This window comes from Peromyscus californicus, unplaced genomic scaffold, assembly GCF_007827085.1.
Source record: "Peromyscus californicus insignis strain IS unplaced genomic scaffold, ASM782708v3 Scaffold_2__1_contigs__length_46816999, whole genome shotgun sequence".
Taxonomy (NCBI): Eukaryota; Metazoa; Chordata; class Mammalia; order Rodentia; family Cricetidae; genus Peromyscus; species Peromyscus californicus.
In genome coordinates, this window is record NW_026294540.1 from 8506717 (window position 1) to 8792671 (window position 285955).

At 50.8% G+C, this 285955-nt stretch overlaps 3 protein-coding genes and 3 long non-coding RNA genes across 14 annotated transcripts; 2 read left to right on the forward strand and 4 right to left on the reverse strand.

Moving 5' to 3' along the window:
• The first annotated feature begins 14918 nt into the window (after window positions 1-14918).
• On the forward strand, window positions 14919-36293 carry Hrk (harakiri, BCL2 interacting protein). The gene is made up of 2 exons (XM_052755180.1): window positions 14919-15328; window positions 31319-36293. Exon 1 carries the CDS (start codon window positions 14983-14985, stop codon window positions 15259-15261), a length of 279 nt encoding a protein of 92 aa, XP_052611140.1. The 5' UTR covers window positions 14919-14982; the 3' UTR covers window positions 15262-15328; window positions 31319-36293.
• Window positions 36294-37742: 1449 nt separating this feature from the next.
• On the reverse strand, window positions 37743-97634 carry Rnft2 (ring finger protein, transmembrane 2). 2 transcript variants are annotated; one of them, XM_052755175.1, is made up of 11 exons: window positions 97521-97634; window positions 95288-95459; window positions 94759-94817; window positions 89450-89919; window positions 86751-86827; window positions 83399-83499; window positions 78034-78187; window positions 50529-50678; window positions 49024-49089; window positions 48794-48895; window positions 37743-40816 (listed from the first exon to the last, which is right to left on the reverse strand). In XM_052755175.1, the coding sequence occupies exons 2-11, from the start codon at window positions 95309-95311 to the stop codon at window positions 40682-40684; spliced, it is 1338 nt and encodes a 445-aa protein (XP_052611135.1). In that variant the 5' UTR covers window positions 95312-95459; window positions 97521-97634; the 3' UTR covers window positions 37743-40681. The 2 variants fall into 2 exon arrangements, with proteins under 2 accessions (XP_052611135.1, XP_052611136.1); XM_052755176.1 differs by lacking the exon at window positions 97521-97634 and adding an exon at window positions 97360-97490.
• A 169-nt stretch (window positions 97635-97803) lies between these two features.
• Window positions 97804-168966, forward strand: Spring1 (SREBF pathway regulator in golgi 1). Of its 8 annotated transcripts, XR_008222011.1 has the most exons (6): window positions 97804-98014; window positions 109385-109541; window positions 113007-113158; window positions 113422-113535; window positions 164003-165739; window positions 168519-168966. XR_008222011.1 is itself a non-coding variant. In XM_052755183.1 (5 exons), exons 1-5 carry the CDS (start codon window positions 97904-97906, stop codon window positions 164144-164146), a joined length of 678 nt encoding a protein of 225 aa, XP_052611143.1. In that variant the 5' UTR covers window positions 97804-97903; the 3' UTR covers window positions 164147-166024. The 8 variants fall into 8 exon arrangements, 7 of the variants coding, with proteins under 7 accessions (XP_052611143.1, XP_052611141.1, XP_052611142.1 ...); XM_052755183.1 differs by lacking the exon at window positions 168519-168966 and having other exon boundaries at window positions 164003-166024; XM_052755181.1 differs by lacking the exons at window positions 164003-165739; window positions 168519-168966 and adding an exon at window positions 142751-143067.
• Window positions 116266-119979, reverse strand: LOC128120934 (uncharacterized). Its single transcript, XR_008222013.1, has 2 exons — window positions 117381-119979; window positions 116266-117159 (listed from the first exon to the last, which is right to left on the reverse strand). It is a non-coding gene; the product is annotated as an uncharacterized LOC128120934 (long non-coding RNA).
• A 48546-nt stretch (window positions 168967-217512) lies between the features above and the next one.
• On the reverse strand, window positions 217513-234511 carry LOC128120935 (uncharacterized). Its single transcript, XR_008222014.1, has 3 exons — window positions 233894-234511; window positions 222805-222997; window positions 217513-219591 (listed from the first exon to the last, which is right to left on the reverse strand). It is a non-coding gene; the product is annotated as an uncharacterized LOC128120935 (long non-coding RNA).
• A 5364-nt stretch (window positions 234512-239875) lies between these two features.
• Window positions 239876-269524, reverse strand: LOC128120936 (uncharacterized). The gene is made up of 4 exons (XR_008222015.1): window positions 269291-269524; window positions 243290-243445; window positions 242170-242466; window positions 239876-240814 (listed from the first exon to the last, which is right to left on the reverse strand). It is a non-coding gene; the product is annotated as an uncharacterized LOC128120936 (long non-coding RNA).
• Between the last annotated feature and the right edge of the window lie 16431 nt (window positions 269525-285955).

Below are 285955 nucleotides of genomic sequence, written 5' to 3' on the forward strand. Positions count from 1 at the left end.
TCAAGTCGTCAGTCTTGGTAGCAAGCACTTTTTCCTACTGAGCCAGCTCAACCTGAAGTAAGCATTCAAATTTACACACACCACACCCGAATTCAAATAAAACGGCGGTAAATAGATGTTTGAATGTGAATGTCTGAATCCATGGGAAAGGCTATGTAGAAAAATAAGAAATGAGGTCAAATAACAAAGTGGTTGACACAGGGAGGGGCCAATTAGTGATTCAGGATGGTCATGAAGTCCTGGCCTCTCTAAGGAGATGTCATTAAAGCTACTAGCTAATAAAGACAAAAACCAGCCACAGAAAATCATGAGATTTCCAGAACCACAGTCCAAAGGCAGTGAGGTTGGGAAGTTTCTGTGAAGGAAAGTTCTGGGGAAAAAAAAAAAGCCCTTTCCACTGAATCTTCCACTAAAGGCTGATTAACTGGTCAGAACTTCAGTGAGTGAGGGGAGGTTGGAATGTTGCAGGTCCAGAGCCTAATTACTGTTTGTTTGTCTTAGGCTATCATTAGCCCTCTTCTTAGCCATTCCTTTCTCACCTCTGGGTCTAACCTAGCATCCTTGTGATTGTCCCATGAAACCTTTTGAGGTATTAGCTTAGCTCCAATCTTCCCCCAACCCCAAAGCTCAGAATGCCACCAGAAGGCATCTGAGGCCTACAGCAGAGGTGTCTCCACCCTGCTGTAACTGCCTACAGATACTTCCACCAATGTATTTTAAACGTGTCTTGATTTTTTTTTAATATTCTTTTTTTCTTTTCATGAAATCTCTACCACATTGGACCATGGGATTCAGATGACGTAAAGGGCCAGTTTATATTTTGACAACGTGGTGCTGATGTGGACCAAGATGGCAAATGCTGGACATGGGGGTGGGGTTTGCGGGGAGGGCACATGGAACCAGCACAAAATGGCTGACACTAGATGTCCTTGGAACTCAAAAGTAAACGATGATGTCATCTGTTATACAACCATTTATGGCTGAGTGCCACTGTTGTATGGGTTCTATATTAATACAGCCTGAGGGCAGAGGCCTGAGCCTTAACAAGTTGGCCTGTGTGTCTGTCTGTAGGCCTGTGAGTCCGTGTGTAGGCCTCTGTGCCAATCTGTGTGTGGCCTGTGGACCTCAATGTAAGCCTGGGTGCCTGCCGACAGCTGACCGCTTGCTCAACTGCCACCTGTGTTGTGGGATATTTTGATTGCACTCCTGAGACTGTCAGTAAAGTTTACCTTGAATCAGAGAACGGAGCTAGCTGCTAGCTGACTAGAATTAGCCATAGAGGTTTGGGGAGACATATAGAGAGAGACAGGAAGTAGTAGGGAGGGGCTTATATTCTCAGACCCTTTTGGAGGAAGGAGAGAGAGAGGAGGTCACTGGTCACTTCTCTGCCGCTTCTCTGATCAATCAGGTTTTGACCCCGATATCTGATTCATGAGTTTTATTTAATAATAGAACAATATAAGTTGTTATGCCTGTGTCATGAGCCCCCCAGAGATCACCAGGAGTCCGAGTTTGTATGTAAAAGCAAAGAGCCTTTATTGCAAGCTCAAGCTTGGCCTCTCTGTCTGTTCCGACACAGTGGTTGGATCAGGAAGAGCCCTGAGCTCAGTTGAGGCAGGGTTTTTAAGGAGTAAAGGATGGGGGTGGGGGTAGGGGAATTCCGGATTCAGATAGGAGTTGTTGATCTCCTGATTGGGCAGGAGTGAGGTAACAGAAGTCTTGTCAAACAGAGATTGGTACTGGCCTTGCTGCAAGGAAATTGGCAACCTATATACAAGTGATGTAAGATCTCCTTATTGTTCTAGAGCATCTAGTACTTGTAAATACTCAATTGTCTCAATTCTGATTGGTTCCCCGCAAGGTACAGTTTGTGGCTTTTCCTGATTATTGTAATGGTGAGGCCTAGTCCCAGTATTGTTAGTCTGCAGCCTGTCATGGCTGCACTAATGTGAAGTCAGGCCTCCTCATAAGTGACCGCTCCACACCTGTGTGCTGACAAATAAAGTGTCCCATCTGCCCTCCACTCTCCACAGCCTCTCTGACCTCCCAGCCTCCCGCCAACCCTCATCTTTTCCTGGCATCAGAGGATGGCTCGCACACCACAGTCACTCCTATTTGTCACCCTTGGAGGTGAAAATTGTTTTTGTGTTGACGTGGCATAGGGTGGCATCCCCCACTTCCATAACTGTGAGGAACAGTGACCCTCACTTCATAATAAGAGCACTGGAGACTTGGCGCGACAGTTTACAGCTCTGCAAGTCCGGGTGTGCTGACTGAATGCAGAGGTTTGAAACCCAAATGCAAGCAAGCTCCTTCTCCCCTTCCCCCATCCTATATCATCTGGGTGTTGCCTTTCCATCATCTTTTTCTAAACAAAAGCTGGGGGGGGGGGGGCATCTACATTTTACGTCCTGTTCATTTTAAACCTCGTCGGGCATGTGGCCTTGCAGGCAAGCTTGGCTGTGAGCACTTTTCTGTTCTAAACTTCTGGTTTGTGGGGATGGGTGGGTAGCAGGCATGGGCAGGGCTCTGGTCACTAGAATCTAATGTGTCTGCTTACTTGTAGTGAGACCAATGCTGTCTTGAGGCCCCTTTGAAAATGAAACCAGAAGGTTTTGTTTTTTTGTTTGTTTGTTTTTTGAGACAGGGTTTCTCTGTGTAGTTTTGCGCCTTTCCTAGAACTCACTCTGTAGCCCAGGCTGGCCTCGAACTCACAGAGATCCACCTGCCTCTGCCTCCCGAGTGCTGGGATTAAAGGCGTGCGCCACCACCGCCCAGCTAGTTGTTTCTTACAGTAATGCCTGACCTTTGTCCCGAGTGCCTCAGTGACATCTCACCTTGGCCTGGTGAGACCCCACTAGACACCTTCCATATCTCAACTCACAGCTCACTTACTCTTATCCTGGTTCTGAATCCGTCATGTCTCCCTGCTGTTCATCTCCCCCGCCCCCCCCCCCCCCCCCCCCCCCCCCCCCGGCATCCTGTACCACAACACATAACACAGTTGGAGACTTTCTATTGGCACAATTAGCCCGTGCTGCCTCCCTTCCCTTGGAGATGATTGGCTCTTAGATTGGAAGCTGGTGATGAGCCGGCACCAGAAGAGCCAATTACCAGATGCGTGGTGACTCTTTGGAGATGAGAAAACCCAAGAAGGAAGGCTTGGAAAACATGTCCCAAAACACATGACTGGTGATTTGCAAACCCAGGGTTCTGCTGGCGTTTTTTGTTTGTTTGTTTTTGGACTCTAAAGGATAGTGACTCAGTTAACCATTAAGTCACGCAGCCCACATCTAAGCCTGGTAGGAAACTGGATGGCTTTCTCTACCTTGTTTGTTTGTTTTTTTGTTTGTTTTCTGCTGTAGTGAAAATAGCAACAGGGTCGGGGAGCTGGAGAGGTGGCTCAGTGAGTAAAAAATACTTATGGCTCCTTCTGAGGACTCAGGTTCATTCCCAGAACCTATGTCCAGCTGCTTACACCTGCCTGTAACTCCAGCTCCAGGGGATCTGATGTCCTCTGACCTCCAGGGGCACCTACATGCACTCAGCTCACTTAAATGCACAGACATGTATAGAGACACATTAAAAATAACAACAACAGTAAGTTCCAATAAACTGATTGAAGACAGACAGGCTGACAGAAATGGACATTCCACACCCTCATTTACACACATCCACTTCTCTCATCAATTCTACTCCCAAGACTTTATTCTAAGAAAATCACATAAATAAACAGAAAGAACATTGAGGGGCATCAATATTAAAGAACATTAGCACCAGGTGGTAGTGGCACACGCCTTTAATCCCATCACTCGGGAGGCAGAACCAGGCGGATCTCTGTGAGTTTGAGGCCAGCCTGGTCTACAGAGTGAGTTCCAGAACAGGCACCAAAACTACACAGAGAAACCCCATCTCGAAAAACTTAAAACAAACAAACAAACAAACAAAAACACACACACAAACAAACAAACAAAAAACTAAGAACATTAGCAGTAATCCTCACAGAAGCACTACTGAGGGACTGAGTACTGGAATCACGTGATGTAATGTCACAACTGGGACATTTGTTAAATAAATCATGCCTGTTTCAAACAGAAGAAAGACCTAGAATGTCAGTTCTATGAGAACAGAGGCCAGATCTTGTTCATTCATTTTCAGCACTGGAAACTGGGACATGGCAGCTGTGCAGTGTTTAAGAATGCTGTGAGCGAAACAGTAGGAACTGCCTGAATATCCCCTTAAGAGAAGAAGATGTAATTCTGAGTCTGGAGAGATGGCTCCCTGTTTAAAAAGCACTGGCTGCTCTCCCAAAGGACCTGAGTTCGATTCCTGCCACCCACAGCCCTGGGAATCCCAATGACATCCTGTGACATGATGGAGATGGAGCACGTGAGTCTCTGGGCATCTCTTTGGTTTTCCTTATTCAACCACCAGGATTAAATCGTGGGGGCCCCACCTTAATGATCTTCATTGTCACCTCCTCCCCAAAGCCCACCTCAAAATAGCATAGAAGGTTCCACACACATAATACCTCACATAGGGATTAAACGTCAGCACAGGAAACCTTTGGGGTCAGGGGACACTCAAACCATATCACAGACCATAGTAACACACTGTGGTCTCCACTGTGAAAAAAATGATTAATCTTTTTCCAGAGAACTTGTCTTGAGTTTTTTTTAATTGATTTTAAAATGTTTTCATACAATATGTTTTGGTCATGCTCTCTCCCCCAGCTTCTCCCAGATCCTCAGTCCCTACCCATTCCACTTCATATTCTCGCTCTTTTTTTAATTTAATTTTTTATATTCTCTCTTAAAAAAACAAACAAAAAGACAAACAAACAAACAAACAAAAAAACCTGCCGAGCGGTGGTGACGCAGCATGCCTTTAATCCCAGCACTCGGGAGTCAGAGTCAGGTGGATCTCTGTGAGTTTGAGGCCAGCCTGGGCTACAGAGTGAGATCCAGGACAGGCACCAAAACTACACAGAAAAACCCTGTATATGTGTATATATATGTGTGTGTGTGTGTGTGTGTGTGTGTGTGTGTGTGTGTGTGTGTGTGTGTGTGTGTGTTAGCCAAAACTAAAACGAAAAGCACAAACACACACAGAAACAAAAACAAAATGGGGAGTGGGGTCCAATTTGTGTTGGTTCTCTATTCCTGAGGGTGTGGCGCCTTCCCTGGGGTGTGGTTGGTACACCCAGAGTCACTCCATTGAAGAAAACTGATTTTTCCCTCTCCCAGAAGCTATCAATTGCAAACAGTTTCTTGATTAGGGTGGAACTTTGTGTCCACTTCCCCTTATCAGTGCTGGGACATTATATTGTTGTTTGGTGCGTGCGTGCATGCATGCGGTTTAGAAGAAAGAATATACACCCAAATCCTAACAGAAGAACTCTCCAGCCAGGACAGAATTAGGACTTTGTGACTGTGGTCATTTTTGAGACAAAGGCTCACTCTGTAACCTAGGTGGTATGGCCACTTACCACGTAGTCCAAGTTAGCCTTGAACTCATGGAGATCCTCCTGCCTCAGACTCCCAAAAGCTGGGATTACAGTTCCAAGCCTGAATTCTTTATCATCTGTATCATCTGTACCTTGTGGGACACATCCTGATGCTTCCAGAAGGCAGAGCCTAGCGCGCCCCCCTCCCGCCCCTGCTTTTAAGAAGCTAGCCCGTTTGACGAAGTGGCTGCTGGAAGTGGGCTTGGCTGGTCCAAGGAGCATTCTTGAGTTGGTCCTACTGTGAGTGAGTTGGGCTGCACCCCACTAGGGCCTTTAAAGATGCTTGAAGAACACAGCTCAGAAGTGTCCTCTGTGAGATAAGAGCTGGCCGCAGTTATCCAGTGATTCTTCTCCCTCATCAGAGGTCAAGCCAAGAGTTTAAACCACCTCCTACTCCAGGCCTGGGTAGCAGTAAATAGGTCACCATGGACACCCATACCAAGGCAGTAAAGATGTCCTGGAGCAAACAGTAAGCGATACTCCATGCCGCTAACCGTAAAGACTGCCGGGTTGCCCTTGCTCAAAGCTGGTTGCTACAGCAGTATCTACAATGAGTAATGTTTTCCTGTGAAGGTTTTATTCTTCAAAGTAGGAGAAGGGACTCAGTCCTGGGCAACTGATTGTCTCCTGAGGGGTCAGGACCTTTGTGGTTTGGCTCTTGTTTCTCCGTGGTGCACAGGCATGCCCCACCCTTTCCTGATGAACTTGAAAACTCACTTGTCCTTGGAGAGCCTGAGCAGCTCCAAGGTGTGCCATCTGTAAAAAGCCAAGCCACACCCTCTCCAAGGTCATCCCAAGTGTCCAACTCAGCAACTGTCACAGAGGCTATACCTTGGCTTGCTCACATCCCTGGTCACTTAGTGGTCCTTGTTGGATACCATAGTCACCTCAAGGCGTGGAACTGTGGCTGCTGGCATGCCGTCAGTGATGTAATAGGAATAAAGATGAAGCCAGGTATGAGGGCTCACCTGTCAGCCCAGCGTTCAGGAGTCTGAGGCGGGAGAATTACAAGTTTGAACCCAGCCTGGTATACATACACAGAAGAGTGGAGGGAGAAGAACGGGAGAGAGGAGGAGGAGGAGGGGATGGGGAGGAGAGGAGGGAGGGAGGGAGAGAGGGCTGGCTCTGATCCATAAGTCTTGACAGATGGAGACATGGTCAACTATGGGCTCTGTGAATGCTCAGCTATGTGGACCACCTTCTGCTATACTGAACATGCTCCTTGGAAGCCCAGTCCATCATTTACAAGCACCAGACCCCCACGTCTCGCTGACTTAAAGAAGAGCCGAAAGTTGAAGGATGGCTGAGAAAGTCAAGCGTAGAGCGAGCCCTCCAAACGTCAAGCCCCAGGTCTGTCTGGCCTATGACTGTCATCACAGAACCCAGGAGCCATCTCTACGGAATGTACTCACAACCTGGAGTCTATCTCCTGGTCCAGGCCCTGAACCAGCCCATGCAGGAAGTCACTGGGAGCTAGCCCTCTGTGCGGTCTCCTCAGACTGGAGATTCTTCTGCAAACCCTAGTGGTCCCCAGATGGTCCTGGTGTTCAGTCCGGGCTGGGAGCCTAATGAGACACATGGCCAGCTCTTGATTGGATAAAGACTGGGGCGGGGGAAGGGGAGAGCAATCAACTGGATTTCCAGACGTGCTTAAAATAGAGGAGATAGAGTGGCCCCCACGGGCAGGGTGACGGTAGGTCTTGGTTGTCATCTAGGCTGGTGGAACACATCTCTGTGTCTGGGGGGGCTGTTTCCAAATAAGACTGACATGGGAGACAGTGACTGGGGTAGAGGGGACCTGCCATAAGTGGGGGCGCACCCTTTCAATGGGCCAGACACTAAAGGAAGGGAGCGTGCAAGTCCTCTGTTCTGAGCCAATGTGGCTGCTGTTGTTGCCTGCTTGAAGCAGACCCCAGCTTCCTCAGCCTTCCACATCAGGACTCAACACTGGCGACCCTCCGGGGAACTTCAGCCCTCAGCACCGGGTTGGGACTGCTAGGGCATCCGGCTTTCTCAGACTGAACTGTTTGTCATTGTTTAAATTCCCCAGCCCTATCCCACAAGCCAATTCAATCGCCCTTCTTTAGAACACACACGTACACTCTTTGGGTTTGGTGCCTCCAGAGAATGCGAACACAGAGGGCACTCTCGGAATACATGTCAGCAGGCTCTTCTGTGCCTGCTTGTTGATATTGATGTGTTTCCCTGGGAACCACAGCTCAGTCTCTGCTGCTGCCCCAGTATGATGACTTACAGATGGCCATCATCCTCCCAACTTCCTCTGTCTCTCCATCCTCAGGCCCGTCAGACAGTGGACTGGAGAGGAGCAAGCACCTTTTTATCCAGGGGCAGGTAACACTCAAAAGCTAGTCTCAGTGCCCCTGCCCGTGCTCCCACCAAGCACTGGACTTACAGGTGTGTACAGCCACACCTCCAGGCTCATAAAGTTGTTGTTTTTAAATTTTATCTTTACTTCCAGATATGTACGTGTGTCTGTGTGTACGTATTCACATGTATATGCAGGTGCCCACGGGGGGCCAGGAGAGAGGGTGTTGGATCCCTTGGAGCTCCGGTTACTAAATGCAGTTGTGAACTTCTCAACAAGGCCACTGGGAGTTGAAGTCTGGTCCCCTGCAAGCACTCATACCTGCCGAGGCGTCTCTCCAGTCTCAACACCCAGCTTTGTTTGGTTTTGCTTTTGTTTTTTCGAGACAGGGTTTCTCTGTGTAGCCCTGGCTGTCCCGGAACTCACTCTGTAGCCCAGGCTGGCCTCGAACTCACAGAGATCCACCTGCCTCTGCCTCCCAAGTGCTGGGATTAAAGGTGTGTGCCACCACCGCCTGGCACCACCCAGCTTTTTATGAGCCATCTTTCAGCCCGAAGGCACTCTTATTACCATGATGTTGACTCAGACTCCTCTGAAACAGGAGCCCCAACATGATTTTTTTTTTTTTAATACCAAGTCATCCCAACTTTTTGCTGTCCCACACAAACCCTCCTTACCAACAGAGTTCTCTGGAACCTCGTCCAACATTTTCCTGTCTCCGCAAGCAATGTCACCAGCCAGATGTTTCCAGCAGGAGCCTGAGTCCTTCCTCTCCATCACCTGTCACACCTGAGAGTCCTGACAGTCACCTTTGATGTGGACCCTGAATCTGCCACATCTCTCCCTCTCTCCCCTGACATCTTACTCCACATGGGGTCCTCAGGATCAAAACAGACTTGCAAAGGATGCCCAAGTGGCAGCATCAGTGTGACCTGACCCCTTGATGAAATCTTAGCACACGCACCTCAGCCCTTCCTTTGATCCAGGAGTTGACACATTTTTTTTTTTTTCTGGAAAGAGCCAGATAACAAACAGCTTTGTGGGCTGACAAAATGATTAAATGTTGTTGGTTTGTTGTTGTTTTTTTTTGGTTTTGGTTTTGTTTTCTCTTTTGAGGGCCTGCCACCCAGCTCCCAAATAAATCACACATGGAGGTTTAGTTTGACTTGTTACTAGCATTACTTAGATTATCCTTAGCTTGACTTGTTACTAGCATTACTTAGATTATCCCATCTACCTTTTGCCTCTGGCCTTTTCCCATTCTCTTACTTCTGTAAATCTTACTCTTATTCTGTGGCTTGCTGGGTAGCTGGGTGCCTGGCCCCTGGTGTCCTCCTCCTTTTCCTGCTTCTTCTCTTTTCTCCTCCCAGATTTCTCCTTCTATTAATTCTCCCTGCCTGCCAGCCCCGCCTGTCCTTTCTCCAGCCTTGCTATTGGCTGTTCAGTTTTTTTATTAGACCATCAGGTGTTTTAGACAGGCACAGTAACACAGCTTCACGGAGTTAAACAAATGCAACATAAACAAAAGTAACACACCTGAAAATAATATTCCTCAACAATTCAACTCTGCCGCAGGTACCGAGAGACTGAGATACTATGCAGAGCTGAATGAGGGTGACCTTAGGGCAGTCAAACTTTAGAAGAGTGGGCAAAGGCCAGGTGGGCACACAGGCTGTAAACTGGCAACCCGTCCTCTGGAGTTGTCAAGTGAATAATAAAACGCTGCCTGATTGGAGTTGGATGGTTCTTGCTTCTTGAACCAAATACATGCTAAGGCAACCTGTCTGGTGGGAGGCTCTTGAATACAGTGTATTGACATTTGGGGCCAGAAAGTTTGTGCTCTGTGCACAGTAGGGTGTTCAGCAGTTCTCTGACCTCTGTCTACTAGATGTCAATACGCCCTTCCATTCTGAGGATGAAACGTTGTCCGGGGAACACCTGCCTGCACTGGGCTAGAGTGAATATCTAGAAATGGGGTCTTGAGGTCAGAGAGGACCATGTCCAGTCCCTGGACTCTCTGGGTCACTCCATGGCAGTCACCTTCATCCTCACCTCCATCCTTATCAGTTCTGATCTATCCCACCTCAGGGAGGTGATTATTGCCTGAATGGGGGGCAATAAGGCATAATTTTCACAGCAGGGACAGCAGTTGAATCAGCCCCCTGTCTCCTGACTCCTAATCAAGGAATTAGGCTTTATGCACAAGCGAGTTTATGCTTGAGACTATAATTACTGGATGGTTATTTTTTTTCTCCCCTGCTGTGGCCATTCACCTGCTCTTTACTTTCAACAAAAAGGCCCTTAGGGAAGGCACCAGAGGGTTCATCAGGAAGCCCCTGGAGAAGGGGTTACCCTATCTTCTCAGGATACCCAGGAAGGACAAGAGCCATCTGGGTCTGTCAGATGGAGGGGACTAGCCTGGGAGTAGCTGTGAGACACAGGTTCCAGGCTCCCTGAGAACTGACTCTCCTTGTTTCCTCGATGGGGTTGGGTCACCATCCCTATTTTGTTTCCTAAGTGGATATTTACTAAGCCCGGGACATCCACAAAGATCACCGGGTCATTTTTAGTGTCCATCACGTCTATTGACTCTCCACATAAATTCTCTGTGCTCACAGCCATTCCAAGGCTAGGGTTTTCATTCCCAGTCTACAGATGGGAAACCCAGGGCCCAGAGAGAGGAGAGACTGCAGAGGCCCTCCTGCTGTCATTTAGTACGGCCACCATGACCTAGGCCCCTCTGGCTCCTAAATTTAAATCTATCACCCCCCCCCACTGTCCCCGGGTTCGAGTTAGAGAACGCATGTGCCGTGAGCTGACTCCTGGCATCAGATCTGGGCTTGGCATTGACAGCTTTCTCCCGGAAACACAGCTGTTTCGGGGGAGGCAACAGCTTTCCCTTCATCTGCCGCTGTATTTAGCCACGTGCATTAAAACACCTAAGGAAAGGCTCCTTGGCTCTCAAACACCAGACTGAGGAAATAATGTTTTAATCAAATAAAGGAACTTACAACCTCTTCCAGCCAAAACAGTGTTGGTTTCTGTAGGAGGTAAGAGAATGCTCTAAGCCAGGCACACACACATGCATACACATGTGTACATACATACACACATATGTATCTGTATGCCATCGTTTATAACATTCCCATGTGCATCATTGAATTTTTTAGACTGTGTGTGTTGTGTGTGTGTGTGTGTGTGAGTATACGCTGCATTTGTGCAGGTGTCCACAGAAGCCAGAAGGCATTGGAGTTTCTGGACCTGGAGTCACAGGTGGTGATAAGCTGCCAGATACAGGTGCTGGGAACTGAACCTGGATCCTCTGGAAGAGCAGCAAATGTGCTTAACCCTTAACACTGAGCCCTCTCTCCAGCCCACCCTGCTTTGTACATTTAAGAGGAAAAGACCAATTAAAATGTTTTCATTCATTCAAATTAGTCAGAGATTCAGGCCGTCAGCCATTTATCCATGCACTCACCCGCTCAGTCATCATCAGTTAGCAGCCAGATAGATGGTCACTCTTTCAACTGGTCAGTCTTCGTCTCAACAAGTGTTTGCCAGCTACACACCCAACGTGACAGGGTCTCACCAAGTTGCCCAGGTTAGCTTTGAATTCACTCTGTCTTCCCCAAAGGTCCTAGCAATGCTCCTGCCTCAGCCTCCTGAGTAGCAGGGATTTACAGGCCTATGCTGTATGCTAGGCTCCATGCTAGTGGGGGTGGAGGTGGTTTACAAGATCCCCAAGCCTGTGAGGTCCATGCTGATATCATCTCTACTTCCAAGTTAAAGAAATGGATGCTTCAAAAGGGCCCATCTTGGGGCTCCGTGGACAGGGGTGCTTGCCACCAAGTCTGATAACTGGAGTTCAATCTCCGAGCCCCATAGAGTAAAAGGAAAGAATTGACTCTTGCAAATTGTCCTGTGACCTCCACATGTACTCCATGTCACATGTACACACACACACACACACACACACACACACACACACACACACGAACATAAAGCGGGGGGAAGAATACGTTTTTTTTAAAGGCCACATCTCAAGGCCAACCTCCAAGTGACCCAGTGTAAAAAGAGCAGGGTAACTGGTGTGAGCCAACTTTAGAGACTAATTCAGCGATGGGGAGACAGAGGCCTTCCCTTGACCCCCTTTCCCCATAACCCCCTTCTCCTCTCCTCTCAGCCCCACGGCCAAAGCTGCACTCCCCCTGCTTTAAAAAAAAACATCCTCACTGCTGGGAGCCAACCCAGTGCCACCTTGTGAGCCCAGCGTTTCGAGGGGCAGGCTTCCAAACAGGGCAATAATCGTCCCATTAAAATTAATGTCCATGAAGTGAGCCGTTAAAAGCGTGGAGATTAAAAGGGAGGGGTGGGGACCGTTCAAATCCAAAGGGCTTTTTAAATAGACACTGTATCTTCAATCTTGGACCACTACACTCGGGCAGTGGTTCAGCTGCCCTCTGTAAGGATGGCTGGGATTAGGGAGCCGGAGTCCCAGGAGATGGAGAAGTGGCTCTGGCCAGAAGCAGAGGGGACCAAGGTTTATTTGGGCCCACTGCATGCCAGGCGCTTGGCACGCAGTTCTTTCATTTAGTCTGGGCCCTGGTCCTGGGAGGGAGGTATTATCAGTCTAACCATGGCTAGGGCTTGGTGCCTGCGACGGGGTGCCCTAGTTCAGGGCCAGGCTTTGCACTAACCCCGTTCTTGGGCAAGAGGCCTCATGGACCGGGGCCTTGGCTTCCTTAGAAACAGGGCAGCAACAGATTCTTGGTAGGAGCACAAGCCAGGCCCTTGGTGGGCCTGCTGACATGGAAGGTACTGGGCAGTGTGGGCAGTTGTTAGGGAAGATGAGCTGAGACTGGGGGAAGGTGAGGGCCACCAGAAGCACACACAGCGTGGCTATGCTGATCTCCGAGTGTCACCTCACCAAGTCGCTAAGGGAGATACCATGAATGCAGATGAAAATAAGCCAAGCTGAGCATGTTACTGCGCATCCGTGGTGATACATTGTGTACCCTAATAAAATTTGCCTGGAGATCAGAGAACAGAACAAGCCACTAGATTAAACGTAGAGGTCAGGCAGTGGTGGCGCACACCTTTAATCCTAACCCTCGGGAGTCAGAGATCCGTCTGGATCTCTGTGAGTTCAAAGCCACCCTGGACAACATGAGATTGGCTCAATCTAGGGAAGAAAACAGAGCCAGGCAGTGGTGGCACACACTTTTAATCCCAGGAAGCGATGCCTGGGCGGAGAAAGGTCTGTCTATAAGGCGTGAGGAGACAGGAACTTAAAGTTCTTTCCGCTGAGGACGCAGAAGCAAACAAGCAGAGGATTTGTGGAGTTGGCAAGGTGAGATGTGGCTGTGGCTTGTTCCGTTGTCTCTCTGATCTTTCAGCATTCATCCCAATATCTGGGGTTTTTATTATTATTATTATTATTATTATTATTATTATTATTATTATTATTATTTTAAGACTGTTTAGCAATTCGTGTTACACACACCTGTCGTCCCAACACTCAGGGGGATGAGGCAAGGGAGTTTCAAGTTAAATGGGAGTCTGGACTACACAGCAGGCCTGTTCGAAACAAAACAAAAACAACAGTCACAATAACAACAACAAAAATCACAAAAAGGTGAGTTCATAGTTTTATGTCTTTTGGTTTGGGTTTTTTTCTTTTTTTATTTATTTGCCTATCTATTATTTATTATTTGTTTTTTTTATTTATTTATTTAATGTGCGTGCATACACATAAAAGCATAGTAAGCCTATGGAGATCAGAGGACATACTGTGGGTATCCGTTTTCTCTTTGGATCACACGGATTCACAGGACTGAATGGCCACAGAGTCATCCCTGACTCTTTGGGGTTTTTTTTTTAAATATAACATTCTCCCTCTGTAGCCCTGGCTGGCCTGGAACCCCTATGTGGACCTGGTTGGCTTTGAACTCGTGATCCCCCTGCCTCTGCTTCTGTAGTGCTGAGACTGGAGGATTACAGTCAGGTGCTACTCCACCAAGTTCGTGGTCATGAAAAATCTTTTCCAAGGCACCAAAGGCCTCGTCAGGCCTTGACAATACTCCGCAGGTCTGAAGGGGCGACCTTGAAGGGTCTCAAAGGTTCTGAAGTCACTGGCTTGGAGGCACCTCCCTGCTCCTCCAGGTCCAAATCCCAGTGGATGTGACAATGGCGCAGGGGGGGGGGGGTCTCTCTGACACCCTACAGAGTCCCAAGAACTCCCTAGCTAGTCGGCACGAATTGCTAGCTACTTTCCAGGCTGGTGAGGAACTGGATTGGTCTTCAGGTTAGGTCATCTCACCAGGCGCCAAGCTAGGGGCTTACAGAGTCCGATGCAAACCATAACCCCATTAGGAAAGATAATGTTCACAAAGCAAGCAGGCAATAAGAACTTCTCTCTAGAAAGGTCCCGGGGCGGGGGCGGGGTGGGGGTGGGGGGACTCGAGTGCAAGGGGAACTCGCTGGAGTTGGAGTCCAACCCCTCCAGCTCCAGTCTCCCCCCTCACCTCCATTCCAGGTTTCAGGCTCTCACCCCGGGATGTGCTTAGGTCAGGTCACCAGAAGGGGGTGTGAACGCATGTTAGGAGTGTGTGCACCGACCCAAAAGCTGACAGGTGCCCAGTCAGCCCCGAAACCGGGCAAATCGACTAGAATCCCCCTGCCTCCCGCCACCCAAGCCACACAACAGCCCGGGGATCTTTTCAAATAACCACCGAACTCGCTGGAGTGTCATCCCCACTGTGCACCGAGCTGGCTTCGCAGGCTGCGTCCGTCCGAGCTGGAGCTCCCGCAGCCTGAGAATCGAGACAGTGGACGCCTTGGGCCAGCATCCCCGAAGCCCCGCGTCCCTGCCTGCCTGTCCCCGCCTTGCCGGCGTCGCTAGGGTTAAAAGTTACCTCTCCGGCTTCTTCTCCTGCACACACACACACACACACACACACACACACACACACACACACACACACACACACACAACCCCCCCCCCCCCCGGGCCGGATGATGTAACCCCCTCCCCGCGCCCTCCCCGCCCCCTCCACCATGTGACACTTTAATTAATAATAGCGCCGTCAGCACAACAAACGCGCGGCGCAGGGCGAAACTTGGGGTCCGGGGAGGCTCCTCCGCGCACGCCATGTGCCCGTGTCCCCGGCATCGCGGCCGCGGGCCTCCGGCCGTGTGCGGTTGCGGCGACGCTCGCCCCGGGCTGCGCTGGGCGGCGGCGCAGGTGACCGCGCTGCGGCTGCAGGCGCTGGGCGACGAGCTGCACCGACGCGCCATGCGGCGCCGCGCGCGGCCCCGGGACCCGCTGCCTGCGCTGCTGCCCGCGCTCCGCGCCCGCTGGCCCTGGCTGTGCGCGGCCGCGCAGGTGGCGGCGCTGGCGGCCTGGCTGCTCGGCAGGCGGAGCGCGTAGGCGGCGCGCGCGGGGCCTTCTTGGTAGGGGGGACCGGAGCCGAGACCCAGCCCGGACCGAGCAACAGGTACGCGGGCCGGCGAGAAGGCGAGCGGGCGAGCCGGGGAGCTGGAGGGAGAGCGAGCGCGGCGGCGGCGGGAGCCAAGGCGCCACCTCCGGGGGCAGCTCGCTCCTCGTCACTTGCCCTGTCCCCTCTCAGCCCAGACCCGGAGCATCTGCTACGCGCTGTTTCTCTCTCTCTCTCTCTCTCTCTCTCTCTCTCTCTCTCTCTCTCTCTCTCTCTCTCTCTCCTCTCTCTCTCTCTCTCTCTCTCTCTCTCTCTCTCCTTTCTCTCTGTCTCTCTCTTCTCTTCTTCGTTTTCTCTCTCCCTCCCTCCTTTCCCCCGCTTGTCTCTCTCGGTTCTGTCTTCACTCTTCACTCTCACTCTGCCCCCCCAACACTCCCTCTCTCCTCCCCTCTCCGATCTTCACTCTCCTCTCGCTCTGATTTTCTCTTTCTCCTTTCCCACTTCTCTCTCCCTTGTTTAATCGCTCCCTTCTCTTTCCACCCTGTCCTGTCTTCTCTTTCTTCAATGTTTTCTCTCTCTCTTCCCCTCCTCGGTTGTGTCTCCACTCTCCTCTTCTCTCTCTCTCTCTCTCTCCTCTCTCTCTCTCTCTCTCTCTCTCTCTCTCTCTCTCTCTCTCTCTCTCTCTCTCTCCCCTCTCTCTCTCTCTTCCTCTCTCTCCCCCTCTCCCGTCTTCACACACTCTTTCCCTCCCTCCCTCTCCCCTCTCCCCCCTCTGTTGTGTCTCCACTCTCTCCTCCCTCTCTGTTCTCCCCCCTCCCTCCTCTCCCGCACAGTGGCTTTAGAAGGACTTAAGCCATCACCATCGTCACCAGCCCCGGTAAACACACCGAGTAGAACCACACTGGACGGGGCTAAAAAGCCTCCCCCTCCCCAGTCCCATCCGCGCCAAGGGTCACTCCAGGCTTGCCCAGGTCCCCATCTCTCCGCTCTTAACTCCCTGCTCCCCCCGAGTGTCACGCCTGCAGTTTCCGAATCCTCATTCTCTGCGACGACCCCCCCCCCCCTCCATCCCCTCCCATAGAAGTTTCTCACTGGCTGGGTGCTGGTCCTCGATCCCCGATCCCCGAGGCAGGCGCACTTCAGCGTCCCATCTCCCGGGTAACTTCGTGGCTCCTTTCACCGCGAGGTGTCGCGGTTTAGAGCTTGGCCTCCTGTCACCCCCAGTGGATGCGGCGTGAGGTGTGGGAGCCTGCTGTGTGCTCCGGGTGGTCACAGGGTGCTGAGCGTCTCACGTTTGATGTCGAGTGGCTGTAGGTGGGTCCTTGATAGGGGGACTCGCCGTGTGCCAGGAGCTGTGCTAGGCTAGTTTGGGGGGTAGGGGGAGGTAGAAGTATCAGGGTCACCTTCCTAGGTTCTTGAGTAGAGAAGATTCAGAGTACGGGAATGGGGGGCACTAGGGTGACCTCCGAGAGTGGGGGTGAAGACCACAGGTGAGGTAACCAGAAACCCCGGAGACGTCGCGCGCGCGCCGATCCCAGCCTAGCCCGCGGGCGCGCAGACACCTTGGAAAGCTGGCGCGGCGCCGCAGGGAGAGGCGGCAGCCGGAGCGTGGGGGGTGGCAGCGCCCGGGGAGCTGCGGGGGTGAGCAGGGTGTGAGCCGGGAGCGCGGGCGACAGATGTCGCGTGGGCTCGCGCAGCCCCGGGCGCTGGCGAAGAGAAGTGTCGCTTCGGGGCGCCCTGAGCCCGATTTTCCCGGCTCTGGAGGTCCCATGCGCTGCTCCCCTTCTGTCCCTCCTTCCAAAAGTGCTCCTGCCGCCGCGGAATCCCGGGTGGGTGGGTGGGAGGGGATCAATATTTTTGAGGGTGCCACAGATTTGTGGCAGAAAGAAGGACAGAGAGGAAAGGAAAACAGGTGATGAACTGGGGAGAGACAAGCAGGTTGCTGAGTTGGGGCGTGCCGGGTGGGGAGCGGAGAGGGGGGCTGTAGAGAAGAAGAAATGGCAGGTGGGAAAGTCTATGGGAAGAGAAGGAAGGTTAATAGAAAGGGGCCCGGGATGTGGACTCTGGCGTCGTGGGGTACAGGCAGGATGGCAGAAACGCTCTGTTAGCGCCGCCGTTCCACCCAGGAGGCCAAAGACTCGGGACCAGGGCTGGAGTGTGTGCCTGTACAGGTGTGCATGCATGCCAGAAGTTGGGTTGCTCAGGGACCCCGAAAAAGAGGCTGCGGTCTAGGCGGACCTGGTACTCCAGTCTGCGCCCTGACCAGGGTGAGAAGTTGAGAAACTGGAGCCCGGATGGCAGGATTGTGGTGGTGGTGGTGGTGGTGGTGGTGGTGGTGGTGGTGGTGGTGGTGGTGGTGGTGGTGGTGGTGAGGATTTTCTTGGTGCCGTGTGGATGCGGATGCAGGAGACAGAAGATAACTGTCCCCTCAGAACTGGCTTTCTTCCTACCCCAGCTCTGTTTCTGTCCCAGAGGAAGCTCCATGCTGCGCCCTGACACAGGCACCCCCCAAACACACTCCAGTTCTTGGCTTCTGGCTTCTCCTGCCTGCTGCACCGCCCCCCCCAGCCACACCCATGGGGGGGGGGTCTCATCTCTCTGGTGCTCCTGACCCGTGAAGGTGCCAGTACTTTTCTCCAGCTGGTCCCTTGCGCTTCCTGAAGCCCATGTTGGGGTTCCTCACCTTGGGCTCCATACCTCCTCCCGTGACAAGAGGACCAAGTCCCATTTCCTAGTCTGCCCAAGTTTGCTAGAGCACAGAAAGCCAGCTGAGAGGGTAATCGGCTGAGTTTTGTGTACCGGACCTGGGGTGTTCTCCACTTTACCCAGAGTGGGGGATGGGAATGCTTGTGCCTCCTTCTGTGTCTGGGCGAGGGTGTTGGACTGGGGGACACCACTCCAAATCTCTTAGGGGCTTAGCTTTAAGCAGAGTCTGTGGTCCCAACCATCTAGTTCTGAGACCCAGCTGTGAGCCAGTAACACTTGTTTCCTCAAAGTTACCAATAAAAGCAAGCAAGCTCCCAGAATCTCAGTTTTTCTGTATGTAAAATGGAAACCATCATAGCCCTGAGCTTCCCGCACAGGTAAAAGTTAGGTGGGTTGCATGTGCAGCGCTGACTGATCCCAGGTGGCGGTAAGGGCTGGGGGCTGCTGCGTAGCTCGGTGATGGATCACGGAGTGTGTGCTTAACATGGATTCAACCATGGTAGCAAAGTAACAACAACAAAATAGTTACCGATGTGTGCTACCGTTGACTCTTACTGAGCATTTATCAGCTGGCCCTCTTTCCAACATAGGCCGCATTCTACCTTGTTCATTGCTGGTGGATCGCATCATTTTTTTTTTGGAAAAATTTAATTTTTATCCTATTTATTCATTGTTCGTGGGCACACAAGTGCAGAGGTCAGAGGACAACAGGCAGGTGTTGGTTCCCTTCTTCTGTGTGTGTCCCGAGAGAGCACACTCACATAGTCAGGCTGGGCTGGTGATGCCTGTACCCACTGAGCCCTTGCCATTCTTACTGGCCCTCTTGGGAAGTCGGTTCATGACAGAATATGGTGATATAACAGACCAGGCAGTGGAGGCTGGAGGATGGCTCCATAGGTCAAGGGCTTGCTGTACGAGCATGGGGACCTGAGTTGGGATCCCCTAGGTCTGTGTACAAGCCCTGTGAGGTAGCATGAAGCTCTAGAGAGAGGGGGCTGGTGTGAAGCAGAGGCAGGTGATCCTGGCCAGCCAGCCTAGCTAAAATGGTGTGTGTGTGTGTGTGTGTGTGTGTGTGTGTGTGTGTGTGTGTGTAGGGGGAGACTCTGGGGGAAAAAGAGATGGAGTAATAAAGACATCTAACCTCCACCTCTGGCCTCTGCATGCGCACACATGGGTAAAGTTATCTGAGTTTGCATATATAGGAGGTAGGTTTAGGGACCAGAAGGGCTGGGAATGTGGCTCAAGGGTTTGCTCAGCATGCAGGAGCAAACTCCTGGGTTCCACCCCTAGCATGGCAGTGTGACCTCAGGTAAGAGCCACCGCTGCCTGTAAAGGGTAGCCATCCTCTTTCAGGGAAGATGGAGGTGCTTTTTAGAAGTGGCCAGGGCCAGGCCTGGCTCTTAATTCACTCGACTTGAACCGGTCAGGGCCATTCTTACCTCTTTCAAAATGGGCAAGATGCTCTCAGGCAGAGGGCATTTATTTACCTGAGTCTTTGCAAAGTGTGAAGGCAAGCTGGAGTTTCCAGTTTGAGGGGCTGGCCACCTCTTCCCCTGGCCTGGGGGCTGCAGGGGAGGAGGGGACCTGGTAAGGTAATAGGGTAAGGGTGGGAGAATGCATCTAGGGGGCTGCTGGGGCCAGGAGGAAGGGGTGAGGTAACCCAGTCAAGGCCCAAAGATACCGGAGAGAAACAAAAGAGGCTGTGTGGTGAGTGGGGAGGGAGGGAGCTGGGAGCTGCGTGCCTCAAGAGGGGGAGGGGAGGGAGGAAGAGAGGGAATGGGGCCCTGGAATCTGTCTTTGAAAGGGGAGCCAGGGGAGGGCAGCAGACTCCTGCTTTGGGACCCGAAGAAGAGGAGAAAGGAGGAGCCTGTGGGCCCCAGAAGCAAAGTGGTCAGCTACAGGGAAGCTAATGGGAAGGCCTTAATGAATTAATGCCGGGCTGGCTGGCCAACTAGACAGGGCACTTTTGGGGATTAAGTGGTTAAATCTGGAGGTGCCTCCCAGCAGGCTCCATCCTGCTTGGCAGGGGAGGGAGTTGGTCACTGCAGGCCGACAGCTGCTGAGGATGAACTCTGGGGAAGGGGCCAGATGTGCAGGACAGCAGCGGCCTTCTGGCCAAGCTGGTCCCTGTCTAGAGTTATTCACGTGCCTAGTGAGAGGACCACCAGCGCCAGAATTAGCCGTGGCTGTAGAAACAGCTTCACTGGGTAATTAAATATGCTCCCGATGCAGCCAGGTGGATCCAGCCATCCCACCACTAGGTTTTGAAAAGCCAACCTACCTGGGCGGAGGAAGGGACCCAGCTTCTGTTCCCCTCTGCTCATCTCTAATGTTTTGTGATCCAGCGCTGTTCAGCGCCACGCCCCCCCCGCCCCCCCCTCGCACCTCCCCCCCCCCCAGACTTGCTGGTCCCTGCTGCACAGCTATGCACAGCTATGCACTGGGAAAACAAAGCTACCCAGAAGGAAGCAAGCTAGTTCCCCCCCCCCCACACACACACACACATACAGCCACTTTCTCTTATTTTCGACCGCTGTTCACATCTTCATGGGTAGAGTTTTATGCTGCTGGTGATGGAATCCAGAGCCTCGGCTGTGCCAAGCACCTGCTCTACCCATCCCTGAACTGGTGATTGCTTCGTGCCCACTGTTTGCTAGGCACTGTGGGCACAGAGAGGGCCAAGAACCGGAAGTCCCTGAGGTCATAGAAGCCGTATCTTATGTATTAAAAAAGTTTGGGTGTGCGCACATGGTGTATTTGTGTGTTCATGTGTATGTGCACATGTGTGTGTGTGTCTGTGTGTCCACAGCCTAGGTGTGGAGGTCAGACACCAACTTTCTGTAGCCAGTTCTCTCCTGGGGATCAAACTCAGGTCCTCAAGCTTGGTGGCAAGCACCTTTACCCACTAAACCATTTCGCTGCCCTGCCCTTTGTGATACTCCAGGGTTGGCTGGTCCTACATCCTTCGGCTTTTTTTTTTTAATCATTTGTGCTCCCTATCCACTGCTGTTGGCTGTCCAGCTGTTTGTGGTGTGGTAAGGAATGCCCTGTGGCTCTGCTCTGTACAGACCGAGCTTAAAAAATGGTCAAAATTTCAAGAGTGGAACTCTGGTACAGAAGTGCTTGTCAGCATTTGTGTGTGACAGAGACTGTCTAGAAAATGTGAACTCATGGTAAAGACTCAAAGGAACCTTCTAGACTCTCGTTCTAGAAGACGTGAGTATATGCCAGAATCTAGACACACGTTGCCATCCACTCCTGTCCCCCACCACGGTCATCCCTGTCACTAGTCTGAATACATCATGTGCCTGACAGCTTGACTCCAGAGCTGGCGGCTACCATCCCTAGCTGAATCTTTCTGTTTATCTGTCTTTCTTTTCTTTTGAGTCAGGGTCTCGTGGTGTAGGCCTGGCTAGCATACAACTCTCTATATAGACCAGGCTAGCCTCGAACTCCTAGAGATCTGCCTGTCTCTGCCTCCCAGTGCTCGCCTTTCTCTGGAATGTTCTTCATGGTCTATACCTCTAGCCAATGGGGGAGTGCAGATAGCTCCAAGTCTTGACCATGTCCCCAAAGCCTTGGGGCATTTCCCAGCCTACCTGATCCCCAGGCCAGGCATCATATCGGTCATGCAATCTTGGCTGTAGTGCTTTGGACTTGACGAACCATTCAGCATGCTCTCATGTTAGCAATGGGGAGATGGCTTTTAGTGCGGTGACTTCTGATCTTTAGTGGGGACAGGCTGAGCCCAATGAAATGGATTCCAGAAGAACTGCCATTTGGAAAGCCAGCCCAGATTTAAAATACAGCCTATAGGGGCTGGGAATACAGCTCAGGGAATGAAGTGTTTGCCACCCAAGCATGAGGACCTGAGTTTGGATCCCACATAAAAGTCAGGCTTTGCACGAATGCCTGGAATCCCCAAGCTGGGGAGGCAGAGACAGGCAGACCCCCGGAACTCACTGACCGCTGAGCCAAACTGGCAGTTCAGTCAGGTTCAGTGAGACCCTGTGCCCCCAAACTAAGGTGAAGAGGAAGTGAAGACATCTGACATTGACCCCTGTGGCCCCACAAATACACAATACCCACACAGGCAGACCGACAGACAAACACACACAAACCAAACCAAACAAACAAACAAACAAAATAAAAGAAACCCCACCCTTGGCAGACCATGGGACTTCCTTATCAATTCTGACTTCACCATTAAGAATATTCACCCATACTTCATGCCTGAGGGGGAGCAGCTGGGGGACATGAATCCTGGAGTCAGGCTGGCTTCAAATAAAGCCTCTACCTGCCATTTACCAGTTGTGTGACCGTAAGCACATCCGTTTACCTTCCAGACCCTGGGTGCTCCTCTATGAACTGGAATCACAATGACGGGCCCTGTCTATCGAGGACCTGGCCCCACATCACCCAAACTGTGAGACACCACCCCCCTTGTGTCTGGTGTCAGGAGACAGGCTGATCCAACCTGTTGTGTGTGGCCTGGCATGGGTGCACCTTGGAGATGGACAGTTTGGGTTTCTGCTGCTTTTTTTTTTTTTTTTTTTTTTTTTTTTTTTTGGTTTTTCGAGACAGGGTTTCTCTGTGTAGCTTTGCGCCTTTCCTGGAACTCGCTTTGGAGACCAGGCTGGCCTCGAACTCACAGAGATCCGCCTGGCTCTGCCTCCCGAGTGCTGAGATTAAAGGCGTGCACCACCACCGCCCGGCTTCTGCTGCTTTTCTTTGGGGTGGAGGTCAGCCTGTGTGCCCAACATTCATGGTGCAGGAAGGAACCCTAAGGACTCTTTTGATCCTCAGTTTAAAGCAGCTGCTAGGCCTCCCTTCTCCCTCTGTGACTCAGCAGCCTGCTGAAGTCACCAGGTCTAAGCTGAGAGAGTGACTGCATGGTCAGCACCGTGGGTCATACTCCCAGGCTGGCTTAGGCTGCCTTTGAACTCCTCACAATGGAGCAAGCAGCCATGTGCTTTTATTGCTCACCATATCCCAGCACTAGCACTGTGTAGAACAGAGATTGGCTGTGGGGACTCAGCAAGTCCCTGGCAAATGACCCAGTAAACCTGACTGACGTCATACTCACGTACTGCAGTCCGTCTGGGAGAGGAGCCATTGTCTTGACCAATTCTCAAAAGATCTGTGACAACACCCCCTTCCCACACCAACTTTCTAGAACACATCCAGACCCAAACAGGATATTAGATACCATCCCATCCAAACCCTGTACCTTGCAGATGGGGAAACTGAAGCCCAGAGGGAACCCCTGGTGGTAAAATGGGGTACGCTTAAAAGCCAGCTAGTTGTTCCTCAGAGCACGGGTTGAGTATGACAACCTCCATGTGGAACAGGGCCTCAGCTGTGCTTGATTCAGGATTTTCCTGCAACACTTACAAAGCAGGGATGCTCCTACAGAAGCCCATGTTTCCAGTTTTTCTTGAAAACATGCAAAGTTTTAGTGACATTCTCTATGCCCACATGGCAGTAGGACCCCTACATACAGGGGTATGTGGGTTACAAACCCATCAACACCACAGTTCATCCTGGCTCATTCTAGGGGGCTCAGTGAGTTTCAGTACACACCTGTGGTGGTGGTGGTGGTGGGGGCTCCCTGGCAGCTCTCCCTCCACCTGGAAGTTCCCCCTCCCTCCACCTGGAAGTTCCCCCTCCCTCCACCTGGAAGTTCCCCCTCCCTGGCAGCCCTCCCTCCCGGCCCACGCACACCTGTGCAGATCCCACTTTAAGCGCCTGAGCTCATCATCCATTGAGATCTTCCCCCATGCGCACACTGGAAGGTGGGCATCAGCCTTTCTAATGCATGAATCACCGCTTCTCTATCTAGCTCCCTCCCCCGTGGACTTCCACCCTTCCCCACTTTGTAACCCTAGAAACCAGCTCACAGTGAACATTTTTGTTTGGACATCTTCCAAAACATGTATTATAACATGTAGCACAGACAGGTACAACCGCCCTGATATTGGTCAGTCCATGTCTGTCCGGCTTGGGCTTGGTCTATGCTCAGGAGTGTGAGGCAGGAGGATTGCTTGAGACAGCTCAGACACTAAAGAAGTCAGTCACCTCATAGGCTATGTTGACACCTAATGATAGCAGGGGCCAGGCTAAGGAGAGCAGACACTTTCCCCAGAGGGTTCTCAGTCCCATTAGCTCCCCTCAGCCTCCAGCATGAAAACTGAGATCGAGACTGAAGTGAGAACTCACTAGAGCGATCTTTCATCATCAAGGATGCTGCCCCAAAGAGTTTTCCTCCAAATCCCCGCACTAGGAGAGCTTTCACCATCTGACTCGGTCCACACCAAGCCGCTGGGAGCTGGTGTGCTCCCCTGTTCACCAGAGTGCGGCAGAAGTAGAATTTAGCATCATGCCAGGCTTCGGAGACTGAATGGTAGATAAGAAAGAAAAGGTTTGGCAGTGGTGGTGCACGCCTTTAATCCCAGCACTTGGGAGGCAGAGGCAGGTTCAGGGCCAGCCTGGTCTACAGAGCGAGTTCCAGGACAGTCAGGGCTACACAGAGAAGCCCTGTCTTGAAAAAACAAACAAACAAAAAATAGAAAGAAAGAAAGAAAAAGGAAGAGAAAGAAAGGAAAGATAGACTGTTGGTAAATACATGTTAAACATCCCAGGCAGAAGTAACATTAATCCCCTTCTAGGCAGGGGAGATTTTAAACATATCATCTTGTCCTTCTGCCAAATTATACACACGTGTATTAGATCATACTTGTCACCTAGCTGCCTGTGTCTCCAAAGTCTAGCTGGACGATTTGAGCACCCCTAATCTGAAAATAGGAACTCTAAAACACTATGTGTGGGCACGTGTGTGTGTGTGTGTGTGTGTGTGTGTGTGTGTGTGTGTGTGTGTGTGTGTAAGTTCACCTGTGTGCACATGATGGCTCAAGGTTAATGTTGGACGTCTTCCTCCATCTCTCCACCTCAAGCTGGGTGCACTTGAAGCACGTGAACCCAGAGCTCACCAGTTCCAGCTAGTCTGCCTGGCCAGCTTGCTCTGGGGACATCCTGTCTCTGCCTTCTAAACACAGGAATTACAGTTAGGTTTCCACACACCCCTTGGCTTTTTAATTTAAAAACAATAAATATTTTTTAATATTTTTCATTATTTTTATGTGTATAGGTGTTTTGCCTACATGTATGCAGTACCCACAAAAGCCAGAAGAGGGCGTTGGATTCCCCCTGGACCTGGAGTTCAAGGTTGTTGTGAGCTGCCATGTGGGAAGCTGGGAATTGAACATGGTTCTCTAGCAGAGCAACAATTGCTTTTAACCGCTGAGACATCTGTCTCTCCATCTCCCATATTCCCCGACACCACTTTAGTAATACTAAGCACTTCAGATAAAGGATACTGAGTGTGTGTGTGTGTGTGTGTGTGTGTGTGTGTGTGTGTGTGTGTGTGTGTGTACACATACTCACTAAAGGAGAAAAGGACTTTAACGTTTAACTTTCCATTGCTGTCTCGGCATGTTCACTTTTTGTGGTGTTGGGGATGGAAGCCAGGGCCTTGCTAGTTCAGTGAGCCCTAGCTCAGCTCTAGCATCATTCAGTTTATGTCTGTCTGTCTTTTTTTGAGACAAGATTCGGCTGGCCTGGAAGTCACAGAGACCCACCAGCCTCTGCCTCCTGAGTGCTGGGATTAAAGGCATGTGCCACCTCGGCCCACCTCGGTTTATGTTTTTCTTTTTTTTTTTTTATAATTTGTTTATATTTATTTCATATGCATTTATGTTTTAGCCTGCTGTGTCTGTCTGTGTAAAGATGTCGGATCTCCTGAAACTGGAATTATAGGCATTTATGAGCTGCCACGTGGGTGCTGGGAACTGAACTCAGGTCCTCTGGAAGAGCAGCCAGTGCTCTTAACCACTGAGCCATCTCTCCAGCCCTGGTTTATATCTTTCTAATCCACATGCAGTTTACTTTGCCAATCCAACCTTCTGTTGGGGAAACACTTTCAAGTCCTTTTACATGGCTGCTATGGTTACAGATCAAGCTGGAAGTGGGTCTTTGGGCATATTTGTCCTACAGGTGAGATCTGCAACCCTCAAAAAAAAAAAATGCACACCCAGGCCAACCCCTCACTGCGGGACTCTGTCACATGGAGACTACAGTGTGAGGGACACATGCTCATTATTGGTACACACGGTTGTTACTGGGGCTCATGTCTCTGTGGATATCACTCAGTAAACAGTGATTTAACAGGTCCTACAGCGGGTCCCTTTGGCAGCTGCAGGGCTGTGGCTTGGATGCATCCCCGGAAGGCGAAGGTGGAGTGTTTAAAGGGCTTGTTTTATGCTATCGTGCTACCTCAAGATGGTAGACCCTTTAAGTGTTGGGGCCTGGTGGAAGAAGGTCTTCCAGTCACTGATAGGGTGACACTTGAGGATATTGGGATCCCGGGCTCTTTCTCTCTTTTGCTTCCTGGTCGGCATGAGGAAAGCAGCTTTGCAGTATCCCACATCCCAGCCTCAAAGCAACGAAGTCCAAGCTGCCAGCCAAAGCAAACGTTCCCTCTTGATAATTACCTCCGGTATTTTGTTACGGTGACTGAAAGCTGACCTGGGAAACCCTGAGATTCCTCCCATGCTCAGTGATTTTCAGGTAGGACAGGCAAGTTAGCTCAGTTGCTGGCTACTTAGAAAAAAAAAAAAAAACTACATTCTTTTGGGATCACAGGGGGTGATAGTTTTGAAAGCGGCTTGCCGGAAGCCATGGTTGTCTTCCCTTCAACTAACGTCTGATGCAACTCCGGTTCCTGTTGCTTTCTGGTGCGGTTCCCTCCCCATTTGTCTGAATCCCGGTTGTTCCGGTTCGCTTTCATGATCCTTCCTATAGATGAGAAAGGCCATGCTTGTGTCTCAAGGCTCAGTTCACATGCTGGGTCTTCTTGGCAGCTGCCTTGGTGAGTAGAGCTTGCCCCGTCCGCTTCTCTGTTGCTGTGATAACTTGGGGAGGAGAGGGTTTATTTCATCTTAATCCTTGTAGTCCATCACTCAGGGAAGCCAAGGCAGGAAATTAAGGCAGGAACTTGAGGCAGGAACTGAAGCAGAGGCCATGGAGGAGTGCTGCTTACTGGCTTGCTCACCTTAGCTTGCTCAGCCTGCTTTCTTTTTTTTTTTTTTTTTTTTTTTTTTTGGTTTTTCGAGACAGGGTTTCTCTGTGTAGCTTTGCGCCTTTCCTGGAACTCGCTTTGGAGACCAGGCTGGCCTCGAACTCACAGAGATCCGCCTGGCTCTGCCTCCCGAGTGCTGGGATTAAAGGCGTGCGCCACCACCGCCCGGCTCAGCCTGCTTTCTTATACAATCTAGGGATAACCTGCCCGCGGGTGGCACCGCCCACATTGGGCTGAGCCCTCCCCCATCAATTGTCAATCAAGAAAATGCATCATGGGCTTGCTACAGGCCAATCTAGTGGGCACAATTCCTTAAGGGACATTCCCTCTTTCAGGTGACTCTTAATTTGTGTTTCACTGACAAGAGCTAACCAATGCAGAGCCCCATCCTGACTTCTATATAAGCTATAAACACCATTTGGTGACTAAGTGTGAGCTACGAGGGACATTTCTCATTTAAACCACCACAAGCATTGACCTCTGACCTGTCACGCCTTCCCTAGTAATACTGAAAGGCAAAGCAAGGGACCCTGCCCTTCTTTAGCACAGAGATCAATGCTTAGCACATAGTCAGCACACTCTAGAACACGGTAGGTACCTGCAAGTATTCTTACCACTATCTCCATTGCTCCATTCTCCTGCCTCCATCTCCTGCGTGCCGGGATTACATGTGTGCCACAGGACCCCCCCCCCCCCCCCCCCCCCCCGTCTCCGTTACTGCTGCGGGCTCTGCTGATTTCCGTCCCATAGCCTTGTGGTCAGGAACCAACAAGTGAGACTTTTTAGGTGCCATCCAAGCTAGTTTTTATAAACTAAGTCAGGTGTGTGTATCAGTTGAGTCAATTGATGGCTCCAGTTCTAGATTCTTGGGAGGTAGAAAGTGGCCCCAGGAGAGTGTAGGGATCCTGGTGTGCCACATCGTCCTTGTGGGGAAAGGGTGTTAGCAGATGGGTGGCTAAGAATCTTCTGCCAATGCCTAAGCAAGTCTCTAGTGTGAAGTCACCAATTTGGGTCCCACTGATGTGGACTGCGGGGACCGTGTGTTTGACTTGCCGTCGTGAAGTCAGATGAGCATCGGTCCCTTGCCCAGGGAAGAGGCAGAGGCTAGCCCCAACCTGAGTCATCATGGGAGAGGTTGACAAGGGTTCAAGACAGAGATGTGGACAGGGCTTAGAATGATGTGGGGCCCCGAGGTTGGCAATAGAGGGAGCTGTCATCACTTTGCAGAGTGGGGCTGGAGCTGGGTTTTTCTGGTCTGTGACCAGTGGGAAGTCCCCTGAAGAGTAAGTATCCAGGGTCTAAGGTCTCTGTGTCCCCTGCTGGCCACACTCAGCAGGAAGCTAGACACCACAGATACCCACCAACATTCGGGACTTTTTCCCATCGGGAAATAAAGATCTGTGGGCTTTCTCTCAACAACTATTGAGTGCATTCTTCCTGTCTGTGTCTCCTCTGATAACCTGTGTCACTTTTGCTTCTGAAATCTTCCAGGTGTGGCTGTGCATACCTCAAATCCTAGTACTGGAGAGGTGGAGACAGGAAAATTGTGAGTTTTAGGCCAGCCTGAGCTACCTGGGTAGATCTTGTCTCAACAAACAGCAAACAGAAAAGAAAGTGTCCATGAACAATGACTCCCAAGGACATCCCATTCCTTACATCCCTAAGAAACCATCACTTTGCTCTTGGTATCCAAAGACGTGCCTCCTCTGGTGAATCCTTCGTATAAATGCATGATATGCCATTTCTCATTTTCTTCCTGGTTTCTTTCACTTAGCATAATGTTTTCAAGTTTGATCCATCTTGTGTATGAATCAGTTGTTCATTCCCTTTTGATGGCCCAAATAATATTCCACGGCCTGAGCATACCATATTGCGCTTAATCCATTCATCTAGGATGCACATTTGGTTGTTTGCACCTGTTGAAATATGTTGCTAGGTTTTTCAAGACAGGGTTTCTCTGTGTAGCTTTGTGCCTTTCCTGGAACTCACTTTATAGCCCAGGCTGGCCTCGAACTCACAGAGATCTGCCTGGCTCTGCCTCCCGAGTGCTGGGATTAAAGGCGTACACCGCCGCCGCCGCCGCCGCCGCCGCCACCACCACCTGGCCCTGTATCTTTTCATTGGTAGTTTCAAATATTTACATGGTGAGTTTTAGACATTTTCACCCCCAGTTCTCCTCCCTCATTCCCCTCCCTCTCCCACTGACACCCTTCTTCTCAACAAGGTCTCCTCCCATCTCCAGGTCTTCTTGAAATCCATGGTCCACTGAATTTAATTAGACTGACCAGCCCGAGTGTGGGCGGGAAGCTTCTCAGTGAAGCAATGGCAGGCTATCTGTGGCTACACCACTGAAGACAGTGATGCCTTCCCACAAGCATCCATCTTCAGGAGTCCCTCTGGGACGGGTGGGGACCCCCAAGTCCCTTCCCCATCCATGACGAAACGTTGATGGGCCCAGTCTTGCCAGGAGTCCGACGGCCACGTCATGCCCACAAGACATCTTTTTGATACACATTCTCTCATCCCCAGCTCTTACCTCTTTCTGACCCCCTTTGGTGATGTCTCCTGGGCCTTTGAGGAGTTGTGATATGTGTCCCCATGGGTGTGTGTGTGTGTGTGGGGGGGGTAAGCATGCCACCATCACTTATTTTCAGTGTTTTAACCTCTAGGGCAATAATGGCATGAACACTATGCCAGCAACCAACCACTTTACAATTGCATTTGAGGCCTGTCCCACTGGAGGGAACTCTTGTCTGGTTCTGGTAAATTGGATCAAGAACCCTTTTCTGGGGAGACCAAGATGGAACCTATTATTCCTGTTTTGCTAAATAGTCATGTTATCAAACTGCCTTCTAACCACTTGGGTTTATACTAATTGATTGGTGCTGCCTGCCTCCAGACTTCATCAGACAATCTTCTCACTGGAGCAGGCGGTGTTTACTGGGCGCTAGTTTTTGATGTTTGGGGCGTTCGCTCGCTTGCTAGTTCTATCTCCTCCCCCATACTCAGCCCCGAGAGAGCCTCATTGTATCCTGGCTAGTTCTTAGGAATCCGATTCTCAGTAGGGATCTCTCTCTCTCTCTCTCTCTCTGGGTGCCTATGTGCTGCCTCTCCCTGGGCTGCCATTGCCCATGTTTCCCCAGACTGCACCTGCTCTTCAGGAGAGAGGTAATAAGAGCTTTTCTCTCCCCCCCCCCCCCCCCCCCCCCCCGCGCCCCTGGTGGCGCTGGAACTTCCCACGGGAAAGGGACACAGCAGTGGCTTGTAGCACAGGGCACTGGGGTGTGTGCACATGAATGGATGAGTGAGAAAACTAGTCTGTCCACAGCTCTGTCTGGAACAGGGGGAGATGGAGGTGTGAGCCAAGCAGACGAATAGGCTGCTTCCAAATAGGGAAGGATAATGAGCCTCTGGATTTTCTTATCCATCTACCTACCGACTACCTACCTACTGACCTACCTACCTCACACTTTTTATTATTTATCAATTATTTACCTATCAATCATCTACCTGTCATTTATCTATTCCTATTAATAAACTTTTTAGTTTTGGTATAGAGAGTGGTACTTACCTTCAGGGCCAAAATTCAATTCATCCCACCTCCTCACCCCCAGACAGGGTCTTACGTCATCACACAGACTCGCCTGGAACTTCCTAGTTTCTGGGACTGGCCAAGGATGACCTTGTACTCCTGATCCTCCTGCCTCCGCCTTCCAAGGCATGCAAGACCATGTATGATTTCCTGCAGTGCTGGGGATGGAACCAGAGGTTTCTTGCATGCTAGTCTACATAGAGTTTCTCTATGTAGCTCTGGCTATCCTGGAACTCACTGTGTAGACCAGGCTGGCCTTGAACTCACAGAGATCTGCCTGTCTCTGCCTCTCCGAGTCCAGGGATCAAAGGCGTGTGCTCCCACGCCTGGCTCAAATTCTGTTTCTAGTCACAGATGATGCCCACGCAAATGTACAAAAAGCAGGTGTGTGTGTGTGTGGGGGGGTATGGTATGTGCACTCAGGTAAGGAAGGCGGTTACTGCTGCATGGACAGAGCCTGTGGGACTGTAAGAAGAGCCAGGCCTGGCTTGGGGAGCCCTTTCCTTTCCAGTCAGAGCTTTGTGTTGCAAATCCCCCTCTCCCCCTCCCCTTCTGCACTGACATCACCCTGGAAGCCAGACTGCACTGACAGAAAAACAAATCTTTATTTCCCCAGGTTGGCGAAACCCTGTGTCCTTGGAGGAAGCTGCTTCCCGTTTTCCTGAGTGGGGGGAGCCCGGAGCTTGGAAGGAATCGGAGTGGAAAGGCCCACCCAGAGCTGATGGTGGAAACACGGACTGAGGAAGCCCCTCGGGAAGTCCAGCTGCAGAGATAGCCACCCCAATGCTATTTACATATAGCTATATATACATATATACATACACACAAAAAGAAAATACAAAATTCCGTATCTGTGCATGCCTGCGGGAGACGTGGTCCCTCCCCTTTCCGCACCTTGCAATGTGAACTTTGAGACTTTGTAACGTCCAGGGCAGCAGGGGAGAGAGATGCTTGCTGCTGTGTGGGGGCTGAAAAAACTCACATGGACTGGTGGGATCAGCCTCAGCATGGACCAAGCACCCAGGACAGATGCTGGCGTGAAGTAGTGAGAGCGCCCGCCAAAGGTGGGATGGACGAAGACAGGGGGGATGTGGGGCCCTTTTGGTTGGGGGCAGCCTCCATTTCTTGACATGTCCCATCCTCTCTCTCTCTGTCCCTGTCTAGAAAGCTCTCTAGATTCTCATGGTCAGTCACAGCCAGAGAAACGGGATGTCATTTTCTTTTCCTACCTATCTGGTGTGTGTGTGGTGCTTCACTTCAAATTTTCTTGGTGCTAAGTGTGTCCTTGGCATGGCCAGAGTCTTAGTGACAGACCCGGACAACGGCCGGGGGGAATGACAGGTTTCTATTTTGCTCTTTGGATATACTCTTTTTTTTTTTAAGGGCCAAGTGACAAAAGTACCACTGGAGAGTCTCTCTATGTGGGGAAGGGGGGAATGCTCCCTGGGGCTTAGGAGCCACCCCCTGGGGGCCTGGGAGGGAGGAGGGGTAAGCCAGGAGATGGCAGTACCCCCTGCCCCCTGCAGCAGTACCCTGAGAGACTGCTGTGGCCTCCCCCACTTCCTGAGGGGATTCAGGGCTTAGGTTTTTATAGATTAAAGAGCCAAGAAACGGCTGCATTCTGATGGAGCGTGATTTATAAGCAGGGGATGTTAGGGGAGGGGGAGGCGGACCTTTTAAATGAAATGTCCAATTCCCCTGCTCCCCAAACACACATAGGATAAGCTACTGTTTTCAGAAGTTTCTAGAAGGGCTAATATAAATATACATATAAATACATATATATATGTAAAATGAAGCTGTGCGCCTGACTGATATTTGGCTGCAAAGGCTTACTGCTTCAGAAGTGATGATTTAATTTTTGCTTTCATTAAAAAAATTTTTTTTTTCCAACAGAAACAGGTATTATTCCTCTGCACGGATACTTTATTACCTCCGTGGCAGTCTTCGTGGCTGAGATGGTGAGGGAGCCTGCTGTGGGCTCAGTGAGACAGTTAGTCTGAGTTTTGATTTTTTTTTTCCCCCTTTTTAAATTTCGGAGACAAGGTCTGGCCCTGGAGCCCAGGCTGACCTCCGCCCTTGAGCCTCGTGTCTTGACATCTGGCATTTGGGACACTGCTTGCCAGGGGACAGTCACTTTCCCCTGGCTGGATCTGCAGGTCACTTGTCTGGTGCCTGGGGATCAGGGGGTCTGCTAGGAAGCATTAGTTATTAGGGTGCACAGGGCTACAAGGGAAATGGTCCCGCCAACTATGCCGAGCGTGACCAGGTCCTAAAGGCGCACTCTCCCAGTTTGTTCCCCCCCACCCTTCTCCATATTGAATCCATGCCTTATATTTCTCTAAATAACCTATTAAAGAAAACGCAACTGAGAACTCAATGCCCTCCCCACCCCACCCCACCCCCCCTTTAGCTGCCAGAACTGAACTCGGCAAAGGAAAATAAATAGCTTATTTGGCAGGGAGGCAGCAGGCAGCAGGCCCGTGCCCTCGCCAAGCCGGAATGACATAGAATGATCTGGAAAACACTCTCTGTTTGTATTTAGTCCCTTTCCTAGCAAGGAACAGAGCCCTTGCAAAGCACTGTATTTCCAGGGAAGGTGCTTGCTATGGTGGAAATCACAGAATGTCAGCCCCTTTAAAGAGATATTGTCAAGATGGCAGCGGGGACATGCTGACCCCGGAGAAACCCAGCGCGAGGGTGAGAGGTCAGAGAATACCTCCCTTTTTGTGTTTTGTTTTTGAGCCTGACATTGCGGACGATATCTCCCTGGAGGATGTGAACTCCAAACACAGGGGTTGGCCTATCCGGTGGTTTTCATTTCAATGAAGCTGTGTTGCTGAGAGAACCCGGGCACCCATGACCTCCCGATGGAGCTTTTCAGCCAAGTCCTCTGTAAATACTCCCCTGTAGAAATGGAAACCACATATTTATCGGATCTGGGGGGTGGGGTGGGGAGGCTTGGCTCCCACGCCGCCCGCCGCCGCCTTTCATTTGAGGGCGCTTCTTCTCCACTGCCCCGAATTTGATGGGGGTTGTTTTTAAGTGCTGTTTTTATATGAGGTTTGACTTCTTGATGGACATTTGTATTAGGATACTGAAGCATGCTAGCTGTGTCTCTCTCGTCTCCACTGTCTCTGATGTGGTGTTACTTGGACTGCATGAGATAGGGGGATGGGCTTTCTGTTGACGGTGTTACTACAAAAAGAAAAAAAAAAAAACAGAACAAAAAAAAAAACCCAAAACTTCCACAGTGTGTGAAGTGCTGGCACCATCCCTCCCTTTATCCCCTGCTTCCCCTGGCTGCCAAGGAGCATTGATTTTGATTTGCCTCTCCACAGAGTCTGTGAAGAGGGAAAGAGAGGGAGAGAGGCTTTGAAATAAATTTTAAAAAGACCTCATGCTGGGTTTCAGCAGTGTGTGTGTGTGTGTGTGTGTGTGTGTGTGTGTGTGTGTGTGTGTGGTATGTGTCCATGCAAAGCCTAGGAGGCCTCTGAGATCATTGCTAGGGAGCTGGCTGTGTGAGGAGATGAGGCGCTATCTGCCACCTGGGTCCAAAAGCCGCTGCCTGCTCTCTGAGGGTGAGGGCCCTGGAGTCTGTGCGACTAAAGCCTTCCGGAGCAGGTCCACTCCCTTCTGGAAGCTCCTCTCCTTTACCTCATCCTCAACAAGCAAGAGCTCTGTTCAAGTTTGGGGTTCCATCTCCCTTGGCCTAGATGGAGTCTTGAGTCAGAGTTCTTTAGGAGAGCGCTGTAAGGGCAGTGTCCTGGGCCAGGAGGGCACCCCCCAGCCCCCGAACACTTCCTGTCACCATTCCCCCAGCATCGTCGTGGTTGGTCATACCTCTTCCTCAGCTCTGTGGATAGCCTTGTTCTGTTTCTACTGTGTTGAGGGATGGTGACTTAAACATACTGTCACAGGATAAAGAGGACGTGAATGCCTCGATGCCACATCACACAGCTGAGCTCATGTCTCGTGTGCACCTGACTCTATGGTCATGTCTCTGAAATGGACCACGTGTCCCTTTCCTCACCGAGAACTGAGGGAGGAAGCACCCTGCATGCATACCTTTGGGAGACGCTGAGTCACTACCGTGGACTATTTATGTTTGTTGTTACCGGTTTTTTGAGACATGGAGCCCAGACTGGTCTTGAACTCACTATACAGCAGAGGTTAACCCTATACTCCTGATCCTCCTGCCTCTGCCTCTGCCTCTGCCTCCTGATTACAGGTGTGGGCCACCGTACCTGGCTTGTGCTGCAGACTGTTTGAATGTCCAGAGTGAACGGTTAGAAGCCGCAGTGACCGCAACCCAGGTTCTCTTCTGGGTTCATACTATTTTCTTTTCTGAGCCTGAAGTCAAATTGGGGGAAACCAGGGGGTCAGAAGTCAGTGGAGGATTTGGGGAGGCAGGGGTGGAGGGAAAGCAGATTATTCCCACTCGAGCTGATCAGAAGCCCCACAAAGAGGGCACACTGACATCACACTGTCTTTTGAAAGCGTTAGCCAAAAGTTTATCTTTTTAAACATTTTAATCCATTCAGTTGACACCTGTTTATTGAGCAGCTACAGCGTGCCAGCCGGAGACCTCCAACTCGGGACAAATTTAGTTATGGTACAGCAACAGTCCTCTTGGAGACCAGATGCCGTGAAATGTCCCTTTTCAGTCTGGCTCATAATTTATGACAGATCTGCCAGGTCACCATTGTGACCCCACGCCTTGCTGGCAGATTGCTATATAGTATTTTTCTGCATGCCACGCTCTGGGCTGAATGCAATTAAAAAGCTTGCTATGCTGTCTCCTCAGCGGGAAGATGGGTCCTTTTGTACAATAATCAAAGACCCCTTCACAGAGCGAGTACCGCCGCTGCCGAGCGCTGCACGAGGTGCTTGCCAAGGCTTTTCCTGAGAGATTCCTGCCCAAGTGCTAGTACCATTGATCCCATTTTACAGGTGAGGAAGCCGGAGGCAGCCGACGGCGAGGTGGCTGAGCCAAGGTTTGCATTTGAGTCTGTGTGATCCCCCAAGCCAGTGAGGTACCTGTATTGTATTATATCAAGGGGCTCTGATGTTGCTCATTTAAAAGCAAGCATTGTGTTTGGTAGCAAGGTTTTCTAGCTCGAGGGCAGATGGGCAAGGACACACCTGCAGGCCACCGTGGAGTGTCTCGTAAGCTCAATGGGAAGAACACCTTATTTGGGGACACTTGAGAACAGGATGGATGACTTCAGGGGTTGCCCTCAGTTTCAATAAACTCCCGGGGGCGTAAGGGCTTGTCTAAGGTGCAAACGGCCTGTCCCACTCACTTCCTAGGCTGTGGGATGTTTTTCTTACCCTCTCTCATCTGTCTTCTCCCCCGAACCCCAGACCCCCCGAGGTCTTTGCACTAGAAGAGTCAAGGAGCCCATATACACGGCAGAGGTGGCTGTGAGGGCATTTGGAGCCTGGGGGAGAGGCAGTTAACTTGGGGGACATTCTGTCTGGGTCCCGACCTTGTTGCCTTGTGCTCTTTTGTAAGGGGGATTTCCTACCTGGACGCTTTGTACATATTTGTTACACTTTTATTAAAAAAATTGATTGTGCACCTCTCATGAAGGCCCTTGCGTGTTCATTTCCTCTGGGAAGGTGGGGCCTCGGAGACCACGAGAGGACCATGGTTGCACGGTGACAGATGATTCCTGACCTGCACAGGCCCCCTTCAGCCTGCCAGAGAGCGGAAGGCCACACCCTTATCCTCCCATTTTGTGTGTGTGTGTGTGTGTGTGTGTGTGTGTGTGTGTGTGTGTGTGCTCATGTGTGCTTGCACATGGAGGTGAGAGGTCAACCTCAGGAGCTGTCCACTTGTTTTGTTTTAGACGGGATCTCACTGTGTAGCCCTGGATAGCTTGTAACTCAGTAAGTTGACCAGGCACTCAGAGGTCCACCTGTCTCTGCTGGGATTAAAAGTATGTGCCACTCCACCTTGTCTTTGGAAACTGGGTCTCTTCACTGACCTGCAGCTTGCTGAGGCAGCCAGGCTAGGTGGCTAGCAAGTCCCTTAGGGGCACAACTGTCACCTGATGCTATTAATTTACACAGAGGTTTCTACCCCTTGTCTAGACCCCTGGCAAGCTCTGTATTTATTTCTCTAAATTAGTTTGGTTTTTGAGATAGAGTTCACTGTAAGTCCTCCCCTAGTCTCACTATAGTTGTGAACCGTGACCACCAATTCCACACCGCCACCCAGCGGCGGGGTGTGCCGTGACGGCACCCCTTTCCCGATCACCACCAATTCCACACCCCCACCCAGCGGTGGGGTGTGCTGTGACGGCACCCCTTTCCTGATCACCACCAATTCCACACCCCATCCAGCGGTGGGGTGTGCTGTGACGGCACCCCTTTCCTGATCACCAATTCCACACCCCACTCAGTAGTGGGGTGTGCTATGACAGCACCTGGCCAGCAGTGAGATGTGGGGCCTCCAGAGTGACAGGCCAAAGTGCCTCAAAGGTCCCCTCAATTCACAGTCAAGGATCCCCTGGTGTGTTTTTGTGGGTACTCAAGTCAGAGAGGGGTAGTCTCAGACACAGCCTATGCTACGAGCCCCCCTTGGGCTGTCCCTGGAGACCGTCTCCCCAGAAGTGACCGTCCAGCGTGGCTCCCCCTCACCTCTACTCTTGTGTGTACGTGCACACATGTCGATAGGGAGGCCAGTGTCTTCATGTGTCTCTCTCCACTTCACTTTTGGAGGCAGGATCTCTGAATTCGGAGCTAGGCTGGCTGGCCCCAGGAATCTGCCTGTCTTCCCCGCCCCCACAGATTTGCTGCCACACCCGGCTTTTTACAGGGGTGCATGGGCTCTCGGGATCCAAACTCGGGTCCTCATGCTTCTGTGGCAAGCATCCTCCCTATGGAGGCACCTGCACACACAGCCAACCCACTTTCTCTTCTTCCTTTCTTGGCTTCTCTAGGGAGAATCACCCGCTGCATCTCCATGGGTGCTGCATGCCCCGAAACAGGTCTATCTGGCTTCAGGAGGCAGACTGACCCACGAATACAAGTAGCATCCACAGGGGAGGTTTATTGGCAGAACAGTCTCAAAGATACCAAAGATAGCCACATGTCCCAAAGGAAAGCACCACAGACCTCAGGACTGCTGCCCATTTTGTCCTTAGCATCGGGAAGTTCCCAAGGCTCCATACCTGTGTGTTATTCCCTTTGGAAAATGCTGGCCCTGTTAACCTCTGTCCAAAGCAGGTTTTTCTTCTTCCCACACACTTCTTGAAGACTTATTTTGTTTTAAATTACGTGTGTGCATGTGCCTCCCCCCTCCCCCAACATACACACACTCTGTACACGCCATATGTGTGCCAGTGCCTGTGGAGGCCAGAAGAGAGCTTCCAATTCCCTGGAGCTGGAGTTGACAGTGGTGAGCCCCTTGGTGTGAGTGCTGGGAACTGCCCTCGGGCCTGGGGAGAGCAGTAAGCACTCTTAACCACTCTGCCCTCTCTCCCGCCCTCCCTACATCCATTATTCCCAGGGTTCTTCTGCACAAACAAGACGCTGGGGACTCAGTGCCATCTGAGCCTGTGACCCACAAAATACTGGGAGCCAGATACAGAACCCCTCAATACAAAGGACTCACGTGCCAATACAGATGAAGACTGTGGCAGGGTTCTCCAGGGGACACCTTCCCATAGCTCAGTGTGTGGGAAACTCTGCCTTTGCTAGGGCAGAAGAGGAGTCATCTAACCTGGAAGAAAAACCCCTGACGGGATATATGAGCAAAGAAGATCCTAGACTATATCATCTCACTGTCTCTAGGGAATGCCCCGACCTGTGGCATTCTTTATATGGCAGGTGTATAGTTTATATTTACACAGTGTTAGAAAAGTAATGGGGGTGGGTGGTAAAACCATTGGAGCACTCACCAGTGACCCACACCATTAGTTTACATTTTCTCTCCCTTTTAAAGTCTCTTGTAGCCCAGGCTATCCTGGAACTTGCTTTGTAGCCAAGGAATGACCCTGAACTTCTGATCCTCCTGCCTCTACTTCCCAGGGCTGGCATGGCAGGTGTGCACAGCCATGCCTAGTTTATGTGGTGCCGGGCATGGAACTCGGGGCTTCCTGCATGCTAGGCAAGCACTCTACTCAATGAACTACACCTGAAGACCTGTTGGCTTTCTCGGTCCCAGCATGTAACATGCTAGGTTTTGTAACTCCACTGATGGCTACGGGGTATAGGGGCATCGAAGAGTCACGCAGAGCTGCGAGTCGCCTTTCCCAAGCCCGAATTCCAATGGCTGCCTCTGCTCTACCCGACACTACACTTCCGTGAGTCTCCCCCAGCTCCAACCCCTCCACAAGGCAGACAAAGCGATCTCTCTGATAAAAACAACTTGCAGGCGGCTCCACTGCTCTCCCGAGGTACCCCCTCGGGCCAGAGAGAACAGAGAGATCCATCCTCCCTTTCCTCTTAGAACATCCAGACAGCGAGATTGTTTAACATCACGGCTATTGCCATAGTAACAGAGCTTAAAGAATGTTGTGGTCTCCTGGAAAGGGTGTCTTGCTGGTACCAAAGAAAGAGCCAAGGAGACCAAGCAAAGGAAGAAGTCCAGGAGAGGGGGTGCCCGGTGGGGGGGCATGAGTCCTGAATCTACTGTGGGGGAGGGAGACGGCAGTGAGGCCCCCATCTCCCCCAGGGCATGTATGCTAATCTGCCCACTAGCCGTACACAGTTTTCTCAAATGTGGCTGGGGCCAGCCTGTTGTGAGGATGTTGACAATGAGAGAACAGAGTTGGGAGAGGGTGAAGGCAGGCTTCCAGAGGCTTCTGTGTGGTCACCTGTGCTATCTTAACCCATGTTTCCAAGCAGAGAGTTTCCCGACGGGAGAAGCAGCTGTGTCTTAGAGACTTGAGTGGAGTGCACCTGGGTGCCTGCTCCCAGCGTTCCCTGTGGTCCCTCTCCGGCGTTCGGTTAAAGATATAAAGCAGTCTTTTAGAGACTCTGGAAGGACTGTTGTTTCTCAGAGCTAATTAACTCACTAGAGAGAGGGAAGGAAAAATGGACTGAGTGCTCCGGAGCCGAGTGCCATCTATGATTGAACTGTTAGCTCCCAAGGCTCCCAGGAGGGGTAGCCATGTCCACCAGAGCTTTGCACCAGGCCTGAGCTGTCAGGGAGGGACAGTGCAGAAGAGAAGGAGAGGAGAGAAGAGATGACAGAGGCCCGGTAGCATGCATACACTTCTGGACCCTTTTGAGATGGACTGTCCCTGGCAGAGCCCAGGAAACAAGGACTCAGGAAGGTCAAGTCTTTCCACGGCTCCCACCATTTGACCTCAGGAGCCAGGATTCAGAGTCTGTGCGCTCAGCACAGTGCCTCTGCTGTGTGCCACTGATCCTCGGCCAGTGAGGGGACAGGAGAACAGCCTCTGTGCTTTCGACACGCTAGCTCTGCTGTGCCCTGTACTTGCAGCAACAAACAGCACCAGGCAGAGCCGGAGACCCATCGGCCTGTGCTAGCTGGGGTGACCGCACCTCACCTCACTTCTTATCTCGGTGACCTCCTGGAGGAGGGTGAAGCCTGGTGCTCACGTGTTGAACTTTCTCCCCAGTGGCTCTCATTTGCAGACCTGGGTGATGTGCCAAGAAGCTGAACTCTTTCAGCTCATACCGGTTTGTAGCATCGAGTACCAGCTGCTGGGAGCAGTTAAATAAGGGGAGATTGTGTAAGGGCAGTTCCTCCATTTCGAGGGGATGGATCACCTACCTGCAGGGAAGCCACGCCTGAGTGAGGAGGGCTTCCCTTTCTGGAGGGGCAGGACGCACACACTGCACCAGGGTGATGAGAAATTTGTCGGTGGAGAGGCCCTGGGGCCATCAGGTAGAGGTGGTGGAAGGCAGGAGAAAGCGCTGGAGGTTGTTTCCCAGGAATCCTTGGGGCTGGGCTCAGTTGTGCCGGGCCCTCTGGCATCTCCAGACACTCATGTTCAGCTTAGTACACCTGCAAGTGTGCAGACGTGGCCCCATCCTTCCAGCAGCGCAGGGTATCCACGGCAACCGAGCGGCAGAGTGGGCAGGTGCGCTCCCGGTCCAGCCACAGGCAGAGGCACTCCTCACAGAACACGTGCTGTGGCGGGGGACAGCGGTAGGAATGAGTGTGATCAGGAGCTTGGGGGCAGCAGCAAACTAACCAGGCCATCCATGCCCTCCAGGAGGGGAGACAATGAGCCCACCATGTCTGAAATAGAAATGTCAGTAGCTGGGTGTTCTGGCTGGAAGGCAGAGGTGGGGCCTGGGGAAACAGCCCTGCGAAAGTAGCTCCTCCTGTGGGAGGGCAGAGTTGGCTGGGGGTTTGGCACACCTTATCAGCATGTGCAAAGGTCCTGAGGCCAGGATGTGTGGCTGAGTGGAGGGGCGGGGGATGCTGAGGCAGATAGACACACACAAAAAAATGAATATGAGGTCAGAGAGCTGATGAGAACTTGTGAGCCGTGTGAGGATATGGACAATTTCTCTTTTTGGTGGACATCATCTTTCTTTGAGACAGGGTCTCACTCCGTAGTCTAGAGTGACCTGGAACTCACTATAAAGCCAAAGTTGGCCTTGAATTCTTGTTGAGCTTCCTGCCTCAGCATCCAGATGCTGGCATTGCAGGCATGAGGCACAAGGCCCAGTTTGGCTTTTGTTCTGGGAGAAGCAAGGAGCCACGACGGTAAGGCTCTGAGCAGAGGAGTGACCTGATAGGATTTCCTTAAAAAAAAAAAAAAAAAGATAGGACCTCATTCAGGCTGCCATCAAACTTGCCATGTAGTGGAGGATGACCTTGAACTGCTGACTCCTCTACCTGTACCTCCCTAGTGCTGAGGTGACAGGTGTGCGTGTGTGTCCCCACTGGGGACTGACCTCAGCCCTTTGTACATGTCAGGAGAGAACTTGGCCACATGAGCTGACATTCCCAGCATACGGTTTATAATTTGATAAATTTAAACGACACATTTGCTTGTTAGGTTGAGAACACGCTGGTCCACACATGTCCCCGCACAGGCCATATTTCTTAACTTCCTTGTGACTCACTTTCTTTGTCTGTAAAATGGGGGTAGTAACCCTGTCTTGGCATGCTTAGCAGACATGTGAAAATGGTTTAGACAGGACAGCCAAACACACGTTGTTTTTTTCCCACTGGCTTCTGAATGTCAGACGTTTATGTCCATGATAGCATAGCCTTGATGAGCTCTGTCACCGTGTCTGAGAAAGGAATGTGGATCAGGACAGAGACTCACGGGCACTAAAGTGAGGAAGACTCTGTGTCTGCCTCCTCAGCAGAGAATTGACAGAGTCTGGGGCCAAGGGAAGGCATTCAAGGAACCAGGTCTGCCCAGAGCCCTAGCTGAGGAGTTCATGAGCCTCAGCCTGCTTCTGTCCATCTCTGCAGGGGAGGAGGCATCGGGAGGACCAGATGGAGTGTTTTTCCAAGCTGGGGTCATCTGGGCAGGACTGCAGCCGGTGGTGGAGTGTTCTCTTCTCCAGGCTGTGGCTCACTGATTGTGGAGTTGGGTGAGGAGCCCTGGGGACTACACTCATACACTAGATACCTGGACCGCATCTATGATCTCTACACACTGTGCTCTGAGACTCAGAGGAGACAGCACATGGCTGGATAAACCACAGACGCCAGCCCTGTGTGAGGGAAGAGGCTGTGAAGGCAGAAGGGCATCTCTTGTCCCAGGACTTATGCATGAACTGAGGATGGAGGGGGAGGTGAGCCTGGACAAAGCGGACAGATGCAGGTGGGTCCAGCAGGTGAGTCAGGGGCATTCCCAATGTCCCTTCACTGCTAATGTGATCACAAAGAGATGGGTCAAGACTCAGAGAGGGGAAGACACAGGCCCATGAACATACAGCAGCCAGACAGAGGGCTGGAATTCATAGGCAGCTGTCTATCGTGACCTTTTCCTCCTAGGATTCACCTCCTTGAGGACCCCTACCCAGGGTGCATTGCTTCTACCAAGGACAATACAGTAATGGGAGTCACTTCTGGACTGGATTATAAAAACTATGACTTTCACCCTGCTCACATTCTCTGAGATTCTCATAGGCTTGCTCCAACAATACCAGCTAGACAAGGAAGCCAGGGCAGCTTCTGGCCACGACAGCCATGAGCAAACATCAGTCATGTGGGCCACGAGGAACTGAAACCAGCTCACAACTCTACCCTAAAGCTTGGAAGCGGCTGCTCCCTCAGGTGAGCCCTGAGACCCTCCATGTTAACCATATGAGTCACCTCAAAGCAGAGGGCACAGCTAATCTGTGTTAGTTCGTGGTCTGTGGGAACTATGAGGTCACAGATGTTTGTTGCTAAGCTCTGGGACGATTTGTTACGTAGCAGTGGTAGCCGATACAGAGTGCCGGACTCTAGCAAAATCATCACTTGTTATGTGCTATTATGTATAGTGTGCACACTGGGAGGGCCTGGGACATGAGGACAGAAATGATTGGTTCTGTGAAAACTTGGCTGAAAATGTGGCTATTATAAAACAAGAAACACACACACACATATCAACCAACCAACCAGTATCAATCAATCAATTTCAGAACAGCCAGGGCTACACAGAGAAACCCTGTCTCAAAAAACAAAACAACAACAAAACCAAAAAGGAAGTACTCAGCGTGTAAGAGAGAGGATGCAGCAGTCACAGGCAGGTGTGCAGAGCCTGGATCCCAGCTCAGCTCGTCCCTCGCCCTGAGGAGGCCATTGTAGCTAGAGTTTTCCTGCTTGGCCCACAGTCAGGACAAATCTTTGTCACCCACCAGTCCCACAGCCGCTCAGACCCAACCAAGTAAATGCAGAGACTTATATTGCTTACAAACTGTATGGCCATAACAGGCTTCTTGCTAACTGTTCTTACATATTAAATTAATCCATTTCTATAAATCTATACCTTGCCACATGGCTCGTGGCTTACCGGCATCTTCACATGCTGTTTGTCATCGTGGCGGCTGGCAGTGTCTCTGACTCAGCCTTCCACTTCCCAGCTTTATTCTCCTCCTTGTCCCGCCTATACTTCCTCCTGACTGACTACTGGCCAATCAGTGTTTTATTTACCAACCAATCAGAGCAACACATTTGCCATACAGAACATCCCACAGCAGGCCATAAACACAGGCTTTGCTGCACAGATAGCAGCATGTTGGCATGAATTCCAGGAGAGGTCCCCTAGTCCCCCAGCACAGCCTTCAGGATGCCTCCAGGCAAGAAGCTGAGACTTAGTGGAAAGGGCGGAGTCAACAGCACTAGAGGCCCTGGGTTTGAATCCTGGTTCTGTACCCTGTGTGAGCATGTCTGCCTTTCTGAGTCTGAATCTGTTCTGCCAATAAGCATGGATCCTCTCTCCCCATAGGGAGTCTAAGGATGGAAATGGATACAGATCTTTTTGTTTGTTTTCCCGAGACAGGGTTTCTCTGTGTAGTCCTGGCTGTCCCGAAATTCACTCTGTAGACCAGGCTGGCCTCGAACTCAGAGATCTGCTTGGCTCTGCCTCCCGAGTGCTGGGATTGAAGGCATGCGTCACCACTGACCAGCTGGAAACAGCCTCTTAAGCATCACGTATGAGCAATTTTTAAGCCCCAAATCAGTGGGTGTCATGGTTCTCCTGACATTTTGTCAGCTGTTCACACACTCAGCCAGGCTCACAGTGGACAAGAATGCTCACACTCAGACAGGCTCACAGTGGACAAGAATGCTCACACTCAGCCAGGCTCACAGTGGTCAAGAATGCTCACACTCAGCCAGGCTCACAGTGGACAAGAATGCTCACACTCATACAGGCTCACAGTAGTCAAGAATGCTCACACTCAGCCAGGCTCACAGTGGTCAAGAATGCTCACACTCAGCCAGGCTCACAGAGGTCAAGGATCAGGAGAGTGCTTTGCTCTCTGTTCTCTGGCAAAGGATTCCTCTAGAGAAGTCCGACTTTGTGTTGAGCATATCCATTTCCTGAGTTCCTGAGTTTTGGAGTGTGGCACACCATGAACACATGGAGAGACTACATGGACTAGCATGTGAGCAGACCGGCAGCTTCTGTGGATACTCATTGCCCAACGACCTTACATCTACAATCTGTTTCCCAGGCACTACCTCAAGGAGTGCATTGAGGGCAGAGGAAGTGATGGCTGATGTTCACCCTATAAATCTTTGAAGAGGAGACAGGAGGGTTCTCCATCCATCCATCCATTCATCCATATGCATCTATTAATAGCCATCCACCCATCCATATCCATCCATCCATATTCATCTTCCCATCCACCTATATATCCATCCATCCATCCATCCATCCACCCATCCATATTCATCCATTCACCTATCCACCCACCCATCCACCCACATCCATCCAACCAACCATACCCATCCACCCCATCTATCCAACCACCCAATACTCACTGTGCCAGTACTGTCTCTGCTGCTAAACAAGACAGTCATAGCCTCTAATCACAAGGTGCTTGCAGTTTGGCTGAGGGGAGACAGACCTTACACAATCATTAACTCCACAAATGATCATGGTAACAACGGGAAAGGGATCTGTGGTGAAAACCCACAGTATATAAGACCATGGTGTGTAAGACCACAGTAGCCAGGAAACATGGCTAGTCTGGGGAGACACAAATGGGGAGCCTTTCTTAAGTGACATCTGAGCTCATTCATTCATTCATTCATTCATTCAATGACAGTAGTCCCTTTCACCTGCTCGGGTCTCCGCTGCCCTTGCAGGCCAGCACACAGCAGCAGAGCAAAGTGGAGATGTGAGCTCAGTCAGCCACTGGATACAGCTGTCACTCCTAGATCTAAGACAAGGGTGTCTTGTCCACCCCCTCCCAAGAATTCCTCATCCACCTTTGGGAAGATGCGGTACCAGGAGAACGGAAGAGACAGACAGATTGAGGCACGGAGAGACTGCCAGGAGGATGACTTTCACCTCGCCATCATGTTCGGATAATCCCCGTCACGGAGAAGGAATTACAGATGGCTTCAAAGCACGAGCAGAGATGCCCAGCCACGCTCATAATTAGGGAAATGCAAATGACAGAGCGGCCGAGAGGGCACTGTCACCTGTCAGTCTGGCAGAGGAAGGGGGTTGGTAACGCTGCCGCGTGCAGGCGAGGGTAGGAGCAAGGGGCTGGCCACACCCCGTATGAAGAATAGGCACATCACGTCGTCTCTCCAAAGAGGGCAATTTAGCAAGAGCTGCCAACATGGAGGGCCCTCTGACCCGGTAATTCTACCACTAGGAATTTCACGACACCAAGAGCACGTCCACGTCAGAGACAGAAGGCCTGCTGGGAACAGTTACTTTGCGCTGAACTCCCGGTCACAGGCCATGCGGGGCTTCCGAGGCTCTACCTGAGTGAACTCATTTAATCAACACCATGGGCTCAGGCGGGCACGATCCATCTATTTCAGCCACCTTTGGGACAGCCATCCTCGCAGCAGCAAGACATGCTAGGAGACTGTGCCTCAGCGAGGAAACAGCCAAACGAACGGTGGTCTATCCCCAGAACGTCAGGTCTGTGGCTCTAAGACAGAATAAGGGCTGATCTCGAAGCACTGGCCACAGGTCACAAGGGTGCAGAGCAACACACAGCTCAGGGAGATCAGTCTGCATGTTCGGTTTGTTTGAAAAGATGTTTGTGGGTGTGGATGTTTGCGTACACGGATACAGATAACATGTGCACGTGCTACGTTTGACATGACCGTGAACTCTGTAAAATATCTGTGGCAAGAAATAAAGGAAGCAGTCCACGGAGTTGCTTGTGAGGATGGGTACAGGAAGAGACCTGAGGATGAGGGCAAACAGCCTCTCACTAGTCTTTGTATTTATTATTTGTTTGGTGTGTGTGTGTGTGCATGCGTGGGCACCATGGTACATGTGTGGAGGTCAAAGGAGAGTGTGTTGGGTTCCAGGGACTGAACTCAGGTGAGGCAAGCACCTTCACCTGCCAAGACACCTTGCTGTCTTGCTGGCTCCATCTTGGTATGGCTTGCAGGAAATTTTTTTCTTAAAAAAAAAAAACAAACAAAAAACCCTTTTGTTCTGGAAGAAACTTAAAGTTCAATGATGGAAACATGGTCCTCACCCAGGCTCAGTTTCCCCTCGAACTATTGCATGACCAGGAAGGGGATTTGTCAAAGCGCAAAGAACTGGGTTGCCACGTGGCTACTGATGATTTCAGGCTCAAGTTAAATGTCCTCAAAACACAGCAGTTTTATCATCCTCTGTCCCAGGATCCAATCACGGTTACAAATTGTATTTAGTTGTTATGTCTCCTTTCTGAAGATTGACTCAAGTAGACTAAATGTCTTTTTTGTGTGTGGGGGGGAGGCAGATAGGGGCTTGCCACGGAGCCCAGGCTGGCCTTGAACTTGTGGAGGGAGATTCTTCTGCCTCTGTCTCTCAAGTGCTGGGATTAAAGATGTACACCGCCACACCTGGCTACACTGTCCATTTAAAAACAGATAACATTAAGGCGATGGGCTGTAGCTCAGTTAGTAGACTGTCCAGCACACATGAGGCATGGCAGTGCACACTTACAATCTCAGGACTTGAGAGGCAAGGGCAGAAAGATCAGGTTCAGTTATCCTTGGCAACATAGTTTGAGACTAGTCTGGGCTACATGAGACCTGGTCTCACCAAGAAAAAAAAAAAACAGAACATTAAAATTTCAATTAAAAACAAACTCCTTTAAAAGTCTCTCTCAGACAGCAATAACAAATTTCTTCTTGCTAATGCTAAAAGAGGACCCTACCTCCTATCCCATCTTCCGAGGGTGTTAGAGAGGCCATCTGCCTTCCTTCTCATTCCTTCTGGAACCCAGACTTATGCAAAAAGGCTCCTCAGCCTGGAGCACGTCACTCTCTGCCCTGGTCCCTGGGGACTCTGCATGAATCTCTCTTATCACTGCCTGCCTTGTTTCATAGTTATTTATGAATATGTGTCTGCATCCCTAAGGAGACTGAGAGCTTCCAGAGGAGGGACAGGCTCTGGGCATCCTCCACCTCGAGGGCCTCTGAACTCTGATCGGTTGCTCTGACCCAGCTCACATTTACTGAATTGACACCTGACCCCTGATGTCAGGGAGAGGGGAGGGGGAACGTGAGGGAGTCAAAGCACTTACCACTGTGGCTTGGAGACCCCCTGACAATAATGAAAACAAAGGATGATGATAACTACGCAGAAAATAACAAGGACAATGCTGGCAGCGGCTGCGGTTCAGCCACACAGGTTTAGCTCGGCACAGATGATCTCATTTAAATGCAGCCAGAGCTGATGCCACAGGCGGTAGCAGGCTTCTTTTAACTGCAGTCGGACCCATACGTAGTAGGCAGCAGCATCATGATCATTTGACACTTGTCATGGGGGGATGGAGTGGCACCCCCCCTGACCCCATGGCACCAGGTATCAAAAACACACCTGTGATCTCAACGCTGGGAGGTGGAGGCGGGAGGAGCCTGTGTTCAAAGGTTCCTGAGCTACACAGTGAGACCCTGTCTCAAAATAAAAAAATGTGGAATGCTGCTGGGGGCTGGAGGTGTCCAGAGGTACAATGCACACTAAGCAGGAGCCGGCCCTGAGTTAGATCCACAGCACGGACATTTTTAAAGAATGGATGTGGCTGGGATTCGCACACGGAATGGTCTGATATTACATACCACGGCGAACAAATTCTACATTTACCCACATGGATGCTCTGAGAGAAAAGCAGTCTGCTGTTGGTTACCCAGCCAGTGAGGGGTGGGGCTGAGAGTCAAACCCTGGTCTAGGCCGGTGGAGGTGGCGCACGCCTTTAATCCCAGCACTCGGGAGGCAGAGCCAGGCGGATCTCTGTGAGTTCGAGGCCACCCTGGGCTACAGAGAGAGATCCAGGAAAGGCGCAAAGCTACACAGAGAAACCCTGTCTCGAAAAAACAAAACAAAACAAAACAAAACAAAACAAAACAAAAACCCTGGTCTAGCTGCCTCTGGTCTTGACGGGTGGTCCCCACAGGCCCCTGAGATGGGCTCCCAGGCCGGGATTTTGTGGAGCGGAGTCCCACTGGGTGTCGCCTGCTCACCTGGCACAGGAGAATCATAGGATCTCGGAACTCAGCCTGGCAGATGGCGCAGATGGCGCCCGCCTCTGTGCACTGCTGTCCCGTGGCTCGGACCCCGTAATTCTGTTGGAGGAAGAGGGAGATGGGGAGACAAGCAGCCATGAGCCCTCGTGGGAGGCAGTGTCTGTGGGGGTGAAAAAGGGCTGCTGCAGGCTGCAGTGTCTGGCTCCCGGGGCCTGAGGCGCACTCACCTGCGAGGTGCAAAGGAGCTTCAGTGCTTTCCTGACTCCACCCACGCGACCACAGATGTCAAAAGACTGAAAGCAAAGCAGAGTGAAGGCTGAGAACCTCCTCCTGGCAGCTCCCACCTTCGTCTTTGATCATTCTCAGGGACCGACTGTCTTCCCATTTCTATCAGTTCTGCCTTACTTCTGTCCTGACGCCCGATATCAACAGTCTCCTCTGTTACCCTGATCAGATAATTAAACAGCATATAGACTGTTTTCCCCCTTCCCAAGCCCAAGGCAGGCATTGCTAATCAATCACAGCACCCTTCCGGCACTAGAGCCAGCCACTGGTAGCTAGCTGATCAGAGTGAGCAAGATAAGGCCCCATGGCTGGTTCTGCCTGGATTGCCTGACTGGTCCTGCTGGAAAGAAGCAGAGTGAATGCATTCACTGTCCCTAGATCCTTTAAAGCCAGAAACAGAGAAAGAAGAGGGAAGAGAGGCAAGAGAGAGAATGAGAGTTTGCTTTTAGGGACCAATTCGATAGTTTAGTGGGTAGAGGCACTTGCCATCAGGCCTGAACTGCTGAGTTCAATCCCTAGAACCCACATGGGTGAAGGAGAAACCTGACCCTTGCAAGTTGTCCTCTGACCTCTACATGTACACTGTAGCACGTGCACACCCCTCCTCCAATACTAAATAAATTCATTTTAAAAAGTATTGGTATATGCTATGATGCTACAATGTGGGTGAATCTCAAAAACGTTATGGTAACAAATGAGCCACACCCAAAGGGTCGTGGCACAGCCCATAGATACGGAACACCGAACACCAGCACACGTGTGGACACACGGCGTGGATTAGTGGCTGCCAGGTGCTGGGAAGCAGGAAGAATGGAGAATGGGTGCTACCCAGGAAAGCTGGGTACCAGGTTTCTCTGTGGGATGAGAACAGGTCTTGGAAACATATAGAGGAAGTGGTTGTAGCACACTGTGATGGCAAATGCCACTGACTGCACATGACGGGACGTTAGCAGCAGCCAGGCCTGGTGATGCAGGCCTGTAATCCTTCCCAGCTTGTCCAGAGGCTGAGGCAGGAGGACTGGGAGTTCAAGGATGGCTTGGGAACTTGATGAGACCCTGTGTCAGTTTTAAAGAGGGATACAGCATAATGGTTGAGTGCCTGCCCGGATTCAGTTCGCAGCACTAGAGAAAGAAAGAAAAAGAGAAAGAAAGAAAGAAAGAAAGAAAGAAAGAAAGAAAGAAAGAAAGAAAGAAAGAAAGAAAGAAAGAAAGAAAGAAAGAAAGAAAGAAAGAAAGGAAAGAAAGAAAGAAAGAAGGAAGGAAAGAAAGAAAGAAAGAAAGAAAGAAAGAAAGAAAGAAAGAAAGAAAGGAGATAGACAGATTGGCTGATGGTTAATTCTATGCTCTATGAAATGTATTTTGATTTAAAAGCAGAAGGTATTAGTGGCTGGCCCTGGCTCCTCAGCAGCCCCTCAAGCCAGGCCCAGCATGCCCTGGGCCAGCTCACCTTGCACAGGCTGTAGAGAATCATCAGGACCCCTCCTAGGAAGTAGCTGTTGGAAGAGTCGTCCCCCATGATGTATTTGTACCACAGCTGGATGGGGACGAGCGACCTGAACAGCTGGCTCAGCTCCTCGATGACCAGATAAAACTTTCCCTGCAGCCACACAAAAAGCATCAATTAGTGTTAGCGGCGGAGACCCAGAGGACAGAGCTGGGGCCCAGGCTCGGCCATAATGACAGTCCAGGTCACAGGCAGGCCATTAATCAGCTTTGGAAAGCACTCAAGCTGGTTCTAATGGGGACCGATGGATGTGGCCAGGGAGACACGGCTCCTGCCTGAAGTCCTTGTCCACCGCCCACTGCCTACTGCCCACAAGATCAAAGTGCCGGGATTGGGTGTCAGCGATGGAGAAACAGAACACCTCGGAGAGGGGGCAGCTGTGTGGTCACTGTCCGACTGGGTGCAGTATGGCGGGCAGAAGACAGTCGCTGCCTCCCCCAAGTTACCCAACAGGGCTAACTCTGGCACCACGGGACGGGAGCAAGGACAGCCAGGCTGGGAGCCAAGCGCGGGCACCTACTTTTGCACCACTTCCCAACCCTTGTGGCCTCCAAAGGGGCCAGATGGTACCATGGGAAAGATCTCGACATAGGACTTCACTCTTTCCGGGTTCGCTGCCATACTGACAAGCCCCAGAATGAGATTGCTATTTTTTTACCCCAAGAGCGAGCAGGAAGAGGACCTAGTTCGTTACCGGGCCACAGGTTCAGGGGTCCTTCTTCCCTTTGGCCTTGAACAAGCCTCATGAGGGCCTGTGGTAGGAAAGGGAGAGAAATGAACCCCCTCTTCACAGAATCTAACGAACATGACGGCTAACTTGACGGGGGGGGGACCCTGGACACCCCTCCAAGGAGGTTCTCTGAGAGAAATGGAAATGGGCCCACTTGTAGGCAATGTTCTTGGCAACTATAGTCACAAGACCCACCAACTGGAAACTTCCCAAATGCACCCACCACCCATAGCTGAACACATAACACAAACTCAGGCAGTATTTGTGAAATAGGAGACCTCTCAGCTATTGCAACTAACAGATGACTGATATGTCTATCAACGTGGATGGGTTTGACAGGCATTATGGTTCTTCTTCAAAGATGGTCACAGGAGACTCCATATTGGGCTGGGGGGAATGGTTTAGTGGATAAAGCGTTTGCCAAACAAACGTGGGGACCAGAGTTCAGATCCCTGTCGCCCACCTAAAAGCCAGGCAGGTGTGGCAGCCCACCCGTAATCCCAGAGTCTGTGAGTCAGGGAAGAGCGGCCCCAGGGGCAGCTGGCTCACTAGAGCAGCTGGGTGAGTGAGCTCCGGGTTTAGTGAGGAACCCTGCCTCAGTTTACAAAGTAGAGACTTCCTGAGGAAGACACTTGACATCAGTCTGGGACTTCTACATGTATACACACACACAAAAGACCTACGTACACACGTGGATCTCTCTCTCTCTCTCTCTCTCTCTCTCACTCATACAAGCGAGCTCAGTACTTGTAACTCTTCAAATAAAACAGCCAGAGCCTTGCACAAAGATGTGCCAAGAAGGGATGTCACCAGGACGATCTCTGTAACAGCAGAAAAGGTCGCAAAGGAAACACCCAAGTGGTGGGGTCTGCTTGTTGGAGATCTACGGCGGAAAGCCACGCGGCTATGAAAGATTAGCCCGTGAAACAGCCACTCTGTGGTTAACCACACACCCTACTATTACCCAAGCAAACAAAGTCAGCACCCCCAGTAATAAGTCACCGGAACGCCATGAACCTTAGGATGTGACACACTGGGAAGGACAGTGTCACGTCTGTGGTCCTCCGTGAAACCATCAGAAAACAATAGCTTATAGCTGAGCCTGCAGAATAACCGCCCAGCGCTCTTCAAGACAAAGACCAAGGACCGAGTGACAGGAGAAGGCTAAGGAGGAATGAGGGGCTAGTGGAGAATGTAAGCTTGACTTCTTTAGATAAATTATCAGATATTATTTAGTTAGTGCATGCGTGCGTGCGTGTGTGAGCCGCAGCTGTGTGTGGAGGTCGGAGGTCAACTTGCAGGAGCTGGTTCTCTCCTTCCAACCACGCAAGCTCCAGGGGTCAAACCCAGGTTGTCAGCCTTGGCAGCAAGCCCCTTTACCAGTTAAGCCGTCTCACCACCCAAAGGGCGACTTTCTATCCGACTCTTCCCATCCATCATGGTGGCCAGACACAAGGCATCTAGAAGGTGACCCCTTGAAGCAGATACGCAAAAGGACCAAGAATGGTCATCCAGCCATCTGCTCCCCTTTATCCTCATGACTGTTTGGCTGAGTCCTGGTTGGGAGGGGGGTCGCTGTTTTCTGAAGGGGCCTTCCTTTCCCTTCAAAACTCCTTCCATAGGACCCCTTGTCCCACAAATATCACCTGGAGGCAAATCTAGCTCCTAAATCCTGCCTCAGTACATAAAGTAGAGGAAGACACTTGACATCAACCTGTGGAAGGCGGAGGATTACTGCCATGTGGTAATACTACAGGGTGATGGATGACAGAGAGAACTCTCTTCTCTCCCATGTCCCCCACCATCCCTCAATCCTCCTTTCCCTTTTTCAGAAAAATGTGTATGTGTGTGTGGTGTATGTACAGTTGCATGTGTGTTCATGTGTATGCATGTGGAAGACAGAGGTTGACATCATGTGTCTTCTGCAATCCTTCGTCGCTCCGTTACCGAGGCAGGGTCTCTTGCTGAACCCAGAGCCTGTCTAGCCGGCCGGCATGCCCTTGGCATCACCTGCCCCCACCTCCCAAGTGCTGAGGCTAAAGGGCTCCAAGCCCACCTGGCTTCTAGGTGGCTAGGTGGGGATCTGAACTCAGGTCCTCATGCTTGGGTGCCAAGTGTTTTATCCACTGAGCCATCTCTCCAGACCCCTCAGCCATTTATTTATTTTTCCTTTCCATCCACAAATCCATCCATGTGCCCGTGTTTCTTTTCTTTATGTCCTTTCTCCCTCTTCTCTCTCTTTATAGCATTTCTCCCAACCTCAGTACCCCCCCACCCCCGCCCCATCTCTCCTGCTGGACTCCGAAGCCCTCAGAGGAGGAGATCCTTGGGTGTCCACCCTGCATCTTCAACTCAGGGCATATCCTTGCACACAGCGGGACAGGGGTCTCTAAAGCTGAAGGTTCCACCTGGCACCTCCTTCGAGTTGGCAGACAGCGAAGTGGAGTGGGAACATGGAGAAGAGCTCCACTTCATCAGCAAGCCCTTGTGTCACAGAAAAGAAAATCAAGGGAGTGGAGTGCCTAGCGGCACCATCTTCAAAGTAGCAATTAGCTGCCGGGTTGGGTGGCCACCGGGAACTGTGTATATCCAGGGGGAACAGCCTCCCTAATTAAGCAGCTTCCTAATTCCAGGCTTCTCATGCCTGTTACTTCTGACGACCACCAAACAGAAGGCGGGTTTCTATGGCACGTCCAACAATGAGAGAGGCGATGGGGCGCGGGCACCTCTTCTGCCTGTCACCAGGAAAGAGGCGTATGGAGACAGTTGTACGACTTGTGGGGCGAGGGGTGGGGAAGTAAGGGGGGGGTGGTTCTGGGCTTGGATTGTGATGGGGGCGGTGCCGGGCTACATTCTGCCTTCCTTGATGTCAGGATGAGTCGGGACACAGCTAGAGCAGGGAACAAGGAAACAACAAAGGCTTGGAGACAACCTGGGGCTGCTGAGGAGGCTGGGACACGGTGGACGGCGGACCAGCTGACCTGAGAAGTGGGAGGGCGGAGGCAAGGAACCATTGGTCATTCATGTGTCCCCGAGAGTAACGCATATTCACGATGAGCAGTCATTCATGAGGCAGGACAGGACAGCTCAGAGACGAAGGTAGGGGACTTGCTGTAGTCAGGTCTGCCATCCACTAAACTGGGTGACTTTGGACGACAACATTACTTCTCTGAGCTTCAGTTCCTTCCTCTACATACAAAGATACACATATTTACGCGCATACACACACACACACACACACACACTCCACACTGATTTACCTGCACTCACACACATACACTCACACACTAGTACCTACACCCTCCACACTCACACAGATACAACACACATACATACATGTACACATTCACACACGTGCACACACACACACACGCGCACACACACACCACACATACACTCACACACTCACAACTGTATACAGTGGCGTTCTGGTAAACCAGGTCCTGGGGGTAAACAGTCTCTAATTTGTGTGCTTGCCAATTTCTGTGGTGTAAATATTCCCATAAGGTCCACTGCAAACTTTCTGAAAGTCCAACCTTCCACTCTCAGGAGCCCAGGTGATCGGGATCCACCACACCACAGGTACCATGCAGATCCAAGGGACTACAAGGTCTAAATTACAGGTTCACAGCAAGACTGCAGGCCACAGTGACACCCAATGCTCAGCCTCATGCTAATCCGGGCCTGGGAGTGTTACGTATCAGTGCCACATTGGAAAGAGGCACAGGCTAGTGCAGCTTCAAGGGGAATAAAGGGTGGGAGACTCAATGTGGCCTTCACACATGAAACTCTGGGTCCCATCCCCAGCATCACAGAGTGGGAGGAAGGAAGGGAGGGAGAAGAGGGGGGCAGAAAGAAAGCAGGTTAGAATTGAGGCTGAGAGATATCTGGACCCGTAGAGATGAGGCAGTTTTTCCTTCCCTGCTCTTGCTGTCTGTGAGGCTGGCTAGGGGAGGGTGCAGGAGAACAGGCTGTATGTGGAGGTTGAGGACCTGGACCCTGGGCCAGCCACTTCTGCTTCTTCAGCTGAGGTAGCAGATTCAAGAGACAAGGCCTGTGTGATCTGCCCAGGTCCACAAGACATCATATGACAGAGAGATGAGCTGTTCCCAGTATACCCCAAATGAACTTGGGATCACAGAACAGAGAGAGTTAAATGATTACAGTTTCAAGTCAAACACAAAAGAAAGAAGAAAAGGGGCAGGAAGAGGAATACCAGGAGGAGGAGGATATGGAGGCGGAGGAGGAGAAAGAGGTGGCAGCAGCATTCAGGTAAGGGTGCGTGGCTGTCTCTAGATTGCACTACATCCCTTCAAACTTATGCACCAAAGCCCTAACCCCCATCCCTCAGTATCCACAGTGGAGGATTCCAGAATCCTCTGAACAAAACACGGTCAAATCTATGCTGCCCCAATCTCTCACATAAAACAGTAGAATGTGGCTAGACGCCACACCCTGTAGCCTGCCGTGGCTTCTCATGTGGATACAATGTAAATACTATGTAAATAGACTCGGTTGCTTAGGAAACAGTAACAAAAAGTCCACCCACTTCAGGATAGATGCAACCCCCCTGAGTAATGTGGAGCCACAGTGGGTTTCAATGGCAGATGAGGAGCCTGGAGATACAGCCAGACGCACTGGGACACAAGGCCCCTGGGAGGTGATGTGGACATGAGGGTGGAACCTTGCGGCAGGCTTAGTGTCCTTTTAAGAGACACCATGGGCTGGAGAGGTGGCTCGGCAGTTATGAGTGCTTGCAGAGAGGACCCGGCTTTGGTTCCCAGCACCCACATCAGGAGGCTCACAGCCACCTATAATTCCAGCTCCAGGGGACCTGACATGCTTTTCTGGGTACCCATATACACTCACGCAAACACATATATAAAAATAATAACCCCTTTTTTTAAAAGTTGCCAGGTTCAGACCTGTAATTCCAACCTCATCCTCATGAGGTTTGTGAGGCTGAGACAGGGGGATTTGCTATGAGTTCAAGGCCATCCTGCCCTACACAGAGAGGAGGGTGCTCAAAAGCCAGATGAGGGGTCTCACTGGGAACCGAATCATTCAGGGATTTGACCGTGGGTTCTGCAGCCTTAAGCACGGTGAGAAATCAGCTTCGCTGAAGCCATCCAGTTTCAGGTTGGTTGCCACAGCAACCTAAACTGATGACTGGGGCTGGTCAGTAGTGGACCTGTGATTCAAGCTTAGGTCTCTGTATGTTCCTATTGGCTGGATTCAAATCCTAACCCGGCCCTTTCCTAGCTGGGCACCTTTGGTGAAGGACGTCCCCTCTCTGTGACTGAACCCCTTCCACGCCCTTGGTATCCTTGGCTCTCATGACCAACGTTCAATTCACTTAGAGATCCTGTTGCAAAGAGCTACTTAACTGGCCTGCTCTATGCTGTAAATTCCTCACATGGCAACCAAAACAAGCTTTCAGAACACAAAGTCAATCCTGGGTCCAAAACTGTGCCAGATACTGCTCAGATCAGTGTCTTCTGCCACATCCCAAGAGGTGTCCAAAGCACTTTCCATGTCTTCCATTTGCTGCAAAATGTACCATCTGCCCGCATCCCTGTGAGCCAGGCACAGTTGAACCCCGGGGCCTTTGCACTGGCTCCCTCCATCCCCCAGGAGCACCTGCTCCTTGCCAGACTGGCTCCCTCACTTTCCTTGAGTCTTGGTGGACAGCCTGGGTGATACTATGGTTCAAACAGCTAGCTGGATTCCTATGGCCACAGCCTTCAGAACTCAGACGCTGAAGATGCTACTGACGGTTTCTCTGCACATATGGGGTTTTAAAGAAAATGACTCTGAGAGCTTGTTTGGGGGTTCCAGCAGGAGAAACAGCTACTTGTAGACCCTTGATCGAAGACCAGTCCTCCTCAATTCAGAGAAGGGTATCCTCTTCGCTGATCGAGAGCACAGCTTTTTGATGGACACATAAGGACTGGCGAGGGAAAGGGAACAGCCACCTAGCCAGCCAGCTCGTTCCTATCACCTCCGGTGATCAATAGGGTGGCAGATGTCACAGCCAGATCGTCCTTGCATCCAAAAATGACTTTGAAATGAAGCCTCTGAAGTTGGGTGAGGAAGAAGGTTTGGTGGCGACTGATGAGTTGGACACAATGATCATGAAAAGGACACAGTGGAGAGGAAAGGAAGCAAGGACTGGGGTGGAGGGGGGAGTCACCTGGGACTCCTCCTGGTATCTGAGCAGGTTCCTGGGTAAAGGGCATGGACTTACGGTCCTGTACCTGGGTTAGAGTTCTAACGCTCTTGCTGAGCTTTGCCTGGCAAATGTCAACAACGGAAGCTGATGACATTGGTAACATGGGGCCAACGGGAGCCCCCCTCTCAGGACTGATGGAGGCAGTGAGCTAAGGCTGGAGAGGTGTAGGGTCCATCCAGACACATGGAAGGACTCAACAAGGGTCAGTTGTGGCTTTATGGGCAGTCTGCCAAGTACAACATGTCACCAAGCCTTCTCAATTGGGGGACAGAATGGGAAAGAAATGGCTTTCCCATTGACACCAGCAGCATGAGCTCAATGTGAATGTGTACATTTTTTAGCCCAAGAGTCGAGGGAATAACCGCCCCCCCCCTCTCTGCACCTCAATGTTCTGCTCTGTATGCTGGGGGTAGTAACCCAGCTCTGACCTTCTGGGCTTCTAATCATTGCTAATCTAAGTACTGGTGTCTCCTGGGATCACGAGGGTCAGAAAGCCAACAAAGCAGCCTGGAGAAAGGAGGGACCATCTCAAAACCCCGGGGACAAGCTGGCTGGAGCTTCAGGTACAGGTGGATCCGGGAGCTCAAATGCAGAGTCACGAACCCGTCACCACGATTCTGCCTTGGTCACTTCCCCATTTATCAGCTGTGGTTGACCCTTCTCCTGTTTGGTGTCTTACAAGGTTATGTGCTGGTCAGCACTCTGCACACCGCCCCAGAGGCTGGTGCTGTTGACACTCTCCGTGTACGGCACAGGTAATAGAGACACAGAGTGAGTAGCAAAGGATCCTCCTCTATCTAAGTCACACATCTAGGAAAATGCCGGACCTAGCAGATCTGTTAAGAGAATGGAAGCCAGTAGACAACATTTTTTGACAGCTTGAATTCCCACAGGAAGGGCAGGTTTTGCGTTTCCTCCTGAGACCAGGCACCAAAGTAAGCAGCAAGTGTTGGTAGGGTCCTGAACTTGGCCACCTGCTTCTCTGAATGGCCATCGTGGGAAGGACCCCATGACAGACAGTTCTTTCAAGACTGCAGAGCCAAGCGGGTTCTCCTGGTGTCTGTAGGGTGCAGCAAAGGCACGCAGACAGCTCCATTGCCTGAGCCCACAGCCTGGCTGCACCCCAAAGCCTCTTTTAGTGTGTGTGTGTGGGGGGATAAACAGAAAATGTTGCAGCCTTGAGGGTAAAGGGCCCCTCAGCCAAAGTCCCTGTTTGCTTTTTCTTCCAAGCTGATAGAGAGGGCCAGAAAGGCTTGTTTTTCAAGGAAAGTGACTTGCAAGGTTGCTGGGATGTTGAGGCCTCAGCTGCCGGTGACCTCAGGAGAAACAGCCCCAGCAGTCATCCGAGGGGCAGAGCCATGAGCAGAGGGGCCCACCCCAGCTTATCCAGGAGAGAAGGCGCCTAGCTAATCGCTGAGCTCTGGGAGAAGGCACCTGAAAGGTTGCTGGAGAGGAACGCAGAAGAAAGAGAGGCACAGGGAACTGCAACAGGGATAAATGACCGTGCCAAAGATGTAAGAGAGAAACGACCCAGTCAGAGACCTGGTGGAAAAGGACACTGGGAGCGGCTGGACAGGTTGGCCTGGAGTTTAAGGTCTTCAAACTCATGATCACATCGCCTCAGTTTCCCAAGTGCTGGCATGACAGGTACCCCACCAAGCCTGTTTTATAATCTCCTTCTTAGCACATCCCAACAGGAACCGTACAGCCAGAGCCCCTCTGAGAGAGAGAGAGAGAGGGTGGTTATGACCAATTCCAAGCCTGAGATGAGACCGCTCAAAACACTGGGCTAACTAAGCCATTGAGAGGACCATCTGAGCCCAGAGGGAAGGGACAGAAAAGGAGAGGCTGTGGAAAACGTAGCACCCTCATGCTCTCCCCAGGGCTGATCGGAGGCCTCGGGGCTATTCTTATTAGCACCGTTAGCAGGTGAGGAAACAGGCTCGGACAGGACAGGCCGAGGAGCCAGGGTTTAAATTCTGCAGGGTGTTCCAGGACATCGTGAGGAAGACAGGAATCAGGAGCCTAGGAAAGATAGTGAGATGCGGGGAGAGGGGAAGAATAGATATGAGGGAAGAGGAAGGGGAGAGGAGGAAGGAGGGGGAGAAGATGAAGACAGAAGTAGGATCAAGAGAAGGAGAGTTGGGAAGGAGGAGGAGGAAGAAGGGAAGAAGGAAAGGCGGGAAGGAGAGAACAACACAGGACTGATGGAAGCTGGGGTGGGGCCAGCGTTGCCTGGCAACGGGCGTTGCGATGACGTCACCGGCGGCCCAGTCTCTCCCGGGTGGATGAGATCATCGTGGCCTCCCGAGCTCCCCACTACAGGCTCCTCGCGGTCGGCGTCTGGAGAGCCCAAGGTCCGCGGGGCGGCGCCGGCCGATGACGTCACCCCCGCGCCGTGAGGCCGCCGTGCCCAAAGAGTTCTGAGCTCTCAGCGTGACTGACAGGTCTCGATGCTGTTTCAGACCTGCTGTGTGGCGCTGGGCGGGCAGCAGGCCCCGCACTTAACGCGCCCTCCCCCCCCCCCCCCCCCGGGTTGTCCCAGTTCGCAGGCCGGGGCCAACCCCACCGCAGAGAAACCTGATCTTTGTAGTCACAGCTCAAAGCCCTTCCCACTGACCCAAGCCAGGCCTCCAGGACGTGGTTTTGGATGTGTTTTGCATGTGTCTGCATGCATATGTGTGTGTGTCTACATGATGTATGTGCACTACATGTATGCCTGGTGCACACGGAGGCCAGAAGAGGGGATCAAGTTCCTTGAAACCGGAGTTACTGGTTGTCAGCCTCCTTGTGAGTGCTGGGAGCCAAATCCAGGTCCTCTGCAAGAGCAGCCAGTGCTCTTAACCTCTGAGCATCTCGCCAGTGTTTTATTTTCATCCCTGAGTAGAGCTGTTATCTGAAGTCCTATGTTAATGATGGTTACCTAGCCAAAGAGGCAAGCCCTGCTCCTCAGCTGGGCTCCTTTCATTCAGGCCCTACACCCACACCAGTGTCTGTCATACTGTGCATGACAAATATTTTGGAGGTGAATGCAAAAAATTGTTGGCGTGGGCAGTGTTGACATCCAAACTCAACTCTGGCTGGGGGTAAAACTGGGTATATTCCATGCTTGCTCAATCCATGATCAATAAATAGCTTGGCAAGAATGGAGACAGAAAATGTATGAAAGGCAGACATGGGGATGATTTCCTGTGGACAACTGAAGGGAGACAGATGGCCCTAGAAAGTGTCATGAGGGTTTCCAAAGCATTATGTGATTTCTTTAAAATCTGCACACACTTTTGCATTCTCTCTCTGTCTCTGTCTCTCTGTCTGTCTCTCTGTGTCTCTGTCTCTCTCTGTCTGTCTCTGTCTCTCTCTCTCTCTCTCTCTCTCTCTCTCTCTCTCTCTCTCTCTCTCTCTCTCTCTCTCTCTCGCAGAGTTTTACTTTGTAGCCCAAGCTGACCTGGATCTCACCATCTAGACACTGACCTTGAACTCTGAGACTCACCTGCCTCTGCTGAGATTAAAGGCATGAGCCACCAAGCCTAGCTTAGAGCCCAGCTCTTTCCTATACACTTAGAGTCTTCATGAACAGGCAAGAAAGTGGAGGCTGACACCAGCGGGCTCCTGGGCCAGCCTTAGCTCTGACTCCCTTTCTTGCAACAGGGAGGAGGAGGGTTGCTAGGAAAAATGGGATGAGGGCCATGCCCTGCACACAAGCTGCTGTCATTTAGCTGGAAGGGCACATGGCTCCTTCCAGCAGGCCACTGGGAAGTTGCCGCCCGGTACCCACAATGTGGGAGGCATGGGAGGATACAGTTGATTTTGGGAACCCAGCACTCAGCCTCCCTGTCTTGTCCTAAGTACAGATTCATGAGCAGCCTTTCCCGGCCACTGGCCACTGTGAATATCCCTGTGTGTAGTGAGAGCCTGGCAGACATCACTGTTGGGACTGAGACCTTTTACCGTAATCTGGAAAACCACCTCAGTGCTATGGCTGTTTGTTCCTCTCTGTGGCAGGCCCTTCTAGCTTTACACCCCAGCTTAGCCCCACTCATTTCTCAATGGTGGCATACACCTGTAATCCTAGCATTTGGGAGGCTGAGGCAGGAGGCCTGCCATGGGTCCAATGCTAGCCTTGGCAGCAGGGTAAGACTAGGGAGGCCTTGAGGGTGGCAGTTTAGGGGCCACCTGCTTTCCTGCCTGCTCCCTGCTGCTCTGGGAGCTCTGAGCTTGGAAGTCCTGATTCTGAGGGGTCCTTCTCCATCACAGCGACCAGTTGGCTAGAGGGTAGAATCCAGTCTTAACAGAAGGATCAGGCCTGGGGTGAGTCACATGACCCACAACTAGCCTGATTTCCTTTCCAGGCTCTGAGTCTATGCATGTGGACAAGAGAGCAGGCACAGAGCCACCTCTGCAGCATGGGGAGGCCTGTGGGATGACCTCTTGGGGCATCTATCATTTTGGTTCAGCCTCACCAAGACCATGAATAGGCCAAAGCCCTCTGCCTCCTTGCCCAGGGGCTCCTTCAGAGTTTCAGTTCTCTTCACTTGTAAGAACAGCCGCCATCTAAGGCCCATCTCAGCAAAAAAGGATCTTAAAGAATCAGGGTCACAGAAGGCCTCCAAGAGGCACCAGACCCTGCCCAGGCCACAGAAGGGTGGGCACCAGAGAGTTGGCCTGGATGTAGGAGGAGGTTTTCCTTTGCCCCACTTTTGTTCCTGGGGGACCATAGATTTCCTTATGACGCAGCCTCAGGCTCTGGAGTTAAGGCATGCACTTAGATTGTGCCCAGTTCCATGTGTCCTGTCCACTCCTTGGGACAGGGCACTGGGTGGGTCCTGCTTGCCAGCGATAAGCAAGAAGGACCACTAAGAACGGCCACAGCGGCCTGGTCCGGATACCTAGTCGTCTCTCCAGTGGGGCCACCCTAGGACCACGGGTGATGCAGTTGGGGCATAGCCAGGCCTCCCCTCTGGACAGCCGCCATCCAAGCTGGCGAAGGGTGTCATCTTTCAACCTGGAAACCTATCTCCAAAGAAGATGGGGTGGGGGTGGGGTACGTGATGGGGGGCTAGGGGGCAGAAAGAGCCAGGATTTCAGCAGCAGCAGCTGTGTTCCTGACTCTCCCCTAGGAGTCCGGCCGCTCCTCCTCCGTGCTGAGTGTTTGCCATTAAAAACAAACAGTATCATTTGGTTCAATATAAAATGAATTAAAGGAAATTAAACCGCGGGGGCCATGTGGTCTGTCTTGTCTGCCGTTGTCTGAGGCTGTTTTTCATCTTCCCCAGTGGGAAACAACAGCTTGGGGGGTGTGGAGCAGGGCAGGACGGCGTAAATAGATAAATAATGTAACCCCCTCTCCCCCCGTACACTGGTGTAGGCCGAGGTGTGAGAACTCCCAGGTGTCCACTGTGCCCTGTCCCTGCTGTCTCCCTTGGTGGTTGGCTGGAGCCTTTGAGAGTCTCCTGGGGGACAGAAGGAAGAGGCAGGGAGAGGGACAAAATAAAACAAAAACAAACAAAATTGAGGCTCAAGCCCTGGAGACAGAAGAGGGGGTGCTAGGTAGCCGAGGGCTGAGGCTAGGAGTCTGAGAGGCCTGAAGGAGGGCGTGGGGCCTGGTTGACGGGGGGGGGGGGCTGTTATGACTATGCCCCACTGTGCGGAGTGGTGGCAGTTGCCATTGCCCTGTGACAGGTTGGCAGGAATGTGGGACTGGGACGTGTGCATGTGCACGGGTACACGTATGCATGTACGCTTGCATGCGTGTGTGTTTGACAGCATGTTGAAACCCTGCATTCTGAAACTAAAGACACAGGGTTCAAGTGTCTGACCCATCACTTGCTAGCCCTCAGTAAGCCGGTTACCTTATCTGTGTGTCAGTATCCCTGTCTGCCAGGTGGAGCATCCGAGACTATCTGCCTCACAAGGTGTTATGGGAATGTGCAGTGGTTTGACTGAGAATGGCCTCCATAGGCACATAGGTTTGAATACTTGGTCCCCAGGTTGTGCAACTGCTTGGGAAGGATTAGGAGGTGTGGCCTTGTTGGAGGATGTGTGTCACTGGGGGTGGGCTTTGAGGTTTCAAAAGTCCAGACCAAGCCCCAAGTGTCCCTGTCTTTGTCTCTGTCTCTGTCTCCTGCCTGTGGATCAAGATGTAAAGCTCTCAGCTACTGCTCTAGCACTATGCCTGCCTGCTTCCCACCATGATGACGTGATCATGGACTAACCCTCTAAAACCACAAGCAAGCTGCCAATTAAATGCTTCCTTTTGTAAGAGTTGCTTTGGTCATGGTGTCTCCTCACACAACAGAACAGTGACAAAGACAGTGTGGAATAAACTCACATAGATGGCGCCCCTAAGACGGGAGCAGACACATCAGCTACTCCCCATGTTTACACTGGACTAACATATGATATTTATTATTGTACTAATCTCATAGATCCTCAAGGGCATGCCCCTCCCCATCTGAAAGGCCCAGTGTGTTACACTGTTTTTCTATCACAGAATGCTGTGTGACCCTAGATAAGTCAATACATGCTGCTGGGATGGCTCCTCTGAAATGAAGTAAAGGGTCCTAGGGCAGAGATTAGTGTCTCTTCATGTCCCTTGTCCCCTTCTTTCAACAGAAGACTTCCCACATGGCTTTAGGTTCAACAGCACCTGGCTACAACATGACACTCCCGGGGCAGCCCACTGGTCTGTGTGTACGGCTGAGCAGAAACCAATGTGGTCTAAGCAAAAAGGACAGGAGCTAATTTGGGAGAATACACAGGGACGCAAATGCAAAACCCCTAAGGCGGGAGCATCAGCAGGCGAGAGAGCTCAGTCAGCCAAGGTGCTTGCAGCCAAGCCTGATGGCCTGCGTTCTATCCCAGGGACCCACGAGAAAGAGGTGATGTCCGCAAATCCTCCTGACTTCCACACACATGCCACGGCAAGTGCATGTCCACACACATGCCACGGCAAGTACATGTCCACACACATGCCACGGCAAGTGCATGTCCGCACACATGCCACGGCAAGTACATGTCCACACACATGCCACGGCAAGTACATGTCCGCACACACAAAATTAATGTCACAATGATGATAATAAAGATGAGAGCGTGAAGAATCCAGACGCCCGCTTGAAGGCCCTGACATCATAGTGGTGGCACTCTCTCCTTGGGAATGTGGGATTAAGAGGAAATCACATGATCCCATAACACAGTGCTTCCCAGCCACAGATCCAAGGACAAAAATGAGGTGCTTTTCAACAAATTCAATGCTGTTGACTGGAATGGGCACTTTCTGCATTTTCTGTCTTTTTTCCTACGGCTAGTTTTTTGAGGCAGGATCTCATTATGTAACCTAGACTTGTCTTCAACTCACACCAAACCTCCTACCTCAGCAACCCCAGGTGTAATGAACAGCTGATCCTTTTTTCTGAAAGGATTTTGTTGTTATTTGTGGGGCTGGGGAGATGTCTCAGTTGGTAAAGGTCTTACCTCGGTGTCCATGTAAACAGCCAGGCTTTGAGGCCAAGCACTCATAATCCCAGTGAATACCAGGTGGGAGACAGAGACATGCAGACCCCTGAGGTTCACTGGCCAGCCCACCTAGCCGAGGTGTTGAGCTCCAGGCCAATGAGAGATCTTATCTCAAAAAAAAAATGTTGGGAGCTGGAGAGATGGCTCAGCAGTTAAGAGCACTGGCTGCTCTTCCAGAGGACCTGAGTTCAATTCCCAGCAACCACATGGTGGCTCACAATTGTCTGTAACTCCAGTTCCAGGGAATCTGACACCCTCACACCAATGCACGTAAAATAAAATTATTTTAAGAAAAGGAGGCCAGATGGTACGTGAGCAATAACAGAGGTTGTCCTCTGATTTCACACACACACACACACACACACACACACACACACACACACACACACACACAAATGCACACACAGAGAAATAAAAATAATAATTAAAGTGTTTTTTGCATGTTTAAGCCCAGGGTGGCCTTGAACCGGAGACCCTCTTGCTGGGATGAGGCGTGCCCACTCCATTTGTGCTTCTTGATGCTTTCCCTGCCTCAAGCAAGGATGGCCTCAGCCTTGAGGCTGTCATCTTGCTTCCTCTTTGCTAACGAGGCCACAGTGTCTACTTCTGCAGTCCTTTCCTAGGTGTCACTGTGAGATGCAGATGTGGTTGACACCTCAAGCCAGGAAGCAGCCAAAACTGTCTATCACGTGGGTGTGTCTCATTTAACCCAAAGGAAAAGCCATATGAGCAAGAGATGGCCTGTCCTGGTGGAAGGAGAGACTTTTGTCTATGGCTACAGCGTCACCCCTGACCAGGCTTCCAGCTATCCTGCAGATTTCAGACATGCTCACCGGGCCACCACTGAGCTCATTCCTTGACATAAACCTCTCAAAGCACAAGCATGCTACCAGCCCCATTTCTCTGGAGAGAGAATCTATTGGGTCAATTAGCCCTGGGAATATTACACAACACTGAAAAGGAGTATATTGGCCAATGGTATATGTTCAGATCAGCCAGAGTGCTTGCTATGGTCCTGACAGCAGGGCACACCTCTGAGGTTTATGACTTGGGGTTGGAGGCAGAGCCTAAGGGTGTAGATTTCCTGCTGGTTTCCAGCAGAGCTGAGGTCATGCACACTTGTGGGAGTGTGTGTATGTTTGTGGTGTGGGTGTGTGGGCATGTGTGTAAGCAGACACCAGAAGTCCGTGCTGGGTGTCTTCCCAGCTGCTCTCCCCCTTATGTTTGGAGACAGAGTCTCTCACTGAACACTCACCAATTGCCCAGACTGGACTGGATGAGCTCTAGGGGTCTGCCTGTGCTGTGTGCCCTTCCCCAAGGCTGTGTGGGGACACAGGTGTGCACCGCCACGTCCAGCTTTGACCTGGGTGCCAGGGATCAGAACTCAGATCCTCACACTTGCAAAGCAGGTACTTTCCTAACTGAGCCACCTCCCTCAGCCCTGATGGCTGTCTTTGACGCTGCTACATGAGTGGCCATTTCCTGGGTAGCTACTGAAAGTGACTAGCAGGGGCTTCTGTTATGACCCCATTTTACAGCTATGGCAATGAAGGCAGGAGAGGCCAAGCAGCTGGTAAACGGCAGAAGGACACTCTGACAGGAAATGCACAGCCTCTGGGCCCCACCTTTCAACGGCCAGGTTGTTTCCTGTGTGTGTTCAGCTGGAGCCATCTCCAGGGTCAATGGGATGGGGAGCTAAGAAAAGCAAGGTAGGGGCTGGAGAGATGGCTGAGGGGTTAAGAGCACTGATTGCTCTTCCGGAGGTCCTGAGTTCAATTCCCAGCAACCACATGGTGGCTCACAACCATCTATAATGGGAGCTGACCCTCTTCTGGCATGTAGGCATACATGCAGACAGAGTACCCAGACCTAAAATAACAATACATAAATAGATAAAATTAATTAAAAAAAAAAAGAAAAGCAGAGTGAAAGCAGGGTGATCTGGAAGAAGACCCACCCACCATTGCTTCTCCATGTACACAGCGGCTGTAAAAATACTCAAGGATGAGATTTTAACTTCCAGGAGGAGGAACTGGGTGTCTAGAGCAGGAAGGGATACACACAAGTGTGTATGTGTAAGAGCGTGCAAGTGTGGCTGTGTAGGTTTGCATACATATGTGTGCATAAATACAGACACACTGTTTAGGTGCTTTGACCTTTGAACTCTGTGAGTCTATTATTTTTAACAAAATAATGTTATGGTGGTAAAAGGCAGGTATCCAGACAGATACAAAAAAAAATCTTCTTCAAGGAGCAAAGGGTCCTAGGAAGGCTGGTCTGCAGGGTATGTTTCTGTCTGGGTTCCTGTGACAAAGAGTCACAGAGTGGCTGGCTTCAAGACCAGAACCTCTCTTTTTAGAGACAGGATCTCACTCTGTAGCCCTGGCTGGTGAAGAACTCGCTATATAGACGAGGCTGGCCTCAAACTCAGAGCTCCTCTGCCTCTGCCTCCTGAGTGCCTAGATCAAAGGCGTGCACCACCAAGCCCAGCTCAAGAGCAGAAATCGGTTCCTCACAGTGCTGGAAGCTGGAAGGCCAAGGCTAGTGTCTGGAGGGCTGGATCCTTTGGAAGGTATCTTCTTACTGATACCTCTGCAACCATCTACACCCCAATTTCCTTTTGATATAAGATACTAATAATGGTCACACTGGGTCAGGGCCTTCCCCGTGACCTCTTGCTATAGCTGAACTCAAAATATCCACCTTGCTACTGTGCATTGAAACATTTAGTCCCCATCTGAAGGTGCTGTTCCCCACAAAGACTGGAACGTGGGGTGGGGCTTGAGGTGGGGTGTGGCTCCACTCTCTCTTTGTTTCCTTAATGCCTACATCATGTAACCAGTCACCTCAAGCTCCTCTGCCACAGGGAAGGGCAGCTCCTGCCACATGCCTTCTCCACCATGGACTCTATACCCTGACCCACAGGCAGAATCCAGCCTTCCTCTCTTAGGCTGTCTCAGTCAGGTGCTCTGTCTCAGCAGTAAGAACAGCAATGAACACCTCTCCTTATAACTCCATCTCCTCTTCAAAGACTCTATCCCCGGGGCGGTGAGAGGGCTCGCTCGGTGGGTAAAGGCACCTGAGATCAGGTCTCAAGTGCTGAGTTCAATCCCCAGGACCGCACATAGATGGAGAAAACAGACCCCTGCAAGCTGTCCTCGGGCCACCGACATGTGTGCTGTGGCATATGCATACACACACACACTAAATGAATAAGTAGAATCTTAAACATTAAAAGTGCAAATACACCCACATACTGAGGTCATACGGGTTAGGACTTCAATATATTCGTTCCGAGGGACACATTTCAGGCTGCTGTGGTAGGGGCTGACCTAGCGACATAAGCAAACACCTGAGCCATTTTTTCATAGTTTTAGCAGCATTGGTAAATGGGGCTGGATAGCTGCTGGAGGCAGCTTTCTCCTCCCTGACCCTCAGGGGGACAGCGGGTCACCTGGCGGTGGGTCCCTTGGAGCGGTCAGATTGGCAGATCCCTTGTTCACCCCGCTCAAGCTCACCCTGTTCTGTTCTGCTGTCACGTGGCGGCATCATAGACACCTGGCTCTCTGTCTTCAGTGTACAATAAACGTTCCCACTGGGAGGAGGGAGCTGAGCACTGGGTGAATAGCCAAGGTCCCCAACACTAAACGAGGGTGTCAGGATTGAAGCTCAGCTTTGATGACTCAAGGCCTCGGTGGCATCTGCCGTGTGGTGTGGCTTCCCTTGACAAGTGGGCTGCAGAGTTCTAAAGACAACTGTCTGTTCTTATGTGTCTCCATCAGAGAAACGAGCAGAGTGACCCCTGGCAGCTACGCAGATGCAGGGATCACCTTCATAGGTGCTGTGACCAATACCTGCGAGGAATTACCTTAAGGAAAGAAGTGTTATTTTGGTTCACGAGTTTGAAGATGTAGTCCACTGTGGCAGGGAAGTCATGGCTATAGGGACTTGAAGGAGCCGGCCACATTGCATCTGTGGTTAGGAAGGAGAGAGGTGAGTGCTGGAACTCAGTGCCCTCTCTCTCTCTCCCCTCCCTACTCCATCCAGGACCCCAGCCCACAGATGGAGCTCCCCACATTCAGAGTGGGTCTTCACACCTCAATGAACCCAGTCCAGAAACTCCTGCACAGATACATCCACATGCTGTAGAATATTAGTTTAACTATGTAAAGATGTATCACATTTGTTTACCTTGCCTGCCTAAGGCACCTGATTGGTCTAATAAAAAGCTGAACAGCCAATAGCTAGGCAGGAGGTGTAGGTGGGGCTTCTGGGCAGAGAAAGAAGCAGGAGGAGGAATCTAGGCTCAACAGAGACAGAAGGGGATGCCAGGGAGACACCAGGGGCCGGCCAGCCAAACAGACATGGAAGAAGTAGGAAAACAGGACGCACAGAAGGAAAAAAAGCCCCGAGGCAAAATGTAGATGAATAGAAACGGGCTGAATTAAGTTATAAGAGCTAGTGGGACAAGCCTAAGCTAAAGGCCAAGCTTCCATAATTAATGAGAAGTCTCCGTGTCATTATTTGGGAGCTGGTTGGCAGGACAGAAAAAAAGCTTGGTTACACCCACAAGTTTGTCTCTTGGGTGATTTTAGATCCTATCAAGATGAAAATCAGTATTAACCATGACAAGTCCACCCTGTCAACTAGACACCCCCGAACACATCACTTGTCCCCACAGGCTCATGGCTATCTCATAATGAAAAATTAATTTACCAGATTAGTGGGATGTTGAATTAAACCCTATCCTAAGAGTGTTCTAGAATGATACCACCCAGTAGACGTTTTGACAATGGTGGTAGGGGTAGAACTCAGAGTATCACACACACCGGACAAGCTCTCTGCCCCTGAGCTCCGGCCTCAGCCCTGGACACACTCTGTCCTGTGTTGGCTGCACAGCGGTAAGCTGCATGTGACCCCTGAGCTAAGGTGGCTGGTACAGGAGAGGTACGTCTCGAATTTCAGCTACTTCACATGTACGGAGCACAGGTGCCCTGTATCCATCACACGGGGCCGGCACAGCTCTAGAATCCTGGGCCAAGAGGCATTCCTTTTAATAAAAAGAAAGCCTGTGTGGACTAGTGGGTGGGACAGACGGTGTCAAGTCAATTTAGGCTACTTCAGCCTCTTAATTAGGGGCAGGAGGGGACCAATGGGCGTGAGGACTGATGTCTGTGGTCTCAGAACTCACACAGGAGGACTAACCTAGACTACACAGTGGGACCCTGTCTCCAAGTGCCAGAAACAAGGGCTGGACAGATGGTTTAGTGGGTAACAGTGCTTACCGCTGAGCCTGATGATGAGTCCAATCCCGGAGACCCACATGATGGGAGGGAACAGTGACTCCTGTAAGCTGTCTTCTGACCTCCAAGTGTCCACTGTAGGCGCACGCGCCCTCCCCGTAAATAAGTGTCATACAAGATTAGAACCAACCAAACAAGAGCGACAAGAAACAACAGGTGTGTTGGCAGAGGAGTGATGGGTGCACAGTGGTTAGGAAGGTGTCTGCTCAGATTTATGGCTTCTGGGTACAGCACAGCCTCACAAGCAGAGGCCCTCGAACCATCAATCAACCGGAACCAGACAGGACCCTGGGGAGGGGGAGGCTGGCCCAGCTTCAACCCTGACAAGTGACTAGGATAAGGGTCTTCTCAACTCATAGCAACGACACTGTGCTCGGGACAGAAACTCCCAAGACACGAGGTTCCCAAGCACCCAAGCTCACACTCTCGTGGAGGTGACAGAGGGTGGGGCAGGGGTGGTAGACAATAGATGTGGACAAAACAATCCGATACACATGAGGAGGAAGAGTCCGTGATGCCAACAGGGCAGGGCAGGGAGGTAGAGAACGAAACCCGGGGAAGGACACAGCCATGGGAAACGCGGGGCGATGCTGCCGCAGATGGAGGGGACAGGAAGTGTGAGGGCCCTGAGAAGGAGACTGCAAAGTCCCCAAGGAGCTGCTCTAGGTGGTGGGAGAGGAGAGAGGTGGGGAAGGAGCCAGGTCTGGTGGGCCCAAGATACATGAGTTGTATATATTATATGCGGTTAATTAATTGATTAATTTGATGTGGGCACGCACTCTACCAACTTACACCCCAGCCTATTAAATGGGTTTATGATGACAAATGACGGTTCCGCTCAGGGCCAGGTGTGGTGGCTTACACCCAGAATCCCAGCACTCAAGAGGCTGAGGCAGGAGGACTAGGAATTCAAGGCTAGCCCAGGATACACACAGTGAAACTCTTAAGCAAATGGCAGCTCAGGACACCAGGCCAGGGTGACCATTTGGAGCTGAGGCTGCGGGTCAGTGGCTGCCATCTTTAACTCATTTGGGCCACCATCTTTATCCCAGGGATCCTGACTCACCAAGGGGCCCCTCTGTGAGGGTTCCTGACAGACCCTCTCGTGCTAAGGAGGCACGAGGGAATTGGGGAATTGGTCACAGCAGAGGGATGATTGAGAAGAGGAAGAAAGGGAAGCCACTCCCCAAGTCCCCTGGCAAGGTGGCACACTCAGCCTCACGTCAGGCCATCAAACGGGACCAAATACGGGAGGCCTCCAATATCATAATTGCAATATTCAACCAGGCCACTCTCTCGGTGGATGGCGTGGAGGCCAGCACAGGAGCATCTGTGCTGAGGGCCATTAGGGGTCCCTGACAGATGTGTCTCCCCTCCACCCGCCTCACCCCAGCTGCAGAGGAACACCCGTGGCTTTCTTCCTCCCAGACAAGGATTGATGAGGATTCTCGAGAGCTCTCAGACAGGCAAGGAGAGGCTGCGGACCTTTTCCCAGCCTGCAATTTATCTTGGGAGGGCCATTCACATCACTTGTTACAGGCTGGATTACGCTCTGACCTGGTACATTAATCTCTCCGAATAAAATAATAATCATCAAGGAAGTAGCTGGACAGTTGCCAGGGAGGCATTAATAACTGTCACCACACCTCAGAGGTATGGGGAAGGGTGTCAGGGCCCACATCCACCCCCTGGCCCAAAGCAGTGCCGTGTGAAGGAGAGGGAAGACACTCTATCTTCGATGTGGGGCAGACAGGGGTTTTGTATCCATGGACCTGACTCTTAACTAGCCCAGAAGAGCTCACTAACCAAATCTAGGAAACTAAATTTGTTCAGAAAAACCGTATTTGCATTCCGACACACGAAAGGTTCCAAGTGGCATTATTCACACTGGCCAGAAGTTGGGAAAAACCCCAAAGTCCCTCAAAGGGCAAAGGCTAAATGAATGTTGGTCTATCCCAGGGAACCAGTCACGGAAAGAAACGAAAGCTGAGCCATGCTACAGTGTGGTGGTGATGTGTTTTCTTGTGTGTGTGCATGTGCATGCGTGCGTGCTTGAGTGTGTGTGTGTGTGTGTGTGTGTGTGTGTGTGTGTGTGTGTGTGTAATGCACTAATATGAGTGTGGGGTTCTCAGCCAGAGAAGGCAGAGAAGGGTCTTGGGAGTTACTCTTTGTTGCTTTCCCCCTTTACTGTCTGTGACAGGGTCTCTCACTGAACTGGAAACTCGCTGTTTAGGGATCTGCCTGCCTGTGCTCTGTAGTGCTGGGGTTACAGGCACCTCAGCCATGTAGTGCTAGGATGCGAACCCAGGACCTCCTGCCTGCATAGCAAGTGCTCTTACCCACTGAGCCATCTCTTAACCCTGCTTTTCGTTCCTTTGGAGTGAGGTCTTACTGTTCCCAGGCTGGCCCTGAGCTTTCGATTCCCCTGCCTCTTGAGGGCTACGATTCCAGGTGAGTGAGCTGTGCCAGCCCGTGCTAAATGCAGACGAAATTGAAGACATGAATGATGGTTAACAGCTACGACGTGATTCTGTATGCAGGAACTGTACAGAGTGGGCAAATCCACAGACGGAAGGCAGATTAGCGGTTGCCCAGGGCTGGCGGGAGGAGCCTGGGCTGACTGCTTAGTGAAAGCAGGCTTCCTTCTGGGGTGATACCAGTGTTCTGGAACTACACAGAAATGCTGGCTGCACTGTCACCACCGTATGTATGTCACAGAATTAATGACACCCTTTTAAATGATTAATAGTTAACTTTATGTGAATTTTACCTCAAATAAAATATTTTAAAAGTCCAAGACAACTAACTGCCCTTGCCTTATGAGGCGTCTGTGAGCAAAGACTGCTGAGCGAAGGGCCGAGCCACACCCCCTCTTCTGTGGCTGGCCTGTGGTCACCACGAGGTCTGCAGTCTTTGCCACGTGACTTAGTTCATTCCGTGTGACGAGAGGTCAGAGCGTCTCCTCCCTGAGGGCGGATGAGACCAAAGACGACAATGTGTTGGGAGACTCTAACTGCCACAGGGAAGGGCTTTGTCCACTGTTTGCCTGAGATGCCCCCGTGCCTTCACCTCAGCCCACCCCAGCAGCCTCTCTGTAGAGATCTTGAACAAACAGCTTGCTGGATGCCATGCCTGGCTCCTGGTGATCACTTGGTAGTGCTCGGCCATCATGACTGTTGGCTGCTGTGGGATGGTCTGTATGTCAAGTGTGTTGCTGATTGGTCAATGAATAAATCACTGATTGGCCAGTGGCCAGGCAGGAAGTATAGGCGGGACTAACAGAGAGGAGAATTGAGAGAACAGGAAGCTGAGTGGGAGAGACACTGCCAGCCGCCACCATGACAAGCCCCATGTGAAGATGCCGGTAAGCCACGAGCCATGTGGCAAGGTATAGATTAATGGAAATGGATTAATTTAAGATATAAGAACAGTTAGCAAGAAGCCTGCCACAGCCATACAGTTTGTAACCAATATAAGTCTCTGTGTTTACTTGGTCGGGTCTGAGGGGCTGTGGGACTGGCAGGTGAGAGAGATTTATCCTGACTGTGGGCCAGGCAGGAAAACTCCAGCTACAGTTGCCTGGTCCTCCAGAGTCCCTTCTAGAGTTCCCACAGCCTTTTATGGCACAGAGGGAACATTACTTTGTTTGTGCATTTCTGTTTTCATGACTGCCTTGCTTGGACATCTGCACACCTAAGAAAATCGAGCTGAGGATGGAATCCCGGCTTTGCTGTCAATGAGTAGAGGAAGTGAGAAGATGGCTGGCTAGATCCTCCATCCATTCATCCTTCCATCTATCTTCTTAGCCGTCCATCATACATCTACCCATCCATCTATCCTTCCTTCCTTCCTTCTGTCCACCTTCTCATCCACCTGTCCATCCAACCAGCTCATCCACCATTCTTTCCATCCACCCACCCACCCACTCATGTGGTGATATTTCATTTGTGCTGAAATGTGATATTTCATTTGTCTGTTAATAAATAAAGTTTGCCTGGAGATCAGAGGTCATAGCCAGCCATGAACAGAAGTCAGGCAGTGGTAGCACACGCCCTTAATCCAATCACATGGCAGGCAGAGCCTCTGTGTGTTCAAGGACACAGCCAAGCGTGGTGACACATGCCTTTAATCCCAGGACCAACCATAGAGACCTGGAGGTCTGTACAGACAGGCAGTGACGAGGAAATGAGGTGGCTGGGTTAAGAGCCAATGAGAAGGCAGAACAGCAAGGCAATAAAGGCGCAGGTTAGACAGGAAGAAGCGGGATTTGGTTTGCTTGGGAAGCTACGGTGACATGGTGAGCTAAGGCTAGTTGGCGGCTATTGCTCTGATCTCTACGGCTTTCACCCCTGTATTTGGCTCTGTGTTTCTTATTTAATAAGACTGTTTAGAAATTCGTGTACACACTCATCCTTCCTTCTGCCCATCCTCCTATCCAACTTCTCATCTGCCCCTTCATCCATCTATCCATTCATTAATCCATCATCCATTCATTCATCTTTCCTTTCCTCTCAGTCATACACTTGCCTACCATGAACAATCCATCCACCTACTACACTCCCATTCATCTAATTCATCCATCCACATATATCTACATATGCATCCATTTCCCCATTCTAACACACACACACACACACACACACACGCATACATGCATGCACACATGCATACACCACATATTTCTGAATGCATAGAGATGCTATGGTCCAACAACAAAGAAGCTAGATGCATTCACTCCCTTCTAGGGACAGAGAGTTTTAGATGTAGGGAAGCAAAGAGAAGTGATGAGATGAGCCATCACATGGGTTGTCTGAAGAGACCGCTCTGATCACAAGGAACAGAACAAGGAGGTCAGAGAGGAAAGAGTGAGAGAGGCCACTTCGGTTTCATGGCAGCAGAGTTTAGGGTGCAGCAGTGAAACCTTAGGAGGCTCAACTTTAGAGTCAATTAAGATACAAAATAGACAGAAGTCGATGGCTGCCGGGAAGAAGCAAGGTACAGTGTTCAAGGTCATTCCCAGGTTGTGAACATAAGCCATGGTCTCATGGAGGGCCATGATCAGAGATCCAGAGCAGCTAGAAGACGCCCAGGCTTGGAGGAGGTCCCCAGCCCATTCCAGAAACCCCGCCCATTGTTTGTCTCCGCCACACCTGTGCTGGGAAAGCCTTCCTCAAGTGACCATAGTCCAGACTTCCCTCACTGGCACCCGCATGGATGGGGGGGGGGTGGCGCGGAGGGGGGAGGGGGAGGGGGAGCATGTGCCCAGCATGAAACTCACTCACTGGCCATCCCCTAAGCTATATGGGAGCTGATCCAAAAGGGGAACTTGACAGACCAGACCTCTCTCCCAGGGACAAGAACATGAGAATTCCAAGAGGACAGGGCACATGACAGAGGACACAACTAATGTGTCACCACACATGACGGACCAGGAGCCAGCTGCTGGGAGGCCCTCCTGCCTCTGGTGTCATGTGGGCACAGTGTCTTTGCCCACCCACAGTAGAGAGCCATAGCGCTCAGTCTTGGGGGTGACTTCCATGCTCAGTTACCTGGAAGTCACAGGAACAGTCCTGACTGCTCTTCAGCTTCTGACTATAGTCCTGGGCAAGTCACCAAGCTACCCAGTGTCACAGTCACCACAGATATAAGAAGTGGTGATAGTCATGGTGAAATCAAGTTCACAACTTGATTTGGTTGTCACTCCTGATAGCAGCCAGAATGGGCAGGAAAAATGATCTCTACTGACAGTCTGTTCCCAGGAGTCATTCAGCACCAACCACAAGCTCTGGTCGGGACTCCGGCTCTCCCACCTTCCAGGCTGACCCTGCAGACTATGTAGAGCCAGGAGGCTCCAGCAGGGACAGGTGCTCCGGTGAGCGGAGGGAGGGGGCACAGCTGTGTCTGCCAGCCTCAGCCCCAGCCTGCCCTGCTGGGCTCCATGCTTGGCTGTGGGACAAGAGGAGGGTCACAAAGGTGAAATGCCCTGTGCCTGCAGGTGGCTGGCCGAGGCCTGTATTTCTGTACGAAGTGGCCTACTTTGTCCAAGCAGCTGATGGCTGCAAGCTATTCCTGCTCGAGGCATACGGCCTCCATGAGGCAGACAATATAACTCTTGAATTCTCACTCATTAATTAGGCCTACTAGAGCTTGGAGGAGACAGGAAGTAGGAGCCTCCAAACCCTGGGTGAGCACAACGCCATCAAACAGTGAACACGAAGTCTGAGAAACAGGCACCTGGCCAGGACTCCGCAACATCAGGAAAAGCCCCTGGATTAGGTGTCATTAAGTCATATTGGTGCAGGTGGAGCACCTCAACCCAAAACTACAACATCCCAAAGGCCCGGAAATCTGCAATTGTTTGAGCTCAAACCTGAAGACACACACAAGGGGAAAATTCCACCCTGACCTCCCTTGACACACTGCAATGGGAGGCAGGTGTGCCAACAACACTGTCTGACGCCACCTTCTCGCCATGTGGGCGAGACAGGTGAGTTCCACGTTTATGCCCAGATCACATTCCCAACATACCTCATTGTGAATATGCAGATAGTCTAAGAACTGAAAAACAACAAGCTGTGATCCAAGCATTTTGGATGGAGGACAATCAACTTGTGCCACAAAGGACTCCGTGTGCAGTCTCCTATGCACCGGGCTCAGGCAAAGCACTTTCTCGTTTCCGCAAGGTCAGCCCTCTTCACGGAAGGCATGATTTCCAGCGGTGGACAGGTGAGGAGCTCAGAGAGGCTCTGTTATCTGCCCAGCGTCACACAGACAGGGAGGAATCTAGCTGGATCCAGACACCAATGTGCCTGAGGTTGAAGCCCTTGTGCCTATCCACTGGCCATGCTGGTTTTTTGGGGTGAAGTTCATGGTGCCTATAGGACCATGGCATGCACTAGACAGGCCACGGTTATGGTCTGGGCAAGTCTGCAGAGGTGGCTCAGGGCTCCTTTATGCGTAGTGGCTGCTCCTCTCCTGACTTCCCTGTCTCTCTGTCTTGATGCTTCCTGGCCTTGTTTTAGGGCACAGAGATATGGCCTCATCCAAGAAAACCTCAACGTCTTAGAGCTGGGGTTCACCCAAGTCACTGCATGGTGGACAGAGGAAGGACGCTGCTCAAAGATTGACCCCTAGTGAGTTGGGTCAGTTGTCACTCAAGACTGAGGGCCAGTTCAACCTGTTGTCCTCGGCGTGAGGGACAGTGGCAGTCCTCTGAGTTCTAAAGGCCATTCCTCGAGAACTCTCCACCCTGAAGCATTTCCCTTGCTGCGCACTGCAAAGCATCAGTGCTCCCACTTCCCGCCTTTGCCCACGGCAGGCATTACTAATCGATTACAGAGCCCTTTCCCCTCTGAGAATCAGTCACATTTACAGAAAGAGTTTGTGGAATATACAGAGTCAAATGCTCTATCACCCATTTCTGAGAGATGCAGGACCCAGGCATATGGACAGGCTCTGCTTCCCTCCCTCAGGTAAAATCAGATGAAACCTCTATCAAGGAAAGCTTTGAAGGAATCGTACTGAGGGGTGCAGATGCAGAGATATCATGGTGGGCAGAAGGCGGGCATTGCATTAGCTCTGCTTCAGTTTTCTCCTCCTCTGGGAGGTGCCTGGAACCCCAGGCTGGTTCAGTGACTAGGGCCTTGGGTGGCAGCAGCCAGCGCTTACCTTGGACTTGACGGCCAGGATGATTTTAGGCAGGGCCACAATGAGGCACTTGAGGGCGATGGTGATGTACTTCAGTACAAAGTCCGCGATCCCCACGATCCATAGCAGGTCAAAGAAATCCAGTGTCTCCAGGTTGGGCTTCAGGAATATGAGGCTGGAGGAGTGTTCAGAGAATCAGTTCCTACCAGCTTTCCCTCACGAGGGGACCTCACAAATATCACCGCCAGAAAGCACACCGACCTTGGTGTCCCACCTGCTTCTTCATCTACTACTGATCGGCCCTGTGACCTTAGATGGGACTCTCAGTCTGTCCGAGCCTTAGTTCCCTTGAGGATTAAATGACAGTATCAGCCTGGAGCATCATAAAGGTCCCCTCCGTTTGCATTCTGTTGTATGTATTCATGTGTGTTCAGGTGCATATGTATGTGCAGATGAGCACCTGCATGTGTGTGGAGGTCAGAGGTCAACTTCATGTGTTCCTCAGAAGCCTAGCCACCTTGGTTCTTTTCCTTTTTGTTGACACAGGATCATTCCCTGACCTGGAACTCAGCAACCAGGTTAGGCTGGCTGGCTAACGAGCCCCAGGGGGGTGCCCCTGCCTCCACCTCCTCGGTGCTAGGGTTCTGGAAATCAAGCATGGGTCCTTGTGTTTTGCCTACTGAGTGCCCCCTCCCCATCCTGCCCCCTCCCCATCTTGTCCCCCTCCCCTTTAGTTTTACATATCCAAAAGTCTTCATAGAAAGGAGGGAAGAGAGGAGGCACAGAGAGGAAAGCCCTGTGCCCTACGCTAAGGTCCTTCCTTCATGGATCTCATTAACCCTACCACCATAAGGGGCTCTGTAGTGAGCATGGCTTAGCTCCACTTCAGAGATGACGGCTGAAGCTTAATGTCACAAGATAACCGACTGTACAAGGACATTCAGAACCAGAGAGACCTGCATTCACATCTAAGCTCATCAAGTTAACTCAGTGCCATCAGCAAATCAGGGCTCATTCCTTTCCCCCTAGCCTAGCTGCCAGGCCTGGATGATCACAGAGGTGCTACAGACCCTGCCGTGCTGTGGTGACAGTGGTAACAGAACCCTTGAGGCCTGTACTGTCATCTACCCCCATTTTTCAGGTAAGGAAACTGAGGCACATGGTTGAGTCATGCAACTGGCAAGTGTCTGAACACAGTTAAAAGAATGACCCATGGTGAACAATGCCTTTTGGAACCGCGAGAGAGGCTCCAGGAAAAAAGGCAGAGGGCCTTTTACCTCAGGTGTGTTTTGTTCCCTGGATTGTTCTTGGACATGATTTCGTGCCTCCTGGGACAAACATTTACATTCAATTGATGAGACGTTTATTCTTGTTGGATGTCAGAACACAGTATAGAAAGGATGTGCTGAGTGCTTGCTGTCCACAGTGTGCCCTGAATCTGGATATGGCCTCTGCCTGGCTTTCATGCTTCCCCAGATATAGTCTAGAGTATGTGCCAGACACTCGTGTTTAAATTGTCTGTCCTGAGAAAGTTCTGGGAAAGGGCTGCTCTGTTGATATTTAGCAAGTGCTCACTGATGTTATTTACATGTTTTTCTGGACTCGGACAACCTTCCTTGGATCATTGTTACATTCCTACATAAAAGTCCACTGAAAATGAGGTGAGGCTGTCTACAGCATTAGACTGTAGTCCGCCCCATTCTTTCAGGTCCTCAGATCCCAGGTCCAGCAGACGAGATCTGCATAGGTCGGCTGAAAAGTTAACAGCAAGGGACAGGGGTGGAACTGCAGCCAGGCCACCTGGCTGCAGGGAATGCTGTTAATCAATCCGTGCTGCACAGTGGAGCTCCTCAGGGTGCAAACCCGGGGCACCTGTGCATGCCCAGACACCATGTCAGCCATCGCATCTGTCTGTGCCAGGCAGGCCCCAATTTCATTTGCCTGTACACGATCCTATAAGCTGCAAACCTACTGCACCCGTGATGAGGAAGGACGCCAACCCATTTCACCTGCGCAGGAGTGGGCACGTTGCAGACCCATTTCACCTGCGCAGGAGTGGGCACGTTGCAGACCCATTTCACCTGTTCCCAGTCAAGCACGCTGCAGACACAACGTGCTGTCTAGGACTCTGCATTGCGAATTTCTCGCTCAGTTGCTCTACTTGTCTCACTGCAGGCAGACAACAGATAGTTCCCAAACTGGTCCCGGTCCACGGCCCACACGTTGGCTCTGCGCTCCAACATCCCATTCACAATTTGAACAGCAGTGAAAACATCTTGGCTCCTTCTGCCATTCCAACCCTGCACTGTTTACTTTGTTCAGCTCAACTCATCCCATCTTCCCCAAAGCTTCTAGGGAGGAGGAAGCAGGTATAAAGCTTATCCCATCCAAGCTGAGGGTGCCTCGGCACAGAGAGGTGGAGTCACCTGCTCATGCTGCCTCAGCTAGAGTATGGCACTAGGATCGGAGCCAGGCTGGTGGGCACTGGCTTCTCTTTGCTCTTCTTGCTGGGCTAGAGGCTCTGGGCAAGGGGTCAGCAAGGCTTCTACCTGCTTCCTCCATTACTGGGAAACTCATAGTGAACATGGAGAGATGTTTTCTAAATCCCCAGGGGTGTGGAGTAAGGCCCGTACTCTAGCATCCTGAGAGTCCAGGGGTGTGGAGTAAGGCCCGCACTCTAGCATCCTGAGAACCCAGGGGTGTGGAGTAAGGCCCATACTCCAGCATCCTGAGAACCCAGGGGTGTGGAGGAAGGCCCATACTACAGCATCCTGAGAACCCAGGGGTGTGGAGGAAGGCCCGCACTCTAGCACCCTGAGAGTCCAGCGGTGTGGAGTAAGGCCGGCACTCTAGCACCCTAAGAGTCCATGCTGGTAGCTCCTAATGCTGACTTCAGTGCCCTTCCACAATCACAGCCCTGTCCCTGTGGGACTTCTCGGTCCAGCTTCAGTGGCCGTTCCTGGCCTCCAGGGACAAGTCTGAGGCACTGACCTCACTGGCTGACCTCCACCTCAGGTAGACCTTGCTGCTGAGACATGGTCTTCCTATGTAGCTCAGGCTGGCTTTGAACTTACCATCATCCTGCCCTTCGGCTTCAGCCACCCTAGTTTGGGGATGACAGGTATGTGCCCCCCTCCGTCTGGATGGCTCTTCTTCTTCGCTTTTGGTAGTGGTGGTGGTGGTGGCGGTGGTTGGTTCGGGCGGCAATACGAAAGTGTTTCCCCACGGCCAAACCCCAAGTTCACTCATCTCTCAAACTGTCTTTGCTCGTTAATGCATTTCCTGTTACTTTATTACAAGTTTGTCCTTTGGGCACCACCAAGAACAGCAGTGATTACATATAAAATACTAGGAGGAGTAAGAGGGATATTGGTATTTTTCTACTATTATCTTGAAGATTTGTTTATGCGTATGTATGGGTGCCTCTGCAGGAGTTCATGTGCAATACCTGCATGCAAGTGCTCACAGAGGCCACAGAGCATGGGATCTCCTGGAACTAGAGCTGCAGTCTGCCTGGTATGCATGCTGGGGACTGAGCCTGGGTCCTCTACAGGGGCAGGAAGCTCTAACCATTGAGCCAGCTCACAAGCCCCTATTTTTATGTTTTGAGTGACTTGCTATGTAGGCCAGGCTGAGAGTTCAAGGTCATCCCCAGCTACATCTTGAGATCTGGTTGCAAAAACGAAGTGCCCCGGCCTCAGGGACACCATTACAGTACCGGGAAACAACAGGCTTTGTGGCTGCGGGAACCACTCATATACAACTGGAGACTGGTGGCACCAGAGCGGACAAGGTCTTGGCCCTGTGTCTTTTCTGTTGCCCTCCCTGCTGGCCTCCTGTGCTGACAGTTTGGCTCTGCCCTGGTCTGATGGAGGCACCGAGTCTGCATCCGAGAACATGATGGTGGCTAGAAAACAGCATGAATGGGAAACTGGTCCCAGCTGCCAGGAAACCCCACCTCCTCTGCGTTTCAGCAGGACCTTAGCATTCAGGAGCATGGTGATGCCTAGAAAATGGCATGAGTGGAAAACTGGTCCCAGCTGCTGGGAAACCCCGCCTCCTCTGCCCTTCAGCAGGATCTTAGCATGCAGGACCACGGACCCTGGACCCTGGGACCGGTGCAGGGTGTGACAGTACTGATGCTTAGACGGACTCCCAAGACTGCTCTGAAGCGCCCCTCCCCACTTTTGCCCCAGCTGCCACAGGCATGTTTTCACAGCGAGGGGGCCATGGACCCCAATCTGAGAGCCCACCTTGAGTTTCCACCCTGTCCAGAGTCTAACCCTCCCCCTCCCCCCACAGAAACCCTTCTGACCATCATCCTGCCGTGAGAACATTCTGGTGAGATTCTCCTAACCTAAGATTTCCACTTTTTCTACGACGCCGAAGCGATAGTCACTCCGCCCACAGCACCACTCTTTATCCTTAACAAACTGTTGCTGTCAAAACATCCACCCCCTCAGGAAGAGATGCTGGGACACATGGATTTTTTTTTCCAACTGTAGTAAAAGAGGAGTAATGGGAAATCTCCTCCCCCGATCATTTGTGTGAGATTTCACACAAGCGCATTCACACTGTGGACGGCTCTCACTACCACCCAGGTCTCCTCTCACCAAAGCCCAGAACCTATTACACAATAAACCATCACTGCCTCTCCCCCAGTCCTGCCAGCCTCCTCTCCTCCCCACCTCCCCTCCTCTTCCCTCTTCTCCCCACCTCCCTCTCTTCTTCTTTGAGACAAGGTTGTTCACTATGTGGCCCACACTAGTTTCCAACTTGAAATCCTCCTGCCTCAGCTTCCTTGTATATCAAAATAATATTTTGGATATACAGTCATCCCTAGGTGCCTGTGAAGGACTTGTTCTAGGATGCCCCAGAGATGCCTGAATCTAAGGACTCTTGCCTACGATTTGCAAACAATCTCACACACCCCCACCAGCCGGATTTTCCAGGGCTCTTAACACCCAATGCTATGTAAATGTCATGTAAATGCCATGTAAGCGGTGGTCCTGCTGTATGGTTCAGGGAGTAGCATTCAGGACAGAGCCTGCATGCATTCAGTCCAGACTTAACCGGTTCCTGAGTAATTTGTAGCTGCGATTACTGCTCCACGGGTGCAGAACCCACGGCTATGAAAGGCTGATAGTTCAATGAAATTATTACTAAAATTAATTCCACGGGGTCTTATTCTTCTCCTTCATGTGACAATTGGGAAATGTAAAGCTGAATATCCACTGGTGCCCTGGGTGTGTGTGTGTGTGTGTGTGTGTGTGTGTGTGTGTGTGTGTGTGTGTGTGTGAGACAGCAGGAGGAATCTGAGGCTGGTGTCCTTGTCACTTACGGCATTCAGCTGTGCACCCCAAGCCTGGAAATGCCCCCTTCTTACCTGCTGTAGAGTTGCTGGGAGCTGAAGGTGTAAAGGACATACAGCGTGTTCCCTGCCAGGAAGGCCAGAATCCACAAGATGACCAGGACCGATCTCTTCTCCTGTGTACAGAGTGAAAGAACCGTGGGGAGGCTGTGAAGCCAATGGTGCATGGAGTGGGACTTTCTAGAATGGTCTGTGCTGAGCGGAAACTTCACTGTCTCCAAGTTTTGAAGGAAGCAGAGCTGATGGTGAGGGAAGGCTGCTGGTGTCCTTCTAGCTCACTGGGACTCAGTAGCCACACGGAAGGTGACAGGAAGGGGGACCTTTGCTGGGAGAACCATCTAGAAAGGTCAGAGCTTACATTCACAGCCGACTCTGGAGTGACATGGGCTGGCTGTCTACCCTTAGCCTGCATTTGACACACCCCCGTTGGCTCCATCCCACCAGAGCTGCTCAACCCTGGATAAGCTACTTAAATAGGTCCACAGCAGCAACTACCTCCCAGGTTCCTAAGAATGAGTGCACACACACACACTACTTAGAGTGCGTGGCGTGAGCGTCCACTGCTGTTAAGAACTGGGCACAAACTGGGCATGGTGCCACACACCTGCAATCCCAGCACTCAGAGGTAGTAGAGACGGGAGGATCAGAAGTCTGAGGTCAGCCTCTGCAACATATCAAGTCTGAGGCCACCCTGGGCTGTGTGAGACGCTGTCTCAGAACAAGCAAATCAGGGCCAGTGAGATGGCTTTGCAGGTACAAGAGCTTGCGGTCAGCCTGGGGTCTTGAGTTCGATCCCCAGGACCAACACAGTGTAAGGAGAGAACCAACTCCTGAAAGGTGCCCTCTGACCTCCATGCATGTGCTGTGACATGTGCCCCATCCCAAGAAATATGTTAGTAAAAATGAAAACAAACAACATAGCAGTTAAGTAACTTGCTCAAAGGCACCAGTGCCTTCTAGATGAAGGTATGGCTAACAGTTAGGTCCTGAAAGCTGGCAGTGGTAGCCACGCCTTTAATCCCAGCACAGAGAGGCAGCCAGATCTCTGAGAGTTTGAGGCTAGCCTGGTCTACATAGTGACATCCTGTCTCTCACATACACAAAGGCTCCTTTCTTTGCACCCAGCAGCTCCTGGGCCTGACAGCAATCCCAGAACATGTCCAGAGTCTGCATAGAAGGGCATGTTCCCGTCCCAGTACCCAGGGAGGCAGATCCCTGTGCTGCTGGCCCTCCAAAGCCTGTCTCTTCCTGGCCCAGGGTGTCTGCTCTGCTGGAACAGATGAGGTCATAGCTTTCCCCCTGACCCTTCCTTGCGGTTTCGGTAAATGCTCCATATATACTGTCTCAGACCTGACCCAGAATCCGGTGCTCTGCTGCAAGGCACATTTCCAGAGAAAGACCAGACAGACCCATCTCAACTCTCCCATTATTCCAGGAGTCAAGGTTAATGACTGAGGGAGCACCTCTAGCGGCTGGGCTCAGGAAAGTGCATCCTGCACCAGCATGAGTTTGATTCCCCAGCTCCTGGGGAAGAAGCCAGGTGTGGCGGTGCCTGTAGCTGCATCCGGGAGGCTGAGACAGCAGCGTCCCCAGGGGTTCACTGGCAGCCAGCCTCGGCCAATCAGTGAGAGACCCTGTCTCCAGAGATAGGATGGAGAGCAATGGAGGAAGACCATGCACAGTGCACAGAGGCTGATCTCTGGCCTCCACACCCATGCACACAGGCATGCACTTGCACGCACATTCCCAGAAACCACCACCTCCAACCAACAGACAGCTCTTGTCAGTGAGGTTCACTCACTCGGCAGTCTCTTCTCGCTAATAAATGGCAGTTTAGGAAGGCCCATAAAGGCAGGAAGCGAAGGACAGAGAGAGGCCAGATGCCTAAGCTTAAGGCCAGTCACCGTGGCCCTGCTCACAGAAAAGAAAACATGCATGGTACAGTGTGTAATCCTGGCACTCAGGCTGAGGAAGGAGGGTTGCAAGTTCAAAGCCAGCCTGAACTATGCAGAGTTAGAGGCCAGTCTGGGCTTCATGGTGAGACTAGGTCTCCTCCACACACCCCCCTCAAAACAAAATATGCATGTACAGACACAATGTCATCTGTGTATTCATGGAGCTTAAGCATCCCAGGAGGCTCCTCCATGGATCGAGGTATCCTCTTGGCCCTTAACACCTAAGCCCAGGCGCCATGGTGATGACATTGCGTTGGTACAGGGCCAGTCCTCAGTGTCCCCCTCTATGGGGGTGGGTCACTCTGCAGATTTCTTACCAGAAGGGTTTGTATGAACATCAGACAGAGAGTCAAGCCCTGGATCTCACATGCAAAGGTAGCCTGGGATGCATCCATGCTTTGGGCAGAATACAGGGGCTGTCACAGGACCACCTGCTCTGCAGAAAGCAGTTTTGCAAAACAGATCAATTTAGCGTTTCCTCTAGGCCAGGCACAACCCCTTCTACGCTTTATCTTAGTTAATCACCTCGATGGGTCTGAGTTGGTGGGGTGCCTTGTCTTAAGACGGGGTGATGGTCTGATGTACTCACTGCACGTTGAAAATCATCAAGGACAATACTGGGGACGCACCCAGCCTGCTGAACAGCCCTGCTTAGTAGTCCAGCACACTGTAGCATGCTGGCTGTCACCCCTCTGGGCTGCCTGGGAGCGGGCCTGGAACTCCCGGCCTTCAGATCTTCCCAGTTCACCCTCCTGGGCCCTGGGACTAAAGGCGCAGCCACCGAGACCAGCTCAAGTCAGAGGAATGTGTTGCTTTGCCACTGTCGGAGAGATGAGCTAGTGTAACTCGAGGTCTCCAATGTCAGGGAGCAATGGAACCCCTTTTCTAGAGAGGAGCCTGTGGATTACAGCCTGTGGGCCTGGAGGTGAATGGAGTTATTGGAAGCTCCAAGGCACCTACTGTAGGCCTGACAATGAGTAGGATTATTATTTTATTTATTTATTTATTTATTTTGTTTGTTTGTTTTTCAAGACAGGGTTTCTCTGTGTAGCCCTGCCTGTCCTGGATCTTGCGCTGTAGACCAGGCTGGCCTCGAACTCATAGAGATCTGCCTGGCTCTGTCTCCCAAGTGCTGGGATTAAAGGTGTGCCGCCACTGCCACCCAGCTTGAATTATTGTTTTTTTTTTTTAAATTGTGTGCATATGAGAAAAGACACACATATTTGTAACTGCAGGTGCACATATCCCATGGCGTGCATGCGGAGGTCAGAGGACAGCCCTGGGTGTAGGTCCTCACCTTCCACCTTGTTTGTTACTACTCTGACCTTGGCCTAGACAGCCCTGTGTCAGATCTCAAGTCTGCAGAGCTGTGAGACGGAAATCCGTCACTCTGGCAGCCTCGGGGGACTCACCTTCAACGACACCTGCTCCCGGAGGGTGGAGTTCGCATAGGCGAAGGTGCTGGCCATCCCGATGCACACAGCGATGCCTGTAGGAAGCGCAGGGTGACGCGGGGGACGTGCTGGCTTCCACCCCCCTCAGACCTCTCCAGCCTAGCCCGAGGCCCTGACCAACGCTGGAAAACGTCATCCAACATGTCCCTGGAGTTGGCAAGCTAAGAACTGAGGGGAGGGAGACCGACTTCCAAGGATTAGGCTACGAAGCCACATCCGCAAGAAGGCTGAGCTACTCTCGTCTGGGGAGAGGGTTGAGAGCGGCCAGAGAGAGAGAGAGACCAGAGTTCAAATCCCAGCTCTGCCACTTCTGCTGTGTGAATGCAGGCAAGTTACTGGCCCTCTCTGAGCCCCAGTTCCCTCATGTGTGTGATGGACAGACAGCTAACAGCACCCAGCTCACAGAGGGGCGGTGCACACAGGTAACCTCCAGCAGTGTCTACTCTAGAACAAACCTGGAGTTATTTGTAACACACCCACAGGAGGCCATGGGGGACAGAACATGCTAAGGGAGATGAGACTCCCCACCGTCAGGCGGAAGGGAGGATGGGACCGAACCCACAACTCATGCAAACACCACTGTCCGCCAGTCTGCAGCCTGGGCTTGCTCCTGCGGAAAGACTCGAAGGACCTTCAAACCCTGCTGTGTTACTTGGGATGGGACGAAGACAGGACTGGCTTAGGACTGTCTTTTTTAGAGTTAGGTGTTCTCTAGGATTCTTAGAGGGACCGAACAGAAGTGTTTCTCTGCATTAGAAGCAGGTAAGGGTGGTGACTCTGGTCCTTTCTCTCTCTCTGTCTCTGTCTCTGTCTCTCTCTTTCTTTTCTTTCTTAAATACCTTCCTTTTGGATTAGACAATAAGCAGGGCTGGAGTCAGCTCAGCGGGTAAAGGGGCTTGCTGCCAAGCCTGACCACTTGAGTTCAATCCCCAGGACCCATAGTGTAGAAAGACAGAACCGACTCCTGAAAAATGTCCTCCGGCCTCCAAACCGGCGCCACTGTACATATTTCTGGGCACATGTACACACACACATTAAATAAACAAATGTAAATTAAAGACAACCACACAGTCCACTGAAGCTGGGCACCGCGGTGCACACCTGCCGTACCTACGACCTTAGCACCCAGGTCGCTGAGGCAGGGGACACTAGGTTTGATGTCTGCTGAGCTGCAGAGGAACCTTGTCTCAAACAACTACATGCAGGAATCACAGCTGCAAGGCCAGATATGGCGGCACATGTCTAGAATTCCAGCACTGGGGAGGCAGAGGCAGGAGGATTGCCGAGAGTTCAAGGTGAGCCTCAGCAACAAACTTACAGTTATACAGACAGCCAAGGCTACAAATGAGACCTGTCTCAAAAGACAAATAAAACAACAAACAAACAAAAAACCTTAGACATAAGTTTGGCAGCACTCAGGGTCAGACTTGAGGACGTGATGGCTTCCGCGTTGAGGAAGAGCAGGGAAGGATAGTGACCTTGGGGATCCAGAAAGGAGGGGGGGTGATACAGTTGGCCAGAACGCCCCAGAGAGTGGAAAATAAGAAACAAAAGATGGCCTCATCTTGAGATTTTCTTTTTTGTTGTTTTGGTTTATTATTATTATTATTATTATTATTATTATTATTATTATTGTGTGTGAGTACCTGAATGCGTGCTCACACGTGCATGTGTGGGGGTCAGGACAACCTTCAGGAGTTCTCTTCTTCCACCGTGGGTTCTGGGGATCGAACTCAGCAACTCAGGTGTGCAAGACAAGCACCTTCACCCATTAAGCCACCTTGCCGGCCCTTGACACTGTCTTGTACGGGAAGAAGTAACCGAGTCACGGCCTGGAAGTACTGCAGGGCAGAGTGGCACCTTCAGCACTCCAGAGACCATCATGAAATGATGAGTTATGTGCTAGGTACTTGGTTAAGTACTACACAAGTCCCCATCCCACTAACTGAGTACCTGCTATGTGCCAGGCTCTGTCAGGGATGTGTGTGTGTGTGTGTGTGTGTGTGTGTGTGTGTGTTTGTGATGGTCGGAACACAACCTGTAGGAGTGGGTTCTCTCCACGGGTCTGGAGGACTGAACTCAGGTCATCAGGTTTGATGTCAAGTGCCTTTGCCTGCTGAGCCATCTTGCTGATTGGTTATTTGAATGTGTTGTGGTAATGAACACTTTACTTGCTGGAGCCATCCCCAGCCCTTCCCTGAATGTCCCACGTGTAATTAGTTGAATCTAGAGACAGACTTGGGGACTGAGAGGAACAGCTGTCTATACTTAACCCCTATTAGAGAGACACGTGGAACCAAGGCAGAGCGTTAAATAATATGCCCAGTGTCCTGCAGCAAGGACAGGCTGGAGCTGTGGTTCCGACCCCCGAAGCCTGAGTTCTTAGTTAGGACACGCTGCTCTTTCCATCCGACCGAGAGACCCGCTAAAGAGGTTTCTCTCTCAACCCCACTGGACAGAGGAGAAAGCCGAGGGGCAGAGAGGCCAGGTCACCTGCTCAAGATCATACAATCGGGCTGGAATTTGAACCCAGGTCTGACTCAGAACTCCATGCATGCATTCAAGCCGAGTGCACCATGGTTCCTCTACTGTCTGCCTGGTCCTGGCCCTGGGCACGCCCAGCCCTTCCCTCGAGTGCAGGGCCCGCTGGGACTCACCGAGCTTGTGCTGGAAGCACAGTTTGGCCAGCAGGATGAGGATAAAGGGTAGTCCTTTCTGCAGCCAGCAGATCACAGCCTTCAGCTCGGACAGTGCGGGCGCTGGAGTCCCGGGCTGTTCATCCACCCCTTCCTCGGAGTGCCCACGGTGGTCCCCACCCACATGCTGCAGCAGGGAGCCCCCACGGTGGGCAGCATGGTGGAAGTGGTGATGGGATTGGCGATGGTGGTAGGTGCTCCCTTCGGTGCTGCGGCCACCGGCCTCGTCCCTGGTGGCTGGCATCGGGATGAACACGTCCCCGCCACCTCCTGTGGAGCCCAGTACCAGGCCTGCTGGGAAGGGGTTGGCGGGCAATCCACCTGCCAGGCCTGAGAAGAGTGCAGGAGGGGAAGCCGCCTCTGCCTTCAGGCTCTCAAATACACCACCTTCATCCACGCTGGCCTCGGGGCTGAGCGCCTGGCTGCGGCTTCTGCAGGATGGGATAGCAGACAAAGCCCACGTCAGACCTGGCCCCAAACTCACACTGCAGTTTAATCCCTGTGCTGGGAAGGTGCAGACTTAACCCCACTATGGTGTCTGGAGGGGAGTGGGGGTCTGCACAATTAGAACTGGATGAGGTCACCAAGTATAACCCCCAGGATTGAATCCTGGGAGCTTTATGGGAAGAGGGAGTGAGCCAGAAAGAACCGGATGGCCAGATGCATCCCGAATAAGAGGTGAGACACACCTCTCTTTATAACTTCACCCAGCCTGGAGTGGTCTGGTTTTGCCACAGAAAAACAGGTATGAGACAGAGAACTAGCACCCTCGTGGGACTGTGAGCACAAAGTACCAATGATGTGACCAGCCCAACTGTATCTCCCCTCAAAATGCTGGGTGTGGTCCTAAGCCCTTGAACCCCAGAATATGACCTTATTTAGGTGCAGGGTCTTTAAATAGTGGACCTCAATCCACTTTAGTATGGCAGATGTCCCTGTGAGGAGAGATCAGGACAGACACACAGAAGGTTGGGAAGACAGACTTCAGAAAGCAGACCTTGCACCTTGCAGCCTCCAGCACCACGAGAAAGCAAGTCCCTGTGGGTGAAGTCACCAGTGGCACTAGCTCTAAGAAGCTTGCGATCCCAGCACTTGGGAGGATGAGATAGGAGGATCCTTAACTTCAAGACCAGGCTGGGCAACTTAGTGAGACCCTGTCTTGAGAAAGTGGGAAGGCGGCTGGGGATTGTTGCTCAGTGGGAAGGCTCAGGGTCCAGTGTGTTTCTTTGACTGACTCCTCCCACTAGCCTATGTTAGGGATACACAATATCCCCATTTCACAGATAAACCAACAGAGACACTTGGTCAGAGGTGAATGGCTGGTGAGAGACAAGATTTGGTCCCCACTCAAGAACTTACATTTATGTCTTTATCTTTGAGGCAGGGTCTCATCTATCTCAAGCTGGCCTCAAACTTGCTGTGTAGCTGAGGCTGGCTTTGAACTCCCAATTCTCCTGTTTCCACCTCCCACGTGCTGGGATTACAGATGTGCGCCACCACATCAGGTTTTATGTGGTGCTGGGGACAGACAGGGCTTCCTGAGTGAGGCGAGCACTGTACCTGCTGAGCCACATCCCAGCACCTGGCTCACTTCCTCAAGCACCTCGTTTCCCCAAAAAGCTGCTTTTGGCCTTGACCTTGTGCCATCCGATCTCTACTGATCTCATATATATATTTGATTATTTCACTATCACTAAAAGCCCTCTCAGGAGCTCCAAGTCTATATTTCCAGAAGACTGTGCTAAGTTCTAGAGACAGGTACCGAGAGCATTCCCATTTTACAGACAGAAACTGAGGTTCCAGATGAGCACTCTAAACTCCAATGTCACACTGGACTTCTCACTTCTCAAGGGTCTCCGGCTTCAGGCAGCTGTGGTCACGATGCTGTCCCCTAGTCCTGCCTCACTGAATCTAGGTTACCTCATCCTGCCTCCATCAGACGCCAGCTGACACATCTCCTCCTTGATGGGAGGACAGTGGCCAACTCTCTCTAAACCCAGGGACTGCCTACAGGGGACAGATCTCAGTGGTTAGTTTACTGCCCACCTTTCCCAACACCCTCAATCCTGGTTGTGTGCTGTGTCACTGTGGGGATCCCAGGACAAATGCAGGTGGCCTGGACCCATCAAAGAATGCGTCAAAATCTTTGGGAGTGGGCCCTGTACCTCGACTTCTCAAATCCCTTGGAGGTCCCAGCATGCAGGGACAGGGACAGAGACAAACATGACTGCTCACTTCCTTTCGTATATCTGCCCCAAAGCACAATGCAGACTGCACAAAGCACGCTCGACCAGTGTTGTGTGAAGGAATGAGTGAGAGTCAGAGCTAGTTCGCGGACAGCCAAAGCCACATAAAGAAACCCCGTATTCAGAAGAGAGGAAAACAACAACAACAACAACAAAAACGTTTAAAGTATTTGCCTGAGCCTGGTATTCACAAAACTCATTTGACCACAGAATCGTTTTTTATCCCTGGAAAACCTATTAATGTTACACAGGACACCGAGACACACGGCCAGGGACCGCTTGGTCTGGAGAAGTCTCAGGGTCGTTTCCTTCACAAGCTGGACTTCATGGTACATTGTCCTAAACCTGGGACAGCTTGAAGATGGCTACCGAATCACTCTCCCCACCGGGCCCCCTCCCTGGTGGTTCCAAAGCCTGGGAACCGTGTGGTCCTCTTCCCCGGGGCTCTGGATAAAAATACTTAGGATATTAGTGGCAACAGCAACAGGCACCATGGCTATGTGTCTCAAAGGACTTGAGCTTTCTCTACATTTCAAGGGCTTGGCTCAGAAAGCGTGCATTTTGTCATGTGCCCAGACTGCTGTAGATGACCCTACCATCCCAGGGGACTCGAGAAAGCCGCCTCTGATCCCTGAGCTCACTTGAGTTCCTGATGCTCCAGGGAACTTCAGTACACCTCGGGAAAGCTCAACCCAACAAGGCATTTTTTTTTTTAGTCTGCCTCCCTCCCCTTGGCCCCTCTCCTGTATCCAGTTGGGACTGTAGCCAAAATGGGAAAGAATATTCCTTGGGGGGGAGGGGGTTGGAACTGCACTTCCAACTTAAACACTTAAGAGCAACACCTTAGAGAGCCAAGAGAGCCAGGGACTGGGTCCACTTGAATTGAAGAAGGTGAACTATGGCGTCTGAAAGGGGCCAATAAGATGGCTCCACAGGTAAAGGTGACTACTGACAACTCTTGACAACCTGAGTTTGATACCTGGGACTCCCACATGGTGGAGAGAGAGAACTGACTCCCACAAGCTGACCTACATTGCATGCCATGACACCGGCACCCCACCCAAATAAATAAGTAGTGTAATTAAAAGTTAAAGCGCAAATTTGGATGGGAACAAATGGACCATAGGTCTAATCTTAGCCCTGCCATTTCCTGGCTGTGTGACTTTAGCTAAAGGACTTGCCTTCTCTGAACTTTAGTCTCTCATCTTCAGGCTGCTCTAACAGAGGCACCTTAATGCCCGGTGGACAGTAGCTTTTCTGCCATGGCTTCTGCCCCCGAAGATGTCTGGGTTCACTTGACAGCAAAGCTGTCCTCAGCTCTGAAGATTTCACAAGCAAGCTAACGGTAAGGCAGACGCTGCATCTGTGTGTCCTCGTGCTCGTGAAGATACAGTCCTTCATCCGTCAGCAACTGGGACATTTGTCATCTTTCTATGGCTGGAGAAACTGAGACCTGGAGGTGCTGCTTCCTGCTAAAGATGCCACAGCTGGTATCTGCATCTGTGACAGAGTCCCCGAGACTGGGGAAAGGTGTGGCTGTTCCCGTCCTGAAGTCAGGACAGCTGCACCCAATCCACACAAGATTGGGGCTCACGGAGGGAAGTGCAGGGAGGTCATCAGACCCCAACCCACTCGCCTGCCTCCTGTGCCCCCACAGCTGCATGTGGTCCTGGAAGGAGCTGGCATGTGTGTGTGTGTGTGTGTGTGTGTGTGTGTGTGTGTGTGTGTGTGTGTGTGTGTGTATGTGTATATATATATATACACACATAGGTGCTGGAAGGTCCCCTGAAGGGAGGACGCCGGGGTAGCTGCTTCTGTGATTCCCACCCTTGCTGGGCTGGGCTTTTTGGTATTTGTAGCTGCCTTGGAATCACTCAAGGTCCCTGGAAAATAACCCCAATAAACTCACTGGTTTACATAACAAGCAACCAGCCATCTAGGAAGCTGGAGGCAGCTCTCAGCAGGCACAGATCCGCCAGCTCCCTGACCTTGGACTTCCCAGCCTTCTTCACACTGGTGAAAGTTAGATGCTTGTGAGGCAAGAGGCAGGCCAGACCCTGTGCTTTGTAGCAGCTAACAGAGGCCAGGCGTCTCTATGTATGAAAACCCGGCAGGGACGATCACTCATCAGAGTCGCAACGATCCGTGTGGATCCGTCTTACGGGGTTTGAGAACTGTCCTAAGACAACAGCAGCTACTCGGTGTCAGTCGCCACTTCAAGGTGTCGCTCTCTGCCGTGGTGGTTTAGGTCGAAGGAGAAAGTCCCCTGAGGGACTGTAAAGGCAGGGGTCATGGGGTGTGCTATTAGGGGGTGCGGTGGGGCCTTTAAGAGGTGGAGCCTAGTGGGAGGTCTTTAGGTCCTTAACGTGTGCACTGCATGAGGAGGAGCAAAGTCTGAGTAGAGCATAGCTCTCCACTGTATTTCTTCAGGCAGGGTCTCCTCGCTGAACCCAGAGCAAGCTGACTCCCACTAGTCTAGACAGGTAAGTTGCCCAGAGATTCCCTGTCTCGGCCTCCCAGGTACTGGGATTCCAGGTGACTGCTAAGCCTATCCAGTCTTTACGTGGGGTCTAGGAATCTAAACACTGGACCTCAGGCTTGCCGGACCAACACTTGATCCTCGAAGGATTCCACCCGGTCCTCTCTGCCATGCTTGAGAAGTCAATCACTCCCACCGACCCATGCAGCCACCACTGCCATCCGTGATACTTGGTGATGAGGTCAAAGGTGGCCACCGAGCCAGGCTTTCCATGCGTGCTCTCAGCCTCCAAGACCGTGAGCCACAGAAACCTTTTTTTTTTTCTCTCTCTTTATCAAGTCATCTGCCTGGGGTGTGTTCTTAGAGGAATGCAAAGCCGCCAAATACACTGCAAAGCAATTTTCCGTTGGGTCTGTTTTATATCTCCGATAACGGATACTGAGAAACATGTATTGTTCATTACACCATCCAGAGCCTAGGGTCCCCACATGGGAGGAAGTTGGAGGCGGGGTGGGGGGGGACGGGACGGGACAGACCACTCTTACCTTTCAGGTGGGATATTGTCCGTGTTGCTACTGTGGCGCCTCTGCATTTTCCTTAGCACCTGAAAGCCGACACACGTGTGAGCCATGTTTCCCCTGACACGCCCCTTACCTGTTGCCATGGTAACTGTAAATAAGTCTCACTCTTCTGTTACATGGTCAGGGCTCTCTGACAACTTCCAAACCACATTTCTATCATTTCTGCCACGCAATCCTGGGTGTTACATCCCACAGGAGAGCGTTATTACCCCATCTCACAGGGAGGCGCCTGAGAGTCACAGGTGGAGCGGCTTCTTATGCAAACGGGGAAAATGACCAATGGGGCTGCCGACAGCCACTACACGGGGTGCAGTGAGCAGCAGACACCATCCTTTCACTTGCTGTGTGGCCTCAGACAAATCAGTAAACCTCTCTGTGCCCTCCCACTCCCCATTGGTCCCACGGGAGGGAATGGAACGGTCAACCTGGAAGTCTCCCTTCCCTCTCACACATTTAGTAGGTGAAGGTGTGACTTCCCACGGAGACACATCACCTGGTGCGCCGCAAGGAGCCACATGGACTTCAGAACTCCATGTTGACGAAATGGGCCGTGGACATTCAGGGTTCCTGATGCGACGTGGTCACGGGATCCCAGACAGAGCAGGCCGGCTCCTCTTCCTCTTCAGAGGGAAGTGCAAGGCAGGGGCTCCTCCAGGACATCAGACCTTGGATGGCACAAAGGACTTGGGTGAGCAGGCCATGGGATGACTTGAGTCGTCTAATAAATTGGGGGGTGCAACTGGTAACTATAGCAGGTGATCCCATTTGCCCGCTAGTTCTGGCAGCCTCTTGGTCTCTGAGGCACTTACAGCGGGTTATGGCTTTGATAGGTTTGTCATCCTAGCAAACTATGGACCCTGGGGGTTGGAGCCAGAGCTCTGTTGATAAAGTGCTTGCCGCACATGCTTGAGGACCTCGGTCTGATCCCTAGCCCCTCGTTAAGTAGCCAGGCAGGGTGGCATGCCATTGCAATCCCAGCACTGGGGATGTAAAACTTGGAGGGTTCCTGGGACCCCCTAGGCCCAGTCCTTCTAGCTGATGAGCCCTAGGTCCCAGTGAGAAATCCTACCTCAGTAATAACAATAATAACAATCAATAATAATAATAATAATAAAGGTAGCCAGTTCCTAAGGAATGATACCATATGCACATCCACACACCTCTGCAATCCCACACACGAGCATCCATACACCCCTGCATGTGTGTATACACACACACACACACACACACACACACACACACACACACACACAGAGGCAGGAAGAAAAAGGAATCATGAATCCTGATTGGGGAATATAGAAAATGATTTTAGAACTTCTCCTGGCTTCCCAGGAAAACCTGAGCTGTTGGAAGGTTCCAGGTTGTTCCAGAAGCACCATCACTGTTTACAACCTCGTTGCTGTGAGTCACCTCCAGTCACTCTAAAGTTAGCCTTTCCCTGGCTCCAGGCCTTCATACTTGCTCTTCCTCCCCTGGAATGCTTTCCCAGCTCAGGGTTCCACAGCTACCTTCTTCGATGTGAACGGTACCTCCTTCCAGAGGCCTTCTCTTCCCTCCTGCTTCCTGTTGGGTCTGTGCTGCTTTCTTCACAACACTTACCAGCCATTTACATGCATGCTCATTGCTTATGACCCGTGAGGAGACCCTGTGTTCGGTTTGCCCTTCTACCTCAGCATTGTGGAGATGGAAGGCGATCAAGTACTTGTGCAAAGACTAAATTGGGTTCCCCAGCTACGGTTTTCTTAGATCCCTGCACCTTGTCCTACCTCCCACACCAATAAAAGGTCAAGCAAGGCCTGCAAAGTGTGCATACTGCTCCTGCAGAGGACCTAAGTCCAGTTCCCAGCTCCCACATGGGCAGCTCACAACTACCTGAAACTCCAGCTGCAGGTGATCCGACTCCCTCTACTGGCCTCCGAAGGACCTGCACTCATGCACAAACCCACACTCACATGCACAAACCCACACTCACATGCACAAACCCACACTTAATTAAAAAATGAAAACATCTTTTTTAAAAAATAAAGGATATGCTTCCACAAATAAGCTCAGCTTCCTGGAGTATTTTCCCCATACAGACCATCTCTTAGCCCAGGCCAACACAACTGGCCACTGAAGGGCTTCTAAATTCTGCACGGCCTTCTCAGGACCACCAACCTAGGACCAGCTAAGTCGCTTATCTTTTTTTTTTTTTTTTTTGGAAGGCTAAATGAGCTGGGAAAAGATTCCTTGGTATCATCTTCAAATACAGGCAAGCGCTCTAACACCGAGCTACACCCTGGACCCTGCTATTTTTACAAAGAAAAGAAATGTCATCATGTAACATGTTCCCAAGAACTTGCAATCTGGCTTAATACTCCTCCTGGCCCAACTACTCATCTTCGGGGAAAATAAAACACAGCATCCTCAAGTATCCATCTACAAGCTTAACGCAACGTCCTAAATTAAATGCCCAAGACTCTGTTGCAAGCAGGCGGCACAACTATTCTAATATCGAATCCCAGAGCATATCTTGCACGCAGGATGCAATAGAATGAATGAATGAGCCGTCTCGGTTCCACACACCCTGGCGCTCCCTATGAGGCCACACCGATCCTACAGGACGCTTGGGCTCAAGCGGCGTCCCCAGGCCGGTCCAGGGCCGCACCCCGCCCACAGGGGAAGCCTCTCTGGCCAGGCTTGCAGGGCGGCAGGGTAGCGACTGGGCGAGCAACCCCTTCGTTTACCTGTCAGACACTTCAGCAATCACGGCCTCAGCTAATCCACCCCAGCCAATCACTGGCGCGGCGCGGGCGGCACGTGACTTCCGGCCGGCTCAGCCGAGTGGACTCGGCGCTAGGACCCAGGCACGGCAACGTCTGCCTCTGGTCGGCGACGGTCCGCCCCCCTGCCTCCGGATTCAGCCAATGGAAGGCCGTGGCTCCGCAGGGACCAATGGCAAGGAAGCGCGGAGGGGAGGGGGGGGGGCCTGGCGGTGGCGTCACTGGGCGGGGCGGAGCGTGCGGCGGGTCACGTGGCTGGCGCGGCTGCCGCGGGGAGGCCGGGCCGTGTGCGGAGCGAACTGGGGGGTCATGCCGCGGGGTCGTCTCTGCGCCTGCGCCGCGCCGGGATGCTGAACCTCGCGGCGCTGCTGTGGCGCCGGCTGCTGCGCAAGCGCTGGGTGCTCGCCCTGGTTTTCGGGCTCTCGCTGGTTTACTTCCTCAGCAGCACCTTCAAGCAGGTGAGCGCCTGCGCTCGGGACCTCTGTCCCTCGGATCCTTCTTCCTTCTCCAGCCCTCCTCCCCCCCAGATCTCCTCCCTATCTTCCATCCTCCTGTAGTCCTCTCTCCTATCCCCCAGCTCTCCTTCCTCCCACCCCCCACCCCCGTCTTCCATCGGCTCTCCTCCCTCTGATCTTTAGTCCTCCAGCCCTCCTCCCTCTGATCCTCTGTCTTCCTCTGCCCTCCTTCAGCCCCCTCCCGCCCTCCGTCCTCCACCCCCTCCTTCCCCTGATTCTCTGCCCTCCTCCCTCCCATCCTCCGTCCTCTTCTGCCCTCCTCCCACCCTCTTCTCTCCCACTCTCCGTCCTTCTCCAACCCTCCTTCCTTGATCCTCGGTCCTCACACTTCCTCCCTCCGACCCTCGATCGACCCTCTGTCCTCTCTTCCTCCTCTGGTGCTCCCTGCAGTCCTCCCCCTTGTGGCCCTTCTGCCTAGGATGTGCAGCCATTCTGTCCTTCCCTCCAAGCCTCAGATTCTCTTCTTTTCAGTCCTTGGATCCTCCAGTACTCCCTTTGGTCCTCCCTCCACCCCCTCCTCCTTCAATCTGTGCTCTGGTCCTCCACCTCTGGTCCTCCACCTCTGGTCCACCTCCCTCTGATTATCTGGTCCTCCTCTCTCCTGTCCTCTGACTCTTCCCTCCTCGCCTCCTGTGCATTGAAGGCTGTGTGGAGGGTCAGAAAGGGGAACATCCCACTCCAGGTCTTTGTACAACACCCCTCACCCCCCACCCCCGGGAAAGGGACTCAGACCTGTGCCCAGCCATTTGTCCTCTGGCACCCTCCCTGCTCTGCACCCAGGCCTCTTGATGGACAGGTGGGCAGGAGGTAGAGATGGCTAAGGCCAGGAAGTGGCCGAGGGCTCTGTGCTGTGTCCCCCTGGGTGACCCAGCAGGCTCCTGGAGGTGCCCCCTTTGGTGCACACCTTGGTTGGGTGGATTTTTTTTCCCCTCAACCTTCTCTTTTCACTTTTATCCCAGGTAAGAATTCCTAGAGAGCTGGAATCCGCTCCCCCCCCCCCCCCAGATCTGTTTCCTCCGAAGCCAGGAGCACTGATAGTCACTGCTGAGCTTTGCTGTCCTGGTGTCATGACGGGGCCTTTGGCTAGTAGGTGACTAAAGTCTCTGGAGATGTGCAGAACCTATGTGGGACTCAAGCCCTGTGTGGGTGGGATGAATCTGTGTTCTTAGTGTGGGCTACTGAAACACCACGTGAACTCTGGTGGCCTAAACGACACACATGCATCCTGGCAGCTGGGAGGTCCCAGGCTCGGATGCTGACAGATTCTGCTTGTGGTGGGCGCCCCCTGGCCGACTTTATTCTTACATAGTGCAGCATGCACATCAATTCACAGCAGGGTAGCTGCACACAACTCGGTTGTTGGCCCTGGGACTCTGTCACATGCGGTCACCTGTGAAATACAGGTCTTAAAAGTGGCTGGTAGGATGTACTGTCAGGTTGTGAAGTGGAAAGCACACTTCTGCACACCTGGCCATGCCTGTCAGCCTCTGCTTTCAACTCTGGTTCTTGGAGCATTCTCCTGTGCGGCTCTGGGAGCACTCTCCTGTGCGGCTCTTGGAGGACTCTCCTGTGCAGCTCTGGAAGCACTCTCCTGTGCGGCTCTTGGAGCACTCTCCTGTGCGGCTCTTGGAGGACTCTCCTGTGCGGCTCTTGGAGCACTCTCCTGTGGGGCTCTTGGAGGATTCTCCTATGTGGCTCTTGGAGCACTCTCCTGTGCGGCTCTTGGAGCACTCTCCTGTGGGGCTCTTGGAGGACTCTCCTGTGCGGCTCTTGGAGCACTCTCCTGTGCGGTTCTTGGAGGACTCTCCTGTGCGGCTCTTGGAGCACTCTCCTGTGGGGCTCTTGGAGGACTCTCCTGTGGGGCTCTTGGAGGACTCTCCTGTGGGGCTCTTGGAGCACTCTCCTGTGCGGCTCTTGGAGCATTCTCCTGTGGGGCTCTTGGAGCACTCTCCTGTGCGGCTCTTGGAGGACTCTCCTATGGGGCTCTTGGAGCACTCTCCTGTGGGGCTCTTGGAGCACTCTCCTGTGGGGCTCTTGGAGGACTCTCCTGTACGGCTCTTGGCGCACTCTCCTGTGCGGCTCTTGGCGCACTCTCCTGTGCGGCTCTTGGCGCACTCTCCTGTGCGGCTCTTGGAGCACTCTCCTGTGCGGCTCTTGGAGGACTCTCCTGTATGGCTCTTGGAGGACTCTCCTGTACGGCTCTTGGAGGACTCTCCTGTACGGCTCTTAGAGTACTCTCCTGTGGGGCTCTTGGAGCACTCTCCTGTGTGGCTCTTGGAGCACTCTCCTGTGGGGCTCTTGGAGCACTCTCTTGCAGGCCATCCGGATTGCTTTTCCTAAGACTTGTTTGTCGCCACATTGTAGCTAGAGTTTTCCTGCCTGGCCCACAGTCAGGACAAATCTCTCTCACCTGCCAGTCCCACAGCCGCTCAGACCCAACCAAGTAAACACAGAGACTTATATTGGTTACAAACTGTATGGCCGTGGCAGGCTTCTTGCTAACTGTTCTTACAGCTTAAATTAATCCATTTCCATTAATCTATACCTTGCCACGTGGCTCGTGGCTTACCGGCATCTTCACATGCTGTTTCTCATCATGGCGGCTGGCAGTGTCTCTCTGACTCAGCCTTCCACTTCCCAGCTTTATTCTCCTCCTTGTCCCGCCTACACTTCCTGCCTAGCCAATGGCCAATCAGTGTTTTATTTATCGACTAATCAGCAACACATTTGCCATACAGAACATCCCACAGCACTACATCTCTTCCTTTTTCGGGTTTCAGGCTGTTTTCTTCCCGTGTGGCTTGGCCTCACAGCCCTTAAGTGGAGCCGAAGGCTGGGTGTTGTTCATCCGTGTCATACTCAGATCCGGTGGCCATTTTACTCCTCTGCTGAGCCGAGTGTGGATGTGTGATGAGGAACTGGACCTCTCTGAGGAGTTGTGGCGTGTGACCGTGTTGTAGACCAGATTTTCAAGTTGAGGTTCTCCCTGTGACGAGGTGTCAGAAGCAAACCAGATAAAGCTCTGTGCGCACTGTTTTTAAAAACAGGAGCATGCAGGGCGGGGGTGGGGAGGGAGGTGGCGCTCACTCTTTTGATCCCAACACTTGGGAGGGCATGGCAGGCAGATCTCTGTGAGTTCGAGGCCAGCCTGGTCTACAGAGCGAGATCCAGAACAGGTACCAAAACTACACAGAGAAACCCTGTCTTGAAAAAACCAGTGTGTGTGTGTGTGTGTGTGTGTGTGTGTGTGTGTGTGTGTGTGTTTTGGCTTCCCTAGAGAATCCAGGTCTCCATGCTCCTTTGGTGGCCATCCAGCAGGGGTCTGATGACCTCCACCCTGTAATCTGTGTTCTCTGCCCTCTTCTTCGGGCTGCTCACTCATTCTAGTCCTTCACTGACTGGCGTCAGGGGGCCAGGATGAGCACAGCCCCTGTGGAGATGGGTTCACCTCCATCCCTTCTTCTGCTTGGGTTCTGGCCTTGGTACATATGTAGTTCCCGTCCTGTAGTCTCTGCTCGCTGTGGGATACTGGCCGCACAAGCATGAAATTTGTATTGTGTTAAGCTCCTGGGGGCTTTGCTTTTCAGAGTAACCTAGCCGATCAGCTTCTAGAATATGGTCAGCACACCCCAGGAGAGCCCCCCTTTCAAGAAGTCTGAGAGTCTGAGTGGGAACACAGATCGTGGTTCTGAGCACCCGAGAACAGGGACCACAGCATTTGCCCCAGACCAGTAGTTCTCAACCTGTGTGTCGCGACCCCTCGGGAGTTGAATGACCCTTTCACAGGATTCATCTCAGCCCATCAGAAAACACTGACATTTACAATACCATCATAACAGTAGCAAAATTACAGTTATGAAGTAGCAGCGAAAATAATTTTATGGTTGGGGGCGGGGGTCACCACAACATGAGGAACTGTGTTGAAGGGTCGCAGCAGCGTTAGGAAGGTCGAGAACCACTGCCCTAGAGCACGTTCTCTCCCACTGCTTGGGCAGGTCCAGACGTTGGTTCGCTGAGAAGGATGTAGGGAAAATGACTAATTTTTAAGCTCCTGTCTGCCCTGTGCTGAGACAGGAGCAGGGTAGCCTCTGCTGCCTTCTGCGGACTGAAGTCTGAGTTACAGGCTAAGCTAGCCACCCCCACCCCTGCCTCCAGTCTCATCTAGAAGACGGAGTCACCGGTAAATGGCTTGTTCTTCTCAGACTTTGGCTTGAGTGGAGAGAACCCTGCTCCCTCACAGAGGTGGTCTGACGTTCTCCACTGCCAGAGATAAAACGCAAGCTTCCAAGTGAAAAATCAGATTTTTTGGAAACTGTTTCCTCCCCCAAGGCTTTTTGACTTCCATTAGCTATGAGGTGAACGAATTGGAGTTTGGGGCTCTAAGGTGACAGAAGTGTGTCGACGACGTTTGGCAGCTCTGTGAAGATCTGTTCACAGAGCAGGACATGAGTGACAGTCCATGGGGATCCTGTAGGCTGTGCTCAGGGTCCCAGTGTGCCCGTTGAGGCACAGTTCACCTTCCGAGTGGCTGTTCCCCTGAGTGTGCAGCCCCAGTGGTTTGAGTAAGGTCACAGTGTGGTAGCCGCTACCTCAGTCACCATTTGGGGCGCTATCACTGACTTGCCCCTCCTCCTCAACCCTAAACAATCTCTAACCTACTTCCTGTTTAAAAAAATTATTTTTTTGCATTTTTATTGATTTTGTGTGAGTGTGTGTTCGTGTGGTGTTGGGGAAAGGCAGGAGTGTGCATAAGCCACATTGCTCATGTGGCGCTCAGGACAGCTTTGGGGAGTCAATTCTTCCTTCCCATCATGTGAGTCCCCAGGAACTGAACTCAGGTTGTCAGGCTTGGAGGCAAGCTCCTTCACTCGCTAAGCCATCGCAGTGGCCCACTGGGTCTTTGAATCAAACGCTGGTCCTCAGGCTTGTGTGACAAGCGCTTTTACCCCTGAGCCATCTCTCCTGTCCCCACCCTGGGTATTTCATATAAATGGAATCGTATAACATGTGATCTTTTGTGAGTGCTATGATGTTTTTAGACTCACCTGTGTTATCTCATGACCCAGCGTTCCCCTGTAAATAGTGGTCACATCCGTCCACTCACCACTGATGGGCATTGTGGGGTTCCATCTTTTGGCAAAGAACACCCACTTTATGAGTTCTTGTGGGGACGTGTTTCCATACCTCACTAGCACAGGCCTAGGAATGAACTGCTCAGTGTTCTGTCCAGCTTTTTGAGGATCATCGTGGCTGCTTTCCAGTGGTCACACTGTAATAAACTTACAAGAGGGACATGTGTCAAGTTTTGGTATAGAACTTGGTGTCAGGTATGGTACAGTATCAACCATGGTTGTATGCAGAATTGTCACAGCCTCTCCCCTCTCTGCACACAGACTCATGAGACATAGACTCCACATTAATGGCCAGTAGCAGCTCTCTGGCCTGTCCGTGTGTGTGTGTGTGTGTGTGTGTGTGTGTGTGTGTGTGTGTGTGTTGGGGTAGGGTCGTCTCACTATGTAGCCCTAGCTGTCCTGGAACCACTAGGTAGACCAGGCTGGCCTCAAACTCACAGAGATCCACCTGCCTCAGCCTCCCAAGTGCTGGATCAAAGGTGTGTACCACCACTGCACCCAGCTTATATTGTTTTTCAGAAAACATCTTTAACCAAGAAACAAAATGAAAAAGAAAAACCAATTGCTAGTGTGAGTTCATTATGCCACTTATGAATGAGTAAATACTTGATTTAAAAGAAGTATTTTTCAGAATTATGTTTTATCTTTCCATCAGTAGACACGAACTCACACTGTGGGTCCTCAGTGGCTTGGACTGTTCTCACACAGTGCCTGCTGTGGCGTAGTGGGTCAGTCCTGTACTGAATATGATTTCTGGCTTGGCTGACTGCCGCCCTGCAGCTGGGTGCCCAGCTTGTCTTACCCGGCCTGGACTCCACCTCTCTTCTACAAGGTGGAGGTGGGAGAGAGATGTTTATCACCAGTGGAGAGCAGGCTTGTGGCACACAGAAGTCCCCCGGGCTCTTCAGCTCTGCATCCATGAGACATCTCAAGCTCGTGTAGCGAGCGGTCTTTGCCCAGACAGCTGCTAACCCAGTTGCCTTGGATCCTTGGATGCCTCTTTTCTTTGGTTTTCTTCCTAATTAATGCTTTAGGGGATAATTTAAATAGTTAGAGATCGGAGTGCAGGAGAAGATGCCATCGTGGGGGGAGGGTTGGGGATGGTGAGTGGCGCCAGGTGACCTGGGCACAGCATTGTGCACAGGGGTGGAGGTAGAGCGGGCACTGAAGTCTACTCCCTGGGTGCCTGCCATCTGCTGTGGGAGTGGGAGGGAGAGTAGGCAGATGACTTCAAACAGAAATTTAGGGTGTATGGTAGGTACACTAGCACAGGGTTGGGCAGCTCTGGGGGCATCTGGCCTGAGGTGAGAGCTAAGTTTCTCCTTGGACTTAGGTGGCACAGGGCTGGGCTCTCTGCTGAACTCTTTGAAATCATATTAACCTCTCTGCTGGGAAGGAATTACCTATGTGGATTGCCGTCCACTTACGTTGTCTGCGTTACTATGTGGATTGGCGCCCACTTACGTTGTCCACGTTACTATGTGGATTGGCGCCCGCGTACACGTAGTTTGTGGCACTATGTAGATTGACGTCCACTGACGTGGCCTGCGGTACTCTTTTATTGCTGTGATTAAACACCATGACCAAGGCAACGTATTAAAGAGTTTGTTTGGGGCTTGCAGTTTCAGAGGGTTGGAGTCCATGACCATCACAGCAGGGAGCATGGCAGCAGGCAGGCAGGCATGGTGCTGGAGCAGTAGCTGAGAGCTCACATCTTGATCTACCACCACAAGGCGGAGAGCTAACTTGGGCTTTTGAAACCTCCTAGCCCCACCCCCAGTGACACCCCTCCTCCAGCAAGGCCACACCTCCTAATCCTTCCCAAACAGTTCCACCAGCTGCAGACCAAGCATTCAAGGATATGAGCCTCTGGGGGCCATTCTCATTCAAACCACCACATGGGCATTATATAAAGTGTGGGTGAGTACAGAGAGCTGCCTCGCCCCTTTTAAACTGGTTAATAGTGAAGACTTGTTCTCCGCAGACTTGGCAGAGCTTGGTGCGGGCGTAGGAGGGGTGACTGGCAGAAGGGCCACTGTGACATACAGGCGTTGTTTCTTCCTGTCCTTTTAACCGAATGTTTTTGCTTCTCTCTCTTGAGGTGTGCTATCTCCTCACTTAACATACAAGTCTTCCCCCATCTTTAAAAACTCTCAGGACTGGAAAGATGGCTCCATGGCTAAGAGTGCTTGCTGCTCTTGCAGGGGACCTGGGTTCTGTTCCCAGCTAACTCCTGTTCCATGGGACTCGACACTCTCTTCTGGCTTCCATGTACACCCATCCCCCATACACACACACAAATAATAAAAACAAATTCCCCCTTTTTTTTTTTAAAGTTCTTTATGATTCTTTACAATCATAATTCTCTACTGTCAGGCTGCAGTTCTCAAACTTCAGATGCGGGCACTGCCCTCCAGCCATATCTCCTCCATTGTTGTGACTCCTGCGCGGATCCCTTAAGGTCAACTATGCCGTGTAGGGCGGTGCTGTACCATGTCTGTGGAACATGTCTTTCATTTGACCGTTAGAATTACCCCTAAAACCTACATGGCATGCTTCCTACTTAGGCTTTAAAAAGTCTGAGAAGTCATGTGCGTTAACTGCAGGCTCCACCACTTACAAATAACATTCTCTTGTGTGTCTGCCCACGTGTGGTCCCATCTTTCCTCTGCTGTGCATGTGTGGACATCTGACATCTCTAGGGGTTTGGGGGCTCTGATTCACAAGCATAGCCTTTGTCAACAGCCCCTTGGAGCCCCTGACGAAAGTGTCTGTGGCACTTGGTAAAAATCCCCTTTGAATGGATGTTTCTTATTGTCGTTGCCTGAGACAGGGTCTCTCTATGTAGCCCTGCTGTCCTGCATTGTCTCTTCGTAGACCAGGTTGGCTTTGAACCGGCAGAGATCCGCCTGCCTCTGCCTCCTGAGCACTAGATTAAAGGTGTGCGCCACCACGCGCAGCTTTGAGTGAAAAAAAAAATTCCACATATTGGTGAGAGGCTTGAAGATGAGCCAGCCCGGAAGGGCAGTGGGAACTCTGTTGGCAAGCCCAGTCCCCCCCCTGGATAGAATTGCTCTTCTGTCCCTTCCACATGCTCTGCCACCGGACCTCAAAAGTGGATCACCGCCGACTCCTCACCCACATAGTCCTCTTGGCAGAGGTTTTGAATGGCCATATTTGACAAGTTCAGGTGCTGGGAGACCACGGGACATGGGGTCCTATGGCAGAGATTCTTCTGGGATGCGCTGTTCCGGTCGTCAGCTGAGGGTCTGCTCCTGAGCGACAGGGTGCACCTAAGGGCGTCCCTGTCTCCCAGGGTTCCTGCACTCGGCCCCTCTCTCTATATAACTGAGGACTACAGCTACTGAGCTGTCACCTGTCCTGTCCTGTGCCCGCTAGCCACATCTTTTTAAAAGAACAAAAAGGAGGCGGACACAGGGAAGCCATCTTGAGGGACTGTTTCACACCGAGCAGACTGAAGGAGGGGATCCAGCCCTGATTGTGGTAGGAGAGAGTTCGTCTGTTTCAATACCGGTGCTATTGCAGATGGTGGATCAGACTTTGGGGAGGTTATACGGCACTGTCTAGTGCACATCCCTGTAAGCGATTCACAGGGCTTTCTCAGAGCCCCCCCCCCCCCCCCCCATTGAACTGCAGTGTCTTCCTGAGAGCAGAAACCGGGGTTGTCGCTGGTCTGTGGAGGCTGTGTCCACTGAACGATGGCCCTCCAACATGATGGATTATTGGGCATCCATGAAGATTTGATTATCTAGATGATGTGGGTCCTTGGAAATGTTTTAACCATCCAATTAGCATCCAGAACAACTGACGGTGATGCCAGTGTAAACTGGGTCAGAGGTGAACATGCAGCAACCAAATGTACCTGCCTGGCAGTGGTGGCGCACGCCTTTAATCCCAGCACTCAGGAGGCAGAGGCAGGCGGATCTCTGTGAGTTCAAGGCCAGTCTTGAACAGAGCATGTTCTGGGACGGCCAAGGCTACACAGAGAAACCCTGTCTTGAAAGACCAAAACAAAAAACAAAAAACCAATCAAACTAAACAACAACAACAAAAAAGCAAATGTACTTTGATTTAAGTGTTGGGATTTAGGTAATTTCTGAATTTCATGTTAGTAAGCATTGTTTTTTAAGTGACCCTTTCCTTTTGGAATAGTGACGGCTTAACAGGAAACGTACAAGGATGGTATTGTTTCTCATTTAGTTTCTACTACAGTTAACAGCATATTTTCATTTTAGATGAAAAATAAGATTTTTCCAAGGCTGATTAAAGATAATTTTAAAACAACATTTTAAATTGTAAATTGTGCGTGTGCATGTGTGTCTGTGTGTGGGTATCTGCACACAAGTGCAGGTACCTACCCACAGAGGTCAGAGGGTCCTGGAGCCGGAGTTATGGACAGTTGTGAGCCACTCAGTGCTGGTTCTGGGAACCAAACTTGGGTCCTCTGGAAGAGCAGGCAGTGTTCTTAATGGATGAGCCCTCTCTCTAGCCCGTACATACCTACTTTATTTGCCCGAATACCCAGGGTCATGTAAACATTTCTAGAGCTCACAGGGGTCCCAAGTAGAGGAAGTGTAGGAAGGGCCGCTCTGGAGGAACAGGATTATGGTGTGCACCACCATGCCTGCTCTCTTGATGGCTTGAGTGTTTGTAACTAAGGAGACCCCTGCGCATCTGGTGGCATCACAGACAGTTCAGAAAACCAGAACGGATCTTTGTAATTTGTCCTGAGAACCTCGGTTTGATAATATTGTGTCCACGCCAGTGTTTAGTCAGACATTCCTGTGTTGTTGGGTTTCTGTTTTTGCTGGTTTATTTGTTTTCTTGTCCTGCGATTGCAGCAGGGTGGTGGGAAACATCTGCCTGTGGTTTCTGTAGGATGGCACTCACTAGGGAGTTCCCTAGAGCAAGGTGTGTGTGGACGTGCGCATCTCTAACATCGCCGACCTCCCGGGTTGCTCTCCCACGGTAATTACAAAGATCCCTTCTGGTTTTCTGAACTGGCTGTGATGCCACCAGATGTGCAGGGGGGGTCTCCTTAGTTATAAACAACCCTGGCGCTCAAACACTCAAGCCATCAAGAGAGCAGGCATGGTGGTGCACACCATAATCCTGTAATCCCAGCACCTGGAGCTGAGGCAGGAGGATTGCTATGAGTTCCAGGCGAGCCTGAACTGTAGGATGAGAAGCTCTGTCTTAAAACCCAAAGCAGGCTGGGCTGTGGTGGCACATGCCTTTAATCCCAGCACTCAGGAGGCAGAGCCAAGCAGATCTCTGTGAGTTCAAGACCAGCCTGGTCTACAGAGCGAGATCCAGGACAGACACCAAAACAACACAGAGAAACCCTGACTCGAAAAACCAAAACCAAACCAAACCAAACAAACAAACAAAACAACAAACCAAAACAGGCGCACAGGAGGGGGTCTTTTTAGAGGTGTTTGGTTATACATTCATGGCTAGGCAGTTCCAAAGGTGGCTGCCCTGTGCTTGGCTTATTCCCAGCAGCTGGGCTCTGTCCTCCTAGTTTAAGAGAAAGATCCAGGCTCTCACCCCAGGGCCACACCTCTCTTGGTTTGTTAAGCAAAGGGCTGTGTACCCAGAATGACATCTAGAAGCAGTTGTAAGGATGACCTGTCTGTGTTTCCACACAAAGGGAGACCTTAAAGTCATTTCCCCCGATTCAGGTTTTCTCCGTGTCCCAGCTGACCCCTCATGGTCTGGAGGTGTCGGGTGACAGTGTAAGATGATCAGACTAACATAGTTTCCTCCTGGTTCTGAAAGTGTTCGGGCCGTGTGTTCTATCCCGTGGTGTGTGCATTCTAGTATTTAAAAACTTAAATTGCCTGCAGAGAGAGAAGTTTCCTTCTAGAATTCCATAGACTTTTGTCTGCTTCTGGGGCCTTGCACATCAGCAGCCCAGCCATTGGGGAGGATAACTTTAGCTTGTCACATTTTCCTGCAGGCTTGTTTTGTGGCTTTGCTCAGACGGTGCCTGTGCCGGAGGGGTGTGTGTGTGTGTGTGTGTGTGTGTGTGTGTGTGTGTGTGTGTGCGCGCGCGCGCGGGGAGTCGGGGGAGATGGAGGTGTAGACCCCTGCAAGGCAAGTGAGATCGCAGGAAAAACCGCCTTTAACCTTCCTATCCCCCATGATCTCATTGCAGGAAGAGAGGGCGGTGAGAGATCGGAACCTTCTCCAGGTTCAAGACCGCGAACAGCCCATTCCGTGGAAGGTCCAGTTTAACCTGGGCAACAGCAGCCGGCCCAGCAACCAGTGCCGGAACTCTGTTCAAGGGAAACACCTCATCACGGACGAGCTGGGTACGGCCTCCCTCCCCTACACTCAAGGCCCTGGGACTCCGGATAGCCTTCCCTCACAATGAATGCTTTCCCCCCACTTGGTCCTCTCCAGGGGTGCCCATGTCTGTCTTCCGTACCTTTCTCGCTATCCCAGGCTCCCTGCAGCATCTGGGAAGCTTGGCTGAGGAGCCAGACTCCTAGCAGTTCCCTCTGCCTACAGCTCCAGCATTGGCCTCAGTCCCGGGCCACTTCCTACCAGGCACAGGCACAGGGGTTCCTCATCTTGTGTTTGTTTTCAGTGTGCGTGTGCGTGTGCGTGTGCGTGTGCGTGTCATTGTGTCTGTGTCTGTGTGTGCACCACATGGTGTATATAGTGGTCATAGGCTAATTGGTCGGATTGTTTTTCCCCCTTCACAATGTGGATCCCAGGGATTACCACAAGCCCTTTTACTGGCAGAGCATCTTGCTGGCCCGTAAGTATCCTTATAAGAAAAGAGAAACTGAGCACCGGGCTGTTACTTCACCAAGAAGATGCAGGTAGCTGTCAGATAATGGGTGGGGCTGGCTTGGAGGCCAGGGCTTGTTTCTATAGACTCAGAAAACAGGAAATTTTAGTATCAGATGGCAGATTGTCATTTTCTTTTACTGTAGCCACAAAAACAGTAATTTTCTTCTGGTTAATTTAGATCAGACAAAGACTCACAGATTCCTTTAGTTAAAGAGAAAAAAAAAAAAAAATCCAGCACTCAGATTCTCAACCCGTTTAAAAAATCCCACAGGGGACACAGGTTTTATTTTGCCTTTGCAAATATGGGAAACGTGGTTTAATAAAGAAAACTCACAGCCATTGATGCTGGTTAGCAATGAGATGCCACCATGTCGCCAGGGTAACAGCGCTGTTAAACAAGATAGCCAATTAGAATCACCCAACTTTTCAGAAGCTGGATGCTAATTTCCCAGTCAAGACCAACACATTCGCTGGCCCTGGCCTCACAGGACTTGATGGAAATAATATCTGCAGATCTGATCAGCACCACACAGTACATACGCGTATTGAAACATCACAGTGCCCCGTATGGTTCTTGTAGGTTTTTTTTGTTTTGTTTTTTTTCGTTTTCAACTAAAAATAAAGGAGGGGCTGGAGAGGTGGGTCAGTGGTCAAGAGCACTGACTAGGGCCTGGGTTTGATTCTGAACATCCATGGAAGACAGCTCACTGGCTGCCTGTGACTCGGGCTCCCGGGGATCCAGCGCCCTCTTCTGGCCTCTGCGGGCACACACACATGATTAAAAATCAAAATAACTCTTTGAAAAGGGAAAGGTAACTTTTTCATGATTTCTGATACACGGTGAGAGGCCTGGGTGAGCTTGCTTCTCCTCAGAAGTTAGACCTGGTCATCGGGAGGTGAGCACTGGAGTTCAAGGCCGAGTGCTGGGAGTTGGCAGTGGGAAGAAAAGGCCTCGGATGTGAACGTACAGCTTGGCAAAGGAAGGGGGCAGGTGGTATCATCCGGTTGCATTTGGGGTGCACAGTATCGTCCGTCTCCGTGATGCAGAGAGTTGCTTTATTGTTATCATCGGGGATGGAATCCTGGGGAACGTGCTGACTCCCTGGGAATTCCGTTTAGCATCCTTGTCAACAGCGTGAGTGGGGGCAGCTGGGAAGGAAGCGTTTACTGGGACATCAGAGTGCTTGTCTCTTCACTCAGGAGACGCAGTCGCAGAAACAAAACAGAGGCCGCCAGCTCCCAGGTGGTGGGAGTGGTTCTGTCCCGGTCCCCAAGTGTTGAGTGAGAGTCCTCTGGTGTCCCCTCTGGTGTCAGTGTTCTGCCAGCGCCAGCCGCTCGTGCACAGACCTTGTTTTCCAGAGCAGTTCCGAAAACAAGTTATCCTCCACCAGCCTCATTCTCTGAGGACAGAGCTGGGGCGCTCAGACGGGCTAGTGCTCGGAACAGCTGCTGCGCACCTGAGGGCCCCTGCACACACCCGAGGGCCCCCACGCACACACCCGAGGGCCCCTGCACACACCTGAGGGCCCACACACACACCAGAGGGCCCCTGCACACACCTGAGGGCCCCCACACACACACCCGAGGGCCCCCACGCACACACCCGAGGGCCCCCACGCACACACCCGAGGGCCCCTGCACACACCTGAGGGCCCACACGCATGCCTGAGGACCCACACGAATACCTAAGGGCCCCACACACACACCCGAGGGCCCCCACGCACACACCCGAGGGCCCCTGCACACACCCGAGGGCCCCTGCACACACCTGAGGGCCCACACACACACCTGAGGGCCCACACACACACCAGAGGGCCCCTGCACACACCTGAGGGCCCCCATGCATGCCTGAGGACCCACACGAATACCTAAGGGCCCCCCCCCACACACCTGAGGGCCCATGCACACACCTGAGGCCCCTGCTCACACCTGAGGGCCTGTGCACATACCTGAAGCCCCCCACATACACACACACATTAGAGGCCCCCTGCCCACACCAGAGGGCACTTGCCTACACCTGAGAGCCCACATACCTACCCGAGGGTCCCTGCATGCACTTGTATGCATATGTATGCATATGTACGTATGTTCCTTCAGGCCTGAATGGCCGCTGGGAGCATGTCAGGGGTTGGGTGATGGTTCTCATGACTTACACTTAGACTTTTCTGTCCTGTTCCCAAAGGACGCAGGGAACTGTCTGTCTAGAAGCTCTGGGTAGTAAAGCAGTTTCAGTAAGGAGGCCTGGCTGACACTGGACATTCATATCTCTGTGATGGGGTTTCTCAGTTGTGGAACGAATTAAGTTTTTTCTTCTCCTCAAGGATCTGAGAACTTCGTCCCTAATTCTAGGACGAAGCAAAGCACACGCTTTTTATAAATGGGTGCCTTGCTGTTTCTGTCTTAAACTTTAAAAAAATATTCATTTATTTTATGTATATGAGTGCTCTAGATGCATGTATACCTTTATGCCAGGAGAGGGCATCAGATCCCACTAGAGGTAGTTGCTGGGAATTGAACTCAGGACCTCTGGAAGAGAAGCCAGCGCTCTTCACCTCGGCATCTTCTCCAGCCCTGTCTTAGACTTTTTTTTTTTTTTGGTTTTTCGAGACAGGGTTTCTCTGTGTAGCTTTGCGCCTTTCCTGGAACTCGCTTTGTAGACCAGGCTGGCCTCGAACTCACAGAGATCTGCCTGCCTCTTCCTCCCAAGTGCTGGGATTAAAGGCGTGCGCCACCACCGCCCAGCCCTGCCTTAGACTTTTTAAGAGAGGCCCAGGTGAAAGATTGCTTGCTTATGTTAGCACCCAACCGCATGGGCTTGGCTTGGCGTGGTGATGAGCTCACACTTACGCAGGAGACTGGAAAGTGGTTGAGCGTGGTGACAATGTGGATCGAGTGATAACGGAGGAGCCGGACTTTCCCATAATCGTCTGCCTGGATGAAGCCAGCCCTGGTGCTCAGGATGCGTCTCTGACTTTCAGGCTATGTCTGCGAGAGGAAGGACCTGCTGGCCAATGGCTGCTGTGACGTCAGTGTCCCCAGCACCAAGCAGTACTGCTGTGACGGGTGCCTGGCCAATGGCTGCTGTGAAGCCTATGAGCACTGTGTCTCCTGTTGTCTGCAGCCCAGCAAGGTGAGGGCTCCAGCTCTCCCCCTTTGTCTTCCAGGCCTTTAAGGGGGAGAGCTGGACATCTCCTGGGGTGCTTGAGAAGAGCTTTGTGGGTGCACTGGCCACTCCTGAGAGAGGAGCTGGTCCCCGACTCGTGGTTCCTTTGCAGAGAGGACCATGCTATTGCTAACCAGGTATCTGGTGAATGAGACTGGCGCTCTCTGTCCCTCCTGGTGGGCTGGCTTGGCCTGCAGTGACTACCAGGACTGAATACCTTGTTTCCATAGCAACTTCTACTGGAGCGCTTCCTCAACCGGGCGGCTGTGGCCTTCCAGAACCTCTTCATGGCGGTTGAAGATCACTTCGAACTGTGCTTGGCCAAGTGCAGGACTTCATCCCAGGTCAGAAGTGGTGCTGGCCCTCGCTAGGGGAGGTGGGAGGGAGGGAGGGAGGGAGGGAGGCAGAGCTGGAGGACACTAGCCGATCACTCTGGACAGACCCAGGGTAGGAAGGGGCTTCATCAACACCATGTTCTTGGGGGTGGGTAGGTGAAATATTTAGATCCAGTAGCTGGTCATTGAGAGGGCAGTCCCTTGTCCCTTGGCAGAGCTATGGATTGATTCTGGAACGCAGGGGGAGGCGGTGAGTATTTAAAGGCACATGGGTCAGTCTGAGGTTTGTAAGGCTCTTGGTGAGCACACACTACCTAACCTTGACGCTCTCTTGATGTGCACCTGCCACCCATGGAGTGACCCAGAAGGCCTCTGCCCCCACCTTTGGGTATTTCCCCTTCTACGTTCATTTTGGGCTTGGGGAGGCACATGCATACGAGTCAGGGGACAGCTCGTGAGAGTCAGTTCTCTCCATACACCATGTGGGTCCTGAGACTCAAACTCAGGTCACCAGCCTCGGCGGCGAGCACCTTTCCTTGCTGAGCCATCTCGCCCGCCCCAGTTCCCTGCCTTTGTGGCTGGGCACCTGTCACTGCTCTTTGTAAGATGTCTCTTACACAAGCACACTCCTCTGGGATAACTGACCGTCTGTGTCCGTCTCTGGCCCTCTGTAAGCTTTGGGTTTGTGCCTGGTAATTCCCTTTTCCATCTCTAGTCCACTGTGAGAACATCCCGGGTCAGGATAGAGGGAGCGCTGAGAATGTGAAATTCCACTGGTCTTGGTGGGGGAGCTTCCCAGGTAAACGGGTGTAAAGGGAAGTGCAAGGGGACTCAGTAGATTCACTTGCTCTTCCTGGCTAACGCCGGAAAGGGGAACTGATATTCTAGGAGCTTCCTGTAGCCGACAGAGCCGGAAGGTACCGACTGTTGTACAAGCGGAGACGGTTCTCAATGGCCGCTTGGTTCGCGTGCCCAGAGCCTGGGCTTCGAGTCTGTTGAGTGGGATTAACAAGGTGCATAGCTTTGGTAGAGGCTAATTAATGAGCTCTAGAGCAGCCAAAACCTCAAATTGCTCATACGACAAGAAATTGCTGGAAGTCTACCACCGATGGTGTGGGGGGGATTGTCTGGGCTCAGCTTCACTTGCTGTGCCCAGCCAGAGAGAGGCTCTTGGGGAGGGTGCTTGGCTCGCACACAGACTCTTAGTGCATGTCTGCTGTTTGAAGTGGCGTCACCTCCTGAGTCCCTTGCGGGACTCCTTACCAGGGACTGGATCTCTCCGACCACGGGGTCAGGTGTCGATCCCACCACGTGTCCATCCGTTTCAGATTGCTTCGTGCGTTCTTTTCATACTTACTATTGTGTACATGTGTGGGCGTTATCAACACGTGTGCATGGGGGTCAGAGGACAGCCTGCTTCTCATTCTCCCATGTGGGTCCCAGAGTTCAAACCGAGGTCCTCAGGCTCGGAGGCAAGCGCTGTCTGTGTTAGCCCCTGAGCCAGCTCACCTTGCCCTTGTTTTGGTGTTTGAGACTCCTGTGTCTAGGCTGGTCTCAGGTTCACTGTACTGCTAAGAATGACCCCAGTTTCTATTCCCCCGAGGCCAGGATCACCGATGGGCACCGATCCACCCATTTTTATGAGGTGCTTCAGATCAAACCCAGCGCCTCATGCATATTAGGCAGGGACTCTTCCGGCTGCACCATATCTCTAGGCCCCGTTCCAGATGGATTGAGAAGTAGTCTCAAAATACCCAGCTTGCAGCCGGGTTGCTCAAAAGCTCCCCGGTGGACAACAGAAGAAATGACACAGTGGTATCCTGTCTTGTTTGTGTGGGACTCAGCGCTAAGAATCCAACTTTATTCTAGAAAGTTCCTTGAAACCCCAAGGCGTGCCGGAGGCGGAATGGGCAGGGAGTGTGTGGCTGTCCCTTAAGCCGACCCTCTCCATCATTCTCCCGTCTTCCTTCGCCAGCAGAGCGTGCAGCACGAGAACACGTACCGCGACCCCATAGCCAAGTACTGCTATGGAGAGAGCCCGCCGGAACTCTTCCCCGCGTGAGGCCTGATGGAGAGACACACCCAGAACCAGACTGGTCCACGTGAGATAGCGAAGGAGAAAGGCAGGCACACAAGGATCCTTGGCCTTGACCGTGTCTTGTGGCATCGAGTGTCTCTGGCTCCCTCACCGCCAGCTGGAGCAGATGGACGGAGCTGTCCTGTAGAGCAGGCCAGACGAGGCCCTGGCACCTTACAGGGCCCTGAGCCTGCTGGTCAGGGGCTGGGCACTTGATCCTAGGTTGTAGTTACTTAATGACTTCTCAGAGCGGTGGAAGGTGCCGTGTTTCGTGCAGGACACCTTTGCCTGTCCAGTTGGGTGCGCTCGAGGAGGTGACTGCTGTGCTTGATTCCTGACTGTCAGCAAGTGACATCACCCCTGCACCCAGATGCAAGGTTGTCTCCAGGAGTGTGGGTGTGCGGATCTATTTTTTGGTTGTTTCAACATCGGACCGGCAGGCCTTGTGTGCATATCCCAACATCTAGGGGTATGTAGGGCCTCGGGGGCGCTGGTCCCCATTGAGCCCTTGTGGTGTGCTCATATACCTGAAATGGTAGTCGGGAGGCCTGAATTCCCCGGATGACTATCCCAGTGGGGTTTCCTGTCACTGTGCCCCTGTTGAAACCCCTCAGCCTTAGGGCAGGGGAGCCTTTTCCTTGTCTGTCACGGAAGCCGCTGGGGACCTGGTGAATGTGCTTTATACCACCCGCTCATTCTTTACTGCTCTCCGTTCCTGGCTGTGTGCCAGAGGCAACCCACTTGTTAAGTTCTTACTCCAGCCTAAAGTTTCCCTCTCAGTGGGAGCTGGATGTGGTAGCCATGCTGAAGAGTGTCCCGAAGGCAGGCAGGTCAGTGTCCGATGCTTGCAGAGGTGGGCGGTTGTCAGCAGTAACTGAAACTTGGGTTTTAGGCCACCTGTTAATGCACACTTCTTTCACTGACCCTCACAGTGGGCCACGGTGTTCTGTGGGTTGGGTTCGGGTTGCCCTAGCATCAGACATGAGTCTCAAGATTTTATTTCAGCAGCTTCGTGGAGCCTTGTCTCCCAGCCACGTTTGCCTTCAGGATGGGATTTCCTTCAGTTCCCTCCTGCTTCCTCTTCGTGCTCACTTCTGAATTGTATTCTGTCACCTCTCCGGAAGGGAGGACAGACTGGTGTCAGTTGTTCTCATGGTTTGTGCTGCCATGCTGGGATCAAACCCAGGACTTTGTGTGTGACTGGCAAACCTTCTGCTCCTGAGCCGTGGCCCTGGCCAGGGAATCGATTTTCAGTGTTAGATCCTGGTGTTTCTCTTCCGTTTGCTCTGGACTTCTCAGTGCGTGGATTCAAAGTTCAGTGAAGAACTAGGTGCACCTGTACATTCTGGCACGTCCTAGAATGTTCTGGCAATGTTCTGGCTTGCTCATTATTTCTGGTAACTGGGGTGTTTATAAATATATATAGACAGGGTTTCTCATTGCCCAGGCTGGCATCCAACTCCCTATGTATTTGACACCGGCCTTGAACTCCTGACTGCCCTCTCTGTACCTGCCAAGGGCTGGGATTATAGGTGTACCCCAGCTGCCGGGCTCACCTGGCTTTTTTTTTTTTTTTTTTTGGTTTTTCGAGGCAGGGTTTCTCTGTGTAGCTTTGCGCCTTTCCTGGAACTCACTTGGTAGTCCAGGCTGGCCTCGAACTCACAGAGATCCGCCTGGCTCTGCCTCCCGAGTGCTGGGATTAAAGGCGTGCGCCACCACCGCCCGGCTCGTGCGCCACCACCGCCCGGCTCGTGCGCCACCACCGCCCGGCTCTCACCTGGCTTTTAATGCTAGTCTACCCTTGGTCAGCATTGGTGTTGGTCTCTCCCTTGAGTTAGTTTTCACTCTCCAGAGTGGCGACCCAGGTTGACTGTGAAACAGTTTGTAAACGTCATGCCCGTAGCCGGTTCTCTCTGACGCGGCACCGGAAAGGCGGCATGTTGTGGACAGGCCACGAGTTTATAGTCCCCGAGCAGGTGGGATCAAGGGTCCAGTTTGCTTGTGTCTCACTCGGCAGATGGGGAAATAGCGAGAGGTGGCTTGTCCTCCCGAGTCCCCTCCAGTCATCTAAACCCACACAAGAACTTCACCTTGAACCCTGCCCACGTGTCCTCCACTGCACCTCCATACCATCCCCCCCCCACCCCGAGAATGGATGGCTTTCAGCTATCCCAGACAGGAGATAGGAGAAGCTGGTGTCTACGTCCACACCAAGTCAGTAATGCAAAAGTCACTTTTTTTTTTTTTGAGCCTGTCCTGGATCTCACTCCGTAGCCCAGGCTGGCCTCGGAACTCACAGAGATCCGCCTGCCTCTGCCTCCTGAGTGCTGGGATTAAAGGCGTGCGCCACCACTGCCCGGCTGCCAAAGTCACTTTTAATTGACTGTAGAATGTGGGTTTTGTGTTTTAATCAAGTAGGGGAATGCACACAAACACCGCTCGCACACACACAACACAGCACACACACACACACACACACACACACACACACACACACACACACACACACACACGCTACTTCAGAAATTCCCAGTACTTCCTTCAGACAAGAGTGGCACTGGGCAGGGAAGGGCCCCAGCTCGCCTCCCTTGCAGGCTTGGTTTTGAGTTCTCTCGATGGGGCTCCTAGAATCAGAGGCTGTAGTTTTGTGTGCACGAGTCGAGTGAAGCTTATTGGGGGCTTGGGGGAAGAGAGGAGGTGCAAACATCGTCAAGCTTGGGTGTTTAATGTTATTAAATGTGAGGGGATGCCAGGCAGGTAGGTCTCTTGCTGAGGATGCTGGGATACCACATGTGTAACCACAGAGAGAAGAAACACAATAGCAAGAGGGTTCTGAGACGGGGTGCAGGAGAATGTGCCCCCCCCCCCCCAGCAGTGCCGCTCTACACCACAGCCAGGATGGAAGGGTGAGCTCCTGGGTTCCTGTAGGAGTAGAGGAGGCCTTCTAGGGTCATGATGGAGCCCTTCACACACCCCAAAGGCCAACTGCAGGGCTTCCTGGGAGCGGAGTGGGGAACGGGTACGCTGGGATTCCAGGCCCAGATGTTCCCAACGTAGGGATTTGGAGGTAAATCATGAACTAGCCTCTCCGTCACAGACAGGACAGGAATGTGACTGGAGCCTGGAACCACTGTTTCTCAACAGTGTGGCCTTCTTTGAGTCTTGGGCCTTTTATTTGGAAAACGGGGTCACATGTTTACCTGTACGAGTTTGCCCTGAGGTATCCTCTTGAGTGAGAGATGCTGCCTCCTAAGAGGCCAATGTCAGTAGCCCTCAGGGAGCAGCATGAGGGGGTGGGCAAGGATGAGGAAGGCATCCGTTATAGTCATTAGGAAATTATTTTTTAATTAGCTAATTCCGGACAAGCTAACTGTAAAGTGAGGACCTGACCATTCCAGGGTGTGGCTGAGGGGAAGGTTTTTAATGATAGGGAGTATAGTCTGAGGCATCGGGGAGCGTCCAGAGCAGGGAGAGAAAGTAGTGGACTGAACATGATCATGAGAAGAAGAGGGAGAGAAGGGGCCGGGAGTTCATGGCCCAAATATATCCCTAATATAGGAATGAGAGGCTGGAGAAGTTGAGGGGAGGGGGCTGACTGAGAAGAGCCACAGGAAGGAGTGATACTGAGGAAGCCTGGAGAGCAATATTCACGTTGGTATGCTAATAGGCACCATAGTTAGTCATTTGTCCCGAGGTGTTTTTTTTTTTTTTTTGACCCGATACAAATGATAAAAATTATTACCTAAAAATCACACAGCCCGAAGATAACCACCAGCTCTTTTTGGCTTCCTCTGTGACTTTTCAGGCAAAACCAAACAAGTCAATAAACCAAAAACACAAAGCCCAGAGCTGCTTCCCCCTTGGAAACGGCGCTCGTGGGTTTATTGTCTGCAGACCTGCGCGCACACAGTGTGAGGCTGCTAGAGACCTGTTGAGGGCATCTGGGTCTTTCCGTGGGGGTGGGTTTGCTAGTACAGAGCACCACTGTTCAGGTCAAGCCATGTCTCCACAGGTACAGGAGGTGTCTGTCTGTCCATTCCCCGGTCGGCCATGGACCAGTCATCTCTTAAGCTGTTTGCTAACAGGAGTTCAGTGTTCCCATTTCTATTTATTTTATTTGTAAAATCCTGAGCCCATGTGTATCAACTCATGCTGAATAAGGAGTTCTGGGTTTCAAAGAGGATTTTTTTTTTAAACTTAAGATTTTTAAGGGGCAGGGGAAATCGGCTCAATGGTTGAATGCTTCCTGCTCTTCCAGGGGACGTGGTTCAGTTCTCAGCTTCCACATTGGGGGACTCATAACCGAAGGGATGTGATGACCTCTTCTGGCCTTCACAGGGACCGGAAATATGTGGCATCCGTTCACACAGACACACACACACAAATGATAAAAATAAATCGTTAAAAAACTCAATCACGTTTCATTATTTGGGGCGGGTGGGGGCACACATGTACCATGGTTTAGGTCGGAGGAAAACCTTTGAAAGTTGGTGCTCCCTTCCACCATGTGGGTTCTGGCATGGGACTCGGGTCATCAGTCTTGGTGGCTGTGCCTTGGCTGGTCCTGCCTAAGTCTGTGTCCGTCAGTTAAATGATAAAATACACAAATGCTATTGATTTGTGTTTATTAAATCACAATGAGTGGAAACCCATGTTTTGATTGACCATTTATTTTGTCTCTTCCCATTGGTTATTACAGAACATGATGAAGCCTTAAATAATTCTCTCTCCTTTTCCTCCTTTTCCCCTCTCTTCTTCCTTTGAGACCTGGTCTGTCTGTCCCAGGCTAGCCTCAGACTCTCCATCCTCCACCCTCAGCCTCCAGGGATCTAAACCTCAGCTGAGCCTCTCTCCGCTTAACTTTCCCTTCCGTGACACACTCAAGCAATTAGCTCACGTTCACAGACCCATCTTTCTAATAGATTTAGGGTGGTGGGTTTGTCACACGGGCAGTCCCTCCCCCCCCCCGACCCTCGGGGGACTTCTGGCAGTGTCTGGAGATAGTGTCCTTATATCTGGAATGGGGAAGGTACCACTTGGCCCTAATGGGTGGGAGGTCAGTGATGCTACTCACTGACTGGCCCACAGTGCCTGGGACAGTCACACCATATAGGCTGGCCCGGCCGAGCTAACTGAGCCCAGATCCAGGTCACAGCTGCGCCCAAGGCTGAACAGAGAACTCCCAGCACTAAGCGCCGACTTCATTATTTCCCCACCCCGGAGTTCAACCACGCTGATGTGCTGATTAAATTACACTGTGATCCCCACAGGACATGCTGGGATAACAGCGCATCCCTGCCTCAAGGCCCGGGGCGGTTACCCTGTACCGTGTTCCTTAGTGCGCTCGCTGTGCACCCAGCAGACACTTGACTGCAGGACAAGCTGGAAGTTTGTGACCTGTTGGTGGAGTGGGGGTGGGATGAGGTGGGGGGGGGGGAGAAGGGGGGGCGTCCCTGCAGATTCCTCAGGGAATCATTCTACTTAAGACGGCATAGTCCGAGCGCACAGGAGAAGGATTGAAACATGCCAGAGGAGAGCTAACCAGGACAGTGTTCTCCCCTGTTGGAAGTATGCCTCTGTCACCAATGTGTCACCGTCCAGGCAAGGTTCTTCCTGGGCGGTTTTGACACGGTCCATCCTGGTGTGACTGCAGCTCTGGGTACCAACATCGCTCCGTCTGCAGCATCCCTCTCCAGTCCGAAGCATCCCTCTCCAGTCCCTCATCAAAGATTCGAAGAAGGTGGTTTGGTCTGCCGCCATGCTGTGAGCAGGGTGGTCACATCAGTGCCACCGCCCCTTGACTCTGAGCTGAGCCTCAGCAGTCCCCTAAAGAGGTGCAACCTAGGGTCGTTCCCTCTGGGAGTCCAGAACTGAGAAACAAAGACACAGCCTTTAATACTGCCGAGAAACAGATCCAGCAGGCTGTGGTGATAGCCTGGGGGCTGTAATCCCGACACTGGGGAGGCTGAGGCAGGAGGATTATGCATTCGAGCTCAGGCTGGGCTTCACAAAATGAGACCCTGACACGGAATAGAGAAGCAACCCCAGAATCGAGTTGCCAGTAAAAACAGAAGAAGCAGTTGTTCCGATGTTTCTGTGCGCATGTCAGTTGTATTTCTCAGGACTCTACATCCCGTGGGGCCGGGGGGGATCATACAGCAGAGCTAGAAATAGGTTGTTTTGTGTGGTACGGAGTGCATGCCCATGGTCAGAAACCACCCAGATAACCTGAAGTGCAGCCACGTGTGGTGTGGGTTAAATGAGAAAGAAGTCTGTCACAGACAACCGGTTCTAGATCATTGGCTATGCCTGTTCTAAGAAGATAAGAGTCTGTGTGTGTGTGTGTGTGTGTGTGTGTGTGTGTGTGTGTGTGTGCTCCCGTGTGAGTGTGTGCATGTGTGATCATTGTGTGTATGTATATGTGTGCATGTGTGATTGTGTATGTGTGATCATTGTGTGTGTATGTGTATATGTGTGCATGTGTGATCATTGTGTGTGTGTGTGTGTGTGTGTGTGTGTGTGTGTGTGTACATGAGCACTGCTTGAATATGTTTTTTCCATCCTGTGGGGATGGATCTATGTGGGGTGTTTACCCACCAACCCCACAGCTCCCCAGAGTTTTCTTGAGTGTGAGCAGCAGGAAATATTAGATAGAAGGATTTATATTTCGGAGATAAACAGATAGAAAATAAAGGATAGCCTCGAGAGGGCCTGGAACCTTTTCCAATGGGCCCCAACTGTCTCTGCCCCAGGGTATTTACAGAGATGCCAAGGGGTGGAGCAAAAGACCTCCTCCCCCAGCACAGCCAAGTGCAGACCATCTCAGACACCTGCACTCAGGCCCGTGGTCCTAATCATCCTCTATGTGGACCTGCTGGGTAAAGCCACGAGGAACCCGAGAACAGGCTCCCACAGATCTACTAAGCTGTGTTTGTAGATAATAAAATAGATGTTGAGCCCGGTACGGTGGCACATGGTTTAATTGCCGGCATACAGAAGGCAGAGGTAGGAGAAATCCAAGTTCAAGGACAGTTTGAATTTCATACTGACACTTGTCTGAAACACACACAAAATTGTTTTCAAAGTTTAATAAAATATTTCCTTAATTAGAAGTTGGTAATTTGAATGATAAATGTGATGATCTATGTGTTGCCTAAACATGTCCCATGCCTTGTCCATGTGTGTCTGTGTGCATGTTTGTGTGAGAGTGTGTATGTGTGCGTGCACATGTGCAGTTGTGCACAGCATGTGAGTAGAAGGGGTCTGACATCTCTGAGCAGCAACCTGACCCACCTCACAGGAGCCCAGGCATCTGTGAACTTGGGTAAACTCATTGTCGTCAGCTGGGGTGATTGCTAACATACTGATCCTAGATCCTGACTCTGACCACCCAGCAGTCCCACCACTGAGCCAGACATGACCAGAGCTATATCTCTTCATTGACCTCTATAGACTGTGATTCTCACAGGGTAGGTGGACACCAGCCATCCGGACCCCAAATGTCCTCAAAACAGCCCCTCCCCGAGGCATCCCAAAGACAGATCAAACCTGGCCAAACATTTTCTTCAGCTTCCTTCTCTGGTTTCCCTGGGCACCATCGGCTTGTCTGTGCTGTCCCTGCACCTGTGGAGACAGCTGTCACACTCCTGTGCTAAGCGAAGCGGCCTTTTGGCTGGGATGCCCAGAGCTGTGCGGGTGCAGAGATACTCAGTGGCCTTGAGCCGAGAGGCCCAGAGCATGTCATATTTCCTGAGCAGGGCCTTCCCTGGGCCTCTCTCAGCATAAGGGTTGTCTCTTAAAAGAAACCCTAAAAACAAGCCTTCAGAATCAAGTTGAGCCCGATTAGGTTCCTAGTTCCCCCAAGGAGAGCCGCAGCTGCAATGGGAAGTTTTGCCGAATGACGTGTCTAAATGTATATTTTATATGTGTACGTAGATAGAGACGGAATCCCACTACATGCTATTTTATGATGCGTGTTCCCGGCAGGTTGACTTTATCCAGTTACAGCCAACTCCTCCCAGTCAGATGGTCCAGCCTGGAGAAGTGGAGCCCATGGGAGCCTACAGCCCGTTATAATGATCTCCTATTGAGTCCTCACCCTTTCTCCTTGTCTGATTTTACCCCAGAGGGAGAGAAGTCCTTTTTTGTTTTTCACAGATAAATTCCAGGCATTTTCCAAAGCCAGAGCTGAGCTGCATGCAGCATCTTTGAGGACTGGCTGAGCAAGAAGTAAAGAACACTCTCCAGGTCTCTTGGGCATGTTGTTGGTTCTGGAAAATCACTAAGAGCAGGCATTTACCAAAAAAAAAAAAAAAAAAAAAAAAAAAGAGGCAGGTGTGATGGCTCAGCAGTTCAAAGGACTTGTTGCTCTTCCAGAGGATCTGGGTTCGATTCACGGCACCCACAGGGTGGCTCACAACCATCTGTAATTCCATTGGGATCCACGCCCTCTTCTGGCCTTTGTGCACCATGCATAATTGTGGTGCATCTACATACATGTAGGCAAAACACCATACAAATAAAAGTAATTCTTTAAAAAAATTAAAAATTAAATTAAAAAGAAAAAGGCCCAGGGAAGATTCCATGGACCATCATCTTCCTGAATAGGCCACATGGGGAAGGATGAGCCATGCTTGGGACAACCCATACCCTACCTCCCCCCACTCCCCCCATTCCCCCCACTCCCTCACACCTGCAGCAAGAGTCTCATCCACATGGTGTTTTTTGTTTTTTTTTTTAAGGTTCAGGGACTTCAGTATGTGAAGGTCTCCCTGTTTTCTTGGGCAGCCTCTGTTTAGAGCTGTGCTGTCTCCCATAGGCATATATGCAGCTCCCCTCCTCCATGTGGAACACAAATTTTCCTGGTGGGTGTGGATCTGGACAGTCCTTCAGGGCAAGCTCTTTGGGCTCTGTCCATGACGTCCAAACCTGCCTGGGTTTTTTGCCCGCAGCCTGTGCTTAGCGCTAGCCCAAGACAAATAGTCTCGAGGCGGCTCACCAGTTGGCTCTGCTGATTTATTTGACATAAATAAGCTCGCTGACCTGATTTAGCATTGTGGGGGAACCACAGAGTGAGTCAGGCGTGATCTTCAGGGCCTGGCTTTTGGCTGCAGCCGACGCAGCTCGGCGCTGGTGGCTGGTGGCAAGCGTGCTGGCAGTTGCTGACCGTGCCACTTGGTGGCACCAGCTGCATGGGTTTTCTGTTCCCAGTGCGAGCCTGGTGTTGATTGTGGCTCAGGCTTGCCCAGGATGCCCTCAAAACAATGACTGTGGGCAGAGAGCCAGCTGATGGGACAGCAAATCAGGACTCCTTCCTGCGCCTGGTGTTTTTAGGGACCAGGACCCTTAGGGAGAAAGAAACAGGTCACTACTGGCACGGAGCTACTGTCCCTTGCCACCCAGTTCTTAGCCTCTGCCCCACCCCAGGACAAAATGTAGGTGAATCTTCTTAGCCGTACTTGGGTGACAATGAACAGGGATACGAAGGGACCACTCACACAACCCCTCCTTTGTTTGAATCACTCACTCCTTTTGGTCCTCAGGTAGAGGAAGACTCCAGTTCCCTGGTTCTTCTGGGCTCAAGGTCTCACACACACTGTCTGTCTTGTGGGAATTCCAGACCAGGCGTCTCTGAAAGGCACATTGTGGGCATTCCCCGGGTGACATGGTGCTAAAAAGGCTTCTTAGGCACTCCCCTGACACCCACCCTCCTGAGCTAGGCAGGCCTTCTCATCTCTGTTTTATGGACATAATACAGAGGGGGTTTGCGCTGTCTTCCTGACTTCAGCCAAGATGGTACCCTCTGCGGTGAGGAGAGCGGTCTGCCCTTGCTGCAGGGGGAGCGGGGGTCCTCAGTGGAGCCCTGGAGGGTAGCAGGTTAGGTATTGGCCCTGAAATTTGTTCTTTGGCTCTGGGATTGGATCATCTATTATTTAAACGAAAGCGTCCACCTTTTTAAAAAAGAAGACTTTTTAGTATTTTTAACTTTGTATATGTGGGGATGGTGTTCGTGAGTGCAGGTACCCATGGAGGCCAGAGGCATTGGAGCCCCTGGAGCTGGAGTTCCAGGCAGTCACCTGAAGTAGCGCTAGAAATCAAACCCACGTCCTTTGGAAGAGCAGGACATGCTCTTAACCACTGACCCATCTCCCCATCCTCCTCTTCTATCTTCTCTCCACTGGCAGCTGCCAGGAAGGGATTTGGGAGAATGTGCTAGAAGGGGAAGTTAGCATTAGCATTTTAGGGTAGCCCTAGCAAGTGGGCTGCATCTTAGGGTTCTGTGGTCCTTGCTATGTGCTCAATTGTGAGTCCCAAAAGCCATAGACTGCAGCCTCAACCCGGTACTGCAGAATGTGGCCGTTTGGAGGGCGGGACTTTAAAGAGATGATTGATGGGCCAATGAGATGGCTCAGTAAGTCAAGATGCTTGCTGCCAAGCCTGACCACCTGGTTTCGATCCCTGGGACCCACACGGTGGAAGGAGAGAAACCATATGGAGGTATTCTGGCTTCCACATGATCCCCACATGTTTACAGTTTCTCTCCTTCTGACCTCCACATGTATACAGTGGCACACCTATACATAAACACAGGCTAAGCAGATACTTGTGATTTTAAAATAGTTTTTTTTTTTTTTAAATGGAAGCCACTGAGTTCAAAGGAAGCATCGTGATAAGCCCCGACCCGGTGTGACTGGTCCTTATAGGACGAATGAGAGACACCTGAGCTACCATACACAGAGGAAGTACCTGTGAGAGGATGTAGGGAGAAGGTGGCCAATGGCAAGTCATGAAGCGAGACCTCAGGAGAAACCAGCCTACCACCGTCTCCATCTAAGAGCTCTGCTGTGGGATGTCTTTCTGTACGCTGTGAACATGTGTTGCTCTGATTGGTTGATAAATAAAGCTGCATTGGCCTATGGTAAGGCAGCTTAGAGGCAGGTGGGAAATCTAAGCAGATATATGGAGAGAAGAAAGGAGAGGAGAGACACCAGCCGCTGCCTAAGGAACAGCAAGATGCCAGCAGACCGGTAATGCCACAGCCACGTGGCAACTTATAGATTAATAGGAATGGGTTAATTAAAGATGAAAGAGCTAGCTAGCAAGAAGCCGGCCATAGTCCACATAATTGATAATTAATATAAGCCTCTGAATGATTATTTTATAAGTGGCTGAGGGACTGCGGGGATGGGTGGAACCTGAGAAAACTTATGATCACAGAGCTCCAGAAAAATAACTCCGCCGTTTGAGCAGCCCAGTCTGTATGGCTTTCTTTGCGGCAATGGTAGCTAAGCTCAGTCTTCAGAGGTGCTGACTTCTGGATTGATCTCCAAATTCAGAGAAGAGCTACCTCCTCAACGTCCCAGGCTCTTCTGTATCTGTTACGTATCTTGGCCAGTGTGTCTTTCTGTGAAGGGTATAAACAGAGTGACATCCAGGGTCCTTCCAACTTGGTATTCTAGGATTGTAGGAGGCTCCCAGGACCTGGAAAAAAAAGATGGACCTAAGCTGTTGAACTAGAGGGAAACTTTGACTCTCAGTGCAGTGGCCAGTAATGTCTGGAGGCTTTTTTTAAGCACTATGTCCTTATGTGTGCATGTATGTATGTGGATGTGTGTGTGTGTGTGTGTGCGCACGCGCGTGTGTGTGACATGGAGTTATTGTAGAGGCTAGAGGACGGCTTGAAGTCATCTGAGCTCTCCTTCTGCTGTATGAGTGAGTCCCAGGGACTGAACTCAGGACTTCAGGCTGCAAATGCCTTTACCCGCTGAACCATCTTGCCAGCCCTGAAGATGTTTTTTGCTTGCCAAATATGATTTCAGGAGTACCCCTGGCATCTGATGGTGGAGACCACACCACTGCCCAGCATCTCCCAGTGCTCAGGTCAGCCAACCCCTAAGAATGTGGGTCCAACATCAAAGGTGCTGAAGCTGGGACTCCCTGGGAGTGTGGCACTGCAGTGTGCCTCCATGACTTACTTGTTCAATAGTTCCTCTGTTGGTGGACATTTGGATCTCTTTTGCTTTGGGGCTGCTATGAATCACGTTGCTTTGAAATTCATGTGTGGTTTCCTATGGGTTTCAGTTTTCCTGGGGATCCTTAGCATTGGGATTGCTGGGTCCAATTCAGTCACTCCACATTTCTCTTTTGGGTGGACCTGCCAGAATTTCAAAGTCAATCTAAAATCCATGGCACCCTTATAGCTCAGACTGGCCTCAAAAATTGCTCTGTAGCTGAGGCTGGATTTGAACTCTGGATCCTCTTGGCTCCAGTTCCCAAATGATGGGATTACCGGCATGCACCACTGTGTTAGTGATTTTTTCTGTTGCTGTGATAAAAAAAAATCATGCCCACTTACAGAAAAAGAAGTTCAATTTGGCTCTTGGTTCCAGTGGGATGAGAGTCTATCTTAGCAAGGCATGGTGGCAGGAGCAGGAAGCTGAGAGCTCTTGTCTTCATAAAGCAGAGAGGGTGAACTGGAAGGGGCAAGAGGCTTTTAATCTCAAAGCCCGCCCCCAGGGATGGACCTCCTCCAGCAAGTCTACACCAGCTAACCCCTCACTCCCCAACCTCCGACACCACCAACGGAGGATCCAGCGGTTCAAATACTCAAGCCTATGGTGGGGGAGGGGGGACATTCTCATTCGAATTCCACACCCGTCCTTCCCCAGATGTCTTTATTTTTTTAGTTGAATGCCTTATGTGTTTATAGGTTTACGAATATATTCTTTCTATGGGCTGCCCCTTTACATTTTTTTAAAACTGTGTTTTCGGAAGCCTAGGAATTTAGTGTTGATGTTCTATTTCTGTTTTTTCTTTTCTTGTATGTTGTGTGCTGTGTTGAGTGCCATGTGATTTTCATGAGTAAGTGGCCATATGTTTTTTCAATGGACAGTCCTAAGGGGGTAGCTACTTGACTCCAATTTGCATGGGATTCTTGACTCCAAATGCTCTCCCCCGCAACATTATATTCTGGGAGCTGTCTCAGAGCGTGGCCCCCAAGCCTGTTTTGAATGTCATCGGATTCCTGTAGCATCTTCGAGAGCTTCTAGCTAGTTGTCTGCATGCCGCTTTTCCTCCCTCACAGACGTGTCCAGCAGTCCTGGGGTCTCTATACAGCCACTGACAGAGGTACCCAGGTCCCACATCCCAAACCTCTCACTAATGCACCCCCACAGAGCTGCAACAGGGTTTATAAAGACTTAGTAAAACACCCCATCAAGCAGGTGCAGTGTCCCATTTTACACATGAAGGTAACGAGCCGGAAGTGGTGAGGTGATGTGCCGGGGCTGAGCTGTTAGGAAAAGGAGATGAGACACACAGCCAACTCCTGCCCTTTCTTCCCTCCCAGCTTCTTAGACCCCTGTACCATCACTTCAAGTGTGTTGTGGAGGGTGAGTCAATGAAGGCAACCCTTGCTTTTTATCAGGTTCTTTTTCCTGCCTTCCATCTAATAATATCCCCAAGTCACAGCTGAGGACTGCTTGGGTTGGAAAGTCATGGTCAGACAGATGCACACAGCTTAGCACCAAGTCCAGCAAGCTTTCTCTGTAAGGAGAAATACCTTCAGCTGTAAATGGGTTCAGCTTTGTGGACACTGAGAATCATGAAAGTCAATGTGCAAACAAACAAGTCTGGTTATGTACCAATAAAACTTTATTTATAAACACAAGCCAAGGGCCAAATTCAGCCTTCAACCCTAGTTTGGCGGACTCTGGCTTAGTAGACCAGCCTCTATGTCCAAGAACCTTCTATAGTGTCCCTACTATAGATTCCAAATGTGAAGGAAGCAGGGATCTTTTGTTGTAGAATATTATTTTAAGATGTGTTACATTTATTTATGCTGTGGAACATTTGTTTAATGATACAAAGATGTGTTGCATTCTTACCCCCCCCCTCCCCAAGACAGGGTTTCTCTGTGTAACAGCTCTGGCTGTCCTGGAACTTGCTTTGTAGACCAGGCTGGCCTTGAACTCACAGAGCTTCACCTGTATCTGCCTCCCAAGTGCTGGGATTAAAGGTGTGCACCACTACTGCCTGGCTGTGTTGCATTCTTTTATGTTGCATTTGTTTAACTCTGTGAAGCTGTGTTACTTTACCTGTCTACAACACCTGATTGGTCTAATAAAAAGCTGAACGGCCAATAGCTAGGCAGGAGAAAGGATAGGCAGGGCTGGCAGGCAGAGAGAATAAATAGAAGGAGAAATCTGGGGACAGAAGATAGAGGAGCAAGAGAAGAAAACCAGGTGCCAGCCCCCCCCCCCCCAGCCCCACAGTCCCACAGCAAGCTATGGAGTAAGAAGTAAAGAGACATAGAAATAGAAAAAAAGTAGGAGTCCAGAGCAAAAGGTAGATGGACTAATTAGTTAAGAAAAGCTGCCTAGAAACAAGAAACAAGCCAAACTAAGGCCGGACATTCATAAGAAAAAATAAGACTCTGTGTGTATTTATTTGGGAGCTGGGTGGCAGAACCCCCAAAGAGCAACAGAGTTAAAAAAAAAAAAAACCAACTACAATCTTTCCTTAAATGCTCTTGGGCACATTGCTCAGAGCAACAAAGAGCAGCCTTCAGAGCACCTTGACCAAGCAGTAGGAACAACAGGAATTTGGATTTTTAACCCTAGAACAGATGCTTAGAAATGAGGATACCACTCTCTTCTCATTACCCCTCTGTGGAAGGCCGGGTGTTTTAATTAGCTAATGTTGGCAAATTGCTTTTCAGAAAATTGTAAAATGTTTCATGTTCTAAGTGCCAAGAGCCCTAATTAGCTCTCCTTAAAGATACCACCTGGAAGTGTGATATTTTTGTTGCTTGAAGGTCTAAGCCTGCAAGAACTAACCTGCAGAGGGAAAGAACCTGGTTTTTAAGCCAACCGACCCCAATAAACGCATCTCTGTAATGACGTCACTTTTATTTCCTTCCGTGGAATGCGATTCTCAGCACCTGCCGTGTTAGAGTCGTTCTCTCTGCGGTGGTGGCTGGTTCTATGTGTGTGCGTATCTGATGGGCCTGGGGCAGAAAACAAATTAACCTGTCCATTTGTTGTCCCAGACCCTGCCCTTTGGATCTGCAGCCTGTTAAGCAGGAGGCTGGGCTCTGGCGTGTCAAGGTTAGGGAGAGGAGAGGGCTTGCAGCCGCGTTATCACCCTGCGGGGTCAGCACTCACCAGCGCCGGCCTGATGGGGGCGGGGTGGGGCGGGGCACGGAGTGGGGGGAGGAGCTCTGTGCCCGCTTTGTGGCTCTTAACAGCTGGGTAATGAATTGTCCGCAACACTCGTGTTTCTCATGTGGTTGTTGCGATGACAGAAGCAGCTGATCTGTGTCACTGTCGGTAGCCAGTGAGATGGAGTTAATGTGTCTCTAAACCACAAGGTGCGTCAGGGAGGATGCCTCAGCCATCTGATGAAGTACCTGCTGAATTAACTGAAGTGGCTGGACCAGGCCAGGTGGGAGAGGAACTGGCAGCGGGCAGGAGCCCCGTTTAAGGCAGGATGCTGGGCCTGACATTGGGCCTGATGGTCCTTAGTGGTTGGGACTCTCCTGGCCAGCCTGGGATAAGGAGGCACCTCCCAATCCAAGATGCCATCAGCACCTCTCCTTCCCATCTGGACAACAAACAAGGTCACCCGGGTGACGGTTGTCATCCGTGGGATGCAGTTGTCCCTGCTTGAGAATCATGGGGTTAGTTAGGGTGAGGAGTGGGCTAGGAGTCCCCTTTTCAGGGACACACTTGACACACCCCCTGGAAAGAACTGCAGAGCCTGTGGACTCTTCTGCCCCTTGTAAAATCTCCTGGAGGGGAGGTGGGAGCTCACCAAGGCACTTCCTTCCCTGGCTCCTGCTCTCCCATGAGCCCCCACACCTTGCCTAAGTCATACCAGCGGCTCAGCCTGCTCCCAGGCTCTCCCACGGCTCCCCACAGACTATTCCCCTCACCGGGGCCAGAGGGAGTCTTGAAAGGTCTGCTGAGAGTCACTCACTGCTCTGGGGCCCCCCATGCCTCCCTCCCTCCCTCCCTCCCTCCCTCCCTCTCCCCACTTCCTCTCTTTCTTCCTTCCTTTGAACACAGGATCTCACCAGGTTGTCTGGCCTTGACACTGGGCTGACAGGTGTGTTCCAGTATGCCTAGTATCTTCATTGGAACATAAGCGTCACCACGGCAGTGACCCACATTTGTGCCTGGCCCTATCTCCGGGGCACAGAGTGGAGCTCTGTGGGTGAGGATAGCCTAGCCGCTGCTGGATGTAGGAATCTGGTCGTTCTCCTGAACAGCCAGTGGAGCACAGTCACTGGGTTAGGAACAGGATGGGTCTGCGGAATATGTTGGCTGGTCACACACATCTATATCCCGTGCCCCAGACCCCTGTGAGAACTTACTTACACAGCAGTCCTCAGACAGGGGCACTAAGCAACCTGGGGTACTGGCTGTAGTGCGGCTCCTGGACAGTTATAGGCTTTGCCTGGACGTGCTTTGTGGGAAGGTTGGGCAGAGCCTAGGAAGCTGTGTGTATGCATGCCTGCCTGTGTGTATGTGTGTGTGCACGCGCATGCGTGTGTGCGTGCATATGTGTGTGTGTGTGTGTGTGTGTGTGTATGTTGTAGTGCTGCCAACTGAACCCATGTCTTCCTTCATGTTAGCCAAGCACTCTACCACTGAGCTGCACCCCACCCTAAAAACCGTTTTATTTCACACCAGCACTTGGGGGACCCCTGCAGACCATTCTTGGAGACACACTAGATTTCTGCCAGGAGTTAAGGATGGCTGGCGGTGATGTCAGAAAACATAATGGAGGAAATTGTAGGAATGGGAAAGACTGCAGTGGCCGGGGAAACACTTCCCACCCTTAATCCATCTGAACTTCATTCAGTTAAGAGAGCATGCTTGGAAAAGCCTGCATTTATGAACTTGGGAGAGGTAGGGACTGTATTAATGACCCATAAAGGGGAACTGGGGACCTCACCTCAGCTCTTCTTGCCCACCTAGAGTCAGGTCACAGGGGAGGCATGGCACACCTCAGGTCCCTCTGTGTTTCCCCTTTAATGAACTATGTCCTTCCCTATAATTAATTACTTGTTAATGAATTAGTACGGTTTATTGCAAAGAGGCACACGAACTTGGAAACTGGGGTTGGAGAGGTGGTTTCGGGGTTAGAAGCACTGGCTGCGCTTCCAGAGGACCAGAGTTCAATTTCCAGCACTCTTATTGGGTGGCACCCAAGTGTCTGCAACTCCAGTGCCCAGGGAACCTGGTGCCTCAAGCCTCTGTGGTGCCTGCACATACCCACGTATGCCGCATACACACAGGCGAAATTAAAAATAACCAAAAACAAATCTTAAAAACAACAAAAAAAAATCATTTTGGCCACTAGACTCACGTCAACGCCTGGAACAGTGGGGGTTTGGGTCACCAGGAGTTCGGGGAACATGGAGCTTTCTGGGCGCATTGCTGGTTTCCTTGTGGCTACCCATGACCCCTAGAACCCGGCTTGTGTGCGTAACTTCCTCTCTTCCCTTCACACTCCTCTCTCAGGCTAGCCAAGTCAGCTTTAATGCATAGCTGTGTCTGTGGTTTAGGTGATCTGGCCTCCTAAACCACCGCCCTGGGTGGACTCTGTGACAGTACCTGCTGACTGCTGGCTCCCTCCACTGCTACCTTTGGGTACCAGCACCTTCTGCAGCACCCTGTTTACCTGCACATTCATATCATTGCCAGAGCACACTCTCTGGTGACTAGGGACCCTGAGACCTTCCATTGAGGTTTTTCCTCTGGCCATGCCTGTGAATGGGTCTCAGCCTAGTGTCCAGGATCTGTGAGCTGGGATGGCCCTCATCACTTGGGTTCAGCCCTCCTGGCCTGGCCACTACTCTCTGCAGACCCTTGTCCTACTAAGGCTTGTCTCCAGAGTCTCTCTGTCACGATCCCAACACTTCTTCCACGTCAGGTGGCCCCCTGCTCTGAGACCCCCCCCCCATCCCCAGCACCTCACCCTCCCCTCTCAGCATGCAGGCTTCATCACTGTGATTACAGTGTATTAGCCACAGTGATTGTTCCAGACCTGGCATCTCATTACTGAAATAAAGTTAACATTAATGGGGGTCCCGCAGCTCCGCTCCGCTCACCTCTCCAAAAATGCATTCCGGTGATTAACGCGAAGACATGCATGCATATATTCATTTTGTAACTTGGCCCTCCTCCCATCAGCCTTTGCCTCTGGAGACCAAGGCCAGGGGCCCTTTAGCTGCCAATGGGTGGAGGGTGAGGTGCTGGAATTGTTCTGAACCCATGAACTGCTGGGCATCAGACTATTGCCAATATCCCTGAACCCATTTCCTTTTGGGGTGTCGATGAAAACTGACCCAGAGGACCAAAGAAATGGACCTCTGAGGGGGATGAGCCTTGAGGCATGTCCTACCCTGCCACATAGGAGCCAGGGTGTATTGGCACAGTGCACATAACCACCTCCTTAATCCTCAGTCCCCAGCCCTGCCTGCCACTATGGATTAATGCTGACCAGCAGCTTAACTTCCTGTACCAGAAAAGGAACCAAGAAGGGGAAGAGGGAGGATGAGGGTGGGGAGTGGAGGGTAGGACTGAGGGCAGGAGAGTATCAGATGGGTCTGCAGGGTCCCTATTGTCCCTCCACCCCCAGAACCACCTTTTCCACGCCAGCCCATACTGAGAATATAAAGTTCTGCTGCTTGGTGGTGGCTTCTTACCATTTATAGTAGCTACTGACCCCTAACCCAGACAGGGAGGTCCACACCTGTATATCATTTGTGAGGTAAAGGCAGAAGGATGGGAAATTCAAGGTCATCCTTGGCTACAAAGTGAGTTCAAGGCTGCCCAGAGCTATGGGAGACCCTGTCTCAAAACAACAACAAAAACCAATCCAGAACTGCTGACCCCCAGGGCATCACCACCATACCCACTTTAGATCTGCAGACCCACAAATGATCCTTCCAGTGGGACCCAGGAGCTGGCCTCCAGGGTCTGCCTAGGTAACCCACACCATGTCTGCAGAGCAATTTCTCTAGGCTGATTGAAGCGGGGGGAGCAATTTGTGCCCCAGCTTTACTGGCAGCAGGCAGGGGGACGTGGCGGAGGGAGACAGGGGGCCCTAATGAGATTCCCAGGCAGCGTCTCCACCCTCGTGTCAAGGAGGCATTTCAAAAGGGTTTGACACCGAATCCTTACCGAGCTGTCTGCTAAAATGCGAGGTGCAGGCCCCCAGAGAACCCAGAGCCTCCCGTGTGCCTGCGATAATCAGGCCGTGCCAGTGTCTGCTAAGCAGCTGTTCCCACCAAGAGGGACAATGGCCCGGCCCCACCCCTCGCGGAGCTGATTTCAGCCCCGCCTTCCCCGCTGCCAATCCTTTGATCACTTTTCGCTGAGGATCTGGAGGGCATGTTACAAAGTGCTTTGGGCTGTCTGCCAACAGGCACCTCACTAGAACTTGACAACAGCCAGAAGTGTCGGAGTGGAGAGAGACAGAGCTCGCTGGATGCCTTTTAAAAAATAATTATGTTTGAATTTTAAAAGCAATCTTCATATATGTAAGTAGTGTCATTTATATGGAAAACTATGCCAGTCGCTCTACCCTTTTAATATTTGATGGCGCTCTGGCTCCCTTCATAAGTGGAGATAAGGGTCCGGTGGCTTCTCAGGGGCTTCCAAGATTCCTAGGCTGGGGAATAAAGCCACAGGAGACCCAGAGTCGGCTGCTTATCCATCTCTGCTGTATCCCTCTGCATCCTCTCTGCAACCAGACACTTCGTTGAAACTGATTGCAGAGCGGTGCGGGGTCAAGGTGGGAATGAGTATTACAAAATAAATCGGGGAGGAGGAATGTAGAGGACTCGGGGTCCTGAGGGGCTGGATGGGAGCAAAATACAATGACATGCACTTTGGAAAATGTCATCATGAAACACATTACTTTATTTGCTAACTAAGAACTTCATTGGAAGAAAAAGACATTTTGCTTGCTGTCCTCATCAGCGATACAATTTATCTAAATTTTAAAAGTTATAATAGCAAGTACACATTGCCATGTTACCCATTTTAGGTCTACTGTGTAGCTTCACCATGGCAACACTAACCTGTCCAGTACCTTCCACCTCACACCCAACAGGTCACCTATCACACGCTAACTCCACTCCCCCCTCTCCTGCGGGGCCACCAACCTTCCCTCTTTTCTCTCTTCGATTTGAAAACAGTAGATTCTGAGGTACTGGAACCACACAGTATTTTGTGTGTGTGATCTCTTTCGGTTAGTACCATGTCCCCCTGGGGTCCACCAATCTTGTATAGGGGTCAGAATGTCATTCCTTAGATTTTAAAACATTTTTATTTTTGAAGCAGAGCCTAGTATGTATGTCCAGGGCTAGCCTCGAACTCACTACGGAGGCGAACGTGTCCTTGAACCTCTGATTCCCCCATCTTTAGCTCCTAAGTGTTGAGATTATAGGCTCAGGCCACCAGCCCTGGCTTTCTGAGGTTCTGGGGATTGAACTCAGGGCTTTTGTGCCTGATAGGCAAAGCACCTTGCCAACTGTCGACCGAGTTACTTCATCAGTGTCCATCCGTGTCCCCTCCCCCCACCCCCATTTTCTTCCTTTAAAAAAAAAAAGGTTGCATAACATTCCATTGTATGGATTCTGCTGTACTTTGCTTCTCTGTCCATAAACAGTGGGGGTGTCTAGTTTCCTTGCATATGATCAGCTGCCGGCCGGCTGTAGACTCAAGTATAAGATACCAATTTAGTTCTGACCAGGGCCAGTCAGATGGTTGAGTAAAGAAAGCCCAGAGAGAGGAAGAACTCACTATCAATTGGGGAAACTGAGGCTAGGTTTCGGATTCCATAAGAAAACCTGTCTGAGGGCGGGAAGACAGTTCAGTGGATAAAGTACCCGCTGCACCCACCTAAAAAGCTGGGGGGTCGGGGGGGGGCATGGTATTGTTAATCGTAATGCTGGAGGGTTTGGGTGTGTTTGTGTGTGTAGCAGAGGGACACACACACACACACACACACACACACACACACACACACACTCAGGAGTTCTGGAATGGTATGGAAATGAGCTAGCTCCCCATTCCCACACAGGGTATGGTAGAACCGGCTCTTGCTAACTGTGTTAGAATATCTACCGCTGTCACGCTACCCTGGGTGACCTAGTTCCTCAGGGAAGTGGAGGCAGCCGCCCACAGAACATCTAAGAGAAACAGTGGGACATCTCGCTGAGGAGACAATAACTGTCCTGGAAAAAAAAATGGGGACAAAGGCCCGGAGTCACCAGGCTGGGACTGGCAGGGGGCTGTTTCTTCAGGGTGAGCCACAGCTGAACGTTTTTTTTTTTTTTTTTTTTTTTTTTTTTTTTGAGCCTCCTCTTCTGCAGAGATACATCAGACTCCTGCACGTGGCCCTGCCTATCACGCCTCCCGGGTGGCTCCCCTCTCTCCTGTGGGTCTCCTAGCCCAGAGACGCAAGCCCAGCAGCAGGGGGCCCACTGCCTTCTGGGTAAAAAAGCTTGCCCTGAAAGTTCATAGGGCCTGAGGTCTCTAACCACCGGCCAGCTTGGGCCTCCTTCCTTCGGCATGCGAGAAAAGCCGGCTGTCTGGTTGAGTGAGCGGCGCTATAAATCACGGTGTCACCACTTAGCCAGCCAGAGTGATTTAATTAATCTGTTGTGCTGTCCCCCGAGCATCATCGCTCCACCTGACTGCTAATCAACCTCCATCAGCAGGAAGAAAATGCAGACCCCCCTTTCTTTGAACTGCATGAGATGAAGGAAGAGAAGGTGGGGGGGGGGAGTGAACGGCAAGGTGGTGGTGGTGGGGGGCACGGGGGCTCCAACTCTCACAGGACCAAAGTCTCTGGTATCTATAGCTCAACTCTCCATACACTGGCCTTCCTGTCTCTCTCCGGTGAGTTGTAGGAAAGGTGCCTTTTTTTTTAAGTAATATTAATATAGAAATCATCTATTGTCCGTCTCTATTTATCAGAAATAATATCTTGCCTTGAGATCTGTGACAGCTTGCATATTGCAAAAAAAAAACAAAAACAAAAACAAAAACAAAAAAACAAAAAAAAACCTGGGGGGAGCCTGTTCTCTGAACACACACACACACACACACACACACACACACACACACACACCCTTTGTTGATAACTAGTTACAGGGGAGGGTATAGGCACCACTCAGGCAGAGGATTTTGACAGATGACCACCCCAATTTCTGTCACCCCACGAGCCCAATACGTGCAAGCCACATTCTGTAATCTGAAGAGGCAGAGCTTGTTTAACAATGTAACACTTTGAAGGTGACATGAGCTGTTGGCAGAAGTGTCCAAATCCAGGGTCCTGGAAGCCTTAAAGAGCCTCAAAGTCCCTTTGAATCCTTACTGAATGGATCCGTTTTACAGATAGGAGAAACTGAGGCTGACTAGGAGAAGGGAAATTCCCAGGAAGCTGCAGGCGGCTGAGTCTCTGGAAATGACTCATCCCTGGGCGGGGGGAGGGGGGGGAGAAGCCTGTTAAAGGAAACGTGTAGAAAGTCTCACTGACAAGACCAAAGACCAGAAAATCTTTCATCTGGTTCAACAATACGATGCCTTTCATCAATTACACAAAGACTCTGGTTTATCCCCATCACTGTCCACCCCCGCCACGCCCCTACAGACAGACGCGGAGTTCCCACCCTGCCTGCGCATAGGGGAGGGTCTTACGTCTATCAAAACCGGGTGAAGACAGCATTTGCTTGCCTGGGAGCACACTCGGTACAGACGTGTCGGGAATCACAGAGGTGCACTGTGTTGCCACTGATAGACATGTCTTTTGAAAAGGCAGCGAGCCTCAGAATGGAACGCAGGTGCGGAGGAGCACGGGTGGTTTGCCCAGCATCTTGGGAGGCAAGTCCGCATACAGCCCCATCTTCTGCGTTGTGATTCCTGGGCCAGCACCACTCCTAGAACTCGGGACGGGTGCTGAGTGAACGACATATGCGTCTCTGTTGGTGAGAAATACCTAGGTTGCAACCTCGGGTGCTTTCAGTAGGAAGAGAGATGTGGTCCCAGTACGCCCGCAGAGTTGCAGGTGCGTGCTGGTCCTCCCAACACAAGGGGGCAGGATAACCCCTTTCCCTCTGTGTGCGGTCCTGGCTTCTCTAGAACAGGCGTCTTCCTGCCTGGGGAGAGAAGAGAGGTCAGCTCTGGTGTTTTTTTGTTTGTTTGTTTGTTTGGTTGGTTGGTTTTTCGAGACAGGGTTTCTCTGTGTAGCTTTGCGCCTTTCCTGGAGCTCGCCCTGTAGACCAGGCTGGCCTCGAACTCACAAAGATCCGCCTGCCTCTGCCTCCCGAGTGCTGGGATTAAAGGCTTGCGCCACCACTGCCCGGCTCAGCTCTGTTTTTAACCCATGTCGAAGCTCCTGGGCATCCAAGGGAGCATGGCTCTCTTGAAGAGAAGCTATGACCAGTCTACCGGCATTCTGGGGCACAGTGTGAAAAGGCTGACTAAGCTATACCTACACACACACACACACACACACACACACACAGTTTCCTTCTCTGCTCATCTCACAGAACGGATATTAAAGCGAAACGGGGCTGGCCAGATGGCTCAGCAGGTAAAGGCGCTTGCTACCCATCCTGATGACTTCATTACCGCCTCTGGAGCCCACATGGTGGAAGGAGAGGACGGGATTCCCACAAAGTTCCCTCCAGCCTACACGTGGTCCTGCTCCCTACCCCATACATAAAGGTATATTTTAAATAATTAAAAAATAAAGTGAAATGAAACATTAGACACGAAAGACCCCAGCAGAGCACCAGGTGCCCAGGAGCTGCCGAACGGATACCGTTTCTTCTTCATCCCATTTCGAGGTTCCCAATAGGGACCAGCCAGGCAGCCATTCACATGCTTGTTTCTTTTCCCTCACAATCTGGAAGCATCTTTTCCGACATTTTCCGGTGTGTGGACCAGAAGAGCGTAAGGATGCTGTTTTCGGAGGCCCGAGCATCTGTCACTGGAGGCAGAACGCATCCCCTTGCCTCTGTCTGCAGACATTCCATTTGGAAGAGAAGGTGCTGTTATTGCACCCAAGGGTTACATTGCATGTAAACAGGTGTGCACTGAGCTGAAGGCCTGGGTGTAGGGAATGGCAGAACATTTCAGAAAACCGTGAGCAAAGATCTGTGTAACTTTCATTTAGATAGAAACCCAGTGGGTGGGCACTGGGGCAGCCCCTGTCTGCATCCACGCTCTGCGATCATGTTTAATTTTTCTCATTCAATCTTCTTCTTGCAATGCAGATAGTAAATGCAGGTGCCCAGAGGTTTATAGAGATTAAGTGAGTAAATATGTTCATTCAAAAAATGTATACTAGTTGGGCATGCCTGTGACCTCAGCATGTGAGAGGTGAGGGCGGCAAGGTCAAGAGTTCAAAGCCACATGGAGAGTTTATGACTACGTAATGAGTTTGAGGCCAGCCTGGGCCACGTAAAACCTTGCATCAGCAAAACCAAACAAAAGCAGAAAGTACTGAAATCTGGACATGGTGGTCCATATCTGTAAATAATCCAGCACTCAGAAACAGAGGCAGGGGATCACAGGTTTGAGACCACCCCGAGCTACCTAGTAAGACGCTGTCTCAAGAAACCAAGCCACTCAAAAACAAAACAGACAAGCAGCAGACACATAAACACACAGAACAAATAGTAGCCGAACATCTGCTCTGCTCAGGTCTATACTCAGCCTGAGTTTATACCAAGTGGTCCAGAAGCCGTGACTCCTCCATTGGGGACCACCATGAGGACATAATCATCATCTGTGTCGGCTGTCACCACGAGCAAATGCATTTACACTCAGGAACCACAAAGTGGGTGGTCAGGGAAGGGTTAACACGGAGTTTGCTGGCCAGAAAATGAGGAAGGAGATTGGGAGACACAAGGAAGGGCGTCCACAAAGACCAGAAGAAGCCAGAAGACCAAAACAAAGAGCCACCGAGAGCATCCTCTGGGCACCATTTTCTGTGATGTGCAGTGTGCAGATTGTAAACATGCCACCATCTCACTGCCTCCTCCAACATCCAGGTAGCATTAGCCCGATTTTACAGATGAAGATCTCAGATGTTGCTGAGAGAGGCTGAATTGCTCGGCCAAGGTCACGGGCTAACAGGTGGAGAAAGGCTCTTCCCCGGGTCTGCTGGTCTCAGCTCTCCCAACCGCCCTCCTTGGTATGGTTTGAATGTAGGCAGGTGGGGGTAGGGTGGACAGGGCAGGGAGGGAGCGGGCTCGCCAAGGACTTTTAATGCTGTGGTACAGAGTTGGGACAGTTCCCTGTAGGCAGTGGGAGGCCAGCAGAGGTTTTTAAGTGGATATTGATTCTGCTACCAGTGGGAGATGGATGGGAAAAATACCCTGTGTGGGACTGAAGCCGGGAGCCACACCACTCATCAGCTTCCCATGCTGTCTGCCAGGCACGCAGCTGATAGAGCTAGACTCCGGGAGCATTGGCCTTGTATGTCCCACAGACAGGGAGCCATTCTGTCCTCTGTATCATTTTGGCTTGGGTGTGTAGTTTTCTATCATGTTACAAAGTTCACGTAACACAAATGCACAAGTTAAAACACACACACACACACACACACACACACACACACACACACACACACACACACGGTAGAAGAGGAAAGACAGCAAAATTCACCAGGCATGATGGTGTGTGTGTGTAAGCAGGAGAATCTCTGTAAGTTCGAGGCCAGCCTAGTCTACAAAGTGAGTTCCAGGCCAGCCTGGTCTACAAACAGCCAGGGCTGTTATACAGAAAAACTCGGTCTCCAAAAACCAAAAAACAAACAAATAAACAAAAACAAGAAACAAAAAAACCAAAACAACAAACAGCAACCCCCCCCTCCCCAAAAAAAAAACCCAAAACCAAAACTGTTGAGGAATATTATTTTAACTGGGCAAAGATGTATTACATTTGTTTATGCCACAGAATATTACTTTAACTGTGTAAAGGTGTGTTACACTTGTTTCTGCTGCCTTTGTTAAAGATGTGTTACATTTGTTTATGCTGCATTTGTTTAATTGTGTAAAGATGTGTTGCTGTTTCACTTTGCCTGCCTGAAGTACCTGATTGGTCTAATAAAAACCTGAATGGCCAATAGCGAGGCAGGAGAGGGATCGGTGGGGCTGGCAGGCAGAGAGAGTAAATAGGAGGAGAAATCTAGGTGAGGGAGAGGGGGAGGGGGAGGGGGAGGGGGAGAGGGAGGGGGAGGGGGATGGGGAGGGGAGGGGGAGGGGGAGGGGGGAGAGGGACGAGAGGGACACAAACATGCACACACCCAGGTCCAGAAGCCAGGCAGCTGCCAGCCAGCCAGGCCCTGGAGGAAGCAGGAAACTAACATATACAGAAAGAAAGAAAAAGGTAAACAGACCCAAGGCAAAAAGTCAATAAAGAGAAACAGGTTACGTTATAAGAACTAGCAAGAAGCGAGCCCAAGCTAGGCCAAGCATTCATAACTAACAATAAGTCTCTGTGTCATAATTTGGGAGCTGGTTGGTGGCCTCAAAGAAAAGCCTAGTAAATAAAACAAGCTCTCCACCTAAAATTTTGCCTCATGTTTTCCTAAGAGGTGACCATTTCTGGAATTTTCTACTCCTATGTGAGGATATTTATGTAGACTTTTTTCTGTTTTAATTTCTTAAAATTTATTTTTATTTTATGTGTTTGGGTGTTTTACCCACATGTATGTCTGTGCACCACATATGTGCAGTGCTCTTGGAGGCCAGAAGAGGGCAGCAGATCCTTTGGAACTGGAATTACAGATGGTTGTGAGCCACCATGAACGTGGGTGCTGGGAACTGAACCCGCTCCTCTGGAAATGTTTTTAATCACTGAGCCTGTTTTAATTATTAAATTATGCTGAGTTCATGGCAACTAATACACTTGATTTAACAGTCAAAAGAGCTTATGGTGAAAACTTGAGTCCCAAGGGATCCACAGACGGTCTTCTCCAGGGTAGCATTTCCTGTGATGGCTGGTGCTGATGCAAATCCCTGCATTAGAGATGGAAGCCATTGACATGCTTCCTCCATGGCCCTAATTTTTCCTCTTCTCTGTGATAATAACATCTGGATTTCCTCTGTTTCAGCAATGTTTAGGCTCCACTGAGGCATGGACGGTCAGACATCTTTATGTCCACTGCTGTGTCTGGACATCCCTTCTCCTGAGTGTTTACCACACGTTTAATCCTGAGCTGTGGGCAGCATTTGCTTCCCCGTTTCCTGGGGCAGAAAGCTGAAACCCAGAGAAGTTGGGTGCCTTTCCCAAGGACACCAAGTCAGGTGGTCCTGACTTTGTGTTGGTTGGAGCCCACTAGGTTTCCTAGTGGCCGTACCCAGCAGGACTGCATGAGAGGTTGATTGGACCACGGGCCTGGGTACCAGGTGTTTGTAAGGGTCTAACTAGCAAGGGGGAGGTCTTTTGCTCCACCCCTTGGCATTGTTATAAATAGTCCTTTGGAATAAAGTTCTGGGCTGGTGGATAAGGATCCAGGTCCACCCGAGTCTATCCTGTGTTTTCTCTCTGCTGCTTTACTCTCCAACTAACTCTCTTATCCCTCATTCCTCAAGAGTTCCTGGGGTAAATAAGTGTGGGGCTAGTCCCCCCCAGCTGGTACTAATGCAAGGCAGAAGAAGAGACACCAGCGTTCCTCCTGAGGATGCTCAGATCCCTGCAGCGCTGGCGATAGAACCCAGGCCCCCTGCATGCTAGTGTTCTGCCAGTGAGCTACATCCCCAGCCCTTGGCTTCCTGAGACAAGTCCAGGCTAGCCTCAGACTCTATGTGTTCCAGGCTGGCCCCAAACTCAGTTCAGTCCTCCAACCAGGCCTCCAGAATGCTGGGATTATGTGTGCATCACAGCGCCTGGCTGTTTTGTTTTAAAAACACCTGGAGCAACTGAAGGCTGCCAATTCTCCCCCATCTTCACCTTTTGAGACAGGGTCTTATATAGCCCAGGCTGCCCGTGAATTCTCTGTGTTGTCAATGACATGTTGAACGTCTGGCCCTGCTCCCTTCACCTCTCAAGCACTAAGATCATAGACATATATCACCATGCCTGACTAATGTTTTTGAGACAGGGTCTTTATTTCAAAAGTCTAAGCTGGCCAAGAGTTGGTGGTCAGCCTGCTGCCTCTGCCTCCCCAGCTGAGATGAGAGGCCTGTGCCACGATACCTAACCTTCAGATCTTCCTGTTTCTACAGCTCTGCACACCTTGACGTTCTCTCCAAGCTGCTTTCTAATTTTTTTTCCCGTTTTTCGAGACAGGGTTTCTCTGTGTAGTTTTGGAGCCTGTCCTGGAACTTGCTCTGTAGACCAGGCTGGCCTCGAACTCACAGAGATCCACCTGGCTCTGCCTCCCAAGGGCTGGGATTAAAAGCATGCACCACTGCTGCCTGGCCGCTTCCTAATTCTTTTGCACACTGGGTACTTACTCCTAGCTCCATCCTCACCTCCTCTGATAGCTTCCTCCAAATCCTTGAGCATGTTGACGTGCCCTAGAGTGTACATCTCAGAGCATGTGGCAGAAGTGTGCGAAGAACAGCTGCCGGAAGTTAGACCCCCTGGCGGGGCATAGGGGTTTTGTACATTGAGTTCCTTCAGGAATCCCCGGGTCCCACTCCAAGCAGCTGTGCAGATCTGGGCTTCCCTAAGCATGAATGCACATCAACACTCCCTGCTCCCTGTCTCCGGGCATCACCCACCCGATTCATCTCTGCCCACTTGACTCGTTACTTTATATCAGTTACAAGCACGTTTTTTCCTGTGTGCTTATGGGCCAGGAATGTTTGCTTTAGGAATGTCTATATATATATATATATACTATATACGTGTGTGTATATATATATACTATATATGTGTATATATAGTGTGTGTATATATGTATATGTGTTTTTATGTATGTATTTGTATATATGTATGTGTGTTTATGTATGTGTGAGTATTTGTGTTTATGTATTTGTGTGTATGTATGTGTACATATATATATGTATGTGTACTTAAGTGTATGTATAGTATGTGTTTTATGCAGTTTGTGTTTATAATCTTTTCATGAAGATGCATATGAGTTTTCTAAACACCAAGGAGGCTGGCTCCAGACATTTTTTTCCAGTTTATACTTTGTGTTTGTAGTTTTTTTAACTATATAGAGACTTTAATTTTTATACAGTTGGATCTGCCCATCTTTTTTTTTTTTTATGGCTGTGGATGGGTTTTGTGTTTGTCTTTTTCCTCTCCAGGATTCTATACATGTTTAATGCTCTTCCACCCCTTTCTCAGGCTTTTTAGGACTTTAATATTTGAATTTAATCCATCTGGAATTTATCTGGGAGTGAGAAGTGATATAGAGGGATCCAGCTTATATTTGGGGGCTTTAGGGAAGCTTATTTCTATAATTTTATTTGTTTGTTTATTTAATGTGTGTGTACATGTGTGTGCCATGAAGCATCTGTGATAAGGACAATTTGTGGGAGTTGATTCTCTCTTTCTACCACGTGGTCTCTGAGGATCAAACTCAAGTACCTTTGCCTGCTGAGCCGTCACCGGTCAAGGGAAGATTCTTCGACCTTCTGGTACCCAGGCTGCCCACTGCTGCGGTGGTCACAGAGGCTCGTGAAGGCCAAGGCTGCTGCAGGCAAGCCTGAGTGGCTAGCCCTTCTTACTGGGCCTATGGAATGTGGATTTTTCGGGGTGTACATCTGGGCCAATGTTTCCTCACCCAAGCTCAGAGAGCCTGCTTTGAGCACCCCATTTTGTCTGTCCCCACAGGCCAAACGCTTCTTGCTTGCACAGACCCTTGGAAGGTGCACAGGGTGGAATGAGCTCACCTTGGCCCCGGCTCTGCTGACCCTTGACTCAGGTGACTTTGGGACTTCAATCCATTCTTTCATCTATCTTAGCCACACCCACGCGCTCCCCAAACCTACCTCATGAAGCTCCTGGAATAAAGGGCACGAGGGTCAGAGTGGCATGCTATGATTGCTGTAAGTACCACTGATGGGAAGTTGAGCTCTGGGCTACCTCTGTCTCTGTGATGTGATGTGGGAACTCCTTCTCAGGGATGTCTCCTTTTCAGCAAAGTAATTAATTGAAGCTGGAAGAATTACACTTTATCTCCATGTGGGACATAGCATTTTTCCTTTGTCATTTTTGGTGAAAGGATAGAAATCCTGAACAGTTTCCCTCTGCTGGGCACCAGATCATTCCTCAGCACTGTTTCTAAGTCCTTGGTGTCTGAGGGTGTTCAGAAGGCTCAGGGAAGCGAGGTGCAGAATCAGGTCTTTGAAGAGCACGGAGCAGGGAACCCCGCAACTGTCTACTCAGAAGAAAGTTCTGGCCCTGGGGGTCCAGTTGATCCTGATGAGAACCAGTTCTCTTCAATGCCTCAGTTTCTCCTGCTATGTCTGCAAAGAGACCTCACACCACAGGAGCAGCAATCTAGAATAGCCATGGAGACTAGTGGACAGTGGGTTCCGGAATCTCACCAGCTCAGCTGAGACCAGCATCACCCCTTTCTGTGGACTTTGGCCAGCTCCCTTCCCTTGTCTGTGCCCCCACAGGGACGACTCTGCATTCACTATGGAGCTGGTGAGATTGCGTAGCTGAGGTACTCAGTGCAGGGCTGGGTAGGCAGCGAGTGAGCATGCACACACACACACACACACACACACACACACACACGCAACAAACCAACAACAGATAAATCTAACACAAATTTAAACAGGAAAGATTAGATGGAGCAGGCAGGGTGTGGATGCCTAGAATCCAGCTCTCAGGAGGCTAAACCAGCTTTGGTTACCAAGTGAGACCCTATTTCACAGAAACAAACAGACGAATAACAATGAAAAGATAAAAATAAAATGCAAAGGATACAGCATTTTTCTCGTGTTGTTAGGGCTAGAAGAGAGCATTTCAGGATCTCTAAACATTCTAGATTAGATCTTAAGCCCATGTCCAGGGATTTATTTTATTAATTTTTTTGGATTTATTTATTTATTTATTTATTTATTTATTTATTTATTTATTTTTTAAAGATTTATTTATTTATTATGTATACAGTGAGTGTTCTGTCTGCAGGCCAGAAGAGGGCACCAGATCTCATTGTAGATGGTTGTGAGCCACCATGTGGTTGCTGGGAATTGAACTCAGGACCTCTGGAAGAACAGCCAGTGCTCTTAACCTCTGAGCCATCTCTCCAGCCCGATTTATTTTTTTTTTAAGAGCCACTTTATTGAAGTATGATTGACATACGAGGAACTGTATATATTTAATGTCTGTGTCCGGGCAAGTTGGCAGCCGAGCACAGACTCATGGTTCTCACTCCCATAGGTATCAGAAGCACAGACTGTAGCTGCAGATGCCTCCTGCAGCCATCCCCCATCCTCTCCTTCCCTCCCCTGCTTCCTCTGGTCATCTTGCATTACTCAACATGCGATCTGCTCTGTTAGCTGGCTGTTGCTGAGACAAATATATCGAGGTCAGTCAACAAATAGGGAAAATATTTGTTTTGGCTCATGGTTTTGGAGGTCTCTGCTCATAGTGTGTGTGTGTGTGTGTGTGTGTGTGTGTGTGTGTGTGTGTGTGTGTGTGTGTGACGTTGTTGGGTATGAAGCCCAGGGCCTCGTGCATGCTTGGCAAGTGTTCTCACTGAGCCACACTCAAAGTCCAAGTTCATGAGTGACAGTCTTTGCTTTGGGTTTGGGGTGGCACATCTTGGTGGAGGCCTGTGGCAGAGCAGAGTTGCCCACTCCACGTCAGGGAAGTGAAAGGGAGAAGAAGAAGGCATTGGGGTCACACATCCCTCTGGGACGGTCAGTATTTTTAGCTTGACCTCTCACAGGCAGGCCTCCAGGCACACCTATGAGGGATTCTTAGCTTACGATTATTGTCCATGATCACTTCGATGGCTTTAACCAAGGTGGGAAGTCCTGACCACCATGGGTGGCACCATTCCCTAGGCCGGTGGAGAAAGGGAGCTGAGCCCTGGCATGCCCGCCTTAATTCATGACTCTTTGCTCTTGACTGTGAATGGGATGTGGCCACCTGCTTCCTTGACCTCCCAGGAACAATGGGCTGTCCCCTGGAATTGTGAGTCAGAGCAGCCTTTCTCCTTGAAGTCATTTCTGTCAGGGTGTGTTCACAGAGTCAGGAAGGCATCCTCTAAGACCAGAAAGCATCTGACTGGCTCCATCACTTAAAAGTCCACCACTGCCCATGTTTAGTGCTCAGGACTAAACATCTAACACAAGGGCCATTGTATTATATTTAACTAGATCATCTACCTTCTTAGCGAGTAAAAAAAGCTAACAACTGAGACAGGGTCTTGCTGTGTAGTCCAGGCTGGTCTTGACTTCACCATCCCTAGGGCTGGAATTATAGATGTGTGCCACCATGCCCAGTCCCCTGCCAGGTTTTAAGTATGCAGTACAGTATTGTATCAATGACTGTAGCTGCCGCCTACAGGTCTCCAGGATTTAGTGTCTTGCACTGTGAAAGCAGCGTGTTTCTTGGCAGGATTGCCCCCTCCCCGACCCCAGCCTCTGGCCTCCATTGTGCCACTCCTTGAATTGTGAGTGTGGCATTTTTTGTTTGTTTGTCTTTTGAGACAGGGTTTCTCCGTGTAGCTTTGGTGCCTGTCCTGGATCTTGCTCTGTAGATCAGGCTGGCGTCGAACTCACAGAGATCCACCTGGCTCTGCCTCCCGAGTGCTGAGATTAAAAGCGTGCACCACCACTGCTCAGTTTGGCATTTTTAAAAAAGACTCCTCATTCGAGGGTCCCTGTAATACTGGTTCTTTTGTGTGTAGCTCATCGTAATGAACATCATGTCCTCTGGTTTGCCCGTGTTTCCACAAACTGCTGTTTGTGCTGGATTTGCTTCTGCTCCAACATTCTCTTGTACAGAGCACCACATCGTCTAGGGTACACACGGGTTGCTTCTGTCTGGGCTGTTGGGGTGCATGAGGTGGCCCTGGATGCAGAGTGAGTTTCAAGGTCCCGACCTCAATTCCTCTGGATGCACATCTGGAACTGGAGCATGGTTAAAATGTTTTAAAAAGATAACGAGAGTTGGAGGGGAGGTTTTTTTTTGTAGGTCGTGGCTGTAATTTAAATTGGGGTAGCCACTGTCGGAACCAGCATGGAGGGCCCTTGTAAAGCTAAAACAAAAACAAGTGTGTTGATGTACACCTGCCATCTTCAGCACTCAGGAGGCAGAGGCAGACAGATCTCTGTGAGTTCGAGGCCAGCCTGGTCTACAAAGCGAGTTCCAGGACAGTCAGGGCTACACAGAGAAACCCTGTCTCAAAAAAAAAAAAAAAAAAAAAAAGTGAGAAAAAAGCCGTCTGAGAGTAGCGAACCTTAATTGAGAAAATACCCATAAGATCAAGTTGTAGGCAAGCCTATCGGGCATTTTCTTAATTAAGTGATTGATGAAGGACGGCCCCGCCCATTGTGGGTGGGGCCAGCCGACATGCCCTCTCAAGAGCCTGCCTCAAACAAAACTATCTAAACAAACACAAGCAAACAAGAGGTGATCTCTGCGGTTGCTTCCTTCGTTTAGCACTGTGTTCTCCAGGCTGTCACATCCCTGTAGAAGCTTGTAGTACTGCAGACTTCATTTCCACAGCCAAACACGACTCCATTGTGGGCCGGTACCCCGCACACACCCCTGTTGTCTATGGACAAATTATTTCACTTTATCACGTTTATTTATTTACTGCGTACGTTGTCCCGGAACTCGGTCTAGTGTCCCAGGCTGGCCTTGAATCTGTAAGATACTGTTGCCCCAGCTCCCAGTCATGCCGCACCACACACTGCTGGTCTGACTCTATTTACAAGAAATGCTCAGAACTAGCAGGGGCGTAGAGATGGAGGGTTCAGTGGGATGGAGGGGCTCGCTGCTATGGGGATGGGGTTTCTTTCGGGGACCCACAGTCTTCCCAGAATTAGATGGCGGAGATGGCCGTGCGACCCTGTGGGTTCACCAGAACCCTTTCAATACTACGACTGTCTCGGTGTGTGGATCGTGTGTGAAAAGGCTGTTTAAACGATAACAAAGGTTCGAGCTTTGGGAAACTTTGCCACGTAGACAATACCAGTGTCACCCTTTGTCACAGAGGACAAGGCTGTAAGTGCTGACACCGACCGCCTGCTGAAGCATTAGCAATTGGTAGCCATCAGCAAAAAATAAAATAAGATTTTTTTTTTCTAGGATTGGATCAGAGTGTCCCTCCTGTATCATTTACTAATACGGCATTTCACGCCGGCAGCCAGCACCGTGAAAAGGCACATTGATTTTTAGCTTGTGGTGGCAAGGGGGATTTTTTAAAAATTCGACTTATGTATTGTATGCGTGTGTGGGTGTGCACACGACACAGCATGTGTGAGGTCAGAGGATAGCTCGTGGGAGCTGGCCGGTGGTCTTCTCCTTCCACCAGATGGGTCCCGGAGACTGAACCCAGGTCAAGTTTGGTGGCAAGGGCCTTCACCCACTGAGCCATCCACGGCAGGGGAATTTTAACACGTCAGTGTTGCATCTCATAGAGGGAAGTCCTGGCTATGGTCTCACCGAACCAAAGCCAAATGTGAACCAAGGGGCACTGGCGTTTGGCCACCTGTTTGTCCTGTGTGTGTGTGTGTGTGTGTGTGTGTGTGTGTGTGTGTGTGTGTGTGTGATTTAATTCCCCTCAGGCTGACAGACAGCTCCTGACAAGCCAGCTCCCTACCTTCTGACCCATCCCTCCCAAGGTGCTGGGATCCAGTGGTGGAGTGGATTAAAAATGGCCACTGTCAGCCGGGCGGTGGTGACACATGCCTTTAATCCCAGCACTCGGGAGGCAGAGCCAGGCGGATCTCTGTGAGTTCGAGGCCAGCCTGGTCTACAGAGCGAGATCCAGGAAAGGCGCAAAGCTACACAGAGAAACCCTGTCTCGAAAAACCAAAAAAAAAAAAAAAAAAAAAAAATGGCCACTGTCTACCAGAGGCAGGCTTGGGTTGAAGCCTTCCTTCCCCATTCCTGTGATGTCCGTACCCTCTCATGGGCTTGACATATCTGCTCTTGGAGAGAGTAAGTGGTAGCCACACCCACCAGAGTCCCTCTTCGAAGAGACCAAGTCCCCTCTAGCCTGCTTTCCTCCAGGGTACCCAGCGCAGAGCTTCCTGCCTGGATCTCCCAGGTTCCTAGACTCTGCCTGCCCCACCTCTCCTCTGGGCCCTAGGTCAGCCACCTCTTGATGGCTTTCCTGTCTCTTATCACAGTGACATGCCACAGCCTGGGGCTTGGATAGAAGTCGCCTTGCTGGCTTCTGCAAGCAGACCCCCCCCCCCCCCCCAGCTCCTTAGCTAGAAAGCCCTTGACCTGTGTGCCATTCCAAACTATCTACCGGATAAGGCAATGTCTGCTTCTGTGAGACCTCTGCCTGTCCCACACGACTCCCGGAGGGAGACCTTGGCATCGGTAATTCCCCCACGCACCATGTGAGCCCTCCTCTAGGTATTCATCCTGTCTCCTCTGGTTGCCTGCAGGCCAGGCAGGCAGGAAGCTACACACAGCTGGAAGGTGTGTTCTTGTTGGATAAAGTGTGACTCTGCTTGGACCCGGCTATAGACAAGTGTTGAGCACATACCGCGAGGCAGGCTTTGTGTGAGGTGTGGTAGCTTACAAAGAAGACTAACATGGACTTGCTTGGGCAGAGCTGGCGGTTTAAGGCACGAATGTGAAAGGGCAAGATGGTCAGAGCTCAGATACCATGCTTCGGGACACAAGGAAAACATTTAACAGGAAGACCTGACCTGGGTGGTGCTGGTGCCTACCTGTTCAGAAGGCCCTCCGGGACTTTTCACCTTGGCAGAAACCCTTTCTCATTAAGAAAAAACAATTTTTTTTTTACAAGTTCATTAATAGAAAGTCAGGTGGCCGGATTCATCGTTACATACAGTCAGCTTTTCATTCTTTTGTTTTTAAATGAAATCAAGCTTTCTAAACTCAGCGGCTCTAGATATCATAACTGCTGTGCCCAGAGCTTCTGGGAAAGCGTGGCATGTGGAAAAGACAACCAAGTTGATGGGTCAAGATAGCTGGCCCTTCAGCTTCCCGGGGATTCTGGTCTCCGCCTTCCATCTTACTGTAGGAGTGCTGGGTTCACAGGCATGCGACACTGCTGGCATTCAATTGTGTGTGTGTGTGTGTGTGTGTGTGTGTGTGTGTCTGTCTGTCTGTCTGTCTGTCTGTCTGTGTCGTCTTGTCTGTGCACACAGGTGTGCAGTGCCTGTGGAGGCCAGAAGAGGGCCTTGGGTTCCCTGGAGCAGGAATTAAAGGGGGTCATGGGTCACACGTTTCCCGTGTCTGCTCAACTCTGCCACCTGTAGGTAATTACTGACTTCTTGTTTGTTTTGAGATAGAGTCTCATTCTGTAGCCCAGGCTAGCCTCCAACCCTTGATCCTCCTGCCTCTGACTCCCGAGAGTTGAGATTAGGGGTGTGAACCCTATGTCTGGCCTCGGCTTACTGATTGTTTTTTTGTTTGTTTGATTTGGTTTTTTGAGACAGGGTTTCTCTAGGCAACTGCCTTGGCTGTCTCTTAAAGCGGAAGTGGAGGTGGAGGTCAAGATGAGCAGGGGATCTGCTCCAGTTCCCCAGACCTCAGAGGCCTCTTTCAACCGAGTCTTTTTTTCCAAATCTGTTGGTCTTGGTGTGGAAGCAGAGGGGTGGCTAGGTGATGGTTGAAAAGTCCCAGGTAGAGCTGGCAAGAAGACTCAACGGATAAAGACCCTATGACCCACACTCAGTCCCTGGATGAATGGTGGACCTCCACACGCACACTGTGAGATGCGTGTACTCATGCTCACACACCAACACGCATCCCATGTCGGCACTCAAAAAGGAAGGAAGGAAAAAATAAGGGACAGCCATAAATTTAGCCCATAGCTCCTCTTCTAGTTGGAAACGTGGCACAGAGCACAGAGCCTGGTGCCGTGGTACCCGGTTGTGATCTTAGTTACATAGGAGTCTGAGGCAGGGGGATTGGGAGTTCCAGGCTATGTAGCAACATTCTGCCTTGAAATAAATAAATAAATAAATAAATAAATAAATAAATAAATAAATAAATAAGTTCAATGTGATGGCACAGGGCTGTAACTCCAGAACTCGGTAGGTACAGGCAAAAGAACCAGGAGTTCAAGGTCATTCTTATCTCACATGGGGGGTTTGAGGCCATCCTAGAAAGAGCCTACTGAAGACACACACTGTTCACAGGTGTCTGGTTTGCAAATAGGACTTTGTTCTCATGAGGTTTTTTTTGTTTTTGTTTTTCTCTTTTCTTTTCTTTTCTCAACAGAGTCTCATTTAGCCCAGGCTGGCCTTAAGCTCTCTAGGTAGCCAAGGGTGGCCTGGAACTTCTGATTCTCTTGCGCTCCACCTCCTCGGTGCTGGGATTACAGGCCTGCGTCACCACACTCTGTTGATGCAGTACTGGGGGTTGAACTCAGGGCTTCCTTCATGCCAGGCCAGTGCTCTACCCACCGAGCCACATCCCCAGCCCCCGGTTGGGTTTTCTTGAAGCAAGGTACGCCTGTTACCGATTCGGTGGTTTAAAAAGGTGAGTGGCTGGAACCTGGCTTGGTCAAGGGGCATCCCAAAGCTTTGTCCACGTGTCCACATCCACCTGACCAGCCCCGTTGAGGTCGGGTGGAGGGAAGAAAGATGCTCTTCAGCAGGCACGGGTGTGTACAGCGGCTTACATAGCCCTTGTTGGGAAAGACGGGGTTGAGGCTGCCACACTCCCTTCAAGCTGCAGCCTGGATTGGCTTGCCCTTTACCTGTCTGCCCTCCCTTCTACTCCTGGCCTCATGGTGTTGACCCACGGTGCAGATGCCTTCCGAAAGGCTTGTCTTGCTGTGGCACATCTCAGTGTTTCTGGACAGCTGTCAGTCAGGCCTGGGCTGCGTTTCTCAGCCGCCCATCCTAAAGATGCCTCCACACAGGAAGTGATTGGGGGTATCAGCCTGGGAACTACCTCCAACTTGCTGAGATGGGCTTTCCAGAGGGTGGTGGCCCGAGTCAGCGCTCTTTAAATTTGTCACTTCTCCCAGTGACACAGGGTAAATGAGATCTGAGTTCAGTTCCGTGATTTCCCAGCCCGGGCATAGACGCTTTCAGCAGAAGACTCACCCAGGCCAGAGCAGCAAGCATAAAGCCCAGATCTGTTCATGTGCCTGGCCCCACACAGCCCTGAACAATAGGTCATTGTGGTCATTGTAGTCATACAGCAGAGGGCCGACGTTCAGCCAAGCCCACCCACCTACAGCGATGTTTACCACAACTGCCTGCCGCCAAAGTGAGACTCCAGACACCCTGGATCCAGAGTCCTCCCTTCTAACCACTGCACCCCAAGACAAAACCAAACTCCCTTTTCACCTATCCAAAGGCCACAAGTAATCAAACCAACATTTTGAGGCTATCAAGCACTGGTGAGGTCACTGGGAGACATCTGTACCGGATTACCAGGAGCCTGTGGAGTTTGGGGACACTTCCTCCTTACCTGTGTTTATTTTTGCAATATGGGAAAGCGTCACCCGTGGTTTGAGTTCCTAACTCACTTAAAAAGAGAGAGTGGTGAAGGCCTACCATTCCGGCTACTCCCCCTGGAAGCTGAGGCAGGAGGATTGTAAATTCAAGCTCGGCCTGGGTTACTGAGCAAGATCCTGTTTCAAAATAAAAACTGTAAGAAAGGGGCTGGGGATACACCTCGGTGGTGGAGTGCCTGTCCTGCATTCAGTTTCCAGTACTGGAAAAACAAAACAAGAATTAAAAAAAAAAAAAAGGAAAATAAAAGAAAGGGAAGACACGTTGGTGAAGTGCTGTCTTGCAGGCACAAGGTTTGATTCCCCAGAACCCATGTGAAAGAAGCTAGAGATAGTAGTGGAGGCTTGTAACCCCGGGGGCCAGCAAAGCCGAGACAGCCGTTCAGCTCTCTGGCCATTCACATTAGCCTACTTGGCAAGCTCCGGCCAACGAGAGACCCTGTCTCAAAAACCAAGGTGACTATGAGCTGATCACCTGATCCCAGGATGCCCGCATCTGTCCTGTGGCTTCCACACGCTTGCACACACAGGGACACATGTGCCAGTGTGTGTACAGACACACACACACACACACACACACACACACACACACACACACACACACACACACACACACTATACACACGTAACTTTATTTTGAAAGTGGAAGGTAAGAATCAAAGATAACGGGAAGAAAGCGATATCTGGATCCAGAACTCCAGTGCCGGCTTTGAACGTGGGCTCCTGGCTGCAGTGTCCGCCCCGCCCCCGCCCCGCCCTCCGCCCCGCCCCCTTCCATCTTGGGAAAACCTTTTCTTTCTTTTTTTTTTTTTTCACCTCAAGGCACATGGATTGCCTGAAGGCCCCTTGTGTCCTGGGCTCCGTGCCAGGCTCCTTGGCTATTTCCAAAAGAACCCCGGGGCGCGTCCCCACACTGTCCTGCTTTCCACTTCTGTCCTGTGCCCCTCCCCTCCTCACCCCCCCCCCCCCCCGCCCCGTGCCACAGTGGCTGTAAAGTGGGCAGAGACCCCAGCTACGGAGCCGGGGTGGGGCAGCCATTCTCCTTTCAGCTCTGAAGTGCGATGGGAACTGGGGGAAGGAGGGGGGGTCCCTGCTGGGACATTTACTTTGTACAGTGGCCAGGAGAGAGGGCGAGAGGAGCGGGGGGTGGGGGGAGTGGGGCTCTGAGCGTACCCCATTCCAAAATATTTCCGACAAAACCTGGCACTTCTGGTTCTCATTAAAAGCCTGAACTTTGGAACAGATTCCGTCCCGCAGCCCTCGCCTGGAAGGGGGGGAGTGGGGGGGAGGGGGTTCAGCAGAGACTTCGCCCCCGTAACCACAACAAAAATAGCTTCTCCCGGGAAAGCGCACCATACTAACAAGGCCACTTTTGTTTTTTTTCTCCCCTGCCATCTGGCTGGGGATGCCAGGGGCTGGCTCTGGTCCTGACTCCTTTGGCAGAGAGGGGACCGGAGCTGGGTGGCACTGCGGACAACTTCTCAGCCTCCTGGCAGAGAGGGCCATGTAAGGCCACCTTCAGATAGCCAGCCTGGAATCCAGGGCAGATGGAGCCCTCCTCGCCCAGCCCAACTCTGCTGCTGCTCCCAGCGCGCAGGAAGTGTGGTTCCCGCAAGCCAGCCACAAGCCAGTGGAGAGCGGTCTCGGGCTTGCAGAATGTTCTAGAGCAGGGGTTCTCAACCTTCCTAACGCTGTGACCCTTTAATACTTACTGTTCCTCATGTCGTGGTGACCCTCCCCCCCCAACCATAACCTTGCTATTTCATAACTGTAATTTTGCTACTGTTATGAATCGTAATGTAAATCTTTTTTGGAGACAGAGGTTTGCTAAGTGGGTCAAGACCCACAGGTTGAGAACCACTGGCTTACTCTGTCATGGAGGGGGAACAGTTCTCTAGAATATCTTTAGGATTTTATCATCCCCCCCACACCCCCCATGCTAAACACAGGCAAGGTTTGGACTTTAAGCCAAGTGGAATTTGGTCTCTGAGATTTGTATCTGGGTATTGAGGCACCATGAGATTCTGCAGCTGTGAGAGTCAGGTGGTCTTTGGGCTGACACTTGTCCATCATCCCTGGATCAGAGCAGAGCTAAGGTTTCGGGCACAGGGCAGGGCAGAAGAGACCTGAGGTCAAGGGCTTATCACTTGTAGGATTGGAGCCCTCCCTGCTACATGAAGGTGCATTGGTTGGCTGGAGAATCCTTGGGATTGTTCCTTGACAGGGTATATCTGAGCAAGCCGCTGCTCGCCCCTGGTCCACGGCTCATCCAGCTATTCAAATGTGTTGTAGAATATTAGTTAAAGATGTGTCACATTTGTTTATGCTGTGGGACATTTGTTTAATGTGTTGCTTTCTTTTATGTTGCATTTGTTTAACTCTGTGAAGCTGTGTTACTGTGCTTGTCTAAAACACCTGATTGGTCTAATAAAGAGCTGAGCGGCCAATAGCAAGGCAGGAGAAAGGATAGATGGGGCTGGCAGGCAGAGTGAATATATAGAAGGAGAAATCTGGAAGGAGAAGAAGTAGCCAGAGAAGGAGGAGGACACTAGGGGCCAGCCACACAGCCACACAGCCGCACAGCCACGCAACCAGCCACAGAGTAAGAGTGAACAGAGGTAAGAAAAAAAAAGCCCAGAGGCAAAAGGTGGACAGGATAATTTAAAGTTAAGAAAAGCTGGCAAGAAACAAGCCAAGCTAAGGCCAGGCATTTATAATTAAGAATAAGCCTCCATGTGTGATTTATTTGGGAGCTTGGTGGTGGGCCCCCCAAAAGAGCAAAAACAACCAACTACACACATGTTTTATTTTTTAAAAAGTTTTCTTTTATTCGTGTGTGTATGCATGTGTGTGGGTGTGCTCACCTGGGCATGCACATGAGGAGGCCAGAGGTTGACAAGTCTTCTTCTATCTCTCTCCATATAATTTTCTGAGGCCGGGTTTCTCATTGAACTTGGAGCTCACTGTTTTGGCCAGACTGGCCAGCGCACCCCGAGGACTCTCCTGTCCCTATCTCTTCCCCAATGCTGGGATTGCAGGTAGATGCTACCACCTGGCTGGGGATTGAGGTCAGGCCTTCAGGTGTGACCAGCAAGCACTACCCACTGAGCCACCTCGCCAGTATTCCCACCTATTTCTTACCACTGCCATGGAGGTCTCTCCTATCTCAGGCTAACACTGGTTACTTGGACGTTGCCATGGTTTCAGTGCGTCCTCTGAAGCAGGGGTCGGGTGGAAGTTTGTCGGGCATAACAGGACACATCTGAGCAAGTTACTGCTCACCCCTGGCCCACGGTCCATTCAGCTATTCATTTACCTTACTTCATCTTTTCTTTTCTCTAAATTCTTATTTATGTCTGTGTATGCATGTACGTGGGTGTGCTCACCTGTGTATGTATGCACACGTGGAGGCCAGAGGTTGACACGTCTTCCTCCATTGCTTTCCATTTTGTGTTGGAAGGTGAACAAGCAAGGCCCCCTGAGAAGAAAGTGTTGGGGCCTAGTGGGAGGGGTTTAAGTTTGGGGACTCCACCTCCACGAGTGGGTTGATGAATTGGAATAGGGCTCGAGGTTGCGTTCCTTCTTGCTTCTTCTCATTTTACCTCCTCCAGGCCCATCTGCCTACTCTGTGGGTAGAGTCCTCTCCCCAGAGGCAGAGCCCTCGGCCTTGAACTTGACAGGCGCCACATAAAACAGATTTCTTGTTTTATAACCTGCACAGCCTGTCGTGTTCTGGTAGAGCAAGATGAAACACTGAGGCCGAGGGCCTCAGCAATCACTTGCCAGTGGAGGAGCAGCCAGTTCCAGTCCCTGCGTCTAAAGCAGCGGTTCTCAACCTGTGAACCAGCCTTTCACAGGGGCCGCCTAAGACCACCCTGTATGTCAAAACATTTACATTGCGATTCATGACAGCAGCAAAGTTACAGTTATGGAGCAGTCACGAAAATAATGTCATGGTTGGGGGTCACCACACCATGAGGAACTGTATTAAAGGGTCACAGCGTTAGGAAGGTTGAGAACTGCTGGTCTAAATTCTCTGCCAGGCAGTCTGCTAGGCTCATAAGGCAGACAAGAAAAGAGCATCCGGGGCTGGAGGTGTGGCCCAGAGGTTAGAGAGATTGCCTAGCAAGGGTAACTTCCTGGATTCGATCTCCAGTGTGGGAGAGAGGTGGGGGACGGGGAGTAAAACTCTGGCCCTCCATAGATTTTTTGGTATACCAAGGATCTCGACATTTAACATACATGGTCACTCAAAGAATGGCATGAGGTGGATTTAGGATATTTCAGGCAGTAAAAATCCAGGCCATGAGAACATCTTAAAACAGGAAAGCATCATGGTGGTTCTGGAATTTTCTATGTCAAAGAACCCTATTGATGTGTTGCAGCTCAGCTTAAAATAGCGTGAAAGGATGCTAAGGGGACAGGGATGGTGTACGTGAAGCGAGCGACCGCTGATCCAGAGCAGAGCCGGTGGCTGAAGTCTGTGTCTGGCCCGCTCCAGTCCTTGGAGCTGGAAAGGACTAGGGTTGCCTAGAAGAAAGACAATTCCTATGGAAGGTGATGGGGGGCTGAGATTGGCAAGTCCCACAGGGCAGGAGGAGAGACAGGGGAGGGGCTGGAGGACAGAATTCTCAAAGCAGGATTTATGGGCCATGGAGTGAGGTTTGTTGTGGGACATGGCAGTGTGCAGGCACTTGGGGCCATCCGAGTCTTGCAAAGCCGGCATCTACGGGTGGGCAGCCTGCCACGTGGTCAGGCGCCTGCAGGGCTGTTTCAGACCAAGGGAGGACTTTCTGAACTATATCTTCAACACCAGCAGAGGGCACCTATAATGCCACCAGAATGCCCTATCCTCTCAATAGGAACTGAGTGGCATGGTGTAGGGGAAGGAGGTGCCTCCCACCACCCTTTGCTCCCCCAGGGACACTTCCTTCCTACTTTCTCTATTCCTTACCCAAGAGGATCTGGCTGTCTGATGCCCATGCAGTGGTCGGGGTCTCGGATGGTCCACTGCTTCCTCATCATCCTGAAGTCAGTCATTCACTGGCAGCACAGGGATCGGCTACCCTAGGGCTCGCCCTCCTCTACGGTGCCATCTTTCAAGAATGGCACTGAGTGGATCAGACCTTGGAGCAGGGATGCATCTTTCTGTGGTTTTCCAGGCTCCTCCTGCCTTGGGATTTGAGCTCTCCTTGCATAGCAAGGAATCCTATTGACAGAGCCGCTCTGATTTCCTAAAGCGTCTGCACTCTTCAGGGCTCCTGGGCTGACACAGGAAAGAGGAGCCTCCTGCCCAGCTCTGCGCAGCCAGGAGCCGCACACAGGCCGGCTTCCCTCTTCCAGTGGGGCACACGTTTTCAGCCTCTCTCCATTTTGCAAAAGAGCAACAGAGACGGCACAGGGGAGAAGAATTGATCTGAAATCTTTCGCTGCCGTTGACGGAGTGCTGGCAAGGCACGCAGGGAACTCATCCGAGGCAAGCCCCGTACTCCCAGGTGCCAGCTGCACGTCAATGGAGCACTGAGCCAGCCATGGAGACAGCTAATCAGGAAAGCGAGTCATGGCCCGGCCCAGCTCTCACACGCTTACCTGCAAGCACGAAGCAGAAAGAGAAACCTGGGAGTAGAGTGAGGCTGTGGACTCTCAAAGCCCACCCCCAGCGACACACTTCCTCCGGCAAGGCTGTGCCACTTACGCATCTCCAAATCTACGTGGGACAGTTTGCACTCAATCCACTAACCAGTCTGTTCTCTCTCTCTCTCTCTCTCTCTCTCTCTCTCTCTCTCTCTCTCTCTCTCTCTCTCTCTCTCTCTCTCTCCATCTATACTCTTAGGTAAATTCTCCACCTTTAGCAAGCGGGCTGACAAGATGGCTGGGTGGGTAAAGACCAGAGTTTGACTCCAGGAAGGTGGAAGGAGAGAACCGACTCCACAAAGCTACCTTCAGATCTCCCCATGCCAGCCTTGGCACACGAGACTCCACCCCCCACATCATGCGCACACGTAACATAACAACAAATGTATAAAGTGGCTTTGTTTAATCTAGCTATTGGTATTTCTACATATATTTTATAATCAGTTGTCAATTTCAAAAAAAAAGAAAGAAAGAAAAGAAGAACCCCAAACATTGGAATTCTGGTTGGGGCCAAGTTGAGTCTGTTAATCTGTTTGGGAGAATCAGCAGCATGGCCGTTTAGTCTTCCCATCCATGAAGATGGTACCCCACGTTCTTCTCTTCTCCTTTTAACTGCTTATTTCAGCATCTTTGAGATTTCATTGTACAGGTTTCAAACACTTCCTCCATTTGCACTGACGTTTGGGGGCATTACAGATGATTTATCGTGCGGCTTGTTCCCATTTCCCGTGACTTGTCCTCTCTCCCACCCCCTTCTCTTTCTCTTTTGATGACGTGACCTCCGCCTTCCTGGTCCTTCATGCCACCCACATTCAGACTCTGAGCAGACCCTGCGTGCTGATAGCATCGAGGTCTGGCACAGAGGTCATCCGACGACGTCACATACGATTATCAAATGGCCAGACAATCTCTCCTAGCATCCCCCTCCTTCTCCTTCATGGTCTGAAGACTGTGTGAAGCCAGGAGGTGACGTCACAGGCTCTGACATCTCCAGCATTGCCTCTTCCTGTCCTGTCTGCAGGTCACTAGCTCCCGAATGGAGATGTCTTGTGTAACCCTCCATGGCTGCCGTGCGTGGTCTCCTGGGCTGCGCCACAAACTACCATGAAGTGAGCGGCTGAAAACATCACACACATTACCACAACTCTGGAGGTCAAATGTCAACAGGGCCCTGCTGTCAGGGTTGGGAGGAATCCTTCCTCGCTTCCTCCCACATCCTGGAGTGTTTAAGTATTTCAATCATTTTCTTTCTTCTCTTTTTCCGGTGATAATGTGGATTCCATCTACGACCTAAGACATGTTAAGTAAATGCTTTTCACTGAATTATAAACCCAGCCCCTTTCGTTTTTTATTTCCAGATGGGGTCTCCAGAGTCTCACTGACTTACTCAAGCTGGCCTTAAACTCACTCTGTAGCTCTGGCTGACTTTGAACTTGTGACCTTCCTGCCTTAATCTCCCCTGTGGCTGGAATGACAAGCTTGTACCGTCCTACTCAGCTCCTCTTAATGATAGATTACAGTATGTCCAACATACAAAAATAGCACTTCAAGGAAATACAGAGTTGTATTTATTTTATGTGTGTGTTTGCCTGCATATATGTTTGTGCACTACGTGAGTGCAGTTCCTGCAGAGGCCAGAAGGGGGTGTTGTATGATTTCCCCTGCAACTGTAGTTATAGGTGATTGAGAGCTACCATGGGAGTACTAGAAACTGAACATAGGTCCTTCCCAAGAACAACCAGTGCTCTTAACCACTGAGCCATCTCCATGTTCTGCCTCAGCACCCTTGGGACTTCAGACTGTGCTATGCTCTGTGTTGAAAGGATGTTCTGTGAACTCCAATCTCTGCCTAGCAGGTATGTTGGCACCTCCTTCTCTCTAGTTGGGACAAGTGAAAATATCTCCACACACTGTCAAACATCCCCTGCTCCCATGCATCCCTGTGCACCCCCAGGTGGAGAAGACTAGAAGAGTCATAAAGGGTAGGAGATCTTAATTTAAAAGTTATAAAACAGGGTCTCATGTAGCCCAGGCCAGCTTCAAAAGTGTAGCCCGGGATGACCGTGAACTCTGGATCCTCTGGTCTCCACCAGAGCTGGGATAGCAGGCAAGTGCCACCAGGCCCGGCTTTGTGATACTTCCCTCATGGTGTGGTGGGGTTGTTCTCATCGAAATTGCCAGGGCCTTGACAAGAAACCAGGCTTGGCTTTCCCCAGGTCCTGCCTCTATGCACCTGGGACCCATGGGTGGCCTCCTTTACCTGGAGGGGAAAGTCAGCTCTCCACTTTAGATCAAGACAAGGCATTCGGGGAACAAAGCCGGTGCTCTGGCATGCCCCGCCTGGAGCACTGAGCCCTTCACATCCTGGAAGTCTCTAACGGCCTGGCTGGTTCCACCCAGTTCCTTGAACTGGAAAAGGTGTGCAGTTTCAGAAGAAAGACTGAAAGGCTGGGGCCAGCGTCATCAAGAAGAAATTTAAAAACCAGTGTGTGGACTTTAAAAGGGAAGGGAAGAGTGTGGAGGGACCTTCCAAAGCTTCCCGTGTGCCCAGCATGAAGTGTGCTTACTCCTGGCGGGGGCTTCCCGGGGAAGAACCTGCAGCCAGTTGGAAGTGGGAATGGAACACTCTCTGAGTCACAGGCGGATGGGAGGATGACCCTCCTCAGGGTCGGTAGAACTTTCTGTCCGGGACCAGCCTTGTCCCTGCCTACCTTCAGCTTGACTTTAAAGCTCTAGTGTGGCTGCAGCAAGGAGCCCCTGTGTTCCTGGACCCTGCTTTGGGGTCTGGGGTTTACCCTACGACACAAAGCACTCAGGTTGTAGGACAGATATTCACTGAACCAGGAAGCTGTCCTTCTAGTGTGTCTTAAAAAACTTCAGGTCTGTGATCCATGTCCTGGGAAGAGGAGAGAGGCAAAACCCCTGGGGCTCAGTAGCTAGTCAGTCTAGCCTATTCAGTGAGTTCCAGGAAAAGGGAGAGATCCTGTCTCAAAAAGCCAAGGTGGAGAGTGGTTGGGGAACAGCATCAGACATTGTCCTCTGGCCTCTACTTACATGCATTACATGCACACATACCAACACACACACACGAAAAATTTAGAGCAAATGAAGATGACAGAAAAATAACAGTTTAAAATATTTAAGCTAGTGGCTTTTAGCACATTCCATGTGGTACCAGAAGCACCTCAATTTCATTCAGAACATAAGCAAAACTCCAAAAGGAAGCCTTTTGCCTAGATTCATCATCCTGGTTCTCCTCTCTGTAGACCCTTGACAACCCCTCAACTGTGTCCTCGGCCTATGGACTTGCCGGTCCTAGAGTCGTGGTCCACGTGGGCTGTGGCTGGCTGCTGTCACTCAGTGTGACCTTCCCAGGCTTCTCCATGTCATAGCATGTGCCAGCGTTTCCTTCCTTCTCATGGAGGGATAATATTCCAGCCTGTGAACCGATCACATTTTCTTAAATCCGTTTGCTCATTGGTGGGCACAGGGGTTGTTTCTACCGCTTGACTTCTGCAAATATTCATGTTTCTCAAGGCTAGGGAGAGTCTGTGGCCTCAGCACACTGCCCTAATGAGTGATTAGCACAACAGTCTTTGAGAGAGCCCCCCACTTTTGTCTCCCTGTCGCCTGGCATGTACCGTGTGTGTGTGTGTGTGTGTGTGTGTGTGTGTGTGTGTGTGTGTGTGTGTGTGTGTGTGTGTGTAGGGAGGCCAGAGGTTGTCCTTGGACGTCTTCATCAAAGGCTCTCCACCTTAGGTAACACTCCCACCCGGAAAGCCTTAACTTGCTCACACTTCGTGCTATTTAGGGCGAGAATCACAGCTTCCTGGAATTAGAAGAGAGATTTACCTTTAACTTTTATTTTTACTCTAAAGCGTCACGTATTTATTATTGCACGTATGCGTGCGTGTCCTGTGTGTGTGTGCCTGCAGGTTTATGTGTGCCATGACACCCGTGTGGAGGCCAGAGGATAATTTTGTGGGTCTCTCCTAACTTTACATGGGTCCTGGGTAGAACTGGGTCATCAGCCTGGCACAGAAAGTGGTCTGAGCCATGTTTTTTTGACCACTGAGAAAAGCCCCAGGCTGCTCCCAAACTCATGATCCTCCTGCTTCTGCTTTGCAGGTTCTGGGAGTACAGGTGTCCACCACGCCCAGCTCGGATGCACCTTTGGAGGGCCAGCTTCTCGGTCTGCCACAAAGGGGCAGGCGCCTCCTTCCTCTACTTCTGTGCCAAGCCTATGAGGCAGCTGCTGCCTTTGCTGTCTGAGAGATGGGGAGCTTGAGATCATGGAATTTTCCTAGTTTCTCTGTTTTTCTCCTGCAGCTGGTACCTGCACTTGGGCCTTCCCATGACCCCCAAAGAATGTCTTTGGAGGAGACAGCAGGGTCCACCGTCTCACTTATATATAACACCAAGGAATCCACCCTGTTCCTCAGATACTTGGGCATTTTTATCTGCAAAATGAGAATCAAACCTTTCCCGACCCAGTCGGCTGAAATCAGGTCATTTCCGCACAAATTCTTGGAGTGTATTACGTGTTTTGCAGGAGCATGGGGTTATTTTTACCTAAAGTGGGTTCACTGGGATGTCTGTACATCAGCCATGACTTGGCTGAGCGCCGTGAGTGAGATGCCAAATACTTCTAGAAATCCCCAGGGGCTCAGAGCAAATGTTTACCAGAGATACAAAGGAGGTTCTGATGTGGGTGTATTTTAAAATAGCCCCTGTCTGAGGAGTTATACCTGGGAACCAGGTCCAGAGGAGGACAGCAGGAGATGTGGAACAATTTCAGATTGAAAGGGAATGAGGAGGATGGGTTTTTCTTTACGATGCTTGGTTCTTTGCAAGCTCCCAAGCATTCAATGTGTGTGTGTGGGGGGGGCGTGTGGGTGCATGTGTGTGCGTGCGCTCACAATTGCACCCTTCCCTGCTTTTGTCTGTACTTTCTTTCATTTCTGTAATAGACAAAGGGTGGTTTGGAGAATACACACAGATAAGCAGTAAAATGACTCCAAGAAAAGAAAATCGACATCTTCATCAAAATTGATTTTTTTGACCAGACAGGTCTCTACTCTGCACACATCCTGTATTTGTAAATCTAGATCAGGTGTGGAAAACAGGCTCACTCCGAGTGGTGCTCCCGCTGCTGCGCCATGGCAGACATCACTAATCAATCACTGTGACCCAGCACTTCAGACAGCCGGTACAGTCAATGAACTCTATCTATTGCCTCTGTGCTTGTTGATAAGCCTAGAACATAAATTTCACAGCATTAATTAACTCCCTTAATCTGAAAGACTTTGCCCCTGCTGTTTGTACCCAAGCAGAAGCAGCTCATTAGCCTTCTTAACAATGTCTGATGTTTTTGCAACATGGCAATACCAGCTACTAATTACACATTCTGCAGCACGTTCTTTGCCCTGAGTTCTCACAAAAGTTAGTTTTTGAGGTAAATGATGCCCCTCAAATAATAAGCTGAGGAAATACCTTCCAGGGTGCTCGTTCCTTCAGCTTATTATGGTGCTTGTTACAACATTTAGTGTTAGAAGGATTGGGGACACCAAAGTTGTGATTAGCCTCATGAACAGACTTACAATGTCAGTGAGGCAGTCAAGGTGACCAGAAACACAACAACGTGCATGTGTGTGTGTGTGTGTGTGTGTGTGTGTGTGTGTGTGTGTGCATATGCACATGTATGTGAAGGCCTAATGTTCATGTAGGAAATTCCCCTCAATCACACTTCCACCTTATTCCACTTCTAGGTCTCTCAGTCAAACCCAGAGCTCACTCGTGCAGTTGGTCTGGCTAACTAGTTTGCTCAGAGAATCCTATCTCTGGCTCCCCAGACATCTAGCACAGGTGAGTCACCACATGGGATCGGAACTCTGGGCTGCCTGCTTGTGCACCGGCTGCTTTTAAACCACTGAGCCAACTCCTAAGACCCTGAGTTTACATTTTAAATATTGAAAGATTGCTCAGCCAGATGTGGCGGCATAGATGTGTGATCCTCAGTAGGTTGAGGCAGGCAGAGTTAGGGGCCAGAAACATCAAGGGCTGGGTGTGAACTTCAGTGGTAGGGTGCCTGCCAAGTGCACAGGATCCTGGTTTTGTTCACAGCAACACACACAGACACAAAATCAAGGAGGGTCTGGCTTCCAAGCCTCTTAGGAGCCGGCATGATTGTCTCACTTCAGCTGACGGTGGTGTGTGTCCTTGTGGCCTCAGTTCCTCCCATCTTGCCTCTAGTCTCTTGGAAGTAAATAATGACCCCCCAAACAAAAATTACATCAGTTTTACTTATTTTCAAATTCCTTGTTGTTGGCGTTAAGATAGGGTCCTATGTAGCCCAGGCTAGCCTAGAACTTACTTTGTAGCAGAGGATAATGATGTGGAATATTAGTTGAAGATGAGTTACATTTGTTTATGCTACGGAACATTTGTTGAATGATGCAAAGATGGGTTGCATTCTTTTATGCTGCATTTGTTTAACTCTGTGAAGCTGTGTTACGGTGCCTGCCTAAGACACCTGATTGGTCTAATAAAGAGCTGAATGGCCAATCGCTAGGCAAGAGAAAGGAGAGGTAGGATTGGAAGGCAGTGGGGTGCACAAATAAAATATCACCGCATTTGCGAGGCAGAGAGAATAAATAGAAGGAGAAGTGGGGAAGGAGGGGCAAGAAAAGGAGAGGAGGCCGTCAGGACCAGGCACTCGGTCAGCCACGGAGTAAGAAGGAAAGAAAGGTGTATAGAACAGAGAAAGGTAAAAGCCCAGAGGCATAAGGTAGACATGAACATGTAAGTTAAGAAAAGCTGACCAGAAATAAGCCAAACTAAAGCCAGGCATTCATAAGTAAGAGTAAGTCTCCATGTATTTATTTGGGAGCTGGGTGGCGGGTCCCCAAAAACCTAAGAGTAAAAACAAAACAAACAAATAAAAACCAGCTAAAGGATGACCTTGAACTTCTGATTCTTCTGGCTCCGGCATGCTGTGGCTTACAGACATGCTCCGTTATGTCCCACCGTAAGCAGTGCTGGGAACCGAACTCAGGGCTTTTCCTCTGTGTGCATCATCATGAAAGACCAAACCACTTGACTTTTGGCAAAAGACTTCTGTTTTGTTTTTTTTTTTTCCTTTCTATTTTTAAATTCTCTGTGTCTCTCTCTTTGGCTGGGTGTGGCATTCCGTGGGCATTCCGCGTCCCGCATGTCTGGGCAAATGCTCTGTCACTGAACTCCAGTCCCAGATCGAGTGACTTCACGTCTCCCTCTTTGCCCATTTCCTCCATCTTAAAACGGACGGGAGAAGCCTGAAGGTGGCTGGGGCTCACGTGACATCTCAAGTGCTCCCAGTCATCAAAGCCGGGAGGGAAAAAAAATGTGTTGCCAGAGGCTGCTGCAAAGGGCTCCGGACGGTTTGTGAAGCGACAGTCACATCTCTTCACTCTTTGAGCTGCTGTGGATTGTTGACCAGTTGGCGCTAATTCAGAGCGGGCTGCAAGACCTAAGGAAACACATACACGTTAATATTAACCACAGGACAAATATTTGTTCGACTCCCGTGGCCCCGCGTGTTTGCCTTCACCCTGAGAGCCATGGTTATCGGAAGTCACATCCAACAGAGACGCTCCCAGGGTGCGGGGAGAGTCGCCTCCAGCCTCGCATGGACGGACTTCGTGGATCTGACATGCCTGCAACAACGTGCATTTGAACGTGGCCTTTAACCTCGGCGTTTTGTTTCATTTCCCTATTTCATGTGAGCTGGGCTCCCACCAGCAGCTCAGGCTGCTCAAACGGGTGATTCCCCTGCCTCAGCGTCCCGAGGACTGGAGATGACAGGCGTGCCCACCATGCCCCGCGACACCCGTCTCTTTGTAGACCCCTTGTCACGGTGTCTACAGGGTGATGAGCACCGGACCTTGCCCGTCATAGGTTGAATTAGTGCCATGTGCAGAGACGCGCTCCTCACGTGTCTAATGCCGTGTGCGATAGGCAGTTTTGATTTCTGTCTGAAAATGATCCGGCTTGTGGACCGTGTTTTCCCACAGCTGTGGGAACTGAAGTCTGGTGGGGTTTGGCTAAAGCTATACCAGCATTTGGTGCTGGGCTTATCAGCTCTGACCTCCTCCTGCTGCAGACTGACTTTGATGGCTCCGCTGGTACACACATACTTAGCCATTTGCAACCAGGCACATGTACGTTTGTATGCACACGTGTGCATGCACATACATACAGTTACACATATACTTGTATGCACATATGCAGGCACCCATACATATGGGTGTGCACATGTTCACGCACACACATGCGTGCCGGCATGCCTACACTTGTATGCACACGTGTCCACACACATGCATAGAGGCACACATACATGGATATGCACTGAAATACATGCACACACACACACACATGCAAGCAGGCACAAACATACAAGGGGGTCTACATACATGTGTATGCACACATGCAAGCAGGCACATGTACACTTGTATACACACATTGCATGCACATACATGCAGGCAGGCACACGTACACATGTATGCACACACGTGCATGTACACACACGTGCTTGCAGGTGTGGTTCACTCACTTACTGTGCATCACTGGCCGTCTTTTCGCTCATCTACCTGTTCTTCTCCCATAGGGTGAAGGGAGGCAGAACACGGTGGTGTAGGCTCTGCGCCCTCCCCAGCTCGGCCACGCTGGGCTCCGTGTCACCTGTCACGTTCATTCAGCCCCTCGGTCGCCTCCACTCGTGTCCTGGTCGTGAGCGGCGTCTGGCTCTTGTCACTGTAGTGGAGGTTTCCCGACTCGCCCCTCTATCCGTCATGGGGCCTTTGGTCCGAATCTTCTGAGTCGTGTGGACTCACCCAGGTGCACACGGCTGCCCAGGGAAAGCGCTGGCGAGGCCACGCCTGACGCTGGACCGGTGCAGGAGCTGGAAGGACAGACCACAGGGATGCCACCCATGTGGACACCAGGGAGCTGCTGGAGTTGGAGCAGGGGAGAGCTCCAACAGGGGGTCATTCTATTGCTATCACTCTGTGTGTGTGTGTGTGTGTGTGTGTGTGTGTGTGTGTGTGTGTGTGTGTGTGTGTGAAGGGTATGTGAATGCATGTGCGTGCATGCATGAGTGTGTGTGTGTGTGTGTGTGTGAGAGAGAGAGAGGGGGGTATGTGAATGCATGTGCGTGCGTGCATGAGTGTGTGTATGTGTGTGTGTGTGTGTGTGTGTGTGTGTGTGTGTGTGTGTGCAGGAGTGATCATGCCACAGATAGCATATGGCAGTTAGGAAAACTTTTATGAGTCAGTTCTCTCCTTCCACCATGTGGGTCCTGAGGCTTGAACCCAGGTCATCAGGCATGGCTGGGAGCACCTTTACGCTGTGGCACTTGCTTTTTTGCTTTTTTTTTTTTTTTTTTTGGTTTTTCGAGACAGGGTTTCTCTGTGTAGCTTTGCGCCTTTCCTGGATCTCGTTCTGTAGACCAGGCTGGCCTTGAACTCACAGGGATCCGCCTGCCTCTGCCTCCCGAGTGCTGGGATTAAAGGTTTGTGCCACCACTGCCTGGCTGGCATTTGCTATTTTTAAGGTCCTTTCTGATAACCGTGTGTCTGAAGCCGGACATGAGACCCACAGACCCTCCCGCGCTGGGCAGAAACGGGCGACGAGAACCCACTAAGCGCGTGGCTGGCACTTCCCCATTTGGCAACAGCCCTGGGTCCTCATTTTCAAAAATAATTTATTAATTTTGCTGTGAAGTATCCCACGCCAGCCACCGTGCACATGCAGGGCGGCGACACCGAGTGCCCGACCGTTGCTCTGTGTGTCGCCGCTGTCAGCACACAGAAGTCCTTCATCTGGAACCGAAACCCTGCGCACCTACTGAACGCGCACCCGCCAAACCCCTGTGCTCCAGTCCCCGAACCACGTTCTCCCTCTTCTCTCTCCGTGAGTTTAGCCGAATCCACAGAGGCTCCAGAAGCTTCCACCGTTGGTCCCCTTAGATGGACAGACTCCCGTTTTGTTTATGTTTACGCGACAGTGGGTGGTTTTCACTTCGTGGTATTGTGCTGTGAACCCGAGTGTAGTCTCTCTCTCTCTCTCTCTCTCTCTCTCTCTCTCTCTCTCTCTCTCTCTCTCTCTCTCTCTCTCCCCCCTCTCTAGCCCCTTCTCTTCTCTTAAAAAAAAACCCACAAAATAAAAATGAACAAATAAGTAGATTCCAGAAATTCCAAAACAATATGAAATGACCCCTTAAGTTGGATGGATGGGGAGGTGGGGAGAATCTGGGAGGAGTTGGTGGAGGGAAAAACATCATGAAAATACGTCATATGAAAGAAAAAATTAACTGAAAAAATCCCAGTGTTGGAGCTGGAGAGATGCTCAGTGGTTCAGAGCACTGGCTGCTCTCGCAGAGGACCTGGGTTCCCAGCACCCACAGGGCAGTTCACAACCATCTGTAACTCCAATTCCGGGGGATCCAGTGCCCTCTTCTGGCCCCCATGGGTACTGCGCACACATGATGCACACACATATGCAGGCAAATTAGACATTAACAGTTTTTGTTTCTAAGGTTTATCACTGAATACAGTCGAGGAGTGCAAAGGCCAACCATAGAAGTTGCATATGACCTTGGGACATGGAGAACACATCTTCCCTTCTGGGAGAAGCTTGTAGTGGGCCAACTAAATGCCCCTGCTCACTTAGGACAGCCTCAGGCCACACCTCTGCACTCAGAAGGACTCCGAGTGGACGGGAAAATATATGGTCACTCTACGGGGATTAGAAGTTGAGTTCAAACTAAAGGCTTCATGGGTCCAGGACAGTGGATATTATGAAGTTTCTGCCTCCCAGCCAGGGGACACTGGGCCATAGCAGGAGGTATTTTTCATTGTCACAGCATGGGTAGGAGGTTCTATAGGCATCTAGTAGGTAGAAACCGGGGCTTCTACTCACCCTAAAATACACAGCACAGCTCCCGTCCCAAAGAAGCGCCCAACTGGTATCAACGAGGCCTGGAAAGTGCATACATATTAGAATACCAGAATAAAGCCTGCTCAAGGCATGCACAGAGAAAAGAGGAGGAGAAGGATAAGTTTTCACCAAGACAGAGGGAAGGCAGAGAGAAAGAATAAGACTATATATACTACTGGGGATGGTGGCTCACGCCTGTAATCCCAGCACTCAGGAGGCTGAGACAAGAGGGTCGGTATGAGTTTGATGCTAGCCTGGGCTACATGATAAATTCCAGGGCAGCCTAGGTTCCTAAGTGAGACCCTGTTTCAAACAGATACACACACACACACACACACACACACACACACACACACACACACACACACACACACACACAGAACCTATGTGCCTATTGTAGCAATAGCCATAGCCACATGGCAGCTCCTAGCCAGGAAATGAACTTGACTTTTCTCCTGGTGATACTGGACAACTTCAAACTTCATAATGTCTTGTCTCCTCTCCCTCTGTCTTCTCCTCTGTGCCGGGAGGGCGGGGCAGGTGGGGTGTAACTCAGGCTGTGTCTGCCTGACACAGTGGCTGGCAGCGGGTTTGTATGTGTACCAAGTCGTTTAAGGGCTTGGCAAGTGTAGAATCCATAGAAGCTGGACCACCCACCAGCCCTGATGCATTGAGTGTCCCCTCTGAGCCTTGCAGAGGTGGGGGCATCCCTCACCCATCCAAATCCCTGAGGAAGGAGGTGGAGAGGGTGTGGAGAGCCAGGCTTATATGCCCAGGGCAGCTCCAGAGTGTCTAGTCACCCACCGGGGAGAGCCATCCTTCACGGCTTGCTCCTGAAGTGGTTGTTGCTTCCAGTTGACCGCTCGCCCCAGATGAGGTGTGGCCTTCTCAGGTCCCGTGCATCCTAACTGGTGTTTGGGGCCAGTGACAGAATGCAGATAAGACCTCTAGCCCCGTCCCTTCCTGTGGCACATTTTAATATGCGCACCCATCCCCTACACCCCATTACACAATGGTCTTGGATGCAAGCGCTTACCTGTCTAGTCTGAACTCCATTAGCAAATCGCCCCTCTCTATAAATATTCATTAATGATGAAGTCAGCCAGAGCAGCGGAATCCAGAGAAAGATCATTATGAACTGTACCATAGCCTCTCCCTCCCTTCCGGCCTGTGGGGAAGACAGGCCAAGGGCAAGCAGGGACTCACATGGGCAGGAACTCCCAAGAAGTCCAGTGGGGTCTGGGGAGATGGCTTAGTGGATAGAGTGGCTGCCATGCAACTGTGAGGACCTGAATTCGAATCCCACAGAATCCACTTAAAGCCAGCCTATCTGTAATACCGGGTCTCAGAAGGCAGGTGGAGACAGGCTAATCCTTTAGACAACAAAGAGACCCTGTCTCAAAGAAGGTGGAAGGTAAGGACCAACAGGCAAGGCTGTCCTCTGACGTCCACATGTGCTGTGACACATGCATCTGTACAAGTGTGTACATCTGCATGCACACACACACACACACACACACACACACACACACACACACACACAGAGCTGAAGTCAAATCAGGCCAGGACATGTTGAAGATAGTAACCATGGGGGCCTGCCAATGTGTAGAGTGACAAGTACCCTGTCTTCTGTACCTCAGGACTCAGGTTTTCTCTCAGACATGATCATTTCCCCCCCAAGGGCTGTGGAATCTGCTGGAAAACCTTTATGTCAACAAAAATACTTGCAAGGCTCTTAAAATACCCGTGCAGATAGATCTGCAGCGTTTGCTTCTACACAGATGCGCCGGAAAATCCGCACGTCTGCCCGATTCACTTTCCACGGGGGTAAGGCCTGCATTAAAGCTGGGAGGTATTCACTTCAGTCCACGGTCACCCGTGGGCAGCGGGGTCCCTGCGACCTACCAGTTCCCCTAGGTCCATCTGTGGATCCAGAGAGAGGGGATAGCATTGGTTACACACAGAATGGATGACTAGCTTGTTACCAATTAACCTCCTTTAATTGACAGTTAATTTTAAAACTCTCCCTAGAGCAGCTGAGGTCTTAAGGAGCAAAACGGAGGCTAAAGATTCCTCTCGGGAACGAGAGTGCTTTCTCAGAGACAGAAGGATGAGGTCTCTTGGACAGGCAGCTTCATCATTCTGGGTGCTAAGAACAGGCGAGACCAGGGCTGGCGAGATGGCTCAGTGGGTAAAGGAGCTTGCTGCTAGGCCCAGTGAGCTGAGTTTGATCCCTGGGAACCCATGTGGTAGAAGGTGAGAGCTGATAAGTTGACCTCTGATGGCTACACATGGCCACAGTACTCACACACAGGTGCCACAGCATGATTATGGAGGACACTTGCTGGAGTCGGTTCTCTCCTTCTCCCGTGTGGGTCCCGGGAATCAAACTCAGGTTGCCAGGCTTCGCAGCAAGCTCCATTACCTGCTGAGCCATTTCGCTGACCCTATCTGAGGTTTAGAGTTTCATTATAGAGTATACCGAAGGGCTTGGGTAAGTGTTTTCAGTTCTGCATCCCCCCCGCCCCCAGTCTCTCTTTCTTTCCTAATTTTTTTCTTTTCTTTTTGGTTTTTGTTTGTTTGTTTAAGACAGGTTTTCTCTGTGTAGCGCTGACTGTCCTGGCTCTCACTCTGTAGACCAGGCTGTCCTCGAACTCACAGAGATCCGCCTGCCTCTGCCTCCCGAGTGCTGGGATTAAAGGTGTGTGATACCTCTGGCCGGCTTGGATTTCTTTTCTATTTGCAAACACGCTAAAGATTTGGGCATAGGACCCAAGTCTAACCCAACACCCACTTCTTTCATCCACACCTCACACAGACCCTCTCCAACAATGTACAGGATAACGGTTTCGAGGCCTGGAACTTTCCATCTGACATCATGTCAAGTCTCAGAAAGTTTCTAGTTCTGAGGCCTTCCGATTTTGGAGTGTTGGACCAGGAATGCACATCCTGTATGAAATTGGGGCAGGCCGGGCAGTGATGGCACATGCTTTTAATCCCAGCACTCAGGAGGCAGGGGCAGACAGATCTTTGGGAGTTCGAGGCCAGCCTGGTCTACAGCGCGAGACCCAGGACAGGCTCCAAAGCTACACAGAGAAATCCTGTCTCTAAAAAACCAAAAAAAAAAAAAAAAAAAAAAAAAGAAAAGAAAAAGAAAAAGAAAGAAATTGGGGCAGACATAAACACTTGGTTGCTCACAGTCACGGGTTCCAGTCTGCCCTCCTGGTGTCCTAGACTCTTCTTGATCATCCTCATTCCTTATGAGCCTCTTATGTGATTTGTTTGGAATGTCTCATGTAATAAGAGCATCTTTGTTACCCATGAACCCCCTGTGTGCATCTAAGGGTATGCTAACATGTAGATGTTTGAGGACAGGGCCAGTCCCCAGAAGGTCTGTGTCCACGTGAGAGGCTTGGCACTCTGAGCTAGCCTAGCCTCTGGGGAGGACACAAGGCTGGACACTGGAGATCAGTCCTCTGGCAGTGATTCAGCCTGCAGAGTTTGTATCTGGTTTCCTTTCATAGGTGAGGCTTCCTGGTGGGGGTGAACACAGTGATGTGACCAGAGGTAGCCTGTCTGATTTCATGGAAGGGGCACAAGAGCTCTGGGTTCCGGAACCCCCTAAACCTCACCTTGACCATCTCTCCCTGGTAGTCCTGGTGTGTACAGCGCTTCCCTGAGAGCTACCAGCTGTCCTGGTGAATGACTGAACCGAAGGGGAGGGGCGGTCACTGGAATCACCACTCTGGTTTTATAGCCCGCTGGTCAGAAGTACGGGTGGCCTGGAGACCTCGATTGTAGCTGGTGTCTGATGTGGGGCGGTCTCACCAGGAACTGTGCCCTCAAACCCACCTCAGGTGGTTGGTTGATGTTACAGATGAATTGAAGTGTGCCAGTTGTCAGAGTAACAGCCCTCCGAAGTTTCCAGTCGCTGCCCTTCAGACTCCAAGATCAAGATGAGACGCTAAACAATGGCCTCGAAGAGACCACTAACAGCTTACACAGCTTCATCAGTCTCAGTCCCTGGAAGGTGCATTCTCCCCCCCCCCCTCACACACACATACACACACACACACACACACACACACACACAAGCACGCACAAAACACACACATGTACATATATACACATGCAGATATGAACACACATATGCACATATACAGGCATGGGCATCAACATTCAGCTCTGATGGCTTTATGTGTGTGCCTCCCCAGTACCACAGCAGCAGCCACGTGGCATCAGACAGCCACCAGACATTACCTTGAAAACTGATGGTCCACACGTGGCTGTTATCAAACCCATTTAACAGGTGAGAGAGGTAAGGTTTACAAAGTCACGTGCTTGAGTAGAGGGGCCCCACAAATACATCCTGCAAGTACTAGCGCTTGGATTCTGTCTCTAATTTCAAGTCCAGGCTGTGTCTTGACTTTGACCCCAGCCCCAGCCCAGAAAGGCTCCTCTGTACCCTTGAGACCAGGTGAGGCATCTCCTCTGTTCCTTGCATCTGCTGGGTTCGCGTCCTCCCCCATGGCCCTCACCTCCTTAGCCGGCTCCTACCCAATGACAGAAAGCAGAGGCAAAGAAAGTATCCCCAGCTCACCCCAGCTCTGGGTGGAGCTCTGGTTATAAATATCCAGCAGCTTTTGGAAACTTCCAGTTAAACAAAGTCGGGTTTCGAACCTGTCTGGTCAGCCTACCTCCAGAGTCCCCAGGCAAAGCTGGCGGTCTTGCTGAGACAGTGATTGGTGATTTATTATCACGGTTGTCGCACCCAGTTCTGTCCCGTAACAAGATTTTTTTTTTTTTTTTTGAACGAGAAAGGCTTACCTTCCTTCCCACACGACACTCATTTTAAAATAGCTTGGGCCCCGCTCTATCGTAGGTGGCATGGTGGAAATGCATTGGTTTTGCTGCCTTTATTTTTTTTTCCCCCCACTTTGTGGAATTTAATGCTTCACGCAGACAGATTGTCCCCAGCGGGAAGAAGATGCGCCTCGCAGGGAAGACAAAGGGCCGTGGTTGGCGTGGGCTGAGAAGAGCCCCAGTGGGGCTGGCTGGGGGCAGCTGGGGTGGAACCGAATTGGACTAGGGGGTGTCTTCTTGTTTACCTGGGGGGTGTTGCTGACGTTGGGGTCACTAGGGTCATCTTCCTGTGGTTTAAATGCTGGATGTGGGGATGGCCGAGGGAACTGTGTGCCACCTTCCTGGTCTGGGTACAGATGGAAAGAGGACACTTGTGTGGGTTGGATTGGAGCTAGGTGGCTGTCACAAGATCCTAACGACCTTGTCAATCACGAAGAGCTAACCTGAAGAAGGCTTATGGGAAAGGCTGGGACCAGAGCAGGAAGCCCTGCTGATGTGAATGTTTCCGACGTGAAAGGGCTAAAGCCACCTGAGTCAAGGCTGGTCCCTTTCTCTCTGGAGAAATCGCCACCTCTAGTCTAGGCCAGCTCCCGTGGTCCTGCTCTTTGGTGGCCTGCAGTCAGGGGTCTGAGGCCTGAGAACAACTGCCCGGAAAATCCGCAAAGCCCTTTTCTTTTTCTTTCTTAGTGTAAGGGTTGTGCAGCCCAGGCTGGCCTTGAACTCACGGTGACCCTCCTGTCTCAGCCTCCTGAGTGTTAGAATTACAGATACGTGTGGCTGCGCCTGGCTGGGTATTTTTCCTTCTCCACTTTCTATGCCCTTCCTTTCCTTCCCCTCCCTTGCTTCTCTTCCCTCTCCCTCCCTCCCATCCGACACACACGGATTAATTTCCCATCCTCCGTTGATGGATATGCGCTTGTTTGCCGAGACAGGGCTTCGGTGGAGAACGGGGCTCCACCATCTGCTCCCTGCCCGGGAATGTCCTACCTGCTGACGCCTCCGAGTAGAATTGCTGATGGAACCAGCACACGGCTTCCTACAGACGCTGAGACAAGTCACCTCTGACCTGGTGACCCTAGAGCTCAGACTCACTCTCCCACAGTTCTGTAGGTCGGGAGTGGGCACGACATTTCGCTGGCCTAAAACAGGGTGAGTTCTGGACCATGGCCAGCTAGCTGCCCTTCATCTTCAAAGATCACATCACCCGGTGCCTCTCCAATATCCCTTCACGGGCAAACCCCTTCCCTCTTCTGGGGACCCGAGATTATCCCAGTCCATGGGGGAAATTCTATTTTTCCTCCCTCAGGCAAAAAAATTTGATTTAAAGAGAAAAGGTGGGGGGACTGAGGAAAAGTAAGCCACACTGGTTTGGCGGGGGGGGGGGGGGGTTTCCTGGCTGCCAGCAGAGAGAAATGGTGTTTTATGGGGTTCTTTGAGGGATCTGGGGCATTAACCATGAGGTGGCTTGTTTTCGTTTGTCTCAGAACCGTCTTCCTCGTGGTTTAAGGATTCCTTGTCCTCCCCAGCAGGATGCAGATCCACGGCAAGTCTGTTGTCTTGGGGACATTCCAGCTTCATCCTTTACTTGAACTCTTCCCCTGGGATAGCATTAAAGGAGTAGGTGACAGACACATTGCACATATTAATGAAGGGAAGTGCTTCAGGAGTGTTTGAGCCTATAACTCATACTACATACATACATACACATATATATGTATGGGTGTTGTATATATATGTGTGTATGCATATTAGTATGTATATACATACATTTATGTATATATGCACATGTACACACACACACACACACACACACACACACACACACACACACACACACACAGACAGGGGCAGGGGGTTTCCCATAGCCCAGGTTTTGGCTGAAGCTTACTACATAGCTGAGGATGACCTTGAACTCCTGATCTTCCTGTCCCCGCCTCCTGAGTGCTGGGCTGACAGATATTCATCAGCATACCTGGTGCATGAGCTCCTGAGATGGAGCCCAGGGCTTCAGGCTAGGCAAACTCTTTACCTGCTGAGCCACACCCTCAGCCTGTACTTCTGATAAGGGGTGCCCTAAAGTTTGTAATGGTTCCCCTGAATTTATTTCCCTCTTTTACTAATACAATTCCACTCAACTGTTCTTTATCAATTTGCTAATAATAATAATAATAATAATAATAGTAATTATTATTATTTTAACATGGTGCCAGACCACATGTTAGAAACAAATAAAGTTAGGTGTGGCAGTACACTCTTGTCATCCCAGGACTCAGGAGGCTGAAACAGGAGGATCATGAGTTCAAAACTAGTCTGGGCTACATAGTGAGACCATGTCTCAAACTAAATAAACAAAACACACACACACACACACACACACACACACACACACACACACCCCCACCAAAACCAAATAAATCTATGGTGAGAAATGCTGTTGCAATATTCTAGGGGTTTTAGTTCACACAGAAGGAAACCGAGGCTCAGAGAGTCTCCCAAGCCTGGCTGAAGTCATGTGACCACTGCATGGCAACCTTAGGTCAGAATTTGCCACCAGCAACTCTAAGATACAGTCACAGTTTCTAAAATGGGAAACAGAGACTCAGAGAAGTCAGGCAGATTCTCCAGGGTCACACAGCTGGGAAGAGGCAGAGCTGGGATTCAAACTCACATCTTCCTGATGTCCTACACTATCCTAGGGTCCTCCCAAGCCTGGTTTCACATTTGCTAATCACAAAGCTGCCTATGAGTTGGTGATGACTACCTGGGATGCCAGTCAACCACACATGGCCTTTAGCTATTTCACTTGGGCCGAGTTAGGGTTTCAGGGCCAGCCCACCCAGTGATTAAGGGGCCTTTCTGTTCTGCCATTAATTGTTTTAGCTGCCCAACACCTCCATGGGGCAGGCAAATACAATTAACTCATTTACAAACCAGCAAAGCGGAGAGATTACATGGCTCCCTAGTGTTACCCAGTAAGAGAGCAGCTCAACCAAGAATAATAAATAATATTATTTCAGGAGACTCAAATACAGCGGACCTCAGGGCTTCCTGGGGCCCCTGGTTCTCCAGCATCAGTAGGCACTTCCTGACCCAGGTGCTTGGCAACTAACACTTCCCACTGCAGCAGACATGGGCACACTGCGGAAGTCTAGAAGTTATTCAGGTTACGGCTGTGAGTTCAGGACCCCTCGCTTTTTCTTAACATCATTCTGTGTGTGTGTGTGTGTGTGTGTGTATTTCTGTGTGTCTTTGCTCTCTCTCTGTGTCTCTTTCTGTATCTCTCCCTATGTCTCTCTCTATGTGTCTCTCTCTCTCTCTCTCTGTGCCCCTCTCTGCCCCCTTCTCTGTCTCTGTCTCTTTCTGTCTCTGTCTCTCTCTGTCTCTGTCTCTCTGCCTCTCTGTCTCTGTCTCTCTGTCTCTCTCTCTCTCTCTCTCTCTCGTGTGTGTGTGTGTGTGTGTGTGTGTGTGTGTGTGTGTGTGTGTGTGTGTGTGTGTTGTGGATGCCCATGAACAATATCAAGTATTGTTCCTTACTCACTGTCCTTTTTTTAAGGCAGGGTCTCTCACTGACTCGGACCTCACTGATTTGGCTGGCAGGCCACAAGCCCCAGGGATCCTCCTGTCTCTGCCTCCCCGACACCGGAAACAGGCAAGCACCATGATACCCAGTTGTCTTAGTCAAGGTCACTAATGTTGTGATGAAACACTGTGACCAAAAGTAACTTGAGACAAAAGGAGTTTCTTTGGCTTACACTTCCACACCATAGTTCATCATCAAAGGAAGGCAGGGCAGGAACTCAAGCAGGACAGGAACCTGGAGGCAGGAGTTGACACAGAGGCCATGGAGGGGTGCTGCTTACTGGCTTGTTCCCCATGGCTTGCTCAGCCTGCTCTCTGATAGAACCCAGGACCACCAGCCCAGGGATGGCCCCACCCATGGTGGGCTGGGCCCTCCCACGTCAATCACTAACTGAGAAAAATGCCTGATCTTACGGAGGCATTTCCTCCATTAGGGTTCCCTCTTCTCAGATGACTCAAGCTTGTGTCAAGTTGACATAAAACTAGCCAGGACATCAGCTTTCTTTACCATAGGTGCTGGGGATTGAGGGATTGAACCGCTGTCCTTCCTTTGTGGCAAGGGCTCTGCGGGCAGGGTCATTGCTCCAGCTTTTATTTTCAGATCGGAGGCTGTGTGCATCAAGAGGATGCACGACACTGTGTATTGTGTGTGTGTGTGTGTGTGTGTGTGTGTGTGTGTGTGTGTGTGTGTGTGTGTTGGTAAAAATAGCTCAGGCATTGCTTAGCCCCTGCAGGGCAGGTGACCTTGAAGGTGGATTAGCCTTGACCACATGCTCTGAACCCCACACAGGCAGAGGCTGCAGATGCTGAGAGCCTTGGTATGGATACAATTCCCTCCCCCTGGGCTCCACCTGGCCACTTCCCTGGTGTCCTTGGCTTATGCTTTCAGTTCCCAATGACCAATGTGACCAATGTGACATCCAGGAATAAAGTAGACACTGCCAGGCTTCCATACAGTGTGCAAAGGCCCAGAGGAAGCTGGGCATCAGAGATGCACCTGGAATGATCGCCCACCCTCCCTGCCCCCCTCCCTTTCCCTCTTCTACCCTCCCCCCTCCCTCCCTTCCTGTCTTCCTTTTTTTGTTTGTTTGTTTGTTTGGTTGGTTGGTTGGTTTGGACAGGATCTCACTGTGCAAACCGGGCTAGTCTCAAACTTTCAATCCTCCTGCCTCAGCCTCCCGAGTGCTGAGATTGCAGCTATCACTGCCTCTCTGTGCCTGGCCCCTGAGATATTTCTTTTTGAGTTTCTCAGCTTTCTAGAACTCGGCGGATAAGGTCTCAGAAACACTCATTTTGCAGAGAGGGCAATTGAGGGCCAACTCAGTTTTTATGTGTCCCACGTGCCAAAGAAAATGCCAGTGTGTTGGACCATCTAGGACCTGTTCCCTCATCCCCAGAAGGGAACCTAGCTGCCTGGAGTGATCTAGAAAGGCCAGGCCCCCCAAGGCATCCTCCTCAGTGTTCTTGTGGAAAAGGGTTCCTTTTTAATTATAGCACCTCCTGTTGGCTTGAGTACGAGTTGGGGGGGGGGGTCTTCTTTCTATTAAATTTTTAAATTGTGTGTGTGTGTGTGTGCGCGCGCGCGCGCGCGTGTGCCCACACGAGCATGTCTGTGCATGTGCGGAGATCACAGGACAACTTGTAGGAGTCAGTTCTCACCTTCCAGCATTCGAGTCCTCTGGATTGAACTCAGGTCATCAGGCTTGGCGGCAAGCACCTTTACCTGCTGAGCCCTCTTGCTGGCCGGGACTGGAGTCAGTTAGGCTGTGTCTCAGGCACAGGAAGCTCCTCTCACCTCTGTGCTATTCAGACAGGTCTGACTCTCTTGGTTTCTCATTCATAAAACCCCATCTAGATACTTACGCACATCTTGGCTTGTTGGAACGTGAGGAGCCCCTGAGTCCAGGCTGTTAATTTCATTGGTTTCTGTTGGCTGGGACTTTCCTTTCTCACCCAGCTCTATCGACACCTACAAGAGTCTTTAAATGTCTGTGTAACTCCCTTGGAAAAAAAAAAAAAGAAAGAAAAAGAGCTTTATATTAAGGAAACTGTTTGCCCCTGTCTCTGGATTGATGACTTTTCAAAAAGCTGGATTCCGATTCACCCCGGGGGAAGGAGGGGGGAGCTACCCTGGTTCAGCTCGGCTCCTCAGCACGACTCCTGACCACAGCTGATCCTCTGATAGCCCATCTTGTATCCTCTCCAAAATAAATGATGGCAGTGATGCAGCCCCAGCGGCATGAAGAGCCCGTCTGCCGGTGCCATCTGATGCCTCAGCAGGCAGAACTGAACAGCCCGGGATGCAGCAGCCACCAGGGCGTGTTTACAGGCTGCAGGCTGGGGTAGGAGGAGAAGATGTGCCTGGCCCTTTCCTCCTGAAGCTGAGCTAGGAAGGAGGCATGATCTACACCTCTCGTCCTCGGGACCTGTGCCAGCAATTCTCCTGGACCTTGCTGCCTGTGAGGCGGATGGCTACCAGTGTGCTGTGTGACCTTGGGCCGGGCACGTCCCCTCTCTGAGCCTGATTTACCACCTTTGTCAATGAAGGGGACATCATGAGTGGGCCCATTCTAGGCATTCTCTTTGTACCCCTGAGAGATTAGGACACTTGGTCACGTCATAGACTTAGCAAGCGACGCCACCAGAATCTGTTCTAGCGCTCTTACAAGCCCATCACAGCAGCATAGTGTGTGTGTGTGTCACCTGTGAGTCCTCAGACCAGAGCTGATGCTGTCATCCATCATCCAGTCCTTAGACCAGTGGTCCTCAACCTTCCTAACGCTGCGACCCTTAATACAGTTCCTCACGGTGTGGTGACCCCCAACCATAACATTATTTTTGTTGCTACTTCATAACTGCAATTTTGCTGCTGTTATGAATCATAATGCAAATAGCTGTGTTTTCTGATGTTCTTAGGGACCCTGTGAAAGGGTCACTGGACCCTCCGAGGGGCCGCTACCCATGGGTTGAGAAACACCATGTTAGAGGCAAGCCGAGGTTGCCTAGCATCGTTTCCACCACGATGAATCCTGTTTCTCAGGTGCAGGGGATAGAAATGTAAGACAAGGGCTGGAGAGATGGGCTCAGCGGTTAAGAGCACTGACTCCTCTTCCAGAGGACCCGGGTTCAATTCCCAGCCCCCACATAGTGGCTCAAGACTATAACTCCAGTTCTAGGGGTTCCGACACCTTCCCACAGACACGCACGAAGGAAAAACACCAATGAACATAAAATAAAAAAATAAAAAAAAGAACCGTAAGGTGAGGAGGCAGGTGCTCAAACCTCCAGGTGACTGAGAAGAAGGGGAAGAAGATCCACAGTGGCACAGACCTGTGACTGCAGCTCTTGGGAGGCTGAGGCAGGAGGATCATGAGTTTGAGGCCAATTTGGGCTACATAGCAAGATGCTGTCTCAAAACAAACAAACAAACAAAACGGAGAGCAGAAAGAGCTAGGGAGGGAGTCTGAGTAGCTCAGAGGAGAGAGTGCTCCTAGGGAGGAGGGAGGGAGTCTGTGTAGCTCAGAGGACAGAGTGTCCTTGCACTCAGGAAATCTAGGGTTCCATTCCCAGCAATGCATACGATGGCTGTGGCAGCACACTCAGGTGAAGGAAGGCAGGAGGATTAAGGTCATCCTCAGCTACACAGCAAGTTCGAGGCCAGCCTGGTCTACATGAGACTGTGTGGGAAGGAAACGAAAAGCGACGTGATCTAGCTGGTGAAAGACTACAGGAGAGAAGATAGAGTGACCCTTTGATTCTGGGCGCCTCAGCCAGCCCTACAGAGCCCTTTCCACACCACCCGAGCCTCTATTAAACCATGTGACCCTTCATTGCTCACAAGCTAAGTAGTGGTCCTGGTAGCCCTGTATTTCTAGAGACATCACAAACAGGGCTCCCCAAGATGCCAAGTACCCGAGATTCGAACTCAAGACCACATGAACCCAGAGAGCCAGCTTGTCATCTACCCTGCTGGACCTGTGCCTGGGACCTTTTTTAATTTAATTTTATTTTGATGCTCTGGACACTTTGCGGCACCAATGTCTTCTGCAGTTCCTAGTTGTCCACAACACCCCTTCCCCGCTGTCCGCTGATCAGATTCCCATATTGTCATCTGATGGGGCCAGCTCAGGGTCACCTCTTCTTAAATACCAATGCCCCAAGCAGAAGTCACACCTTGAGGGCCTTGTCCTCTAGTGGTGGCCAAAACAGTCACCATTGCTACTTGGAAATTGGCAGCGCTCGTCAGGCCCATACCACGTGCCCTCAGCACTGGTTTCGTTGGGTTGGTTTGTTTTGAGGCAGGGTCTCACTATGTAGCCCAGGCTGGCCTCCAATAGGTCTCCTGCCTCAGGCTCCAGAACCCTAGGACCACAGGCTTGTATCACCACACAGGGCTAGTGTCAGAAAAAATGGCCCAAAGCGGAAGGAGCATGCGGCCAAGCCTAATCACCCGAGTTTGATGCCCAGATCCCTCATGGTGTAAGGAGAGAGCACACTCCCTCAAGTTGTCCTCGAACCCTTGCACACAAAATAAATGTGATAAACATTTTTAAACAACAACAACAAGCTTAGGAAAGGCTGACTTCTGGAGTTTTCTATTGAATAGTTCTGGGTCATGTACTTGACCCCTAGTAACTGGAATCATGAAAAGAAAACCTACGGGTAAGTGGAGTCTCTCCCCTCCAAGGTCTCCCTGTTAGGTCAGGGCTTAGAGACCATTGATGGCTGCGAGTGGGAGAGAGAGATGGAGGCCTGGTGATGCACACCCATAGTCCCAGCATTTGGGAGTGGAGGCAGGAGGATCTGGAGTTCAAGGTCATGCTCAGCTGCATAGTTAAGTTTAAGGCTAGCCTGGTTTACATGAGACCCAGCCTCAAAAAAGTGGGAACTCTGGGGGAAGTAGTCACTAGCTGCCTCTAGAAACCCAAGAAGGCAGGCAACCACGCCCCTAGCCTGTCAGGGAGACCAATTCTTCCTGACATTTTGGACCTCCAGACCCGGAATATAATAATAATAATAATAATAATAATAATAAAAAAATCCCGTGCTGTTTTAAGCCACCAAGTCTGTGACCACTTGTTACAGCTGTCCCGGAAGACCCCATATGGACAGACAAGGACCTGTCACTGTGTCTTCAGCATCTTGCTCTGAGCCTGCAAGCAGAAAGGCCAGCTACTGTACCTGATCCAGAGAGGCCTCACTGGCCCCTTTGGCTAGGCCTGCTCCCTGTGCCCCAGGTGGCCTCTGCCTCCTTCCCACTCCAGGTCCGCAGGACAGTCTCCCGCCTCCCTCCAGAAGTGCCATTCAGATGAATGGCTCCTTTATGTCTCGATAAGGAATGATTGTTTCCAGTGATGTGTGCGTCTCCATGGAAACATTCCTACACACTGTACATTGACTTGGATTTTCCAGCACGGTACGTCTTGGGAGCATCCGTCTGTGACTGTGGCCTCAGTCTACACTGGGTGGGGGTGAGGGGGTGGGGGTGAGGGCATGCTTCCTGTCTGCCAGACCTTCTGCGAGATGAAGCCATGGAAAAGAGAGCCTCAGGCTTCAGGATGCCGGCCCCAGCTGCTGCGTGTGACCTTGAGCGGGCTGCCCATCCTTATACTCTCGGCTCCTGTTGGATGACAAAGAGCTGCTGTCTGCTCTAAAATCCAAAAGAGTCGGAGACAGATGTGGGGCAGATGCTGCTTCATTATTATTTTTAAAAAATATTTGTGTGTGCATGTAGATGCACCTGTGAGCCTGGATTGTATGGAGGCCAGAGAGAGGTCAATCTTAGGTGGTGTTCCTTGGGAGTCATTCATGTTGGGTTTTTTTTTTTTTTTTTCAAACAGGGTTTCTTTGTGTATCCTTGGCTGTCCTGGATCTCACTCTGTAGACCAGGCTGGCCTCGAACTCATAGAGATCCACCTGCCTCTGCCTCCTGAGTGCTGGGATTAAAGGCATGAGCCACTACACTCTACTTTTTAAACGAACACAATGGTGGATGTCTAATGAAATTCTTTGTGACCACCAACGGCTTTGGAAATCAAGTTAACAGACCTCGGTGGTGGCAATACCACACCTTTAATCCCATCGTGCAGGAGGCTGAGGGAGAAGGGTCCTGGGATATATGTCTTTGTTATCTTTGGTTCATTTGCCGGTAGAGTAGACTCAGAGAAGGTGGGTATCTTCCCCAAAGTCACACAGCCCCTAAGTAGCAGAGCTGGCAGTGAGGGAGACAGCTGGTTCTGGGGCTGTGGGCCACCACACCGGGCTTTTTTTGATGTGGGCTCTGGGAATCTGAACTTTACATGTGTTCAGCAACGATTTTACTCGTTGAGCCCTCTCCTCGGCCCTACACAATTTAAAAAAATAAAAATAAAAACCTTATTAAAAATTTAAACTTTCACAGCATGGACCATTCCTGTGACTCTAAAATGATCAAAATCCTTGAAAACACAGTCGTCTAGCTCAGGAACGACCCAGTCACGAACAGCACAGAGGGTCAATGTCATTATGATCTCCATAGTTTGGTTGAAGGCCAAAGTCTGGGAGACAGCCAATAGTTTAGGGTGACGCGGCAGAGCCCATGGCTTGGGAAGGAAAAGGAAAGAGGGATTCACACGGAAGACCTCTAATGCCACCTGAGTGAAGGTGGGTCCTTTAATGAGTTCGGGTCTGTACGGGCCACAGACAATTTTGCCCCATTTTATTGTTAGGCAGAGCAAGCCCAGTGGTCCAGCCAGTATCTATAAATACACGGCCTGCTGTGGTTAAATTTCCTGGGTTCAAGTGTCTCCAACAGGGGACAATCTGTTGCTGGGCCTCAACCTCCCCTGACCCTTCCCAGTCTCCGAGGGAACACGGGCATCAACAGACAGGGATTTTAGTGGTTATGGCTGTTGTCCCAGGCTTTCTTTCCAGTTCTTGGTCCTGGACAAAATCGAAGGGTGGAACCAGCCAACCACTGGAGAGGCTAAGAGGAAGGAGACAGAGGTGAAGGGGAGGAGACAGAGGTGAAGGGGGAGGAGACAGAGGTGAAGGGGAGGAGATAGACAAAGGGGGAGGAGACAGAGGTGAAGTGGGAGGAGACAGGCAAAGTGGGAGGAGACAAATGAAGGGGGAGGAGCCAGGCAAAGCGGGAGGAGACAGGTGAAGGGGGAGTTCATGTTTTAGCACTCTCCTGGGGAGACTTTCTTTTTTTTTTTGGTTTTTCGAGACAGGGTTTCTCTGTGTAGCTTTGCGCCTTTCCTGGGACTCACTTGGTAGCCCAGGCTGGCCTCGAACTCACAGAGATCCGCCTGGCTCTGCCTCCCGAGTGCTGGGATTAAAGGCGTGTGCCACCACCACCCGGCGAGACTTTCTTTTCAGACAAGATCTCTAACCAAGGTTTCAAACTCACCAAGCTGCTGAGGATGACTTGAACTCCTAATGCTCCTGCCTCTACTTCCAGAGTGCTGGGGTTACAGGCATGCTCCAACACACTCGGTTTATGGGGTGCTCACGATGGAATCCAGAGCTTGGTAAATTCTGGGCAAGTACTCTACCCACTGAGCTACATTCCCAGACTGTTTGACTTTTACAAAAGATTTTTTTCATGTGTATGAGTGTTTGCATGTAGTCTGTGCACCATATGCATGCAGTGCCCGCAGCGGCCAAAAGAGGGAGTCGGATCCCCCTGGAGCTGCAGTTACAGATGGTTGTGCAACACCATGTGGGTGCTAAGAATTGAGAAGAGCAGCCAGTGCTCTTAACTGCTGAGCCATCGCTCCAGCTCTCCCTGTTAGTCCAAAACCATTTTCACGGGGAGATAGACTTGCTCTATAGACAATGGACAATTTCCTTTTAGTAAGAAAGCTGAGGTTGCCTCCCTCACCAGGTCTCCCTCACTTAGACCTCTGGGTATTGCAGTCAGCTTGGTCTACTTCCCAGAGATGAGCCCCCAGTTCACGCCAGAATGTCCCATTCAGCAAATGTTAGGCATCTTAGGCCTCATGTCTCTAAGTCTCTTGTCGAACAGTCACACGTTGCTAATGACAGGGACATATTCTGAGGAAGTCATGGAGAGGCCATTCTGCTGTGAGAACATCAAAGAGAATGCGTAGGCAAGCCTGTGACATAGGCACTGGATGTTCTTCTTACTATCAACAACTCGGGGAACAAGGCATACAGAAACACTCTTAAATAGAAGCACACAGTACAGTATGGTGAATGTACAACCCAGTGACGGCCAATGATCACACACTGTACTTAACCGTGTGCCCTTTACTTTAATAGGCCTGGCAGCGTGGCCGTGTTTACACAGGTTCACAGAGCATCGCCGCCACCCAGAGCTGTGTGTTACACTGTGACCTCGAGACAGTTACCACATCATCAGGTGACGGACGCTTCCCGGCTCTGTGATCACCTCGCGGATCATGGTGGCGTTTACATCCATGGCTGACTGAGCTTGGCTTGAGAGTGCCTCCCCTGCCTGTGTGGCGTTTCTGTTCTTTGTGGCTCTGGAGAGGTCCTAGTGGCTCCTTCCTCTTGCTTGCCCGCTTTGTGGGGTGCCTTCGCTGGACAGTCTTGTGGAAGGGCTAGGGCCACACCTGCTGGCAAGCCATTCCTTAGCACACTTCTAGAGCTTTGCCTGTCTACCTTTACGGGGCCTTTTTACAGCAGGACACGGATGACAGCAGAGCAGATGGACAGGCCTGTGTCCTTGGTTAATGTCACTGCCAGCCATCTTGAAAACCTTTGTGTGTGTGTGTGTGTGTGTGTGTGTGTGTGTGTGTGTGTGTGTGTGCATGTGCATACACATGTGAGCTCATGTGCATGTAAACATAGGTGTGCGTTATACAGGACTATCTTCAGAGCCCAACTCCCACCGCCTGCAGGAATTCAGCTGGGCCTGTTGACTGTTAATCTCAAATAGAAGGAGAGGCCGGAGAGTCATGGGACCCCCAGCTGAGTATCCAGCGCCCCTCCCCAGCAATTGTAGGTAATTCTGTCCTGGTTGCACCTGGTCTTGGGGCAGAGACTGGAGCAGTGGTTCTCAACTTGCGGGTCGCCACCCATTTGGCGAACCTCCATCTCCAAAAATATTTACATTACAATCCACAACAGTAGCAAAAGTTCAGTTATGAAGTGGCAACCAAAGTTACTGTTATGATTGGGGGTCACCACAGCATGAGGAACTGGATTAAAGGGGTCGCAGCATTAGCGAGGTTGGGAACCACTGTGTTAGAGGCTCTAGTTGGGAAGGATGAGAGGAGGGGCCTCCATCTACCCAGCTGCTCAGAAACCACCATCCCTGCTGGGTGCAGATCTTCCACTGTGGCAGCTTTTAAAGTCTTCATGCTTTGCAGGTAAGCCAATAAACTCCCCGGCTTCCCATGTGAACTTTGACAGGGTTGCAAATCCATTTGTCATTGGGCCCTTAGGAGGAGGACAGAGGCTGTTTACATCTTTTCCCAAGGAAGATACTTTAGCAACCGCGTTTGTATGCAGGCTGTGCACCTGTGTGCCTGGGCAGGCCAGAGGTCAACATTGGGTACAATTTACCACCATCTAGCTTTGTTTTGAGACAGTGTATCTCACCGAGCTGGGGCTCCCCAAACGAGCTGAACTGGCTGGCCAGAGTCCCTGGAGTACACCTGTCTCCACTTCCCCAGCTCTGGGATTACAGGTACGTGGGTTCTGAGGATTGACTTCTGGTCCTCAGACTTGTAGAGAAAGCACTTTACACTTCGCTATGTAGACCAGGTTGGACTGGAATTCACCGCTTTTGCTACCTCATGTGCATTCTGCTACAAGCCCAGCGAATGGTAGACCCCCACCCTGCCGGCAGGAACCTCAAACGCCGGTGCCTCCAATTCCCTTTCTGTCTCAGTTGCCCTACATTACCCACATCATTCAAATAAATTCTGTGAGAGGGCGCTGGGGACAGCAGGCAGCCCGCTCAGACTCCTCATTGGTGAGCCAAGGTCACCATTACCTCACTCCCCACTCCGTTGGTTTGCCTCAGAGTGCTGCCCACAGGCCTCTCCCATCACAGTCATCCCCCAGTTGGTGGCTCCTCCCCTCCACACTCAGTGTGTCCTCTGCTCAGGCCACTTGGTCATCAGCTTCTCTATGTCCCCCATTTGAATGCTGACCATGCCTGTCCTCTCCCTCCCCACCAAAGCGACCCTATAGACCTTTGCAATAGCTGCTATTCCTGTCTTTGCCTCTGACGTCTGTCTTTTTCTTTCTGGAAAATGGAGAAACTTGATCCAGCAGTTTAGAGGAATTCAAACTGGCCCAATTTGACAAAAAGACCGGGAGCTGGGAGAGGTGGTCGGCCTATGCAGCTGCGGTGAGGCCCTCTTTGTTTGGGTTTCTATTGCTGTGAAGAGACACCATTACCACAACAACTCTTATAAGGGAAAACATTTAGTTGGGGCTGGCTTACAACAGTTCAGAGGTCTAGTCCACTATCATCATGATGGGATACATGGTGGTATGCAGGCAGACATGGTGCTGGAGAGGAAGCTGAGAGTTCTATGTCCAAATCAGTAGGCAGCAGGAAGAGAGAGAGAGACACTGGGCCTGGCTTGGGCTCCTGAAACCCCAAAGTCCACCCCTAGTGACATATTTCCTCTTACAAGACCACACCTCTTAATTATGCCATTCCCTGTGAATCTATGGGGCCCATTATTATTCAAACCATCACAGAGGCAAGGCTGGAATTTACACCCAAACCTTGACAGTTCCTGTGCTCTTGGCTAGGGAGATGAGTATCTACTGGGTTTGACCCCCAGGATCCACTTAAAAGGGAAGCATGATGAAGTGTCCCAGTAATCCCAGTCATTGGGTCATTGCTGGGAATGGATGGACTGATGGTTGTTCCTGACCAAAGAGTTCACATGAGCACCCAATGCATGGCTGGATGCAAGGGCAGGGGTGAGGCGCTGAGGCAGGGGAATCCCTGGGGCTTGCTGGCTAGCCAGTCTATCTGAATTGTAGAGCTCTGGGTTTAGTGAGAGATCCTGTCTCAAAATATCACATGGAGAGCAATTGACAAAGACGCCTGACGTTGGCCTCCGGCTTCTACACACCCATAGGAACATGTGCGCTTACCACACACACTCACAAGAAAGCTCTCATTCTCCAGGAAAAAGATGTTAATGAGGAAATGGTGGAATCAAAATAAGATTTGTTGTTGAGTTTAGAGTAAGGGATGCAGGACTCTCTTGGCTTTGGTGGTTGGATGGTGGTTACACAGGCCATTACCATGAGGAAAAGATCGGTGAATGAACCCTGTGGGAAACCCAGCTTGTTTTTACAACTTTCTTTGTGTAAGCTGACACTATTTCAGTTATAAAATGTTCTGTGAATTTTGGGCTCTGGGTGCTAGTGATGTGTTGACATTGCTCAGTCCCTGGTAACTTGGGGACCAGTATAGAGTGGGTGTTGGAGATAGAGGTCTGAGCACACATGTGGACAGATATCAAAGGGACACCTAGGTACCTCTCATTTTGTTTGACTGTGAAGTCTAAAAGTACCCTAAGATGAATAGTCTTGTTTTTATATATTATTTTAATTTTTTTTTTAGTTTGGTGATAGGATGTAGTAGCCCAGGCTGGCCCTAAACTCTTTATGTGACTGACGATGGCTTTGCATTTTTGATCCTCTTGCCTTTACATTCAGAATGCTGTGGTATGGCAGTACATCGCCACGCCCCATCTGTGTGGTGCTGTGGATCATTCCCAGGGCTTCTAGAATTCAACCCCCCAGCTCAGAAGGTCTTTTCTTAAAAAAAGAAAGAAAGAAAGAAAGAAAGAAAGAAAGAAAGAAAGAAAGAAAGAAAGAAAGAAAGAAAGAAAGAAAAAGAAAGAAAGAAAGAAAGAAAGGAAGGAAGGAAGGAAGGAAGAAAGAAAGAAAAACTGGTGGGTCATGGTGACATTTGCCCGTCATGACACTTACCCATCATCCCTGCATTCTAAAGGCAGAGCTGGGAAGATTGTGAGGTTTGAGGCCAGCCTGGGGGGCGGGGAGGGGGGGGCAGTGGGGGGAGAGGATGAGAAAGGAAGCAGGAACAAGGATGAACTCTCAACCTTTCTAGAACAATCTCAGCGCCTCACCCCTGCCCTTGCATCCAGCCATGCATTGGGTGCTCATGTGAACTCTTTGGTCAGGAACAACCATCAGTCCATCCATTCCCAGCAATGACCCAGGCCAGGGCATCCGTAGGAACCACAGGGCATGGGAGGAGCTAGCCTCGGGGTGCCTGTCAGTCACGGGGTGCCTGTCAGTCACAGGACAGCCACGCCTTCCTGTGCACCTTTTCTGCCTACAAAACTTTGCAACTTCCAGATAGCAAAGCCCCTCCCTCTGCCCTCCCTGCTTCGTCCCCCGCCCCCCCCCGCCCCTCCCTTGGGTGGCCAGCTCCCCTCCCTCTCGATGCTGGCTTGTAACCTTGACGATCCAGCCAAATGAGTTATTTGAGATGGAAACGTTAATTTCTCTGAGCAGATGGGTGTCAGCGCTGCTCTGTGAAGAGGTGGCTGTCTGCCGCGTTGGCTCGGGCTGGTGCAGATGACGGCCCCGGCTGCTGGCTCCGTGGCGGAGTGTGAAGACAATCATATGGTAACCGCACCGAGGGAAATGCCTACTTAGGCCCAGCCCTCTCAGAGAAAAAGCATTAACTCCCCCCACCCCACCCCCCTTTTTTTAAAATCTGGCTTTTCACATCTCTGATTTGCCCAGTATCTGAAAAAAAAAAAAAAATCCCCAAACTCATTATATCTCAAAGCCGGGAGGGAGCAGAGTCACCCAAGGCTTATTAAGTATTTTCTGGAGACCTGGCCCCCCCTCCACACACACACACACACACACACCTACAAGCTCCCTCTCTCGGGGGTGATGACTTGGGGGAAGGTTCCAGATTAACAAGCTCCCCGGGGACAGTCATTCCCACTAAAGTTGAACCATCGTCTTGCCCACTCATGATGAAATGGCACTGTCAAAATGCAGGTGAGATTTCAGAACAAAACAAAATCGAGTATAAAATCTTGAGCTCTGGTATGGAGGATTTTTGTTTGTTTTCTTTTCTTTTTCTTTCTTTTCATCTCCATCTACTTTTTCAGATTTAATGCCCCCCCCAAAAAAGCATCAACTTTACGGTTGGAAATAAATAAGTGAACAGAATAAGGAGACGCACAAAGAGGTCATTTGTGCACTAGAAGCCAAAGACGGTTTGGAAATTCCAGAGATTTCCAAGAAAAACTGATTCCTGTTCTTGGCGACAGAGCTCGGTCCCTGCTGCCCCCGCCCCGCCCCCCTGCTGCCTTCCCTAAGTGTTCCATCCAATTTTCTCCTGAATACATGAGAAGAAGCCGCAGTGACTTCCCGGGGGACCTTACTTATAGAAACCTCGCCGCTGGAGGATTTATGAAGCGCCTGTAAAATATGTGTGTAGGAACTCGGGACATTTTGATCGCTACCAAGGAGAAAAAATGGACAGTTTCATACGAGTTGGATTCGTGAGCCCTTTTTATGGGTTTTTAAAATTAATTAATCTCTTCCTCCTTTGTTAGAAATTCTTGGCACAGACTTAAGCCCCCCGGAGAAGGGAGACATTGCCCACGGGCTGTATGTCTAAACTGTCAGGATTTCAACCCCCAAATCTCCGGAGGCGAAGCCAGGCTTCACAGGCCTCCAATCTAGTGGGGAGCCGCTTGTCAGCGCTGGGGAGATGGGGTGGGTTATTAGTGGTGGTACCGCCCCTGCCTCTAGGAGCCTTTGTGCCACTAGCCAGTGGTCCCTGGGGCTGGGTCCACACTGCGCCATTTCCACACTGGGGAAGAACCAGATGTGTGTGTGTGTGCCTCACAGCCCCAGCCTGGACCACCTCCAGCACCCAAGGCTACTACTACAGGTGCAGTTTACTTAGTATCTTTTTTATTATCGGGGTCACTGTTCTACACTCTGATTTTGCCTCCATAGACAAGGGGTTTCCTGGATGTAGGAGGGAAGGGGCTGTGCACCTCCTGCTTTGATTACTAACTCATCTGCGTTCCTTCTCTACCTCATCTTCATTATCTATAAAATTTTTAAAAACCTGAAAATTCTGCTCTCCAAAATGATAGAAGTCACAAAGCAGGAGTAAATTTCCTCCCGTCTTCTCCCCCGACCCAGGGGAAATTTGGCAACTGGCCAGAAGTGTTTTGGGCTTGTCACAATTTTTAGGGGAAGGTTCACAGTCACATCTAATGCACAAAAATCCAAGGTGCAGTTCAACAATGCCCCAAACAGTCCCATCCTGCCAAGGATGGTCCAGCCTGAACACCAATGTTGCCCAGTGTGCCTGGCCATGATAATTAAAGTAATAAAAAGAAACATGGATGAAGGAACACAGTAAATGTATTCAATAAACCTTAGCAGTGATTGCTAGATTCAAGCACCGGTGGTTCCTGCCTCAAAGGATTCTAAGGCTGCAAAGCAGCTTAGCTAGACAGTGTGGTGATTGATTAGTAATGTCTGCTGTGGCCCAGTAGGGGGAAAGCAGCAGCCCTGGCTCCTTGTATTTTCTGACCCTGGACTAGACAAGGGAAACATCTGCTTCTGTACTGACATTCTGCAATTCTATTGTGGGGCTTCTGCAAGTCGGTCTTCAAAGTTCTGCAGTCAGCATTATTTACAGAATATTTAAGCAGCACAGGCTCCTGCAGGCTTGTGTGGTGGGGGCGGGTGAGTGAGCTAAGAGCTAGGAAGACTGAGCCTCTTCTGTACAGGGTAAGATGGATAGCTGCTGACAGCAAATAGTGGTGCTTCCCATCCTGAACCCTCCCCAAACCTCCCCCATTTTGCATGGGGCTAACATTTGTATCTTTAGTTAAACAACTCCATGGGATTAAAATGCCATATTCAGCTGCACAAATATTGCCACAAAGAGGCTAACTTGCAGCCCAAGCCCAAGGCAGCAATCTGCTAAACTGGTTGTCACAGAACAAGACCGAAGTGGGATGGAACGAGAGGCGAGGAGAGTCATTTTGAAGAGCAGGTGAAGGGGTGAGGGAGGCAGAGGAGAGGACACCAGCTTGAAACCCTGTGTGGCACAATTCTAAAAAGGTGCCATTCTCAGTCACTTCAGAGATTACCTTACTCCAAGACCTTGGGAGTTGAAACCTGAGGATCCCGTGACCCAAGAAACCACACCATCCCAGGCCAACAGGGGCAGGGCACTGCCCTAAGTTGCTCTGTGACCCTTGTTATGATTTGTCTCCCAGGCTGCTGTCCTGATTCTCTTTCTGGGTAGGCTCCTCCCTTGCTCATGAGCCCTCCGTGGCTCCCTAGGACTCACAGGACATAGACGAATGCCTCCCCCAGAGTCTGAGTTGGGTCCAGGGCTGTGTCTTGATATTAGCTGGTCCTCTTCTCTCCTATAATGAGCCCCCAACCCAATAGCCTGAAGCCCTCTTTGCAGTCTCTTACGTCCCGTGTGTTAGGTAGGGGGCACACTTCATGGGTGTGCTCAACTTTCACCAGGAGCAAAGGGATTACCATCTCAGCCTTTGAGTTCTCAGACGCCCCTGGTGCTGATGCTGACGACTGTGACTCCTATTTTGTGTTCAAGGGGAACCCCACTTATTTCAGGGAGCCCTCAGTTCCTTTCGAGTGTGAGAGCAAAGCCATCAGGCACATGGAAATACCCTAAATGAAGAGAAAGATTCCCTCCCTCCCTCCTGCTCTTTTAAAAATCCCCAAGCAATTTCATATAAGCCACCAGATTCCTGATATGTTTCTAAGAATGAGGTAAAGCGGCTGCTGTGCCCATCTGACAGAGAGATAAACCAAGGTGCCACTCAGAGGTCCTTCACTTAATAAAACAGAGTTTCTGAGTGAGGGAGAGAGGGCCCAGTTGGTAGCTGAGTTGTAACTAACCAACTCCTGGATGCTGAGTCTGTGATCATTCAGTCATTTACCCCTCTGGTAGTTGGTAATCATCTCTTCCGTGTCGGGCAGCATTATAATCACAGATTGTCTCTGCATCCTGCAGTTCACACCTCGTCCCTTTATGAAGGTCTCTATCCGTCCTTGTTCATATTATGTTCCCAGCACCCCCCTGAGATCTGTTACTGTCTTCTGAAACCATAGAGAAATTGAGGCTTCAGAGGGGAGAAGTGATTTGCCCATGGTTGTGGGACAGGGGCTGAGATGTCAGGACTCCAGGCCAGATCTTGAGGTTCCTATTCTTTCTTTGAGATGGGATATCACGTAACACGGGCTGACACCAAGATTTCTATATAAATGTGGTCTTGAATGACTTCCGATCCTCTTGCCTCCACGTCCCAGTACTAGGGTGACAGGTGTGTACTACCATGTGCTGGGGAATTGAACCCAGGACTTCATGCATGCTAGGTAAGTGCTCTATCAGCTGACCTGCATCTCCAGACATTTGGGGCTCCTATTTATAATATGGAGACAAATCTACCACTTTCCTGAGGTCTAGACAGAACAAGGGACCATGCAGAAAGAGTATGTACTACCCACCAGGCCCATGCACAACCTTTTCATCCCACCTGGCATAGGAACTAGTGTGGCACCCCCCCCCAAAAAAAATGGAGTCCACGGGGTCACACAGCTAGCTGATGCTGGTATATCTGCCTTTGGGGGACCGAGGCTGGGCTCTGCGTGGTGATACCATCTGGTTTGTCTTTTCTGCACATGTGAACCCTGCGGTCCCTGAAGATGAGTGATGGGGGCAGGGACTCTTAGGTCACCTAACCACGGAGAACTTCTCCAGTGACTTGGTACCTCGTCTTAATTGCAAACTGAGGAGGGGGCGGCGCAGGATGCAGAGAACCACTGTCCTGTCCTTCTGAGACGTGGGGAGAGAGGACCCAGGGCCCCGGAATCCCGCTTGAGCCCCTGCTGCCTGTGACGGGCAGCAGGTGGCGCCACGGCCCTGACTTAACAAGGACAGAGGGCTGGTGGGAAAGGCGGGGGGAATCCGGTAAGGGAGCTAGTGGAAAACAAGGACTTAAATGAACAATTTGTTCCAAAACATTTGCCTTGTAACGGGGTCATCTATAAACTCTGGGGTTTCCTGTTTGCAATGGAACAGGCCGGCCGGCGGGTGGCCACCGTAGTCCTTGCTGCCAGGGAGACACTTTGGAAGGCCGGCTTAAGAGCTCAGGCCTCCTCCCCATCCCTGGGCCAGAGTGGCTCTGAAATTTCCCAGCTTTTGTGCCCCTAAGTGAGATCCGGTGGGGTGGCGGCAGCGGCGGCGGCGGCAGCAGCAGCATTTGATGCCGCGTTCCACTTTCCAGACGTCGGGTTCCAGACACTGGGAGGAGGGCTGAACTCATAGTCATTTCCAGAGGAGCGGCGGGCTCTGATCTCTGCATACCCTCTGCTGTCGGCCTTGTGCCAAGGCAATAAAATAAGTGAAAACAATAAAATAAAAGAGATGAAGGTGGCCCTTTGACAAAGGAGGGAGCCGCTGCGGTCACTGTGGCCGTGGAGGGAGATGCTTGGTCCGAAGCCCAGGCCTGGTTATTTGGGACAGAGAGGTGGCATAGCATTCGGCTACTGAAATCACTTCATCATGGGCTCCGGGGCAGCCAGGCGGGGTGGAGGGGGTGGGAGCTGTGAATCAGCTTGTCGTTGAGCCGAGTGACCTTCAATGGGCATTTAATGTCTTTGAATGTCAGTTTCCTCTGTAAATAATTGTTGAACAGTAAAACCTGCCATGCCCAGCAATAGTGATGCTCACAGATCACTTACGTCAGGGTCCTGGGTACCTCAAGAGGAGGTAAGCAAGTCCATTTTCTGTTGCAAGTCACCTTGAGAGTGAACAGATTGGACCGGAAGCATAAGAGACAATGAAGGGAAGGTAACTTATTAACTCACGATGACGCGTTCACACGTCTAATACAGTCCTGTGATGTCGTCATCAGTCACGGGCTGTGTGTAGGATGGGGGTCATACAAAATGACAGAATGGAAAGTCCCTGTCACCTGGAGACTCTTAACTGTAGCACAGTGTACATTGCATGTGCTGGGTGATGCTGGTTGACGAGCCCAGAGGTTCTGCTGGATGGCTAAGTGCTCAGTGCAAACTTGACTTTGACAATAAAGTGACGGTTTATGGATGTTCTGCTTGATGCTTTTTTATTACTATTTTGAAGGTTTTGAGGTTTTTTTCCCTTTTAAGACAGAGTCTCACTATGTAGCCCTGGCTGGCCTGGAATTCGCAGAGATCCTGCTGCCTCTGCCTCCCAAGTACAGTGCTAAGATTAAAGGTGTGTGCCACCCTGTTTTTTTGTTTATTGTTTTTTGGTTTTGTTGTTTGTTTGTTTTTGTTGTTGTTGTTTTAAGACAGGCTCTCAAGTTATCCCAGACTGAGAATGACCTTGAACTTCTGCTTCTCCAGACTCAATCTCCCAAGATAACAGATGTGCGCTACCCCTACCTGGTTTATGTGATGCCAGCATCAAATTCAGGGCTTCTTCCATGCTAGGTAAGAATTCTGCCATCTGAACCACAGCCCCATCCCACAATGCTCTGCTTCCGTCTTAGCCACAGCCCCATCCCACAATGCTCTGCTTCCGTCTTAGCCACAGCCCCATCCCACAATGCTCTGCTTCTATAAGCAAAAAAATTTACTGTAGTGTTTGTTACTTGCATTATACCAGCAGTGTCCTGACACACATACAGGGTAGCTTGGCTGGGCTTAGTGGCATACACCTGTCATCCCAGCACTTGGGATACTGAGACAAGAGTTCAAGGCCAGCTTGGGCTACATAATGAGACACTAGCTTTAAAAAAAAAGGTATGGCCGTGTGTGTGTGTGTGTGTGTGTGTGTGTGTGTGAGAGAGAGAGAGAGAGAGAGAGAGAGAGAGAGAGAGAGAGAGAGAGCAGCTGCAAATTGGACTCATAGTTAGGATGAAAGTTGTGGGGACTAACTGGGCCACAGCTCAGCTGCATGGCATTGGATAAGCCATAATTCTTCCTGGGTCTCAGTTTCCTCATTTGCACAAGAGCAGTATGTGGTAGACATGAGGAATCACTGATTCTAAAGTCTACAGGGTCAGACACACGAAAAGGGAGGAGCCTGGGGATGATGGAGGCTCTTGCTCAGCTCGGGCTTCCTGGAAGACTTTGCTCGATTTATAGGAAGCCAGGGGCTGGGGAAGTGGCTCAGACAGTGAACCTGAATTCAAGTTCCCAGAACCCGTGTAAAAAAAAGCCTGGTGCGATGGAACACACTCTTAATCCCAGTGCTGGGGAGGTGAGGACAGGTGGATCTCAGGGACTCACTGCCATAGTTTAGCCTAACCTACTTGGTGCAGACCAGTGAGTGATTGTCTCAAAAAAAAAAAAAAAAAAAAAAAAGTGGATGTCACCTGAGGGATACCTGAAGTTGTTCTTTGGCTTCCTTATGTAACTGTGCAGATGTGTGCACACACAAATACAAGAAGCCAGGAGTTTGTGGGGTTGGCAGGAAATGGTTCAAATCGTGCCCAGTGCAGGCCAAGCACAGTGTAAGCAAGGTGTTCTCTAGACACATCTGGTTCTTAGGCTCAGGGTCCACAGCCTTGTGAATTCAGGAAGCCTGAGGGCTCTCCCCACTGCCTCACTTTTCTGCCATGACCGAAGAGGCAGGGATCCATCTCTTCCCAGGCAAAAGGCCTTCCTCTGCAGCTATGTTAGAACTTAAAACACCCATTTAGGCAGGGTTTCACTATGTCGTCCTGTCTGGCTTGGAATTAACCATGTAGCTGGCCCTGAACTCACGGAGATCCTCCTGCCTCTGCCTCCTGAGTGCTGAAATTAAAGGTGTGCGCCACCAGGTCTGGCTTTTTACCTTTTTTTCTTAATGAAAACAACCATATTCTTTTCTAGTGACATCATTTATGTTCATTGTAAAAACTTTTAAACAATACAAAGAAACTTTGATACATTTTTTTTTCTGATGGGCTCAATGTAAAACTTTTTAGAAAAGCAGAAAAATAAAAGAAGAAAATAAAAACTGTGGAAACACACATCATCCTGGTTAGTGGTTCAATATATGTCCCTCTGTGCGTTTGCTGGGTTGTGAATGTTTATACATTTCAAAGAGTTAGAGTTACTTTATATATGAAATTTTATATTGCAAGTTTTCCTTAATTTTACATTTAAAGCATATCACAAGGGTAAAAAAGGTAAAGCATATCATATGAAATTAATAACTATTTGCTGAGTGGATGAATGGATAGATGAATGGATGAATATGGATGGATGATGAATGAATGAATAGCTAGATGGATGAGTGGGTTGATGGATGAGTGGGTTGATGGACGGATGGATGAATGAATAGATAGATGAATGGGTGGTGGATGACTGAATATGGATATAGATGGGTGATGAATGAATAAATGGCTGGATGGATGAGTGGGTTGATGGATGAGTGGATGGATGGATGGATAGATGGATGGATGAATGGATGAATGGGTGGTGGATGGATGGATGAATGGATGGATGAATGGGTAGTGGATGGATGGATGAATATGGATATGGATGGGTGATGAATGAGTGGATGAATGAGTGAGTTGATAGTGGGTTGCATGGATGGATGAGTAGATGGTTGAATGGATGAACAGATGGATAGATAGATGGATGGATGGATGAACAGATGGATAGAGAGATGGATGAATGGATGGATGGATGGATATGGATGCGTGGTAAATGAGTGGATGTATAAGTGAGTTGATAGTTAGGTGAATGGATAAAAGAGTTGATGGATGGAAGATGAATGAATGGATGGGTGGACAAGTGGATATGGATGGGTGATGAATGAGTGAATGGATGGATGGATGGATGGATGACTGGATAGATGGATGAATGAAGGATGGAAATGGATGGTGATGAATGAGTAGATGGATGAGTGGGTTGATGGATTGATGGATGGATGAATGAGTGGATGAGTGGATGGATGAATGGGTGCTGGATGAATGGATGGATATAGATATGGATGGGTGATGAATGAGTGGATGGATGAGCAAGTTGATAGTTGTTTTGATTATAGTTCAATTGAACGTAGAAGGGACACTTTTTTATGTAAATAGCACCACAATCAATTTCCTTATACCTAGACATTTGATTACCTCCTTGATTATTTCTTTAGGGAAATTTCCTAGAAAAAGAGCTAATGAGTGAAAGGGTATGGCTTAATTGGGACTATCAGTGAAAATTGCTAAATTGCTATTTAGAAAGACTATGCCAATTAATACTCTCATAAACAGTATAGTGGGATGCACCTCTCAGAATACTTTGCCAAACTAACTTGTGTAATTGAAAAACTTGGATAATTTAATATCTGTTTATTTAAGTTTGCACTTCTGGCACCTCTGATCTCAGTATGCAGGAGGCAGAGGCAGCAAGATCACTTGAGTTTCAAGCCAGTAAGGGATGCATATAGACTCTGTCTCAAGAACATTAAATAAAGGCTGGGTGTGATGACCCTTGCCTTTAATCCCAGCACCCGGGAGGCAGAGGCAGGAGGATTTCTGGTCTACATAGCAAGTTTCAGGAAAGTCAGGACTACAATAGAGAGGTGCTGTCTCAAAAAGTTAATTATTTTAGTTGAATTTTTATTACCAGTGAGTTTGAACATTTTTTTTCATGATTATTTGTGTTTTGTTTTAGAATTTGTGAAGATATAATTTCTAACAACAGAAACTTTTGTGTCTGTATCAGTTGGGCAAATAATGCAATTGTTATTGGTATTTTCTGGATTGGTGCATGGATGAATAGATGAATTGGTCAGATGGGTGGGTGGGTAGGTGAATGGGCTGGTGGGGTATAGGAGAATGGGTGGATGAATTGGTGGGTGGGTGAGTAGATGGATTGGTAGTGGGTGGATGGATTGGTAGGTGGGTGGGTGAGATGATGGATTGTTAGTGGGTGGGTGGGTGGGTGAGTAGATGGATTGGTAGTGGGTGGGTGGGTGGGTGAGTAGATGGATTGGTAGTGGGTGGATGGATTGGTGGGTGGGTGGGTGGGTAGGTAAGTAGATGGATTGGTAGTGGGTGGGTGGGTTGGTGGGTGGGTGAGTAGATGGATTGGTAGTGGGTGGGTGGGTTGGTGGGTGGGTGGAGTTGTCTAGAGATATTTTCAGCAGAAGGCTGCCTTGTTGTGTCCTTCAGATCACAGCAGGATTTACCCTTGTCCATCCCAAATCCCCAGCACTCCCTTGAACCAAGCTGTGCTTGGAGCATGCTTCATCCTTTCCCTCCTGCCTGGAAACTAAATACGACTTAATCTGGAGACTTAGGCCTGTTTGACATCAGCACATTTGTCCATCCTGTTCTGAAGCTCACCCTAGAGGCAAAAATTCATCAGTAGGGAAGCCAGCCCTCTATCCTTTCCCTCCATCCATCTATACATCATCCATCCATAAATCCATCGATCTACCAATCTTAGCCATCAATCTGTTCATCTACTCCCACCCATCAATCACACCCATCCATCCACCTACCAGTCTGTCCATCCATTTACCAATCCATCCACCAAGCCACCCACCAACTCATCCAACCATGCATCCATCAACGCATCCATGAATCCATCCACCAATCTATTCATCCATTTACCAATCCACCTCTCATCCACCCATCCACCAACTCATCCATCTTTCCATCCATCCATCCATCCACCCGCCCCATCCATGCATCCATCCACCTACCCACCAACAACCAATCCATCCATCCACCTAGCTACCAGTCCCTCCACCCTTCCAACTCACACAATCACTCACCTCACTCATGTGGCATTCGGTTACAGAGGAATTACCATACAGTTGTACTCTGCCTTATGTTACCGTCAGGCTAAACCTAAATCAGCTCCATGATTCTCCCATGCAGGATGAATCCCCTGGGGACCAATGGGAGGCATGCACAGAGGGCATGGAGATGGGATCCAGAAAAAGAACTTTAGATTCCTGGACAACTGCTGTCAGGACCTTTTGAAAGGATTGCAATATGTTTGGCAAGGGCTGAGGGTACAGTTTGTGGCTGAAACACAGAGTTTTTCTCTGAATAAGTCAAGCTAGCATGTCTGGGATCAAATCCATGAAAACTGGACAATCCAGCAAACTGAAACAGCATGGGCACGACCGCTACATTCTAGAAAACAGTATTCTTGTCCTTTCCATGAGGGGGTATCCCCCAACAGCAAACTCGGGGTTGAAATGAGGAAGATGTGTAAGAAAACACCCAACAGCTCTTGGGTGTTTGAGCACAAATTCTTTTTCTTTTCCATCAGTCAGCTCCACACTGGGAATGTTGCACCTCACTTTACCCTCTGTCCTGTTGGCTGGTGAGGATGGAGAACCTGTGATAGACAGCTGACAGCATCATCAACGACACATTGGGATAGAGCTGGTTGCCTTCTTCCTAAGGTGGAGAGTCCCTCTAGGGTTCTTCCAAAGTCCTTGCTCTTATGGTGACTGCAAGAGGCCAAGAAAGGGGGACAGCTGGAGTCTCCACCTGGCCCTGCACATCTACCTGTCTTATCTTCTGAGATGTCTGTGGACTTACTGACCCCATGGAGGGCTTATCCCTCCCAGGGATGCTGAGTGCAGTAGATAGTAAATGATGTGCCAGGGAGCAGTGTCAACTGGCCAGGCAGGCCGCATCTCCAGGCACCGCCCCAGCATCTGATCTTGTGTCCTGGACCACCATCCACATGCCTGCTCATGTCAGGCCCAAAGTACCATATAATGAAGAACAGCTTTGTGCCCCAGGCCCATTGAAATTAGCCACGCTGGCCAACACTACGCCTGCTTAACCCTCCCCAACCAATTGTTCCCCATGAAAACTACGGCCAAGGTTGGTCCATATTTTCCCCCCTATGGCTCTTAACTTCCTGAACCCATGGCCCATGCCTCTTACTTCTAGGGATCTCTGGGTATAACACATGGCCTTTGTGACATCATTTCTATGTTTGAGTCTTAACCCCGAGTACCCTTAAAACATTCTCCCCTCCCCTCCCTTTCTTCTTTCTCCTTCCTTCTCCCCTCTCCTTTTATCCTTCTTTCCTTTTATCCATCTCTACATCCCAAGGACTCCCTGTGCAACCCAGGCTGACTATGAACGGGCAATGCTCCTGCCTCAGCCTCTTCAGTGCTGGCATTTTCTGTCTGTGACTAAGCAGGCTGCTCTTAGGAGCGGTCCATGAAATAGGGGATCCCCATCATTTGTGGTTGTGCCAATCGAGTGTTTGGGGCAGGCGACTTCAGAGTACCCCCAAGTCCCTCACTGACCATCTTTTACTTCTCCTTTTAACATATATCAGCGTTGCAAATCGCTCATTTGCATATCTGCCCATCTCCTCCTCTGAGGCTAGCAACTTTCTTCACTGGGCAGAGAGGGTAGGGGAATGGAGACCCAGAACAGTGCCTGACACACAGTAGGTGCTCACATATGGTCTAGATGGAGAAAATAGGAGTGTGCCTGGCACCCAGAGCACGTGCTTATCGCTTCCGGCAGCCTTCAGCCCTCCTGGAATCCTGGGGTATGCGGACCACTTCACACTCTGGAAGCCCTTCAGGAAGGTTCTTGTCCCCTTCTCCTGGCCTATAAAGTGCTGTACTTGTGCGGAGGCTCTTGTCCAAGGTCCCTCAGAGCACTTTATAAACATTAGCCACGTAAATAGCATGCTTTGTGTGTGGCAGGCGGGGCATGATTCCCTGAGACCAAACCTGTTCTGGAAATGAATGGAAAGTTTAAACACAGTCAGAGACCTCCGGGGCCACTGGGCCATCTGCCCAGTGACGTCCGCCTGGTGGCTCAGGACAGAGATTCCTGGAAGATTCCCTCCCCCCTTTCTCCACCCCTCCTTTCTCACAGACCAGTGCCCTGGAACGGATGCTGTTTCTGCTTTGTTGGCAAAGCTCGCTCGCTGAACTCAGTTAAGACAAGGCTCGTGGCTGCCAGGAGGTTCCTTGCATGGATTTATCAAGTCCCCACTTAACAGAGCTGCCAGGCAAACCTTCTTCAGGATCCATTCTGGTCCTGGTGTTGGGGACACGGGCAGAGGAGGCTGGGGAGAGGTCAGTGACTGTCCCAGAGGAAGCACTTAGCTGAGTACAGACAGCACCCGGGGCTTTGAGAGGGGAAAAAGAAGCATGAGTCAGCTCCCGCTTCTCGGAGGACAAGGGATGATTTTGGATAGTCAGGGCTCTTCAAACTATGACTTCCAAAACCCCGGCTCAAACAGGCTTAAGCCACAAGGAGAAAGCCTTGGTTTATAGAACAAACAAGTCCGGGAATAGGGTGGCTTCAGGCCCAGCTGGATCAAGGGGCTTACATGATAATTCCAATTCTGGGTTCTGTCTCTCTGTGTGCTGACCTCAGTCCCTCCAACCACAGGTGGCGTTTCTGCCACTTGAGAGGAGAGATGGGAACCGGAAACTCTTTGTTCGGTGCTTTGCCCTGCCATGAAATGTGTGTTTGCTTAAGCAATATTTACAAAGCGGTGAACAAGACAGTGTCGCCCCGTGTATCCGGCAGGTAGACTTACATAGGTGTCAGAGATGTATGTCCAAAGATGCTCATTGGCCCATAAGCCTGGAAGGAGCTTAAACCTTTAACGATAGGGGCTGAGTCAGTAAACCACACAGGGTAGTGCCCACACAAGGGAGGCATGCTCAGCCTCAGGAGTTATAGATGTATGCCAGCTGTGCTCACCTGGCATGACCTGCCATTCCCAAGGGACATTTGGCAAGTCGGTGAGAACGTGGGATATAACGTGAGAATGCTGTATCTTCAGGAGGTGCTCAATAAAGGCTGACAGCCACCATTTTGACAGCTTTAGAAGGGTACAGTGTGGCCGGGCGGTGGTGGGGCACGCCTTTAATCCCAGCACTCCGGAGGCAGAGCCAGGCGGATCTCTGTGAGTTCGAGGCCAGCCTGGTCTACAGAGTCAGATCCAGGACAGGCACCAAAACTACACAGAGAAACCCTGTCTCGAAAGAACAAACAAACAAAAATGTGCAGTGTGAAGAAGCAAGTGCTCGGCCAGATCCCCCTACACCCATTGCCTGTCCCACCCCAGTCCCCTCCGTATGACTGGGTGGAGAACCGCTCGCAATGCCTACCATGTTGAGAAATACATTTTTTTTAAAGATTTATTTATTTATTATGTATACAGTGTTCTGTCTGCATGTACACCTGCAGGTTAGAAGAGGGCACCAGATCTCATTATGGTTGGTTGTGGGCCACCATGTGGTTGCTGGGAATTGAACCCAGGACCTCTGGAAGAGCAGTCAGTGAGTGCTCTTAACCTCTGAGCCATCTCTCCAGTCCGAGAAATACATTTAAGACCATCCAATCTTAAGGTTGCTCAGAGACACAGGACTAGATGTTTGGAGGTGGGTCTTCGGAGCAGTCTTCTCGGAGCCTTTAATTCAGAGGGTTTTTGAGGATGGATCTTAGAAGAATTTTTGACTGTGAGTTTCACCTCCCAGGCATCCATAGTGAAGTTCCACAAGGTGTGTGGGGGTGGGCACTGAAAACAATGGAATGTCACCACTTTATAGTCGTGGAGACCCCAAGTGTGAAATGGAGGTGTTGGGGAGGCGTTGCTTCCTCTGAGTCTACCTCATCCTATCTTGCTGCCTACTGCTTGGCTTGGTTCTGGAACCCTGACCAGGGACTTTGAGAGAATCTAGAAAGGACAGACACACAGAAAAGCTGGGCTCAGCTGGGCTGCGCTCATTTTGATGGACTCATGCCAACTACTGTGAGCAACCAGGAACCTAGCTTGTTCGTTGGGTACAGCGCAGGGAGAGGTGTATGGGCCAGTAGTCTCAGCTGTAAACTTCTGGTAGGAAGGAGCTGCAGTTGTTGGTTTGGGGGCACACTGGTCAACTGTTTGCACTTGCGCCATTGAGGAAGGCTTTGCTATGTCTTTGAGCATCACCCAAGGAAGGTTGCCACTCCCATGAAGATGAGGCATTGGGCTCCTTGACATGGCTGTGCCCATATCAACAATCCACGTTCAACTTGGGGCTTCCTCCACTCCCCACACTGCCTTGCTTCTTCCCTCATTCTCCTTAATGTTTGCCTCCCAACCCCCACCCTAAATAGACTGTCAACTCCTTAGGGAGGAGCCCTGACTAATTCCCCTTTGCATACTTAGCCCTTCACAGCAACACACGTTCACAGAAGTGTAAAGCTCTCCTACATCAACAACACAGGCGACAAGGCATAGAACAGTTTGCTGAATGGATGAAATGGGTGGATAGATGGGTGGATTCAAAGAATCGACAGGGTGGGTTGATTTGATGTATGAATTAACGAATGGATGGGTGAGAGGATAGACAAATCCAATGGGTGGGTGGGTAGGTGGATGGATAAGTGGGTGGGTGGACAAACAAATTCGATGAATGAGTGAATAGACAAATTCAATGGGTGGAGAGGTGGGTGAATGGAAAAATGGAGGAATAGATAGATGGGTACATGGATGGATAGATGGGTGGGCAGAAAGATCAATGGATGGGTGGATGATAGATTAATGGATGGATGGGTGTATGGGAGAGTGGGTGGACATACTGATGTGTGCACACAGGTGGAGGTGAGTTGATGGGGACCATCTTGATCATTGCTCAGCATCAAGGACAACACAGGCTTCCAAAGTATTCACATTGTTTGACTTCCTGATTTCTAAGACACTGCCTACTTCCTTTTCCAACAGAAGGGAGCCGGTGCTCATTTGCCTGGTGAATTTCCATTCTGTTTCTGCTGTTTGCTGGGGAGAGTGGGAACGCCCCATATCACTGGGTCTAGGGTTTCCTCAGTAAGGGGAGAAGACGGCTTTGATGTGGAAAGAGCCCCTCTATCTTCCTGCAGACAGACTGTGCACTTGGTGGCTGGAAATGTCTGGGGCAGTTCTCCTGTGGCACACCTTCCCACTCTGCAGAGAAAGGCAGTTCTCCTACAGGGTCTCATTCCAAAGCAGAAGAAACCAAGCCCTGAGAAAGGCAGCTTTGCTCTGACTGCCTAAGTATGTTGTCCCCGGGGATTCATGCTCTCAGCCTACCTCCACTACAGAGCTGGGCTGTGCCCCCAGGGAGAGCATCCCACAGCTCCCTGAGGAGGCCTGGCTTTCCCCTGCCCCCACTTTGCTGTCACCCTCGGGCTTCCCTGAAAAGGGGGCAGCTCAGCAGTCAGTCTCAGAGGGGAGACAGCTGCACCAGCGAACAGCAGGGAGCCATTAGCTGGCCAGCGTGCCGCAACCCAGTTCTCTGGACCAGAAAGGCCTTAGCGCCCAGCGGTGCAGCGGGCCCCTCTCTCTCTCAGGTGTCAGCCCTCTGGAGGTTAAACTCAGTAGTTTGCTGGCTGCTTGAGCAGAGATCCGATTTCCCGCTGCCTCTGCCACGCTCTCCATGGGGCGCTGAGCAAGAGCAGGCAAGCTGCGAGACAGCTATTAATATCCCCACTTCGCAGAAGAAAAAAGGGAGGCTGGGCCCCATCTCCTGGCTGACTCCTGCTCAGGCAGCCAGGAAGTGGCAGAGCCGGTTGCCAGCCCAGGGCTTCCTGCACATCACATCGACAGTGTCCTCACTAGACCCACACCTGTGCTCCTGGTTTTCTCTAGCAGCGATTCCTGAGGCCCAGGAGATGGCTCAGTGGATCTTGCTGTGCAGACATGAAGGCCGGAGTTCCAGGCCAGTGAGAGAGCATCCGCAGTTGCAGCCCTGGGGAGGGAGAGACAATGGGTTTCCGGTGTGAGCTGGCTATCTGGACGAGCTGAATCAGGGCTCCCAGTTTAGAGAGAACCTACCTCAAACGATGAGGTGAACAGTGATCAAGGGGGACACCCAACGTCATCTTCATGTACCCCCACACGCATGGGTGTACATATGCACAGAAAATCGCCCAGCACCCCTACCTATGCATGCAGATATGTATACAGACATGACATACACATATACACACACCACATATACAGAAAAAGGGGAACAGATTAAAAAAAAATCAAGCGGTTCGTACAATTCAGACCACTTGGTTCCTGCTCCATCAGGTGCCTTTGGGTTGGGACCGAGAGACGTGATCTGCATGTCCAGCTATATGTCCCTGTCATTGGCTTTTTATATAGATGTGCGTGATCCTGGCGTACGGTTCGATACATTTTGTCTCTTTAAGACCGGCATCTTCTTGTGTGGTGTTGAAGGGAAGGGGCTTGGGGAAACTCCCCTGGGAGCAACAGCCCCCATCGTGGAATGATAAAAGGGTTGCTTTAACTGAAATAGAGTTGTAAGCAGCGGCCAGATTTAAGCACAGCACCTCTCATATGTCAGAACCTTAGAGCAGGGGGTTGTCTATGCGGGCAGCGCGTATATAAATGTATGTATAATTTATGCAATATTTCTCCTATTCGCGCTCTCTACTTAAGCTATCCATTAAAGCCCATCACATTAATTTAATTGAAAAATTCTGGGGGAATTGTATTAGCTTTTTTCCCATTAAATTAACATTACAGCCTTTAAATAGATGTCCTGCGTGCCCATTGTTGCTAACAAAATTATTATGCAAATTGAAGCATGGTCTTCCTGGATTTGGCCACCAGCCCTTTGCCTGGCTGTCCCCCTCCTCCTCCCTTGGCCACTTTAATTTGATTGCCCTTAGCCCCAAGTGCCCAGGCTGGGAACTCAGAAGGGAAGGCCTGGTGGAAAACAGGCCCATGGGACTCTGGGGCCCATGCCTCAGCAGGGCATCTTGGCTCTGGGTTCGAGGCAGTTATGAAAACACTTCTGCCCCTCACCCCAAACCCCCAAAATACACACATTGCACCAAGCACACCCACACAAGACCAAAGGTGCTAAGGGCAAGGGGCCCGGCGGAAGCTGCAAGTCCATGGGCTGAGTTGGAATGAGCACTGGTCCTTGGATGTGGTGGGGACCTTGAGCAAGTGTCAGAACCTCTGGAAAACAAGGCGACCACTGTGCTGCATGGGACGCTGGAGGAGGGCAAGAGCTTAGGGATGCTAATGTGATCAGTGTTTGTTTACTTTCTCATCCATCCATCTACCTGTTCATCCATCCATGCATCTGTCCATCCATCCATCCATCTACCTGTCCATCCCTCCATCCATCTACCTGTCCATCCATCCAACCATCCACCTGTCCACTCATCCATCTATCCATCAATCCATTCACCTGTCCACTCATCCATCTATCCATCCATCCATCCATACATCCATCCATCCATCCATCTACCCACCCACCCACCCATCCACATAAAAAGTGTTTAGGACTGAGCATGATGAGATATACCTTTAGTCCTAGCACTCAGGAAGCAGAGGCAGGAGGATGGCTGTGAATTCCAGGCCAGCCTGGTCTACATAGTGAGTTCTAAGTCAGCCAGGACTACACAGTGAGACTCTGTCTCTGTCTGTCTGTCTGTCTGTCTCTCTCTCTCTCTCTCTCTCTCACACACACACACACACACACATACACACACATATTTAGGAGGCTGAAGAGATGGCTCACTGCTCTTTTGGAGGACCTGAGTTTGGTTCCCAGCACCCATGTTGGGTAGCTCACAACCATCTGTAACTGTAGCTCCTGGGGATCCAAGGCCCTCTTCTGGCCTCTGAAGGTACCTTCAGTCATGTGCTCATACTCACAAAAAAGAAGTACAGTCATACACAGAATTAAAAATAAAATCTTTCTTGAAAAGTATTTAAAATAAAGTTGGCTTTCCACTTCCTCCCAGGCAGGATAGTAAGTTGTTATAAATTGGAGTGGTGGTAACTGTCAGTAATCCCAACACCCTGGCAGAGGCAGGAGGATTAGGAGTTCAAGGCCAACCACTTCTACATAGCAAGGTTAGGGCTAGCTTAAGCTACGTGAAGTCCTATCCAGGAAAAAAAAAAAAAAAAAAAAAAAAAAAAAAAAAAAAAAAAAAAAAGCAGGGTGGGGAGAGGCAATCTGTTATAGATGTTTCCTTATAGTTTTATTTCTTTATAAAAACATACAAAAACACTTGCAGGATTTGATCTTTTTTCTTTTTAATAAAAACGGGACCACAGCAGCTTTCTATCTATGTACTAGGCTGTGGTGAGCATTTCCCCAGCCACACACTCTCACAGACCCAGATGTGGTTTTCAGTGGTTGTGCCGTGCTCCTTTGTATAAATATATCCTGGTGTGCTCTGCCATCTTCCATTCATGGACAGCCAGGCCGTTTCCAGGTCGTTGTTTATAAACTGTTACAAGCATCGCCGCAATAAGCATCCTCATATTTTTATGTCTTTATAGCCGGGCATTTTCATTTCCCGTGGACATATTCCCAGAAGTGGCAATGTGAAGCCAGTTTAAATTAAAGAAAGAAGAGAAAGAAAGAAAGAAAGAAAGAAGAAAGAAAGAAAGAGAAGAAAGAAAGAAAGGAAGGAAGGAAGGAAGGAAGGAAGGAAGGAAGGAAGGAAGGAAGGAAGGAAGGAAGCCGACAGTTGCGTTTCCATGGTGTCGTAATCATGTCAGCCTCACCCACACTGCTGTGGGGAACTAGGTTTCTGGCCCCCTGGATCCCAACTCCGCTCTTTCCATGGAGTTTCCATTTTTGCCAATGCGAGAGGTTAAAAAATAGTAGCTCATGGTTCTCCTTTGCGGTTTTCCATGACAGGGAGCATCTTCTCATGTGCTTATTAGCTGTTTGCACTTGTCCTTCTGAGAACCCCAGCTTTGGGCCCTGGTCTCCCGGGCTTGGGTCTTTCTCCTACTCATTTATTTGTAGGACCCATTTGCAAGTTAAGGGTGAGAATCTTTTATTAATTAGATGGCTGTAAGTATCCCCTGTTTATGACACATTTCCCACGGCTCTGTTTTTGATGAAAAACTATTTGTTCCTGCCCCCAGGATGTGACTAAGGCAGCTTACCACCCAGTGCCTCTTAGGATCTCAGCTGCAAAAAGGGCAGAGACGGAGGTTTGTTTAAAGCCACAACTCATAAGCATTTTCTAATTGTAAGGAACCAGAGTCTTGCTTTTAGAATTTGCGGACAAATTCTTTTTAGATTTATTTATTTTACTTTGAGTATTTTGCCTGCAAGTATGTTTGTACACCATGTGCATGCCCGGGGTTTGTGGAGCCACAGAAAGGCATTGGATACCTGGAACTGGAGTTACAGCTGACTGTGAGCCAGTGTGTGGGTGCTGGGAACTGAACCTGGGTCCTCTGGAAGAGCAGCCAGTGTTCCTAACCGCTGAGCCATCTCTACAGGTCCTCTTTTTTCCTTTCTTTTTGAGCCCAGGCTAATCTCAACACCCCCACCCCCCAATTCTCCTGTTTACTGGTATAGATTTATTATATGCAGTACCAGGTTTCATAAGGACATTTTCATACAAGTATATAATGTATTCGGCCGTGTTGAACAAATCATTATTTTTTTGAGACAGCCCAGGTTGGCTCCATGACCTTGAACTCCAGACCCTTCTGCCTGTATTTGTGTGGTGCTGGTATTAAACTCGGGGCCTTCACATGCTAGGCAAGCACCCTATCAAGTGAATGACATCTCCAGTCACAAAGATTTCTCTGTATGTGTGTGAGTGTGTGTGATGAATGTGTATGTGAGTGTGTGGTGAGTGTGAATGTGTGTGAGTTTGTGTGTGATGAGGGAATGTGTGAGTGTGTGTATGTGTGTTGTGTGTGTATGTGTGTGTGTGGTGAGTGTGTGCATGATGAGTGTGTAGCAGGACACAATACCACCACATGAGTGTGTGTCTATTTGTATGGTATGTGTGATCAGGGTGTGTGTGAGTGTGTATGTATGGTATGTGTGTGGTGAGTGTGTGTGTGATGAGTGTGTGTGTATTTGTGTGGTATGTGTGCTGAGGATATGAGTGTGTATGTGTAGTGTGTGTGTGTGGTGAGTTGTGTGTGTATGTGTATAATGAGGGTGTGTATGAGTGTGTGTGTATGTGTGGTGTGTGATGTAGTGTGTGTGTGGTGAGTGTGTGAGTGTGTGTGAGTGTGTAATGAGGGCGTATGTGAGTATGTGTGTATGTGTGGTGTGTGATGTAGTGTGTGTGTGCACGTGTGTGTGTGCGTGTGCGTGTGTGTGTGTGTGTGTGTGTGTGTGTGTGTAATTCAACAAGCGAGGCTGACCAGCTAGCAAACTCCAGGGACCTGTCTGTCTCGGCCCTCCGCTGCTGGGATTACAAACCCATGCTGGCAGGTTTGGCCATTCCCCAAACAAATTCCTACTGGAGCTGAAACAGGAGTTGCTGGCTAAACCCGGGTGGACTGCCACCTGCCAAGGGTCTCTTCAACCCCCTCCACGGTCGCCAAGCCCTGAGAGCCGCTGATGCACTATCCAACCCGGTTTGAGAACCGTTGACCTGTTTTCTCTTAATGAATTTCATCACCCTTTTCTAGCATGTTCTAGAGAATGTCAAGTAAGGTATTAACAAATGCTCAGTGAAGGAGAGGTTCCAAGATTGTTCTGGCACACCTCCCTTTTCAGACAGAGAACATTTTGATTCTTCTGAGATGGAAATGTCAGGGGCTGGTGTGATAACCCAGCGGGGTGGGGGTGGGGTGGGGTGAAATGCTTGACTTGTCTGGATCCCCAGAAAGTCACGGTGCTGCGCTCCTCTCAGCCCAGCTCTGTCAGAGAAGCTGAGACAAGAGGGTCCCGGGGAGGCCGTGAGCCAGCTAGCCTGCTCTGTGTGGTGAACTTTCAGGCCAATGAGAGGCCCAGTCTCAAACCCAAAGGGGAGGGGGTGCCTGGGGAAGGACACTCAAGGTTGTCCTCTGTCCTCCACACACTGTCTATGTGCACCCGTATCAACACACACACACACACACACACACACACACACATACACACACACACACACACGCATAGTGAGTGGAGAAAATGATAGGATACTGAGTCATGGGATCTGGACACAGACAAGCATATGCCCTTTATTTCTTCTTATAAGTAAGAACCAAATGACAGTTACTAAACTTGTCACGCTGGCATCTGCTCAGGTGCCACTCTTAGGCCTTCTGACTGCTCTGAGCTAGTGAGGGACAGGACCTACGGGCAATGAAGTCTTGTCTGACGTCTACAGAGATTGCCCCCCCCCCCAAAGACCTGAAAGGGTCTACAGATCCCTTTCTTCTTGTCAGTGTGCTGGCTAGTTTTGTGACAACCATCTGAGAGGAGGAAGCTTCGATTGAGAAAATGCCTCCATAAGACTGGACTGTAGGCAAAGCCTGTAAGACATTTTCTTAATTAGTGATTGATGGGGGAACCCAGTCTATTGTGGGTGGTCCTGGGTTCTATAAGAAAGCAAGCTAAGCAAGTCATGGGGAGCAAGCCAGTAAGCAGCACCCCTCCATGGTCTCTGCATCAGCTCCTGCCTCCAGGATCCTGCACTGTTTGAGTTCCTGTCCTGACTTCCTTTGATGATGAACAGTGATGTGGAAGTGTAAGCCAAATAAACCCTTTCCTTGGGCTGGAGAGATGGCTCAGAGATTAAGAGCACTGACTGCTCTTCCAGAGGTCCTGAGTTCAATTCCCAGCAACCACATGGTGGCTCACAACCATCTGTAATAAGATCTGGCGCCCTCTTCTGTATACATAATAAATAAATAAATCTTTAAAAAATAAGATAAAATAAACCCTTTCCTCCCCAAGTTGCTTTGATTGTGGTGTTTCATCATAACAATGATAACCCCCTAAGTAAGACACCTACAAACAGACAGTGTGAGCTCCTTGGTGACATCCAGTCACAACTTGTTAGAAATTTGGGTTGAAATTTGGGTGTATTCTTCATCCTTGTTTCTTTGAGAGGCTGCTCTGCTTTAAAAAAAACAAAAACAGCCGGGCGGTGGTGGCGCACGCCTTTAATCCCAGCACTCGGGAGGCAGAGCCAGGCGGATCTCTGTGAGTTCGAGGCCAGCCTGGGCTACCAAGTGAGTCCCAGGAAAGGCGCAAAGCTACACAGAGAAACCCTGTCTCGAAAAACCAAAAAAAAACAAAAAACAAAAACAAAAACAAACAAACAAACAAACAAAAAAACAGCAGACAACGTTGTTTACTTTTAAGTTCTTATTTTATGTGTATATACGTGTGTTTGTGTGGATATGTGCCAGATGTGCATGGGTGTCCTTGGAGACCAGAAGAAGTTGTCAGACCCCCCTGAAGCTGGAGTTACAGGTGGTTGGGAACCGCCTAACCGCCTAATGGGAGTGTTGGAAACCAAATTCCAAGTCATTTCTCCAGTCCCAACAACAGGGGTTTTAATAAAAGGCTTCAAGCAGGATGTGGTGCTTCGAATAAGAAGGTCCCATTGGTGTCTGTTTGAATGCTTTACTCACCAGGGAGCAGAGCTGCTTGGGAAGGATTAGGAGGTGTGGCCTTGTTGGAGGAGGTGTGTCACTTGGGGTGGGCTTTGAGGTTTCAAACACCATGGCAGAGTCTCTCTCCCTCTCCTTCTTCCTTTCCTCTCCCTCCCTCTCTCTCTCTCCTTCTCCCTCCCCCTTTCTCCCTCCTTTTTTTGTACCCTTCCCTCCCTTCTTTTCTCCCTCCTCTTCCCTTCTCTCCATCTCTTAGTTTTTCTTTCCTTTCTCTCCTTCCCCCCTTCCCTTCCCCTCCTCTCCCCTACTTCCCTTTCCTCCTAACCCCCCTCCTTGGTTACTCTTTTTTCCCCCCTTCCTCCTGGGTCCTTTCTCTCCCTCCTTCCCTCTCCCTTTCTGTTTCCTCTTTCAAAATTGTCCTCCAGCATCCCAGGCCAATTAGATTCTCCAGTGTTGAATAAAGTCCTCCACTTCCTCACTGGCTCTTTGGTCCACCTCCCAGATCTCAGTTTCCCCATCTCTGAAGCTAGTGTGAACCAGCAAAAAAGTTTCCTTGTGGGGGAACTTGAAGCACCTCAGATGGAGATTTTTGAAGGCGAGCATGCCGGCAAACACACACATACATACATACATACACACACACACACACACACACACACACACACACACACACACACACACACACACACACATTTAGCCTCCAGGCAAAGTGGAAGCGATGGAATTCTTCAGAACAATTGCAGGGAATCTCTTCCATTATCTCCATACTTGATGGAATTAGGCTGCTTAATCAACCAGCCCGCAGCCACCTTGGCCTCCCTCTCAGAACACACCCCACAACATTCTCTTCCCAGCACTCAGGAGGAGAGCAATCGACTCTTCTACTTTTTCCTTCATGTGCTGCCCTGGGACGCAGGTTCAGGCTTGCTCTTCACCACCAAGCCAGCTTAGTTCTCCGGAACTCTCCCTTGAAACGTCAGCCGCCCCGGGGCTTTGTACGCAATGAGCAAGCCCTTGACTAGCATTTCTGGCCCGATGAGAAGATTCTGCTCCTTCTGTGAGCCTACAGGGGGATTACTGTGAAGGTCTGCTGGCAGGCAGGGCAGCATGCCTGGGGAGAGGGAATCCGAAGGTCTGGCGGTTCATCAGCAGAAAGCCAGCCCAGGGCTCCGAGTTCAAACCCCACCCTGCTTACGGCTGTTGAGTTAAACTTGCCTCCCTTTCTGGAACTGGCTGTTACTTCTGCAGTCACACCCCTGGTCTCCTTTCTGGAAAAAGCAACATAACGTGAGGACCATTAGCCAAAGTAGCTTGCCCTCCTCTGGCCAAGAGGTAAGCTCACCATCGTGGCCATGCCAGACCAGGTCTCTCAGAAATCAGAAGGAAGGACTTGTCTGTGGTCTTGGAGCAAATCCATCCAGGCATCTGGAAATTTCCCTGGCCTCCCCTGGGTCTCCAGAGCTGGGGCAGTCTCTGTGTATTTCCAAAGCTGTTTGGCAATTACTTTCAGGTTGTAAAACCTCTCTAGGCCCTTCTAATTCTGTCTGTCTGTCTGTCTGTGAGCGCGCGCGTGCGTTCAGGGATGGAATGCAGGGCCTCATACGAGCCAGGCAAGCCTTCTACCACTGAGTTACACCCTCACCCCTCTCTCTTACTTGTTTTTTCTTGCTTGCTCACTTTTCTTTCCTCCTCCCTCCCTCCCTCTATTCAAGTTAGCCAGTCAAATCCCGCCTCTGGCCAAAGTGTCTGCTCCCAGGGCTGTTTGCCAGCTAAACACAAGCAGACACCGGCCAAGGAGGGCCCGTGAGCTCTGAAAAGGGGGCGGCTCACAAACTAAGCCGGAGCCCAGCTTTCTGCCTGGAAAGACACTTGAGGTTGTGACATGGGGCCAGATCCCAGCAGAGAGTGTGGCTTCCCCGTGAAGAGACAGGGGATGACGAGGTTGGAGCTTGTGGGGGTAAGTCACTCACTTAACAGTGCCACAGATTGGCACAGGGGACTCATTGGGTGAGAAACTGAATGCCAAGTTGCTCAGGCATTGGGCAACACGCTACAAAGCCCTGGCAGAGCACAGCCACGGGGTGGCACGAGCCAAGTCATTCCAGGAGTTCTTCTGGGTCTGGGGACGTTCAAGTTCTAGCAAGTAGAACAGGAGCAACGGGTGAAAACAGCCAAGGCATTTCCTGGAGACCATAGTGAGGCTAGACCTTGGTGGCAGGGCTAAAACAGCCTTGGGGCTGGAGGGGTGGGGGGGGGGATGTCTCTAAATCGAACACAACAAAAGAAATAAGCCTTGGAAAGTCGATTCGACTACCTGCCTGAACAAATCTTCTGAGGAAAATAGCCAAACCAGGTGTTCCATTGTGTGACACTCACGGTGTCCAGCACTGGTGACATGGCTGAACACCCGGAGCAGCACAGAAGTGTGCCCCCTACAGAGAGCACCGTCAGGCAATACCAACGGTTGCCAAATGCCCAGAGCCAGTGAACAGAGGGGGGCTGTGGAACGGTTTCATAAATAAAGCCAGAAATATGAAGAAGAGGGAGATGGGGGAGATGTCGCAGGGCAAGCAGGAGGACCCGAGTTCAATTCCCAGCTCCCATGTAAAAGTAGAATGTTGTTCTGGCTGGTTTTACGTCAACTTGTTCCAAAGCTAGAGTCATTACAGAGGAGGGAGCCTCAACTGAGAAAATGACTCCATAAGATCAGGTGGTAGACAAGCCTATACAGCACTTTCTTAGTTGGTGACCGATGGAGGAGGGCCCAGCCCATGCTGGGTGGTGCCATCCCTGGGTTCTACAAGAAAGCAGGCTGAGCAAGCCATGGGGAGCAAGCCAGTAAGCAGCACCCCTCCATGGCCTCTGCATCAGCTCCTGCCTCCAGGTCCCGTCCCGTGTCCCCCCCCCCCCCCCCCCCCTTGAGTTCTCATCCTGACTTTTTTTCAGTGAGGAACAGTCCTGTGGAAGTGTAAGCCAAATTAACCCTTTCCTCCCCAAGTTGCTTTGGTCAGGGTGTTTCAATCGCGGCAATTGTAAGCCCAACTGAGACAGACGTGGTTCCACGGCTCTGCAATCCCAAAGCTGAGGAGACGATACGGGAGGATCTCTGGGGCTCACAAGCTAGCCAGACGAGTTGAATCAGCATGCTCCAGGCTCAGTGACTCTGTCTCTGGCTGGAGAGATGGAGCAGCACTTAGGAGCTCTTCCTGGTCTTCCAGAGGACCCGAGTTCTGTTGTCAACCCCCTCCATTTGTCCGTTCACAAACACCTGTAACTCCAGCTCTGGAGGGATCCAACGACTGACGGCCTCTATGGGCACCTGCCCACATGCAGCCACGCATCATACACACGTTACTAAAGATAAATCAAAATTCATCTTTAAAAAACAAAGTGGTGGAAAGCAACTGAAGACACTGGATGTTGATGTCCACATGTAGGTGCACTCGCGCGCGCGCGCACACACGCACACACACACACACACACACACACACACACAGAGTGGAGACTGTTTAAAAATAAAGAAGAGGAAGAGGAAGAAAAGGAAGAGGGGAAGGCACCAGTCGGAACCTCTAGAGATGAAAGTCAATATCTTTTAAAAATTCATTAGTTTAATAGCACATTAAAGGCTGCGAAAGAAGATTATCAATACATTTAACGCCATGGCAGGTATCATTCAAAATGAAGAACAAGGAGGGAAAAAAGATACACGGAGGAAAAGATACAAACACAGAAATAAAAGACGCCAGTACCAAGTGGGGTGGGGTGGGTGGTGCCTCATGGGTAAGGTGCTTGCTACAGAGGTGTCACCACTGGGAACTCTGGGGGAGTCTCATGTTAGGAGTGTCACTGGGGGGATCAGTGTTCCCTCACTGGTCTCGTGAGTCAAAGCATTTAGGAACAGACTGTCGGAAGCACAAGGAGAATTTTATTAGAGTTTGAGAGAAAACCACAGGGCGGGCTGGAAATGTTGACAGCCACTGGGAAGAGGGATGCCGAGGGGAGAGAGGGAGGCCATGCCTTGATGTGGGCAGCTTGTTCAGCACATGGAGGTCAGCACATGGCCACATGGTGGGAGAGGTCAGGGTCGATGTAGAGAAAGAGCAAGAAAGCTCCAAGTGCCAGAAGAAGCATGTCTAGGTTTCAGCTATATCCGAGAGAGACGAGAAAAGTCGCTTCGTGTGAGAAGAGGCGTGTGCTGGCACACCAGCGTCTTTCCGTACGTCTGCCCACATCTCTGCTCTCTGCCACTGGACATCCTTCTGCGAGCTCTGACTCACCAGCTGGTAACTCACTCATGGCAGAGCCCAGAGCAGTCGAGTTACCTTTCCCCAATGGTTTCGACATCGAGTCGCTCTGCTCAACTCATTGGGTCTGGATCACACCCCAGAATCAGAAAGTCCTGACTCTGGCCCCGTCTGGATCACAAACCTCCCCACCTTGGGTAAGAAGGTTGGAGAGAGATGGTCTCCCAGCACATAGATGCTGAACAGGCAAAATCACAGGCATCTACTACCCCCCGCCGCCAAGCACTCAACCGTGAGAGCTGCTGAGCAAGGTGCCTCCAAACACAGCTTGGAATACACAGACTCCATCTTTTCTACAGTATCAGGAGAACTGTATGTTATTTATGCCCGGTCTCATGTAGCCTAGGCTGGTCCCAAACTCACTATGTAGCCAAGGATGACCTTGAACTTCTGAAACCCCCCCCCCTTCCCCGGGACAAAACCCAGGCCTTCCGTGCACGTGAGTCAGGGACTCCTCTGAAACTTTCTCAGTATTCCCCAGCATATAGACAGGACCCGGAGAAACAGAGAGGTCATTTAGCTTGTGCTTGGCCACACAGCAAGCTGAGATCCAAACCCACAGCCTGGTTTCTCTGAGGTTCTGTCCTCAGTTATCTTTACCTGGTCTGGGGAAGAGACAGGAACTGGCTCCTCCCTGATGCCGGGAATCCTCAATGCTGATGTTCCTGTACTGCTGCTCCACCCGGCCTGGCCCATGATGGCTACTACCTGAGGAAAGAGAATTTTAGCAAAAAAAAAAAAAAAAAATTGTCGTGCTGTCTCTATGGGGACTGAGGAAGAGAGCTGGGGGTGGGAGGTGGAGGGGACGCGACCCTGAGCTCCACTAGTTCCTTGTAGCATAGGAAGGGGTCTTTGGAAGTTGGCGACTCATTCTTGGCTGTACCGGCCAGTGGCTACCTCCGTCTTCCTTTGGCCTTCTGTCTTTCTATGTGTCTATCCTCCACCTCAGTCTCACAAGGACACTTGTCACTGGATTTAGCATTCCCCGGGGAGTCCAGGAGGATCAACGAAGATTGTTTTTTTCCAACTATGGTCCCATTAAATAAGGTCCTGTTCACAGGTTCTGAGAGACTAGGATGCGTGTGTATGCGTGCGTGCGTGTGTGTGTGTGTGTGTGTGTGTGTGTGTGTGTGTGTGTATGAATGGTGTCTGTGTGTGGTGTGTGGAGTGTGTGTGGGGTGTGTGTGTGTGTGTGTGTGTGTGTGCATGTATGTATGGTGTCTGTGTGTGGTGTGTGGAGTGTGTGTGTGGTATGTGGTGTGTGGAGTATGCGGTGTGTGTGGTGTGTGGTGTGTGTGTGTGTGTGTGTGTGTGTGTGTGTGTGTGTGTATGAATGGTGTCTGTGTGTGGTGTGTGGAGTGTGTGGCGTGTGTGTGTGTGTGTGTGTGTGTGTGTGTGTGTGTGTGTATGCAAGTATGTATGGTGTCTGTGTGTGGAGTGTGGTGTGTGGAGTGTGTGTGTGGTGTGTGTATGAATGGTGTCTGTGTGTGGTGTGTGGAGTGTGTGGTGTGTGGAGTGTGTGGCATGTGTGTGTGTGTGTGTGTGTGTGTGTCTGTATGTATGGTGTGTGTGTGTGTGTGTGTGTGTGTGTGTGTGTGTGTGTGTGTATGTATGCATGGTGTCTGTGTGTGGTGTGTGGTGTGTGGGTGTGTGTGTGTGGAGTGTGTGCATGGTGTTTGTGTGTGTGTGGTGTGTATGCGTGTGACACTGTCTCTTTTATTGCCCTGTGTCTTTCTCTTTTGTTTTGCGGTTTTCGGCCCCTTTCTGGAAGGTACATGTTGCTGGCTTCTGTGGTTATTTTCGCCTAGCAGCTGTGTTTCCGGCAAGCAGCTGAGGGGTTCTTCTGACTCAGCAAAACCAGAGTGGTAACTGTCAAGAAGCCGCTCAAGCGGGGCTGGAAATAAAGATGCCGTTCCTCCAGCATCACCCCCCACCGCCCAGACTCCTTTCACTTCCTTCCCCGTGAGTACCTTTGAAAGCCTCATAAAGTGCTTTTTAAAACCTGCCTCAACCTGTCTGCTCCAGACCTGAATGAAAGTTCCTTGGCTAGGCTTTGCTAAACAGTAGATTCTGGAATAGGAGGCATCGGGCTCCTGTTCCTCCTCCACCTCCCCCTCTTTCACCTCCCCCTCCTCGGTAGACTTGAGTGTCTTTTCCCACGGGGGGCCTTGAAGTGAAAGCAGGATTAGTGGGACCTCTGTGGCTTCCTGGGGTGTGGCCTTCCCCCAGGCTGCTGCCCCAGGAACCTGGGGACATCCACCAGCATGCACTTGACTGAGTTTCATGGGGGTCATCTGGCAGCTTGCTTTGTCCACACACTGGCCCAGGATCCTCACCCCCAACTTCAGACAGGAAGGGAATGAGATGGGAAAGGAATCCTGGGGCACCTAGGAGCCTGCAGAATGCTCCCGTGCAGAGGCTGCGAGACAGTTGCCCTCTGAGCCACGAGGCTGCTGTTCTGAGAAAGAAAAGGAACAAATAATTTTAGCTCCTTCCTACGCATCCCTTGCAGCTGCTGATTGACTAACCGAAAGAGGCTGTCTGTCTCAACCCCCACTCCCCAGCTTGGACTGAAGGAGCCCAGCTAACCCTTCTTACAAGGGACTTGTGCAGGCTCCCGCCTGATGGGGGCATCTCGCCTCAAAGAGGACTCCATGGACAGTGCAGTTCAGTGTGTGTATTTGTGTCTTTTTTTGCCATCCTGAAACAAGACGGCGTTGGGAAATATTGCCCCATGGGCTTGGGGGTCCTGGAATTTCTCACTAGGGAACGGCTTGGGAGCTGAAGCCAGCAGGGAGCTCCCAAAGCAGTTGGTTGGTTTCGTGGTACAGTTTGTGGAAAGAAAGAAGTTGCTGATGAGGCTTGAAGGAAAAGACTGGAACGGAGCACTGAGCCCTGCGGGATGGGGTCCAACTAGAGACATGAGTTCCGGTCCCCTGTGACTATGGAATGCCTCTGGGTAAGGAGTGCTCATACACTGTGTGTGTGATGTGGCCTGGATGTGGAACCCCCTGGATCTCGGTTTCATTTCCTGGAGAGCAGGAATGAATCAGGGTGAACACCCAGACCCCTACCTTTCTCTTCCTTCTTTCCCATCAGGTCTCACACAGCCCATCTACCTTTGAACTCAACACATAGCAGAAGATGATCTCAGACTTCTCATCCCTCTGCATCCGATCCTGAGTGCTAGGATTACGGGCCTGTGCTGAGGATGGGACTCGGGTGTAGCAGGCTGTCTTTTGGGTTACCAACCAGCTCCCAAATCATGACACAGAGACTTCTTATTAGTTATGAATGTTCGGCCTTAGCTTCTGCTCGGTTTTGGCTAGGCTTTTTTCTTTAACTTAAATTAACCTGTCTCTTATCATCTATGTTTTTGCCTCAGTGCTTTTTACCTTTCTTTATTATTGTATGTCCTACTCTGTGTCTGCTGGCTGGCGCTGGCTGGCGCCGGCTGGCGCTCGATGTCTCCCATCTTCCTGGTTCTTTTGCTTGTCTTCTACTTACTCTCTCTGCCCTCCAGCCCTGCCTATCCCTCTACTGCCTAGCTATTGGCTGTTCAGCTTTTTATTAGACCAATCCAGTGCCCTAGGTAGGCAAAGCAAATGCAACACATCTGTACGTTGTTAAACAAACGCAGCATAAACAAATGTAACACATCTTTACACAGTTCAAGTAATATTCTGCAACATAAACAAATGTAACACATCTTTACACAGTTAAAGCAATATCCCTCAATATAAACAAATGCAACACATCTTTACATAGTTAAAGTCCTATTCCAGAACACCCAGGGCTTCGAATGGATTTTGCTAACTGAACTGCTCTCTCGACTGAGAACTGGGTTGTCTGGGAGGAAATAAATGGCACTCAGCCTACTTCTTAGTGAGCCATGGTGGTGTCTGGTGAGCTCTGCTTTACCTGCCTGTCACGTGACCGCAGCTCAACTCTGTCTCCCCCACTTTGCACGAGATCGGCTGGTCCTTTTACCCTCAAACTCTAGCAGCAAGCAGGAGGCCCAGGTGTGGTCACAGTCTTCCACAGCCCTAACCAGAGTGATGCTGGGATGTCTGTGAGACTCGGGCTGGCACAAGGGAGCCAACTTCCGGAACTCCTGGGAGAAAAGGCATCTTACAGTTAGGATTCCAAGGGGTCCCGTGGCGGCTGTCTATATTACAGAGAGGAGAACTGGCCTGAAGATGAAGCAGATATGGAGAGGCTGCAGGCTGTCACAGCACAGCTCCCCACACCTGTTGCCACCAAACCTGTCCCTTCCTTTGGGCCTCGGAACTATATTATGGGGTAGGGCCCTTATTTGGGGAACTGAGAGCAAGCCCAAAGAAGATATGTGGAGCCCTGGGCTTCAGTAATACAAAGTGGGGAGGGGTGTGTTAAACTCTAAACCAGTGAATCCCAGATGCCACTGTGCATTGCCCTCTTACCCCCATCCCCTCCACCCCATCCCCCCACCCCCATCCCTCAACCCCCATCCTCCCCACTCCCATCCTTCCCCAACCCTGCACAATGCCTGGGAGGCATTTTTGCAGGTGTTTCTGCATGCAGCAATTGATTTTGAAAGTCACATGACACCCAGGACAGGTCCTCCACAGGTCTCTCTGAAGAACCAGCACCCCAGAACCCATCCAAAAGGAGGACAGACAAGTAGACTTGGGGTGAGGCGTGGGGAGCTAGACACAGCTCAGAGTTAAGAGCGCTTCCTGCTCTTGCAGAGGACCCAAGCTTGATGCTCAACACTTATATTGGGCAGCTCACAACCTCCTCTAACTCCAACTCCAGGGGAGGATCTGGGTACTCTTCTCGTAGCCTCCTTGGGCTACCACACACATGTGGCATACACAAACACCACACACACACACACACACACACACACACACACACACACACCAATTTAAAAAAAAAAAGAAACCTAAAAAAAGCAACCTTGAGGCTGTAAGGTTTCTGAGTCTCTGGGCTATAAGGGAGGCCTGTGCCTGTGCCCTGGCCTGCGCCCATATACTTTTGGTTCCTGTTACTTCTGTGCCCCAACTCCTTAAATGGAGTCATGGGACAGTACCCTTCCCATGTGCTCACAGCCCCCAGGACAGGCTGGGTTTGGCACCTGCTCCTGCACCAGCGGATCCTTCTGCCGACACCCTCCCCACTCAGGCTCCCGTTCCTCTGTGGTCACCAGTAGACCAAGTGTCGCTGCTGTGTCCCCCTCCATGACCACATGCTCTTGTCACCAGGAACTTTCCCCTTTTGCAGATTTTGGAGCCCACTTGAGCACGCTCCCAGGGGCCTGTTTCCATTCACACTGCTCATTTCCCGCCTGCTCAAGGTCCCTCGGTGTCTCTGTGCTGGATGGCTTTTACTTTCATCCACTCTTAACCACTTCTTGATGCCTCCTGCGGGCAGTGACTTCGGCATCTTCAAGAGAAATCCTTCCAGCCCACTTTCCTGGCTTGGGAAACAGTGTTACTCTGAGCGTGGAATTAAAAACCAGTATCTATGAACGACCTGTCCATCTCCACGTCATTCCTGCTGTTTTGGAGTTTTGCTACATTCTTAAGCTCTTCTGTGATGATGCATGCAAAGCCAGTGGCCTGGGTTCGAGTTCTGTCTCCCGTATCCCATCTGATATCTGCCTATATCACTTCAGGTTATCTATCTCCCTTAATCACAGACACGGAGGTCCCCTCTGGATCCTTGCTATGAGGAACACGCCCACCACCAACATCACCCTGAGTGTTCCTTGTGACCCTCTGTGGGCATCTCAAGAACGCACACCTCTGTATGGAAGACTTAACCCACAGGGCCTCAGGACGTGAGCTTGTTTGGTCGCAGGATAGAACTTGTTAAGGGACAGCCTTTACCCTCCGACTGACTACCGCCCTTGGAAGGAAAGCGTGGCATGAATGCAAACACTCCGGAGAAGCCATGTGATAGCAGAGGCAGAACTCAGTGATGCAGCCACAAGCCAAGGAATACTGAGGATTGATGGCCACCGTCAGAAGCTAGGGAGAAGCAAAGGAGGATTCTCCACAGAGACTCATGGGAGTAGTTCCCTCCTGACATGGATTTCTCCAAACCTTTGGAACTCAGATCTTGTATCCGTCAGGGTTCTCTAGAGGAACAGAACTGAAAGGATGAATATATACATTAAGACAATGTATTGAATCAGCTTACTTCAAAATAGTGACAATAGTTGAATCACACCCAAGGGGCTGAGAACCTAGTAGGTGGCCAGTCCTTGAGACTGGGGGCCTCGGCATTTGGAATAATCCTACTGTGGCTCTCACTGGAGAGGCTGAGAACCCAGTTGTTGATCAGTCCGGGATGCCGGGCACCTCAGCAGTCCACTCTGGAACTGAAAACCTAGAAGTTTCCTGAAGAACCTCTGGTCCTTGGTCAATGACGGATACTTGGAAAGGCAGGTCCTGGTGTCACTGAAGGAGTCAGCAGCAGCAGCAACAATAGAGTAAGCCAACTCAGTGGAGAGAGGGAAGATGATTATCCATCTGTCCTTCCATCCATCCACCCACCCATCCATCCATCCACCCATCTATCAATCCATCCATCCATCCATCCATCTATCCATCCATCCACCCACTTATCCACCCACCCATCCATCCATCCATCCATCCATCTATCTATCCATCCATCCATCCATCTATCCATCCATCTGTCCTTCCATCCATCCACCCACCCATCCATCCATCCACCCATCTATCAATCCATCCATCCATCCATCTATCCATCCATCCATCAATCCATCCACCCACTTATCCACCCACCCACCCATCCATCCATCCATCCATCCATCCATCCATCCATCTGTCCGCCTATCCTTCCATCCTTCCATGTATCTATCATCCATCTAGTCATCTATTCACCCATACATTTATGCAGACATCATTTATTCATTGCCTATCTCTCCTCCACCCACATGTCCATCCATTTACCTATTCTTTATCTGCCTAGTATCTATCCATCCTTCCATCTATTCATCCATCTACCCATCCATCATTAATCCATACATACATCTGTCGATTCATCCATCATCTATCCATCCATCCTTCCATCCATTCATCTATTCACTCATCTATCTCTGTAGTCATCATCTATCCATCACCTGTCTATTTTATCTGTCATCCATCCATTTATCTATTCTTTACCCACCTAGTATCTATTCATCCTTCCATGTATTCGTCTATCTACTCATTCATCATTAATCTACCCATCTTTCCATCTTTCCACTTCTACTGTGGGTCTTCCTTTACCTCAGTACTAGAGTCACAGTAATAATAATGAAAACAAATGAATAGGCCTTCTCTGTTGTGGAACTCATCATTGGTGAGGGCAAGCCAGACATTAAACTAATAACGATAAGCTCCAGGCCTATGAGCTGGAGACCTGATGGCAGGGTCCTGGGGATCCCGAACATCTTCATTGCACGGTGATGCTAATGCTGGAATAAGGGTGGAAGCGGGTGTATGCCGAGCCCCACCCTCGGCAGGCAGGTGCATGGTTTGAAGGGAGGCAGGCATTGTTTATGAGGAAGTAAAAGAAGCCGGCTTTGCTGGTGTGTAGGGGAGGAGAGATGACCCAGGGTGCTCGAGCCTCGGTGTCCCTCGGCTCTGTGCCTCCAGGGGACCCTCACAACAGATTGGGACTAAGAATCGGTTCCAACACTGTGACCCACTTCGAGGCCAGCCTGGTTCCGTGTTTGTGCCAATCCCTACTCCACAGAAGGGGTGAGAAGCAATACGACTCCTCCAGAAGGACTTGGAGGTCCTGAGAGGAAACTCAACTGTGTAAAGCCATTCATTTGCTGTTATTCAAAAGTCCCACAAATTGAACACACAAAGCAGAAAAAAGGTAATGGCTTCATGTTCCAGTCCCTGGCTGCTTAAGTCTTCCTGGATCGAGGGGCTGGTGTGAAGCTCTAGATATTTGTCTAGTTCACACTAGAACTCTGCAGGCAGTGAGGTGGACTGCGGCAGAAGCCACTATGGAGACGCTGCTTCCAAGGTCACTCTGTGAGACAGAGAGCCTGGGACAGTGACAGGCTGCCCACTTCTTGGCCCACTGACAGGCTTGGTGTGGCCAGACCAGGCAGGTGTGGAGCATCGCTGTAATTGGGAAGGCCCCTCAGAGCTTACTTCTCCCACGCAGATTCACGGAGTAGAGAACAGCACTTGAACTTGGAGCTTGTTAGGGGGTGGTCTGTCATGCAGACTGTGAAAACAATCAGCTGGGTTTCCATCCCTTTTGGGGAGTGGAGAGAGAGAGAGAGACAGACAGAGACAGAGACAGAGAGAAAGAGAGAGAAGACAGAGAGAGAGAGACAGAGAGAGAGACAGAGAGACAGAAAGAGAGAGAGGCAGAGACAGAGAGAGCACCCGATCAGGGCTAAAAGAGCCGGCCTGAGATTCAGCCACTCAGGGTTGTCAATAACTGGGTTTTACGGATGTGCAGATTCATAGAGCTGTATTTTAGTGCCTCTCTATCGATTGAACTATCATTTCAGCTCCATAGCTCATAGCTAGAAAGCAGCCTACAGACACCCCACATTATGACGCTGCCCTCCTTGTTCAGGACACCATATTCCATTAGGAGCAGAGCTTGATGGATGGTCCTGGTGTGGTAATCTTGCTAAGCAATTACAGTGCCATCCTATTAGTGGGAGACACCACACACACACACACACACACACACACACACACACACACACACACACACTCCTGTACAAGCGAAGCTCTGGGTATAAGGAAGATCTGGGGAGATCCAGTGCAGGCAAGCAGGTCTGAGGGGTCAGCCTTCTGGGATATAACCAGTTGTATCTCCAAAGCCCTTAGAAGGTTACAGATCCTCTTGCACGGTCTGACCCCAGCAAGCATGGAGAGTTCACTACTGGGCTCTGTGGTAGGGAGATGCCAGGGCCTTGAGCTGTATAATTCCTGCCTCGTGGAACTTCTGAACCTCTTAGGAGGGGAAATTGATCCTAGATCATAGAGAGATGGATAAAGCAGAAACTGATCGATTGATCAGCAGTCAGCTGCATGGCAGGCTGCGTTCGTTCACCGCTGTCTAACTAAAGCCAAGATCAAACGAACCTCCACAGGCTTAGCCATTAGGGGGCCTTTTCTGCCTCACCGTGGGAGAGGTCACTAACTCGTGACATCTGCTAAGGGTTGCATTGTGTCCCTATCCTAAGAAATGTGCTCAGTTCTGAATGCCCCTAACTGGTGAATATGGCCTTGGTAAATGTAGTTAAATGAGGTCATCATTCTGCTTCTCCCCTCCCCTCCTCTTCCTCATCCTCCTTTTTCCACTACTGGGAATTGAAACCCAGATCTCCACACATGCAAGGCAAGCACTCTACCACTGAACTACAGCCCCAGTGCTCCTTTCCCATTTAATTTTGAGACAGAGCCTCACTAAGCTGGCCTTGAGCTGTGAAGTCCAGGCAAGCCTTGAACTTGTCAGCCTCCTGCCTCAGCCTCTGGAGTCGCTTGGGTCAAGGGCCTGAAGGGTACAAGCTTGATGCTTCCTTGAGGAGGTGAGGAGATTTGAGCAAAGGCACACTCGTAGCAGAGGGCTGTGGGGGCCACCGCACAGACACTGAGGGAACCTGGGGACAGAGTAGGCACGCTGAGGGCCACAAGCCACAGAGCTGCCAAAGCCAACGCTCCTCCCTGAAGACTCTGGAGGGAACGTGGTCCTGCCGCACCTGGATTTCAGAGATCTGGTGTCTGGAGCTGTGGGAGAATAAATCCGTGTCAGAGCCAGCCACAGTGGGTGGACATCTGTTACATCGGCCTCACGGGTGGGCTCAGCGCCTTACCCTGACCCTCCCCATGGTGTTCTGGGCAGCTCCTGCCTTCTCCATCCTAGTGGTCACTTAGGATGAAACTTGTTTGTTATCCCTTACTCTAGGAGTCCAGAGAGTGGCCATGTCAGGGTCCCCACGGAGGTGGGAAAGGCTAGGCTTTGAAGGGCAGGTAGGTCCTAAATGGAGACGCATAGTCACACAGGTCATGTGACCTGTGGACAGTGGTGAGGTCACCCAAGGGCAGGTCTGCTTTATAGACCCACCGTGGAATGTACACACACACTCACACACACACACTCACACTTGCTCATACACGCACATGCAGAGCACGCACACACTCGGAGGGCAGAGCTATTCTGGGCACGCTCATCAGCGGCTAATTTTAATCACCCTCAGCCTCGCATCTCAAATCCCAAACACTTTGGTGTGTGCAGTCTCCGAATACTCACCAAAAATAGTTCTGGGAGAGAAACACAGGAGCCCAGAGGCCGGCTGATGGCAATTTGAGTCAAGTCTCTACTTTTTGAATACCTTCAGGACAGCGCGGCATCTCTCTCTCTCTCTCTCTCTCTCTCTCTCTCTCTCTCTCTCTCTCTCTGTCTCTCTCTCTCTCTCTCTCTCTCTCTCTCTCTCTCTCTCTCTCTCTCTCTCTCTCTCTGTGTGTGTGTGTGTGTGTGTGTGTGTGTGTGTGTGCATAGACCAGAGGTCAACCTTGGGTGTCATTGCTCAGGAGCCATTCACTTTACTTATTAAGACGGGGTCTCTCCCTGATCTCACTGATTTGGCCAGACTGTCCGGGATCCACCCCTCACCACCTCCCCAGCACTGTGATTACAAGTGTGTACAACCATGCCTGATTTTCCCCATGGGTGTTGGGGGGGGGTGGGACTTAGGTCCCATATTTGCTCATGGTCCCCTCAACTTGCTTTCTTATACAACCCAGGACCACCTGCTCAGCGGTGGCTCCCAGTGTGCTGGGCCTTCCCACATCAATCATTAATTCAGAAAACGCCCCATCGACTTGGCCACAGGTCAGTCTAATGGAGGCTTTTTTTTTTTTCTCCCTCTACTGAGGTTCCCTCTTCCCATGTGAACTCAGGTTGTGTCAAGTTGACAAACCAACAAAGAAATAAAAACAGACCAGCACACCCACCCACACACTCGGAAACGGAACAAAACCTCCTCCTCTGCGTCAGTCAGGTGGGGAGTCGTAGATACATTTGAACTTGAGATCAGCCCGGGTTTGTTCCAGGGTCCTTAGCAAGGATAAGGGCTTAAGTGCAGGACGGGGGATAGATAAAGGCCAAAGAACAAGGGGGAGTTCCAGCTCGGGACCGGCCAGAAAGCAGGGGATGCAGGGAGGACTGGGGAAGCCCACTCACTGCCAAAGGCCCCCTAGAAAGGATGTGACTTGACTTCTCAGGAAGCCACATTCAGGAAAATCTGAAGGAGGGCGCTGCTGAAGACAGCCACAAGGCCAGGTCTGCAGCCAGCCGCCAGGGCTAGTCCTCAGGGATGAGTCAGCTGTGCTCAGAAGGAGCCCTCTCTTTCCGGGGGGTTTTGTCTTAACCCACCAGAGTTTAAGTCTTGAGCTGTGTAACCTCTCACCTACTGGTTCGACCGCTCTCTGCCTCTGTTTTCCAATCTGTAAAAATGGGTGCAAGAGGGGCGCTTGCTTCTCGGGTTATGGAAGGGATCGGAGGAGATGACACGTGGAAGGTTCTAGGTCCCGTGAAGCGTGTGCACTGTCAGCCCTCGCTGGCGTCACCCCTGTCGCTGGCCTGGCACTGCCCTTATCCACCAGCCATCAACAGGGGCCCCACAGCACTACACACCTCCGTCCTGGCTTGTTTGACGTCCGCTTAACACGAGCTAGAATCGTTGGGAAGAGGGACTCTCAACTGAGGAAATGCCTCCATCAGATTAGCCTGTAGGCAGGTCTGTAGGACATTTTCTTAATTTGTGATTGAAGGGGGAGGGTCCAGCCTACTGCAGGTCGTGCTGCCCCTGGGCAGGTGGTCCTGGGTTCTATAAAAAAGCAGGCTGAGCAAACCATGAGGAGCAAGCCAGTAAGCAGCACCCCTCCATGGCCTCTGCATCAGCTCCTGCCTCGGGGTCCCTACCCTGACTTCCCTCAGTGGTGGAGTGTGATGAGGAACTGTGAGATGTAACAAACTGTTTCCTCTCTCAAGCTGCTTTTGGTTATGGCGCCTATCACAGCTCACAGCAATAGAAACCCTAAGACACTGTCCTCTCAGCTTTAAGCCTGATGACTGGCCACTACAGTAAAAGGAGTTAAAATAAGAGGAAATTTAAAATGAGGGTGATGAGGCTGGAGCAGGAGGCTCAGAAGGCTGAAGTAAGATTTGAACTCAAAACCAGCCACTCCTAGAACCCAGGAGTCCCTAGGATGGCTTCATATGCTCCTCGGGGAACCTTTTAATTCTCATAGTATGTCTTAGTGTGTGTCAGAAAAATGCAAGCCTCTTGTCTGTGACAGCCATGTTAATTTTCTTTTCAGAATGGATATTTCTAGGCCTGACGCTACGCACACGTCTGCCTAGCCCTGGGAAGACGGAGGCTGGAGGATGATGGCAAATGCCAAGAGTCCTGGACCCTGTGACAATGTGGGTAGACCTCAGCACACACCATGCTAAGCAGAGGAAGTCACACTCAGACGTAAACATGCCATGTGCCCACTCACAGAAACACCCAGAATAAACACGCTCGCGCGCGCGCGCAGGGTAGAAAGCAGAGTTGTAGCTCAGAGAGGCTGGGAGAGGACCACGTGGGTGGAGACCATTTCGCAGTGGCGCGGCTACATTTGGGGGGTGGCGAGGATGTTTGGGAACTAGACACTCGACATTTCTGAACTGTCCTCTCCAAAGTAGTAGGTTTGGTGGCATGTCGACCTCAGCTCACTAAGTGAGAACAGAAATGAAGTTTGGTAAAGGACGTTGACGTTTTATTTTGGGACCAGAGTCTGGGCTGGCGCAGCTTGGCCTCCAACTTGCTCATGTCGCTGAGGCTGATGATCACAAACTCTTGACCTACGTGGCTCCACTTTCTCAGCACTGGGGTGGTGGGTGGGCACCGCCACACGGTTTATGCGGCACTGAAGCTCAAACCCAGGGCCTGTGCATGCTAGGCAAGCACTCTGCTAGCTAAGCTACATCCCTGGCCTCCACTGTCGATGCATTTAAAGAAAAATATGAAGTCCGTAAGTAGCACAGGAGGGATGCTGTCAGACAACTTACTGAGGTGGTACATATTTAGAAAATACGGTCTCGGCGCTGTACTATACACTTAAGGTGCAGATAGTTCCCGGGGCGGCAGGGGAGGGGGCAAGTAAAAAGTCTAGTCCCCACTGCTCTCTATTCCCCGGCAGCCAGCTTAGCACTTGAAAAAAAAAAAAAAAAACTTGTTGAGTTTAGCTCAGCCGGCTCAGCCCGGCTTAGTTAATTGAGTTAAGCCGAGCTGAGCCAGTTTTTGTAACATCACCAGCTGGCTGGCCTGGAGGTACTCCAAGTGGAAGGATGCTGAGAATCCCGCTCGCTCATTCAACGTGCTGCGGAAAGGTGGGCTCGGGAGGGGCCGCGCCTCATCTCCCCTGACCCACCTGGGTCCTGCTGGCGCCTCGGGAGCCCACCTGCTTTATAACAGAGTTGTTCTGTCTAGGCAACCCCCTGCAGGAGGCTGTGGAAATATCAGACAATGTCAGTCAAGAGGCCCTGGAAGAAGCCGAGAATCCGGTCCATCTGGGTCTAGGGGATGACCGTGGCCTTCGGACAATGTCCAATCTGTGGCCTGCAGGCTGCACAGCTGGGAGTGTGTCCCAACACAGAATCGTGACTTACTTAAAATAGTATGAGAATCTGTAAATGTGTGTGTGTGTGTGTGTGTGTGTGTGTGTGTGTGTGTTCACATGCATGCAGGTGCATGTGTGGAAGTCGGAGAGACGACCTTGGGGTTCAGCCCTTACCTTCCCCTTGTTTGAGGTAGACGGGGTCTCTTGCTCACCACTGAGAATGCCAGGTTAGCTGACCCCAGAGCTTCTGTGGATTCTCACCCCACCCAGAAGCAGTCTGGGATTACAGATCTGTGAAGCTGCATCCTGCTTTATGTGTGTTCTGGGGACATGTACCCAGGTCCTCATATGGGCACGACAAGTGCTTTATCTAGTTAGCCAGCTACCCAAGGCAATAGTGTGTGTGTGTGTGTGTGTGTGTGTGTGTGTGTGTGTGTGTGTGTGTGTGTGTGATTCAATTGCACGGCCCTCAAGTGTGAACTTTGTAGATAACAGCATTGCCTTGAAAAGTCAAAAGGTTGGACATGCAGCCCTCACCCGGGGCTGCTTTTGCCAGCGGCTCCCAGGATGTACTTAGCCGAGCCTGTGTGGAGCTCATTCACGCAATATGATTGCCTGGGTTGAACCTGGCGGAGACCTCAGCCAAATTCATTCAGCTCTGTGACTCTCCTTTTCTCTTCTTTGTCTACACACAATGAACATAATAACAACTGAGAGGGGAGAGAATCCGTGTCGAGTATGCAGGCACACAGCCCCCAGCACTGGCCGCACACGCAGGGGTGGGCTCTAACGACCTGCTGCCGGGGAGGGCTGGTGTGCAGGACCGCTTTCTGGGAGTGGGCTGTTTGTAAACACTCCCCAGCAGAGGAGGAAGCACGTGGCTTCCATCCAGCCTTTTGGAAGAGTGAAGTAGGCACTGAGTGGGAGGGGGAGACAGAGGCGGGCTGCCTGGATTCTACCTACAGGGTGAGCCTGAGAACGGAAGCTGGAACCAGGCATGGCTCTGGCTCTGCTCCAGCATGCTGCCCCACACCAGGGAAGGTGTCGATCTTGGGGTGACGCAGCAGGAAGGTAAGGCAGGGTGGATGCAATTCCCACCCAGGAACTGGCAACTCCTGCATCGGCTCCCAGACAGAGGGTGGGAGGCAGGCATGGGACTCTACATGGATTTTCACACTCCCTGGTCACTCTTACCCTGTGTGGTGAACTCCAGAAAAACAGTCCCCGGTTTTCAAGTTTAATCTAGAGAAGAGTTCTTTATTTTTGTCAAAGTGTCTCCATAAATACAAGAAACTCTGGATGGCCCAAATAACTTGAGGTCACCAGCCTCTGCCTCCCACCCTCCCAAGGATGTGATTAATACTCACTGGACAGAATTCATGTCGCACAACAGGGCCGGGTACAGATGACAGACAGGAGTTGCAGGGTGTCCCAAGCAGTCATGGAGAAGGTATAGAGCAGAAGGTGAGCCTGTGTGCCTGCCGATTAGGGGGTCTAATCAGGAGAACCCAGAAGAGCCAGGCTCCTGATTCTGGAGGTTTCAGGGCTGCAACCCAGGGCCTTGCTCACACTTAGGCAAGCACTCTCCCCCTGCACTCCGCCCCCAGCCCAGCTGCTGAAGATCTTCCTGTCTCTCCCTCCTGAGTGTTCACACTAGGTTTTTCTCCCCACTCGGCATCTGTTCCTTCCCCTTCTGGAGGAACGCCCCAGTCTTCTTTGGGGGAGACTCTCTCTCCCTGTCCATGAGGCTTGTCTAGACTTTGGCGGCAATTAAACGCCCAGCATCCAGCTCATCCCACCCATCATCACACCTTTAGTCATCGCTTTAGCAAGTGACCAGAGTCTGTCACACTCACTGGCCCCAACCCTGGGACTTTCGCAGAGGCCACCAAGACAGATTTGACTTGGGGGGAGATGTGTTAAGCAGGTGGAAGTCCCATCTAACCATGAAACCAGAAGGAGGCACACCCAGACCAAACAGATAGGGCGGGGGCATACTCTAGAAGCTCTCACTGAGGACCTGGATCCAGCCACGGCTGAAGCTCCGCCCCTCGCTTTTGATGGAAACAATCCCACCCGTTTTGTATCTGGCGGCAGTCCGTTTATGTCAGGATCCGGTCATTTTGCAACTGAAACCTCATGACTGATACATGGGGGTCACTTAACCTTTCTGACTTCCTGTTTTCCCGTCTACTAAGTGTCTCAAAATCTGTACACCATTCTGTTAGCAAATATATATATATGATATCATATACGCAGTCCTGAGGAGACATTGGCTAGGAAGTCTTTGAAGTGTTTATCAGTGGTGTGTGTGTGTGTGTGTGTGTGTGTGTGTGTGTGTGTGTGTGTGTGTCTGTGTCAGTGTCTGTGTGCATGTGTGTGTGTGTATGCAGGCCAGAGGTCATGTGTATATGTGCAAGTGTGTCTGTGTGTGCATCAGTGTCTATATGTTTGTGTCTGTGTCTCTGTGTGTGTGTGTGTTTGTGTTTGTGTCTCCCTGTGTGTGGAGGCCAGAGGTTAACATTGGAGCATCTTCTTCCATCACATTTTACCTTGTGTTTTTTGCAACACAATCTCTCACTGACTCTGACCTTGGGGTTCCACCTAGGCTGGCTGGCCAGCAAACTCCCAGGATCAGCCCATCTCTGCCCCTCTATGCTGGGGCATTTACTAGTTTTTGTTTTGTTTTGTTTTTTTGAGACAGGGTTTCTCTGCGTAGTTTTGGTGCCTGTCCTGGAGCTCGCTCTGTAGACCGGGCTGGCCTCGAACTCACAGAGATCCACCTGCCTCTGCCTCCCGAGTGCTGGGATTAAAGGTGTGCGCCACGGCCGCCTGGCCATTTACTAGTTTTAAAGCAAACAAAAGGAGTGGTGGATATCAGTCCCGCTTTCCTGCGCAAAAGAGGAAGGCAGTGAGACGAGCGTCTGTCACAAGCAGTGTGGAGAAAGTGGGAGGAAGCCACACGCTGACCAGAAACCCCAGGGGCATGGCAAGTAGGGCCTCCGCTTTGGAGTTTACCGTTAGGTTCCAGGGAGGGAGACGAAGGTGGTTGTGGTCACAGAAGTCCTACCGAGGGGGCTGGGTCAGAAGGGAGCACAAGGTCATATATGCCTCCATACTGTCAGGGCCACAGAAAACCTGTAGGAGGAGTGTGTGTATGTGCGTGCGTGTGTGCGTGTGTGCGTGTGTGCGTGTGTGTGTGTGTGTGTGTGTGTGTGTGTGTGTGTGTGTGTGTGTTTGCATGCATGCATATGCATGACTGGGGGATGATCCAGAGTTCTTGAGCAAGCATCTGGCTTCCTGGTCATGCATGCGGCCATGTCTTTCCTGGGAGAGCGTTCTAGCTGTCAGGGGTCTGTCCGCTCCTGAGCACTGGAAACCGAAACCCCCCACCTTCCTTGTCACAGCTGTTGCGCAGAATACTCGGGGGAGGGGGATTTCCCACCTAATAGTTCCCAACCGCTCAAAGGTTTCATTTCCCACTGTCTGCCAGCTCTTCTCAGAGCTCAACGGTCGGTCGATGCGTGCGCGGCAGACGTGGGCTGTTCCCCCGGGGTCCCAGAGTGCTGTCTCTTGCTTCTCTTTCGTGGAGGGAAGTTGGCACTGCCAGGAGGCAGACTCGGCCAAGGAGTAAGGTCTATTAGTCAGTTAGTGATGCGTGACATCGGAGGGTCTAGACCAGGCTGGGGATGAAGCTCCATGTTGCCCCCGGAGCTGCTGATGTTACAACTGTTACGGAAAGAAATGCCTTCTGTGAACCTGAGGCGCCTCACAAAATACACTCCGCAGCATCACCGTCTCCTCCCGCCCCCCCCCCACCCGCAATGTCCCTGAGGGTGACATTCACCCTCCACCTCTGAGCGCTGGGATTACAGGTGTGCACTACCACACTTGGTTTATGTCGTGCTGGGAACTGAACCGAGGGCTTTGTGTATGGGAGACCAATCACCCTCCCAACTGAGCTACATCCCAGACTCATCACTGTTTCGCTTTTGTTTCAAACATTTGTTGTGTGTTTGTGTGCCAGCCCACAGGAGGTCAAAGGACACAGTACAGGAGTCTGTTTCCTACGTCCAGTGTGTGGGTCCATGGCTGGAACTCAGGTCATCAGACTTGGCGGTAAGCACCTTTACCTGTTGAGACATCTCTCTAGCCCTGTTTCACTTTAAAAAAAAAAAAATCTAAACTTCAGGGGCTGGAAAGATGGCTCACAGTTAAGAGCACTGGCTGCTCTTCCAGAGGACCTGGGTTCAATTCCTAGCACCCACATGTCAGCTCACAACTGTCTGTAACTCCAGTTCCAGGGGATCTGACTCCCTTTCTGGCTTCCTTAGGCACCAGGCATATACATGATACAACAGACATACACACACAGAGGCAAGACATCCATACACATAAAATAAAAGTAAAATTTTAAAATCTATATTTAAAACATTTCCCCTGTCCTCGGTGTTTTGATGAACTTCCGTGTTGTATTCCCATACACAGTGTTCACAAAATATCATCGATCTTGATGATTGATGGATAGATGGGTGGATGCTTTGAAAAATACCTGTTTCGAGGGAATCAGTACATTGGGTATTTTGCAATGTCCCCGAGGGTGTAAGGGGCTTGAGGGGTCAGGCCTGGCAGCACAGGCCTGTATTCCCAGGAACTGGGGATTCTGAAGTAGCAGGGTCACAAGTTCATGGCCAGATGGAACTTGTGTTCACTGAGACCCTGTCTCAAAATAAAATGTAAAAAGAGGGCTGGGGTCTGACTCAGGGGTAAAGTACTTACTCAGTATATGTTAGGTCCTGAGTTCAAATCCAGTACTGAGAAGAGTAAGAGAAGAGCAAGGAGGTGGTAGTGTACTTACAATACAATTACTTACTTTAGCTCGGTGGCATGTACTTACAATACAGGCCCTTAGGAAATAGTGGCAGGATATTGGGGCCAGCCTGGGCTACGAACACCAGATGCCAATAAGACATAACACAGTCTGGGGTGGTGGCGGCAGAGACTACAAGCCAAGAGGGATTGACAGAGACTAGGATTTATGCTCAGGGTGTTGACTGGAAAATAAACAGGAATTACCAGACAGGCACACACATTCGGTCTGTCACCAGTTCCTACGCTCTGAGCGCGCAGAGCATTTATAGCCTGGGCAAGGCTGGGTGTAGGGAGCATGAGCCGTTTCTGTGGGAATGCAGCAGGGTGAAAAAACGCCACTGGCCGCCGGTAAACACCCCCTCTCCGGGGCCGTGCTCTGCTCAGCAGGGGTTGCCCTAGTAATGAGTTTAGCTCTCAGGCTATTCATTCAGCCTTCCGTGAAAGCCACAAATACTTACTGAGCACTTAGGATGTGCCAAGTAGAGGCTGGGGACACAGGGGACACAGAAGGGCCTGCCGTCAACCTGTCCCCTGCTTTTTTGGACTTCTCATACCGGCAGTCAGAGAATCATTAAGCAAACACGAGTCGGAAGCGCGATAATAAAGAACGGCAGAACACGTGTGTGAGCATCGGCAACACCCCCCCCACCCCTCCCACCCCCCCCACCCCCTCCCACTCCCCCGCCACCGCCGCCGCCGCCGCCACCCCAGTGCCTGTCAGCCATCTGATGCCAGGTGCGCTGTGGGAATAAATTAGAATAGGAGCCTTGGATAGCGCGACCTCAGGGACTGACCAGCACTGACAGCGAACGCCAGGGAGAGAAGTGACAGCTTCCGTTCCCGGTTTACGCGGACACAGTTTTAGATCCGGGGAGACCCCGGATGGTGCCAGCCAGACCAGGACAGCCAGCTCAGCAGTTATCTCCTGCCTTTCTCAGGGGAGGTCCGAAATCCCACGTGGCAAAAAAAAAAAGGCCAGAGTTGCTCTAACCCGGTTTATACTGAAGATGGAAGCGGGGGTGGGAGGGGGGGTGGGGGTGGGGGTTGGGGGAGTGGGGGGGGGCCTGGTGAGATGGCTCAGCAGGTTCAAGGGGCTTGCAGCCAAGCCTGACAACCTGAATTGGAGAGAACTGAGTCCCACAAAGTTGTCCCCTGACTCCATATGCATGCCATAAGGCTCATTAACTCCACACACAGACACACAGACACACACACCTGAATTTTTTATTTATTGTGTGTGTGTGTGTGTGTGTGTGTGTGTGTGTGTGTGTGTGTGTGTGTGTAAAGGGGTTAGAAACATAAGCAAAACAAGGAGGTCTATCTTATCTTCTTAGTGTGCAGAGGAGGGTGAAATCCCTCCAGGAAGAGAAACCGTCTCCAGGCTACAGCATCACGGAGGCTGAGGACGACTTGTAATACGGGGCATGGGTTCCAATCCATTGACACCTCCTCAGATCCCGGACATCAGTATGGCCAAGGACATAGAACTCCCATTTTGCAGATAGGCTGAGCTGGTAGCCGCAGGACTCAACAGCAGTCCCAGACAGACATGGAAGCCCTAGTCTACCTGATTCCTGGACCTGCAGAGCTCCTACTGGGTAGAGTTTTGTCCTCGGGGTGGCCCCGGGGTGACTGGGCAGCTAGGTGCTGCAGGAAGTGGCCTGGAGGCAGAGCCCAGGGTCTGAGCTTGCAAAAGTGGCTGGAATAGGAAGCATGGCCCTGCTCACCCGCTTTTTTGTTGTTGTTGGGAGAAAAAAAAAAAAAAGTGGCATCCAAGACAGAAACCCCTGTCCCCTTCCTACGCTGGCCTCTGTCACACAATAAATAACGCCTTAGAGGAGGGGGTGGCCTGAGCCAGGCGGTTAAGTGATACTGCTGTCAGTCCAACCGTCCTGTTGGAAGAAACACACTGTAATCATGCCACCGAACCCTGAGAAAGACATTTGGCAAATGAGTTCCCATTTTCACATTGGATTGTGCTGAGCATATCAATTTCCCGCGGGCCGGCCAGCGTTGGGGATGTGTAATTGATTGCCCGCGTTATAATAAACAAGCCGTGACAGGCGATCATTCATCACGGGCCGCTGAACGTTCCAGCGACGCCGGGAGAGAGGGAGTGCGGGAACCAGGGGAGAGGAGGAGAGAGCAGCGCCCGGGAGGGCGAGGAGAGGGGACGCTAGGGCCGTAATTCTTTTCATTATCTAATTTGTTCTTACTGGCCTGGGTCCTCCAGGAACCCCTCCACAACATAGGAATCAGTCCCTCTCCCAGGGGGTCGGGGGGGGGGGAGGAGAGGGGAGGGGAGGGGCGAGTTGTAACGTGGGTGGATTTGTTCAGGAAAGGGAGGGAGGGAGGGGTGTGGGCGCGCAGGACTTAAGCTCCTTCAAGATCCGGCCTCCAATGGATGCTTCGGAAATTTAAATTTAAAATGAAACAAAAGAAACGTCAGGGGTGTTGTTTAAAAAAAAAAAAAAAAAACCCGAGAAGTCCTTTTATTGGAGAAAAGGAGAGTGTCAGAGTTGGCATCGAGTCGGGATCTGGCAGCGGGTCCTGGCCCCTCCCGACCTCCCTCCTCGGGACCCTGAATGGTGAAGGTTCAAGGCGTGGGCCCGAGGGGAGGGCGTGGAGGGGGCTGGCTGGGGTCCTCAGGCCTCACTCTGCCAGTTTGCAGTCCCTTCCCCACGCTCCGAGCATCCTTTCAGCCCTCCAGGGCCAGGGAGTGGAGGGGCGGAGCCTGTGTCGACGGAGGCGTGGTTTATCGAGGCGTGGTCATATTGGAAGGGGAGGGGCTTAGAAGACGGAGGGTTTCTGAGGGGCTTAGTATTGTTGCTTGGTATTGTCCTTGATTTTTTTTTTTTTTTAATCAGGCGGCCATGGCGGTGCACGTCTTTAATCTCAGCACTCGAGGCAGAGGCAGGTGGATCTCTGAATCAGAGGCCAGCCTGGTCTACATTGAAAGTTCCAGACCAGCCAGGGCTACAGGAAGACTAGGTCTCAATTTTTTTTAAGTTAAATTTTAATTTAGTGGGGGTGAGAATATAGAGAGACTGGAGGACAATTTGGGCAAGTCAATTCTCTCTTCCCACCTTGTTGGCCCTAATGGTCCAAATCAGGCAATTTGCCTTTGAGGCATGAACCACCTCGCCAGACCATCACCTAGCGTTTAGTATCTCCGAGGTGATAGTGAAGGGGAGGTTCTGAAGACTCTACTAAGGACCCGCATCTGAACAGGTCACCAGCCCCCAGCATGGCTGCCCTTCGTGCAAGATCCACCTTGTCCCCGGAGGAGGAACTGCTCATCTGGGGCCCCCAGGTGTTTCGTGGAGGTATCGGGAACAGGTTCGTGTGCTTCTCTCTTTCCAGAACAGCGGATGAAGTGGATCCTTCCTGGGGGCCTGATTTTGCAGGGGGAGAAACTGAGGCACAAAGAAATGAATGAGCAACAGGAAAAGCTAAAACTTGAACTTGACAGTGTAGCCCTCTAAAATACATATATGGGGGCTAGAGAGGTGGTTCAGCGGCTAAGAGGACTCATACTTACTGCTTTCTCAAGGGTCAGGGTTCGGTTCTCAGCACCCACATCAAGTGGCTCACCTATAACGGGATATATATATATATATATATATATATATATATATATATATATATATGACAAATAGCATAAAATTTACCATTTTAAAGTGCATGGCTCCATAGACATGCAGAGCTTGTGGGACCACCACCACTCGATGTACCGAACCCCATACTGTTAGCAGACACTCATCATTTAGCCCTACCCCCTCCAGGCTGCCGTCCATTTCCTTTCTGTCTCTGTGGATCCGCCTGCTCTGACTGTCGTAGGCGCGGAGTCAAAGGTGATCTTTTGTGTCTGTTTCCTTTCATTTTTGTGGAATATGGACAGAGTTCCTTGGTGGCATAGCCCACCTTGGGAATTCATTCCTTTATATGGCCAAGTAATATTCCATCGTGTGAATAGACTGCGTTTTGCTAATCCCTTATCTGTTGGTCAGCATTGAGGTGGTTTTCTGACCTTTTGGCCAGAGTGACTGTCTCCTAGAGACAGGCGTGGATGCTGTTTGACCATCTGTTTTTGATTCTTTGGGGTACATACTTAGGAGAAGAATTGCTGGGTCATAACAACTCAGCATTTAGCTCGTTAAAGAGTTGCCAAGCCGCCAACAACACTCGCTAGTTGCCATTTGTTTTATGATCGCCTTCCTGGTGGGTGTGCCTGGGTCCAGTGTGTGGCTCTCTCCTCGCCTGCTTTGGAGTCACGAAATCTAACCTAGAATCCTTCCTAATGCAGCGTCTTCCTCCCCTCTCCCATGGGCTCTGACTCACCCTCACCTTGAGGCTGGACCACATCCCCCCTGATGTACATCTTCCTCCTTTGTGTAGCTCCCAGTTGACTCTTGTTTTACATTTAGAGACAGAGTTTCACTGTGTCGCCCAAGCCTGCCTCAGCCTCTGGAACAGTGGGATGACGGGTGTGTGTCACCACGCCAGCCTCGGGGACTCGGATCCCTGTTTCCTTATGTCAGCTGATTAGTGTTCACCCTCTAAACTCATCTACAGCTGTGCCCACCCCAGGACCTGTTTGTCACTCTCTGTGTTGTTAACCCAGTCCCTGGTAGACTAGATATGTGGTGAGTGGGTCACAGGGACAGTGGCTGAAGTCCGAGGTCAGATCCTTGTGAATTCTCCTTTTCTTTTCCCCCTACTGTCTGTTAGGATTCACAAGCTACCATGCCTTAGGAACCAAAAAACTTACTTGGATGTAAGGAATTCAGAGACCAACAGGTTCACCGCTAAGGCCGCTCTTCAGAGCCCCCATGGACTTGACCAGGGGTCCTGAGGTTGGTGTGGGGATTGTGTTCATTCTGCTCCACGTGCTCCTGAAGGTCCAGGCAGATTACAGTGTGTTCACTCAGTGTAGACGTGACCCAAGCGTGGCAGGGTGACCGACCCCTGTTTTTGCCAAGCCACTCATTTTTAGGTAGGTACAGTAGCTACAGCAAGCTGTAGCTTCATGGCTTCCCACAGTTCTGGGTCAGCCCGAAGGTCAGATCTGGGAGAATGGGATGGGGTAGAGACCTTATCAACTAGAACAGGAGATCACACTCTACACCCATGCGCAGACCCTAGGGGCTGAGAGAAGAAAGTTCGACATTCATGCTGCCCCTTTCTTCCTCGGAACCATGAGTGGTTCTGGCCATCTCTATCCTGAGAAGTCCTTGCTGGTCAAATTCCACTACATCCATCTGCAAGCAGGGGAAACAGGCTCTGAGACGGGGAAGCATACCCAGCGCGCTGCTCTCCAACGGGGCAGCTGCAGGTGTGCTCCTTCGAGAGCCGTCCGACCACTTTCCAGCCATTACAGTCTCCATTAGTTTGATTAAGACAATTGATTTATTCATTTTTAGTGGCAGAGAGAGAGGGGGGGGGCAAGGGGAAGAAAACCCAACATGCCATTTGTATGATGCAAACATTTCTAGAAAAAGCTAAAAAAAACATTGTGTCATGCCTATTTTCTTAGGCCGCCGTCAATCAGCTGTCTGTACATCCACCCAGTACAGGGAGCCAGAGGGGAGTCCTCAGGTGCTGAGGACCCAGGAGGGCACTGTGCTTCCCAACCCTCAAGCCTGCACGGTAAGGCTAAAGATATGCAGACAGGGTAGAGTCATGCCTCCTTTATTAGTGTATTGCTTTAGGAGAAACTTCTGGAAATCAGAGAAACCTGACATTGGCAGGGGAAGAATATTAGCACGGAGAAACACTAAAAGTATTAGAAACGTGTGTGTGTGTGTGTGTGTGTGTGTGTGTGTGTGTGTGTGTATACTCACTTACCAATTTGACTGACTGGCCAGCAGCCCCCGCCAGAGTCCACCTACCTCTGCCTCCCGCACACCACCATGGCTGGGATCTTTTTCATTGCGGCTGGGTATCCGAACCCATGGCCTCACGCTTGCACAGCCTGTACTTTATCCACTGAGCCATTCTCCAGCCGCTGGCATCTTCGTCTTCGCCTGTGAAATGGTCCAGTTTCCCTGAGGGAAGAAAAGAGGGGGTGTGGCTGGGAGTGTGGTTCAAAGGCAGATCACAGGTCATCGCTTGCCTCTGGCTCACAGGGCTCTGGGCTGGATCTGAACCACTGAAAAGAAGAAAGCAAAGCAAAACAAGAAGGCAAAACAGTCATCACTTTCTCCGGCCCTGAAGGCTGGGGAATCTCAAGGTGCCCCACCCCCCACCCCCACCCATCCCGATCCTCCTAGCATCTCAAAGCCTTTAATCCCATGATTCTTCTGTTAGGAATTTAGTGCAAGAAGATCATGACAGACGCCTAAAAAGATTTAGTTACAGGATGTTTCTCACTTGGTGTAGATTATGGATAGAGATTGGAAACAACCTCCGTATCGAATCAAGAAGATAAGGGAGCTGCACTCCCCTTGAAAGCCCTGCTCACAGCCACGGAGAAAAAGACTACGGAATAACCTTAGACGGACAGACACTGAGTTTGTCTGGGGCCGGGGGATGGAGAGGCGCAGGATAAAGGTTTGAGTTTAGGATGGTCTATTCAAAACCCGACTTAAATTAGAAACGTGGTATCGCTAAGATCCGGAAGTCATCAATGAAACTCGAAATGGCATTCTGGGAGAGCAGCTGCCTCGGAAGGGCTGGCTCCAGGGTGCTGGGACGTAAGTAGAGTCGAGTGAGTATTAGAATACTCAGTAGGCTGGACAGAACAGGCACTTGGAGGCCATGGTAGACTCTTGTTTGTTTGAGACAGGACCTCTGGCAGCCCAGGCTATCCTCAGACTCATCATGTGGTCAAGGATGACCTTGAAATCCCGATCCTCCTATTTCTACTTCCTGAGTGCTGGAGTTGGCATGTACAACTACACCCAGTTTTATGTGGTTCTGGGGATGGAACTCAGGGCTTCTCACATGCTAGGCAAGCACCCTACCAACTGAACCATTTACACCCTCAGCCCTACTGTAGGCTCTTGAGCAAGAAAAAACCACAGCCATTTCCCAGTCCTTAAGAAGAGCCAGTCCACAGCAACTGTGTGAGTCTGTGGTCCAGGGTTTTTTTTTTTTTTTTTTTTTTTTTTTTTTTTTTTTCATGAGACAGCTATACTATGTGTTTGTGTAGAAATGGACAGGATGCCAGTACACAGTAGGGACTTAACAGCTCTCCATGTGGTGGTGCACACCTTTAGTCCCAGAATGTGAGAGGCAGAGGCAGGCAGATCTCTGTGAGTTTGAGGCCAGAAGGGTCTACATACTGAGTTCTGGGCCAGCCAGGTCTACATAGTATAATTCTGCTTCATGGATAGATAGATAGATAGATAGATAGATAGATAGATAGATAGATAGATAGATAAGAGAATCTGAGGGAAGAGAGGGAGAGAAGGAGAGAGAGAGAGCGAGAGAGAGAGAGAGAGAGAGAGAGAGAGAGAGAGAGAGAGAGAGAGAGGGGATATAGCCTCAAGTGGTCCAAGATCAGGTGTGAAACAGACCCACCTTTGTTTTCTGGGGCTCAAAAAGCCTTGTTCTGCAGGCTTAGGCAAGATGTTCAACAGAGCCCCACAAAGAAAGCCGAGTCCTGGCCTCTCTTATAGAGAGTGTTCTGTCCTCCTGGACTGAACCTCCAGAGTGGAAAACCCTGATATGGCCACGAGACCCCCCCCCCCAGAAAAAGAAAAAGGGGGCCATGGACAAGCGCCTGAGAGGGTGGATGCTGCATGCTCCTTTGTAACCAGGCAGGTTACATGAGCTGTAGGGAACCAAAGGCCCACCAGTCCCGGCCTCTCAACTTCCTTTTGGGGCTACTCTGCCATTTCCAATGGTCACTGCCGAATGACCTTAAATCTAGGGGCTGTCTTCTTCAGTTAAGGAACTTGGCACTGCTTGGGCGGCAGGGTGTGCATGGGGAAGAAGTGGAGAGAAGGAAGAGATGGAGGCCCTCTGGTCCTTTAATCACAGGGCGGAAGGAAGGGGAAGTTCAGGCAGAGCCCCGCAAAGCGGCTTCTCTGTACAGGCGGCCAGCCACTCTTGGCTTCCCTCAAGATTCCCTTGGCTCAGACCGGCTTTGAGAAACCCAGGATGGCTCACTTGCTCAACAATTCACTTGGCAACTTGGCTTCAGCTGGTGATTTTTAAAAGGAGAGAGAGAGAGAGAGAGAGAGAGAGAGAGAGAGAGAGAGAGAGAGAGAGAGAGAGAGAGAGGAAGAAAGGGGGTGCTGCTGCTGCACGTCAGTTGGTAGAGAGCTTGCCTAGCGTATCCCAAGCCCCGGGTTCAGTCCTCAGCATGGCACACACTAAGAAGTGACACATGCCTGGGAGACAGAGGCTAGAGGGTCAGAAGTTGTTCAAGGTCACCCTGGGCTACCCAGTTCTGCTTCAAGACTGAGGTCTTGTCTTGAAAAAAAAAAAAAGGAAGGAAGGAAGGATGGAAGGGAGGAAGGGAGGGAGGGAGGGAGGGAGGAAGGAAGGAAGGCCAGCCACAGGGCCCCAAAGTGACTGTCCCTGGGAGTGAGGGTAGAGGAATAAGAGAGGTGCTTCCAAAGCTCCTACAGAGAAACTCAGCCCGCTGTGACCAGCCACCGCCTAGGCAGGTCTAATTGAGTCACTGAAAGCATCAAGATAATCATCAACCAGAGGGCTAGGATCCCACACAGCTTTATGTGAAGGAATGGCTTTCCACTCGGGCTCGCACATCCCATCCCTGCCTGCTCTCCTTCCCAGCCGACCCCCTGCAACAGCATCCTGGACCTCAGGACACAGGTTGCAGAGTTCAGCCCCTGCCTGTAACTGGACACCCAAACCCACACAGTTCAGCCACGGCATCAGAGTTGAATGGACATCTCCCGTGGCTTTGGACCTTCTCTTGACCACTCTGTCCTCTGGCCCTGGCAGGTTTGTTTCTCTGAATTACCTACAGGAACCTGACCTGCATCAATCACTCTCTCTCCACAGACAGGAACGTACAGAGCCAGCCCGTCCAGTCAGCTACCTCTGGAAGCTTGCTCTTCAGCTTCACTCAGCAGCTCTGGGAACACATGGTCAGGGCACACAGAAGGCAAGTTCAACTTGATTAAGAACGCCCAAGGTACCTGGTTCCTTGAATGTGCCCAGGGAGAATTCAGGGGCACCTGTCTTAGCTTGGGGGAAATGCCCTTCGCTATCTTCATTTTCTTCTGCTGGGAACATGGTGACAAACTGCTGTGGTATGTCCCTGTGACTTGGGCTCCCACGTCAATCACAAAGGCTTTCCTAGTGCAAATCGTGTTTGCATTTAGAATAGAATGCAGTGTCTATGGAGGCCCTCACAGCCCTGAGATCACAGCAGGGGACAGGCGGCAGCTAGATCTGCTTCTCAGAAAATACAGCAGCTGGTTCCTGTCTCGCAGAACTGGTTAACTAATTAACTGATTTTGAGACAGGGTTTCATCGTGTAGCCCTGGCTGTCCTGGAACTCACTATGTAGCCCAGACTGGCCTTAAACCAATCTTCCTGCCTAAGCATCTTGAGTATTGGGATTGCCCTTCAAGAGCAAATCTTAAAAGTATAAGAGAGTTGCTGGGCAGTGGTGGCGCATGCCTTTAATCCCAGCACTTGGGAGGCAGAGCCAGGCGAATCTTTGTGAGTTCAAGTGCAGCCTGGGCTACAGAGTGAGATCCAGGACAGGCTCCAAAGCTACACAGAGAAACCCTGTCTCAAAAAACAAACAAACAAACAAAAAAAAACCCAAACAAACAAAAAGTATAAGAGAGCGAGTGTGGGGGAGGTAGGCCTGTCATCCTAGCACTTGACGGGTGGAGGCAGAAGGATCAGGCGTTCAAGGTCATCCTTGGTCACATAGTGAGTTTGAGGCCAGACTGGAGGATTACATGAGACACTATCCAGAAATAAATAATACATTCATACATACATATAGTAAAACAGACAGAAAGACTTCTGAAGGCAAAGGGCTATGTTTCACCCAGGACCATGGCAATACTCAATGACACAGTTCCCCAAAGAGTGTCTGATTCATGTGTCCATCTATATATACACTGGCTGCTTTCAAGCTGTGTGCTCTTGGGTGAGTGAGGTTTCTGTCCTCTGCCTCCTCAGGGGCAGCCGGGCTCCACAGACCTTCTCCTTGGCCCAGGACACCCAGAGGATGGGACAGAAGATGCACGCACACTTGGAGGTCCCTTGGTTTCCTGCCACACATGCCCAGGTGGGCTGATGGTGAGTAGAGGATGCCTCAGTTCCATAGCTTGCCAGGGGTGCCACATGGCTTGCTCTCTCTCACACATTTACTGGAAAGATGCTGAGTCTTTGAGTTGAGGCTGGCAAGACCCAGAACAACCTTTGACAGTACCCAGCCAACTGAACGTAATTAAACTGCACTCCCAGAAGCCAGCCCCATCTTCTTAAGACAGAAACACACGCTTTAAAAGTCCCCTGGCACCCTGGAGCAGCCTAGCTCCTGTGCTTCATGCCACAGTCTCAAACTGCTCACAGGGAGGCTCCTTAAGCTAGAAGCACCCGGCCCTTCTCTGACACCTTGCCTGGTCTTTCTCCTCAAAACTGAAGTTATGGGACTGTTACCTTTCTGTAATGGTTGAATGAAAATGGCCCTCATAGGTTCCTGCCAATCCAGATGTAGAACTCTGGGCTCCTCCTCCAGCACCACGTCTGCCTGCACACCGCCATGCCTCCTGCCATAATGACAATGGACTAAACCTCAGAACCCGAAAGCCAGCCCCCAATTAAATGTTTTCCTTCATAAGAGTTGCCATGGTCATGGTGTCTCTTCCCAGCAATAGGAACCCCCACTAAGACACTTTCCAACTTGGTTTCTTGGAAGGCCCCAGAGCTGCCGTCTTGACAATCATGGGGTGGAGCCACAGTGTGGAGCCAGGTGCTGATCATCCAGCGATGGGCAGCAGAGGGGACCACCTCTGTGTCCAAGCTTCCTTTCAGACGTTCATTCTGCAGCATGGAGTCCTGATGGTGGAGTAGGTGCCGGGGATTAGAATGGTGATCCAAACTTCCCTCTATACATCCGTGTGCGGGTCAGGGAAGAGTCAGGTGATACACACATGAGTGAGTGAAGCCCCCCAGGCTGTAGTGTTGGGAAGAAACAGTGGAAAAGTAACCGTGAGGGGTATGCTTAGAAAACGTCAAAGACGTCCTGAGAAAGTGACATTGGAGCTGAGAGTCGAAGGATGTGGTAATCCTAGAATATTCCCAGGCAGTAGGGGCGGTGTGGGAGGGGAGAGCTTGGCGAGAGCTGGGTCTGACAGGAGGTCAGGGTTACTGGAGTAATGAACAAGAAGGATGGTGGCAGGGGGTAGGGTAGAAGTGCCTTCTGGGTCACGGACCCTTGTAAAGAGGCTCAGATGTTACTCAGCGTAGCTGGAGAGCGCACTAAATGTGACGAGATGTCCTCCAAATGAGGACTTGTTGAGTGAAGAGTGAGTGAATTAGGAACAGCCCTTCCTTCGGAAACTTTCAGCATCCAAGTGTTTGCCATCTACATGTCTGGCTCGACTCCCCAGAACTTCCTAGATCTGTTTCTCAACTGGCCCTTTAGCAATGATGTCGGCAAAGAAATTCCAAAGAAATGGTTGGTAAAAATAATATAATTGATGGTAGACATTTTGTGTAACATTCCTGAGGTCCTGGGTTCAATCCCTAGCATCAAGAAACACACACATTGGGCGTGGTGGTGCATGCCCTTGATCCCAGCATTCCGGAGACAGAGGCAGGTGGGTCTCTGTGAGTTTGAGGCCAGCCTGGTCTACAGAGCGAGGACAGCCAGAGCCACACAGAGAAAAAAAGAAACAGAGAGAAAGAGAGAGCGGGAGAACACTGTCATGGCTTCCAATGGCACAGCACATCATTAGGTGTCTGAAATGGCATTCCCTAGTATTGTACAGTGAGAGGTCTCAGTGGGGTCTGATCCTCACTGATTGTGTGCCGGGGACAAGCTGTGTCCCCTCTGGGTTGCCACTGGTTTCAGTGAGTGAATGAAGACAATGTTACACCTATCTCCCAGGGGTTGAGAGCTTCTGAAGAATGCCCCTCACAAGGGACAGAGAGGGCTTTGAGGATCAGCCACACCCTAAACTTGTGTGAAAAGTATGTATGCTGTGTTTGCCTATATGCGTGAGCATGTGTTTTCAAAGGACTAGAGCTCCTTGGTTTCCCCCAAGGCATCCAAGACCTGCCAAAGCTTAAAGGGCAGGGGGAGCCTGGCAGTCGGATCTGTGCTTGGTCCTCAAAGCTGCTCTCTTGCTTCAGAGATGTAGCTCAGTGTTTTCTTGTTGACACCTGGTCACCTCCTCCGAGCCTGTCACCTGCTTGGCAGCAGGAGGTTGTCTGAGCCGGTATCTTCTCTTGCCTTCAAACCTCCCATCAGGCTGCCCCCAGGACTGGAGGCCTTGCCCAACCGTGGTCCATCGACCCTGAGCCACATCCTCCCCAAGATGTGCTCACTGCTGCCAATGGCTGAGAAGGAACGCGAGGCACCGACTCATTGTGTGCTTCCTGTGAGCCAGCCGAGGCCTCACTCCTCCCCAATGATAAGATGCCTTGACCCAGTTCCCCAGCTACTGGAGGTCATCCCCATGATGTGAAAGCTACTGCTGGGGACTGCTGGTACCATGTTCTGCCCGTGAAGTTTTGATTTGCAAGGAGGGAAAGAGATGTAAGGGCTTTTGCCAGCCCCCAGGCATCCAGTGAAGGATGACCCTGGGGGATTTATGTCTGCCCTCCTCTCGCACCAGCTCAGCACCCAGCATAGCCCAGGCACTTAACAAAAGCAGTAAATAAACGCTGGCCATTCCCTGCTCTCCCTCTGCCTGACACACCCTACAGAGATCCCAACAGCGCACACTCTCGCCCAGCTAGGTCCCCCCCCCCCTTTCTGGCTAAGTCGTAAAGTTAATGATACCTTAGGTGAAGAGAGCATCTTCTCCAGGAATCAAACAGCTATAATCATTTCTTCCTCTTCATCTCTGAGACTCAAAGGGGACAAGGGAGAAAGGGGACTCTGACAGTCCCCACCCCCTCCCGCCACCTTAATGTGTCACCTCCTGGACACCGACACCTAACTAGAACAGGAAGTTCTTCTGGAGTGCCAGCCACAGGCAGGTGGAGCTGGGAAAGGGGGTGTCCTCTACAGACAACTGTATTTGAATTTGATCTGTCCTGAGCCTACTGAATCATCTTTGGTTTGTTTGTTTGTTTTTGCCTGGAGGCAGAGCAGATTCCTCTCATCTTGCTGCCTGTGTCGTAACAGCCCCTCTGTTCTGGAGGTTGGAGAAAAATCCCCTTCCCTCCCGTGGACCACCTGGGAACTGGGCAGTTCAGGGAATGTTTCCACAATGCTCCCCCAAGAGGGTGTGAGTCAGGGAGCCGGGTGGGCTTAGAGCCGCGTGGCGTGGGCAGGCTTTGACTCGCTCACCTTCCTGGGTTTCTAGAACAAAGCCCATCTGGGTGAGAGGTTATGCAATGGGAAGAAGCCTGCAGGTGGAGGTGGGCTCACGTGACCGGCTCTGCTTCCTTGGCGCTGACTAGCCTGAAAGACAGTGAGGCGGGAGTTGCCAGCTCAGGTGCCTCATCCACAGGATGGATGGGTTTAATATTAACCACCTTTAGGAGCAAAATGGCAACAGTTGTGAAGTGTACTGGAAAAAAAAAAAAACAGCCAATACAAAACATAGAAAACAAAACCAAAACATAGACACTCTGTTAAATTAGAACTGCTGTGAACTCGGCAGTGAGGCCAGGTACCCTCTCTGGAGATGAATGACAGAGTTTCGGGGTTTGGGGAAACAGGGGCATGATGACTTGGGCTCCTTGAGCTTGCTATATTCCAGAAGTTGGTGTAGAAGTTTGGATGTGAGTGTATAAAAAAGGATCCGATCACTGAGAGATGTCCCAGGCAATCCTGGAAACATGGATAACATTTCATTTGGAGCTAGGGCTTTGTAGATGGATTAAATTGGAAGAACCTGAAAGTCAAGCATGGAAGTGCGGTAATGCCGATATTTGGGGAGGCTGGGTGGGAGGGTCCCCAGTTCAAAGCCATCCTGGGCTATATATGGAGACTCTGCCTCAAAAAGAAAGAAAGTTAGTTTGGGCTAGGGACATAGCTCAGTTGGTAGAGTGTTTACTAGCACATGCCAAACCCGGGGCACCATCCCCAACACCAAATGCCTGGAGCCTAGAACCCCAGCTCTGAGGAGGTGGACACCAGAGGATTAGCGGTTTAAGCTCAACCTAAGCTATATATTACTGAGTTCAAAACCAGCCTGAGCTAAGTGAGACCCTGTCTCAAAAGAAAGGAAGGGAGGGAGGGAGGGAGAGGGAAGAAGGAAAGAAGAAAAGAAAGTGGAATGGACCACCTCACATATTTTTATTCCACAAATACTTTTGCTAACATATTTTCATGGGTGGGGTGGGGTGTTCAAGGAGGGAGCAAGTCCGAGTGCTTTTTACCTTCTGCCACAGTTAAATGAGGCCCCTCTAGCTGCTAGCGTCCTGATTTCAATGCCAGCAAATAATTCACTACCCTCCTCCTGTTGCTGGTCCTTGCCTTGCCAAGGACAGTCAAGGTCAAAGCTCTCCTTCAAATCATAATAATGGCAACAGGAACCAGATTAGCCATGGGGTGAGCAAGCATTGGCCGCTCTACTAAGTCCCCTCTGGCAACTAAATGCTGTTTGTCAAGGTCCTCGAGGCTCCAGCTAGGACCCAGCCGAGGAGACCGCGAACTTGCTCAGAATCTGGAACAGCTGCTATCAACCACACTGCCTGCTTGGTGAGTGTCGGGGCATCTCCGCAAACGGTCCTTCTTAGCCTCACTTTGTGAAGGCTAAGAAACTGAGAATGGGCGCCCTCCCGGCGGGCTTCGCGGGTGACTTGGGTTTCAGCCTCCCACGCTTGGGAGATCCAGTCCTGCCAAGCTCCCACAGCAGCTCAGAGAGGGTGGGAGCGTCGCTGAAGATCACACAGCCTAGAGCGTGAGAACTGGCACCTGGGCCGGACATAGAGAGAGGAATAGGGAGATTCCCCAGTCGGGAACCACCCAAGCTGTGGCAGGGGACTGATCAGTCAGGGGCGTCCAAAGAATTCCTAGGCGTAGTTCCCAGCCTGGTTTCCTAAGAAGCGTCTGGGGTGACTCGGGGCGCACGGGAGGGGGGCGCGCTGCGAGCAGAGAAGCCGCAGTAATGAGCGGAATTGGGTTTAATGGGGTTCGCACGGATAGAGCAGAAATCAAATTAGGGCCTAATTGGCAGGCGCGAGGCAGAGTGTGGCGCGCGGGGCCTCTGGGGACCTGAAGGACCTGGGGGCGCCCCGCCCCACCGGGGCCCGGAGGCCTGGGAGGGTAGGTGACCTTGATCCGCTCCAGAGCGCAGCTGGACTCGCTTCCTGGGTTGGTTTTGGAGAAGACAAGGACGAAGGCCCAGGGCACGGAAGGGATATGGACGGACCAGAAGGACCAGGGGCGGCGGAGTCACAGCGTTCCTGTAGCAGCAGATCTGCAGAGCCGCGGGGGGGGGGGGGGGGGGGGGGGGGGGGGGGGGGGGGGGGGGGGGTGGGGGGTGGGGGGGGGGGGGGGGGGGGGGGAGCGCAGCTCCTGTCCCTGCGCTCACCTGGGAAACTCAGAGAGGGTGCTCAAGCTCAGAGAGGGTGCTCGCTTTACCCAGGGTCACCCCCCCGCCGCTAAAAAGCTGAAGAGCTAAAAAGCTCCAGCCAGCTAGTTCGAATTCTGCCACAACCCCGCGCGCCTGCAGCATCTACTGTTTGCTCTTCTCCCCGGTTTTCAAGGGGCGTGAAGGTCCCCCAGAGACACACTGACGGTTCTAACGGTTTAAGCATGAGACGCGGGGCCTTCGAGGGTTTTCTCAAGCAGGTTTTTGCTCTGGGACAAAGTTTTCTCTGTCGTCTTTCCCTGCAGGAGGCTCTGCTTCCTCCTGAAGATTGGGGGGGTGGGGTGCCGCAGGCATTCAAAAGAGAGAGAGACTCCCCTAAATCCACAGATGAGCTGAGGAGCTTAGACAGGAGTAACTTTGGGGGGATATGTGATGCATCGCTTTCTTCCCCACTGCGTGTGGCGTGGGCCCCCTTGGATCTGTCCTTCGAGGCAGCCTTGTATGTGTGTACCGTGTGTGTGTATATGTACGCGCCGGGGCACACCTCGGGTGTCAGAGGTCAATCTTGTTTTTTGAGCCCAATTCCACTAGGCTGACTGGTCATGGAGCCCAGCCATGTGCCTGTCCCCACCTCCCCAGCACTAACATTACAAAGTAATTGCCACACACCTGAGTCTCTCTCTCTCTTTTTTTTTTTTTTTTTGGCTTTTTGAGACAGGGTTTCTCTGTGTAGCTTTGCGCCTTTCCTGGAACTCACTTTGTAGACCAGGCTGGCCTCGAACTCACAGAGATCCACCTATCTCTGCCTCCCGAGTGCTGGGATTAAAGGCCCGGCTCACACCTGAGTCTCTTAACGTGGGTCCTTAAGATGGAGCCCAGAGCTCAGGGTCTTGTGATGCAAGGCCAGCACATTGCCACCAAGCCAGCTCTCTGTGGGGGCCATTTTTATTTGCGTTTTAAGACTCAGAGAGGCATAGAGACTTCCCTAAGGTCACACAGAGAGGCCTGGTTGGACTGGCATTCAAACCTGGGTGGCTATCAACAATGGCGCCATCTGCCCCTAGGGCTCCAGGATGAGTGTGGCATGCCCTCCCAGGAGAGATCCTGACTCCTTCTGTGCTACAGAACTTTGCCGTCTTTGGGGTTCGGTGCAGAAACCTGGTTGTGCAGTACTGCGGACTATGCCGTGTGGAATCAGACATGTCTAGGTGGCAGTTGACTGAGAACATCCTAGAGCAGTGTTACCCAAAATGTGTGTTGGGACAGAGGGAGCAAGCCTGTAAGCAACAGGGTCACTCCATGGTTTCTTCTTTGCCTGAATTCCTGCTGGCTTCACCCTCAGCGATGAACTGTGACCTGGAAGTGTAAGTCAAATGCTTCCCTTCCCGCAGCGGCTCTGGGTCACAGCGTTTATCACAACAGAAAAGCAAACTAGGAGGATCTGAGTGAACCTGGGACTGAATGAAGTCAAACTTGATTCTCTGATGCAGGACCTTTCAGCGCCTTTAGCAAGCTCGCAGGCATACAACTACCCAAAAGTGCTGGTGGCGAGCATGCATAGTCGTGTAAACCTCCAGACACGTGTAGTCATGCAGGCTGTTCCCTTAGAGCATAGTGCAAGTCTGGGCAACATGCCCTAGAGTGTTCCGGAACTTGGGCCCAGATAGGAAGTAGAACTCATCCATGACATCACCAGCTATGGTGGTCTCTGGTTGGGAGAGACGTTTGATGGTCCCACTCACACGGGGAGTTGTTCACAGTTGGACGAGGAGCTGCCAGCCTTCTGCCTCCCCAAAGCCTTGCTGACACACATCCCCATCATACATCTTCTTCCAGCACATCTGTCCCCAGAGTACAGGGACCTGCAGGCTTCAGTGAGTGAGACAGAGCCGGACATCACACACAGGGCATGCTGAGTGCTCAGCCCTGACGGGGTCCGAGCTGGGGGTGGCGGCTATCACTCTGACAGGAGACGCAGCCTCTGCCCTGTTAGCTCTCACAGCCCGCCTACAAGAATAACATACCTTGATGTGTGGCAGCTCTGCCCCGTTCATCGGGCGGCAGAGGCCAACTGTGAAGGTTCTAGAAGTTTAGTCCTGAAGAACTTCAGCTCCAGAAATCAGGAAATAAGAATAAAAAAGTTTCTCTTCATATTTATGACCTCACACCTCTCCTCCCTCGAGGTAATCGCCATTGTGGAGTATGAACCTTTCTTGACTTTTCTATCAATAAACAAACAAGTATGGGATTTGCTGTTTGCAATCATCAGGTCGTCTGAGGCATGCTGCCTCTAACTGGCTTTCCTCATTTACCCATGTAACCCCTCTTCCAAACTGGACATCCCCATCTCCCTTCTCCATTGCCCATGTGAACATACCCCTCAGTCACAGGGTGGCTGGCACACTGTCACCCATGAATGGAAATAGCTGTCTGTGCCTGCTCCCCTAATAGATGCCTACTGTATGCAAAGGGCACAGTGACAGATGGAGACACCTTTAGGAGGGAAGACTGTATGCTAAGGCCCACAGGCAGGAGGCTGAGCAAGGGACAGTGAGCTGAGAGGATGAACCAAACTTCCTCGGGGTATGGACTCCTGCGTGTCTGCCTTGATTTACTTTCCCGGTCTGATTCACTTTGAAATGCTGTGGCAGGTGGAGTGTTGCTAGCTTGGTGTGGCCTGAGCCTCTGTGCCCCCAGCAAACAGTGACTTAGGCCACCTTAGAATTATTTTATTGTTTAATTTTTTTTTTTGTGGTACCAGGTATTGAACTTAGGGCCTTTAACAGGTTAGGCAAATGCTCTACCCCTGACCAATATCCCTCTCTCTCCTTTTCATTTATTTATTTGTACTGGATTTAAAAAAAAATTAGTGTACATGCACTGTGTGGCACCCATGAGTCAGAGGTCAACTAACTAATGGGAATCTATTCTGTGTTCCTACCATGAGGGGCCTGGGTTTGAACTTGAGTCATAAGGCTTGACAGCACATGCATTTGTCCACCAAGTCATCGTGCTGGCTTCGAATTTGTTTTCTGAAACAGGGTCTCATGTAGCCTGAGCTTGCCGACTTGCTCTGGAGCTGGGGATAACCTCGTCTCTGTCTTTTGAGGGGTACACACTTGGCTCAGTCTTTATTTTAAAACAGGGTCTCACTAAGTTGCAATTCTCCCACGCCACCCAACCCCTTCATCCAAGTATCAGGATTTACCAGCCTGGACCACCAAGCCCAGACGATTTTATTTTTTGAGACAAGGTCCCATTCTGTAGCCCAGGCTGGCCTCACATCTGTGATCGCCCTGCCTCAGCCTCTCAAGGGCTGGGACCACAGGCTAGCCCCTCTGTGCTCATCCACTCATCTTGCATTAGTCACTTAGGGCTGGGAGGACCACAGGCTAGCCTCTCTGTGCTCATCCACTCATCTTGCACTGGTCACTTTGCGTGTTCACATACCTTGGAGGTGTTGGCTGCGGCTCCAACTAGTCTGTGAGTGAGCATCCCTTGGGGCTTTCCGGAGGCAGACAGAGTTCTAAGACAAGAGCAAATGCTTGTCCTTGGGGCAGAGGGAAGATGGGAGAGAGGCTGGCCAGGCATTTCCTAAAAGGCACATCGCCCACCAGTCCTCAGGGGGAACTCAGAGACCGGGGTCAGGCCCTCCTGTTCCGACTCCGGATTCTGCCTTGGATTCTGGGCCTCAGATGCCCTGTAAGGAGGGAGGAGACCACTGACAACCCCACGCAGCTTTGCTTGCCCAGGATCAGCAGATCCACTCGGAAGACCTTAGCGGGGCTTCAGGGGCTGCCAACCGGACAGGTGCGGGCAGCTGGGCCAGCTGCCTTCTGCGCACACCAAAAGCCAGCACCCCACTCCAGCTGCCCCATCCTCTGCCCTGAACCCAAGGATCCAGCCCGCTGCTGGCACAGAGCCTTGGCGTCACCACTCATCTCTGGTGCGTTTGCCCGGCTCTGTGACCCCACGATGGCTCCAGAGTCAACCAAACTGAGATACGTCTCCAGTTGCACTCACTGCTCCTCTGATTTCTGCTGTGACATGGTTGTTATTCAGTGAGTTCTTTTGATGAATTATTCGAAAGCCGCCCTCTTTGGACGGTAAGCACCAAGAAGGTAGCAGCTGTGGATGCATTGGTGAATTCGGAGCATCGTACTGTCGATGGGAATGCACAGTGAGCCGCATGGTGGCCGAGTATTCTAATAACCTTATGTTAAAACTAAAATGAGGGTGGACGTAGGATTTGTATCCTGTGGTAGGATACAAATATTGTTCTAGCATGTGCAAGGCCCCAGAACTGACAGACCAATGGATGATAGATGATTGATAGATAGTATAGATAGTATTGATAGATAGATAGATAGATAGATAGATAGATAGATAGATAGTAGATAGATGATAAAAGATAACTAATAGGTGATAGATAGAACATAGATAATAGATATATATATGGGAGACAGGCAGTGGTGGTGAACACCTTTAATCCCAGCATTTGGGAGGCAAAAGCAGGCAGACCTCTGTGAGTTCAAGGCCAGCCTGATCTACAGAGTGAGTTCCAGGACATCCAGGTCTGTCTCATAGAGAAATCCTATCTGGGGGGAAAAAAAGATATGTAGATGATAGATAAATAGGTGAATATATAGATGATAGATAGATAGATAGATAGATAGATAGATAGATAGATAGATGAGAATAGTTAAACTAATTTCAGTATGTATTTATTTTAGAATTGGGTGTGGTACATACAGCAGGAGAATCAGAAATTCACGATCCTCTTCAGTTACATATGAGTTCAAGGTCAGTCCGGGATATGTGAGACCCTGTCTCAAAAGGAACAAACATCCACCAAACCCTAAGACAGGCTGGGGAGAGGGTCCAGGGTTTAAGTGCACTCTATGTGAAGATCAGCTGAGGCAGTGTGTGGCTATAAACTTGGGCCGGGCTGGGGGTGGGGGGTGGAAAGATCTGGGTACTCCTGAACAGTGAGCTCCAGGTTCATGGACACCTTGTCTTAAAAACCAGGAAGAGGGCTAGAGAAATGGTTTGAAATTAAGAGCACTTTTTACTCCTTCAGAGGACCCAAGTTCGGTTCCCGGCACCCATGGCAGGTGGCACACAGCTCTCTATAACTCCAGTTCCGAGGAGCTCTGTCCAGGGGATCCGACGCCTCTGGCCTCTGTGGGCACCTGTACTCATGTGCACAGACCCACAGGCAGACACATATACTTACACATAACCAAAATTAATAACAATAAATAATTTTTAAAATTATATAAAGACGGGAGAGAGCCAGAGAGGAAGAAACCTAATGCCCACCCCACCTCCACATTTACATACATGTTGTGTTCACCTACACACACACACACACTTTTTTTTAAAAGTGATTTTATTTAACCCAACATATTAGGAGTATTATCAACTCTGTGTGTAAATAATATCAGACCATTAATGTGATGGTTTATACTCTTTTTGTTTGCACTGACTTCAAAAATCCAGTCTGAGTGCTAAATATTCCCTGGGAATACCAGATGCAATTCAGAGTTCATGAACTTTAAGGGGAGAATAGGTTCACTCAGTCAGGCTGTTTAAAACACATATAGAAGTTTTTCCAAGCCAAGGTGTCTGGTGATACACACACACCTACAATCCCACCTGGGATTGGTGGGACAGAGTCAGGAGGATGGAGAGTTTGAGACCAGCCTGTGCTGTAAGAGACCCTAATTTTAAAGAAGTCTCCTACAGTTGGATGAATAGTTTTTTCACTTTTAGTTTAATGAACAAGCCTTGAGGTGGATTAAGCTAGAGGCTGCTGCACTGTACAGCAAAATGTAACGTGTATCTGTGGAGCAGATGGGACAGGAAGCTCTGGCTTCACTCATCACCAGTTACTAGATTGGAGCCCTGAGGGGGCGGGAGGTTGACACTCACAAGCCCCGTGACACCCCTCCCTTTTAAGGTGGGGCCCTCGCCTCTCATCTTAAGGATGGCAGGGCTTAGTGAGTCATTTCTAAGGAAGGGATGTGGCTGAGGCACAGTGAGACTTCCAGTCCTGGGTCCCTCAGTGCACCATGGCCTCCTGCCAGGTCTTCTGGGTCATTCATAGTTGAGAAGCCCACAGCCACAGGACAGGCACAAGCAGCCCATCCCAGAGAAGTTCTGGGTGGAGAGGAACCAGCCAGCAGCCCCAGCAGCGAACCCATGAGAGGATGGATGGTTTTTATTTTTATTTTTTGTCTGTTTGTCTGTTTGTCAATTTGACACAGCTAGAGTTATCTAAGAAGAGGAACTTCAACTGAGAAAAATGCCTCCATCAGATTACTTGTAGGCATGTCTGTAGGGTATTTCTTTCTTTTATCTTTCTTTCTTTCTTTTTTTTTTTTTTTTTTTCCGAGACAGGGTTTCTCTGTGTAGCTTTGCACCTTTCCTGGAACTCACTCTGTAGCCCAGGCTGGCCTTGAACTCACAGAGATCCACCTGCCTCTGCCTCCATTGCTGGGATTAAAGGTGTGTGCCACCACTGCCCCTTTAAATACCGCTGTAGGGTATTTCTTAATTAGTGATTGATGGGGGAGGGCCCAGACCATTGTGGGTGGTGCCACCTCTGGCCTGGTGGTCCTGGGTTCTATGAGAAAGCAGGCTGAGCAAGCCATGGGGAGCAAGCCAGTAAACAGCACTCTTCCATGGCCTCTGCATCAGCTCCTGCCTCCAGGTTCCTGCCCCCAGGTTCCTGCCCTGCCTTGGCTTCCATTAGTGATGGATTATGACCTGAGAATTGTAAGCTGGAATAAACCCTTTCCTCCCCAAGTTGCTTTTGGTCATGGTGTTTATCACAGTAGCAGAAACTAAGAGTCAGAGCCCGGCCCCACGAAGGCTTCCCACCACAGCCATTCCAGGTCACCTCTAGCCTGTGACTTCTTCAGACATCTGTGTGTAACCGGACTTTCTTTGGACCACCGGCTCCTGAATAATGGAGACTTTTTATTATGAAAGCTTGGCCTTAGCTTAGGCTTATTCCCAACTAACTCTTAAAACTTAAATTAACCCATTGTATATTAATCTACGTTCTGCCACACGGCTCGTTACCTCTTCTCTGGTGCCATACATCTGACTTCCTCCTTATCTGGCTGGTGATTCCTCTGGCCTCAGATTCTTTCCCAGAGTTCCTATCTCTGCCTGGAAGTCCCGCCTATCCTCTCCTGCCTATCTATTGGCTGTTCAGCTCTTCATTAAACCAATCAGAAGGTGCTTTAGGCAGGTGAGGGGGCACAGAGACACATCTTACAAAAAGTTTATCCTGGTCTCTGAGCTTAGGACCACCATCTCTCTTGACCCCAAATGTAGGGGTTCCTAAGGCTTCAAGCTGCTAAACAGCCAGGGAATATGTTGGGTAGCTGTAGATGACTGACACAAGCCAGACCCTGGCTGGTTTCACCCTAAAATGGGGACTAAAGGGCCTTGTGAGGCTGAGAAGACAATTGGTGGAGAACATTTAGCCAGCCTCAGTCAAATGGCGTATGTTCAGCCACTATCATTGTCGTTCGGCATTCCCTCTCCCTTCCCTCTCCCTTCCCCTCCTCCCCCTCCTCCTCTTCCTCTTCTTCCTGCTCAGGGTAAAATACCCAGGGGCATGGAAGGGAGTCTGTCATCTCCAGGCAGCCATAGCCAGAGCTTTCAGACAGTGGAAGATCCTCGGGGACCCACCCCAGCCCACTATCCTGTTGGCTCCCTCACAGGCAACTGTGAGCTGAGCCTTTCCAGAACGTTCTCCATCAACTATCCCAGCCACTCTCAAGCTTGATGTTGAACTCCTATGACTCTCCCATGAGAGGATTCTCTTGCACACGGCTGTCTGTTTCCTGGGTTCTTTATAGACTTGCCCTCACAGAGAGGGGCCCCAAGGCTCCTCCAGACCCCTGTGATGGCCTGCACCCACCACATGCCTACACTTGCATTTCTGGCTCTCAGTTTGGGGATGGTCACATGATGGACGGCCCCCCGCTGTGGTCAAGGCATCCTGGCAAAAAAAAAAAAAAAGCTTCAAGAACAAAGTAGTCTGGCCTCAGTACAATGCATCTGGCACACTATATTAGTAGCCATGGGCCTCCGTTTTCCTTATCTGTCAATTGGGTCACAACACTTGCACTGTACTGTGAATAGTCACGGGCATCCCACAAGGGGGTTCCTAGAGAAACCCTTGATGCTCCGAAGTGTCATGGCAACATCTCTGTGACCCCGGGCACTGTGGTGTGTGTGTCTGTGCCTATCTGAAAGAGTGCTTTAATGCAGGACGGTCAAGCAGGGCTGACTATTCAGAGTCACGGAGACCCCGGACATAGACCTCTCCGAAACACCAGAGCAAGGATGCAACTGAGTTGAGTTACAAACCAAAAAACCAATCCCTCGCCGGAGCTTGTGTCCCGGGTCCTGGGACATAATATTTCTCCGTCCTTTTCTTTTCTTTCCTTTTTTTTTTTTTTTTTTTTAATGGCTTGGGGGTTTCAGCACTGTTTTGCTCAGCCACGCGGGGAAATGTTTAATGAATCCTGTGAATATTCATTAATGCTTTCTGATGGGGGAGGCCCTGCTGCCGTCCAGCGGGTCTCGGAGCACCCGGGGTGGGGAGAGCAGCTCACCGCCTGATTGGTGCAATTTGTTTGCCATTCTGGCTGCCCTATTTTCTAAGACCTCAGGGGGCTGGCGGGGCCAAGCGGGGAGGCAGAACTATTTCTCTGCTTGGTCCCCCTTGGCTCGGAGAGGAGTTCTAGAAAGCTGAGCTGTGAAGCAGAAGATGCAGAAGCTGCATCCCCACACCCATGCACCGCAGTAGACTCCTGAGCCTGCATCTTGCACCCCACACCCGTGCTCCCCAGAAGGCTCCTGATCCTGCATCCCGCATCTGTGCTCTGCAGTAGGCTCCTGATCCTGCATCCCACATCTGTGCTCTGCAGTAGGCTCCTGATCCTGCATCCAGAATCTGTGCTCCCCAGCAGGCTCCTGATCCTGCATCCCGCATCTGTGCTATGCAGTAGGCTCCTGATCCTGCATCCCACATCTGTGCTCTGCAGTAGGCTCCTCGGAAACACCATCACACACAGACTGACACACAGGGGCACCCATGGCAGGCCTGAGACAGGTGAAAACTGAGACAATGACCTACCAACAAGAGAATGAACAGTTGAGAATATTCACGCTAACAAATCTCTATGCAGTAAAGCATGTGAATGACCAGGCATGTGGAATTAAAATGTTTGGTTTTTTTTTTTTCAGTTGAGATAAAAATCATGTCATAACTCACGCTCTAATATGCATGTGTAAGTAACGGTTTTTGATATATCCACAAGATTCCATAGTCACCCTTGTGATCTAATTCTCAAATATTCTGTTGTTCTCACTCCCTTCTGTCTACACCACAGCTCGGCAGAACCCTAATCTACTTTCTGTGTATTCAGAACATCTGCTGTGAATAGAGACGTTGATGCTCCTTCTGCTTGGCACAACTTCACAATGCGTTCACTTACTTGTTTGTTTATTTTTGGTTTTTCCAGACAGGGTTTCTCTGCGCAGCCCTGGCTGTCCTGGAACTCGCTCTGTAGACCAGGCTGGCCTCGAACTCACAGAGATCAAATTCAGCCTGCCTCTGCCTCCCGAGTGCTGTGATTAAAGGCATGTGCATTACCGTCGCCACCACTACTCTGCTCTTAAGAGCCATTTATGTCAGAGCATTATTAATTTGTTCTAGTCCATGGCCAAATAATATTCCACATTTTATGTATCCACTCATCTATTAATAGGCACTTAGATTTTTTTCCCCCATGTTTTGACCAGAAATATAAAACATGGTGGCTTTGAAGAGGCCTAACTCAACATTAGTGCAGCCATGACAGGCTACAGACTAACAATACTGGGAACTAGGCCTCACCTTTACAATAACAATGAGAAGCCACAAATTGTACCCTACGGAGGACCAATCAGAATTGAGACAAACAAGTACTAGATGCTCCAGAACATTAAGGATAGCTCACATCACTTGTATATCGGTTGCCAGTTTCCTTGCAGCAATGCCAGTACCAATGCCTGTTTGACAAGACTTCTGTTACCTCACTCCTGCCCCATCAGGAGTTCAACCCTCACCTGAATCCAGAATTCCCCTACCTCCCCCCCATCCTTTACTCCTTAAAAACTCTGCCATAACTGAGCTCAATGCTCTCCCTGATCCAACTGCTGGGTCAGAACGGACAGACAGAGAGCCCAAGCTTGAGCTTGCAATAAAGGCTCTTTGCTTTTGCGTACAAACTCAGACTCCTGGTGGTCTCTTTGGGGGAGGGGGGCTCATGATGTCGGCATAACACTAGCTCCATCTATCTAGCTTTGGTAACTGCAGCCCTGGCTGCATGTGGACCCTGAGCCGCAACCTTGAGCTGAGCAGCTTGGCTCCTGCAGGACTGATTCCCAGAGACACATTTGCTGTGAGGAGCTGCTCAGCTTGGTAGCAACTTGCTACACAGTAATACATCACTTAAATGGGAGGTGATTTGCCATCTCATATGACAAGCTCCTTCTGGGAGGAGATTCCTGGATAGTTAACATCTTCAGAAACCTGTTTCTTCCTTTCTCCCTATGCTGCCTGCTGAGTGTGTTGGTTTTTGTCTTTCCCTTCATGACTGCAAAGTGGCTGCCACGGCTCCAGCCACCACATCCCCATACAGCCACACGGACAGGAAAAGGAAAAACACCTTTCCCATAAGCCTCCTAGTAGACTCTCCCATATATCCCATTGGTGCAGGTGTGTCCCAAATACGCCACCCACACCAGCCACTCCCTACGGAAAGAGAGTACTGATTGACTTGAACTACTGACACACACCTCAGAGACTATGAAGGTATGACACGGAGTTCCCTTGCAAGAGAATCTGCTGTGATGAGGGTGGATCTTGGGTCTAGAACCACCTCTTCTGCCCAGTGTGGGCTGTAACTCCCTGTTGTGGAATATTATTTTAACTATGGAAAGGTGCGTTACATTTGTTTCTGCTGCCTTTGTTAACCATGAAAAGATGTGTTACATTTGTTTCTGCTGCCTTTGCTAAAGATCCAAAGATGTGTTACATTTGTTTCTGTTTCGGAATATTACTTTATGTGAAGATGTGTTACATTTGTTTCTGCTGCCTTTGTTAAGGATGCAAAGATGTGTTACATTTGTTTCTGTTTCAGAATATTACTTTAACTAGGTGAAGGTGCGTTACATTTGTTTCCGCTGCCTTTGTTAACGATGTAAAGATGTGTTACATTTGTTTGGGCTGCATTTGCTTAATTATGTAAAGATGTGTTGCTGTTTCACCTTGTCTGCTTAAGGCACCTGATGGATCTAATAAAAAAAAAAAAACTGAATGGTCAATAGTTAGAAGAGAAATAGGCAGGGCTGGCAGGCAGAGAGAATAAATAGGAGGAGAAATCTAGGCAAAAGGGAAGATGAACAGGATGAGGGAGAAAAAGAGGGACATGCCCGGGGCCAGAAACCAGGCAGGCATCAGTCAGACAAGCAAAATATACAGAGAGAGAGAGAGAGAGAGAGAGAGAGAGAGAGAGAGAGAGAGAGAGAGAGAGAGAGAGAGAGAGAGAGAAAGGTAAAAAGCCTGAAGGTAAAATGTAGATAAAGAGGTACAGATTAAAATAAGAACAAACGTAAGGCTGAGCATTTGTAACTAATAAGTCTCCATGTTGTAATTTGGGAGCTGGTTGGTGGCTCAAAAGAAAAAGCCTGCTACAACTTCCTGTATTAACCATGGTTCTAGAGAAATGGAGGGGACAGGATAAGTATATAGAGGGGGCTGGATTTACTAGACTGGCTTGCACAACATGGTCCGGGTAGCCCAACAATGGCTGTCTCACAAAGCTAGGTGTTCCAGCAGTCCCTGTGACCCTGGGTGAGTCATTTACTCCCTGAGCCTCAGTTTCCCCACCTCTTAAGTGGAGCGTAAATAACATCTACCCTGGAACACAGTGTGTTGTTGGCTTTGGCTTTTGCGAGATTTTAATGACAAGAAAAGCCATTTAAAGCCAGGCTCACACCTATGACTCCAGCAGACTCTTAATTGATTGCCACCGGATGCCTGCCTGGTTGACATTTATCTCTGATCTCTGTCTTTACAGAAATCATAAATCTGGCCTGATTATCACCTCGTGCACGATTCTTCCCGAGGAGTCTCAGTCTCTCTCTTTTATCTACCCTCTAAAATATGATCCAATTTACAAATCTTTGACTTACAGCTCGGCTGGAAGCCCAGCTGGTGTGTAAAATGCTGTGCCAGTGTATCCGGGCTGCACCTCCGTGAGCCCCAGGAGGGCCGGGATCTTCCCAACAGCCAAGGGTCCTGTCGGTGAGTCAGTCAAGACTGGGTGCAGTTAGGAGTCATGTCTCCTGTCTAATTTCCAACCCCTGGGAGGGAGGAGAGCCACCAGAATAGTGAGTCGCCGACACCCCCTTCACCATCACCTTCCCCCACCCCCACCCCCACCCCAGTGTGGATGGCTTATCAACAATGCTCTCCTGGAATTCCCTCAAGACACAGATCAGTGAACTTCACCCTCTGTTTCCTCAACTGCAAAGTGTGTGTGTGTGTGGTGGTGGGAGGGGGGCGGGGGGCGGGGGGCGGGGATCCTTTGCTAAATGGTACCCATGCCTTGTACAATTCATGACCCTGGAACCGGGGGAAGTACCTGGCTCCTGTTTGTAGACTCTGAGATAATGTGTCTGTCTGTGTCACTCACTGAGAACTCTGAGCGGTTCTTGGGTGACCAATGGAAACAGGGGTGGGGGGTGGGGGGTGGGGTGGGCGTGAGGATGTGACTCAGCCAGTAAAGTGCTTTCCTTGGTAGGCGAGGATCTGAGTTTAACCCCAGGAACCAAAGTTTAAAAGGCTGGATGTGGTGCCTGCAACCCCAATTTTAGGGAAGTAGAGGCAGGTGGACCCCGAGGCTCCCTGGTAACCAGTCTAGCTCAACTGATGAGTTCCAGGACAATGAGAGAAAGATGCTGTCCCTCTCTCTTTTCTTTTCTTTTTTTTTCCTGGAGCTGAAGACCGAACCCAGGGCCTTGCGCTTGCTAGGCAAGCGCTCTACCACTGAGCGAAATCCCCAACCCCAAGATGCTGTCTCAAAGGAGGTGGGTGGTGTTCCTGAGAGTGACATCTAAGGTTGTCCTCAGGTGGCAGTATGTGCTCGCACACACGTGTGATGGAGGACTCACCCACTGTCCTTCCTGTAGGCTCTTTAAATCGGGCAACAGACTTCATCACCCAAGCTGCACCTTTTTATACTGTCTTAAACTTACAAGACAGCGTATGCACCTTATACCGCATCTTCTGTACACATGCTTAACTATTTTACAGTCATTAAGAATTCTTGTTACATTTATTTATTTCGGAAGGAGGGCATGCCGTGACTGACAGTGGTCAGAGGCCAAAGGGTGGCCAAAGGTCAGAGGCCTCCTCCTACAGTGTGGATCCAGGATCAGACACATACCATCAGGCTTGGTGGCAAGCACCCTTTACCCACCTCGCCACCTCACCAGGTCCTTAGCTCTTTTATATTCTAGTGTTACTTGTAATCAAAACACTCAATGAAACGCAACCAGGAATGAATCAAAGAATCAAAAGCAATTAAAACAGGAAACACGCCGAGGGAAATGAAATTACAGTCCCTATAAAAACCTTGTACCATTATCCTAGAAGTCAAAAGACACGTAAGCTCAAATGCCCAGGAACGGAGAAACTAAACAACACAGAGCCAAACGATGGAATATTACTTGGTCACAACAAAGAATAAAGTACTGCTGCCTGTTGCCATGTGGATGAACCCAGAGGAGATTGTGCAAGCAAGAGAGACTGGTCAAAATAGACTGTATATCATGTGATTCCATCTTCACGGTGTGTGTGTGTGTGTGTGTGTGTGTGTGTGTGTGTGTGTGTGTGTGTGTGTGTGTGATATGTATGCATGTGTCTGCTTGAGTTTCGTTTGTTTTTGTTTTTGTTTTTTTTTTTTTAGACAGGGTCTCACTATTTGCCCTGGCTGTCCTGGAACTCACTACACAGACCAGGCTGGCCTCCAACTCAAAGATCCACCTGTCTCTGCCTTCTGAGTGCTGGTATCAAAGGTATGTGCTACCACACCCTGCCATTGCTTGGGTTAAAAAATTATTATATTCATTCATTCATTCATTTTACCAGGGGGAGAGGGGGAGGCAGGGTTTGCACTCAGATGTGTCAGAAAGCACATGAGGGACAATTTGTATGAGTCGATTGTCAGGCTTGGTAGCAACCTCCTTTTCCTTCCAAATCATCTCGCAGGCCTTGGGTTTTTGTTTGTTTGAGATAGGGCCTCCCGTAGTCCAGGCTAGCCTCTACTTTAACAAGTAAGCAAGGATGATCTTGAACTCCTGAACCGTGCCTTGACTTTCTCTCTCCTGCATGATGCTGTTCACCTGTGCACACCACAAGGGGAGCCCTGTGGCTCCTCTAATCAGGTTGCTATTCTCATTAGGTCCGATGCGGCTTCCTTCCTCCTTCCTGGGAGAGACACCATGTCAACCCATCAGCTGCTAACTGCCTCGACATCTCCTTCGCCTTGGCTCCTATTTGGCTCCGTCCCTACCCACACATCTCCCTTGGGCCATCAGGGCATCTCCTCACTTTCCCCAAGATCCTGCTGAGCTAGAGTGCTGGGCTGAATACTAGCCTGTTCCTGCTTAGAACCCTCCCCACCCCCACCCCTCGCCGCCACCCCCGTTCCAGGCTGGCTCCAAGCTGCAACCCCAGCCTTGACCCTCTGAGCTACACACCACTCTGCAAATCACCTCAAATGAGGGTGAATTCACCTTGTCTTACAGGCTGGGTGATGGTCAAAGGAGACGGACCATGAAACACAGTCCCCCTAACCAGTGCGAGGCTGGATGTTAGGTTTATGCTACCCTATTCCTGCTTTCTCTGCTGGCCAGAAGGTTCCTGTTTGTTCATTAAGATATACTCTGTATGACTGGGAGGCGTGGGTAAAGTGTCTGTTGTGCTACCCTGAGTTGAGGACCTGAGTTCTAATCCTAGCACTTGTGTAAAAAGCCGGGTGTGCTCGTGAACAATTATGACCCCCAGCAGTAGGGGAGTAGAGATTGGTGGACCTGAGATGGCTGGTCATGCAGTCCAGCCAATTGGCGAGGTCCATAGCAAATTCCAGTGAGGCCCTGTCTCAAAATGTAAGGTGGAGAGCAGTGGAGAAAGATAAGAAGTCACGCTTGTATTCTTGCCCATACATGCGTGTGCGCTCGAGCGCACACACATACAACATAAGCAAATACACGCACACAAATATAAACACACAGACACACACACATAGACACACATATACAGGCACCTCCATGTGATCTTGTGTGGACAGCATAAGAATCCCAAGGGCATGGGCCATGAATCAGTCACTGGAGACCTCTCTTAGCCACCAGATTAGCAGGTTTGTCTGGGGCCCACTGATAGAGAACTTTGCCTTCAGCCCAGTGAAATGCTTAGTGCCCACTGCATAGACTAACTATTTGAGTTGGATCTCAGGACCCACATGTTGGAAGGAGAGCACACACACACACACACACACACACACACACACACACACAAACCATACACACACACATACCACATACATACCACATCACACACACACCATACACACACACACCACATAGACATACCATACACACACACCACATACACACATACACACACACATACACACACACACACACACACACACACACACACACACACACACACACACTTTAAAAAAAGATAAATCCAGGTATGCTGGCACAGCCTTTAAACCTAGCACTTGGAGTCTGAGGCCAACCTGGTCTCCATAGCAAATTCCAGGCCAACTGGCCTACCTAGAGAGACCCTGTCTCAAGAAGCAAGCAAACAAGCCCTTCTTTCAGCCTAATTATTTTATTTAGTCTTTTGAGACTGTGATATAATTACATCATTTCTCCCTTCCCTTCCTTTCCTCCAAACCCTCCAATATACCATACCGCTCTCTCTCTTTCAAATTCATGACGTCTTTTTTCTTTAATTGTTGACAAATAAATATTTATTGTGTGTGTGTGTGTGTGTGTGTGTGTGTGTGTGTGTGTGTATTCCTAAACACAACCTCAGCCTAATTCTTAGGCAATATATATAATATGAGTAAAATCAGAACTGACCTGCTTAAAGCAATAGGTAAGAGCTGAGGATCTCAGTAAATAGTCCGGGTTGGGCTTTGCTGGACTCCTTCCTCTTTGGACTGCAGCAAGGCTGGACTACATTTCCCAGCGGCCTTTGCAGGTATGTGGCCACATGACCCACCTCTATCCAATGAATGTGCATAGAAGTGATAGCCGGTGGGACATTTCCAGGCCTGGCTCATAAAACCCTCTTCCCTATGCAGGCTAGTGCAGAATGGGTGGAGGCTGAGAGGTGGGCACGGCCATGAGCTGGGAGGCTGGATCCACTGAAAGCTATCAAGCAAGCAGGGCCACCCATTTGGGATTTTGCCCAGTGTGGGATAAATAAGTATCTGTGGTATTGGGTCACAGATACTTGAAAGTCCATTTGTCACAGCAGCTGGCATTGGCTTACCTAATAGTCTCCCTGCTGTTTGCCCCAGGGTACCTTCATGGATTCCGGGCCTTCCAAGGAGCCCGGTGGGAACCCAGCAGGTGCGATGGGTGATCTGCATTCAGGACCTCATGGCTCCATAAGGAAGGAGGGAGGGTGTTCCTGCTCTCCAGAGCGGCTTTAGCGAGCTAATGTATGTGGACGCTCCTGGGGCTTGGCAAAATGTATTTCAGACGTGAGTTATATTTAGTGATGAACAGCATTTCTGCATGCTGCTGCCACGCTGTCTGCAACCAAGCCTGTCTCCAGTGGCCGTTCTGCAGGAATCAGAGAAGCATGGAGGCAGGAAATCTGAAAACTCCAGCCCTCACTACCTTCTCCAGGCAGGGTTGGGAGTCGGTCCCCAGGGCCACTGACCCAGAGCAGAATGGATATGCCTGCTGCCTGGCTATTTAAAAACAAACAAAAACAAACAGGAAATAGAACACCTGCTCCCCCTTCCCAAGAACTGGGCTGGTGCATCCTTCCCTGCTTTTTTATTTAATTTAATTTTATTTTTTAGGTTTTTCGAGACAGGTTTGCAATGTGTAGTTTTGGTGCCTGTCCTGGATCTCACTCTGTAGACCAGGCTGGCCTTGAACTCACAGAGATCTGCCTGGCTCTGTCTCTCGAGTGCTGGGATTAAAAGTGTGTGCCACCACCTCCCTTCCCTGCTTTCTATTCCTTTTCGATTTAAAAAAAAAAAAAAATCAGCTGAGAAATATCTGCTCTCTCTAAACTGGAAAATGGGAGTTGTTCGGTTTATTTTGTTGTTGTTTGTGTGTTTTTTTTTTTGAGGCAGGATTTCTCTGTGTAGCCTTGGCTGTCCTGAATCTCGCTCTGTAGACCAGGCTGGCCTCGAACTCACAGAGATCCGCCTGCCTCTGCCTCCTGAGTGCTGGGGTTAAAGGAGTGCACCACCACTGCCTAGCGAGGTGTTTGGTTTCTTTAATGACCTATATGTTCTCTGACCTATGAAAGTGACCCTTTGGGACATTTTGTTCTGAGGATGTGGGGTGAGTGATAAACATAAAGGGATATTATTATTATTATCATTATTATTATTATTATTTGTGTGCCTGTGTGCATTATTGTGTACATTAATGTTTGTATGTCCATATGTGCTCGTGGGGTGCAGAGACAGGATGATCCCTGAAATTCACTGTCCAACCAGTTAACCAGTGAACTTCAGGTTCAGTGAGAGGCTCTGTCCCAAAAACTGAGGCCGAGGGGACAGAAAAAGACACCTAGCTAGAATTCGACACACGCACCATGCCTGGTTTTAATGCAGCTTCTGGGCATCTCAATTCAGAGTCCCATGACTGTGAAATGGACTCATGACTGACTGAGCCATCTCCCAGCTCTCGATACTATTATTTTGAGACAGGGTCTCATGTAGCCCAGGCTGGCTTCGAACTCACTATGTAGCAGAGGCTGACCTTGAACAGGATGCTCTGATCTTCCTGCTGCCACCTCCCAGGCAATGATGTTACAGGCATGTACCACCAGGTTCAGTTTTTGCAATGACTGGGTCATAATCTGTGGTTGGTCATACCCCCCCACACACACACACCTTTTATTTTTATTTTTGAGATAGGGTCTCATGTAGCCCAAGATGGTCTTAAATTCACCATGTTGCTGAGGATGACCCTGAACTTCTGATCCTCCTGCCTCCACCTCCCAAGTGCTGGGATTGCAAACATGTATCACCACGACTGGTTTGTGTAACACTGGGGATAGAGCCCAGAGCTTGGGCAGGCGCTCCCCTGGAACATGCACGCCACCTCTGCCCCCCCTTCCCTCCTCCCTTCTTCTTTTAGGAGCTCCAGTTACTAGATTTACTTCTGTCACAGGATAGGAACACTTCCGGGTCAAGCAGTGCCACCCAGGTCAAGGGATCTGGTGATGGGCAGACACATCTGGATGTCACCCACCACATCTGGCAAGAAAACAGGTGCTCGGGGCCTTTCATAGGTATGAGGTGCTGTCAGGAGAGCATGCATTCTGGGAGCGCAGAACCTGAGTGATTAGCCAAGCACTAAGCTACTTCCTAACCTTTCATCAATGCGTCATGTGATCCCTCCATTCTCCCAAGGATGTCCCATCTCATGCCCCATAGAGCAGTCAGTGGCAGGGAAGTCAATTCCACAGTTGGTGCTGGGGGAAAAAAAAATAGCCTTCCCAGATGGACGTGGAGGTCCCTTCCATTAAATAGATGTCCCACCTCCATCCAATGTCCTTTTTGCAAGGCCATCTGGCTGACTTTTACCTTCCAAAGACTGTCCCCTGCTCCCCTGCTCAGATGCCCTGATGAAGTATACTTGGAACCTGGCATCCAGGTCTTCCAGGTACCAGGAAGTGACCCAGGAGGATGGGGGAAGTGAAGAAGGTGGCCACTGGGGGAAGGGTAACTGGAGAAAGGGATTGGCCAGAGTTTCTCACACATTCCACTGAATGCTTGGGGAGCTGATGCTGCAGGGGAGGGCCACACCATGTGTGGGGAGGAGGCAGGGAGGTCGATGTGATTAAGGAGCAAGGCACCCATACACAAACAATTGGATTTCAGCTAAGACGGACAACTGGTCAACTTGGTGACATTCGAGGTGTCGGGCCATTCCTTTGGGGCTTGTAATGGCAGAGTGATTTCTGATGGAGGTCAGGAACTATGATGTCCTGCCAGCCCAGCAGGAGCTTACCAGCCTCTTGGGTTCCAGTTTTGGAATGTGGGCAGCACCACTGTTTAAAAACAATCCCAGCTGCCGGTCAGCTTGATGCCAGGTCTGGCAAGCTTGCCTTTACAGACAGCCCACAGGAGACGGCCACGTGCTGCCTTGGAATCTATTAAAGGTCAAGTATGGGAAGCTTAGGCTGTGCATGAGCCAGAAGAAAGTCTGCCCAGGGCAGGTGGTGCCTTTTGCCTCTGCCCAAGGCCACCTGAACAGCCTGTACCAACTTGGTTAAACAGGACCCAGGCTGGAGTCAACATACTTACTATACTCAAGGTGTGCTCCTGCACATACCCATCGCTCCAAAGAGCAGGCCTTGCCCCTCGAAAGCAAAGGACTTAGTTAAGGAGTCAACCCACTGTCCCATAGAGAAGGTGGAAGGTGGGTTTGCAAACTTACTACAGAACTAGTGATGTGGATGGTGAAGCTTCCAGAAGCTAAAGGAATGTTAATCCCAGCTCAAGCCCCTTCTCCACTCAGTAGCTGAGGCTGGTCCGTAACGTGGCATGATGGACATTAGGCAAGGATGGGTTTCCTCCGCAGAACACAGCTGGCCCCAGTCCCAGCTGGCTCCTATTTGACTTAGACTAAGTCGTTGATAATAGAGAAGACCGACTCCTTCTCTAACAAACGGGTGTATTCCCAGGGCCTCCTATTGGCTGGAGGGCAGATGACCTACCACAGGTCAAGGGTACTAGGTGCCCTTGAACCTTGACTAGAAAGCTGTGTCACAGTCTACAGGAAGAGCCACTGCTCTGGTTTGCCCAGCGCTGAGAGGTGTAATTCAGGGTGTTCAGCACTGAACAGTGGAAGGCCCTGGGCAAATGGGGGTGAGTAGGCTGTCTTCCTGTTGGTGCTGTATGCAAAGAGAGGCCCAGAGGCCTTCCAAGAAGGTGGCACACTCTGAGGTCTTGCAGCCTGGCACCCATGGACTCTGGTGTTGGGCAGGGCCCTCACTTTCTGCGTTAGGCTCTTGACTGCAGAGAAGGGAGAGCTGGGCCTTGTGTATGCATTGATGCTCCTTGACAGGGAAGTCTCAGAGCTCTTGCTGAGCACATAGTAGGTATTCCAGGAAGGGTTGCCGAATTGAGCTAGGCTTAATGGGTAAGAGCATATGCTGTATAAACCTAAAGGCCTGGGGTTCAAATCCCCAACATCCACATAAAAACAAACAAAAACCGGATGTGGTCCAAAACCCCACCCATGTTGGAGGTAGAGACAGATCTCTGGGGCCTGCTGGGGGACACTTCAGATTCAGTGAGGGGCCCTGTCATGACAGAATAAGGTAAACACACACACACACACACACACACACACACACACACACACACACAAATTGAAAAATGAAATAACTGTATAAAGAGCTGCTGAATTGAACTGAAGGCTGAAGGCCCCTACCCCCAAGACTGTGGCCTCCCCAGCTTCCTAGTCTTGTCTGGTGCCCCCTCAACCCTCCCACAGTGGCCTTGGGTGGCACCTTCACCTCCCCCTGCCTCGACTTCCTCACCTGGGAAAGGAAGAAGATAAGATCTAGCTTGGAGGTGAGCTGTGTGGTTGGCTCTTTAATAAGTGTCAGGTTCTGGCATGGCTCCTGGTGCAAGCTGGATAAATAATAATTAGCATTACCAAGCGCTTGCCTGTGTGCCATAGGCACGTCTCACTTGGCCCACCCCGCAGCCTTGGGTGGTGGGGAGCTTTTTGCCCAGAGTTCACAGAGGAAGACATCGAGGCGCCAGGCACAAGGCACAGGAGGGCTAATAGGCTTGGCTAAAAGGAGCCCGTGTATGTAGCAACCACTGCACCGGAAAAATATGTCCTAGTGGATGGCTTCATTTTTCCCTGAAAGTGGTCTTCAGAAGCCTGGCATGGAGGCTCATGCCTATAATCACAGCACTCAGGAGGCTGAGCCACAAAGATCGTGAGTTCGAGGCCAACCTGAGCTACACAGTGAGGTCTTGATTCAGTAAGACAGACAAGAAAAGAGTCTTCAGAATGGGAAGAAAGTGAGCCCCGGATTTCAGAACTGCGGTGTGTCAGGGATGGGAGTCAGGCGGGGAGAATGTGGCTCACTGCAAGGATTTTTCTGGGCCATGAGAGAGAGAGGGAAGAGAAGAGGAAGAGGGAGGAAGGGGGAGGGCAGAGCCATTTCCTCTTTTGAAGTTCCAATGAGAACATGTCCCCCTCACCTCCCCCGAACCCTGTCTTCAGTTTAGAGCTGCCCATGCTTCTCTGACTGTCTCTTCGTCATAGAGAGATCTTCTTTGAAGTCCCACGACACACCCGATCAGCCACTCGGGTAGCGTAAACTCTGGCATCTCCAATTAAGTCTCCATTATGCAATAAGTTCTCTGTGGAATTGAAACTCTGGTTCCATGCGGATGCATGTGCTCAGAAGGCGTGCTCTGCCATGCCTTGGCCTGGGGCATGTGGAAAAGACTCCACTGGGCATGGCGGCACACACAGGTGATCTGAGCACTTGGGAGGCGGGGGCAGGAGGATCAGATGTTCAAGGACACCCTCAGCTATATAGTGAGTTTGAGGCCAGCCTGGACTGTAAGAAACCCCATCTCGCAGGGCAGTGGTGGCGCACGCCTTTAATCCCAGCACTCGGGAGGCAGAGGCAAGCGGATCTCTGTGAGTTCGAGGCCAACCTGGTCTACAGAGTGAGATCCAGGACAGGCACCAAAGCTACATAGAGAAACGCTGTCTCAAAAAAACCAAAAAAAAAAAAAAAAAGAAACCCCATCTCGGAAAAAGAAAAGGCGGTCAGATGGGGAGGGAGTAGGTAGCATGTGCTCTTAATCCCAGCACTCTAGGGAGGCAGAGGCAGTGACTGTCTTGAGTTCAAAGCCAGCCTGGTCTACATAGCAAGATCCAGGCCAGTCAAGGCTACATATCAAGAGTCTGTCTCAGAGTAATTAAATAGGAAAAAAGGGCTGGGGAGATGGCTCAGTGGTTAAGAGCACTGGCTGCCCTTGCAGAGGATCCAGGTTTCCTCCCAGCATCTACGTGGCAGCTCACAGCCCTCTGTAGCTCTAATGCCTTCTTCTGAGACCAGGTGTGCATGCAGTGCATTTACGTACATGCAGGCAAAACACTCGTTACACACAAAATAAAAACAAATCTTTCCTTAAAGGGGAAGAAGGAAACCATGGGGACTTTGTTGAACAGAACTGAAAAAAAAAAACAACGGGTTTTTTGTGGCCAACTCGAGTGAGTCCCAGGTCATCTCTGACCTGTGTATTCTTCTATTGAAAGGGAATGGAGCACGAGGTGCTGTTAGTCAGCTTCCCGATGCTATAACAAAACACCCGGATTAATTACCTTATAAAGGAAAAGGGTTGGAGTTGGAGGCTCTGGTCCGTGGTCCCATTGCCTTGGGCCTGTGGCAAAACGGCGTGGGAGTGGATGGGAAAAGTTTGCCTATGGCAGGAAGCCAAAGAGGGGAGCCGGGACCTAGAGAACCAGAATCCTGACTTGAAGACCTCCCCCCAGGCCCCACACTTACAGGTACCACTATCTCCTAAAAACACCAACCTTTGAAACATGGGCCTCTGGGAACCTTTACAAAAACCAGGTCCCAGAACCCAGCTTAACCAAGACAGCTCACACGTGAGGCTGGCACGGGAGCCAGGCGCGAAGGATCGTTGTGGTGACCTGAAGGGCAAACGCTGGCTTTCTTCTTCAATCATTTCAACTTCACGGTCACCCATGTTCCCGTGTGAGGTATGAACGTCCCCAGCTGGGCTCTGAGAAAGCCCCTCCAGGCCCTGGCTTCCTTAGCCCCTGCAAGAACTGGGGTGGGGTTGGGGATGGGGGTGTTCTCGCCTCACCTGAGGCAGGCTCCTCTGGTCCAGCACGGTAATTGCAGAGGTGATGGAGATTGCCAAGGAGCTCATTAGCCACCCCTCTGACCCCCACTCCCCACCCCAGCCACGAGGGGAGTGACATTCAAAGGCCATTCTAACAAGTGGCAGGAAACGAGTTTATGGGTCCTTCGGCCCCTCTCCGCACCCCATGTCCGTTTCTCTGTTTGGGGCTGGACTCTAGTGCTTCCTGCCTTTGCCTTCTCTTTCTCCTTGTACTTTCCCTCATGTTAATTATATTAGTTGCCATGGAAACCGTGATGTCATTGGCACGGGAGGGCTCAATGACATCCAAAAGCACAGTTTACAGCGTGGCTTGAAATGTATTCCATGGCTCGCAGCCTTGGGGTATATTGCGGGAGGGGAGGTGCGGGGGGAGGGGGTATGTGGCGATTATATCTCGGGCACCATCTGGGCACGCGGGTGGAAAGTGTCAGGGAAGGTGCTGGGCTGGGAGGTGGTTGCTTGTAGATTTTTTTCCAGAATCCCAGACCGTGGAGGGGGGGGGGGCGCTTTACCCTTGGAGCATAAGCAGGGCACCTTGGATGTTGTAAAGGATTCTGACTTGGCTCCTACCGGCCCTCCCTGCTTCGTGGTACCACACCCCCCACTGTTGCCCCAATTTGGAATTCCAAATCCTTCCTTGCTCCGACTGGTACCTCAAAGTGGTTCGTGCAGAGGGGCTGTGCATGCATGCATGCATGCCGTGTGCACACATGAACACATGCCTAAGGTGCCAGAGCTGAGCTGCTAGGTGATGTCATGAGCAGCCCGTGGGGCACACACGAGGGCTGGCACAGACGCACACGTGCACACGGTTGCTCACCCGTCTGGACTTCGTTGGTGAAGACACTGTGCAGTCACATGTGGCCACTCTTCCCTGAATCCTCCCCAGCGTGGTTCGCTTTTTGTGTGAGTCCAGGGCAGGGTGGAGCTGGCTGGCACGGAGGTGCCCGGGCTGTCTTTCTGCGGGCCTGGAAGTGCTCAGTACTTACAGTTCTGTGTGCCCGGACCAGGCACAGAGCGGGGTGGACACCCTCAGAGGTGAGAGCCACTGGCTCAGTGGGCCCCCTCTTCAGGCCTGGGGAACTAATGTTATGTTCTCATTTCCTGCCATGTTTACTCTGAGCAAGCTGAGAATACTGGAAACCGTGGTCTGCAAAGATAAGTGGGCCCCAGAGGGGTCCCTCGTTAAGTCTGAAGTCTTTTGACAGAGATTGGCAGGGCCGGGCCGTCTGTAAGAATGGGCTTGGAAGAGCAAGCCGGGAGGCACTCTGGGACAGTGGGCACCAGTTCGAGACTCAGGGGATGCAGCAAAGAGAGTCCAAGGACTAACTCCAAACAGCGTCGCGGATACAGATGGCTCTCGCAGGGGGGTCCCAGGAGGAACTTTGGCTTCTGCTTGCCCAAGGGTCTCAAGCAGAGACAGTGGCTGCCTGTCCTCTGTTCTGTCTTCCTGGGCTTTGATGTCTCTCATGCTGTCGGGGTAATCACCAAACCCACTAACTGGGAAGCCCTTGCATGCCCACCAGCCAGTTTTGGCCAGGCCTGGGCTGTATGGCCATAAGTAGGCAATGATGGTTAATCTTACTGGACTAAGCTGGTGGTGATGGGAAGGGGGGCTTAGCAGGTAAGCACAGAACTGACCCAGGAACCCCTAGGCTTCCTTCAGCCCATCACTTTCAGCTTCCCACTCAAGGCTACGGCTCTTCCTGCCAGAACTCCCAGCTCCCATCAAACCCCACTGCCAAGATCTCATTCTCCTCGCCCCAAAGCCATGCATCTGCGATGGAAATTTCTGAACTAGAGACGGGAGGTTGTAGGATGACCTGTGTGAATTAGTTCTCATCCTCCACCATGCGGGTCCTAGGGATTAAACTCAGGTCACCTTCCTCCCCAAACCATCTTGCCAGCCCCCAGGAAGGTTGCTGGAGAACCTGGAGAAGGTTGTACCAGTGCCTGATGTGTGGAGCATGCCCTGCCGGAAAGGGGGATGAGGTACATCCAGCAGAGAGGACAGATGAGAAAGCATTGGGGCTTGAGAAAGAGACGTAGGGACCGAAGACCACAGGCTCCTCATGATGATAGGGGCGGCCCATGGCTTAGCCCTGAGTGACTCTGTTGCTCATCATCCACCCCACAGCAACTGATGGTTCTAGGAACCAACCTTGCATATATACTCACACACCCTTGTGCCCAGAACTCCCCAGGACCGTGCTGCTGTGGCACTAACAATTGTTAACAGCACTGGGAAGCCACGGGGACTGTAGAGATCGAGAAAATGAGACACACAGGGAGTGCCGTGGGCGAAGGAGAACTGTTGTGGAATATTAGTTGAAGATGTGTTACATCCGTTTATGTTGCATTTGTTTAACTCTGTGAAGCTGTGTTACTTTGCCTGCCTAAAACACCTGATTGGTCTAATAAAGAGCTGAACAGCCAATAACTAGGCAGGAGAGGGATAGGTGGGGCTAACAGGCACAGAGAATATATAGAAGGGGAAGAGAAGAGGGAGGAGAGAAAAAAAAAAAGGAGAGGAGAGCACCAGGAGCCAGCCACACAGCCACACAGCCAGCAACAGAGTAAAGAAGTCAAGAACGGTATATAGAATAGAGAAAGGTAAAGTTCCAGAGGGAAAAGGTAGATGGGATAATTTAAGAAAAGCTGGCGGGCGGTGGTGGCGCACGCCTTTAATCCCATCACTCGGGAGGCAGAGGCAGGCGGATCTCTGTGAGTTCGAGGCCAGCCTGGGCTACCAAGTGAGTTCCAGGAAAGGCACAAAGCTACACAGAGAAACCCTGTCTCGAAAAACCAAAAAAAAAAAAAAAAAAAAAAAAAAAGAAAAAGAAAAAGAAAAAAGAAAAGCTGGCTAGAAACAAGCCAAGCTAAGGCCGGGCATTCATAAGTAAGAATACGTCTCTGTGTATTTATTTGGGAGCTGGGTGGCAGGCCCCCAAAAGAGCAAAGAGTAAAAAACAATCAACTACAGAGAACAAAGGTGTTTTCCATCGTAATTTTCCCCCCCCCCGAGGATGAGGCTACCCTTCCCTGGGGGCCCTTCAACCACATCTGGAGATACTTTGGGTTGTCACAACAGGGCTACTTTGCTGCTAGAATCTAATCGTCAGGGGTCAGCAAGACTGCCAAGCATGCTAACACCCACGGGATGGCTCTCCACAACCAACTGGTCCAGCTCAGTCTGTGTTGGAGACTAGGAAAGCCCAGTTTAGATGAAACAAGAATCTTGGTGCAGGGCACAATACAAGTTGGGAAAAGGAGACAGGTGGGACAGGGGTTCCGGGGTGCTCAGAGACTGGATATCCCCTCCCCACCCCAATGAGGACCCTTCCCTCCCTCTCTGTGGTAAGGCCTGGTGACCAGGAAGGTCACCCTGCTGGAAGGTCTGCAGGCCTTGGGAAACAGTAGCTAGTCATGACCACCTCCCTGGCTCCTGGGTCACAGGCGCCGTGTGTTTCCTGAGTGCAAACAGATATCTTGCATGGATGCACATCTGCTACTTAGGGGTCCTACCCAGGAAATGGAGACCCCTGGCCATGCAGCTGGTGGACACTCAGCCTCTCGGGCACATCCTCTTGAGTTTAAATGTCCCTGTGTTTCAGTAACATGAGCCCAGGGAGGGAGAGAAAGAGAGAGAGAGAGAAACATCAAAGGGCAAAGGGCACTGAGGCAGGGGGATGGAGAGTGGGACACAGAGACACTGGGTGATAGGTTGAAGATGAGAGGAGAGAGAGAGAGAGAGAGAGAGAGAGAGAGAGAGAGAGAGAGAGAGGGAGGGAGGGAGGGAGGGAGAGGGGGAGGGAGCAGGAGCGGGGAGAGGAGAGGGGAAAGAACAGAATGTACTGTCCAGACATAGAGAAAAGGCACAGCGGGGGGTGGGAGGGTGGGGGAGGAGGGCAGAGAGCGGGTTCAGGGAATCCTCCTTGCCAGCATCCCAGGCTCGGGGAAGCCCAACCCTGTAGCCAGCAGATCAAGAACTTCCTCTGGTCCAGGATCTGCCCGTTTACCAACACGACTGCTGCCATGCCCAGCTCACGGGACAACTGCCAACAGGAAATTCCCAGGACAAAGCTTTCCACTCGGAGGCTTTTAAAACTTTTATTTATTTAAATTTTTTTTTACCCCCCCCCGCGAGTGAGGAATGAACAAGAGGGAGGAAAAGAGGAACAAAAGAAACCACCTGGTATTTATATATATTACTATATATTTATATAGTCTCGCACCCTGGTGGGGCTGGAGAGGTTCCGAACCCATTGTGTCGGCTGGGTCCCACTCTTCCCCTGGAAGGATCTGTGACCTCACACTCCCATGATGTCACAACTCGTTGCCATGGGCCTTGCTTTATTATTGTAAACAAAGGGCCCGGTTCCTTGGGACACTGGCTGCCTTCACGGGAGTGGGGGGAAAGCGCCGGCTGTTGTGTTTTCTTGGGAAGGCAGCTGGTTCGGAAGTCTGAGAAGCTGTGAAAATACTCGTACATACAGTTCCCTCTGCGCCCCGTGGCCTCTGGATGAGCCTCAGGCTGGGAACCAGAGCAATGAGCTCAGCGCTCCACCGCTGGACCTCCAGCTTGGCTGTGTGTTCTCGCGGCCAGAAGGCAGCGTCCTGTCTTCCCTCGCCTGGGCAAACATGGCTTCCCCTCCTTTACCACCTACTGCGTGCTCAGCGCTGACAAAGCTGGAGTATTAGTTGAATGAAAAATCTGGGGATCGGCCAGGCGGTGGTGGTGGCGGCGCATGCACGCCTGTGATCCCAGCACTCGGGAGGCAGAGGCAGGTGGATCTCTGTGAGTTCGAGGCCAGCCTGGGCTACAGAGCGAGATCCAGGACAGGCTCCAAAGCTACAGAGAAACCCTGTCTTGAAAAACAAAACAAAACAAACAAACAAACAAACAAAAATCTGGGGGTCAGTACCACTCACCTCCAAACCTCAGCAGGTACACAAACACCCACCAGTATGAGAGAGCGTGTGGTGTCACGTGGGTTAAGATCACCATAGGAAACACGCAGGCTGAGAATGAGGCTCCCTTGGTGGATGCACTTTCCCAGCATGCATGAAGCCCCTGGTATGATTCCTACTATGACATAAACTAGGCGTGGTGATGCGCATCCATAATCCCAGCACTTTGGACGGGGTGAGAGCATCAGAGATCCCAGGTCATTCCTGGGTTACATTGTGAGTTCAAGGCCAGCCTGGACTCCTTGAGAGCTTGTCTCAAAAAGAAGAAAAGGAAAGCAGAAGCTACCGTGAGAAGGGCGGAGGGAAGGAACCAAGTCAACAAGCTGCCCAAGAGGGCATCTTAGGTGAGAGGACATGTTAGGATCAGCTGTGGGAAGCCCAGGAGCAGATGGCAGTGACGGAGACGAGGACAGACACCCCAGGCAGTCATTTTGTCAACGCGTCCATGTCTGTCTATCGGTTTTGTCTGTGTCTATAACGGAATACTACAATCTGGGTCATTTATAAAGAACAGAGGTTTATTTAACTCCATTCCGGAGGCTGAAAAAGTACAAGATCATGATGTCATATCCAGTAAGGGCCCTGTGCTGCCCCCAGTGTGGCATCATGTAGTGGGAAGGCAACCCTTGTTTGCCGTGTCCTGAATGGCCAGTCCTGAGCACATGGCACAGCTGAAGCAGGAGATGTTTTTAAATTATTATTATTATTTATCATCATCATCATTATTATTATTAGGCACCTGTGTCGCATCACCTGTGTGGAGGTCAGAGGACAATTCCACAGAATCACTTCTCTCTTTCTACCTTTTCATGGGTCCTGGAGAGAAATTCTGGGTGTTTAGGGCAAGTGCCATTTTCCACCGAGCCGTCTTGCCAGCCCTGAAGAATGTATTTAATATGACCCGAAGCCCAGGGAATATGCCTTGGAATGGAGGAAACGCCACGACTCCCAAGAGGGAAATTGGGGTGCTAGCCCAGAGAGGAGCCGAAACAGAATTCAGCAAGCGTTTTGTGTGCCAAATATCTTGTGCGTAGACAGCTCCAAACACCAGAGGAGTTAAATAAACATTATTAGTCATACTCTGTCATACTCTAAGAGATGAAGCTAGCCTGCCAGTCACCGCCCCCCACCACACCCCAAGGATCTCGCCCTTGTGCTCAGTATGAGGCTTAGCTTACCCACAAGGCAACACAGAGGGTCATTTATTCCACAGCCCGCTAGGACAGCCAGCCACACACACCACCGCCTAGAACATTCTCTCAACCAGGAAACTGAAAGTCTAAATCCCACAAATTAACAGGCAGCGATAAAGACCACGGCAGCAGGCAGGACTCTGGTTCCCAGGCATCACCTCACCACCAGGACACATAAAGGAAGTCCCCTAGGTGCCTGCCGGGCGGTGGTGGCGCACGCCTTTCATCCCAGCACTCGGGAGGCAGAGCCAGGCGGATCTCTGTGAGCTCGAGGCCAGCCTGGGCTACAGAGCGAGATCCAGGACAGGCACCAAAACTACACAGAGAAACCTTGTCTGGAAAAAACAAAATGAAGAAGAAGGAGGAGGAGGAGGAGGAGGAGGAGAAGGAGGAGAAGGAGGAGGAGGAGGAGGAGGAGGAGGAGGAGGAGGAGGAGGAGGAGGAGGAGGAGGAGGAGAAGGAGAAGGAGAAGGAGAAGAAAGAAGAAGAAGAAGAAGAAGAAGAAGAAGAAGAAGAAGAAGAAGAAGAAGAAGAAGAAGAAGAAGAAGAAGAAGAAGAAGAAGAAGAACTAGTCCCGGTGTGTCACTACCAACACCTCTCAGTAAAGCAAGCAGGGTCAAAGGTCTCGAGTCCTAACCTGGGCTCTGAGGCTAGAATGCTGTATCACCATAGGCTGCCTGATTAACCTCTTTGCCTTGGCATCAAATGAGAACAAAGTCTTGTTTCTCAGTCTGCAGCTCTGTCAGGCTCTGGATGTGATCCGGCATCACCCCTGTACCCACGTTACCTCCACATGCCCTCTGCTGTCCCACCCCACCCTTTCCCGGTACATTCCTGTCCTTGTGTCCACCTCTGAACACGTTCATATGTCCCCTGGAAAGTGTCCTCCCGCACTTCACGGTAACATTTCTCTTTCCGCTCCCCAGCCCACCTGGGTCACTTCCTTATTGCTTTAGTGGGAGGCAGGATGGCAAGGCATTTAGAGCCTGAGCTTTATAGAGTTAGATGTGCCTGGGTCCCCATCCCAGCCTTGACATAAGCTGTGTGTCCCTGAGCAGGTTACGTCCAGTCTCTGAATCGCAATGTCATTCTTGTTGTCCCCCCTCTCCCTGCCCCATCCTCCCCACTCTCCCACCCCCCCACCCCCACCCCCGCAAAGTCAAGGTCTCCTGCTGCTTTTGCAGTCACTCGCTGAGGATAACCTTGAACTCTTGACTCTCCCGCCTGCCCCTCTTGAATCTGGAATCAGAGGTGTACACTGTAATGCCTGGCTTCTGAGGTGCTGGGGTTGGAACCCTAGACTTTGTGCATGCTGGGGGGGGTACCTTGTCAACTGAACCCCAGCCTCAGCCCTGAACCTTCTTTATCTACACTATTGACACTGTCTACCACTGGAAATCCAGATAGAATCTGTCTCGTGGGGCTGGGCGGTGGATTGGATAGAGAGGCCACAGCGGTTGATGATTTTGTCTGTTTCGTTCTCTATAGAATTCCCCCGGTGCCTAGAATAGGGGAGAATGCGGGAAAGCCTCGATAAATAGCTGCTTACATGTGCTAATGTCAGTAAAACCCTTAACACGGAGTCTGATAGATGGTGAATCACTAAAGCAGGGGCTGGTGTTACCACATTATCTGTGTGCATTTGCATGCGTGTGTGCGTGTGTGTGTGTTTGCACATGTAGGTGTGTGCACATGTAGGTGTGTGTTTGCACGTGTAGGTGTGTTTGCACATGTAGGTGTGTGTTTGCACGTGTGGGTGTGTGTTTGCATGTGTGAACATATCTCCTCCACTGTATCAGGACATAGCTTTCACCTGAATTCTCTTTAAACACCCAGGACCCATCAGAGGATCCCGGCTCCAAGATGATCAATGGATGTTTTTTCACTAGGACAGTAAACTTACGGGCAAGAAGTGACAGGGGACAGTAGGCTTCTTTGACCCAAACACCCAGGAAGACTCATTGTCATCCTATAGTCCTAAAACCCGCAGCAAGCGCAGCCCACGATGGTGTCCTCTCTACCCATGGACCAGTGGTTGCCTCCTACTCTTCCTCTTCCCATGATGGGTCCTGAAGCTGAGCCTGCGACTCCTCCATCTCTGGCATCCTGCCCTGTGCTGTGCACCACAGGCACTCGGCCTCCACTCACCAATTTGGTGAAGTTGGAAGCCATTGCCTACAGCATTTGCATGGGGCCTTTGTCTGTGCGGCCAAACTCCAGCTACGGAGTCCCAAAGCCCAGGTGAAGTGTCAGTCAGTCACCCACGGAGCTCTCTCAGGCCTGCCCTAGGCTCCTAACGGCTGTGGTGGCCCAGAACAAGGAAGTTTATTCCGGTTCAGCACGCCTCAAAGCACCAAAGTGTGAAGCTGGTCTTGTCGGTTCTAGATGACTGCGCAGCCCCCGGTGGCTGCCCTGTCTGTAAGTCCTTCCCTTCCCTGGGCTACCTCAGCCTTCAACTCTGTTGTCCCCCACGGATTCAGAGCACCCCAAATCCACAACGACTGAGTTTGATTTTGTTGTTGTTGTTGGAGTTTTTTGTTTGTATTTTTATTGTTTGTTTTGTTTTGTTTGTTGTTATTGTTGTTTTGGTTTTTTTGTTTTTGTTTTTGTTTTTGTTTTTTTTAGAGACAGGGTCTCACTGTGTAGCCCTGACTGGCCAGGAACTCAGTATGTAGACCAGGCTGGCCTCAAACCAGGATTAAAGGCAGATGCCCTCACACTCAGCCTTGGATTCAGTGTTAAGATCATTATATAAGGATGTCTGAAAGTCACCGTTTCCAAGCAAAGCCATACCCTGGGTAGGGATGACTTGGGGGACACCCTTTGACCCACTTCATAGTCACTGTGCTGGGGGGTCTCCAGGGCTTACTGAAAACATCACCTGCTTCCTCGAATTCTTCTGTAGGAAACCCCTCAACTTTGTAAAACCCCCCTCCCATGAACCCAATGATGAGCCCCTCCCTCATGCAGCTGTGGGGTGCAGGGAGAGGGAGTCACAATCTCAGAGTCCCAGGATACCAGGAGGAGACAGAGCCAGCTTCAAAGCTGGAAACGCTGACAAGGCCCCGCGCTGGCTTTTTAACCGTAAGGGTAAGCCTGTTGATGCTTGTCCGATCCAAGCCCACTAAGGTGCATCAAAGGTATGCACTTTATCCAGCTTCCACTTCCCTCCTGTGGCCACCCCTGTCTGAGCAAGTGCCTCACCCCTGCCTCCCTCCCCTCCCTTCTCTGCCTTCTCCTCCCACCAAGGGTCCCCGCCTCCTTCCTCCTCTGCCCATCTCTTCCTTTTGCCTCTTCCCCATCAGTCCTGCTTGCTTTTGTGCTGAACCACTAAAGCCACTGCAGAATTCCGGTGCTAGCGTGGAGCATGGTATTCCTTCCCGGCTGCTGTGACAAAGCCCTGGATGAGTTACGAGCAACGGAAACACAGGAACTTATGATCAAGGGGTTGCAGATGTGGTCTCCGAGAA

Coding starts and splice junctions, on each gene's coding strand:
- Hrk (XM_052755180.1), top strand. CDS start 14,983: ATGTGCCCGTGTCCCCGGCATCGCGGCCGCGGGCCTCCGGCCGTGTGC.
- Rnft2 (XM_052755175.1), bottom strand. CDS start 95,311: ATGTGGCTCCTTGCGGCGCACCAG. Junction 78,188..83,398: donor TCCCAGCAACTCTACAGCAG/GTAAGAAGGGGG, acceptor ACACTCCTCCAG/CCTCATATTCCTGAAGCCCA. Junction 49,090..50,528: donor TTCTCTACAGCCTGTGCAAG/GTGAGCTGGCCC, acceptor CTTTGCTTTCAG/TCTTTTGACATCTGTGGTCG.
- Spring1 (XM_052755181.1), top strand. CDS start 97,904: ATGCTGAACCTCGCGGCGCTGCTGTGGCGCCGGCTGCTGCGCAAGCGC. Junction 109,542..113,006: donor CCTCATCACGGACGAGCTGG/GTACGGCCTCCC, acceptor TCTGACTTTCAG/GCTATGTCTGCGAGAGGAAG. Junction 113,536..142,750: donor AGTGCAGGACTTCATCCCAG/GTCAGAAGTGGT, acceptor CCTCTGTTTCAG/CAATGTTTAGGCTCCACTGA.